At 38.7% G+C, this 251,520-nt stretch overlaps 1 protein-coding gene across 1 annotated transcript; it reads left to right on the plus strand.

The window, feature by feature from the left end:
- Positions 1-69,159: 69,159 nt before the first annotated feature.
- On the plus strand, positions 69,160-243,587 carry KCNB2 (potassium voltage-gated channel subfamily B member 2). Its single transcript, XM_070747933.1, has 2 exons — positions 69,160-69,735; positions 241,271-243,587. Exons 1-2 carry the CDS (start codon positions 69,160-69,162, stop codon positions 243,413-243,415), a joined length of 2,721 nt encoding a protein of 906 aa, XP_070604034.1. The 3' UTR covers positions 243,416-243,587.
- Positions 243,588-251,520: the final 7,933 nt, after the last annotated feature.

A 251,520-nucleotide genomic window follows, 5' to 3' on the forward strand; every position in this document is an offset into this window, starting at 1 on the left:
ATTATTCACATCTCTAAAAGATAATAAAAAACATGACTGTCAGATGAGCTCCTAGAAAAAGGCAGGATATGAATATAAAAGTTAATGCATAATCAATAATATGAATATTGGAATTCTGGGTTTTTCTTTGTTTTGATTTGTTTACATACAATTAAAAACTGAGAATCAATTGTATTGTTCTGTTACATTTTTCAGCTCATAGAAATAATCTTCAATTTATACGCAAAACATTTATATTAATAATTTGTATACAAAAATGTAATATATTATATAACTATTGAATTCCTCGCAAAGTGAAAGTATTTATACATTATTTTCTACAACTACAGTATGCTCCAGCGTGGTTTGGTCTTGTATATAAGAGTTATCACCAGGATGTGTACACAAATGAAAGATCTTGGTTTGATTTGCCATTCTATATAGACATAACCTTTAAACACTTCTGTTTGATTAACATGAACATGTTTATAAAGTTTGCAGGTGCTGTGTGCTAATAGATTCAGTTAGAAAAAGAAATGCACCAGTTGATCTAATATGAATAGTAAAATACTTATTTTAGGCAAGTGAGCTAAAAATATATGTTGCATGAAAAAAACCCCACCTCCTCACAACCTGGTGGGAACATCCTTGATTCTCAGAGGAAATTATCTCTCTCTACCTCTGACCTCCCACTCTCACAGCATGTCCAGCCCTGAAGACACCAAGGAAAATGGCTCCAGGGCTGACAACTATGTTCTAAAGCAGTGGTCCCCAAACTATGGCCCGTGGGCCACATGCGGCCCACTGAGGCCATTTATCTGGCCCGCCAGTGAGTGACAAGAGCACAGGGAAAAGAGAGAGAGAAAGAAAGAAAAGGGAAAGAGAGGGAAGGAAAGAGAAGTGGAGAGGAATGAAGGAGGGAAGGAAGGAAGGAAAGAAAGAAGGAGAAATGGAGGGAACAAGGAAGGAAGGAAGGAAGAATGAAATGGAGGGACAGAGGAAAGAAGGACTGTTTTTTGGGGGGGGGGGTAATTTTTTTAAATTTTTCTCTCAACATACATTCAAACAACACATAATTTTCCATGAATAAAATGTGGTATTTTGTTAGTAACTAATATCAATCATCAAAAAAGTTGCAAAAGGGTTTTTTTCCTAATTTTGTCATCCAGTTACATTCATTTTCTTTTAATTAAATTCCCTCCTTAATGTTCCTTCAACAAGTGCAACACCAATTATATTTCTAACTTATTAACCATTATGCCAAAGTGCTTCCTTCTTTCTTTATACATTTTTCTATAAGCCAAGAAAACCTTGTATACCCAATCAGATGTTAACAAAAGAAAATTAAAAACAAAACATAAACATATATGAATTTCAGATCTTCTCCCCCCTCTAAATAGTACGTTCCCATTTTGTTTTTTACTTTAAAACAAGGTATGTGCAGTGTGCATAGTTTTTTTTAATAGTCCGGCCCTCCAACAGCCCGAGGGACAGTGAACTGGCCCCCTGTGTAAAAAGTTTGGGGACCCCTGTTCTAAAGGTTACAATAAAATATTTTTAATAAAATCTTCATAATAAAGTGTAATAGTTTGGGGTTGGAAAAGGGGTACATTTAAAATATCAAACCCCCTGTCAATATCCCCTTCTTATAGTTCTCCCTTTCGCCTCTCTTGCACTTTGGGAAAGAGAGAGAATGAGATCCATGCTCAAATTCTACATTTTTGGTCTATTTAGTCATCTCCTAAAAGTGAATTGGGATTAGTCTCTGACTCCATTCTCCATCCAATGAAGCCAACCATTTGGCCAACTAATATAGTGGGAAGAAAGGTTAAGGAAGTCACTGCTAATTAGCTCTAAGCCAACTGAACAGTTCCATTTTCAAAAATTTATTCCACCTGATGGCAACTATAGAGACATCAATTCCTTTTAGCTCTTCATATTGGCATGAAATTTTAAAGCTTTTATTGCTAGACGATTATAAAGTACACTGTATCTTACTGTTCATTCCTTTCCTCCTGAAAATGCTTTTTAAATAGGAAATTACAGATGTTAGCAGGTTACATTAATGAGCACTTAAAAAGTCCACTTCTCCAAGCATTGGTGAATATAAATATCTGCTTTTCCCATTTTCCTCACTGTTCTGAGATTTGGCTTTTCAGCAAAGATTCCTTATCACAGTGTTTTCTAAACTTTAGTAACTTGAAGATCTATGGACATTGTTAAGTCCTCAGACTTACGTCGATGCCAAAAAACCCAACCTGCAAATAGAGCCTGATTGTCTAAGAGGAGAGCAGCGGGCAAGCAGGAAAATGGGGCATCCTGAGAGGTTGCTAGTTTAACAACTCTACTGTAACAGCCCTGAATCTGTTTGGTCTCAGGTGTTGGATTGGGTACGCAGGGAGTTGTCTCGAGAGTCTATTTCTCCAGATTTGCAACCATTCATGGCCAGATGACACAAGCTCTCCATCCAACTGGGATGCTTACTATGGGGGTATCAGGTAGTAATACTTCCGGGGGTCAGACAGGCTATCCTCAAATATCTGCACACTGCCTATCCTGGCATTGTGCGGATAAAAGCCCTGGACCACAGCTCTATCTGGTGGCCCAGAATGGACCAGGAGATTGAGGGCTGAGTGGCTAGATGCCAGGCATGTCAGCAATCCCAGCCTGCACCACCTTCAGCCCCTTTTCATGTGTGGGAGCCCCCAAGGGCACCTTGAGCTAGGCTCTACCTGGACTTAACTGGTCCTGTCTGGGGACACACATTCCTAGTCGTAGGTGCTTTTTTGAAGTGGGTTCAACTGGCATTGATGTCTAATACATCTTCTGAGATGGTTATCAGAGTTTTAGAAAGATTGTTTGCCATGCATGGGCTCATTGACATGATGGTAACAGACAATGGGCCCCAATTCACTGCTGTTCCCATCCAAGTTTTCCTAGCCAGGCAAGGCATCCACTATACCTCTACAATACAGGCTCACCCTGCTGTTAATGGACTGGCTAAAAGGGCAATTAGGTCACCTGGGGCATAGCATCTGGCACGATAGCATGTGCACATACCTTTTAGCCCAAGACACTACTCCATGCCAGGCCACCGTGGTTAGTCCTGCAGAGTTAATAATGGGTCACCATCTCTGGACCCAACTGGACCATCTGCACTCCGATTTCAGTACTGGACAACCACCAACTCCTGACCGACAGCTCAGGGCATTCGCAGTGAGGGATTCAATTTTCCCCTTAATTTAGGAACTGGCCAAAAATGGCTGCTGGGATATGTGACTCAATTAACTGGACCATGCTCTTATTGGGTTCAGCTCATAATGGAGGCTGTGGCGCCGGCACATTAACCAATTAAGACAAGTTCCCTGCATTGACTCTGCATCTTCAGACCAGGCCCAAGCCTTCCTGGGAGTTTCTACCTCCTCTAAAACTCTGGCTGCCCATCCCGAACTTCCATCATCCACTGAGCCCCAAGAAGAGCTCACCACTTACCATGCCAAGTGTCCTGTTCCAGCAATGTCTTCAGCTCCAAGTGAATCAGACACCAGGTCACAGGAGTTCTGGAGGACCTACGACCAGCTCCTCACTTTTCAGCTGCTGGCTCTGAACTAAGGCGCCAACTATGCATAGGTGAGGTGAGGGGTGTTAAGCACTCAGACTTATGTCATCAGCAAAAAACCCCAAGCCAGCAACAAATTGAGCGTGATTGGCTAAGACGTGAGCAGCTGGCAAGCAGGAAAATGAGGCGTCCTGATTGATTGCCAGTTTGACAGCTGTACTATAAAAGGAGCTGTCCAGTGACGGTTTGCTGTTCTGTTGTTTTGCTGTTGCCTATGGTATTGAAGTTTGGAATAAAGTTTGGAATAAAGCATTGCTGTTGCCAGAACATCACGTCACTTACCTTCTGGTTAGCCCAAACTAAACAGATTTCAACTTCCAGAACCTCACACCCAGCTATGGGTTGTTTAGAATTGAAAAACCCTGTCTTAGCATTTTAACCTTTTCCACCCAGGTTGCTTCCACTTCACATAACCTGATGACTTCTTATATGGACCAACCTTCATCATCTTTACAGACAACAAACCTTTGCTTGGTCTCTTCACCGCTGTCAAAAAGACACCACAGGTCCTGCAAATGGTACAATGGACGGGGATGGACCCGACCTGGAACAGTGGGGAACGCATGCGTAACCACCATGGTTCTGGTAAAAATTACTGGGTTTTTTGCCCAAATCTCGCTGCCCAAAGGATGTCCATGCGAGAGTTTGGCTGCTGCACATGCACAGCAGTTGAATCTCGTTGTGGCACCTAGACTGGCAGCTGGGGCCAGCAGCAATAGCGGCCTGCCTGAGTTCAAGCCATGTGGCTTGCTTTCTGCTCTCTTGCACCAGAGGCAGATGCTTGCAGCATGGAGAGAACAGAACAAGCACGCAGCTGGAGCTCGGGGCTGCACAACCTCCTCCCGGCGCTGCATGCCATCTTCCTCCCTGCGCAGCATGCAAGCACTGGAGAGAAAGGTAAGGCAGCCGGTGGGGGGTGAAGCGTTCGGGCCGCTCGCAGCAGAGCTTGCAGTAGGGCAGGCGGTGGGCAGAGGAGTGCTCAGACCGAGGCAGCAGAGCCACCACTTACGACAGGGGAGGTGGTGGGCGGGGAAGCACCATGAGCATTCGTGGAAGCAAAAAGCTGAAAATCAAATATCCTCGCGCAAGATTCTGCTTCTGTATATTCGCGGAAGCAAAAAATCGGAAATTGTGTGTCCTTGCGTGAGATTCTGGTTCTGTGCATTCATTTATTTATTTATTTATTTATTTATTTATTTATTTATTTATTTATTAGTTCATTTATTTATTTATTTATTCATTCATTCATTCAATTTTTATGCCGCCCTTCTCCTTAGACCAGTGATGGCAAACCTATGACACGCGTGTCAGCACTGACACGCGTAGCCATTTTCAGTGACACGCAGCCGTTAAGGAAGTCAGGTGTCCATTTTTCCAGATGAAGAAATATCGTCGCTTCGCATTCCCTTTCATTGGGTGAGCCGATTCTTTCCATTAGAATGAAACCTGTTCCTTCCAAAGAGCCCCTTTCTCTCTCTCTCTCTCTCTCTTTCCTTCCTTCCTTCCTTCCTTCCTTCTTCCCTCCCTTCCTCCTTTTGCCTCCTCCTTCCCTCCCATCTTTTCCCTTCTTTTGAAGTTTGCTCTTTGCTTGCTTTTTCTGTCAAACCTTTGCAAGGATATCTGTCCCAGGCTTCTGGAAATAACCTGCAATTCACGTGAGAATTCGCCGTTTCAGTGAGTCTTTGGGGCAAGGGCGCCCTGCCCTCTCCTGCAGGAGTTTTTTTTTTAAAAAAAAGAGTCCGGGGACTATTCTGCAAAGTGAAAGTAAGACTCGGCGAAGCTTGTTTGTTGACTTGAGGTCAAAGCTTGAGAAGCTAGAAAGGTGCCTCTTGGAGAATCAAGAGGGAGTGCCACTATGAACAGGAAATTTGGAGTGCCTGGAATCGGTTACCAGACACTTTTAGCACAAAATTATGTAGCACCCCTACAAGCACTTGAAAATGTATTTATTTGCACCTGAAAATTTATTTATTATTGCACAAAGTTCAAAGAAAACAGAGAAAACATAAAAAGAAAGAAACACCGATGTTTGGTTAGGACAGGTGTCAGAAATGGTAAAAATGGTTTACCAGAGAGGGGGACATAAAAGGCACATAATAACATGGAATCCCAAAGAATTGACAAGTTAAATACATCATGGTTTGCACTGATGCAAACCTATCACGTTTTATTGCCAACAATTTTAAAACTCTGCTTACTTGACATGAAATATTGAAATTACCTCTAACAGCATTAACTATTTTTATGAAATTAGTGAATGAAGAAAGACAAAACTATTTTTATATCTCTTTCCCATGCCGGCCAATTTTATAATCTTATAATGGAATTAAATAAAAAGAAATGGAAATATATTTTATTCTCATATTTTCAACCCAGGTTTAAAACCAAACAGATGGCTAAATAGACTTTGGAACAACTGACTCATGAGATGATCAGCTATATTTAAAAGAGCAAAGCCAGAGCAGGGATCATCAGATTATCTCTCAAGAAAGTCTCCATCTGCCTCTAAGTAAGTAATTATTATGATCATTGATGAACACATAAAACATTAAAAAGAAACAGTAGATTATGTGCATTGTATTGCTTTACATATTGAACATCCACAATTTTCTCATTCTTCATGATTATTCATAAATATATAGTTAGTAGATCTTCCTGGATACTTGACTGTGTGGACACTTACCTAAAAAAAAATCATACTTACTCATTATAAGCCTTTATAATATATGTAATCAACACAAATACTACACTAGCTATCAGTTCCATGTGGCCAGATATAATGTTACGTACTAGAATTGCTGTCCAAAACAGTCAATAAAGACAGGAAATTGTAAGCCGTCTATTTGCAGTAAAGCAGTATTTTATTTGCACAACAGTAAAATTAAACTAAGAGTGAATTTTAAACTAAAATTTCACTCTTAAACTAAGAGTGAATTTTTTAAGTGTAAGTTCAGTTCAAATCACCTATTGCTTTTCAACTTTAATAACCAATATCCTGAAATGTAAAAAGGAATACCATTTTAAAAAATGATTTATTTAGTTTCATTATTATTCACAAAGAACTGGATGTAACATCACTCCCAACATTCTAACTGATAATATAGATCAGTGATGGTGAACCTTTTTTTTCCTTGGATGCCGAAAGAGCATAGACGTGCACATAATTTAATGCCTGCGGAGGGCGAAAACAGCTTCCCCCATCCCTTGGAGGCCCTCTGGAGTCCAAAAACAGCCTGTTTCACAACTTCTGGTAAGCCCAGTTGGCTCATGTTTCACACCCCGCCCCAGCTCCAAAGGCTTACCTGGAGCCGGGGGAAGGTAAAAACATGCTCCCCCATCCCCCTAGAGGCTCTCTGGAAGCCAAAAACCCCCTCCCAGAACCTCTGTGCAAGTCAAAAATCAACTGGCCGTCACACACATGCATGTTGGAGCTGAGCTAGGGCAACAGTTTGCATGCCAGTATGAATAGACCAGCAGTAAAAAAAATATTATTATATAGATTGATAAATTACCATAGATTAAGTACTCTTGTTTGGCATAAATAATTATACATAGATTTTGTGGTGGTTTGGCATAGAATGCATGGAATCAGAGATTTCAGTTATAAATCTACAACTGAAAGGTGAAAAGTCATGTGTACACTTGGTAAGCTACCATTATCACTTTGCCAAGTTGTCGTATAGGTTTGTGTTAGTAGTTCCTTCCCTACTACTTTTTTTTTTGTCCTCCCCATCTCTTTGCTGCTTATACAATATGAATAGATTATAGATCTATCGGTAGAATATAGCCACAAATTGCTTTCTTTCTCTACTGCTGATACTACAGAACCTGGTGATTAATATTATTCAATTTAACATACAGTATATACATTAAAAAATTACATTGTCATAGATGTGCCACTCCTTCATGGAAGGTGCACATGTACTATATACATCCACATTTTCTCAAAAAATATTCTATTCCCAGTTTAGATAGGGTTTCTAATTATCAAGCATTTTAGTGCAAATGAGCCAGTAACAGTTTATCATCTACATTGGCTGTCCAAATGCAGCTGTGGGTTGCTACTGGTCCGGTTCTATGAACTGGAAGTTTGGCAGAAGGCTCCGCTCATCCACCCCGAACGCTTCTGCACATGTGCAGAATAGTTGCGTACTCAGACAAACCAGTAGCGATTGGATTTAGAACTCTACGCTGTCCAAATGTGATCCTTCTGAATGTCTTAGTCTGCAACTTCCATTCTCCAGAGCCATCATATGACAAATAGAACACACTGTGAAGAAAATACAAAATAATTATACAGCCGATAAATACAGTAATTGCTTTAACAATTTGAAAATATTCAGTGTGCAATGAGATTGCCTATAGTGTCTTAATTATTTTTATCTTGTTTTGCAGAACAAAATTTCCAAATAAAATTTTTAAACAAGAAGCACATTATTTTCTTTTTATTGCAATGTTTTTGATGATAGAGTCAAAAATTGGCTTTTGAAATATTTTTTTTACTTACGAGAAATGTTATTGTAAACCACTTGATGGCAACCATGCAGTTCAAATAAAAGACTGAACTCTCAATGTTGACATCAGATCCCAGTGCACAGTGCTAAGCCATGGGAAAGCATAAATCAAAGTGCAACAATACAGTGGGAAAATCCCTCAGTAAAAATAGGATGATACTTACTTTTTGTTTTAATATGATACTTATGAAAACCAATAACCTTCAGAAATACTGTCTGCTTTACTTTGCCTCAGGAAAGCAAAATATATATATATTATTTTTCTGTCTTTCTGTCACTGTTTTTCCTTTCTATATTTTCAAATCATATTTTTCTAGGCATTTCTTGGCATTTCTGTTATTAAAAAGGATATGGATTTTTTTAAAGTATAGGAAATGTTTAGGTAAGCCATGGCAATAATACCCAGTACAATGTTTTGTAACTTTATTCTCTCCAGATCCTTTAAACAATTTTAAAAATTATGGAAGGCTCCAAAAGAGTTTTGTTTACATGGATTATAATTATTGCTATTTACTATATTAAAAATTAAAATTGACTGTAGCTACCTCTTTTCATAATTGTTTGATGCTTTGATTTTATTTTTGATTAATTTTTCAATATAGCCTAGCAAATAGCCTAGCAACTAGCATATGCCCCCCCTTCTGACCATTAAAAGTTATGTGTGGATATGATTGTAATATTGAGTGTTGATTGTGTATTACTGCTTGTTTTTAAGATAATAGCCATAGTTTTAATTATTAGATTTGTATTTATATTGTGTTATTGTTGTTGTGAGCCACCCCGAGTCTCCGGAGAGGGGCGGCATACAAGTCTAATAAATTATAATAATTATAATTTATTATTATTATTATTATTATTATTATTATTATTATTATTATTATTAAATTTTAATTTTAACAACCTCTGATAGGTCTTGGGAAACGTAGGGCCATGCTCAGACAGAGATTGCTACTTACCGCCACTACCGGTACTATGCACATGCAGCTCCATGTCACCGGTATGCACATGTGCACTTCCTAGTAATATTTTGCTTTTGTGCATGTGCAGGAAGCAAAAAATTGCTGAAATCTCACGCACATGTCCTCTTGTAAGACTTTGCTTCCTGCACATGTGCTGAAGCAAAATCTCTCTGGGGCATGTGGCCACACACCGGCAACAAGGAGCTATGCACGCAGCTCCATTTTCACTACCAGTTTGCAGTGTGGCCTGTACCGGCTAGCAACCCAATACTGGCCATGCTGAGAATCAACAGACGTCCACTATAAAAACACTGACCTAGGGCTAACTTTGTACCTTTTAAAGTTGGGGGACTAGAACTCCATAAATCAATCTAGATAAGTGTTTCCCAACCTTGGCCACTTGAAGATATTTGGACTTCAACTCCCAGAATTCCCCAGCCAGCAGATGCTGGCTGGGGAATTCTGGGAGTTGAAGTCTAGATATCACTGATATCATCTAGAAACACTGATCTAGATGATTAAAATGTTTTATCATTCACAGACACTATAAATAGTGATTTCATAAACAACTGAACCTGAACCAATATAATAATAATAATAATAATAATAATAATAATAATAATAATAATAATAATAATTATTATTATTATTATTATTATTATTATTATTATTATTATTATTATTATTATTATTAATTGGATTTGTATGCCGCCCCTCTCTGCCGACAATATGCCAGGGACTGGAAATTTACTGAATATATTATCAACCAATGAGAAACTTTCCCATTTATAGATTTCCGATGCTACATTTTATTGTTTGAAGAGAGGTATAAAATAGTCCTGGAAAATTTCATCTCCTTGCAAATATCTCTTGTGTTATCTAAATGTTTTTTTATGTCCATCTATATGTTAAACTTACTTCTATACTGACATAACACATACACTGCTACCTATCAAATTTTACTTTGCAGTACAAATAAAGGAGGAAGGAAGCAATAGTGAAAACACGAAGGTTCTATGCACAGCTAAAGACGTTTCTTTTGTGAAGTGTGGGAAATATCAGCCAGACTTCTTAAAATTTGTTAAGGGGATTATTGCCATAGCCGCCACCCAAAAATACTTTGAATAATGTTTCATAAGTTCCAGGAACATGACACATTAATATCATCATAAACTTCAGAATATGTGATTTTCTACTTATTTATTTATTTTATTTATTTATTTATTTATTTATTTATTTATTTTGTCCAATACATAATATACATTGAAGAGAAAGATATGTAATAATATAAGAAAAGAAAAGAATAGAAGAAAAGATATGAAAGTAAAGGTGAACATATTTGAAAGGAAGAAAAGATAAATGAGATAAGGAGAGACAATTGGACAGGGGACGGAAGGCACACTGGTGCACTTATGCACGCCCCTTACTGACCTGTAAGGAACCTGGAGAGATCAATCGTGGATAGTCTAAGGGAAAAATGTTTGGGATTAGGGGTTGACACTACTGAGTCCGGTAATGAGTTCCACGCTTTGACAACTCGGTTGCTGAAGTCATATTTTTTACAGTCAAGTTTGGAGCGGTTAATATTAAGTTTGAATCTGTTATGTGCTCTTGTGTTGTTGCGATTGAAGCTGAAATAGCCATTGACAGGTAGAACGTTGCAGCATATGATCTTGTGGGCAATACTTAGATCGTGTTTTAGGCGATGTAGTTCTAAGTTCTCTAGACCTAGGATTGATAGTCTGCTTTTGTAGGGTATTCTGTTTCGAGTGGAGGAATGAAGGGCTCTTCTGGTGAAGTATCTTTGGACATTTTCAAGGGAAAATGTCTTCTTGCATTTCCTAACAGCAGTGTCTTAAGATGGCAGTTGGGATAGCCTAAAAAAGGGTCTCTTTTATATATGTATCCATATCACAAGTGCCTGCAAAAGGCCATGACATCATTGCAGTACAGTACAACGACCACCATCTTGACTTTTCTATGCCCACACAGAGAGAGACACAACATTGTTTCCTAGAATCATTTTGGCAGGAAGGAGGATTTAGAATCACACATGCCTTCAATGCTGTTGCTGTGAAATCTAATGTGCAGTTTATTCTGTGTTTAAAAGGATTTTAGCGAGTCTAATACCGGATCAAACATTTCAGGAAGATTTGAAAAACATCGATCTTAAAAATGAAATGTTGCAGAGACAGAAGCTGCGGATCGAAAACTGTGGAGTATGCTTGTAGTCCAATGTGCTTAGCACAGGACGTGATGATAAATGCCAGATCAACAGTATTGGCCTGTTTTACAGAATGTTTTACAGAATGTAAAAGCCAGAATCTTTGGAAAAAAATGTTATATGGCTAGATCAAAGGATGCCTTCATCTTTGATGTTCTTAGTCTAGCCAGCAAATCATAAATTATCTAGCAGTGAAACCCTTGGGGAAAATATTAAAGGCAAACCTTTGTTTTTGCCATGAAATCCGATTTAGATGGGAAGTCTTTACAATGCAACAAAAACAGGATTGCATTTATTCAGGCCTCTCAGCATGAGAAAATTTATTTGGTGTTCTTAGGGCACATGTGTGTCACTGTTGTGCCATACCAAAACCTGAGGATATAGATTGATCTATACTGGGGAAGGCAGAGAGAATGAGAGAATAACAGAAAATTGAAGCCTTGGGTGAGCATTTAAAGGATGGATAATTTCCATGTACTGCCTGTGCCTCAATCCCGTGCTCCTGAAGCACTAAGCATATAGTCCCAACGTCAGGATGCTTCTTGCTATATTTGCACATAATCAGATCATTAATTTTCTCTTTTCTCATTTAATGAGTAAGAGCCAGATTAAAAACAAGTGATTAATTTGTAAACAAAATTTCTTAATCATTTCCATTAAATAACGATTACAGCTAGGGAGGAAAACTTCTTCTGGTGTTTGCTCATTTCTTTTTTTACTGTGGTATTCATCTTATATCAGCTCAAAAGCTCATCAGTGTAATCACACTTTCATCTTAAATTGGAAGGGTAAAACCTCTTGCTATATAGCAACAGATAAAGGTAGTCTTATTACCACAAGGGAGACCAAAATTTCCATCGTTAAACAAGGTATTCACTGAGGTTTGTCCAATTTTATGGCCTTTCTTGACACAATTGTTAAGTGAGTAACATAGTACATAGAAACATAGAAGATTGATGGCAGAAAAAGACCTCATGGTCCATCTAGTCTGCCCTTATACGATTGAATGGGTCCAAAGACGGGCTATAAGAATGGTGGAAGGTATTAAGCATAAAACTTATCAGGAAAGACTTAATGAACTCAATCTGTATAGTCTGGAGGACAGAAGGAAAAGGGGGACATGATCGAAACATTTAAATATGTTAAAGTGTTAAATAAGGTTTCCTGTATTTTATCTTAGGATGGATATATGTTTATCCCAGGCATGTTTAAATTCAGGTACTGTGGATTTACCCACCATGTCTGCTGGAAGTTTGTTCCAAGGATCTATACTCTTTCAGTGAAATAATATTTTCTCATGTTGCTTTTGATCTTTCCCCAACTAACCTAAGATTGTGTCCCCTTGTTCTTGTGTTTACTTTCCTATTAAAAACACTTCCCTCCTGAACCTTATTTAACACTTTAACATATTTAAATGTTTCTATCATGTCCCCCCTTTTCCTTCTGTTCTCCAGACTATACAGATTGAGTTCATTAAGTCTTTCCTGATACGTTTTATGCTTAATACCTTCCACCATTCTTGTAGCCCGTCTTTGGACCCATTCAATTTTGTCAATATCTTTTTGTAGGTGAGGTCTCCAAAACTGAACACAGTATTCCAAATGTGGTCTCACCAGCGCTCTATATAGCAGGATCACAATCTCCCTCTTCCTGCTTGTTATACCTCTAGCTATGCAGTCAAGCATTCTACTTGCTTTTTCTACAGCCTGACTGCACTGTTCACCCATTTTGAGACTGTCAGAAATCACTACCCCTAAATCCTTCTCTTCTGAAGTTTTTGCTAACACAGAACTGCCAATGCAATACTCAGATTGAGGATTCCTTTTCCCCAAGTGCATTATTTTACATTTGGAAACATTAAACTGCAGTTTCCATTGCTTTGACCATTTATCTAGTAAAGCTAAATCATTTGCCATATTACAGATGCCTCCAGGAATATCAACCCTGTGTCTTAACAATAACTGCAGTTGTTAAGTCAGTAACAATATTGTGAGTCTGGCTTCCCCATAGACTTTGCCTGTCAGAAGGTTGTAAAAGGTGATCACATGAACCCGAGACACTGCAACAGATATAAATCTGAACCAATTTCCAAGCAGTTGAATTTTAATAATGTTACCACAGTATTGCTGCAATGATTGCAACTATGAAAAAAGTCTTAAGTCCCTTTTTTTCAATATTGTAACTTTGAACAATTACTAAACAAACAATTGTAATTCGAGGACTACTTGTAGTTCCTGGACAGTTTTTTCCAGCCTTTGGAAAGCTTTCTGCCTCTGCTTGCTTAACACAATAGTTTTAAGGTAGAAAATACCTAAAATGAACTTAAAATAGATTTAACAAACAAATAAAAGCTAGGCAACAACAACAACAACAAAAACCCTCTTAAGGTCCTTACCATATAACCAAAAGGATAAAGAATAATAGAAAAGACAATTTCAGGTCTGTCACTCATGTTGCAGCTCTGTCCCACCCTGCTACAAACCTTCAACCATCTTCCAGCAGTTCCCCAAATTAAATGCATCTCTTGGGCACCAAATATTGCCCACTCTTTTTTAGAAAGGAAGATTTGAAGTATAATAGCTCCAGTATAGAGGGGGGGGGGGGTTTAAACCCAGCAATATCCGTGTAGGTATTCCAGAACAAGTCCCTGACTTTAAACAACCAGCAATCAAACCAAGCTAAAAATAGCAGGACAATGTGATAGTAATTATTCTTGACATAATAAGATGTGTATGAATGGCAGATGCTGATTTACAGATGATCTGTGTAAATCCCCATTTACTCTGCAAACGCAATAGCAAGGGAACAGAATGCTATTTATATACTAGCCCTAGATAATCTCGACTTAATTTTAACAGTTGGGCTTGCCATTCACAAAAAAACATACAGTTCTTGGAATCACTTCACAGCAGATCTCTGCTACTGATGTTTGATATTTCTCACAGTGCTCTACTGATCTCTATGATGTTGATGCCGGCATCTGGGATTCTCTGTGCAAATGTCAGTCCATTTCCTGACTGCTGGGCATTTAAGAGCCTTCCGGGTTGCAATGAATTAGCATTGCCACAATAGAAACATTTTTTTATGTATGAACAGCTCTTCTGAGGGCATTTCAAAGTTCAATTAGGGACTTTTTTTTTAACATAAAACCTTGGTGTGATCTGGCTTCTGAGGTGGTCCGCCAATCATTTCTAGCATACAAAACAGCATTATTACAAATTACTCAGAAAACAGGCAAATGTATTAAAGAAATAAATGCACCTGACAATTAGTACAAAAGGGTTTAGGGGAAAAGAAAGTTAAAATAATCTTATTTCTGTAACTTCAAGAGAATTAAGATCTTTTCTATACACATAAGAAACTTGGCATGTTTTCATAGGTGTCAGAAGGCACATACAAGAAAATGTCATTTTCATGCTAATACGTTTTTTTTTAAAGGGAAGAAAAATAATTACTTGCAGAATAAATACAAGTAGATGGAAAACATTGAAAATGAAAGATTAAGCACTATTTTTAAATTTTATACCATTACTAATTAATAAAGTAAAGATTTATCTTGTCTGTCTGAAATTGGTTGAATTTACAATACTGAACCCTATTTTTGGTGGGAATTTTTCTATTTATTTTTGTTTGTCAAACATGTACAATATAGCAGCTATAGGTATAAACATAAACATAAAGTAAGTACAGATAAATGAGGACAATAGGACAGTAATATAGGGACAGTAGGCACAATGATGCACTTATGCACAGGTAAGGGTAGAATGCAGGACAATTGCCTGATCTTAAGCAAGTCTGGTTGGAGTGTAAGTTCTATCACCCTATTTACAGGTAATATAGAATCATAGAGTTGGAAGGGACCTCCAGGGTCATTGGGTCCAACCCCTGCTCAATGCAGGATTCACTAAACCATCCCAGAAAGATGACTGTCCAGTCTCTGTTTGAAGACCACCAGTGAAGGCGAGCTGACCACCTCCTGTGGTAAACTGTTCCACTGGTTTATCACCCTTACCATTAGAAAGTTTTTTTCTGATATCTAATCTAAATCTACTCCCTTGCAGTTTCATTCCATTGTTTCTAGTCCTTCCATGTGCTAATGAGAACAATGCTGATCCCTCTGCTCGGTGACAGCCCTTCAGATATTTGTAGACAGCTATCAAGTTTCCTCTCAGTCTTCTCCTTTGCAGACTAAACATCCCTAGATCCTTTAACCGTTCCTCATAGGACATAGTTTCCAGACCACTCACCATCCTTATAACTCTCCTTTGAACTTGCTCTAGTTTATCAATGTCCTTTTTAAATTGGGCCCCTCAGAACTGAACACAGTATTCCAAGTGTGGTCGTACCAAAGTACTGTAGAAAGGAATAATTACTTCACGTGAGCCAGATTCTATGCTCCTCTTGATACATCCCAGGATTGTGTTTGCCTTTTTTGCAGCTGCTTCACACTTTTGACTCATATAGTTAAGGCAACAAGGTGAGATGCAGGAGAGAAATTTGAACACTTTGGCCCAGCTCAAGAGAAGTGGTAGGGACAATTTGAATTGGGTCACAGAGCCAATAAAAATCACCCCTCGTTGGCCAAGGCACCTCCCCCCCCACCCTCTCGCCACTCATCTCTTCTGGCTGACTCAACTGTAAATCGGACTGCAGAGCACATGATTTCCAGGCTGCAGTTCCACCAGGCAGGGCCGCCATCAGAAATTTTGGGGCCCCATACAGCCTAAGTGTCTGGGGGCCCCCTCCCTTCTTCCTTCCTTCCTTCCTTCCTTCCTTCCTTCCCTTTTTCTTTCTTTTTTCTCTTTTTGTTTTTCTTTTTCGCCCTTCCTCCCTCCCTCCCCATCCCCTTCCTTCCTTTTTCTTTCTTTCTTTCTCTTTCTTTTTTCTGTTTCTTTCTTTCCTTTTTTCTCTTCTTTTTCTTTTCCTCCCTCCCTTCCTCCCTCATTCCCTCCTTCCTTCCTTCCCTTTTAAATTTTCAAACTGTCTTCTCCATATTCCTGGCTGAGGAATTCTGAAAGCTGCAGTCAACTGGTCTTCAGCCATTGTCCAGCCCTGCACTACGGACCCCTCCCTCCACCCCCTGAAGAGGCCTTTCCTTCTTTCCAAAGCCAGTGGCAGTGATGCCAGAACCCCCTTCCCTGGGGATGGGAGCGGGGGGTGGGGCTCCACTGGTCTCCCTCGACAAGACCTTCAGCAACACACCAGCCCTGCTAGGCAGGCCTCTTAGCCCCGCCAAAGAAATGGGGGTTAAGGAAGACCCCCACCCCCCACCTTGCCCCAAACATTGGCACTCTGCATAACCCATGCGGGGGCTCTGGCTTCCCCTGTGCAGAACAGAAGCTGGGGACCCCTCCCTCCACATATACCGGATCCCTATGGCCCATCCGAGGGCTAGCAAAATAGATGTGCCCCCCACCTGCTTTTCTCTCTCTTTTTTTCCACTCTCTTTCTCTCGCTTTCTCTTTTTATCTCTCTTTCTCTCTCCTTTTCTATTTCTTTCTCTCTTTTTCTCTCCCTATCTCTCTCTTTCTCTTTTTATCTCTTTCTCTCCCTCTCTTTCTCTTTTTATCTCCCTTTCTCTATCTCTTTCGCTTTATATCTCTTTCTCTTTTTTCTCTCTCTCCCCCTCTCTCTTTCTATCTTTCTATCTCTTTCTCTCCCTCCCTCTCTCTCTTTCTCTCTTTCTCTTCCTCTTTTTATCTCTCTTTCTCTTTCTTTTTTTCCTTTTTATCTCCCTTTCTCTCTTTTTCTCTCTCTCTTTCTCTCCCCCTCTCTCTTTGTCTCTTTCTATCTCTTTCTCTCCCTCCCTCTCTCTTTCTCTTTTTACCTCTCTCTCTCTCTTTCTCTCTTTCTCTCCCCCTCCCCCTCCCCCTCCCTTTCTTTCTATCCCTTTCTCTCTCTCTCTCTCTCTCTTTCTCCCTCCCTCTCTCTGAAGTGGGGAGGGCCGGGTTGGCACCAATGGAGCTCGAGACGGGGTGCAAAAGCAAACTACTCTGCCGGCCCGGGCCCGGATGAGGTGAGTGCCTGGCCACCCAAGCCTCGTTCCCCAACACCGCCACCCCGAAGGGGCTCCTACCTTCGCCGCGTGCTTTACTTTATTCCAGGAGGACCGCGCTGCCAAAGGCTCCGTCGGGGCTTTGAGTCCTGTTTCGCGAGAGGCCAGAGGGCATGCCTTTTTGTTGCAAATGAGTCCCGCTCCCGTTGGTTAGGCAGGCGACCGTCAATTGAGGGCTGGTACTGCGCCTGTGTGAGGAGCTGTTCACTGGGCACAAATTACTGCGGGCGCCAGGGGGCCGGCAAAACCGGGGACCCCCATTTTTCAATTTGGCCGGGCCCCTGACGCCAGTACCAGTAGTACCGGCCTATCAGCGGCCCTGCCACCAGGGATGCTCTCAAGCAGCCATGTTGACGAAAGATGAATGGGACTAGAGTAGGCGATACCATTTGCTTCACCAGGAACAGGGATGGGTTCCAATTTTTTGCTATGACTTTGTGGTGTGGCTTAACTGTGGGAGTGGCTTTGTGGTCATGTGACTGGGTGGGAGTGGCTTGATGGTCATGTGATTAGGTGGGGTGGTTTGGCAGTCATGTGACTGGGTGGGCGTGGCCAACTTGGCATCACCCACGTCAAGGGTTAGGGTTAGGCTGCCTGGTCTCAAAGGCCTCAACGAGATACAATTTCCCTATTTACTACTACTGAACATCCAAAATGTACTATTTAGTCTTATGTATATATGCCATATATGTATATACATATTACACAATTATCTGCTCTATATACTGTATGTGTATGTACACACACACACACACACACACACACACACATCTTCTAAAACTATACACATTCAACTTCACTTACTGAATTTGGAAAACACACACAGTGCCAAACATTCAACCATAACTTCTGTACATTAGAACATTCAACATGCCTTCAGATGTACTTCTCCAGTTTGCACATGGCTTTTAGAGCCAGGAGATGTCATGGATTGAGTTTAAAAGTATGTTGCAGTCTTTGGTTTGGTGATTACACCATTAAGAGGCAAGAGAGTAAAACATTGTATGTACTATTGCAAATGGCATCCATTTTATTTTTAGCCTGGGGGAATAAATATATAGAAGATGTATTTAGCAGACAGTTGACCTAGCAAGATGGAATAGTTATTGCACTGCATCACCACTATCATCTCATCATTATCTACTAAACGTCACACAATTCTCAATGATCTTGGCCATCTGCAATGATAAACTCTTTTAGCCTGTGATGAGTTAACCAGAAGACAGTAGATCTATTCTGGGCAGACGTTCAAAAATGTGAGGTCTGAAATTTCACAGCAAGTAATATAAAGAAACAGTAAGTTCATTAGTGTTCTAGTGAACCTGAACAGAAAAAAATTATGGAGCTTGGAAGCTCTAGAAAGGCTACAATAATTATTTTAGGAACCCTTCAGTAATATGTTCAGAAGGCATTCAGAACTTAATATGACTGTGCATTGGTAATTCTCACATCAGAAACAGATAATCAATTGTAATCAGGCATCAAATTGTAATGGGGGAATTTGCCAGAGAAATAATTGGATAATTACTTGAATGTTAAATGAACAGTGAATCTATCACATAGGGAATGAACCCAAGAAAGGTCATTGGACATTGAATTGAATGTATTGTAATCCAAACCAATGAAATTGTCAGATGAATAATACAACTACTATATATGCAGATATCCTTAGAAAGTTATTCATGAGAGTTTGCATAGCTCTTATTTGTTTAATGCATGTAACTAAAGTGAGAAAAAAAAGCCCAAAATTGCTTATTTGCATACATAGCCTTTTTATGTGACTATTCAAAATGGATGTGGAACAGAATGTGTAAGTTTCACTTATTTCCTGTGAGTAGCAATTTCTGTCTTTTTTTAGCAGTGTGATATAAAGGTTCTAAGTTTCTGCAGCACCCATATTCCTTTGCAAATTATTCTTGTTACCACATTTTGTAATGGGAAACCCAGAGTGACTTGTGTTAGGAACTAAATCAGAGGAAGATTATTTAGAAAGCATAACATGAATGGTTGGGCTTCTGATACCTGTTTTGGAATCAGGAGAAGACAACTGAATGTACTATGATTAAATATTCTTCTATTTCAGATACATCCTTCCTTTAACTGTGGTATAAAGTGTTATTGGTATAAAAGAGAGATAGAGAGAGATTGATACATATTCTGTCGGGCTCTCTGGTAGACTCCTCCCAAAAATTCGCAGGTACAAATTTCAGACACACACACGTTTGAAAATTCAAAACAATGTTCTTTATAATGAAAATTCACTTAAACTAAGCCCTCTTTTGATATAGCAAAGAGCACTCATCTCCAAACAAATTGGTAATTTGTACAAGTCCCTTATCAGTTCTGTGATACTTAGCTTGCAGCTGTGAGGTAATTCACAGTCCTTCTTCTTCCACAAAGTGAAACACACTTTGCTCTGGTTTAGTTTCAAAGCGGGGAAAAATCAGCACACAAAAGGTCAAAGTCAGTAAAGCAGTCATGAAACACAACGATCAGATAATCCTCCACAATGGCCAAACCCATAGGCTGCTATTTATAATTAACCACAGCCCCACCCAACCACAGGTGGCCTCATTTTTTTTTATAATAATCTCTCCGGTGTTGTTGCCTATGCATCACTCTCCTCATGCGTGGCTGTATCATTAACTCTTGTTCTGAATCCAAGGAGGAGCTAGATAATTGATCTCCTTCTGAGCTGTCTGCCACACTCTCCTCCTCCCTGTCACTCATGTCTTCTTGGTCAGAGGAGCCTTCATCAGCAGATTCCACCGGGGGCAAAACAGGCCTGCAGCATGTGGATGTCTCCCCCATATCCACAGTCCTTGGGGCAGGAGCTGGGCCAGAGCTAACCACAACAATATATAATATAGATGTCTCTGTGTGTATAAAATATAAGTCGAACAGGCCATAAGACTAGTAGTTCCTGATAGCCCTATCATCCAAGAATCAACGGAACTGTGACAATACATTATCTAATGGCTCACACATTTCATAGCTTAACTAGACATATACCATCTGAATGCATACAAACTACTTAATATTGAATAATAAATAGCTTTACAGTATGGGAAAAATAGGAAAAAATAGAAAAGAAATAGAAGGGAAATGGTGGTTCAGGGACTAAGATGCTGAGCTTGTTGATTGAAAGATCGGCTATTCAGCGGTTTGAATCCCTAGTGCCATGTAACAGAGTGAGCTCCCATTACTTGTCCCAGTTTCTGCCAACTTAGTAATTCGAAAGCACATAAAAATGCAAGTAGAAAAATAGGGACCACCTTTGGTGGGAAGCGTTCCGTGAGACTTTGGTGTATACTCACCCCAACCAGATGACCAGAGAGACATCTTTGGGCAGTGCTGGCTCTTTGGCTTTGAAATGGAGATGAACACCCCCCTCTAGAGTTGGGAATGACTAGCACATATGTGCAAGGGGAACCTTTACCTTTGTGTAAAAAATGCATGAAGAGAGAAGCATTTCTCTTTATACTCCTAAAGCTAATTTTTATACACAGAGGCTGGTGCTTGCCTAAAAGAAATTAAACATATATTTTGTATAGTAAATATGTACATGTACACACATTTTTTCAAGAATTACATGCGGTAAAGAAGTGGTCAAAGCTGAAGATGTAACAAAATAAGGTAAAATAATGCTTAATCAGTATTAACAATAACTGAATACAATAGAGTCCAATGAGTCTCATCTCATTGTAAATGAAAGGTAGAGTTTGTATAAACTATGAAGAAATCCTGAGACCTGTTTCCAAGCATTTCTAGGTGGAAATTCAATTCAATTCCATTTATTAGATTTGTATGCCACCCCTCTCCGCAGACTCGGGGCGGAACTGCGGGACTTTCCGCAGACTCAGGGCAGAAAGCTCTGGTTGTTGTTGTTCAGTCGCTAAGTCATGCTTCCTTGCAACCTTATGAAGCACAGCATGCCAGGCTTGCCTGTCCTCCACTGTCTGTTGAAGTCTGCTCAAATCAATTTCCAATCAAAAGACAATCGGCAGATAGTCTGTAATTTTATCTTAGGGAGAAAAAAAACAAGTGTACAACATAAATAGCTTACAAATGGACAGTGTCAACTGAACTGCTAGTGAAAAACAGGCCTGAATCTACCTATGAGAATAGTGAATGCAAGCAACAGTGATAGACGATACATGTATCATAGGAAGAGAATACACACAATGCCAATGGCTTTAAATTTTCCAATTTTGAATAATTAACTGGAAACTATGCTTTGCTACTGGTAATAATTATCAATAATTTCCTAGCTGATTTTAGAAGATTTTAAAATCTAAAAATTTCAGAAATTTTCTAGTGATTAAATAAGTTTACTTATATATAAGTAAATAATTGTGAATTAAATTGAATTGAATACTTTATTTGGCCAAGTTGATTAGACACAGAAGAAATTTGTCTCCAGTATTGAAACATTCAGTGTACATGGAAAGCAACAAATAACGAATATAAAGCAAGGAGCTGAAACAGTTTATGTCCAGAATGTGAGAGGTTTGCAGGTATCTTCTAAGCCAGTGATGGAGCTTTTGCCCTAGATCACTTCCAACGTGAATGTTTGTGCCAGCCATCTCATTTTTGGCTCACACATAGACTCTGGGAGAGCATTTTTGGCTTCCAGAGTGCCTCCAGGGTAATGAGGGAGAGCATTTTTACCTTCCCCTGGCTCCAGGGAAACCTTTGGAGCCTGGAGAGGGCGAAACACGAGCCTACTGGGCCCACCAGAAGTTGGAAAACAGGCCATTTCCGGCCTCCAGGGGGCCACCAGGAGGGCAGGGGAAGCTGTTTTCGTCCTCCCCAGGCATTGAATTATGGGCGTGGACACTTCTGCATGCACAATAATGCACACCCATGCTCTTTCGGCACCCAAGGAAAAAAAGGTTTGCCATCACTGTTCTAAGCACTCCTCCTGACCCGCATAATATGCAGGTCTCCTATGGAAGACAGGGCTGGTTGCAATTACAGTGTTCCCTCGATTTTCGCGGGTTCGAAGTTCGTGAATAGCCTATACCACGGTTTTTAAAAAAATATTAATTAAAAAATACTTTGCGGTTTTTTTCCTATACCATGTTTTTTTCCATCCGATGATGTCATACATCATCGCCAAACTAATAATTTTGCAAATAAATAACAAAAAAAATAATTATTGTTAACAAATAATTATGTTTATAAATATCAGGATCAGTATTCAATGGTGAGTACCAGTAATAATGGTGAGTAAATGGTTGTTAAGGGAATGAGAAATTTAGGGTTTTAAAGTGTTAAAGGATGGCTTGTGATACTGTCCATAGCCAAAAATGGTGTATTTACTTTCGCATCTCTACTTCGCGGAAATTCGACTTTCGTGGGTGGTCTCGGAACGCATCCCCCGCGGAAATCGAGGGAACACTGTATTCTTTCTGCAGTCTTAACAATTCATTGGAGTCTTTCCCTATTCTGTTTGGTTGCTGTATTTAATTTACTTATAATTAATCAAAATGATTTAAATGTATTCAAAAGGTAAAGAAAAGTAACATTTTGGAAGTGGCTAATAATTAAAATATCTATCAAGAAAAAAGCTACTTAGCATATTGTTCAGAATTAAAAATTACTGTAATAAATTTTATCCATACGATCAGCACCAAAGCAGAATCGAAAAGAAATGCAACTATAACTTGGGTAGAACACAAAACCAAAGGATACATTCCTACAACTGTTTCATCTAATTTATTACAGACCTTGTACCCAATAATAGTTTCATTTCAGCTTGGTGATGAGCGCCAGAAAAGGCATTGTACTGTGATATTCATATCTAAAAATAGACCTGGATTGCTATCAAATTTGTCCTTTAAATTTTTTTCCCTCCTTCCCTCCCCACTTTGCCCCTAAGGATTTAGTTTGTTAAGTATCTGGGATCACCATAAATTTTGCAGCTTCCAGTCCTTCGAGTCTGAGGCACATTCAACATAAACTGGGAAATATGGCTTCTCATATCTGAAATTCCACACTTTAGTTACCCTCTGACCTGGGAGAAATACGATACCTGTATTAGACTTTACAATTCAGAACTTCAAATATTTATTAAACATATTGTTACATGCCCACCCTGGCCTTATATCACCCATATTACTATACCTATGAGAGAGATTTAAATAGATCAGCATGTTTAGGTCTACTTTACTTGTCTCAGTTGTTAGGAATATAATATAAACATAAACATTCCTCTTTTTTTTTAAGGAAAAGTCTCAAACATCATTGAGCTTCTCACTGAACAGCCACCTTTAAATTAAGACCATTCTAGTACAAGTACTTTGGGACTACATTGGGGCAAGTTGGAGGTGACAGTCCCAGCATACATAAAGTATTGCTGATATTATGATGCTATATATCTCAATTGCTATTTGATCTTTGTTTATTCCTAGGGCTATATTACTTGAGTGAGGGTAGCAGGTGATATGGCCCAATGCAGTTAAACTGGTAGTAGATATTTTACCTTTTTTGGCTTTTTTAAAAAGCCATTTTTAAACTTCCTTTAGCACATTTTAAAGATGCCACTGAAATTTTATTGTTGAGACCACAAATAAATTATTGGGATCTTCCATATGTTTTAATTTTTTTTAACGGCATATTTCATAGGCTGTTAGCATTAGAAAAATACCTGCAGTCCATGCTCATTTCAATGTCAGAAATCCAAATTAAAACAATTCAAAGACCTTTTTATCTAGCTTTCTTTTGAATGAAGAGGAGTCTAAAATCTTTATGATCAATTGGATCAATTGTCAAACTCCTTTTACTCTTCAGAGATTTCTTCAAACCTTCAGTCAGATTTTTTTATAGAATGGAATGATTTGTTTCTTAATATTTGGAATTATATTTCTTTTGATACTGCCTAAAATTATATTTGATTTATTTACAGCCACATCCCATTGCTGGTTCATATTCAATTTGAATGTATTTGCACATGCATTCCTTCAAGAAGCCTATATAAATTTATGTTCCTACTTTAATATTTTGATTGTTATATGCATTTTCATTCATTCATTGTCCAATACCAGCACATGTTTTTATGGCATAGAGTCCTTTTTAATGCTCCTTCTGAGTCTAACATTTTTCTTTAAAACGTATATCCTCCTTTTATATTTACTGTAAGGCCTCCTGAATAAGCTTATGATTCTAAAATATATTAGACTGTACTAATGTTGGAACTTTGGAAAACCAATTAATATTTTTTAGTATTTTTGTTTCTGAAGGAACCATATAAACACAGCTCATATTCTTTTTTAAACAATAAAGTGAGATGTAATCAAACTTGTCTTCGAGATATTTTTCCTGGCTGAATGCTCTTTATTTGTACACTCACTGCTGGATAAGAGCTTCAGACCTTGAAACATTTATTTTTCTTACAAAAAAAGCCTTCAACCAAATTTCATTTTGGGAAAAAAAATCCTATAAGTGAATTTTGCAATAAGATAGAGTGAAAAAAGTCACTTCAGCCAGCAGATTTTGAGTGTAATGGAAAGTTAGGGATCGAAATGCAATTAATTGATTCTTTGTGTTCTTATATCAGCTCCTTATGGGCTTCAGGCATTTGGTTGGCCTTGGGTATAAAGTCTCTCAATTTAGAAAATGACAGGCACCTTTACTGTTGTGGGCATAACTTTACTTACCATTTAAGCCACTCCTGTGCTGTGCTTATGTGGTTTTGGCCACAGCTTGCAAGGTATATAGTACAAACTTCAGATTTCAAAATCTTCCATTGGACAATTCACTGCTATTCTATCCCACCACTTTCTCCTTTATACATATAATATGTATACATACATGTATGACATATGTACATAAATGTATACATCCATCTAGCAGCTCAAAAGCATGCAAATGTGAGTAGATTAATAGTTCTACATCAATTGGTCTGTAACAGTGTTCCATTCGCCTTTGATATATAGCCATGCTGTTCACGTGTCAGAGTATATAGATTTAATAGCTGTAAGCTGATGAGAAGTTGTAAGTGAAGGCAACTGGAAGCTTATGCAATACAATACAGTATTTTACTGGCAGTTCTGTGTTAGCAAAAACTTCAGAAGAGAAGGATTTAGGGGTAGTGATTTCTGACAGTCTCAAAATGGGTGAGCAGTGTGGTCGGGCGGTAGGAAAAGCAAGTAGGATGCTTGGCTGCATAGCTAGAGGTATAACAAGCAGGAAGAGGGAGATTGTGATCCCGCTATATAGAGCGCTAGTGAGACCACATTTGGAATACTGTGTTCAGTTCTGGAGACCTCACCTACAAAAAGATATTGACAAAATTGAACGGGTCCAAAGACGGGCTACAAGAATGGTGGAAGGTCTTAAGCATAAAACGTATCAGTAAAGACTTAATGAACTCAATCTGTATAGTCTGGAGGACAGAAGGAAAAGGAGGGACATGACAGAAACATTTAAATATGTTATAAAGGGTTGAATAAGGTTCATGAGGGAAGTGTTTTTAATAGGAAAGTGAACACAAGAACAAGGGGACACAATCTGAAGTTAATTGGCGGAAAGATCAAAAGCAACATGAGAAAATATTATTTTACTGAAAGAGTAGTAGATCCTTGGAACAAACTTCCAGCAGACGTGGTTGGTAAATCCACAGTAACTGAATTTAAACATGCCTGGGATAAACATATATCCAACCTAAGATAAAAATACAGGAAAAATACAGGAAATACAATAATTGGCGGAAAGATCAAAAGCAACATGAGAAAATATTATTTTACTGAAAGAGTAGTAGATCCTTGGAACAAACTTCCAGCAGACGTGGTTGGTAAATCCACAGTAACTGAATTTAAACATGCCTGGGATAAACATATATCCAACCTAAGATAAAAATACAGGAATAGTATAAGGGCAGACTAGATGGACCATGAGGTCTTTTTTTGCCGTCAGTCTTCTATGTTTCTATGTTTCTGTGTTATGCAATTGGAATGAGGCAATAGGGTTACTGCCACTTTAAGAAGCTGGGGAAGAAGCTACCTATATAAGGGAAGCAATTAGAGGGTGTGTCTCTTCTCATGTTCTTTCTCATGGTGTATTCTCATTACTCTTCTTGGTGTACCAGTAGCTGTATGATAAGGCATTTAACCACATATACGCTTTTATTTATTTATTTCGTTGGTTCGATTTCTATGCTGCCCTTCTCCGCAGAATCAGGGCGGCTTACAACAATAAGAATAAAATACCGTACAATATGACAAGTGAAACCCAACCTAAAAACTAATAATAATTTAAAAAAACCAAATATAAAAGACATTTAGCTGTATACAGTGATCCCTCGATTATCGCGAGGGTTCCGTTCCAAGACCTCTCGCGATAATCTATTTTTCGTGATGTAGCGGTGCGGAAGTAAAAACACCATCTGCGCATGCACACCCTTTTTCCATGGCTGCGCATGCGCAGATGGTGGAGCGACGAAAGTTCGGAGGCTGGCAATGGTTGTTTTTCATGCCGGCCACCCCCCCCAGTGCCTCCGGGCTCCTCGCCGCTACCCCCCGCCTGCCCGATTCGCCCCTCTCACCGGCTTTCTTGGGGCACGAGTCCTCCTTCAGCAGCGCTTGTGGCAACGGCTTCTCGGCTTTTAGAATGCCCGCCTCCTTCCTTCCTTCCTTCCTTCCTTCCTTCCCTCCCTCCCTCCCTCCTTCCCTCCCTCCTTCCTTCCCTCCTTCCTTCCTTCCTTCCCTCCTTCCCTCCTTCCTTCCCTTCTCTCCTTCCCTCCCTCCCTCCTTCCCTCCCTCCTTCCCTCCCTCCTTCCTTCCCTCCTTCCTTCCTTCCCTCCCTCCTTCCCTCCCTCCTTCCCTCCCTCCCTCCGCACGTATTTTTAATTTATTATTTTTTGAAAAATCGCGATATAGCATTTCACGAAGATTGAGATCGCGAAAATCGAGGGATCACTGTATAAAGCACTTTTAATTATCTAAAGTCTCTGCGTGCTGTGTTTTTGCTCCTGGGTTTATCTCATAATACTAATCATGTTACCTAAACTTTGACATCACATGACCACAGAAATTGTCTTCAGACACTGCTGGCTTCCTTGGCCAAGAGCTGAGCACCTACCCTAAAATCAGACATGACTGACAAGGAAACCTTTATCTTTTTTATTATATGTATAAAACGTACATGCATGTAAGCATATAAAAAGCTTTTTTAAAATAATAATAATACTGTTTCTCTTTATATCTATTTTTTCCTTATCTGGCCAACATGACTGTTATATTTATTTATTCGACTTCTATGCCGCCAAAGGACTTATAATACAGTCATACAAGCCAGCCCACTACAGTGGGGAAAAAGGAAGAAAAGGGATTATGTATATTATCTTGAGGTCCTGAATGAAAGGCAGGATATAAATCTAATGAATAAAGTATATAACGATTATGTATTTGTTCCAATGGAACACACTGTAAAATTATTACATAAGTTACTTTTATATTACCAATATTGCATTAGGACTATGGAAATTTCGAAGATAGCTGTATGAATTGATAGCACCAGAACAAAACAAAACAACAACCCTAACCTATTTCTTATAAATATAATCCAAAAGAATGTGCATGTTTATCATTCTATGACTGTGGATAAAGGTTTTAATGATCTCTATCTATTTCAAGAGAATTCAAAATCTTCATTATCTCAATATTTGTGCCTTCTCATTCCAGGACAAGGAACCAGTGCATAATTCATTCAATTCATTCTCATAGGATCTTATCCCTAGGAAAATAAAATAATACTCTCAGGGAGTAGTCCTTTTCCTGCATTATAGATTATATCCCACATTATTATAGTCTGCGGAGAGGGACAGCATACAAATCTAATTACTAATAATAATTATTATTATTTATTATTTATTAGATTTGTATGCTGCCCCTCTCCGTAGACTCGGGGCGGCTCACAACACAATAAAACAGTTCATAACAAATCTAATAATTTACAATTTAAAATATTTTAAAAAACCCATTATTAAGCAGACATACATACAAACATACCATACATAAATAGTATAGGCCTGGGGGAGATATCTCAGTTCCCCCATGCCTGACGACAAAGGTGGGTTTTGAGGAGTTTACGAAAGGCAAGGAGGGTAGGGGCAGTTCTAATCTACGGGGGGAGCTGGTTCCAGAGAGTCGGGGCTGCCACAGAGAAGGCTCTTCCCCTGGGGCCTGCCAAACGACATTGTTTAGTTGATGGGACCCGGATTAGGCCCACTCTGTGGGACCTAATTGGTCGCTGGGATTTGTGCAGCAGAAGGTGGTCTCGGAGATATTCTGGTCCGATGCCATCAAGAACTTTATAGGTCATAACCAACATTTTGAATTGTGACTGGAAATAATAATAATAATAATAATAATAATAATAATAATAATAATAATAATAATAATGTGCTTTTGTTCATTCTAGAGATGAAGAAGTTGCTAGTTCAAAAGTGGCCATAGGAAACAATTAAACAACCATTAAGCAGAGTCCTAAATGTCATGACATTTCAACAAAATGTTGAACAGGATCCATTCCATTGGTAGGTGTTCCTATTCACTTCTTCAGAATGCCCCCAATTGTGTCGATCCCCTTTCAGTGTCTGTCTCTGTTCACATAGCGTTCTTGGTTTCAATAAAGTTCTGGTTTTTTGACATCACATACAATTGGAATTGTCCAGATTAGAAATCAAGTCAAACTTGATTTAGGGCCCACACAGCTCTGTCCTGCTATCAGAGCAGAATGGTTGGATAAACTCAAGAAAAGCAGTCAACAAATGCTTAGTAATCTGAAGTTGCCTGAGCAAAATATGTCACCATAGCTTCATGATTTGTCTTGCTTGTGCAAGTATAGTTGGGTGCACCCACAGTAGCCACAATCTTGGTGCTTTATCACATAGGCTAGATCAGTGGTCCCCAACGTTTTTTCCACCAGGGACCAGTTTCAGCAAGACAATTTTTCTATGGCCCAGTGGGGGCGGAAAGGGGCGTGGTTGGGGGTGGGATTAAGCATGGGGGTGCTGGTCCTCCCCGCCCCTCTTTCCCACCATCGTCCTGTGGCCGGCAGAACCTGCCTCCCAAGCCCTCTTGCCCAGCGGGAGCTAAGCGCTGGAGAGAGGGGGTCAGGCTGGCCCTCCTGCCTCCCCCCAGCCAAAAACGCAAAAGCGCCCCGCGGCAGAAGCCAAAAGAGGCTTGAGCCTCTCGGTCCTTCCCGCCCCTCTGTCCCATCCATCGTCCTGTGGCCGGCAGAACCTGCCTCCCGAGGCCTCTTGCCCGGCAGGAGGCGAAGCGCTGGAGGGAGGGGGTGGCGGCATGAGGGCCGGCAGCTGCTGACTCCACGGACCGGTGCAACATGCCCCGCGGCCCGGTACTGGTCCGCGGCCCGGTGGTTGGGGACCCCTGGGCTAGATTATGCACAGAATAGTGATTGCTGACACTTCCCAAATAAGGTGACACTACAACATGAGACTATAAGGTGCTACCCTACAAGATTATCTTACTTATAAGAACAAAAAGCATAAGCCTAGTACCAACTGTTTTTTTAATTGTCCTTTCACAAATGTCATCATTTTTTTCCCATTAAAAACTGACCTTTTCTGAGTATTTATTCATTTGGAACACATTGTTATGTCTGCATTTGAATTACAGGATCAATAGAAAACAATAAAACATCGACATTTTAATCCTATCTTTGCTTCAGTCATTTTGTTCAGAGTTGGTGTTAGATCACTTCTGTTTGCACGCATAGAGAGAGCAATTTAGCATCCTTATCTGCTGTGTTTGTTCTTTTTTCTTCAAATGAAATTTGAATAAAAGAGCAAACTTTCCAGAGTGATTAAATATCACAAATGAAAGATAACTTTATTTTATGTGGCCTGTTTTTAATTATTTATTTTCATCCTCAGAAACCTTTATACCATTGTACTCGTGCTAGGTCATTATCCTGGGCAGTTAGCCAATATAAACTGAAGTGAAGCTCTCTTCACAAAATAAGTGAAACTCACAGAACAATCATGAAAGCTCACTTGAAACTTACAAGCCAGGCTCCCTGTGTTTTTTTGTGTGAGAGAGATTTTCCAGAGAAAATTATATTCTGTTTTGCTTGTACTTACAGCTAGAACATTGTGTTCTTCTCTGGATGAGTTCTTTTGTCCTCCTGTACAATTAAAATGCAATTTCCCATCTTACTGTTGAGAGGCACTGTACTTGGCTTGGTATCAACTGGTTGTTTTGAGAACTACAAGTTGAATAAGTTCAGGAGGCCAGCATAAGTCAAACTTAATTATTTACTTACTTACTTACTTACTTACTTACTTACTTACTTACTTACTTACTTACTTACTTACTTACTTACTTACTTACTTACTTACTGTTGTGGTTAGCTCTGGCCCAGCTCCTGCCCCAAGGACTGTGGATGTGGGGGAGACATCCACATGCTGCAGGCCTGTTTTGCCCCCCCCCCCGGTGGAATCTGATGATGAAGGCTCCTCTGACCAAGAAGACATGAGTGACAGGGAGGAGGAGAGTGTGGCAGACAGCTCAGAAGGAGATCAATTATCTAGCTCCTCCTTGGATTCAGAACAAGAGTTAATGATACAGCCACGCATGCGGAGAGCGATGCATAGGCAACAACAACTGAGAGATTATTATCAAAGAAAATGAGGCCACCTGTGCTTGGGTGGGGCTGTGGTAATTATAAATAGCAGCCTGTGGGTTTGGCCATTGTGGAGGATTATCTGATCGTTGTGTTTCGTGACTGCGTTACTGACTTTGACCTTTTGTGTGCTGATTTTTCCCCGCTTTGAAACTAAACCAGAGCAAAGTGTGTTTCACTTTGTGAAAGAAGAAGGACTTTGAATTGCCTCACAGCTGCAAGCTAAGTATCACAGAACTGATAAGGGATTTGTACAAATTACCAGTTTGTTTGGAGATGAGTGTTCTTTGCTATACCAAAAGAGGGCTTAGTTTAAGTGAATTTTCATTATAAAGAACATTGTTTTGAATTTTCAAACGTGTGTGTGTCTGAAATTTGTACCCGTGAATTTTTGGGAGGAGTCTACCAGGGAGCCCGACAGAACACCTACTTACTTACTTACTTACTTACTTACTTACTTACTTACTTACTTACTTACTTACTTATTTCTATTCTGCCCTTCTCCTTAGACTCAGGACGGCTTACAACATGTTAGCAATAGCACTTTTTAACAGACCCAGCATATTGCTCCCACCATCTGGGTCCTCATCATTTTACCCACCTTGGAAGGATGGAAGGCTGAGTCAACCTTGAGCCGGTGATGATATATGAACTGCTGACCTGCAGATCTAGTAGTCAGCTTTAGTGGCCTATAGTACTGCACTCTACCCACTGCACCACCTCAGCTCCTTATGTTACAATATAACAAGGTACAGATATTTTACCATAATACTTGTTCTTCGAAAATCTACATTTTTGAATTTTCCCCTCATGGCATAGGAAGAGGTTACTTGAGAGAACAGCTCTCCTTTATTTCATCTCTCCATCCCACCAGACCTCTATTAAGATAATGTAGATAAAATAAACTTTATTATTATTTTTTAAAATTGTGAGCCCACTGGCACACATAAGAAAATGAAATTGTGTTGCTCACTCTCAAAAGAATGTATCTATTATTCATATCCACACACATATACACATGATTGATTATATATATGTTCTGTTTTGGGTACCACGAAGACTCTTCCGGGAAGGTAATAAGGAAAACAGGTTGTGAAGAGGATGTGATACTGCAGATCCCAAGGTGGTATTCAGCCGGTTCAGGCAAACCGGTAATAGCGACCTGCTGGTGGTGTCCTTGCGCTATGCTATCGTATTTAGCCACGTTTACAAGGTGTATGCCTGCATGTAAGCTGTGCACGAGCAAAGCACATGCGTAGAAGGCTGCATGCATGTGCGACCGAAGCAAGCATGCGCATGTGCACAGTCACATTTTTGGGATTGGGTGAACCAGTAGGGAAATTATGTGAATTCCATCTCTGTGCAGAGCCTGCTTATATGTTATGTCCTAAATAGCAGAGATGTTATAGAATAAAATAGAATTTTTATTGGTCAAGTGTGATTGGACACACAAGGAATTTGTCTTGGTGCAGATGCTCTCAGGGTACATAAAATAAAATATACATTTGTCAAGAATCATGTGGTACAACACTTAATGATTGTCATAGGGGTCAAATAAGCAATGAAGAAGCAATATTAATAAAAATCTTAGGATATAAGCAACAGGTTACAGTCATACAGTCAACATGGGAGGAAATGGGTGATAGGAATGATGAGAAAAACTAGTAGAATAGAAGTGCAGATTTAGTAGAAAGTCTGACAGTGTTGAGGGAATTATTTGTTTAGTAGAGTGATGGCGTTCGGAAAAAAAACTGTTCTTGTGTCTAGTTGTCTTGGTGTGCAATGCTCTGTAGCGACGTTTTGAGGGTAGGAGTTGAAACAATTTGTGTCCAGGATGTGAGGGGTCAGTAAATATTTTCCCCGCCCTATTTTTGACAGGTCCTCAATGGAAGGCAGGTTGGCAGCCATTGTTTTTTATGCAGTTCTGATTATCCTCTGAAGTCTGTCCGTCCTGTTGGGTTGCAGCACCAAACCAGACAGTTATAGAGGTGCAGATGACAGACTCAATGATTCCTCTGTAGAACTGTATCAGCAGCTCCTTGGGCAGTTTGAGCTTCCTGAGCTGGCGCAGAAAGAACATTCTTTGTTTCAGCATCTAGGGATTTCAGCATCTAGGGAACTACATTTTTCTGCAGTGGTACCCAGTTTGTGGAATCTCTTATCTATGAGATGAGGATGGCCTCATCTCTTCTGAGATTCTTGAACCTTGAACCAGTCAGGAGGAAACTCCTGGCTTGGCCAGAGTCAGCCTGCAATACTGCATTCCAACCACTGTGGTACTGTGGCGCTTTTGTGACCAAAGAGAATATGTTCTGTGTATCTCTTAGCTGACATCTACAGGTTTGGTGGGTTTTCGCATGTGGTTTATACTAGACCTAACCAGAAATTGATACCATAGCCTATTTTAGACATTTTCTCCTAATAGATTTGACTAACAAAGGTTGAAGACTGCCCTCCCCCTCCTTCATGCCATAAAACTACTCTTCTTTCCAAATGACAACAGGAATTTCTGGCATTGAAGCTAGTAGCCAAATCAGAAACATTCTTAAATGCCCCAAGAAATGGAATAGCACCATTTCAGTATTTCTTTAACACGTCCTTTAACTCAAGAGTTTGGGTTTATAAACAGTTTCCAAAATAGTTTTTTAGCTTAATGTTGACGAAATCAAGATATTACCCTGTCCCTTAAAAAAAAGATCATTTCTAATGTATATCCTGCCCAGAGCCTCAAATTAAATGCATATTTCTGGGTTACTGCCTGCACATGACTTTCTGCATGATGTAATTGCATATGAGCTGTTCTTTCCTGTACTTAGGATTGCAACTGAATAGCCTGATTCTTTGGACTGGTTTAGTTTAGCATCTAAAAAAGTGATCCCTGTCACATTCCAGTGCCAGCACACAGAAGCAACTGCCTTAGCAGGGCAGTATGTTAAGAGAAATCAGATTATATGTTTATATTTTATTCTTTCTCCTGCACAAACGATTTTCAATTTGCCACAGCTGTGTCAGCTTTCTTCATGAAGGTAAGTGACTTTTTTTCTTAAAAATCAAAAAGCAAGCAGGCAGGCATCATTCCTTTAGTGAGAGAATTTCATATATAATAATATTTTGGTGGATAAATCATTGGGGGGGTTTTCATGGAAACCTTAACAATTGTTACAATCTCATTGATTTAAGATAATGTCCCATCACTTGCTTTGGTAGAGATAAAACTCTTCTCACAGTTTTCTTTTTGATTTCACAGCCTCTTCCTGCCCTTTCCAAATGCTTTGTTCTGATGGAAAGCACATGTGTGTTATAACCAGAAAACTATTTGCAGTGGTGACAAGTACGAAAAGAAAGAGCAGGTGTAAATATAAGTCATACAGGAAAATATATATCTTGGTAGACATATATTATTCAATACTATAACCAAATCAGAGAAAATATGCAAAAACCTATAAAATGAATCAGATAAAATATGTAGTAAAGCAAAAACTTTAGCATTTTAACTTTCATTTTGCAAACTTGGTTACTAATCCTTTTTCTTCGTTGGACAAAAAAGATTTACAGTGCTAGAGAAATAGAAGGTGTGTCAATACTCTCATTCTAATAGGACCACCCAGATTTCAGGGTATAAAAAGAAAGCTCCTTTGCATATTAACCTGTATAAAGTTTGCATGTGAACTTGCTTCTACTTTTAGTTATTTGTGGTAAAAGATTGTGGAGGTGTTGAAAAGGAATAGGAGGAGAATGCATATACGTAATTGAGGTAATTCAGTCCAAGTGGCAAGAAGCTGAGAAAAACATTTCAAATCCTTCAAAGATTCTCTCTGAATGACCTCAATATAAATAAAAAGGAACCTGGTAGCAGCTTTTCTGACTAATAAGTTTTATTTAACCCACTACTGTTCAAATTTGGCACCATTAAAATGTGGGGGCATCAACTCCCAGCATTTCCCATCCAGCCAAAAAAATTAATTGCATTTCTGGTTGTCTTGGTGTTATTTTTGTTTTTGGATTTTTTGTTGTTGTTGTTGCTCTTTAAAATAAAGCTATGTTTGTCTCATTGTTAAGTGTTTGCAATGTGCAGGCTGCAGGGGACTGAATAATCTTCAAATTACAATTGTACTGATTCTTATAGAGAGAAGAAAAATATTTTTAAGGAAATCTGGGAAATGCTTTATTGTTATTAGCCGGAGGTTTGCAATTGCTTTTGAAAACTGGTTGGGCTTTTAATGTCTTTTTCTCTGCCTTTGGAAATGCTAGTGAAGCTTACTTCATTGATCCAACGAATCACCTTATTCTCGCAGGCAAATACAAGATTGCTGTTTGAGAAAAATCTTAGGAAAGAAAAATATGCTGAGAAAGTAACTATTATTATGTGTGGTGTAAATGCTGAACTAAGATTTTACTATATAAAATAGAATAGAATAGAATAGAATTTTTATTGGCCAAGTGTGATTGGACACACAAGGAATTTGTCTTGGTGCATATGCTCTCAGCGTACATAAAATAAAATATACATTTGTCAAGAATCATGTGGTACAACACTTAATGATTGTCATAGGGGTCAAATAAGCAATGAAGAAGCAATATTAATAAAAATCTTAGGATATAAGCAACAAGTTACAGTCATACAGTCAACATGGGAGGAAATGGGTGATAGGAATGATGAGAAAAACTAGTAGAATAGAAGTGCAGATTTAGTAGAAAGTCTGACAGTGTTGAGGGAATTATTTGTTTAGTAGAGTGATGGCGTTCGGAAAAAAACTGTTCTTGTGTCTAGTTGTCTTGGTGTGCAGTGCTCTGTAGCGACATTTTGAGGGTAGGAGTTGAAACAATTTGTGTCCAGGATGTGAGGGGTCAGTAAATATTTTCCACGCCCTCTTTTTGACTCGTGCAGTCTACAGGTCCTCAATAGAAGGCAGGTTGGCAGCAATTGTTTTTTCTGAGTTCTGATTATCCTCTGAAATCTGTGTCGGTCCTGTTGGGTTGCAGCACCAAACCAGACAGTTATAGAGGTGCAGATGACATATTTATCTACTAACCCACTCTCTGTGTTGGAGTGGTCCCCAACACAGTGGAAAGAAACAAAACAAGGACATTATTAATAACACAACAGTAAATAGTGAAAAATACAACAAATGTGTAATGTATGGAAGAATTTGACAATTTTCCTAATTCAAAACAAACAAAAAACATAGAAGGCATCATTAAGCTGCCAAGATAACATATTTCATATTTCAGGGCCACCACAGTAAAGACTTCTTTCTATATATCCAAGTACAAAAGGGGACTTGCAGCAGGCTTTTTAAAGCTGTAAAAAGAACTAATTCTGGCAAATCAGTGCTTGAATAGCATATTCTTGATTTGAAAAGATAGTACAATATTAAAGCACAGTCATAGATATACATTACTATGTACATAATGGGTATACAAGAAACAAGTAAGTTTTATAAGTAAGAAGAAAAGGGAGTAAAGGCAAAGATGTTTCATTTATTTCCAGTCATAAACTTTCATAGTATATCAGTGTATCTTCTGTGATTGGCAATGTGTGATGAAATATTTGAAATGTTTGTACAAATTACTAAGTGTGAATAAAAGTGAGAATGGTACTTGGGAAGCAAAGCGTAGTGAGATTTTGCTATCTTTGTCAGTTTTAGATAAATACATAAATTCTGGTTTTTGTGATATTTTTATTAATGTGATATTGATGGAACAACTCTTCTCTTATTTTGGGGAAGACTTTAAAAAATCTTATTGTATCGTATGCTGATGTGAATCATAAATAAAAAATAATTACTAGATTTGAATATAATTATTCTATTAGCCTAATTATAATCATCTTAATTCTGACTAACTGCTACACAGATAACTTCAAAGTTCCCACTTTCCATTTGCTTTTATGCTTTACATAAATTAAACAGATAGTGAATTAGGACACAGTAGTTAGAATAAGTGTTGGGATGATAAATTGAATGAAGAATTATCTTTGCTACAGCAGAAATTATGGCAACTCCTCTATACAGCAGTATCTTTACAATGATTAACTTGGAGCTACATGTGATCTCCAAACTACTATTTCTGCCCTCCAAAGTTCCTCCTGTTGCCCCATCAAATTTCATTTCCTATTTTCAGGTGGAAAAAAACCTGAAATCTTAAGCCAAAGACTAAAACAGAGGATTTTTTTAAAAAACAGGAAACTTTCTACAAAAGAAAGCCTTATCCTGACTATGTGTACAGTGCAACTATCTTCACTTTGTATTATTGCCGTGCCAACTTAAGTTTGAATCATCGCTCAAAAAGATGATTAACCATGGTTCCTAATTCTTCATTGGCTGTTAAACATGATGATGTCATCATGTCATGAGTCATTCTTTCTTAATTCTGATATTTCTTTTTCAGCTTTGTTTCTGTCCTTTAGTTGCACTGAAGGCCCATGCTTTGTCTATGGGTCTATGCTTCCAGATTTGTTTGCAATTATAGGTACAGTGGTACCTCTACTTAAGAACTTAATTGGTTCCGTGACCAGGTTCTTAAGTAGAAACGTTCTTAAGTAGAAGCAATTTTTCCCATAGGAATCAATGTAAAAGCAAATAATGCGTGCAAACCCATTAGGAAAGAAATACAAGCTTGGAATTTGGGTGGGAGGAGGAAGAAGAGGAGGAGGAGAGTCACTGCCAAAGGAAGAAGGTGAGGTGAGGGGAATCAAAAAAATCGAAAACTTTAAGGCTTAAAAAAAGAAGAGGGACTCTGAGGTAGCGAGGAGGAGCACACGCCTCCCATACACCCGGTGCAAGGCTGCCTCCCATACACTGCCTCTCATACACTGGCTGCTGCTGCTGCTACCTGCCACCTCTTCCTTCCCACGCTGAAGAGCTCCCTTCTCCTCTCTCTCGCTCGCTTGCTTTGTAGCCGGCGCCTTTCCTTCACTGTCGTGATTCCTCGGCTGCCCAGAGCAAAGGAAGCATTTCTTTTCTCTGGGCGCTGTCAGAAGTTTATTCCCTCTCCAAGTGCCCAGAGAAAGAAAAATGCGTCGTTCGCTCTGGATTGCCAAAGCCTCCTTAAGCGCCACCGAAAGGCTCCTCTGGCAGCCCAGAAAAGCTTGAGATGGCTGGGATTAAAGGGGGATTGGCAGGAACCTGACCAGGCCTTCGTGCCTCTCTCAAATTTCCTGGAAAATTTTTCCGGGCTTGGGTTCTTAAGTATAAAATGGTTCTTAAGAAGAGGCAAAAAAATCTTGAACACCCAGTTCACTATATATTGAAATGAGTTTAGAAACTATCATTTTTTTCACTAGACAAAACATCATTTAAAAAAAAAAAAAAATTAAGCTGCCGCTCCATTTCAAAACCAACAGAGGGAGCAGCAAAGGGATAAAAGTACCCAGCCATGCACTGAGAACTGCAAATTTTCTTTTCCAGTTCAGGAAGTTTCTTAAGATAGCTCCAAATACGTGACATCTACAAAAAGGACTACGAAAAGGAGTGGAATTACTTGTATGATCTGCTTATTTTGATTACCTACTGAAATAAATATAGAAGCAAAATAATGGGGCTCAATTTTTTTCAAGCTTGGTAACTTTAAAATATGGACACCAGTGGCAGGTTGCTACCAGTTCATCCTGGTTTTGGCAAACTGGTAGTGGCGATGGTGGGAGGCTCCACCCACCCACCCCATCGTCATCACAGATAATCTGTGCATGCACAGGTTCTGCACATGTGCAGAAGTGCCCTGCAGGAGCGAAGTGAGTGAATGCGCACATGCATTCACACTTCCGAACCGATAGCAAAGGTAAGTGAAGCCCACAACTGATGGACATCAACTGCATGGATAATTGCTGGGGAATTCTGGGATATGAATTCCATATATCTTAAAGTTGGCATGTTTGAAAAACACTGGTTTAGTTATTGAAGGTGGAAAAATGTTACAGTAGAATTTTGGATTCTAAAGTGCTAGTGAACTTTGCTTAATTTAATTTAATTGACTTCTATGTCACCCAATCCCGTGGGACTCAGGGTAGGTTTATTTTTAATTTCATTTTCAATTGATTTTATAAAATATGGACACACACATACAACATAGAACAAGTGCTCTGTGATTACTGCCCACCACCAGACAAACATTCACACCCCACCACCAAATTGGGAATGTTTCTTATATATACCATATTAATTCAAGAGCAGTTACACCATGCCTGGCGACATAGGTGGGTTTTGAGTAGCTTACGAAAGGCAAGGAGGGTGGGGGCGGTTCTAATCTCTGGGGGCAGTTGATTCCAGAGGGCCAGGGCCGCCACAGAGAAGGCTCTTCCCCTGGGTCCCACCAGACAACATTGTTTACATATTATAAAGTGATTCCAATTTATTACTTGTAGCTTGGTCTCGGATTCTACTCGCCATATATCATCTGTGAGTAGATGTTAACATTCATGGTCCCCACGCCTGCTGGCAAAGCCAGATCTTCACGGCCTTTTAGAAGGCCAGTAGGCAGGGATGTGCTATGGGTTGGAACGGTGGGAACGCCATTCCAATGGCGGCAATGGAGTGTGGCTTTGCTCCACTGCTGCTGGGCGTGCACCCACTGTGTATGCACAACCGGTGTGATTCCTGTAAAAAATTACTGTTTTTTGCTTCTGCGCATGTGCAGGAGCAAAGAAACTTTTTTTTTTCCCTGCTGGAAGGACGTCCGTGCGACAGATTTCGGCTGCTGCATATGCACAGCACTCCCATTCCGATAGCGCCAGGAACACACACACCCTGCCAGTAGGCCAGTACTTGTGTGATTGATTAATATTATTTGCAAAAGTGAACAATTTGGGGACGATTTTTAAATCAACATTTTTGCACATTCCTGGGGATTATTCTTTTTTTACATGTATCATTCACATATTACAGGGCTGGAAGAGGTGGGGAGAGAAAGAGATTGTTATCAGAAATGTTTAATAATAACACAAAGGTATTTTGGAGATCTTCTGAATTCGAACGTCTATACTAGTGGCCAATCTCTTTTTCAAAACTTCCAATGATGGGACATCCACAACCTCTAAAGGCAACCCATTCCATTAATTAATTTTCAGGAAATTCCTTCTTAGTTCTAGGATTTTTCTTAGATAAGTTTCTGTTCTTACTTCTTGTCTTGCTCTCAGATGGTTTGGAGAATAGGTTGATCCCATCCTCTTTATGACAGCTCCTCAAATATTGGAAGACTGTTATCATGTCATCCCTAGTCCACCTTTTTGTTAGACTAGAATATACTTAGTTTCTGCAACCATTCATAAGATATTTTAGCTTCTAACCATCTAATCATCTTTGTTGCCCTTCTCTGCACTCTTTCTAGTGTCTCAATATCTACTAGACCCTCGGTGGCATAGTGGTTAGAGTGCAGTACTGCAAGCTACTTCTGCTGATCACCAGCAGTTTGGCAAATCAAATTTCAGTAGGCTTAATGTTGACTCAGCCTTCTATCCTTCCAAGGTCCGTAAAAGTGAGGATCCATTTTACTGACCTTGGGACAATATGATTACTCTCTGTAAATCACTTAAAGAAAGCTGTAAAGCACTGTGAAGCGGTATATAATGCCAAATGTTATTTTTGTGTCACAGTGACAAAAATTGGATGCAGTATTCAAGTGTGGTCTTACTAAACCAGTATATAAATACTTCATGTTATCTTGATAATATTTTGATGTAGCCTAGGACTGCAATGACTTTTTTTGACAGCTGCAATACACTTCGAGCTTATACTTGAGCAGTTGTCTATTAGAACTCCTAGACCTAGAGTCTTCTCAGATTTATTGCTGTTGAACCAGATATTACCTATTCTGTACTTGTGCATTTGATTTTTCTTGCCTAAGTGTAAAATCTTACTTTCTCCCATTGAATTTCTATTTGTTAGTTAGAGCCCAGTGTTCAAGTCTGTCAAGATTTTTATGGCTTAAAGTGTTGAATATTCCTCCTAGGTTTGTGTGGTCTGGAAATTTGATGAGTTCTCCTTCTATCCCGTCATCTAAATCAGGGGTCCCCAACCACCGGGCCGCGGACCAGTACCGGGCCGTGGGGCATGTTGCACCGGTCCGTGGAGTCAGCAGCTGCCGGCCCTCATGCCGCCACCCCCTCCCTCCAGCGCTTTGCCTCCCGCCGGGCAAGAGGCCTCGGGAGGCAGGTTCTGCCGGCCACAGGACGATGGATGGAACAGAGGGACGGGAAGGACCGAGAGGCTCAAGCCTCTTTTGGCTTCTGCCGCGGGGCGCTTTTGCGTTTTTGGCTGGGGGAAGGCAGGAGGGCCAGCCTGACCCCCTCTCTCCAGCGCTTAGCTCCCGCTGGGCAAGAGGGCTTGGGAGGCAGGTTCTGCCGGCCACAGGACGATGGCGGGAAAGAGGGGCGGGGAGGACCAGCACCCCCATGCTTAATCCCGCCCCCAACCACGCCCCTTTCCGCCCCCACTGGGCCATAGAAAAATTGTCTTGCGGAAACTGGTCCCTGGTGGAAAAAACGTTGGGGACCACTGATCTAAATCATTAAGAGTACTGAGCTTAAGTCAGAGTTTTGAAATACCCCACTACATACTTCTCTTCCTGTAGATGTAGTTACTCAATGACTACATATTAGTGTAGTTTCAAGCCAATTATGAATCTATCTGGTGGTGATGGATTTTTCTTACATTTGTCAATCTTACATTTCAGCTTGTTTGATTCAGAAAGGGAAACCATACAATATATTGCAAAATTATATATTTAAAAATAGTAGCTGAACACGAATCTTTTGCTATTAATTTATTATTGGAGATAATTCTTTAAGTGGCAGAGAATCCCAAAGAAAGGATGTTATTTATATATAAAAAACAAGAACATTTTCTTAGAAGGTGTCATTTTGAACAGAAGGGGGTGATCTTGACATCAAGATTAATCAGATTATTCAAGTGGATAAAATCTGGTTGTTCTGTACAGCAGAAATGGAAGATAATATGTGATAACATACAGTTTGATAGGGTCTGTTTTAGAAATGTTTAGAGTTAAAAAAGGGAGGGTTTGCTGGGAGTAGAAGAATGTTTACAAACTTTATGATCTGTAGAAAGTGGAAAATATGCTTTTTATTCAAGTCTTCTAGTTAACAAGGACAAAATGTTCAGATTAAAGTAGACACACTGTTCTGAGATTAGTAGTGAAAAGAAAGGGAATTATTTCCCAGAGGTACATCATGCTCAATTGAAGCAGATCATCACAGGAGCGCTGTATAGTATTTTGATATATTAATTAATTCTCTGAGATTCAGAGAGAAGACATACAGTAACCTTCCCTCTTTATTTCTACAATTACTGGAATAAATTAGAGATACAAAAAGAAAAGAAGTTGGTAGTCAAGCAGTAAATGCTGACACAGAAGATGTTTCTTCTAGAAATGGGAGAAATATTCCAGACTGAGAGGTTTGTTTTGTTGTTGTTTAGAAATGATGACTTGTGAGCCAGAATGAGGACTCAAAGCCAAATTATGGTGATGTTATTGACTGAAGAATTAGAATTTTTAGCATCTCAACTGTGCTTATAGTTTATGTAGCCTATATTTAAATTGATTTTTATATAAACAGCATTGAGATGGACAGTATAGAAATTTGATAAATAAAATAAAATGCCATCCCCAAAGAGAAAGAAATATACTGAATAGGGATAATATTTTTGAAAACAGGTTGAATGGGTTGTGTGCAAACATGAACTGTATATAAAATCCTAACATCTGAGGTGTTGGTGGCAGTGGCGGTGGTGGTCGCAATTGGCGTGGCGGTGCTGGCGGTGACGGTGGCTAGGGATACCTGAGGCAACAGCGGTGGCTGAGGGAAATCACTGGTTACCTTGTCTCTAGTACACGTTTCCTCATCGCCAGATGTTGAATCTTACTGGAATGAAGGACTGCAGTCTTAGGATAAGAACGATCCTTTATTTAACAGTATGTAATGGTTACCAGAACAGAACAAAGACCAAACATGGCCGTGCCTGGTAGCTATATAAATCCCGGGCTGCCAGGCTGAGCCAACCAATCAGGAGACAGTATTTTCCCGCCCAAGGAATGTGGGGCGGGTACAAAGCCTAACTGTCCTCTGGACACAACATGAGGGAAGCCTGTTTTAAAAATCCAAGGCTTAATATGAATCTTTGCTGCATATATAATCATTGCTACAGATTTTTAAAATATTTTTCTGGTTTCTTTGATCTCTTTAGGAGATTTCAGTATTATCTTTTTAATCATTTTTTCTTTAATTTCCTGTCATGCTTTTTGGGGGCCCTTTTTCTTAATCCTCACATGGTACTTAATATATTAGTCTCACATTGAGTGTCCTGAAAAACATATATTTTTAATTCAACCAAAAATAATTAATGTGGGTTTGCTGCCTGGGGTTTTTTTTGTGGTAGATTTAGGATATTACACATGGAATATGGTCCTGTGTTGGGCAAAACAATAAATTTCTTAAAGAGACTGGCTTTCATTTATCCTTACTGAAGGATAAATGCCCAAGATAAGGAGACGGAAGAATAAGGTGAGATATCTAAAAACATTTTGGAGGGCAGCAGAGCTAAAGGTAGTTGGCAATCATGGATTGGATATCCTACTCATCAACAAATACTCCAGCATTTTCCATTCACTAAAGATGAAATATGTAGGAATAATATAGCAACAGTAACCAGCAAACTTAGGGAGATATCACTTTATATTCACCAAACCCACCCAGCAAGACTGTCTAAATATAACCTATGCAGTACAGGAGTTATATAAAAAAAACTTCTGCAATCCTGGAGCAGTTTTCTTTGTGAACTGGTTCAAAAGACTACCTGCTTGGAACTGTGGCATCTAGAATAAACATAGCAGAGATTGAAATTTATCTTGTTCGTGAAAATAAGGTAAATTAAAGCAGAATGGCTGGATATATATCCATTACAATATGGGTGAAAGTATTGCCTAGATTTTTACCTCCATGTAACATTGAATAGAATAGAATTGAATAGAATAGATTTCTTTATTGGCCAAATGTGATTGCATACACAAGGAATTTGTCTTTGGTGCATATGCTCTCAGTGTATGCTCTCACATTAAAGAAAATATAGATTTGTCAAGAATCATGTGGTACAACACTTAATGATTGTCATAGGGGTCAAATAAAGCAATGAAAAACAATCAATATTAATAAAAATCTTAAGGATACAAGCAACAAATTACAGTCATACAATCATAAGTGGAAGGAAATGGGTGATAGGAATGATGAGAATAATAGTAATAGTAGTACAGACTTAGTAAATAATTTGACAGTGTTGAGGGCATTATTTGTTTAGCAGAGTGATGGTGTTCGGAGGAAAACTGTCCTTGTGTCTAATTGTCTTGGTGTGCAGTGCTCTGTAGCGATGTTTTGAGAGTAGGAGTTGATGTAATTTATATATATTTATATATAGTATATAATTTCTTTACAAAAATACAATTCTCCCTGCAAAGTCTATGGTTATGTTTATGTAATATTAAAAAGGAAAACTCCTCTTGACTTTAACAACACCCAGTGGGATCAATTGAACTCTTGAGAGCCATAGATTAAAGATAAAAATATTATTTTTACATAAAGGGTTCTTTGAATGCAGTTATCAGAAGGTGATAATGTAATACATTAACATTGAACAGTTTTATGAGGCCAGATAATTGTTACTTTAAAAATACAACTAGAATTGATTTTTTTATATGTAGTTGGAGTTTGATTTTTATTCGTTATCCCCACCCCATTTTCCACTAGATAAAGTGACTTAACCACCCACCATTCTTGGAATGTTTCTGATGTTTAGATGAAAAATTAAGTTATATTGGGAATTCTCAAAGCATAAGGCATAACTCTCCAGAGCTGTTCCATCCATAGTAAGAGAACCCAAAAGAGAACTCCCCAGCTTTAACAGCCTTGTTAAAGCCGGGGAGTTGAGATGCTTAAAGCACCCATATTACACTTAAAATCCTGAACCTCCCTCATAAAATGGCTTTTGGTTCTGCCTGCTTTTGAAGGGCAGCTCTTAACATATTGTATTTAGCCTGGTGTGGTTTCCTTCTCCATGGAATGGAGGTGGACATTGATTGGTGGCTGGTTCTATTTTTTGTATTTATTTAGAGAACAAGTTTTCACTCCCAAAGTTGTGTCGATAGATTTTGCATGGATGGTTCACTAAAAAGCATTTATACTTCCTCCAAATGCTCAAATTCATACACAGCCCATATTATTTAAAATTAAACTTTGATTTTATTTAAAACTAAAAATTAAAATTCATACACAGCCCATATTATTTAAAATTAAACTTTGATTTTATTTAAAACTAAAAATTAAAATTAAATTTAATTGGCACATGAGATCTAGATTCCAGTTTCCAATTCTCCAAGAAAATTTATTCTGAAAATTTGAAGGATTCTTTCTCTGTTATCCAAGTCTACCGCTCAGGGATAAAACACAGGAATGCCCATTTAAGCCACTAACCACTTGATCTTGAAGGAAGAGGGACATAAATCAAACAAATAATAAATCATTTTAAGGAGGAGGAGGGGTCTAAGATGTTGAGTACAAGATTTTATAGCCCTTCCTTTGTATTCCACCATTATATAGTTTAAACCTGCACATATGGGCAACTGTTGGTGAGCAATAATCAATAATAGTATCAGTGTTCTTTATGTTCAGTTGATGAAATAAAATTCATAATTGAAACAGAGATAAGAGTTAAAGACTAAGTGTTAAAGTAAGCACTAAAAGCAATCACTCTATAATGCATTTCAGGAATCAGCAACTGACTAATGCAAAGTTTCCACAAGGTTATTTACTTATCCATTTATGGCATTTTAATGTTATGTCACCATTACATGCCCCAAATAATTATTATTGTACATGACCTATAAACCCTGAACTATAAATATGCAGGATCCATTCCCTTAGGAAATTGGAATTTGAAAAGTGCTTATTAGAACTTTAGATACCTGTTCAAAATTCATTTCTTTCTGCAGGCATTCCTGATACAAAGGCCAGGAAAAGGCTTTTTTGTTTTTTATTGATTACATTTTTATATACAACTTTTTAAATATTAAAACCATATAAAATAACATATATTGTACAACATTCTTATCATTTCTAATTTGATGTTTTCTGTTGCTTTCATGTATAATTATATTATTACTAATGCTTTGAAATGCTTCTGTATATGAGTCCCAGTGACTGGTCAGGTCCCATAAAGTCGGCCTTCTCCAGATACTATCAGCTAGACAATGTCACCTGGTGGTGCTTAGGGAAAGAGCCTTCTCTGTGGAACCAGCTCCCCCCAGAAATTTGTACTGCCCCATGCTCCCCACCTTCCGCAGGAGCCTATTTTATGATTTTATTATTATTTATTTAATTAATTTTTTTAATGCCGCCCTTCTCCTTAGACTCAAGTTGGCTTACAACATGTTAGCAATAGCACTTTTTAAACAGAGCCAGCATATTGCCCCCACAATCCGGGGCCTCATTTGAGCTGGTGATGAGATTTGAACTGCTAACCTGCAGATCTAGCAGTCAGCTTTAGTGGCCTGCAGTACTGCACTCTACCCACTGCGCCACCTCGGCTCCTAAAGCCGAAAGACCCATCTGTGCCGACAAGCCTTAGGCCGTTAGACATCAGCCCCCAGCCAATGAATGGAATATATGTCTGAGTGTCTGAATGAGAGAGATTGGTTTTTAAGATTAGTTAGATTAATTTTACATTTGGATTTAGGGTGTTTTCTATTGTTCTTTTATATGTTGTAAGCTGCCTTGAGTCTTCAAAGAGGAGCGGCATATAAATCCAGATAGATGGATGGATGGATGGATGGATGGATGCCTACTCTAGATGTGATGGGAGAGGTCTGATAGTGTGTGTTTTCTGCAGCAATAGTGTTCCACTGAAATAACCTGCCTGAAAGGCAAAGATACTCTTGCTCTGCTAAATATTTGGCTCCTATAGGAGGCCTTCTGGGACTGTCTTCTGCAGCCATTGGTACAAATCTTCAATGTCTAATTTTAATTATAGTTATTTTATGTATTATTATCCAAAAATCACCAATAGCCCAAATTAGGAATAAGTTAGTTGCAATAAAGATTACATCAACAGCAGTTAAGCTAATATATTTTTAATATCAATCATATCAAAACAGTCAAAAGCATATTAAAAATTAGCAAAATCAGATATACAACCTTGGCTAGTAGCTTCCAGAACAGTCATGGAAAGACCAAGGTCTAAAGGATCCAAACTAACTCAGTTTTCTCATACTGGCCAACTTAGGGAGATCTAGACAAGCTGTTCAGTTAGTCTTCATATATTTCCATATATTGTCCCAAAGATGCTTTTTCAAAACTACAAAAGTTCCTTGAACATATTTTGCTTCTCATTCAAGAAGCCTCTTGAACGAGAGGCGAAACTTCTTTAAGGAAAAACAAAGAAAAACCAGTTGTTGTTGTTTTTTAAAAAGAACCTTTGGAAAAACCATGATCTCCATAGACATTTCCATCTGTTATGTACAGTGAGAAGGCTCTTATATCCACACTATCCCCTTGAGCGAGAAATCAAAATCTCCACAAATTAGCTCTTATGTTTTCATACCTTTAGACCATTAGGACTACAATCCTTGTCATTCCATGCCAGTATGGAATGATTGTCCCAGCATCCTTCACCACCATGGTCAATGACTATCCTGGGGACTATTAACTGAGAACTAACTTTCAGTACAGATTGTTAATAATATTGTCTAGGGTTGATAAGAAATACAGTCCAACATAAAAGGGACTGGAAAGGCTGAACAAGAGGTATAAGGTCACCAGGCTGCGGAAGACAGCTTTTGTGTAAGGTCAAAAAAGAAGCATATAAAATTAGTGTAATACATTTAAAATTTAATTACTACTGTATAGCTATAGCATAGCCAGTTTGCTCTTAAGATCAACCTGTCTATCAGCTTTGACACATCTCCCATAATTCTGCATCATAATTAAGATGCAGTTCATGTTGAAAAATCATTGAGCCTTGGCTTCTGGGCAATACTAGCCACCCTCATTTATTGAGAAACAAAACACTAATAAGCCAGAATTACCATTCCTGACCTAAGAAATTCATTCACCTGACATCTGAATGTGAACTTTATCTAATTTGAACTTTCTAAACTAATACACAAAGTGAAAGGCTCTTATTCACTACATTTTTTCTGACCTTTTTGATACAACAGTACTTGTTTTGAAAATTAAAAATATACTGTACATAAATGTCTACATTAGCTAAACATGCATATTGCAAAATATGGGTTTTCACTTAAATTGAATTGATCATAATTATGTAAATGTAGGGAGTTTACCAGTCAGTGTTTTTCAGTTTGAATTCCTGATCAAAAGTTTTGATTTGGACCATCATTGTTTCTATTTCTAGATATGAACAAAATATTTCTGCAGATATATATATACATAAATACATACATACATGTATACATACATACATACATACATACATACATGTCACGTTTTTGCTGAATTTGAAAATTAAAATTGAAAATATATAGCATACCTTTCACACATAATTTTAATTAATTTGTGTATTATTCTAAAGTAATATACTTATATGTGTACACTATTTTTGGTACGAGTATACATAATTTTTATGTATATAGTTTATTGTAGAGCAAATCGCATTACAAAATTAATCAGCATACAAATGTGTTCTATATACAGAAATGTGTTTATTGGCTTATAAATTAGGTGATTTCATACAAATTTTCCTTGGAGACTCTTGAAAGAAAAAGAAACCTAATTAATTTACAGTTCCATATTCAAAGATGCCCACATCTGAACAAATTAGCTAAGGCAATGCCTTTTATCATATTATTGGCATTTTTCTATATACTTCAAAGGATTTTTGTCTACTTACAATCTCTAATTCATGCAAAAGTTTTTTGCCCTCGCAGCATATTGCCCTTTTTATCCTGTTCTGGCTAAAAAAACTGAAAACTTCAGAGCCTTCTCCAAGGCAAAGAACACAGGGATCAATTTCATTTTCTAAAAACAGCCCAAACCCTGAATGTTGTGGTTCTTCTGAAAACAGCATCTTGTCTATGATATGCCCTTCCTGGAAGGAAAGAATATTTTCAGTGAGCTCTTCTTGATACTCTTGTCTTATAAGCTTCCATTAATAGAACTGAGAATAGACAAATCCAGAAAACCACACAGATGGCCTGAAGTAATTTATCTGCCACTAGCACACTGGCTTTATACCTGTGACACTACGTGCAAAAATGAGCACTGCATCTAATTTGGCCTGTGGATCAACCGGTGGCCTCCAGATGTTTTGTATGGTTAGTGCAAACATGAACAGCTGGAGCATTTACTTAACACATGGAGATGAGGGCATCCATGTGGTGAAGGCTAATCTAATCACAGAAAGGAGAAAAAAGCTCCTTTCCTTTTATAGCAGTATAATTGGGACGGGTAGAAAGACTCCTATTAACACCATCCCTGGCACCCCTCAAAAGTAGCTATAAAAATTGTCTGGTTCTCTTTGAACAATGTTTTTGTTTCAAAGTTTATTAACTGATGTACCAGCTGAAGATTTCCACAGGCTACATTGCACTAAAAGACTGTCACTCAGGGATGAAGACATCTCACATTTTAAACTCCTTCATTCTGAAAAGGTCCTAGCTATGAAAAGAAAATGTTTTCATGAATTAAGACATATACTGTATCTTTTGTATAATATTAATGATAAAGATGAATGTAGAAGTCACACATTTTATTTATTCTGGATTTATTCAGTACAGTAATTGAAAACTGAAAAATATGAACAAAATTATAATAGCCAAAATGGCAGCTTTATAATACCCATTTAAAGGAACCAATGAAGAAAAATGACTTAATAAAAGTAAGAGTAAATATGCAACTTCCTTCATTCATTTGTTCTTTTATTCTATCAACCTCCAAGCCAACCAACCCCAAAGATTCTAGGTGGCCTAAAAACCAAATAACATTTACAAACAATAAAGTTAGAGAAAAAGGCAATCATTTTTCCACCCACAGACATAGTGCCTAACACAAGGTTTAGGGCCATGGTGAACTTATGGCACACGTGCCACAGGTGTGCAGAAGCCTCTCTGCAGTCACATGAGCAGTTGTCCAGCTCAACTGCACCATGCATGCGTTCGTGCCTCCCAACGGCCAGCTGATTTTCACACATCTCCTGCACATGTGCAGAGAGTGGGGCGCATGACAAAGGTGCATGCACATGTGTGGGGAGGGTGGGGGTACCTCCCACAGCCCATTTTTTATCCCAAATGGGAGAGGGAGGTTGTGTGTGCAATGCATGTGAGGTGATTCCTAACTTACCTTGCTGCCAATTTGCTGCCTCCCACACTGCACAAAATTCCCCCACCAAAAAGCCAAAAACAAGATGGTAATGCATGTGCAGTGCTAGAAACTCTGTTTCTGCGCATGTGCAGGAGAAAAAAATTAGCAAAAAAAATCTCCTCCCCAAAAAAATTTCTCCCCAAAAATGGCAGTGTTCACGGACTGGCACTGACAACCGGCTCTGTGATGTCACCAGCGGTTTGCTACTGGTTCTGTACAACCAGTGCGAACTAGGAGGAACCCATCTTTATGTAGGGGTGGGGAGCACAGAGGGCTCACATGTGCATGCATGGGATGGGCAGAGTGTGAGAGGGTCACATGTGCATGCACAGATGCGGGAGTGCAGAGAGGTTGTGTGTTCATGTGCAAAGAGTGTGGGGGGGGTGAGGGGTGTGTGTTGTATTTTACAACACAAACGTGTATTTTACAACGTGCGTTGTATTTTAGCACGTGACTAGGAAAGGGTTAGCCATCCCTGGTCTAGGGGAATAGCCATGTTTTAATGCTGTTTTAAATATAATAAGGTGGTAAAAGTCATTCTGAATTCTGTTCCAGAAGGCAGGTGATAGACATGACCTTCCTGCAGGGTCCTGCTAGATTGATTGATTGATGGGACTAGTAGTGAGGAAACTGTTTCAAATCTTATAGGAATGATAGAAACCATAGGATTTAACAATCTCTCAAGTAACTATTGTAGATCCCCATGTCATAAGGATGATAACTAGCAAACATAATAATAGTAATAATTTATTAGACTTGTATGCCGCCCCTCTCCGGAGACTCGGGGCGGCTCACAACAACAATAACACAGTATAAATACAAATCTAATAATTAAAACTATGGCTAAAACCCATTATCTTAAAAACAAGCAGTAATACACAATCAACACTCAACATTACAATCATACCCACACATAACTTTTAATGGTCAGAATGTGCTAGTTGCCCCATGCCTGGCGACATAGATAGGTCTTAAGGCTTTTGCGAAAGGTGGTGACAGTGGGGGCAGTCCCAATCTCCGGAGGAAGCTGGTTCCAGAGGGCCGCCACATAGAAGGCTCTTCCCCTAGGCCCCGCCAGATGACATTGTCTGGTCGACGAGACCTGGAGAAGGCCAACTCTGTGGTACCTGATCGGCCGCTGGGATTTATGCAGCAGAAGGCGGTCCCGTAACATAGGCTCTTATTTTCTTTTTAACCCTGAAATATGGCCTTGGCCTTATTATTTTTTTGGAGGGGGTTATTATTTTGGAAGTGCAGTAAGTGGCGAGCATGGGATTGCATGTCCCATCGCTGCTGCCTCCCTTCCCTGTTCTTGGCTGGTCCACCGCCACTGCCTCCTGGAGCAGGACTTTGCAAGACTTGTTGTACCATTGCATGCATGAACTGTAGAACTGCCGCGAGCTTCATCATACCAGCACAGCAGACTCTCTCGGCGGGTCTCCATAGTGGGCCCCTTTTGCCGCCTCGTGCCACTGGACATGAGTTAACAGCAAACATTTCCTCCCGCTGAGTGAGTTGCTGCTGAGGATGGGAGGCTTGGGACAAATGGGAGCAGCTCTCCCTGTTGCTCCGAGCGGGCTCAGCCAGGGTTCATGGGGCATGTCCCCCCCTTTCCCCAGAAGGTACATGGAAATAAATATCTTTATATATGCGTGTGTGTGGAATGCATCCAGCATGTCTAGTGAATTATTCTGCAAGCACAGTAAGATTAACACTTTATTAAGAAAGAAGCCATAGGAAAATCAGTTTGGACTTATGCCTAAAATGGTACAATTAGATCAAGTTATAAGTGATGGATTGACTGTACTTTCCCATAAAAGCCCTGAGGATGAAACAAAAGGTTTTTTTTTTAACCCAATTAGCTTTTGGGCACAACTTCTACTATGAAGCTAAAGAAGCAAATGCCAGTTTGATGTAGTGGTTAAACCATCAGACAAAAAACTGGGAAACCATATTCTAATCCCATCTTAGGCTCAAAGCCATCTGCCTGACCTTGGGCCAGTTAACTCTAGGAAGAAGGCAATGGCAAACCACTTCTGAAAATCTTGCCAAGAAAAATGCAGGGCCTAATCCAGAGAGTTGCCAGGAATTGGCACTGCCTTGAAGACAACTCCCTCCCACCAAATAGAACAAATCCACATAATGCAAAATGAAAGACGGATATAATTCCCAAAACCTTTTTTTAATAGGCCAGAAGTTATCATTTCTCTCCATGATTTCAGAAAATTGATAGTGATGATTTCTGTAAGTTTGAGGAGAAAATAACATAAGCCCTAAAGTAAGTCTTCCATAAATTTAAATAGCAAAGAAGTCCAAGTCAATTCCCAGAAAGAGATTTAAACATCTCAACCCGAACTATTATGTTAAATATATAGTAATATCCACTTAGCAGCATTATTTTCCCGAAGAGCCAGTTTTGTCTGGTGATTAAGACACCAAGCAAAAAGTAAGAAACTATAAATTGTAGCAGGTTGGGATAATTTTGCACAGGTTCGCCTAGTGTACCAATTGCGACCCTATTTGGATCAGGAGACTCTTCTCACAGTCACTCATGCGCTTATCACCTACCTCACAGTTACATTATTGCAACGCGCTCTACATGGGGCTACCCCTGAAGAGCATTCGAAGACTATAGCTGGTTCAGAATGCAGCCGCACAAGCTGTTGTGGGTGCACATAGGTACACCCACATTATACCAATTCTCCACGGACTGCACTGGCTCCCAATTGGTCTGAGCATAATTCAAAGTGTTGGGCATTACCTTTAAAGCCCTACATGGCTGAGGGCAAGACTATCTTTGAGACCACTTTCTACCACATAGCTCCCAGCGACCGATAAGGGTCCACAGGGCTGGTCTTCTCCGGGTTCCGTCAGCTAAACAGTGTCAGCTGGTGGGTCCATGGGGAAGGCTTTCTTGTTATCATATAGCAGTATTTCCCAACCTTGGCAACTTGAAGATATATGGACTTCAACTCCCAGAATTCCCCAGCCAGCATTAGCTGGCTGGAAAATTCTGGGAGTTGAAGTCCAAATATCTTCAAGTTGCTAAGGTTGGGAAACACTGGCATATAGCATGGAAAAGGGGGATGGAATGTTAAGAGAGAGCTAATTTGCATACTGGCATGTGGCCAGTTGTGGCAGTTGGAAGATAGAATTCTTGAGGATTCGTATGCTGACTGTTGGTGAATCTGCATCATAGAGAGCAGATGAATACAGAAATATAGTTATCCTGTCAAGTTGTTTATTTGTGTAAATATGAAACCTGTTCAATGATAAAAGAAGAAATAAAACCATAAGTTTTATATTGGAGTCATTCTATTTGTACCCAATATAACATAGAAGCATGGTTCTGTTATGAACAGGCTCTGCTGGATGAAGTGAAGAACATCTTTTATAACCATAAATAACATAGAAATCCAACACTCCTGTGTAGCTGCTCCGACTCTCTGGAACCAGCTACCTCCTGAGATCTAGATTGCTCCCACCCTACCGGCCTTCTGGAAAGTTGTAAAGACCTGGCTTTTCCCGCAGGCCTGGTGTCGTTGATGTGATGGTATATCATTGAGATCCGGCCATAAATGGCATGTATGATTTTTGACTGTGGGACTTAAATGATTTTTAAATTGTTTTTTAGAGATTTTAATTCTATATATATGTTTTAATTTTTGTTGTGAGCCACCTAGAGTCCCTAGGGCAGTGATGGTGAAGTTTTTTCCCTTGGGTGCCGAAAGAGAGTTTGTGCATGCTATCACACATGAACGAGTGCCCATACCCATAATTCAATGACCGGGGGAAGGGGGCAAAACAACTTCTCCCACCCCCTGGAGACCTTCTGGAGGCCAGAAACGTCCCATTTCCCAGCTTCTGGTGGTCCCAGTAGGCTCATGTTTTACCCTCCCTAGGTTCCAAAGGCATCCCTCGAGCTGGCGGAGGGTAAAAACGCCCTCACCCATCTCCCCAGAGGCTCTCTGGAAGCCAAAAACACCTTCCCAGAGCCTCTGCAAGCCAAAAATCAGCTGGCCGGCACACATATGCACATTGGAGCTGAGCTAGGGCAACAGCTTGCGTGCCAACAGATATGGCTCTGCGTGCCACCTGTGGCACCCGTGCCATAGGTTCGCCACTGCTGCCCTAGGAAATGGGCGGCACACAAATCAAAAAATAAACAAACAAACCAACAAACTTTGGGCCACTCAGTCACTCATTCTCAGCCCAACTCACCTCACAATTGTTGCGGGGGAATGGGGAATAGAAGGAAGCAATGACAGGACAGCAATGAAAATGTAATGATAATGAAAACAACTCTGCGTGTATTTAAAAATGACTCTCACACTTTGACATTCCCTTGGCAAAAATAAATAAATAAATGGGATGACATGATTGTTTTAACTGTAGTTGTCAACAGATAATTCCATACTTAAGGGTAATTTTTTAAAAAAAATACATTTTCACACCTAGCCCCCTCCCCCCATCAACACCACACAAGGAAAATATTTCTGGCAGTCGTGTGGAAAGAAATATAAACTCTGCTGCACAGCAGATATAAACACACCCACCACAAGCGAAAGCAGAAACAAAGGCAGCCACTACTGGCTGAATGTACAGAGGCCTGTTGATGAACGAATGCTTATACATAATAACCCAGCATTACCTCCCCCTCCAAAATAATGATAATGATGATGATGATGATGATGATAATAACAACAACAATAATAATAATAAAAAACAAAAAACCAATAATAATAATAATAATAATAATAATAATAATAATAATAATAATAATAATAATAATAATAATAATCCACACGCCTCCTCGGGTTAGCTGGAATTAAAAACTTGGCAGATGGGTGGCTGCCTAGTGCAAAGACCAACCTAGCTCAACCTGAGTCAATTACACGGCGGTGTGTGTGTGTGTGTGTGTGTGTGTGTGACACACACAATGAACCCTTTGTTGGTGAAAGCCCAGGAAGCCCGCGCCTAAGTGGTTCTAATGCACGTCTCACTTTTGGCCTTTGCACTCGCCGCGTCCCTGTCGGAAGGCGACCATAGGGGCAAACACCGCGCGCGTGTGCGTGTGCCTTCCCCTTGTAGCGCTGGCTAGGAAACAGCTGCTCGCTCGATTGAACGCCGCGCATCCACTCGCTGATGCACCCCCGAACGCGCGCACTTATAGAGCCTCGTTGCCCGCCGCCGCCGCCGCCAGCACTCAAATCCCATTGCAAACAAAGGGAGAAGATGACTGAGAGGCTTTCTCGCCTCCTCCGTTTTGCAAGCGGCGGCCGCCCGCAGCCTTTCGGCTCTGCTTTTCCCCCTCCCGGTAGCCATTCTCCTCCATCCCGCGGGCGGCGGCGGTGATAATTCGGGAGCCGGGCTTCGGAGCAAGGCGAAGAGGGACGTCGCCCGCCAGGGAGAAAAAGCGACCTCTCCTTATTTCTCTCTCTCGCTCGCTCTCATACACACACACACGCGTGCGCGCGCGCGCGCGCGCGCAAGGACTCCCACAACTAAAACAAACCTCGCCCGCCTTCACCTCGGCGGATTGTCAACAGATCCTTTGCGAAAAAGAGAGAGAGAGAAGAGAGGGAACCCGAGAGCAGGAGAAGCGAGGGGGGAATTCCGGGCTTTCTTTTTGTGCTTTCCCCTCCGCCGGTGTTTATGCCGAGTAAGGTAAGCGGGAGGGGAAGGGAGGAGGGGGAAGAGAGCGGAGGGGCTTCTGCTGCCCTTTGGCGAAGTCTGCCAAAGAAAGAAAGGCGGGTGCATGAATCATCCCTGCTTCTTCCTAGCCGGCGGAGAGTTGACAGGCGGATCCAACCAAGTAGCGGCTGAGCGCGGAGGAGAGACGCCTTCAGGTACGGTTTTAGGAGCAGGGGCGTGTGAGGGGATGGGGGGGGGTCTCTTTTCCGCCCTCCTCATTTAATGCCCGGGGGGAAGTGTTTTGCTTTGCTTTTTTGTGGGGAAGCGGAGAGGGAGTCAGTTTCCATGCCTAGAGGAGCTGCTTTGACAGGCATCACCTGCCTCCCTGAATGACGGCCGCGGTAGGATTGGGATGGTTTCCCCTGTGAGATGGGACCCCCTAAGAAACGGCGGTATGCATAGTGACCAGGACAGGCTTCCCAAGCTGTCAAACATGGGCACCCTGAGCCCTCGTGGCCGCTGAGGTTGACATTATACATTGATAAATATAGATGCCTTTTCTTCCAACATTTGGCGAATGTTTCAAAGAGCAGGAAAGGGGTGGGGGAAAAAATATCTCTCCTCCTTTTCTTAAGCCAAGATGTGTTAAAGAGGAATATTTTGCAAGTTGTTAAATGCCCAAAGGAGTGTTAGATATACAGTATATACAAACATGTTGTATACTTTTAAGGGGTGTCTTCCTTTCAATATTTATGCAAGTTGAACATCTTTTTTGCAAACTTGAGTACCAGTTGCATACCCTTTGGCTATTCTTTGTGGCACTTCTTGGATTTACTTCAAATTGAACTGCCCAAACAATCTGAAAAATAAATAGTACATTTTACAGCTCCTTTGACATTTTAAGTCCCTCCCCCCTTTCCAATCCTTATTATCCTTACAAATTTATTTTTAAAAAAGAATAGAAACTCCTGCTTCCTCCCTTGCCTCTGAAGGCAGCATTAACACACTCAAGAGGCGGGATTGTCACTTTGCAAATAAACAGCGATCAAGCTCCCACCCTCTAAGAGAAACAGACTTCAGTCAATAATCCTTCCCCGGTACAGTAATGCAGAAAAGCTGCCAGGGGCAGTTTAATAGGAAGAGAAGAAGAGCAGCAAATTAGGCAGGCTTTTGAAGGGAGAGACCAGCTGGAGGCTTGCAACACTTTAGCTTGTAAGACAGAAAGACTGACTCTGTTCAAGTTTGCCTGCCTTCTCAGAACTCTTAATTGAGGTTCAAGAAAGAAAAGAAGGAAGATGTGTCCTAAACTTTTCTTCAAAACACAATCTGAGGTTAGTGCCCCTGTCATAGTCATAGGTTTGAGCAATGATAATAAGGGGGTGTGGTAAAAAGCATTTTCTGACCTACTCGGTGAAGAGTTTGATCAAAACAGTGCTATACAGCCTATAGCCAAACCCATTTTTTTAACCAAACACATGCAATTTATCTTTAAAAATCCATTATGCATTTTAAACGGTTTTATTAAAGGTTTTCAATGCCTCGGTCATTCCCTATTCAATGATTGTTATCATAAGAATTTACCCACCTGTACAAGTCTTTTTCTGATAATTGTCAAAACATCTTGCCATTCGCATCGGGAAATGAATAATGCTGTAAGCACATATATGTTTGTTTCAATATTTTGGTTTAATGGGACATTTGTGATGCCTATTTCTATTACCGCTGTTTTTATAAGCTTGATTGGCATCTTGCAGTTCAGAATCTAAAAATGTGAAGTTAGAAAAATAAATACAAAAACATATTCACTGGAGTCCTTATGGTTCATGTTGCTTGCTTTGTTCTCTGATTTTTAGCACATAAAGTTCATGGTTAGTATGCATTCATTCCTAAAGGAAGAACATTTCATGAACTTTTTTTAGCTTGGAACTCCTTGGAATTCTGTGTTTCATTTATGTCCTCACTGTTCAAAATGTAAGACAAAAAATATATTTTCTGAATAAACAGTGAAGACCTTCTGATATTGTTGTTGATCATTCTAGAAATGATTATTTGCTTATGTATCTACAGCCCTTTTATATCTATACTATACATTACATCAGGTACAGAGAAACAAGCAATTAAAGAGTCGAATAGCATCATAACCTATCAATATATCCATATATGGAAGTTATATTCTAATGCTGCCTCTTTTTCTTAATATGCATTCCCTATATCTATACTTTGATTTGAAAATTAATTCAGAAGGCTTGACTTGAATACTTCAGATCCTTGTTTTGATGATTACAGATTAGATAACTACTTCAGAAAGCACATACAAATATCCCTGAAAATTTTAACAAAAGAAATGCAACTGAATTTATACATTTTCAACTATAATGCTTAGTAGCCATCTGTCAATAAATACCTAACTCTCTTGTACTATCTGGCTCCTCCTTATGAAAGAAAAAAGATTGAGGGCTGTTAAAACTTGTTGCATCAGATGACATAATTATAACAAGCATATTAGTTTGCTTGTTATGGTATTGCAAAGACAAACAGTATTCCTTCTGGAGTTATACTACCCATATAGATTCATACCTCACCTGTAAAACAAGGGCTTTTCTGGTTATCAATTTGTTTCCAGTTCAACATGTTAATGATGATCTTTAAAGTCCTTAAGAGCTTAAGTCCAGAATATCTTAGAACAATTGCGTTCTCCATACCTGCCTGCCTATAATTCAATACTAAACCCTTTTCTAAATAATTCCTGTTGTGAAGTCCAGGCCAAAGGTGTATTTTTCATCGGCAGACTTCAGATATACCAAATACTATTTAAGAAGGCATTTGCTTTACAGGAAATGTCTAATTTTAACTTCTGGCATCTGGCTTCTTCTTAATGCCTCCCCAGAACACAGAAGTTTGTTTGAGGTTTGATGGTTGAGGTTTGTAAGGACCCTTTCTTCCCCAAATTTTTACTGCAGCCAACAAAAGCATCTAAAATTTGTTAATAAGCAATAATGTTTAATATAATCAAAGAGTGAAAATATTAAATGTATGAGTTGAAAATAATTATACTATCTATATTTTAATTAAATAAGGATTAAAGATAGAATTTTTGTAGCTCCAACCATTAATTTTTGGAAAGGGGTATATTACTCCAAAGTCAAGTCCTCTAAGTCTGTAAAACATTGTAATTTACCACTATAAAAGTTTGGGTGGGCATGAAGGTTTAAATAAAAAATAAACTCTTGTATTATTGTTTAATTTTTTAAAATAAATATACATTGCATTTTAAAAATATTTATTATTTATGGTTATATGGATCCCCATCTCACATTCAAGGATGAATATAACGATTGCCTTCTAAAAAGCCAGTAGGACAGAGACCAATCTAATGTCCAAGGGAATGAAATTCTAAAGGGCGGGAACCATAGCAGAAAATGCTCTCTTCCTGAGCCCTAATAGATGGAATCCCAGGCATGACTCTTCTGGTATATCAAATGTCATTATCAGAAGGAGGTGGTCCTTCAAATAATGCGTTCCTGTGTGTTGAAGAGCTCTATGGATCATGACTTGGACCTTGAATTGAACCAGGAAGCATTTTGGTGCAACTTGGAGAGGAGAAATATAACATGCTCACATAAATGTCTGGGCCATTACATTCTGATCCTGCTGTAGCTTCTAGATCAGAGGTCCTCAAACTTGGCAACTTTAAGACGTTTGGACTTCCACTCCCAGAATTCTGGGAGTTGAAGTCCACAAATCTTAAAGTTTCCAAGTTTGGGGAACCTGTTCTAGATGCTTTTCAAAGATGGTCTCAGGTAAAATGTTTTTTACTTCTAGTATCTTTTACGGTACTTTATATTCATCCTATTTATTGTTATTTAGAAGGACATAATATAAGCTTGATAACCACCCATAGCTGGCATGTTGGGTGCAATTGTATAATGTATAGATATGAACTCTCAACTGATCAGCAACCATTTATCATTTTAATTTTTTGCCCTCTATAATCTCTGTATCACATTTTAAAAGATTCTGTGACTTCTTATCTTTGGGTTATAATACACAGTATAAACAAACAATATTGTTGTTTAGGTAGCAGAGAGTTAAAGTTCATGTTCAAAAGAGAGAAACAAATATATACAGTATTAGGGCTATGCTTTACTTTGAAAATAGTTTTCAAAAAGTCTTCTGAAGTGGGCAAAAGTGCTCTCGTAGCCCTTTGTATACAACTCTTTTTTAAAAATAGTTCTGCCTTTCCCAGGATCATATGGCTGTCATTTATATCTGCCATGTGCTGCACTCTTTTGGAATCAATTCTAAATCATCATATAACCCTAATTTACTTTAGGAAAAAAACCCAAGAAGACAAAGAACAAAAACAGCTTCTGACATGACATGCTGATTGACATTTAGAACAAATGTGGGAAAACACAATAAAAGATCTTAGAAAATGGGCATGGCTACCTGGCTAGAAGCTTGAATAGAAACATTGTATTATATGTTACAACATTTTATTGTAGATTCCCCCCCCCCCCCAATAAATAGCTTGAATTTTTATTTCAACATCCCTTTGGGAAAATTAAACAATAGCAGCCTACAATAATATTTTTTCTGATTTTTTGAGATGGAGGAAAACTGCAGTTGACGTAAACACTTTTTAAATTTTGCTACTTTATAATAATTGTACTAATGATCCATACACAAATATGGATTTTTCAAGCTCATGGATCTTAATCATAGTTCATGTTTAGGATGCAAGACAATTTTGAGTAATTCTACTTCTCCTTTTCCTGCAAGTAAAGTTGAGAGACTAATGGAGGGCCATCCACATATCTATGCTTATGGCAAGCCAGGAAACATCCTGCAAAGTTTACCATTTTCCTCCTGTGAAGAAGAAACCTAACTTGAGACTTTATTCCAACTAAGCTGCCTTTTTGGTGTATTTATTTATTTATTTATTTATTAGATTTGTATGCTCTCCGTAGACTTGTAGATGCTTTTTATAAGATTTGATTGAATTTCGTATGGATCACTGCTTCTACATTGCTTAGTAGAAACACAGAAGATTGATGGCAGAAAAAGACCTTATGGTCCATCTGGTCTGCCCTTATACTATTTCCTGTATTTTATTTTAGGATGGATACATGTTTATCCCGGGCATGTTTAAATTCAGTTATTGTAGATTTACCAACCACGTCTGCTGGAAGTTTGTTCTAAGCACCTACTACTTTTTCAGTAAAATAATATTTTCTCATGTTGCTTCTGATTCCCCCCCCCCCCAACTAACCTCAGATTGTGCCCCCTAGTTCTTGTGTTCACTTTCCTATTAAAAACACTTCTCTCCTGAACCTTATTTAACACTTTAACATATTTAAATGTTTTGATCATGTCCTCCACTTTCCCTTCTGTGCTCCAGACTATACAGATTGAGTTCATTAAGTCTTTCCTGATACGTTTTATACTTAAGACCTTCCACCATTTTTGTAGCCTGTTTTTGGACCCGTTCAATTTTGTCAATATCTTTTTGTAGGTGAGGTCTCCAGAACTGAACACAGTATTGCAAATGTGGTCTCACCAGTGCTCTATATAGCGGGATCACAATCTCCCTCTTCCTGCTCGTTATACCTCTAGCTCTGCAGCCAAGTATTCTACTTGCTTTGCTTAATGCCTGACCGCGCTGTTCACCCATTTTGAGACTGTCAGAAATCACTACTCCTAAATCCTTCTCTTCTGCAGTAAGAAACCCATTTTTGGTAAGATTGTAAACAAATAAATTGTCACAGCTCTTTCTATCCCAACACAGGCCTGTGCCTTTTCTACAGCACTTCCATTCTCTGGTCTGTGCTAAACTGATCTCTTTGCCAGTCAAAACAATATACATACATGCATACATACTTTAGCTGCTGCTTCTTCCTCCTTCCTCCCACCCTTCTCCTCCTCTTCCTCTCTTTGTTATGCATTTTGTAAACTGCTCTGGAGAGAGGGCTCTAGAGAGGGGAAACATAAATCTTGGGTAGCAACTGATTGGATATAAATATTACAAGATAGGACGATTAGACAAGAGAACAGGCCATAGCTTAGCAACACAAGAAGCCTCTATTTATTTTATTTATTTATTTATTACTTGGATTTGTATGCCGCCCCTCTCCGAAGACTCGGGGCGGCTCACAACATGTAAAAGACAAATCATAAGTAATCAACAATTTAAAATTTTAAAGATTTAAAAAAACCCCACAAACTAACAGACTCACACACAAGCATACCATATATAAATTCAACGTGCCCAGGGGGGGGGGATGTTTCAATTCCCCCATGCCTGACGGCAAAGGTGGGTTTTAAGAAGTTTGCGGAAGGCAGGAAGAGTAGGGGCAGTTCTAATCTCCGGGGGGAGTTGGTTCCAGAGGGCCGGTGCCGCCACAGAGAAGGCTCTTCCCCTGGGGCCCGCCAACCGACATTGCTTAGTTGACGGGACCCGGAGAAGGCCCACTCTGTGGGACCTAATTGGTCGCTGGGATTCGTGCGGCAGGAGGCGGTCTCGGAGATATTCTGGTCCAGTGCCATGAAGGGCTTTAAAGGTCATAACCAACACTTTGAATTGTGACCGGAAACTGATCGGCAGCCAGTGCAGACTGCGGAGTGATGGTGAAACATGGGCATACCTGGGTAAGCCCATGACTGCTCTCGCAGCTGCATTCTGCACGATCTGGAGTTTCCGAACACTTTTCAAAGGTAGCCCCATGTAGAGAGCATTACAGTAGTCGAACCTCGAGGTGATGAGGGCATGAGTGACTGTGAGCAGTGAGTCCCGGTCCAGATAGGGCCGCAACTGGTGCACCAGGCGAACCTGGGCAAACGCCCCCCTCGCCACAGCTGCAAGATGTTGTTCTAATGTGAGCTGTGGATCGAGGAGGACGCCCAAGTTGCGGACCCTCTCTGAGGGGGTCAATAATTCCCCCCCCAGGGTAATGGACGGACAGATGGAGTTGTCCTTGGGAGGCAAAACCCACAGCCACTCCGTCTTATCCGGGTTGAGTTTGAGTCTGTTGACACCCATCCAGGCCCCAACAGCCTCCAGGCACCGGCACATCACTTCCACCGCTTCGTTGACTGGGCATGGGGTGGAGATGTAAAGCTGGGTATCATCAGCATATTGATGATACCTCACCCCATGTCCTTGGATGATCTCACCCAGCGGTTTCATGTAGATGTTAAATAGCAGGGGGGAGAGGACCGACCCCTGAGGCACCCCACAAGGGAGAGACCTAGGAGTCGACCTCTGTCCCCCCACTAACACCGACTGCAACCGGCCAGAGAGGTAGGAGGAGAACCACTGAAGAACAGTGCCTCCCACTCCCAACCCCTCCAGCCGGCGCAGAAGGATACCATGGTCGATGGTATCGAAAGCCGCTGAGAGGTCAAGGAGCACCAGGACAGAGGATAAACCCCTGTCCCGGGCCCGCCAGAGATCATCCATCAACGCGACCAAAGCGGTTTCCGTGCTGTAACCGGGCCTGAAACCCGACTGCTGGGGACCTAGATAATCGGCTTCTTCCAAGGACCGCTGGAGCTGGAGTGCCACCACCTTCTCAACAACCTTCCCCATAAAGGGAAGGTTGGAGACTGGACGGTAGTTATTAAGCACAGCTGGGTCCAGGGAGGGCTTCTTGAGGAGGGGGCGCACAAGCGCTTCTTTATAGAGTGATGGAAAAACTCCCCTCCCCAAGGAAGCGTTGGTAATCTCCTGGGCCCAGCTCCGTGTCACCTCCCTGCTGGCCGAGACCAACCAGGAGGGACACGGATCCAGTAAACAGGTGGCGGAACTCACAGCTCCAATGGCCTTGTCCACTTCATCAGGTGTCACCAGATCAAACTCTTCCCAGACAGGTGGACAAGTACGTGCCCCAGTCACCTCGACTGACTCGTTGTCAGTCGACTCTGCTATACAATTGGAGTCGAGGTCGGCCCGAATCCGAGCGACTTTATCAGCGAAAAACGAGTTAAAGTCCTCGGCACTACTCTGCAAGGGTTCCCCAACTCCCCCCTGATTAAGAAGGGAGCGGGTCACCCTAAACAGAGCGGCCGGGCGGGATTCCGCTGATGCAATCAAGGCGGCATGGTACGCGCATCTTGCCGCCTTGAGCGCCACTTTGTAAGTCTTAATAAAAGCTCTTACAAGTGTTCGATCAGATTCAGACCTACTCTTCCTCCATCGCTTCTCTAGACGTCTCTTCTGGCGTTTCAACTCCCGGAGCTCCTCGTTGAACCATGGAGCTCTACGGGGTCTAGCGCCACGGAGAGGTCGCAAAGGCGCAATCCGGTCAAGGGCCTCTGCTGCAGCCTCGTTCCAGGCTTTCGCAAGAGACTCTGCCGAACTGTGGACAAGTGCCTCTGGTATAACCCCAAGCGCCGTCTGAAAGCCCTCTGGGTCCATCAGGCGTCTGGGGCGGAACATCTTAATTGGTTCCGCCTCCCTGCGGGGAAGGATTGGAGCCAGGAAGTCAAGCCGTAGTAGAAAATGGTCTGACCATGACAAAGGCACTGCTTCTAAGCCCCTTAGTCTCAGACCATTACTCAGTTGCTCGGAAAGGAATACCATGTCGGGTGCGTGCCCCCCCTCATGAGTCGGACCCCGTACTACTTGAGTCAGGTCCATGGCTGTCATGGTGGCCATGAACTCCTGTGCCAACCCAGAGGTTTCGCCGAGTGACGGCAGGTTGAAGTCCCCCAAGACAATAAGTCTGGGGAACTCCACCGCCAACCCGGCTACCTCCTCGAGTAGCACAGGCAGGGCTTTTGACACGCAGCTGGGAGGCAGGTACGTGAGAAATAAGCCCACCTGAACCCCTAGGTCCAACTTCATCAAGAGTGACTCGCAACCCGCAATTTCCGGAGCAATGAGTCCACGTAGGCAAAGGCTCTCCCTGGCTATAATAGCCACTCCTCCCCCCCTTCCCTGGGGTCGAGGTTGATGCCATATCTGAAACCCAGCTGGGCAAATTTCAGAGAGAGGAACACCTCCCTCCGGGCCCAGCCAAGTTTCAGTAATACATGCCAGGTCGGCCTCCTCATCCAGGATCAGATCCCGGATGAGGAGAGCTTTGTTTACCACCGACCTGGCATTGAGCAGCAGCAACCTGAGTCCAGGGCCAGAGTTACACTCATCACCAGTACCCAAGATTGGGCTCACGGAGCCAGAACAAGGGATCGTTATTAAGCAACGGTCCCTCGTTCCCCTGGAACGGCTAACTCCGCGGCCCCCGCCATATCTGCCTCTCCCCAGCAACACAGGAATATTCCGACCCTCTGCCACCCCAGAGATCGATGCCCCATCCCCTCCCGCCTCTTGAGCGTCAGGTGGGCCAAATCTACCATTCATACTCCCACCATTCATCTCATCCATACCGTAACCCCACCCACCCCAGTCATCCCAATCATACCGGCCATTCAGCCCATGCACACAAGTAATTCTGTCCCAGTCATCCATTTAAATTTTAAACCCCCAATACTAAAAATAGATTAAATTTATAACAGTTAAAACAGTAAAAACGCTAATAAATATGTAAAAAATGCAGTTTCCAGTAATTAATTAGTTAAATATTAAACAACTAAAAATATAAAAATATAAAAATAGCTAAGAATAAAATGTATTAAGATGTATTAAAAATATAGAAAAATATAGAAGAAAAAGGAGCCAGTCAGTAGTTCTTAAATAGTCAATAGCAAGGTGGTACCAAAGTCTAGGTAAATGGCTTAAGATTTTATATAATTGTCCACTTAGCAATTTTCCAGGTTTCTGGGGAAAAAGATCACCAAAGTGCTGGCCCTGACCACTGACCAGCATCCCCAGTCCAAGTCCATATGGTTTAATTATTGTTTCCCCCAACTTCCTCAACCTTATGTTCTTCTTTTTTCTTGTCCTTTGTTTCAATTGCCTTCCACTGCTCGCTGTTTTTCCTGGGTGGCATCTCCCCTCGCAATATATACCTGAGCCAGGTGTTTTGACACCAGCTGGCAGAGCTAGAAAACAGATAAGAATTTTCTATGTCTGTTTGGAGTTACTAGACTTTAAACCTGCAGAGATCTGAGAGACTAAACTAATATTTTTATGACTCCTTCTGTAATTTAAGACCCAGGAGGCAGAAGGGAGTAAATTTCCTGCCTGATCCACTGGAAACTTTATTTATTTTCATGTGTTCACCAAGTATTTAGTGTTGAGAACACTAGCCATTGGGCACAAAAACAGTAAGTTGCCAAATGTTCCCAGCAATTCAAAGGCTTCTAACTATTGCCTTCTCAGAATTGGAACAACCTTCGGGGTCCAGTCAGCAGGGTTCCAGTGCTACCTGGAGCTGTAAGAAGACCCTGCCAAGATAAGTCAGTGAAAATGAGACCCTGACTCAAAGTATAACATCCAAGTTTCCCAACTTACACTTGAACTATCCAAGTTTTGGACGTTCAGTTTGGGACTGTCATGGAAGACTAGCAAATACATAACTTCACTAGCACAGAAATCCTCAACTTATTTTTGTCAGGAATGGGATGTTACAATTGTTTGGGTGGGGTGGAAGAGAGAGGGTGGGAAATAGAAAGAAAAGAAGGAAGGAGGAGAAGGAAGAGAGGAAGGAGAGAAGGAAGGAAATAGAAAGAAACAAAGAAGAAAGAAAGGAAAAATAAAGGAAAAATGTGGATGTCATACCTATTTTAGCACAGAATAGAATAAATGTTGGAAGGGACCTTGGAGATATTCTAGTCCAGTGATGGCGAACCTATGGCACTGGTGCCACAGGTGGCACACAGAGCCCTATCTGCTGGCACGCGAGTCGTTACCCTATCTCAGCTCCAGCATGCATGTGTGTGCTAGCCAGCTGATTTTTGGCTTTCACAGAAGCTCTGGGAGGACATTTTTGGCTTTCAGATAGCCTCCAGGGGGATGGGGAAGGGTGTTTTTACCCTCCCCCAGCTCCAGGGAAGCCTTTGGAGCCTGGGGAGGCGAAACACGAGCCTACTGCGCCTACCAGAAGTTGGGAAACAGGGCATTTCCGGCCTCCAGAAGGCCTCCACGGGGTGGGGGAAGCTATTTTCGTCCTCCCCAGTCATTGAATTATAGGTGGGGGCACTTGCACGTTCGTGGTAGCATTGTCTTTCGGCACCAAAGGAAAAAAAGGCTTGCCATCACTGTTCAACTCCCTGCCCAGGCAAGAAATCCTATGTCACTTCTGACAAATAGTTAGTTTTATTAGATAGTTATCCAACATCTTCTTAAAAACTTCTAGTGTTGAAGCATTTACAACTTCTGGAGGCAAGTTGTTCCATTGATGAATTGTTCTAATTGTCAAGAAATTTCTCCTTAGTTCTAAGTTTCTTCTCGATTAGTTTCCACCCCATTTCTTCTTGTTTTACCCTCAGGTGATTTGGAGAATAGTCTGACTCCCTCTTTTTTGTGGCAACCCCTGAAATATTGGAACACTGCTACCATGTTTCCCCTAGTCCTTCTTTTCCTTAAACTAGAAATACATAGTTCCTGCAACTGTTCTTCATATGTTTTAGCCTCCAGTCCCCTAATCATCTTTGTTGCTGTTCTCTGCACCCTTTCTAGAGTCTAAACATCCTTTTTCATCGTGACGACGAATACTGAAATGCAGTATTCCAGGTGTGCCATTTATTCCAGCCATACTGAAATTAACTACTTTGATCAAAGAAAAAAAATTTTAACTAGCATTTTTTTCTTGTAACTGAAATAAATGAAATTTTAATTTTGGCATTTGACAATTAGAATTGCTTATGATTATAAAAATATTATGTACTACTGAATTTTAGGCAAACAGTTTCTGTTTGTAACGGTATCAAAGAAAAGTTGAAACTTACCGTACTTTTTTTCTATTTTCTTTTCTTTTTTTATACCTTGCACTTTCCTTTGTCCTGCTGTTTCCCTTTTTAGTTATTTTAATTATATTTTATCTTTTGTAGAAATTCAGTTTTATACATAGACATATACCAGAAACATACATACATGCTATGTATATATATATGTATGTGTGTGTGTGTGTGTGTGTGATTATATAGTCTATGTTACAGCCATCTAATAAAATGGATTCCTCTCCTTAGAATTCCTCTCCACACCTCCAAGGTTTTTTATTTGCTGTCCAGTCTCTAAAGACATGTCAAAGAAGGCCCTCATGGAGGCAGCAATACAGCACCTGCTAGACATTCAGGCTATCCAGCGGGTCTCAGAGGTGACCTGGTCCTTCAATTGATGGATGTCCCTGGACTACCAGTTGAAAGACCCTATATTAGTGATGATAAACTTTTTTTCCCTCGGGTGCCAAAAGCTCTTGCACATACACTATTGCACCTGCGCACGTGCCCAAACCCATAATTCAGTGCCTGGGGAGGGTGAAAATTGCACCCCGGAGGCCCTCCTGTAGGCCAGAAACAGCCCATTTCCCAACTTCTGGTGGGGCCATTTTTCACCCTCCCCAGTCTCCAGAGGCTTCCCTGGAGTCTGTGGAGGGAGAAAACACCCTCCCCTATCCCCTTGGAGGCCCTCCAGAAGCTGAAAATGCCCTCCGAGAGCCTCTTATGAGCCAAAAATCAGCTGCCCAGTATGCACATCCATGCTGGAGCTGAGCTAGGGCAACAACTTGTGTGCCGGCAAATATGGCTCCGCGTGCCACCTGTAGCACATGCCATCACTGGACTCTATCATCAAAAAAGAGGGAGAAAATCATAATCACACATCAAGACCAAAACCTCACATGGGTGTTCCTAAATCTCCCTCAGCAAATTGTTTTTAAATACACAGTATGTTTGCATTTCTACCTAATCATTCTCCCATCGTAATATTCTACTGGTTTGGACAACTAATTTTTCAAATTATTTTTCAGCATTGCAAAAGTTGCTTTCTCTTTTTCTTAACAATACATGTAGTCAATATAATATAATAATATATTACATGATCATGTAAAAGTATTATCAGAAATGAATGTTCCTGGTTAATATTTGTATTTATTATAGCACTGAGAATTTTGCTGTACTAAAATGTGCCTTTTTCTTCCATTTTCAGTTTCAGAGATGGAAGAACCTATCTAAGAAGGACCTAATTTACTATATCAGTCAACTTTAATTCTCCTAAAGATTCTGGCTTTGTTGCCACTTCTTTATCAGGATGGCCGAAAAGGCTACAGGTATGAACAAAAAGACATCCAAGTCTACTCAGTCTCTTCCACCAGAACCAGTGGACATAATCAGAAGCAAAGCATGTTCTAGAAGAGTGAAAATCAATGTAGGTGGACTCAATCATGAAGTTCTATGGAGGACTTTAGATAGGCTTCCACGGACACGTTTAGGAAAGCTCAGAGACTGCAATACTAATGATTCCTTACTAGAAGTATGTGATGACTATAATCTGAATGAGAATGAATATTTCTTTGATAGACACCCAGGTGCTTTCACCTCTATCCTGAATTTCTACAGGACAGGAAAGTTACATATGATGGAGGAAATGTGTGCCCTCTCTTTTGGTCAAGAATTAGATTACTGGGGGATTGATGAAATATATTTAGAGTCCTGTTGCCAGGCAAGGTATCATCAGAAGAAAGAGCAAATGAATGAAGAATTAAGGAGAGAGGCAGAAACAATGAGAGAAAGAGAAGGTGAAGAATTTGATAATGCTTGCTGCCCAGACAAAAGGAAAAAACTCTGGGACTTGTTGGAAAAGCCCAATTCATCAGTGGCTGCAAAGGTAGGAGCAGATCCTTTAGAGTTTGTTCATGTTGCCTATTTATATTAATTAAAAAAGCATTTGTATGATTCATTCAATATATTTATAATAAGGATTACATACCCTGAAAAGGTGTTTGTTAAATTGAAAAATATATTTTATTTCAAGACATTATGTGGGCAGTCTCTACGGTCAGAGTTTTGAAGTTTATCACATCAGATTTTTTTCTATATATTTTTCATATATATATAATTTTAAAAAATCAGCAAAAACATTATATATATATATGTGTGTGTGTGTGTGTGTGTGTCACAATGTTTTTGCTAAATTTGAAAATTAAGGGAACCAGGATGGATTTATTTCGGCCTTATTTTGGCCTCATCAGCTAGCCATACTCACTGGGACTTGAACCTGCAACCTCTAGGCTACAGTATCCAATCCCTTCAGTTCTGCACCAGGGAAGGGTTATATATTTTTGTGTCGAATCACCCTGGTGTATTGAAGGAACATCACAGCTCCTTATTCCTTATATGTATATGGTATATATATGGTATATGGTATATATATTTAGAATTCATGGGATGTTTCTTTCAGTATAACAGGAGCAGTTATGATCTGCAAGGTAATAAGAAGTTAGAATGTTCATGACATCAAAGTTGTTTTGATATATTATTAAATCAGAAATATTTGCTTTTATAATGTACAATGTTATTCCTAAGTATATTATTTTGAACTCAACAAAACTTTCAAGATAATTTGATTAGCCTAATTTGGCTTTCATGAATCCTTGTACAAACAAAGTATTGAATAAAGCATAATTTATGATAATCCAGAATTGCTAAGCATCCCACTTATTGTTAGTATTAGAGACTGATAATGTTGATAAATGATGTCAGATTACCCTTATTTGCAAGAACAATAAAACTCACCAGAAATATGAAAAAGCAATCGCTTCCTTTTGAACCGAAATCTAAACCCTGGAGATTCATTTCCCTAGTAAACCAAGGAACTAGAAATTAATTCCACCATTCCAGTACACAATCTGGTTTGCTTGGAGAGAGACAATCAGGATTCCCGTCGGAAATGTTATGTTATAAAGGTTTTGCTTTTCCATTGGTTTCTGCTTAGTTTTATTCTTTCCATGAGTAGAAAGAATTAAGTGGGGATTGATTGGGCTTTTTATACAAATATGTTCTCATCAGTGGTGAGCAACATTTTCAGCATTCTGGATTATTGTTACTTCAAATATTATTAAGTATTAAATATGTAACATTATACTTCATTGTATCTTATTAATACAAAATGCCTCCCCACTTAGATCAGTTGTTCATGAGACACTGGCTGTGTTTTATGGTTTTGGTTAGTGTTTCCTTTGATTGAATTCTGTAGAGGTTCAATTGGTGATGAATAGGCTCTTGAGTTTGAGAAACCTTTTAAAAAGTAAATATGCATCCTGCATATTTTTCTACAAATACATTGTTATTGATTGGTGTGAAAATGAGTAGGGTTGAAATCTTTTTAAACAGGCAAGCTTTGGACATTTTAACTTGTGTGAAGTGCAACAAAGTGTGCTTTTAAAAAATGCATGTCTGTTATGACTTGTGTTCATTACAAATACAGGGTCACATCACAAGTTGTCATGAGAAAATGTAAAGAAGTCTTCTTTAGCTGCTAAACAAATAAGAAAGAACCAAACCACAATACCACCAACCCTCTGGATAACAGGTTTCTTTTTGTGCCTTTTAATTGTATTGTACCCAACCCATCCATACACAAATTTAAGATATACTGGCTTCATTTCCAAGGAGGATTTTTGCAAGAGCCACCTATAAATCTTCCACATTGATCTGAAAACTCTGACAAGCATGTAGGAGTTTATCAGCAGATGGGGAATCAAGAAATTCCAGGGGTATCTGCAAGATGTGATTTATAAAAGGCAAATGTACAGCTGTAAATTGAAGCTCCATCTGTTTTTTATGTGCAATGTATATACAAAATGTACACCAAGAAACATGCAACATTTCTATCACATCATTGTAGACACTGTCTTGAATATTGTGAGGAAAATTTGGAGATGTATGCCTAGCTTAGCAGGCTATCCTAGATTTTTAGGCCCATTCAGAACTAGATTGCAATTCTAAAGAGAATAAATGCAGGAGTTGTGTATGTGTGTTTATAGCAGTTAAGGCACCAGGGTAGAAAACAGCGGACTGAGTTCTAGTTTCTTCTTAGGCACTAAGCCAATTGGGTGATATTGGGCCAATTACTCTGTCTCAGCCCTAGGATGGAAGCAATGGCAAAGCACTTCTGAAAAAATTAGCAACTTCAGGGACTTGTCTAGGCCAGTGATGGGGAACATTTTCCCCCTTGGGTGCCGAAAGCACGTGTGCACACAGTATCGTGCCTGCATGAGTGACCACACCCATAATTCAATGTCTAGGGAGGGCAAAAATTGCCTCCCCTTCCCCTCTGGAGGGCCTCTGGAGGCCAGAAACAGCCTGTTTCCCAACTTCTGGTGGGCCCAGTAGGCCCGTTTTTTTACCCTCCCCAGGCTCCAGAGGGCAAAAACGCCCTCTCTGGAGCCTGGGGAGGGCAAAAACGCCTTCCTTCATCCCCCCGGAAGCCCTCCCAAAGCCTCCATGTGAGCTGACATCAGCTGGCCTCTGCACACATGCGTCTTGGAGCTGACGTAGGGCAACGGCTCGCTGTCAGGAGATATGGCTATGCGTGCCACCTGTGGCACCCATGCCATAGGTTCACCATCGCTGGTCTAGGCAGTCACAGGAGATGAAAGTTGACTTGAAAATGCACACAGACAAGGCCACAGATTTCTGACTGGTTCTTCCCTCTTCTGCCACTTAGGGTACCAATTCAGCTTGCTGTGATTTTTTTCTCTAGGAGCTCTTTCAGTAGTTCACCTGTGTGTTTGGGACGCATCTCATAGGTCTGACAGTAAATGTAGGTTACATGTATATTGAAGGGTAACTTTTTGCCCCAGAGAGGTAAAGCATTTATGTCTGTGAAGTCAAAACTGAGGGACTTGTCTTTTTGGTACAGTAATTCCGTGCATCAGATTAGCAGTTTCCTATCTGAAAGCAACAGGTGCCAGCTTTTATCTTTGTTGCATATGATTCTGCCGACATTTGTTCTGACTGTTCAAACAGAACTGGAAGTGCTGCGACTGCTTAATAGAATCCCTCCTATAATTTGTTGTTAATTAGCCCTGCACCCAAGATCCCAGGGACTAGTCTATGGGAGATGGGCCATGTCATTGAGCTGACGCATGAAATCTCTACAAAGCAAGGCAAGATCAACATTCTATGCAACATAGGCAGTTCAATGATCCAAAATCCATTCATGTTAGGTTTGCAACATGCTGCTTTCCTTGCATAAGGAAAGGAGGACCTTGGAACGAAGCCAGCTTTATCTGGGAAATTCAATGGTGTGATTTTTACATCATCTGATACTTAACTCTATCTTGGAAAAATGCAAGGACAAAGGATAATTTGGCTTTATCACTTCGGGGGTACTATATTATTATTTATTAGATTTGTATGCCACCCCTTTCCGAAGACTCAGGGCAGCTCACAACAACAATAAAAACAATATTATATTGGCACAAATCTAATATTAAAAAAAACCAAAAACTAAAAACCCTATCATAATTAAAAACCAAACAGCACATACATACCATACATAAATTATAATAAGCCTGGGGGAAAGGTGTCTCAAATCCCCCATGCCTGGCGGTATAGGTGGGTCTTAAATAGTTTACAGAAGACAAGGAGGGTGGGAGCAGTTCTAATCTGCGGGGGGAGTTGATTCCAGAGGGCCGGAGCCGCCACAGAGAAGGCTCTTCCCGTCGGGCCCGCCAGACGACATTGTTTAGTCGACGGGACCCGGAAAAGGCCAACTCTGTGGGACCTTATCGGCCGCTGGGATTCGTGCGGTAGCAGGCGGTTCCGGAGGTACTCTGGTCCAATACCATGTAGGCATTGTATATGTATATCCACATGTTGAGTCTTTATCTTTCTTTACAAAAGGCTTTGGAAAGATGCTACAAAGTGGGTGTTGAGGGAATTACTGCTTCTTCAAAGAGCTGTCATTTCCAGGGTTTCCTATGTAAAAGGAATTATTAATGTACCAATTTAACGTTTCAGTTTGAACAAATGGTTTGAAAGAAATAGCAAGTTGCTGACTAATATATACAATTATAAAGCATCAGAAACCTTAATGCCTATTAGCCAGTCTATAGATAAAGTGAAAAATTTAGTGCAGTCTTTAAGACCTGGCGCAAATACTCATCTGCATTTCAGAGTACAGCAGGGAAGTGATTTATTATTCTTTAGCTGTAATTAATGATTTATTATTCTAAACCTGTGTGTTCATTGTTCTAATATGTCCACAGACCTAAGAAATAAAAAGGCACAGAACTGTAGTTGCTGATTTTAAAATTTACAGTTCATAGTAAGGACCTTAACTTTCCATTTCTGAAATATAAAATAAACTCCCCAATCAAATAATTTTCCAACCTATGATGTCCTCTTCTTGTGTTAGATAGCGTGAATAAAATATTCAGAAATTGTGGAAACTTCTTCCCTTTAGAATGCTATAGGGTCATTCATTCTTCTGAAGAATAAAGCACATATTTAGAAGTATTTTTTTATAATTCTGAATATGAGTATGAGCTGTGATATTCCACGATGATTTGTAGTACATCTGCTGAAATATTCCAGATTATAACACTGCCTTAGTATTTTCATTGTATTTATTATTAGACTTATATCCTGGCTTTATTTCATACAACTCGAGGTGATGTTCATACTGCACACACTTCCTATTTTGTCCATAACAGAAAGTCTATGAGTGAAGTGCACTGAGCAGCAGAGGCTGGCCAGAGTCACCCGGTCAGTTTTCATGCCAACTGTAAAGCAGGATGAGAATTATGATCTCCTAGATTCTAATCCACCAACCCAAACTGGTTCTCAGTTATGGCTCAGATGTGCTAAAAAGCTATAGGTGAAGTTAGAAGAGCTCTCCTACCTGACCTAATAAGATTGAGTTTGCTTTCAACATGATGGAATCTAATGCAGAGGTTTAAGCTTTTAGTGATGGCATTGGCATTCTGATATAATATCGAATGAAGGAAATTGATGTATGCTAGGACTTGATGACATATAATCAATCCATCAAAAGAAATTGTAAAACCTGATGCTAGATGATTAGCCATATGCTGCTACAAGATCAGGGGCATCTAGAAAGCCACAACTTCATCATTTCCAGATGGTCAAATCATCCTGAAATAGTACAGTGAAACCTCATTTTATTAGACCTTGATACAAAAACTTCACATGTACTGTCCAAACGTTCACTGTGATTTATGCTACTTGCATTGTCATTTTCTCAAATGAAGCAAATTGTCATTTGTATTATTTTCCATTATTTGGAAATGGGATGCCTTATTCTCCAATTAATACGAGTGCATGAAAATCAGAATTTACTCTATATTAATATTGCACATGTCTCACAACATATTTTTGGACTGTTTGCTATTGACAAAATTAGTTTTAACATTTAAATCCATATTGTACATAGATCGGATACCCCCAAACTCTGAAGAGGGGAGAGGGTGGTGGTTCTGCATGAGTGTCAAATAAGTATGCGCTCACAGCTCTATTGGCACAAGTGGGCACTCGTGCAAATGGAGCATGGATGCACCTTCCCACTGCTCACACGTGGACATGCGCATGCTTACTTGCAATTGTCCACCACTTCTGCAGTCCAGTTCCAAATTGCTCAAAGCCTGGTTGTTGGCCGTTGGCCGTTGGCCAGGGGCTGAGGACCCCTGACCTTGATTATAGTTCAATCTCTTTTAAAATAATTTAGGGTCATTCCTTGTTTCACAAATGAATGAGAAAGCATTAGCTGTTCTCTGAACATAGACTCTAGATCAGTGGTGGCAAACCTATGACACGCGTGCCAGAGGTGGCACACAGAGTCCTCTCAGTGGGCATGCTGCTGTTGCCCAAGCTCTGTCTCAGGTCTCTGCTGTGCATGTGTGAGCACCGCCTGCTGCCAGCTGGTCTTTGGCTCTCTGTTGCACACCTGCATGGTGCACGTACACATGTGTCTGTGCCTTGCAGTTTGGGTGGGGCACATGCGTATGCAAGGAGTGTATGTGCATGCACAGGGCAGCATCCCATGCCTTGCAATTTGGGTGCACTTGTACTTTGGGCACTTGGCGCCTAAAAGACTCACTTTCACTGCTCTAGATTGTTTCTTTAAAGTTCCTTTAAACTGTAAAAAAGGAAGGAAGGGAGGGAGGATGGAAGGAAGGATAGAAGGGAGGGAGGGAGGGAGAAAGGAAGGAAGGAAGGAAGGAAGGAAGGAAGGAAGGAAGGAAGGAAGGAAGGAAGAGGTTTTTCCCATCATGTCCGACTCTAGGCAGCAGTGCTCATCTCCATTTCCTAGCAGAGGGAACCAGCATTATCCGATGATACTTCCATGGTAATGTGGCTGGCATGACTGTAAGCTGAGGACCACAGAAGGCTACCCAGCTATTTATGTTACATGCTTTTAAACTGCTAGGTTGGCAGTAACTGGGGCAAGAATGGGAGTTTACCCCATCATGTAGTACTTGGGCTCAAACTGCCAACCTTCCGGTCGATAAACTCAATATCTTAATTTATAACTTAATAAACTTTAAATTCTGTTAAATGCCTTGGGATATATTAGAGAATAGCAATTATTTTAGCCCTGGGTTGATAAGTTCAGTTAGGTCAATGTTTCTATGACAAAGCAAATTACAAAGTTTTGACAGCCTGCTGGCAATAAAGCAAGGCTGATAATAAAGCAGATGGAACACTGTATACATTGTTATAATCTTTCTTTCCTCCCTAGTTACATATTATTTCACAAAATAGATAGGTATTATGAAAAAATGGTTCTGTTGGCATTGCCACAAAAAAGTTATGGTTATGCCCCCAAAAGAAAATGCTCTCTAATGAGAGCATGCAGTCTTACTTCTTACATTTTAATAGGGGATGGATAAAGTATGCATTCCTAGATGAACTTTCTTTTTATTGTGACTTCTAAATATAAATTCTAGCTTAATCCAAGATCAAGCAAAGCCTTGCTAATGGATTTGTCAGGTATCCAGGTGATCTCTGCTAAGACGGAGTGCAGAACAGAAACATAAGGATGATGCATATAGAAATGAAAGCTAGAAGTGCCTTAAATATATACTGAAATTTTTCTTTTGTGTCTGTGTATGCATGTTTGCAGTTCCCTCCCAAATGCATACATACAGAAAGAATTGGGAAATAGGGAAAGTTTATTATCAGGATAACAGAAAAGGGGAAAGATATATTTCAAAATGGGGAAGGAGAAAGATATGTCCTGAGGAATCTTTTCTTTTGGCCTTTTTCTTGAGAGTAAACATCTTCACTGGTTTCCTGATAAAAACATTCACAAGCTCATGGTCTATCGGGTTTTATACTTGGTTCAGCTGTAAACCTCAGTTCTGCAGACATTTTACAGGGTCAGGATTAGCTTAGCTAGCAGCTCAATTAATTCCTTTATTGCAAATTAAACTACATATATCCTGAGGATTTATCCATGCATTAGACAAAAATCAAACTCCTTGTATAGGTTAATTTATCAAAGTTTAAGTTCTGCCTTTTCCCTCTTGCCTTTCCAAATCAACAAATGTGTGCTTTATGGCCTTGAAAGATACTCATCCTTCTCTTGTGTTAGAACCCCAGGTTTGTGCCTTGCCAACTACATTCCTTACATCCTAATATTTGTATTGTAGTACTCTACTTGTTGAATATTCCCACAAACAATATCATATCTATCTTACCTTCTTCAGAGAAGCATCTCTTGCACGCTTCCCTCAATTATTACATTTATTCTTAGTAATCTTAATAAGTGCAATAATAAATGTATTCTCAATATTAGAAATTACAAAGAAGTTTCATGTGAGGTCCACATGTTATATATTAGGAATGCAACAGAATGCCAGCTGATAATTGATTTTGTTTTCAAAGCTGTTGTATCTATGGTTGGGTAAGTCAATTATTAAAATATTATTTACCATCTGTGGTTTCTAAGCAAGGTATTGTGTAACTAATGATTCAGCATTATTTTTAGCTGGCACAACTATGAAAAAATAAAACCAGTATCTGAGCTATCTTATCTTAGCAACGTTTTAATGCCTTAGTGAATTATGTATAAGGATTCTTTTTTAAGTCATTGCTTGGATTATTTGCTAATATAATAGGGCAATAGTACCGTATTACAGCATATTTTGGGGTGGAAGGAGACATAATAATTGCTTAAAAGTAGCCTTAAGTGTACAGTTCTTCATAGCTCAGTTACTGTAATACCAGGATTCTGATCCATAACAGTCTATTTGTGACCTCCAACAACCAAGCAATGACTCTGCTGTTCATCAAATTTGGGAAAAGGATATTTTCTGCCATAAGCTAGGGGGATTAAAGGGCTGCATTGGTTTTGCAGCTTTGGATAATGACTTATGTTTTAAATTCTGTGGCAAATTTCATTACCTAGATTCCCCAAGCCTAAAATCCAGGATATTTGTTTTATATCATGAGTTAAATATTAACAAAAGTTCCTCATTGAAAACTGAGAGACCTAATGGCTCCATTACAAAACTTTCTAGACAGTGTTTTATTATTTTTTGCCACTTTAATTAATGACCCCAAATCTAAGACGTGTCAAGTAGCTTAGCATTATAAATGGATCTTTACGTCATGTGACATTTACAGTAATTAGACAAGCATATTTGATGCTGTCTTTCACAGAATGGCATGGTTGTCTTGTGAGTAGTTAGTTACTCATTGTTTGGAACAGTGAGGTAAGGTTACAATGCAATTAATGGAGTTTTTAGAAATAATGTTCTAGGGATGTCTGAGGAACATAGCAAATTCACAAGATATTCCTGGGCGCTGTCTTTTACATGGTGATTGCTGGCTTGCCTGCATGATGTAATAGCACACTTGGGCGGACAAATGCCAAAGACAATATGGTTGAAGAAGTTTGAATGTGTGTGTTGTTTATACCAGCAAATAAATGCATGGATTTATTGGATGCTATTCCACAGGAATATCTTGAAATGGGATGGATACCTTACAATTCTGCAACCCTCACTGCTTTGATATATTAAAGCCTGACTACATCAGAATGTCACAGTTGTGGAAAGAAAAAGAAAATGTCTTATCAGAAAAGTCCAATTGAATTCTTAAACAGAGACCATCTCTCTCCTAAATTGAGATGAATTGAACGGAAGTCATAGGGGGTAACGCTATTGTTAACTGAATCCATTGAATGCATGAAGCCAAATCATGCATTCAGATATGTCTCCGACTGTAAATTGCTGGATTAGTGAATATATTCACTGTAGGATTTAATATCCTGCAAAAATAAGTGTTGCCTGATAATAATAGGAAATAACTGTTCAGTTAGATGACATAGTTGTTTTAAGGCTTACCTTTCAAAAAATAAAATTGGCAAATTTGGATAAACCCCTAAGGAGATAAAAGTACAGTACTTTAGAAAGATGGTTTGATTAGTTTCTTTAGTGTGGGAACTGTGAAGTGAAAAATGGCAAGATAGAATGTACCCTTCCTAATTTGTTTGCTTGTTTACTTGTTTATTCCTACAACTCATGTGCTATTTTTAGCAACTTACACTATTAATACCAAACATTAGAAATAAAAATGATTAGAAAAGGGGAATCTTCTCTGAAAAGCTGTAGAGTTGTTGAAGATGTCATTCTCTCCTTTATGGGGTGCATCCTTCCCATATTGGACAGGCAGATTTTACTCAGGAAGGGTGAATACGGAAATATTCAGATTTTGAGTAATGTAATGTTTTGATGGTGGCAACCAAATGCCTTGAAATCTACCTGAAAGCTGTCAATTGGTATTACACCTGTAGTAGTTATTTTATGTAGTAAACCTCAATGCATCTATAAATACCCAGCCTACTGTATATGGAGATTACCAGTCATCTAGGTCATGGTTGTTCCAAAGGTAGTTTTTCAAGAGGCTTCCTAGTTTTTCTTTGGATATGTTTTGCTTTTCATCCAAAAAACTTCTTTAGCTCTGACTGGAGACCTGAAGAAACGTTTTGGATGAGAAGTGAAACAAATTCCCAGGAAAACTCACACACTGAGTCTGGACCAGTCATTCTCTCCCAACCATGCCTCACGTGATAATTGTTGTGGAGAAAGTAAGGGCAGTAATGCTTCCTTGAAAGGAAGGGAGTCATCTTTTGGCTTCAGTTGCTCTAGTTCGTATTATCAAAATGTTTATGTTCTTCCCTGAGTGATGAAAACCAACTATTGCAATAGCATAACAACAGCAAGGATCTTCCCTACTTCCAGAAGTGATTGTGTCCCCCAGATTTCATATTTCAGATTTCATTTAGCTTATATTGAGTGCCAATTGACGCAACCACAAAGGTTTGATAGTGCTTAAAATAGCAGGGGGTAGGACATGCTAGATTTATTCCCAAGCCAAGGACAGCAAAGTAACAATAATAAAATTCCGGATGTCAGTAGTCAAATCTAGGATGGACTTTTGGAAAAGAGCTGGCATTCTTTACATTGCCCCGATCCTTTTAATTCATCTTTGGCTGATGTAAAACTATGCAAGCCAGTCTCCTTCCTGGGAATGGTTTCAGATTACAGCTTGTTCTATTATATATTAAGAATCTGGTCCATGTTTTTCTTGATAGTTTTGTTCCAGAGTAGTATAATCGTATTGTTAGGTCTGTCGATCAATCAGATTTAGTGGTACATAAGTTCTACTGAAGAAAATTATTGTAATTTATTGAATATGTTGGTTTACTGTTAAAATGAAGAGAATAATCTGCAAATGGTTTCTCAATTAGGTTTGTTCCAATTTATTCTTTCCTAGAGTGGTACTCTCCCATATGTTAAATTTAGGGAAGTTGATTTTTTTCCCGTATTGGAAAGTGCTTATTCCAAAGTACAGGTGGTCCTCAATTTATTATAACAATTGAGTTTATATTTATATAAAACTTATATTAGAATTTATATTGCTAAGTGAGAAATCTGTTAAGTGGGTTTTTCTCCATTTTACGACTTTTCAATGTTAAGCAAATCATAGCAGTTGTTACATTAGTAACATGGTTGTTACGTAAATCTGGCTTCCCTGTTGCTTGACAGAAGGTCACAAAAGGTCAGCACATGAGCCCGGGACACTGCAGTCATTGCAAATATGAACCAGTTACCAAGCATCCAAATGTAAATCACACAACCATGAAAGTGCTGCACAAATTTTCATTTGTCAGTGAAAAATGGTCATGAGTCACTTTTTTCAGTGTCGTTGTAACTTCTAATTGTCACTAAGTGAACTGTTGTATATAGAGGACTACTTGTACTAGAACACAAAAAAACATCCTTTAAATACATTGACTCATCTTATTTGAAGGCTTGCGTAGCCATTGATGTTTTAGACCAGAGGTGTCAAACTTGATTTCACAGAGGGCCATATCAGGGTTGTCTTTGACCTCGGTAGGCAGGGTGGACATGGCCAGAGTGGGTGTGGTTAGCTCAACATCACTTTAAAGGGCAGCATGCAGCCCTCCCAAGCTCTGTTTCCACTGGAAGTGGAATGCAGGCCAGTCTTTCACTGTTTCCAGGGTGTCCCCTCAGGCCAGATCTAAGCACCCCGCCGGCCGGATGCGGCCTCTGAGCCTTGAGTTTGATACCCCTGCTTTAGACAAATCTGCCCTTCTAATCCTAGTCTTAGTCTTGCCAAAAGCTGTGCAGTATGGTACTTTAAATGATCAAGTATTGACGATGTTATTTTACTGGTTTCATTTTTATGTTTTCATTTCTGCCTTCCCACTTACATCTTCATATATGGCTTAAGGTAGTTAATATAAATCAGTTGAACAATCATTTGTGTTCCCTTAAATATATTGGAATAACATTGGGCTGACAAGTTGTTATCTTAACCATACAGCAGTTTCTCGTTGGCAAAGGCATTTGCATAGGCAAAGAATACTTGGCTTCGGATATTTGTGTTCTTGCTATGGAAACTGAGAGGTTGTGAAAGCTGAATGGAAGCTGAAGTTCAACATTTATGGAAAACACTGCTTGCATATAAAGAGCTTAGCCCTTGGTTCAAGGATAATTCCTAATAATATTTCACTATGTCCACGCAGTTGATTATTTATTTTGTTCTTTGACCAGTAGTAGAAAACATAAAACAACAACACTAGTCATAGGATTTACAGCTGTAACTTCTGAATGGCCATTACGTACAAGATAATAACAAATGTATAATTAGGAAGTGCTAATATGTCCAAGTGCCGGCTCTATGTTGGTTGAGGCAGGCAAGATTCCCTTGGGTACCATTTGTTGAGGGTCAAGGGAAAGGGAGGGTTTTCCCTTCTCTTCCTGCTCAAGATCCCCATGTACAATTGGTGGGCCACTGTGTGACACAGAATGCTGGACTGGATGGGCTTCAGCCTGATTCAGCATGGCTCTTATGTTCTTATGTTCTTAATATGAAGCACATAAATATAAAATTACTGCTAAATCTGAAACCTGTAAAAATCTAAATGCCGCAATTTGTTTGTTTGTTTGTTCGTTTGTTTGTTTGTTTGTTCATTTGTTCGTTCGTTTGTTCGTTCGTTCATTCATTCATTCATTCATTCATTCAGTTAGTTAGTTAGTTAGTTATTAGATTTGTATGCTGCCCCTCTCCGTAGACTTGGGGCAGCTCACAGCAATAATAAAGACAATGTAAAAACAAATCTAATAATTTAAAAAACACTAAAAACCCCATTATTAAAAGCAAATGTACACACAAACATACCATGTATAAACTGTATAGGCCCAGGGAAGATGTCTCAGTTCCCCATGCCTGACGGCAGAGGTGGGTTTTAAGAAGTTTACGAAAGGCAAGGAGGGTGGGGGCAGTTCTAATCTCCGGGGGGAGCTGGTTCCAGAGGGTTGGGGCTGCCACAGAGAAGGCTCTTCCCCTGGGTCCTGCCAAATGACATTGTTTAGTCGACGGGACCCAGAGAAGGCCAACTCTGTGGGACCTAACCGGTCGCTGGGATTCGTGCGGCAATGCTAACATACAATGCTGTAATTTAATATATGCATGCGCAAAGGTAAAAGAAGCCAAATGGTGGCATCCAGGTGGGTGGGGGAAGCCTTGCACTACCGTCACTACTGGCTCTCCGACGATCAGCAGGCATGCCCGAACTGGGTTGATTCCACCCCTGTTTGGTGCTCTGCCTAGATCAGATTTATGCTGCATATTCCATATATATCTTTAGAGAGAGCACTTCTTTCTTCTAACTTGGAGAAAGTTAATGGAACATAAGAACACAAATAATGTTAATTTGTCAGATCTAATTTTCTTTCCAAATGGTTTAATATTTATATACCAGCATTAAGGGGCTAAAACCATTACAAATAGCAATAGTCTTTGTCAGAAATACTCTAGCCTATATTAGTACTGTATCTGCTTCCATTCCTAAACCAGATACACTGTTGGAGAATCTGAAAAACTACTTTAAAATTTTAGATTGTTCCAACAGGGCAAAAACTTAACAAGAGGACCAACTTGGCTGCCCAAGGATGTTGCGCCACTAATTTAACTTCAAAGTGTTTCATAACTGAAAGTACATAATGTCTTTCTTTTGTTCAGGACAATTTTGATACTGCAGCAATATAATCCTTTCAGTGCTTTCTGTTTTATTTATTTTTATTTTTGTGTGTGTGTTTTAAGCAAGGTAATTTCTACTGGCCTTCCAATTATGGCTATTAGGGTAAGATCAAGAACATAATGCTACACATTTTAGAATATACACTGCTCAAAAAATAAAGGGAACACTCAAATAAGATCTGAGTGAAATATTCTCATGGAATACTTTGTTCTGTACAAAGTTGAATGTGCTGACAACAAAATGAAATGGATTGTCAATCAGTGTTGCTTCCTAAGTGGACAGTTTGATTTCACAGAAGTTTGATTTGCTTGGAGTTATATTCTGTTGTTTAAGTGTTCCCTTTATTTTTTTCGAGCAGTATATAAAAAAATATAGAACTGCTTTCTTCTGTCTTTATTAGTGTGTGCATGTGTTTGTGTGTATGAATAAAATGTATACTATCGTATATTTTTGTTAGAGTGTATCACAATGCCAAGGATTTATTGTAAAAATAGAAATATCAATGAAAGCTGTAAAACAATAGAGCTAATTAATTCAGTAATGTTTAATTAATAAAACAGTATTGAATTAATTAATTCCTATTCTAATATTTGTTGTTGATATTATTGGCAATTTAAATTTACAACCTGATCTATTGGGTAGGAGGTGATGGACGAATGAGGAAGAAAAGATAACCTTGTTTAGAAGAATCAACAATTTTTTTTCTTAAGGCTTTTGTTTGTATTTTAAGGTGAACATTTTTTTGCTTGATGGGGTATGAAATTGAAAGCACTAAATTGTTAAATTGGTCTTGTAAAGATGCCGTTGGTAGAATGTATTTCTGATTCTATATAAGATTTGTCTTCTAGTAGTATTAAGCTGCACATAGGCTGGTCCTAAACATTAATTGTAATCCAAGCATCATAAGTATTTTAATTGGTTTGCATCAACTTTACCAAGTCATTAAAAGACTGAAAAATATAGTTGCATTGAACAGTTATAGGGAATTTTTTTTTTTATGTTCCCACACCTCTTTTTTCTTCAAGAAAATAATTCTTCCAGGGAAAACCAATCATTCTGCAATAGGATAGCTAAGAAATAATACCAGTTTTGCTACAATTTGCAATAAACTAGACAAGAATGGAGTCTGTACTAAAACCATGTAAGACTGTAGAGGGACTGGAGACTGGGAGCAGAGGAGGAGAAAAGGTGATTGTGGATCCACAGAAAGAACTGAGAGTGCCAGCCAGTGGCAGTGGCTGGCACCAAAGATCCCAAGATCCTGAAAAACAATATACTTGGACTTCTCCTTGGTCATTGAACTTTTCTCTCCAGAACTCACTCTTTAGAACTGGTGCTGTGTTGCTGACCTGATGGAATATCATGTTTAATTATTTCCTATATTTTTTTGCACTCTATAACTTTAGCACTTTATAACTTTAACGATTTTTTAATAATTATATGTTATTCTATTAAGATCTTGAGAATAACCTAGTGTTAATTAATATCCTATTTAGTGTAATTGGTTTTTTATATTGTTTTTCTTTTTAATTGAATCTATATTGAATTTTTAATAATTAATATTTTAGCTAATTTCTTAGAAGGGGTTTTAAAACTAATGAATTATTGGGGTGGGTATGATGATATGTATGAAATGAATGATTGTTATGGGTGGGCTGGGTGGAATTTTGGCATGGATGAAATAAATGGAAATGGTATGAATGACTTGATTAGCCTACCTGACACAGGAGAGGCAGGAGGGGAGGGGGCACCGATGTCTGAGGTGGTAGAGGGTCGGAATATTCCGGTCCTGCTGGGGAGAGGCAGATATGGCGGGGGCCACAGAGCTAGCCGTTCCAGGGGAATGAGAGATCGTTGCGTAATAACGATCCCTTGTTCCGGCTCTGTGAACCCAATCCTGGGTGCTGGTGATGAGTGTAATTCTGGCCCTGGGCTCAAGCTGCTGCTACTCAATGCCAGGTCGGTGGTAAATAAAGCTCTCCTCATCCGGGATCTGATCCTGGATGAGGAGGCCGACCTGGCATGTGTCACTGAAACCTGGCTGGGCCCAGAGGGAGGAGTCCCTCTCTCTGAAATTTGCCCAGCCGGGTTTCAGATATGGCATCAGCCTCGACCCCAGGGAAGGGGGGGAGGAGTGGCTATTATAGCCAGGGAGAGCCTTGGCTTGCGTAGACTTGTTGCTCCAGAGATTGCGGGCTGCGAGTCCCTCCTGGTGAAGTTGGACTTAGGGGTCCAGGTGGGCTTGTTTCTCACGTACCTGCCTCCCAGCTGCGTGTCACAAGCCCTGCCTGTGCTACTCGAGGAGGTAGCCGGGTTGGCGGTGGGGTTCCCCAGACTTATTGTCTTGGGGGACTTTAACCTGCCGTCGCTCGGTGAAACCTCTGGACTGGCACAGGAGTTCATGGCCACCATGACAGCCATGGACCTGACCCAAGTAGTACAGGGTCCGACTCATGAGGGGGGGCATGCACCCGACATGGTATTCCTCTCTGAGCAACTGAGTAATGGTCTGAGACTAAGGGGCTTAGAAGTGTTGCCTGTGTCATGGTCAGACCATTTTCTACTGCGGCTTGACTTCCTGGCTCCAATCCTTCCCCGCAGGGAGGCGGAACCGATTAAGCTGTTCCGCCCCAGACGCCTGATGGATCCAGAGAACTTTCAGAAGGCGCTTGGGGTTATTCCAGATACACTCGTACATAGTTCGGCAGAGTCTCTGGCTGAGGCTTGGAACAAGGCTGCAGCGGAGGCTCTTGACCGAATTGCGCCGTTGCGACCTCTCCGCGGCACTAGACCCCGTAGAGCTCCATGGTTCAACGAGGAGCTCCGGGAGTTGAAACGCCAGAAGAGACGTCTAGAGAAGCGATGGAGGAAGAGTAAGTCCGAATCCGATCGAACACTTGTAAGAGCACATGTTAAGACTTACAAAGTGGCGCTCAAGGCGGCAAGATGCGCGTATCATTCCGCCTTGATTGCATCAGCGGAATCCCGCCCGGCCGCTCTGTTTAGGGTGACCCGCTCCCTTCTTAATCAGGGGGGAGTTGGGGAGCCCTTGCAGAGTAGTGCCGAGGATTTTAACACGTTTTTCGCTGATAAAATCGCTCGGATCCGAGCGGACCTCGACTCCAATTGGAATACAGAGTCGACTGACAACGAGTCAGTTGAGGTGACTGGGGCACGTACTTGTCCACCTGTCTGGGAAGAGTTTGATCTGGTGACACCTGAAGAGTTTGATCTGGTGACAAGGCCATTGGAGCTGTGAGTTCCGCCACCTGTTTACTGGATCCGTGTCCCTCCTGGCTGGTTTCGGCCAGCAGGGAGGTGACACGGAGCTGGGTCCAGGAGATTGTCAACGCTTCTTTGGGGAGGGGGTCCTTCCCGGATCCCTACAAGGAGGCACTTGTGCGCCCCCTCCTCAAGAAGCCTTCCCTGGACCCAGCCATTCTCAACAACTATCGACCAGTCTCCAACCTTCCCTTTATGGGGAAGGTTGTTGAGAAGGTGGTGGCGCTCCAACTCCAGCGGTCCTTGGAAGAAGCCGATTATCTAGGTCCTCAGCAGTCAGGATTCAGGCCCGGCTACAGCACGGAAACTGCTTTGGTCGCGCTGATGGATGATCTCTGGCGGGCCCGGGACAGGGGTTTATCCTCTGTCCTGGTGCTTCTTGACCTCTCAGCGGCTTTCGATACCATCGACCATGGTATCCTTCTGCACCGGCTGGAGGGGTTGGGAGTTGGAGGCACTGTCCTTCAGTGGTTCTCTTCCTACCTCTCTGGTCGGTCGCAGTCGGTGTTAGTGGGGGGTCAGAGGTCGACCTCTAGGTTACTCCCTTGTGGGGTGCCTCAGGGGTCGGTCCTCTCCCCCCTACTATTTAATATCTACATGAAACCACTGGGTGAGATCATCCAAGGGCATGGGGTGAGGTATCATCAGTATGCAGATGATACCCAGCTTTACATCTCCACCCCTTGTCCAGTCGGCGAAGCAGTGGAAGTGATGTGCCGGTGCCTGGAGGCTGTTGGGATCTGGATGGGTGTCAACAGACTCAAACTCAACCCGGATAAGACGGAGTGGCTGTGGGTTTTGCCTCCCAAGGACAATTCCATCTGTCCGTCCATCACCCTGGGGGGGAGTCACTAACCCCCTCAGAGAGGGTTCGCAACTTGGGCGTCCTCCTCGATCCACAGCTCACATTAGAGAAACATCTTTCAGCTGTGGCGAGGGGGGCGTTTGCCCAGGTTCGCCTGGTGCACCAGTTGCGGCCATATTTGGACCGGGAGTCACTGCTCACAGTCACTCATGCCCTCATCACCTCGAGGCTCGACTACTGTAATGCTCTCTACATGGGGCTACCTTTGAAAAGTGTTCGGAAACTTCAGATCGTGCAGAATGCAGCTGCGAGAGCAATCATGGGCTTTCCTAAATATGCCCATGTCACACCAACACTCCGCAGTCTGCATTGGTTGCCGATCAGTTTCCGGTCACAATTCAAAGTGTTGGTTATGACCTATAAAGCCCTTCATGGCACCGGACCAGAATATCTCCGGGACCGCCTTCTGCCGCACGAATCCCAGCGACCAGTTAGGTCCCACAGAGTTGGCCTTCTCCGGGTCCCGTCAACTAAACAATGTCGTTTGGCGGGACCCAGGGGAAGAGCCTTCTCTGTGGCGGCCCCGACCCTTTGGAATCAACTCCCCCCAGATATCAGAGTTGCCCCCACCCTCCTAGCCTTTCGTAAGCTCCTTAAAACCCACCTCTGTCGTCAGGCATAGGGGAATTGACATGTTCCTTCCCCCCTAGGCTTATAAAATTTATGTATGGTATGCTAGTGTGTATGATTGGTTTTAACTTGTGGTGTTTTAAAATTAATTTAAATATTGGATTTGTTTACATTGTATGGCGATTGCTGTGAGCCGCCCCGAGTCTGCGGAGAGGGGCGGCATACAAATCTGATTAATAAATAATAAATAAATAATAAGAATAATAGATTACTCTTCAAAAGGATAATATGATATAGTATCAGATAAGCCTGGAACTGGTAATAAATTGGTGCAAAAATGATATGGAAAAACCTTTTGAATGTATTATGTTCTCTGACTGCAGGATATCTACTGCCCATAAGGATTTTATGAATTTCTCCCTATCTTCAGGTCTGAAAAAGTATTCTTCCAGTAATGTACATTAATTGTTCAGCTAAGAAATTTATGAAGATAGTTTCAGAACAGTATTTAGTTGTAGAAACACTGTGATCAGTAACATTTTTTAATCATCAGCTTTCTGAATTACATTACCCATCAAACGGTATTCCTTCCTTCCTTCCTTCCTTCCTTCCTTCCTTCCTTCCTGCCTGCCTGCCTGCCTGCCTGCCTGCCTGCCTGCCTGCCTGCCTGCCTGCCTGCATTCATTTATAAACTAAACAGGCACTGACATTTTCAAAATTAAATCAAACTAAAAGAGAAATTCTACTGAAAACTATTCACTTTTAAAGTGTCTATTACCATTTAGGTCTATACTTTTGTTTCCAGAATAGGTTTGTGTTATAAAAGCCAGACAGGCAGACAGTTGGAAAGGCGAATAGATTATAGAGATAAATAGATGATGGATGGATGGATGGATGGATGGATGGATGGATGGATGGATGGATGGATGGATGGATGGATAGATAGATAGATAGATAGATAGATAGATAGATAGATAGATAGATAGATAGATAGATAGATAGATAGATAGATAGCTATTTAGTGTAAATGGTGTTATACAAGAAATCTTGGAGTGCTTTCAGTGACAGGATTTTACTGTTTAACAGAAAATCAGTGTTCTTGTACTGTGCAAAATACTTTCTTGGAATTCCTGCACCAATCTGTCTGAATGCACTAATTTGCATAGTAATACTTTCTTAGTCAGAGGTACTTGGTGATTTCAGAAGAAAAGAAAGGATTAGAAGAGAGAGAGTGCTTTCTATTGAAATGCAAATAATATACACAACTTACTGCAAAGAACTTGATGACTTGACTATATTGGGAAAGTACAATTATAGGGGTTTCCTTTCATTGTGTAGTCTCCAGCTCTCCTATGCCTGCCACAATTGCCTGTGCTTTATATTGGTTATCTAGTGAAAGAAATAATAGAGGGAAAGAGCTCTAGGCATTTCAGCTTCTGTGTATCCAAGAAGTGGAGATTTGAAAAGTACCCTAGCACAAAACTCACATAAGTAGTGGCTTTGCATGCTGATATAAGTATAGCATACTAGAGTTTTGTTTCCCTTTTATGAAGTGGCCAAAAAAAGAAAGAAAGAATTTCCATTTTTAACCATATAAAAATGCACTCTATCAAATACGGTGGACATAAAGGCTTGCAGAATATTTTATTCAGGAATTTTAAAAGGCAAAAGCAAAGAGGAAATTAAAATACATATTTTGTTTAGTTTGAAATGAATCACTGGTAGAAGATGGAAAGTTGCAAGACTTTCAGGATTCAGGATGAAGAATACTGAGTAATTTACTGATGGTTTAGTCTTTGATGGAAGTAAAGTAGATAATGGTTATTTATAATTAATTTATCCCTTTTCCTGCTGTCATATTTTTCAGAGTTCAGAATAGGAAAAGGAACGATTAATTTTTGAAACTTCTGGCCAAATGATGCTTTTGTACTGCGTTGATCCCCAGTTTCAATAAAGATGTAACCTCTGCTGAAATTATACAGTAATCCAGATTAATCTTTCTTAAAAGTACTTTTTTTTTTCATGGAGGAATTATGTCTGTCCCATATCTTGAAGCCAAGAAATAAGAATGTTTTTAAAATATTAATTTTATTTATTTGTCAAATTTATATGCTGTGCGAAGAATTTATATGGGTGAGAGGAGAAACTGAACAGTTTACAACATAATAAAACATACTGAAATAAAAACAATAATTTATTTATTTATTTATTTATTTATTTATTTATTTATTTATTTATTTATTTATTTATTTATTTATTTATTTATTTATTTATTTATTTATTATTTAGATTTGTATGCCGCCCCTCTCTGCAGACTCGGGGCGGCTCACAACAAAGTGAAACAATTTACAACAAATCTAAATTACAGTTTAAAAATATTTTAAAAACCCCATTTTCTAAACAAACATACATACAGACATACCATTCATAAATTGTATAGGCCCGGGGGAGATGTCTCGGTTCCCCCATGCCTGACGACAAAGGTGGGTCTTAAGGAGCTTACGAAAGGCAAGGAGAGTAGGGGCAGTTCTAATCTCCGGGGGGAGTTTGTTCCAGAGGGTCGGGGCCGCCACAGAGAAGGCTCTCCCCCTGGGGCCCGCCAACCGACATATATTACAATGAAATATAAAAACAGATTTAAAATGATGATCATGATTATTCAAATTACAGAATATTAAAACTAAAATCTATGGAGTTAGGGCAGGGAGGTGGTGGCTTTTATGTTCTAGTCACCTCCAGCCAAAGTTTCTCCTTCAGGGCTCCATGCCAAATGGCACAACAAAGTTTTAAGATATTTCTGGAGGGCTAGAAGAGTAGGGGAAGAACTCACCTCCTGTGGCAACTTTTTCTAAATTTAAAGTGATGAAGATTCTGCGATGAGTAAAATCTGTCCACCTACATGGCCTAACTCGAAGAGGATGCCATAGATGTGCACCTTAGAGACAATTTAAGGCCGGAACAGTTTTTCTTAAACAGCTTGCCCCTGGATGGTAACTTATCTCCCAACTTTTGGTTTTTAAGAAGTTGGATAAAATGCTCCTGTCTCAGAGGGTGTTTAATGCAAAAGAAATGGTACTGTTTTAGTGTCATCAAGAGTGTATGGATGCTTTAGTTTTGCATAACCTAAGTTGCCTAGAATTGTTTGGGTAAGCAGAATATAAATAATGCTAAAGAAAGACTAGAAAGAAATTTGGATATATGATATTCTAAGTGATTCCCCAACTCATTGTTATCTTCTTTAATCAATGATTTTTTTAAAAAGAACTGAAGTTTAGAGACTGATGGTGTGGAATTTTAAACAGGAAGGAAATCAACATTCTTGCTATGTCTGATGTCCTTCTTTCAAAAAATGGCAAGCCCTAAAAAGTCTTTTAAAATAATTTTAAGACATTCCTTCCTGAAGCTATTCCATTCCAAATTAAATCCATACATGTCTTGGTTATTGTTAAATTTGTCAATATTGCTGGTTTTAAAGAAAAGTGGGGGGGGGGGGCTGTATGGTTTATGTTGAACTTTTTTGGATTAAGAAAGCAATATTTTTATATTGCTGATAGGTCTTGTTCGAAAAAGCTAAATGGTTCAAGTGCTTTTAATGCAGCTTTTTATTGATTGTGACTAGTTAGATTTTATGATTTATAAAGGAAAAATAACTCTAAAAATACATTTTTTTAAAATTGTAAGAGTATGTTCATTATTACTATTTTATTTTATCCCTTTATTATTTTTATAACTAAATCAAGGTGGACTTCCTCCCTCTCTTCCTTTTGTTATGTCCCCACAACAGCCTGTGAAGTTAATTGGGCTGGATGAGAATGACTGGTTAAAAGTTACCCTGACTTGTATGTCTAAGTCAGAATTATACAACCTTCCTTAAGTATTTTTTTAATTGATTAGTAAAACATTTCTAATTTATACATTTAAATCTTATGAAACAGGCCATGATTGTACAGAACTACCTTTTACAACTTCCTATGTAATACTTTGAAATGCTTCCATGTTTACGTTTATTATGAATTTTTCTACTAGCTAGTTCATGATTTTTAATACCATGTTCAATTACAATATCAATAATTGTAAGTGATTGGTTAGGAAACAAGGCATGTTTCCTAAATTATCCTTGTTATCATAAACGATTAAGAGACTAGGAATTTGTATTTTCTAGCCACTGCCCATTCCCAGTATGTACTTGTTTACAGAAAAAAGCCTGGAACAAAAACCAAATCTAGTCTCGTATCAAAGCACAAGAGAAAACATGATCATTTTTTTTCAAGAAGCTTAGGGCGTTTCTAGTCAGTTTGTACTTGCCAGACAACTAATTTGCAATAGACCTGTTCTTCCTCTGAATTCTCTATTAGCATTGAAAAAACATTCATATAAATATCTGGCTGAAACTCAAAAGCAGTCAGTTGCCGGGTTAGGAATTTTTTGACTGGATTTAAATATTCGTTTGAATAAATAAATCTGCCTTCTGTTGATTCTCCAAATGTAGATTTTAGAGATTATGGTCCTAAAAATTCTTTCCTTCAGAAGAACAGTAATTTAAAATGTGAGTACATATTTCAGTTATACCGCCTCTTATCTATCTATCTATCTATCTATCTATCTATCTATCTATCTATCTATCTATCCATCCATTTATCTATCTACCTACCCACCCACCCACCCACCCATCCACCCACCCACCTACCCTATCTATCTATCTATCTATCTATCTATCTATCTATCTATCTATCTATCTATCTATCTATCTATCTATTTGCCTTCTGTGCCGCCTTTCTCGAAGTGACTCAGTTTTCAAAACATCCTGACCATGTTTTCCATCCTAAATATCCTAATGAGCTTATTAGTAAATGGTTACAGTAAGTTGTGCTAGCAGTGATGGGGACAGCATTAGACAAAGTTGTTGATTGACACTCTTAAGAATTATGTTAGCTGTTTGGCAATATTGTTTCTCTGGAGAAAACCAAGATTGGGCAAATCAAACACAAACCACAAACAAACTGATGTATGCCTCAGCTTTTTACATTATGCTTGTTTATTGAGAAAAAATATTGGTATGTGGTCCCATATAACTGATACAATTGGCATTTAAAGAATGGAAAGAAACTGAAGGAAACCTTCTCCCCTAATTGTTGTATAAGAAATAGGTTATTCATTACTTCCTTAAAACAAATTTATTATAGGAGAAAATCTCCATAAATTAAATTGTCCATACTACATGGATTTCTTCCAGTACATGGGTTTCTTTCCAAAGCAACATAAATCCCACGCAAAATGTATTTGGAGCTACTTGCAGCTTCTTACAGTACAAGCTTTCGTTATAGTCAAACTGTATATCATGGATATGCACAGTCACTTTGGATTTAAGTGTGTAAGAAAAGGATCGTTTCTCTGCCTATAATTTTCAACAACCAAAATGTATCAGGTGTCAGTCCGAAACCATTTTATTTGGGATCTTAGGTTTACCACTTTTCTTGTCAGTATGGTGGTTGTTTTTTGTTTGGACAACAGCTTGTTTCTCCCAAAATGAATTTGGGAAACAAAACAAATATCAACTAATAATATTCCTTGACTTAATTGCTAAGAGGAGAACCATGTGCTATGTTTCCCATTGTTTCTTCAGTTGTGGTACATTGTTACACATATGCATACCAGAGGTGGGATTCAGCAGGTTCTGAGTAGTTCTGGAGAAGCAGTAGCAGAAATTTTGAGTAGTTCGGAGAACCAATAAATACCATCTCTGATTGGTCCCACCCACATCTCTTCTCTGCCTCCCAAGTCACAGTTGATTGGGAGATAATGGGGATTTTGCAGTAACTTTCCCCTGGAGTGGGGTGGGAATGGAGATTTTACAGTATCCTTTGCAACTCTCATGTCCACTAAGCCACGCTCACCAAGCTACCCCCACAGAACCAGTAGTAAAAAGAAATTGAACCCCACCACTGATGCAAGCATTATTACATGCTTACGATCTCTAAAACAGGGATAGTCCAGAATTGAATTTTAGTTCATTTCATTTAGAATCCTGTACACACCCACTTCTTAAGCCAAAGATTCCAAGTATGTATCCAAAACTCTTACATTTCTGAAGTATTGAACAAAATCTGTCAGTAACACTTATCTTCCAACTAAAGGCTTTATCACAATGATTGATCTCATCTTGTTTCCAGATACTTTAGTATTATTATTATTTTACTTAAATGTATTGGCTGACCAACCCTGGTGACACTATATCATAAATATTTTAAATTCTCATTGGATTTATGTTGAAGATGTCTTTTCAGTAGATTCAGAATGCCAATAGAATAAAGACAAAAATTATGAAAAGTCTTTGGGAAATTAGTATAAATTGCCTAGTTGGTTACAAGTTGCATTTTATGAGAGGATAATGTAAAGCAAGGAGATATGTATTATACGCAGTGCCCAAATTTTACTTTTTCTGAAGTTTTAGTGTGGGTGGGTGGCGTTTGATTTCATTTATTTAAAGAAACCTAGCACTTATCATTAGGGATTGCACTTCATTTTCCAAGTCTGTGGAGAGGGGCGGCATACAAATTAATAAATTATTATTATTATTATTATTATTATTATTATTATTATTGTTGTTGTTGTTGCTATTATTATTATTTCCTACTTAAAATTGAGAGATGCTGTGTTAATCATTTTAACACTTACTGTGCTTTAGGAAGTGTTTCTCTGACTATAAAATGAGGATTTGGGGAAGTCAGAGGTAGGTGCTCTTGGGCCTCAGAATGCCTATACTTTCTGCAAGTGGGCAAGCTAGATTTTATTACAGCATCATAAAAAAACCAATATTCAGATTCTTGCAATTGTAGATGCCCAGACATTTAATTCTTATATTGCATGACATGCTCAGGTGAATATTACTAATCAAAGGCGCATTTCAAAAATAAGAGCACAGATACAAACCATGCATGATTTATTCCCACAGTATTTTCCTTTGCTCCTGCAAGTTGTTTGACTGCCTCATGTAATGCATTAGATACAGTTAACCATGTTTCATGAAATGCTTCTCTTGAAGTCTAAATGCACATTGGTATTAGCTATGCTATAAATGCAGCTGGTGCTTTTGAGGGAAACGGAAAAGCTTGTTTTAATCTGGAACAAATGACTCAGATGAGAGCTCTTAAAATACAATCAGATTGTCTTCTACTAAATCATGCTCACTTGCAAAAAGATTTGGGTACAAGCAACATAACAAAATTAAAAACAAACTAAAAATATGACAGCTGGCTGGGGTCTGTTGTGACAATAAGTGTCTCATATGCCAACGTTTTAATTTTCATCCAAGAGATGCAACATCATAATCATGCCTTTAAAATGCGGGTGAGGAATTTCTCATCCAAATTCTACTCGCAAACTACACTGTTCTTTGAGATATGAGTATTTTGGCATTGAATCTTTTTGACAAAAAGGTAATTTCCCTTTTAAAAACTTTTTTGATTGCTCTTCCTTTCTGTATTCTTCTAAGCCATGTTGAAAGTTCAGAACTGTCAGGACATTACACCTAAAGAAAAGTTCATTTAAAATACATTAAAAAATTTAAAGGAAAAGGAAAAGTTGACACTCCTTCCTTTCGTACCCAAATAAAATGAAAATATAGAAACATATCACCATAAATCAATGAAAAACAAAACCCCTAAAAACAAATCTGTATCTTCTTCAGAACTATCCAAAATGAATACAACATAATATACAGAACCAAAGAAAACAAACCCACAATTCCACACACTAGATATAAATACCTAATATTAGGTCACTCGATAGTGATAGTCAACAACATGGTTGACAAATTGTCTTCTATATAACAAATAAATATATGCGACTAGTATCCCAGCCATGCAAACTGAAACCAAACCCAAGAGAATACAGGACACCACCACCAATCACCCCCACCAGACCCAAACCACACCCTCCCTACAGACCAAATACAACCACCACCCAGAAGCCAAACTACAGCAGCGCCCCCAACTGTTGCATCCCCCTCTGACATGCACACAAAGCAAACTGGCAAACACCATAAACACATCACCAGACCACAAACTTGCAGCCAAACCAAAAATGTTACACCCCAGACATACATTACTAAACAGCTAAGTACTCTGCAAGCTCCAACTACTCAGGATATCACCCCCAATCCATAAACATCAACTAATCAGCATGCATCAATTACATCAATGACCCCAGGTATTACCCCACTGATTCACCAGGAAATTTCAACACAGCTTGCAGCTGCTGAGCCAGCACTCCACACCCACTCCACCAGTATTTATAGAGGAAATCATAACATTTCTTCAAGCATTTGTGGACCTTTGTGACAACATCATGGTCTCCCCAGGGCCCATGAACTATAGGATGTGAACCACTGCGCCAATGAATTTAACTATGGTGTGTGTGTGTGTGTGTATGAATTTTGGTTGATGAAATTTATTTGACTGTAGAGAATCCTTAAGAATGGACTGTAGAGTAAATGCCTTAAAAATGAGATAGGGTCTTAGAACATAGGCAGTTCCAAGCAGGGTGATTCTTCTTTAAAGCTAGAGTGTTCAGGTCCAATTAATTCAGTATTTCCAGATATAAAGAATGGTCTTTAGGTGTTATAAGGACTCCAATCATAATTGATATAGCAATAGATTACCAGAGCTGTTGAACTTTGATTTGAAAGTCCCAGTATTTCATAACGTTTTCCTATTTTCCCCCCCTCAAACCTGTGACCCCATGATAAAGCAACATCAACGAACTAAACTTTCTTCTTTTCAATATTACCTTAGATGTGTCATTAACAAGATGCCTGTCTGTTTGTATGTTAAAATCCAACATGCTCATTTTACAAAACCTTCTCAACTTGTTGGTACCAATAATTTTACTACGTTTGAATCTAAACCTCTGGCAAAGTTTCTAATGAATAATTTTGGCAATGTGGCTATGATGCTGCCTTTGTCAGTTTGTGAAATTTTACTGCAGTCAAGTGATCAATTGTTTCAACTGCCATGTCCACTAAGCCACGCTCACCAAGCTACCCCCACAGAACCAGTAGTAAAAAGAAATTGAACCCCACCACTGATGCAAGCATTATTACATGCTTACGATCTCTAAAACAGGGATATTCCAGAATTGAATTTTAGTTCATTTCATTTAGAATCCTGTACACACCCACTTCTTAAGCCAAAGATTCCAAGTATGTATCCAAAACTCTTACATTTCTGAAGTATTGAACAAAATCTGTCAGTAACACTTATCTTCCAACTAAAGGCTTTATCACAATGATTGATCTCATCTCTCCGTTTCATTACAAAGGCGACATTTGCTGTTGTTTAATACCAGTTGAATTTTTGCCTTCATGCAATTATTTGGCAAAGCTTGTTCTAATTTGAGCCTTTAGTTACTTTCTTTAATACTCCTGATATTAACCAGCTCCATGTGAGATTTTTTTATAACCAGTTTTCCCTTTCACATTCTTGAAATATTGACCATGCATTGGCTTCTTCTTCCAATGAACAAATTGGTTTTCAGTTGTTTCTCTTCTATGTTCAGCTTTCACCTTTGTTGTTTTCAATAGTTTTCTTAGATTAACTTCCTTTTCTTAATTTTCTTAATTCAGACCATGCTTGTCTTCCTCCACAGTTTGTTTCTCCTATAGGAATCCTCTACCCATTCTGAATCTTGGCAAATACTATTATTATTTCCACATTTATATATATAACTCAAGATAGAAAACAAACCTAATATCCTTTCTCCTGTCTTCCCCACAACAACCACACAATGGTCTTACAATGGTTTGGGCTGAGAGACAATGACTGATCCAAAGTCACCAGCCAAATTTCTGGCCAAAGCAAGGCCCTATAACTTAGAGTCTCCTGGTTTTATTATTTATCATCATGTGATCATTGTTAACGATTATTAATAGCTGAAGAATAAGAATAGCCTGCCTGGGACAAGCCAAGGCATATCTTATTCCAGCATCCATTTCTCAGCAGCCTACCACATTCAGTGTATTCATAAGCAGGAAATGAAAATGTATTGCTCTCTTTTAGTTGTTCCCTACAATTGCTATATGGTTGCTCCCAAATTGGAGGTAACATTAAATTCCAAGATTAATATTCCTTTATAGATATGCACCATTACCATCTTATGGTAATGCATTCCACAGGTTAATGATCTGATGTATGTAGAAGTGCTTTTTTGTCTGCTCTAAAACTCCTTACAGTTAGCTTCATTGAATGACCTTTGGTCCTGTATTTCTGGGAGAGAGAGAAAAATTTCCTCCTACTCAATTTTTGCATGTCGGTGCCTTATTTTATATACCACATTTATGTTCCCATTACATTTCTTTTTGTCAACCTAAAAGAATCCGAAACATGAAAGCCTTTGCTTTTAATAAAACTGTTTGAACTCCTTGACACTTTTGATCGATTTTTTTCCTGAAGCTTTTACACAGCTCTGTAACATTCTTTTTTCAATGGAGCAACCAGAACTTCATATCCCACTAGTTTCTCTGCATTAAAATTAAAACACAAAAATTAACACCAGCTTAACTATCGAGAGCTTATGTGACGAGTAAACTCTTGCCTGCCACTAGAAGAAAAGCAAAATAATGTAGCCTAAGGCATGCATCTAGAAAACATACCCACTTCCTTCAAATATGTCTCCAATAGCCTGTGTGGGTGTATGTAAGTGTTGTGGAAGGCAATAGATAAAATGCATTTCTCTGTTATGTCTTTAGGCTTTTAAGAAGCTCTGTAAGGAAGAATAAACTTTTGCAAACAGTCTGTTCAAATTTGTGTGGAGCTTTAAAAGTCAATATAACCTGCCCAGAAGTTGATGAATTGTATTAAAGGCTGTCTTCCCTGTGGGTGTAATTGAAACATGGAAACCAAAGAGACTGCTGTGCCCTGGAAAATTAATTGTGCAATGAAAAAAAAGATAATCTGTTGCCTTAGAAATAAGAGTATCGTTTCCAGATATAATTCCTGATGACTTAAGTGAGATTTTCTTCTGTTTTATGCAATTATTTTCCTTTAAGGTGAGCAAGAGAATCAAAACAGAAAAAAACATCAAAAAATTGTTGCAGCATTAGTTTCCTGTCAGTCAGGTCCGACTCTAGAGCGCAGTATTCATCTCCATTTCTTGGCTGAGTAAGCCAGCATTGTCCAAAGACAATTTCTGTGGTCATAAAACAATTTCCAAGGTCACGTGGCCAGCATAACTATAGGCCCATTATGGTGAACTATGGCATGTGTGCCACCTGTGGCACAGAGAGCCATATTGGAGGACACACGAGGCATTGCCCTGTGTCAGCTCCAGCTAGCTGATTTTTAACCTTGGGGGATGCTGTTTTGTCCTTCGCGGGCTTCAGGGAACCTTTCCTGAAGCCCCAGAGTGCAAAAAACCACCCAACGGGCAAATCACAAGTTCAGAAACTGGACTCCCAGTTTGCTTGTTGTGCTTTTCCCCCCACTCCAGCTTCCTGAAGCCCCAGAGTGCAAAAAGCAGCACAGCGGGCAAACTGGAAGCCCATTTTTCCGAACTTCTGGTTGCCTGTTTGCCCATTTTTTCACCGTCTCAGGCCTCAGTGAGGCCTGTGGATGGGGATGGGGAGATTGTGTGCATGCACAAGGGCAGTGTGGGGGGTTCACATGTGGGAAGGTAGGAAATTTGTGTGGGCATGTGTGTACATGCTAGCCAAAGATGCACAGAGCACTCTTTCCTTTACACCAAAGTGATACCTATTAATCTACTCACATGCGTATGCTTTCAAACTGCTAGGTGGGCAGGAGCTGGGGACCGAACGGGAGCTTACCTGATTTTGTGGAGCTTGGGTCGCAAATCCTGTAAACCTTCCAACTGACAAGCTCAGCATTAGTGATGGGCGAACCGAACTCACACAATTTGGGTCCGTACCGAATTTTGTGGTGTTTGGTATGCCGAACACAAACCTGAAATTTTTTGAAACTTTGGGCAAAGTTTGGCAGAGCTTTGACGTCACTGGCAGGTTGCTTAGGACGCCAAGGTGATCACTTCCTGGATTCTATGGAATCCAGGAAGTGATCACCTTGGCGTCCTTAGCAACCTGCCAGTATACGTGACATCAAAGCTCCACCCCGGAATCTCTTGGTGGGATTCCCCATTAGGGTTCGGGTTCGGTTCAGGTTCGGCTGAATTTTGCCTAAAGTTCGTCCAAACATGCCGAACCCAAACACCATTGGGTTTGCCCATCATTACTCAGCATCTTTAATCACCCAGCCACCACATCTCCTTAAAAGTGGGATATAAACAGTGAAGGGCTACCAAAATTTTTACTACCACATTGTGGACATGGCTTATGCAGGACAATTTGCATTTTCTTTCAACATCTTTCAGAGCTCCATTTTCGCAACCCCACTGCGTTCCCCCCTGTCCGGGCAGCAGCCCACCCCTGCATATAAATACAGTACAGAGATAAAATTATGGTCAATACCAACAAAATGTATAAACCTTCCTGTTATGCTATTCAGGCTTCTTCTCTGTTTTGTAAAAAATCATTTTCTCATATTGATATCTTGAGAGTTACACTTTAGTTGATGTCTTTAATTGCATTCATTTCAAGCACTGTTAAACACATCCTGAAGCCCAGTCTCCATTATAAGCACTGAAATGAGTAAATCTGATATCATGAATGCATATTGTATATCCTATCAGCAAATCTATTCTTTAGCTCAATGTTTTATCAGAGCTACCTTTCCTGAATGGATTTTCATTGGGAACACTGTCTGTGTGACAACAAACACTTTATTTCACAATCTATACATTTTAAAGTGCTTTTTTCTCCTCGACACTACTATGTGAGAGAATCAAATTTGTGGAAAAGTTGCAAACAGAAATGCAATAGCTTGAAAGCAACAAGTTTAAAATTACTTTTAACGTAATAAAAGTTGCATCTTGGAATTTTCAAATTTGTGACTGCATATAAATATGTCATTTTTCCTTGTTATTTGTAGTAATGTGTTTCCTCTCTGTGCTGTTTTACTGTTGTTTTTTAATTTATGAAGGAGGTAGACAGAGCATTACATTGCAGTGCTTCCTTGCTAACTTTTGAATGGAGAATAAGGTGATATCACTTGTCTTCCTACACTTCCTACACAGTTATCTTATTTTTATTGTTTGTTCCTGCACCACCTATTACCTTCCTTTTATTATTCCAAATTCCTAGGCTTAGCATACCCACTTTAAAAATAGATAATAGAAAACCACAGTGAGAGTCATTAGTGCAGTAATTAAGATCCTGGGCTAGGTGACAACAAATTCTAGTCCCAACTCCACTCAGTTGATAATATAAAAGGTAAAAGTGATATTTATTGCATTTATGGGATGAAATAACTGTTATAAGGTATTATTATTATAGATGTATTATTATTATTATTATAGATTAGATTTAGATTAGATTAGATTTATTGGATTTAATAGCTGCCCCTCTCCGCAAACTCGGGGCAGCTCACAACAATGGTAAAAACAATACATAATAACAAATCCAATACCCACCAATCTAATTACAATTTTAAGCTAAAAAATTCATAAAAAACAACCCCCGAATATTAAAAAAACAAGCACACAATCAATCTAACACCAAAACAACATGGGCAAGGGGGAGATGTTTCAGTTCCCCTATGCCTGACGGCTGAGGCGGGTTTTAAGGAGTTTGAGAAAGGCAAGGAGGGTGGGGGCAATCCTAATCTCAGGGGGGAGCTGGTTCCAGAGGGTCGGAGCCACCACAGAGAAGGTTCTTCCCCTGGGTCCCGCCAGACGATATTGTTTAGTCGACGGGACCTGGAGAAGGCCAACTCTGTGGGACCGAACCGGCCGCTGGGATTCGTGCGGCAGAAGGCGGTCCCGAAGGTATTATTATTATTATTATAGATGTATTATTATAGATATTAAGGGAATGGAACTTCTCACGGCAGAAGATTAATCATTAAGGATTAAGATGATTAGGAACTTTTCATGTTTTCATAGTTTTCATAGTATCAATAATTTGTTGTCAAGGTAAGTAATTTGATTGTGTATAGTAGGAAGAGCTGTTTTTATATGATATACAAATTTATTGATTTCTGCCTCAATTATGTTTGACTCAGTATTACCCATGATATCCTCCTCTTTTTTGAAAATTGCAACATACTTTATGTCATCTTCCCTTAATTGAAGATATAACATAACATTACTGTAGCTATTTCAGCTGAGAGGTTAGTAACTTATTTCACTTCTAATATATTTAATTTATATTATTGGGTGAATATACTAAATATTCAATTAATATTTTTGATGCATATAAATAAAATTAAATAAATTTAATTTCTGTATGTTTAGCATACAGATAGTCCTTAGTAATATATCCACAACTGGGGTTGGAAATTGAATTATTGTAAAGTAAGCCATTATGTTACTGGACCTGATTTTATAATCATATTTATTTATTTATTCATTCATTCATTCATTCATTCATTCATTCATTTATTTATTTATTTATTTATTTATCAGATTTGTATGCCGCCCCTCTCCGCAGACTCGGGGCGGCTCACAGCAATAATAATACAATGTAAACAAATCTAATATTTAAGTTAATTTAAAACCCCAATTTAGAAACCAATCATACATACTAGCATACCATGCATAAATTTTATAAGCCTAGGGGGAGGGAAAGTATCAATTCCCCCATGCCTGACGACAGAGGTGGGTTTTAAGGACCTTACGAAAGGCTAGGAGGGTGAACTTTACACAGTTGTTAAGCAAATCACATGGTTGTTAAGCAAACCCAGCTTCCCAAGTTGGTCCTTTTTTGTCAGAAACTGTCTAGGAAGGTTGCAAGATGGCCTGGAAAGAATTTGAGCCCATGGGACCTGAGGAACAAGGCCTTCTCAACTGTTAGTTCAGCCCCTTGTGTATTAGAGCCCATGCCCTTCTAGGCTTATTAAATTGCAGGATTGGATGCAGGATTGCTTCTGGTTGGTAGTTAAGTCCATGAAAGAATGACTTATCCCACCAGCTCTTAAAGAGACGATGGTGCTTCTCCTTCTCAAAGGACAATCAGTTGGTCCAACAATGCTGGACATTGCTTGGTCCAACAAAACATTCAGTTTCCAGTCTTCCTTTCTTAGTGAAGATTGTGTAAAGAGTTGTTGCATGGCAGCTGCAGAAGAGTTTGGAAGAAGATCCCGTTCAGGTGAGATTCAGGCGAGTGCTTGGGACTGACAGGACATTGATCTCACAAAGTATATTAATAATTCTTTTGTCTGTTGGAGGAAATCATTACTGTGGCTTATTTTATGTAGATTTCCCATATCAGTTTCAAGTAGTTACTAACCCTTCTTTTCATAAGGAAAGAATTAACAAAGGCTTAGCATCTTGAACGAAAGCTTAGCTGTCCTATTCAGCTGCTTGTATTTTATTTTACTTGCTGAAAAAAATGTATCATTATTAAACTGTGCTTTTCCCCATAGAAACTGGGAATGAAAGTGTAAGCTTGTTACATTATATGTAAAATGTCATCCAAGCTATAATAATGGGTTTCCTTCATCATATTGGCAAAGCAGTCCTTCAGTATTATGTAAAATTTACATTAAAGCCAAGTTTGATTTCATTTTTACTTTAAATTTGTTATTTGCCTTTTCTTGCTGTCAAGCTTTTGTCTCTCAGTGAAATCAACATGTGGTGCACAGTTGTAGAGATAATTGTAATGTATTTTAAAAGCAACAGTAGTAAAAGCATCAACAATAATGTGATTAGTACAGGGAAACGTAAAAATATCTGCATTTCTGCTGCTTTGAAATAGCATAGTTAGCTGCAGAAAATAGTATTTTCTGTGCCTAAATATTGGAGTTAACAATAATTAGCTGCTTTCATTCTGTACATAATTACATAATCTTGATAGCACACAGTGCATTTATTTGTTGTAATACAGATTCCAACACCCAGCCAACAGAATTTGAAGAATTCCTTAGAAATTGAGTTGGTCACTGCCCATGTTAGGGACAGACTGTACTTATATTTGCAACAAAATGTTAGGATCAATTAATAAATAAGATATTTCTGTTTGTTAAAAAGTAACTTTCATAAATATGTAAAACAACCACCCAGTAATCTTTCAATTTATGGCAGTGGTGAAATCCAATTTTTTAAAACTATCGATTCTGTGGGCAGGGCTTGGTGGGCGTGGTGTAGTTTGTGGGTTTGGCAGGGGAAGGATTCTGCAAAATCTCCATTCCCATTCCACTCCAGGGGAAAGATACTGCAAAATCCCCATTTCCTTCCCACTCCTGGGGGAAGGATATTGCAAAATCTTCATTCCCACCCCAACAAATATCCCTCATACCATTCCACATAAGAGAAAAATAAAAGAAATGGGATAAATCCATAATCCCAACACAGTTCTGCTTGTTTGACATGGACAAATGAGGAAGAACTGTGAAGCTATTAAAGTAGCAGTTGCTTCTTTGATAGTACAGTGGTACCTCTATTTAAGAACGCCTCTACTCAAGAGTTTTTCTAGATAAGAACTGCATGTTCAAGATTTTTTTGCCTCTACTTAAGAACCATTTTCTACTTAAGAACCCAAGCCCAGAAAATTTCCCAGGAAATTTGAGGGTGGCATGAAGGCCCGGCCAGATTCCTGCCATTCCCCCTTTAATCCTGGCTATCTGGGCTGCCAGAGGAGCTTTTTTGTGGCTCTTAAAGAGACTTTGGCAGTCCAGAGCAGACGAAGCATTTTCCTTTCTCTGGGCGCTTGGACAGGGAATAAACCTCTGCCAGCACCCAGAGAAAAGAAACACTCCCTTCGCTCTGGGCAGCTGAGGAGTCACCAGAGCAAAGAAAGGGCACCGGGTACAAAGTAAGCGAATGAGAGGAGAGGGGAGCTCTTCAGCATGGGAAGGAAGAGGCAGCAGGTAGCAGCAGTAGCAACAGCAGCAGCAAGTGCATGGGAGGCAGTGTATGCGAGACAGCCTCGCACCGGGTGTATTGGAGGCGCATGCTCCTCCTTGTCGCCTTAGAGTCCCTCTTTTTTAAAAAAAACATTAAAGTTTTGGATTTTTTTTATTCCCTTCACCTCACCTTCTTCCTTTGGCAGCGACTGTCCTCCTCCTCTTCTTCCTCCTCCTCCTCCCACCCAAATTCCGAGTTTTTATTTCTTTCTTAAAGGGTTTGCACGCATTATTTTCTTTTACATTGATTCCTATGGGAAAAATTGCTTCTCCTTAAGAACCTGGTCACAGAACGAATTAAGTTCTTAAGTAGAGGTACCACTGTATTTGACACTGTGGAACTGAAAGATTAGGTGGAGCAAAGGTTTTTTGTTTAGTTTTGGAAAACACATGTACACAATCTCAAATGAAGACTCTGTAGACATCATCAAGTCAGTATCACCTTTTCCGTGATTCTTGACTGTGGATATAAAAAATATTTTAAAAACGGTGTCCTTCAACTGCATTTCTTTATCTTAGTAGAAAGAAGGTATTGTATGCAAGCTTTAGTGTCATAGGCCTCATATGCTAGAGATCAATTAGGGTTAGGGTTATATAGATTCTGTTTTTTCCTTGACAGCCCAGCAATCTGTCTCAAATATACAGAGCCACAAACAGAGGCATTGCTGATGGCTAGGGGAATACTGATTTGCATAAGTATTGTTGCTGCATTCTTGAACCAGGTGAGATTTGGACAAGACATTCCTATTATACAATTTATCTTTTTGGCCGCTGCATGAACAGCAGCTGTCCTTATTTGCCAGATTCTGTGTTTGTTTTATTCTATTATGAATGAGTACCTCCGGTGATCAAATCATTTCTGTTGGTTGCATACTTTATTTAAGCTTTGTCTCTTGTTTCCTTGCCAGAAGGACAACATCTAGTAATTAGTCCTAAATGATAAAATCAGTGCAATAATGAAACATTGCAAATTACTAAATCAGGGCCAAGTACAGCACCGGTTATAATCAGAATCTAATCACAGGCAATGTGGCAGAAAGAGAGGCTATTTTATCCTTTGTGCCAAGGAAATAGTATAGGTCCAGGTGCTGGATTGTAACAATCCCTGAGTGGTGATGTTTCTGCTGTCCTTGCTTTATTTCCTGAGCATTTCATTTTAATCCCAGCCAACTGTTTTGGCAAGTATTGTTGCCTGGCAACTTCTGGACAGATTCCCCCCAATATTGGCATCAAAGGGCTCCCGCAAGGACAGCTGAAAAGGATACTGAACATTGAATATTTCCTCAAATGATCCATCTGCAGCCTTCTTGTTCTCCTCTTTCTTTCTGTATTATGTGGCATTCATTTACCAATGTCAAAATGTACCATTCAAGAGGAAAGGCCTGTGTTATGAGACAAAGAAAGAGCGGAAAAACCTAAAATCCAAATGTTTCTGTTTTGATCGGAGTGGCCTAAATATTTCAGGAAGAGAAGAGTAAAAATCTTTTTCCATAGGTGGAATTTTTCTGAAGACAGAAGGCACTTATTTAAAAATGTCACAGGGAGCGCAAAACAACTATGACTTCAATAGTGGTTATGAGTTTAGTCTGCTTCTTGTCATTTAAAAATCAAAATAGATTGTGCACTACTAATAGATTCTAGAGGCTTCCAGCAATCTAGCTTTGGAGGGGAAAAATTCCAAGCTATTTTTAAAAAAAAAAAAAAATTACTGTACTCCCATTGCAATTATTCTAGCTGGGATGCAATGATCACCACTTTGAAAAACTAACTGAATAATGAAGCAGAGCTGCTACGAAGAAACTTTTAATTACAACGAACCAAGATGCATGACACTCAGCAAGGCTTCCTGGTTAGCTATAAAGATTGACATTCAAACATGAGTTTACATACTCCTTCTGAGTTTTGGTCTAAAACTGTTTTTTGGTGAAGCTTAATTATGTGCTTGGTGAGGTTTAATCCTGTGTTTATTGATGGGTAATTTTCCTTATTCAGCTTTGTTTGGAAGGAAAAAGGTTAATCTCTGTTCCTAAAAAGAAACTGGGTTGAAAAATCTAGGTAGTTCCTATGTCTATTTGTTCTGGTAATTGGTTTAACAAGCAACAGCTACTGTGTTTGCTATATTCTAGTGCTAATTGCATTCTTTGTAGTTAGGCTTATATCAAGTGTTTACACTTGAGCTTGCCTGGGGTGTGAGCTTTGGCAATGACCCAGACAAGAATTTTGTTTTAGTTTTAAAAGGATTTAAATTGTTGTGATTTAATTATTTGTGTTGGGTTTGAAGTCCTAGAAGTCCCAGCAGAAGTCCTAGCCAGGATGTTTAACTCCCAATTCTGAAAGTTGAACTTGTAATTAGTGATGGGTGGACCGAACTCGCACAATTCGGGTCTGTACTGAATTTTACGGTGTTCGGTATGCCGAACACGAACCCAAACTTTTTTGAAACTTCGGGCAAAGTTTGGGGTCGTGTTCAGCGTTTGGAGCTTTGACGTCACGGCAGGTTGCTAAGGACGCCAAGGTGATCACTTGGCATCCTTAGCAACCTGCCGATGACGTCAAAGCTCCGCCCCTAGAATCTCTTCGTGGGAGGGATTCCCCAGCTCCTTCAAACGGAGGTCTTCACGTAAAAATAAACATTGTTATTATTACGAAAAAGGATGCTGCAGCAGCGCTGCAAGCAAAGGGGAGTCCTTTCATGTAAAAATAAAGAAAATAGTGTATGATTTCTCCCCCTAACTCATGGTTTCTTTTTCTAACTGTAGAGGGGGATCTTCCTTCCCTGCATTAGTGGTTCTGGCACTGTCCTTTTGGGGTGTACTTCCAAGAGGCAATTTGCAAGCTTGGCCTTTCTGGTGGGCATATGATCTTTCTTTAACTCTGGATGATTTCCTTAGGACATCTTGTGAAGTGAGTGAGACCAGCTGGTATCTTTAAGTGGCGCACATGAATCTAAGGATTGCTTCTCCTGGGTGTGTTCTTTCTGAAGAGCTTGAATTATTTCATTAGATTTATATGCCGCCCCTCTCCGAAGACTCGGAGCGGCTAAAAGGTTTCACTCTATGAGCAAGAATGGGTTGCTGATAGTTATCATTCCATTTTAACTATTTTAATTCCTCTGGTACCTGCCTGGTTTATAACTCTGATTTGCAGGTACAGTATTTCTAATCTAATGACTGGTATTTAGAATACCTTTTTTCAAGCAAAGAGACTTTTTGTATTTTTGTACATGTAATCCTTGACTTACAACAGTTCATTTAGTGACCATTCAAAGTTACAATGGCACTGAAATTTATGACTGTTTTTCACACTTATGACTGTTGCAGCATCCCCATGGTCATAAGAAAGCCAGGCGAAGCACCCCTTGCTGTGAGTGACATCAAATTGGTCATGCCCACCAATCATTTGACCATCCAGCTATGCCTACCCAGCTGGTCATTAGGGCAGAGAACCAGTTGTTAAATTATTTGAATCCCACCACCAAGACAATCTATGGGAAAATCTTTAAAAGTTAATATAATATTGATTATATGTAAAGTTTGAAATTTGACTGTTAATCAGGAATTGGAGTTACCTCAACCATGTGCATTGGAAAAAAAATTATACTAAGAAATTGGAAAAGTGATATTATACAGGAGTTAGAAAACGATTGTTTGAAATGTATGATCCATATATTTTAGAAAAGGCAGTATTTTCAACTAATCAAATGATACAGCAGTTTGAATTACTATAGCAGATTTTTTATGATACTTTACAATAACATCTTCTATTTTTCATATTATAGTAGTTAACTCATTGCTAAGTTAATGACTTGATAAGTATTGATAAGTGTTTTATATATTGTATTTTATTGAAATGTTGTAAGCTGTCCCAAGTCCATGGAAAGGGGTGGCATATAAGTCCAATACACACACACACACACACACACACACACACAGAGTGTATTTTTAGTTTATACTTTTAAAAATATTGATTCAGTACATAGCTATAGTTTTAAAAATTAGCAGAGTGTAATGAATACATGGTTAATATATCTGTAAACCTTTTCCTCACGTATATAATTTTGAGATGTTTCTGATATGACAAGCAGAATAAAAATGGATTAAATATATACTTATGTATTTTGCAATGCATCAAACACCTAAATGCACATATTGAAACTAACATTACTTGGACATTAGTCCCAATCTATATCAAAGTGAAAAATATAGATTTTAAATATTTTTAAGATATTTTGTTTGTTTGTTTGTACTAATATGCTGCCCAACTCCCAAAGGACTCCCAAAGCCTTAAAAGATGTTCTAATTACCTTATATTTTTCTTATAGACTTTGCATGTTTTATATCGCCCACCAGCTAATACTAAATTTATCTGTTACACATTTCAAGTGAAAGCAGAATGAACTGTCAATAAATACAAAGCTTTCTAAATCAAGTGTTTGCTGACTCAATTTTGGAAGTTGTGACATGGCATTTTGTGTATTTTTGCTGTTATCTTATATGAGTAGATATTTCTAAAACAGAAATTTGAGTAGATATTTCTAAATTTCTGCAAAAAAGCAAATAAGGAGTGTTGAACCAAGCCACTGTGAAACCATAAAATTAGAACAATTTTAAGGAAGGCAATTCTCTGCTTCAATGTCATTCCCAGCTCACAACTGAGAATCCTTGCTGTCATGTATAGAACACTGACGTACTATATCTCATAATCTTCATTATGACATAGGACTTAAACAGATTATAGCATTTCTAAATAGGCGAGGAGACAGAGAAGAAGCTCTATCAAATCAGCTAAGGCAGCTGGGTTTCTCTGATTAAGCTAGGCTGTAAATCTGAAAATCTCACTGGCAGAGATCAGCCAAATTGCTAGCAATGGAGAGTTTTTATTAGTACTGTGAAAATCCTTTGAATGAATTCATTCAGAACATATGGGTGCCCATATAAAGCATCACTCACTTTTCAAATAATTAAAGCACCCACATCTTTTCCCTGGCTTGAATAACAGACTCAATCACTAGTTTATAAAGAAGTGTAACTTTGGTTAATTGTTTAAAAAGTAGTTTGTCCTCAATAGACAATGCATTCTAGAACATGAACCTGGATAAAAAGTTTTACAATGTTTTGTTCTACAACACAAACAAGATTTTTTTAAAAAAAAAACTATGCCATTAAAAATTGTAAGAAAATGTGGGAAGGTAAGGGTTCAATTATAACAATAATTAACAAAATTTAGTTCTTAACAATCCAATCCTAGAATACAATATCATCATCTAACTTTATTCTCCTTTTTTCCTTCACTTAAAAAAAGAATGAACAGGAAAAACCAGGTTCTAAAAGAGACATGTTTGAGCTAAACCCTACATGTCTGTTTAGATTAGATTAGATTAGATTTATTAGATTTGTATGCCGCCCCTCTCTGAAGACTCGGGGCGGCTGACAACAACAACAATACAATATACAAAGTACAAATTCAATATAAGTTAAAAAACAAATTTAAAACCCATAATATTAAAAACGATCATTACTACACAATCACACCATTCTCATATATTACAGTCAGAAAAAGGTGGTGATGGCGGGAAAAGCTAGTTATTCCCCCCCATGCCTGGCGACATAGATAGGTCTTCAACATCTTGCGGAAAGCGGGAAGAGTAGGGGCAATTCAAATCTCCGGGAGGAGTTGATTCCAGAGGGCCAGGGCCACCACAGAGAAGGCTCTTCCCCTGGGTCCCGCCAAACGGCATTGTTTAGTTGACAGGACCCAGAGAAGACCAACTCTATGGGACCTGATTGGCCGCTGGTATTCTGGTCCGATGCCATGTAGGGCTTTATAGGTCATTACCAACACTTTGAATTGTGACCGGAAACTGATCGGCAGTTTCGGAGTGTTGGCAAAATGTGGGCAGACCTTGGAAGCCCCACGATAGCTCTCGCGGCTGCATTCTGCATGATCTGAAGTTTCCGAACACTTTTCAAAGGAAGCCCCATGTAGAGAGCATTGCAGTAGAAACTATGCCATTGCTCAATAGTGCTTATTGGGGATTGTGAGCGACAATAGAATAGAGTCTGTCTTGAGAAATAGCACACTCTTCGTCAATTAAAGTAATTAAGCCAAAGTTAACTGGATATCAGTATTTTTGAAACTTGGCAATTTTAAGATCAGGGAACTTTTAATTTAAAGAATTCCACAATTTAATTTTGTTAAAATTGCCAAGTTTGAAAAACAATCTTGTGTGTTTTTTTTTACAATCTTCTCCAATTCAGTGACCAAGATCTAGATACAGTGATGTATTGTTATAGTGCTGCAATAATAATGGTGATATTATTTATATTCTGACAAAAAAGACAAATGAAAAAACAAGGGATACAAAGCCAGCATCCCTAAATTTGGCTTCATCAAATTATATTGGGATTGTAATTTCCAAAATCCTTAGAAAGACTGGCTAAGATTTCTGAGAATTCTGAGCATCACTAAAATGGAAAAAGGTGCTTTATACTCACAGTTAGAAATAATATACTAGCCCCTTTTCTGACTAACAAATGTCAAGCTTTATGAGATATAGGAGCAAACTTTATCAGATGCGTAGAGTAATTAGAGTGCACTTGTAGGATTTATATTTGGATAAAGCACCACATTTTTGCTACCATGTGCTACCATGGTCAGTTCTCACAGTGTCAAGGCTCTCAATTAGCATTAGTTGACTGATATTCTTAAACTTCTTGTGAATGAAATCATGTCCTGCAATAGATGTGTGCATATTTACTGTGAATAAAGCATTACATATTTTTAACCATGATTATAGTCTGAGGCTGTTGTCCTCGGCATACTTTCCATAGGAAAGTATGAGACTTATATTAAAAAAATACATATGGAATAAAGCCAGTGGTGGCTTTATATGTAAATGATTTTGCTACTGGTTTGTGTGTACGTGATGCTTCTGCACATGTGCAGAAGTGTCTTGGGTGGGTAACTGGAGCCTCCTGCCTCTGGCACTACCTGTTTTAAGAACTGGTCCAAACTGGGAGCAACCCACCACTGAATAAAGCTTATTGTGAGGAGCCAAATAAAGGTTTGCATTCTGCCAAATCAAAAGAGCAGAGCCAGCCGATGCTGTCAGCTTCATTCATTGACGTGGTTTTTTAATCTCATAGTGGACTTAACTAGGACTCTCCAGACATTGCAGAAGCTTTGTTTCTTTGCACTATATCTGGCCTCTAGCTTCATGACCTGAGGTCACTTCTTCAAAGCAAATCACTTGGTGTCTTGAGGACATCAGTAATATTAATATTCATTCTATTGACTTTCTACACCATTAATGAAGATTGCAGTTACATGAAGTGCTCATATCTTCAAGTGCATAGGTTCAATAAACAAAGAAAATAACCTTATTGGCCAAATAGTCACTTTTTCCTACCATTGCCATACTTTCACTTTTCTCCAAAAAATATTTTAAGCAAAAATATGTATTTTAAGCAAGGGAAAATAATGGACTCGGGGCGGTTCACAACATATAGCAAAAAAAGACAACAGTACAGTTTGTCCAATTAATATCATATGCTGCAACGTCCTACCGGTCAATGACTACTTCAGCTTCAACCGCAACAACACAAGAGCACGCAACAGATTCAAACTTAATACGAACCGTTCCAAACTTGACTGTAAAAAATATGATTTCAACAATCGAGTTATCGAAGCGTGGAACTCATTACCGGACTCAATTGTGTCAACCCCTAACCCCCAACATTTCTGCCTTAGACTCTCCACGATTGACCTCTCCAGGTTCCTAAGAGGCCAGTAAGGGGCGTACATAAGTGCACTGGTGTGCCTTTCGTCCCCTGTCCAATTGTCTTTCCTTTCTCTCACTTACCATATATATTTTCTTTCTTTCATATATCCTCTCCTCTAAGTTCACTTTACCCTTATATATATTACTACATGTCTATTTTTCTTCCTATGTATTTGTGTATTGGACAAATAAATAAATAAATAAATAAAAATAAATAAATAAATATACTAACAGGTTCTTAAAATTCTAACTTTAAAAACATTTGTTTTCATTCATTCAATAATCACACAACATTCGTTAGATGGGGAAGGTCTGGCAGCAAAGATGTGTTTTTAAACTCTTTCGGAAGGCAAGGAGGTGGGGTCAGTGCAAATCTCCAGGGGGCGGGGAGCTGATTCCATGTGTATGTGTAGGTCTTAAATAAAACATTAACTTTCAAGTTAAGTCTTGTATAGTATCCACTTTGATGAAAAAAAGGGAATTACTGAGTACTGAAAATTGTAGTAACTTGGCTCATATTGTAATAAATGTCATATTGGAGGTTTATGATTATTGATCAGACATAGAGGAACTTTTTTTACCAATCACATTACAAAGAGAATATCAGAGAGATTGGAGGTGGGGTTAAATGATGCTGGTTTTCTTGGGTTAAACTGGGATCATTAGATATCTTTCATACAAAGCACATAATTTCAACACCTGTCAATATATGGAAAATAGTCTTTTAGAAGTCTTAATCACTATCTGATATTTTTTTACTGTGCAGATTTCTAGTCTAATACAATTGCAGTATAAAATATTTTGACTACAAGAAAAACAAGCCAATTCTCAGAATTTAACTAGACGGCCAAAGGGAACTAACATAATCCAGTTAACAAACCACAGCAAAGAAATGCTTCAGTCAATATATAGAAAAATATGCTTCTTTATGCAGCACTTACTGTCATGGATCTCCACATAACAGAATAACAGAGTTGGAAGAGACCTTGGAAGGACCCCCTGCTTAAGCAGGAAATCCTATACCATTACACACAAATGTTTGTCCAATATCTTCTTAAAAGCTTCCAGTGTTGGAGCAGTCACAACTTCTGCAGGCAAGTCGTTCCACTGATTAATTTTCTAACTGTCAGGAAATTTCTTCTTAGTTCTAGGTTGGTTTTTTCCCCTTGATTACAGTAATTCCATCCTTTACTTCTTGTCCTGCCTTCAGGTGCTTTGGAGAATAGTTGACCCCCCTCTTTGTTGTGGCAACCCCCTAGATGTTGCAACACTGCTAAGGACCCCCAGTCCTTGTTTTCATTAAACTAGACATACCCAATTGCTGCAACTGCTATATTTTAGCTTCCAATCCTCTAATAATCTCTGTTGTTCTTTTCTGTACTTTTCCTAGAGTCTCAACATCATTTTTATATTGTAGTGATCAAAACTGGATGCAATATTCCAAGTGTAGTCTTACCAAGGCATTATAAAGTAGTATTAACACTACACGTGATATTGATTCTATTCCTCTGTTAATGCAGCCTAGGACTGCATTGGCTTTCTGGGCAGCTGCAACACACCACTGGCTCATATTTAAGTGATTGTCCACCAGGACGTTAAGATCCTTCTCACAGTTACTATTGTTGAGCCAGGTACCACCTATTCTATACCTATGCATCTGGTTTTTATTTCCTAAATGTGGAACCTTGCTTTTCTCACCATTGAAGTTCATTTTGGTAGATAGGGCCCAGTATTCAATTCTATTAAGATTCTTGTGTATGTTGAGCCTATTCTCCGGACCATTGGCTTTTACTGCCAGCTTGGTGTCACTTGCAAATTTGATAAGCTTTTCTATCCCCTTGTCTAAATCATTAATGGAGACACTGAAGAATACTGGGCTTAAGGCAGAACCTTGAAGGTTAGGGTCCTTTCTATGTAGATGTACTGTAATTCCAATAAGGACTCCACAATTGACCTCTCCAGGTTCCTAAGAGGCCAGTAAGGGGCATACATAAGTGCCCTGGAATACCTTTCGTCCCCTGTCCAATTGTCTTTCCTCTCTTTCACCTATCATATATATTCTCTTCCTTTCATATATCCTCTCCTCTAAGTTCACTTTCACCCTCTTTTATATTATCACATGTCTATTTTTCTTCCTATGCATTTGTGTGTTGGACAAATGAATAAAATTCCTTGTGTGTCCAATCACACTTGGCCAATAAAAATTCTATTCTATTCTATTCTAAATAAAATAAATGTCGAGTGTAGTTAGCGAGCCAATTCGGAATGCATCTGGTGTTGATTTATTTATTTTATTTATTATTTAGATTTGTATGCCGCCCCTCTCCGCAGACTCGAGGCGGCTCACAACAGAATAAAACAATTCATAACAAATCTAAATTGTAGTTTAAAATATTTAAAAACCCCATTTACTAAACAAACATACATACAAACATACCATTCATAAATTGTATATGCCCGGGGGAGATGTCTCAGTTCCCCCATGCCTGACGACAAAGGAGGGTTGATGCTGTCTAACCCACATTTTTCTATGTTATCAAGTAGTAGGTTGTACTCCAGTAATAGTGAACCTATGGCATGGGTGCCACAGGTGGCATGCAGAGTTATATCTGCTGGCATGTGAGCCGTTGTCCTAGCTCAGCTCCAATATGCTGGGCAGCTGATTTTTGGTTTGCACAGAGCCTCTGTGAGGGCATTTTTGGCTTCCAGGGAGCCTCCAGGGGAATGAGTGAGGGCGTTTTTACTCTGCCCCAGCTCCATTGAAGCCTTTGGAGCCTGGGAAGGAAGAAACATGAGAGGGCCTCTAGGGAGGTGGAGGAAGCTGATTTTGCCTTCCCCAGACATTAAATTATGGGTATGGGCACTCATGCATATGCGATAGCGTGCACGCATGCTCTTTTGGCACCCGAGGAAAAAATGGTTCACCATCACTGTTGTAGTCAAATGCCTTAGTGAAGTCCAAGTAAATTATATGGACAGCATTTCGCTAGTCCACTAACTTTGTTACTTTGTCAAATAATGAAGTAAGATTGGAATCTGTTTTTGAGAAACCCTTGCTGGCTTCTGGTTATAAATTTTCTTGCTTCTAGCTGTTCAGATTTGCTACTTGAATAGTGATTGTTTATCTCGAACAATGATTATCTATAATGTACATATCCTGTTGCTTCTTTTGCTCCTGAAAGAAAGCCAATATACTGCTGCTTGACTAAAATTAGATAATCTACATTTATACTTAGAGTTTGTCATTATCCAAGGAATAGTGTAGGAGTATAAACCCATAATCTCTGCAGACAAGGAGCTGATGAGGGCTGCACTGAATAAATGAAACAGCTGCATAAAGTATGTACCCAGTGTTGATCTTATCTTTGTGATGAACTTAAAACACATATGCACATATGGATTTCCCAAGTAAAAGGAGAGAGAGAGAGGAAAAAAAGGGGGAAATCCTAGCAATCAAACACATCCTTTATATATTGGACATGTATTTATTCTGAGAGCTAATAACTCAACAGTTTAGGGTTTTTATAGACAATAATAATCTCAATCCATCATGAACACAATGTTATTGAATCACCATACACGATATATAGACTTGCAAAAAGATACTAATCATAAGCTTGTATGCTACCTGTTCAGGGGTAGGTTCTACTTACCTTCCATACCAGTTCACATCATGCCGGAAGTGCTCTCGCACCTGCCCCTGTCACGTCACACAAATTACCGTCCATGCATGCACAGAAGCCTCTGAGCATGTGCAGAGGGTTTTTTGCCAGCCACTTTAAGGAAGCAGCAACTGGAGAACCTGTACAGGAGTGTGGCCAGCCTGCCATCACTGCCATTTTGGTGAGCAGAAGCAAATTCCTCCACAGATACAGTTGAATGGGTTCAAACCAACAGCAACCCACCACTGTACCTATTCCCTGGAGAAATAGACTGCACAGAAAAGTTTAGAATAATAATTTAAGTGTGCATCTGGAGAAAGCTATGTGAAGAAAGAGATTAATATGTACAGAAATAACTTTGTTAGTATTATATAGTACTGTATACTGTATTTATTACTTTAAAATGAACACAAGAATTAGTGGACTACAATAGTACAGTATAAGTCAGCAGCCCTAGTAACTTTCAGAATGCTTGAGCCTGTTCACAGTAGTCCTAGCCAGGATATTCAACTCGCAATTCTGAAAGTTGAACTTGTAATAAATGCAAGATTGGAGAAAGCTAATTTAATTTCTGAATATAAGAATTTATTTTTATCATCCTGTTATAAATAATATCCTACATCAGTATTTTTCAACATGCTGGCTGGGGAATTTGGGGAATTGAAGTCTATACATCTTAAAGTTGCTAAGGTTACAAAACACTACCCTAGCTAGTTTAATCTAGACAAGTTCAAATCAATGGGACCAGATGGATTACACCCCAAGGTTCAGAAGGAACTGGCAAATGAGATCTCAGAACCACAGAACGATATCTTTCAAAGATCCTGGAGCACCAGGAAACTGCCAGAGGACTGGAAAAGAGCTGATGTAGTTCCCATCTTCAAAAAAGGAAGAAAAAATAAATTCAGGAAACTACAGACCTATAAACTGACCTCAATACAAGGGAAGATTCTGGAAAAGATAATCAAGCAACGAATCAATGAACACATAGAAGCAAACAAAGTACAGTGGTCCCTCGACTTGCGCGTTCTCGATTAGCGCGAAACGCTACAACGCGGTTTTTCAAAAAATATTATTTAAAAAAATAAAATATTAAAAAATAATTTTTTTTTTATTCTGTTCCCTGAATGGAGACCGCCGGCCGCTCAATCGGGCCGGCAGGGAACAGAATGGAGCCTTCCGCGGCGGGGCTGGTAAGGGGGGGAGCCGAGGGGGGAGCCGAGCCCAGCCCCGTGGCATTCGCTTTCCTCCCGCCGGCAGCCGACTGATCGTGGGCTCCTTCGCAACCTCGGAGAGCTTCCTGGTTTTCGTGAGCTTTCATGCCCCGGAAGCTCTCCGAGGTTGCGAAGGAGCCCACGATCAGTCTCGGCTGCGGGTGGGAGGAAGGCGAATCCCCCGTGAGCTCCGTTACATCTTCCGCTGCCAGCCAGGCCATGCTGGCGGCAGCGGAACAATCGCTGGCTGTCAACTTTTCTTTTTAAAACTGGGCAGGAGCTGACTTGCCTCCCCAGTGCTAAAAAGAAAAGTTGACAGCCAGCGCTACGACTGACGGAATGCTGAGCCTCCCGGTGGAAGGCTGCCGCTTGGCCGGGGAGGCTCGGCCGAAAGGGGCTGGAGCGGCAGAGCCGAGCACGCCTTCCGCCCGGGAAGTCCTGCCCCTTCATCCCCACCCCTCGCCCCTGTGGTCGGCGGGGATGAAAGGGCAGGACTCCCTGGGTGGAAGGCGTGCTCGGCTCTGCCGCTCCAGCCCCTTTCGGTCGAGCCTCCCCGGCCAAGCAGCCAGGGAAGTCGAGCCAGGCGTGGCGGCGGCAGCGCTGCTTCTCCGGTCGCCCGGTCCTCTCCTGCCTCCTGCGCCGATGTTCCCCGCTGCGACGGAAGGCAGTCGCTTGGCTAGGGAGGCTCGGCCGAAAGGGGCTGGAGCGGCAGAGCCGAGCACGCCTTCCACCCAGGGAGTCCTGCCCTTTCATCCCCGCCGACCACAGGGGCGAGGGGTGGGGATGAAGGGGCAGGACTTCCCGGGCGGAAGGCGTGCTCGGCTCTGCCGCTCCAGCCCCTTTCGGCCGAGCCTCCCTAGCCAAGCGACTGCCTTCCGTCGCAGCGGGGAACATCGGCGCAGGAGGCAGGAGAGGACCGGGCGACCGGAGAAGCAGCGCTGCCGCCGCCACGCCTGGCTCGACTTCCCTGGCTGCTTGGCCGGGGAGGCTCGGCCGAAAGGGGCTGGAGCGGCAGAGCCGAGCATGCCTTCCGCCCGGGAAGTCCTGCCCCTTCATCCCCACCCCTCGCCCCTGTGGCCGGCTCATCCAGGGGGGCGTGTGTGGACTGGCAAGCGGCAAGCGGGAAGACCAAGGGAAGGTTCCTTCAGCCGCCCAACACCTGATCCGCTCCGCAGCGCGGCAGCAGCGAGGAGCCGAAGATGGGGTTTCCCCTTTGCCTTTACCCCATCTTCGGCTCCGCGCTGCGGAGCAGATCAGCTGTTGGGCGGCTGAAGGAATCTTCCCTTGGTCTTCCCCGCCGCCCACACGCAAACTCCACCATCTGCGCATGTGCGGCCATGAAAAAAATGGCGCACATGCGCAGATGGTGGTTTTTACTTCCGCATCCGGTATAACGCGGAAATCGGTTAGCACGGGAGGTCTTGGAACGTAACCCCCGCGCTAACCGAGGGATCACTGTAATAACCAAAAGCCAACACAGGGTTATGAAAAACAGATCATGCCAGACTCATCTTATTGCATTATTTGACAAAGTGACTAAATTAGTGGATCAGAAGGATGCTGTCAATATAATTTATTTGGACTTCAGTAAGGTATTTGATAAAGTAGACCATAACCTACTACTAGATAACAAGTAGAAAAATGTGGGTCAGACAGCAACACCACCAGAGGAATTCAAAACTGGCTGACCAATCATAGTCAACATATAGTTCTCAATGGAACTACATCTACCTGGAGGGAATTATGCAGTGGAATACCCCAAGGCTCTGTTTTAGGCCCAGTACTCTTCAACATCCTTCATCAATGACTTAGAGGACGGAATAGATGGGGAACTCATCAAATTTGCAGATGACACCAAATTGGCAGGAATAGTCAACACTCCAGAAAATAGGCTCAAGCAAGATACAGAAGGATCTTGACAGACTTGAATATTGGGCGAAATGGTGAAAATGGTGAAAAAAGGAAAGCTCTACATTTAGGGAAGAAAAACAAAATGCACAGGTATGGTTTATGTGGCACTTTGGCCAACAAAAGTAACTGTGAGAGGGATATTGAAGTCCTAGTGGACAACTATTTAAATATCAGCCAGCACTGTGAAGCTGCCAAACATAGTCTTAGGATGCATTTAACAGAGGATAGAATGGAATGGAATGGAATATAATAGAATAGAATTCTTTATTGATCAAGTATGATTGGACACAAGGAATTTGTCTTTGGTGCTCTCAGTGCACATAAAAGAAAAGATACATTTGTCAAGAATCATGAGATACTACACTTAATGATTGCCATAGGATACAAATAAGTAATCAGGAAACAATCAACATAAATCGTAAGGAAACAAGCAACAAGTCATATAGTCATAAGTAGGAGGAGGTGGGTGACAGGAACAATGAGAATACTAATAGTAATAGTAATGCAGTCTTAGTGAATAGTTTGACAGTGGTGAGGAATTATTTGTTTAGCAGAGTGATGGTATTCGAGGAAAAACTGTTCTTATTTTGTTGTCAAGTTGACAAGTTTTGATGTGCAGTGCTCTATAGCATTGTTTTGACCGTGAGAATTGAATCAATTTATGTCCAGGATGCGAGGGGTCAGTAAATATTTTCATGGTCCTCTTTTTGACTTGTGCAGTATACAGGTCCTCAATGCCGATTGGCAGTAATTGTTTTTTCTGCAGTTCTGATTATCCTCTGAAGCCTATGTCTGTCTTGTTGGGTTGCAGAACCAAACTAGACAGTTATAGAAATGCAGATGACAGACTCAATAATTCCTCTGTAGAACTGTATCAGATATGATAACAGTCTTTCAATATCTCAGGGATTGCCACAAAGAAGACAGAGTCAACCCAGTCTCCAAAGCACCTGAGGGCAGAACAAGAAGCAATGGGTGGAAACTGATCAAGGAGAGAAGCAACTTAGAACTAAGGAGAAATTTCCTGACAGTTAAACAATTAATCAGCGGAACAGCTTGCCTCCAGAAGTTCTGAATGCTCCAATACTGGAAGTTTTCAAGATGTTGGATAACCATTTGTCTCAAGTGGTGTAGGGTTTCCTGCCTAAGCAGGCGGTTGGACTAGAAGACTTCCACGGTTCCTTCGAACTCTGTTATTCTATTCTATATACTTGCCACCACAAATTTATTTGTAAAAATAATAAAAGTGGAATTCAATCAAAGAAATATAAGCAAATTTCACAGCGCACATGAAATTAAAACACTGATGAAGGAGACTAACAAGTGTGGACAGCAATTTATGTTGCATTTTCTACAGGGACATGTGATGAAATTTGATTGCTAGGCAAGTGCCATTTCATCACATAAATGTCTCAAGATGTCTGAATCCCCTGTCATAGCTAGCAATTTCATATTTATTGATTGTCTGATGATGTTCCACCATCATGAATGGTGTTTATCTGCAGACTTATCAATCAAAAGGTAAATTCCCTATACTTGGTCTACAATGCTTATTAGTGAAGAAGTGATAAAATATTTCCCTGACTTCACTTTGCATATACTCAGACGCTTCATAGATATAAAAATATTGCTGTCTGTAATGATATTTACTGTACAGTATTCTATATAGAATAGAATTTTTTTTATTGGCCAAGTGTGATTGGACACATAAGGAATTTGTCTTGGTGCATGTGCTCTCAGCATACATAAAATAAAATATACATTTGTCAAGAATCATGTGGTACAACACTTAATGATTGTCAAATAAGCAATGAAGAAGCAATATTAATAAAAATCTTAGGATACAAGCATATGACCTTCTATGTGAAGCTTACCTGCTTGGTTGGGCTGTACTCACCGCCAAAATATTATGACCCTTTGCTCTTTATTACACTTGTTAATAAATCTGTCATCTTCTCTTGTGGCATATTCCCAACTATAGATTGAAAGTTTTAGGTACTTTTTTCCCCTTTCTCTTCTTCTACTCTACTTGGCAGTAATAGTTTTATATCAATAATCCTATGTAATATATTGCTAGAGCCAATTCAGTCAAAAAGAATGATAAATTGTGACCAAATCTTTCTCATAATTCATATAACTATATTGAATATAGAACAGTATTTATAGTTATAAAGGTACAGGTAAGATTTTTATAACTCCCTATAAATGAGAAATCATTTGTCTTTTCTGTAGATCATTGTTCTTGACACTGAATTGACAAATATTGCAATTCAAGCTGTCATTGTTGACCCTATTATATAGATTCTTTTCTAAAATGCTAATGATGGTTTATCTCTGAAATACATCTTTTTGTTATAATTGCTTGTCTTTTGTGATCTGAACCAAAATAACTGCTGACTGAGAATTCCTGCATAGGTTTTTTTTTCCTGAATTGGTTTTTGAAACTTGGAACAAGTAAAGCTTTTCAGCCAGTATTAGTGCCTTTCTAAAAGTCATAATCTTTCCAGAGCACATTTTGTAATAGTGTTCAGTAATTTGCATGACAAAAAGTGACTTTGCCATATATAAAAGACATTGTTCAAATGTTGATTGCAGCCATTAAGTTCAAATGTGCTAATGCTGGTTTTTTTATGTGAACCAAATTGCTTGAATATGCCCATACTACCAAAACTTTCTGTTTATACCTCTCCTTTTACTTTGTCTTTTAATTACCACTTCTTACATTAATTTTCCTGTTGGTTACTGCCTAACTGCTGCAATTGGGAGGTTAAAAACTCTGAAAGTGTAACTATCATACTTGTATTGTGTTATTTAAAATTCCTAAAATATTTCTCATGTCGTCAAATATCACAACTTCTACAACTGAGCTATAAGTGTGACTGTTAAATATCCAAAATACTTTTATGCTAGACTGCTATCCAAACTGTCAGACATTGTGATACTCAGCAAAAACAACATCTGGAAATCCTTGGAGCCATAATATCTGAATAAATAGGATATTATACACTGACATTCTAGAGATCTAAATTTATAATTAGGAATTATTTGTACCCGTGTTATATTTATCAATTTTGAAAGTGGAACTAAGGCTGTTACCTAAGACTAGATACAGGTTAAAATATTACTGGAGGAATTAAGTTGGAAGGAAATTCTAGAATCTGAATTAAATACTATAATTCTGACTAAGATTTTTCAGTTTTTGGAAAAACAATAGCTTGGGAAAACTGTATCCTGAAGTACCTTTATACTTTATCTATTTGAGACAGGCGTCCTAGTTGAAAAATTCTGAAACCTTACATTTTTAATAATAATAATAATAATAATAATAATAATAATAATAATAATAATAATAATAATTAGACTTGTATGCCGCCTCTCTCCGAAAACTTGGGCCAGCTCAGAACAACAATAAAACTATATATAACAAATCTAATAATTAAAACTGTAACTAAAACCCATTGTCTTAAAAACAATCGCTACTACACAATCATACACATTCATAACTTTAACATTTCTTAAAGTTGTCAAGATTGAGAAACACTATTGTAGAGTATTCTGCGTAAACCTACATATAAAGTCGTCCAAAATGTAGGTAGTACATTTCATAGTAGTGAATTCATAGGGATCATAATGAGAAATGGCTCTTTGGAAATACATTTAGGCACATATGAAGATTTTGTTACTTCAAATGGTGACATATCAGGGCTTTCTTTGTTGTATGGTATTGTTGCATTTTCTTTCAAGTTATGTTATACTGTAATAGTATTTGTAGATTACTTTTTCAATGGAGCCATATATTAGCCAAATCAATCAATCAGTTAACCGTCATCTTTGAAGAAGGATTGGGCATAGACAGTTTGGTGTGGGATGGCAGATAAAATTCCTGGTATCCTGAATGCAAATCATTTAACATTTAAAAAAATACTATAATCACACTTTTCACTGTCAAATAAAGAAATGTGTCAGTAGTTTCTAGATCAGAGGTCCCCAACCTTTTTTGCACCAGGGACCGGTTTTAAGCTAGACCAGTTTTCCACGGCCCGGTTGGGGGGGGGGCTTTGGTCATATGGGGGTGGGGTTATGGAGGGGTGGAGCTTAGTGCATACTTATCATATAATTATGACATTTATAATGAGAATGTGATTCAACTTACCATAGGTTCAAAATGAGTGGGAGCACCAGGCTTGTTTCCCTGGATCAGTGGGAGCACTGGGCTTGTTTTCCTGCAACAAGACGGTCCCATCTGGGGGTGATGGGAGACAGTGAAACCCGAAGTGTGTTCCTTATGTCCAGTCTACTCCGTAATCTCGTTTTTGCTGTTGTCATGGCAGAAAACCCAGTTTCACAAAGATAGGATGTTGGAAAAGGAAGCAGAGTTTTCAGTGCTTTGGTGGCGATCCCAGGATATTCAGCCTGGACTTTAATCCAGAATGTTGGGAGATTTGAAGTCTCAAACATACTTTTAAGGCTACCATCATTTGCAATCTCAATCAGTTGGTCTTCTTCAAGCACAGACAAGGTCGATTCACCTGGCTTGTTCACAAATGGGTTGCGAATCCATTCCTTCCTAGTTCGTGGGTCTTTTGTGGTCGGAAAATAGCGCTCAAACTCTTCTGAAAGCTGAGATAGGTGATCATGTACAAGCTGGGAGAATGAAGGCTCAGGCTCGGTCTCTTCCAAAATTCCTGCTAATGTTTGAAACATGTCAAATATCCCTTTTCTCACTCGCAGTCCCCACACTTCCAGTTTGGCTTTAAATGCAGCAACTTTATCTGCCAACTTGAAGGCAGTTGTCATTCTCCCCTGAAGTGACAGATTAAGTTCGTTCAAAAAGTTGAATATGTCACATAAGTAAGCAAGTTTTGTGACCCATTCCTTACTACTGAAATGTGCTGCAAGTGGCGATTCTTTTTCTAAAAGAAATCTATAAAGCGGGTCTCGTAACTCAAAAACTCTGGCCAGTGCTCTACCTTTAGAAAGCCATCTGACTTCTGTGTGTAGGAGAAGACGTTTGTGCTCCGCGTCCATCTCCTCACAGAGCTGCTCGAACAGACGTGAGTTAAGGGCATGTGCTTTTATGTGATTAATAACTTTAATCACATCTTGCAAAACGCTGTTAAGTTCAGGTGACATTTTTCGGCTTGCCAGCATTTCTCTATGGATGACACAGTGCGTAGAGTCGCATTCAGACGCAACCTCTTTGACCCGGGTAGTTAAACCAGAAAGCCGTCCAGTCATGGCAGCTGCTCCGTCTGTGCATATACCGACACAAAATGACCAGTTTAGGTTTCCTGATATGTAATCATCCAAAGACTTGAATAGTTCTGCACCTGTGGTGTTGGCTGGCAACAATAATACACATAACATATCCTCATGCAAATCCTCTTGAAAAATATATCGCACATAAACAAGCATCACTGCCTTGTTGTCAACGTCAGTAGACTCGTCAACTTGGATTGCGTACCATGGTGACGCATTAATCCTCTCCAACAATTGTACCTCAATGTCTTCTGCTATTTCATTAATTCGTCTACTGACAGTGCTTGCTGAAAGAGGAACCTGTGCCACTTTTTTAACCGCAGCCTCTCCTAAAAGTTCCTGGCAAATGTCCTTAGCGGCAGGCAGGATCAACTCTTCACCAATAGTGAAGGGCTTCTTAGCCTTGGCAATGCGGTTAGCCACTAAGAATGATGCTCTCAGAGCAGACACATTTGTTGATGTGGTGGCCTTCAATAATTGCTTCTGTCCTTCGTGTTCGCGTTTTTTTCTTTCAAAAAACTCCAAAGGCTTGTCTTTTGATGCAGGGTGCTTGGTCTGTAAGTGGCGAACCAGTTTTGAAGGCTTCATGGCCTCGTTGGATAGCCGTTCGCCACATAACAGACAGAGTGGGCTTGGGGCATGTGAATCGCCAGTTGCGATGAACCCATAATTTAAGTAGGACTCATTGTATTTTCTTTTAAATGCAGCTTTCTTTTTTTTAGCAGTCATGGAGTCTTCATCTGTCTCATTGGGACTTTCTTCCTTTTCAAAGAAGCTCTTCAGTGATGTTTGTTTTTTATTCATTTTACAAGGGTTAGAGGTGAAGGCGTAGTGGGCCCCTAACACAGAAAGATGGCTATTGCTACTGGAGATGGGCACTGATGATGATGACCACTACTTGCTGCTACTGGACACAGCCACTGCTGCTATGAATTTTCACTGTTACAGTATTTGTTTTTTCACTTTAACCAGAAAATCTGCTGCTGGGCTGCACGGCACCAGAACACAGCTACAGGAGTCATAAGGGTGGGACACCTGACCTCATATCTAGCTTTCCATTAGCTGCTAATGATTAGCATCCAGAGCCCCTCCCCCTCCAACTCGCAGCTAGCAGGAGGGGAAGGAGCCCTGGACACACATGACCTGCTTGTCAGTAAGGAGAGCCTGCCGCCCCACCCCTTCTCCACAGGGTGGGGAGAATGAGGAGGCTCCTTTGGCGGCTGGGGGCTGCCTGGCTTTGTGATTTTGGCTGGGGGGGGACTTAGGAAGGTCCTACTTCTCCCCCCCCCAGCCAAAAACTCAAAGCCTATCTGCTGGATACGGGCGGGCGATGAGCGGGACAGAGCGGCGCCGAAGCCGGTGGCTGCAAGAGGCTCTCCGCTCTCCAGAGAGTTTAACAACAGAGGGCGCACAGACGCACACACAAAAACATAACCCCGTAGATGGGAAAAGGCTGGATTCTTTCTCCCCATCTCTTCCATTCAAGGGAGGCTTCAATAGACTCAGCCACCAAACAATAATAATAATAAAATCAGCGAGCGCCAACCATAACCCTCCTTCTTTATTTTTCAAGCTCGAGCGGTTCTTTTCTCCTCGCTCCAGAAACTTGGCGATCGCACCCCACCGCCGCCGCCTCCTCCGTTTCCCCCAACGGCAAGCAATCTAAACCCGGGAAGGGCATTCCGGCGCTTCCCTTCAGCCTCAGAAGCCCCCTCGACGCTGGAGGGATGGTTATGAGGGGAGCGAGCGAGGAGAAGAAGACGTCCCACTCATCGCTCCTGAGGGAACGGGCGAGGGCGTCGGAGACCCAAAGCCCATCCTGCGTGGAGGAAGACGGAGCCAAGCGGGGCCACCCGGAGACCTTTTCCCGTCTTCTTCTCCTCGCACGCTCCCCTCATAACCAGCCGCCCCGCTCGCGGGGGGATGCCCGTTCGTAGCTACCAGCCCGCCAAGCGTCGAGGGGGCTTCTGAGGCTGAAGGGAAGAGCCGGAATGCCCTTCCCGGGTTTAGATTGCTTGCCGTTGGGGGAAACGGAGGAGGCGGCGGCGGCGGTGGGGCGCGATCGCCTACTTTCTGGAGCGAGGAGAAAAGAACCGCCGCCTCCTCCGTTTTCCCCAACGCGAGCGGGGCGGCTGGTTATGAGGGGAGCGAGCGAGGAGAAGAAGACGGGAAAAGGTCTCCGGGTGGCCCCGCTTGGCTCCGTCTTCCTCCACGCAGGATGGGCTTTGGGTCTCCGACGCCGCGGACCGGCTGGAAAACCCCAACGGCCCGGTCCCGGTCCGCGGACCGGCGGTTGGGGACCTCTGTTCTAGATAATACCTACCGAATTGTATCTCTTTCTCCACAGAAAGCTTTTTCTGGCCATCAACTTTGCATAGGCAAAAAGTGTTTGCTTGAGTACTTAATTAAAACAAAAAACCCAAACAAGTTTAACTCTTATGGGCAAAGAGATGAAAATAAAAATATTGTCTGTGAATTCTGCAGATTTTATTTTTTCTAAACACAAGGATTAGTACTTGTGCCTTGAAACAGTTTTCAGAGAGAAATTCATGTTAGTCTATTTCAGTATACAGTGGTACCTCTACTTACAAACTTAATTAGTTCCGTGGCCAGGTTCTTAAGTAGAAAAGTTTGTAAGAAGAAGCAATTTCCCCATAGGAATCAATGTAAAAGCAAATAATGTGTGCAATTGGGGAAACCACAGGGAGGGTGGAGGCCCTGTTTCTTCCCAGGAGATTCCTAGAGAGGCTCCATGGAAGCTTCTCCCTGCCTTTTCCAGTTACAGTTTTGGAGGCTCGGGTTTGTAAGTGGAAAATGGTTCCTGAGAAGAGGCAAAAAAATCTTGAACACCCAGTTCTTATCTAGAAAAGTTCGTAAGTAGAGGCATTCTTAGGTATAGGTATCACTATATCAGCTTTTTGTGCCATTTTTTCCTTTCCAGTGGTTACCTGGCAGTGCCATGTACTCTACAGACCCCATGTCTGTCTATTTACAGTGCCAAGAGCAATAAAAAGGAGAAAGGAGAATTTTGCTACCTTTCCAGACCACCTTTTCCCTTAGTTACTTTAGGCACATCTGCTGTAAAACTATTAAAGCTATTGCCGCACGAATCCCAGCGACCGGTTAGGTCCCACAGAGTTGGCCTTCTCCAGGTCCCATCGACTAAACAATGTCATTTGGCGGGACCCAGGAGAAGAGCCTTCTCTGTGGCGGCCCCGACCCTCTGGAACCAGCTCCTCCCAGATATCAGAGTTGTCCCCACCCTCCTTGCCTTTCGCAAGCTCCTTAAAACCCACCTCTGTCGTCAGGCATGGGGGAATTGAAATTTTTTCCCTTCCCCCTAGGCTTATAGAATTTATACATGGTATGCTTGTTTGTATGATTGGTCTCTTAAATTGGGGTTTTTTAGATTATTTTTTAATATTAGACTTGTTACATTGTTTTCTTTATTGTTGTTAGCCGCCCCGAGTCTTCGGAGAGGGGCGGCATACAAATCTAATAAATAAATAAATAAATAAAAACCATGAGGCACAGAACTTCATATTTAAAGCATATGCTTACATATCTGCTTTAAAACATTTGCATATGAGGAAGGAGTGTATGTAATCTTTTCCAGACAAATATCAACTATGCAGGCAACTTTCAACTATGAAAGAATGCTTAATGAAGGGGGAATTATTGTAGCAAGAATGTTGTGCAATATGGCCAATGACACATTAGACCTTGTTGCAGTTCAAAGCCGCCTGGATATAACCCTGTTGAACTAGCAGGCTGTGATACATGTAGGAAATCACAATAAGTGCTACTTGTGAAACTTGATTCCAACTGTGATTGCTAGAAGAGTCACTGTAATCAGCTATTTGCTATCTTTTAGCTGCTATCCAATATTAACCGCTGTATATTTTTATCTGACGACCTGGTAAATAAAGATGACTGGGATTTCCAGAAATCTGCTCCATAATTTCAGCATGATGTGAATTTAATAATTATGATCACTGTATCTTCATATTAAGAAGTTCTTTGCAATCTTATACAATCCACAGGTTATTTTTAAATTTTATTTGTGTAATGGCTATTCAAAATAAAGTATTAATATGAGGTCAGCTGTAGTTAGCATTTTATAAATATAGCTCAGCTAGAAATATAAATGAAGCTGTAATAATTAAGCTCAAAAATGGCTATTAGATGCTCTACAAATGCAAAGATTTTACTTATGGATATTTTTACAAATATTTTATAGAAAAAATTAATAAGGCATAAATAAATCACTTTCTTATTATAATCTAAGATATGCTTTGTGATCCTTTATGTCATTTGTACTAAGAAAAATGTCCAATATAAACTTAACCATAGTTTGCAAAACTAAAAAAAATCCAACTTGATATGAAATGCAAACTGTAATGATAGTATTGCTACTTTTAGCTTTATTTGGTGCTGGGTTGAATTTGAGAACTTAATTATGTTTACTGCTGCTTTGTAAAGAAATATATCTTGCTTCTAAGAGTAATCCAATTAATGGGGTTGATAATTTCATATTACAGTACTTTGAGATCCTTATCCAGCCAATCTTCAGCAGCTGAAGAAATTTCTGACCCCATACAATGCTGGTCACAAGGAGAAGGCAGAGGGGTTTTTTTCAAGCAGCTCTTGGTAGCCTCTTCTAGTTCCTGAACTAGCCAAGTAAGATCTTTGAGACTATGCAAAGGACCTCAACATGGAGGATTACATTATATTTTCATCTTGTGAGAAAAATCATTCCTCCATAGCCTCTCAAAGGAGCAAAGCACAGCCAGCTTGTATTACTGTATTGCATTTCGTGATAATAATAAAAACCTATTATAAAATATTTATATCTACAGTATATTATGCTAAACTATAATTAGTGATGGGCGAACCCAACGATGTTTGGGTTCGGCAAGTTCAGACTAACTTTACGCAAAATTCGACCAAACCCAAACGGGGAATCCCTCCCACGAAGAGATTCCGGGGGCAGAGCTTTGACGTCACCGGCAGGAATCCATGGAATCCAGGAAGTGATCACCTTGGCATCCTTAGCAACCTGCCGGTGACGTCAAAGCTCCGCCCCCGGAATCTCTTCATGGGAGGGATTCCCCTGCTCCTCCATATCTCCTTCAAAGGGAGGTCTTCATGTAAAAATAAACATTGTTATTTTTACAAAAAAGGACACTGCAGCGGCGCTGCAAGCAAAGGGCGGTCCTTTCACGTAAAAATAAGCAGTCCATGAAATCCAGGAAGCGATCACCTTAGTGTCCTTAGCAACCTGCCAGTGACATCAAAGCTCCGAACGCCGAACATGACCCTGAACTTTGCCCGAAGTCTGAAAACATTTCAGGTTCGTGTTCGGCATACCGAACACCGCAAAATTCGGTACAGACCTGAATTGTGCGGGTTCAGTTCGCCCATCACTAACTATAATTTACAAACCATAGTGCCTAGATTCACATATGCTAAGCGAAAGAGGAATTACTTTTGGGGTTTTTTGTGTGTCTTGCATGCACATTTGTATCTTATATATTGTATTTTTTTACACTGTCATCATTACAAATATTTTAAGGTCACTTTTAAATCCGAAATCGAGGACACAATAACTGAGGAAAGCCAAATCATGAGTCTTTATTAAGGGTAACAGAGCAAACAGCAAGTGAAACTAGTGACAGCTCAGGGAAACAGCCAGCAGCTTCTGCCGCATCTGAGAGCTCTTCTATAACCGGCTGTCAGATGCGAAAGCCAGTAGGGGGCCTCTAAACTCCCACTTTTGAGCAGCTCCCATTCTGGCCAATCAGGGAGATTTCTATAGAAACTTCAACATCCTGAGGGGATATAGCACCATCTCCCCTCCCAGATGACGCAACATAGTCGTTCAAGTAGGCAGGGAGCCTACACGTTCTTGGCGAGTGTCGAAGTTCTGAGATTTCTTCTGATGCAGAAGGAGTTAGCTGCTGGTGGGCTGGTGACATGGCTGAGGAAATCCCCGTACTTGAAAGAGGTGTTCAGCAGGCATCGGAGCAGAACAGGCCTATAGGTAAGTCAGGCAGCAGTGCGTTGAACCGAGGGGCATGGTCATCATGGTGGCTAGCAGGCTGGTGTGTGTGTAAGGAAGTGATGCAACTGGAGCCTGCATTGTCCTCACAGCTGGTCAATATGATGATACCAGATCCTGCCATTGATCAGTTAAACCCTGTAAGAGCAGCGGCAGCTATGTAGATTATTGTCCCAGATATCCAATGAGGATCCCCCCAAAAAACCTTTGGGCATAGACCATGTCGCCCTCTTTGAACTTCCAGTGCCTGTTGGAAGAGTCAGTGTGGGTGTCTGGTGAATAAAGGAGATGCAGCTGGTCTGTGAGGAGGCATCCCATCAGTAATTCAGCCGGGATGCAGTTGGTGGATGGGCATGGGATAGAGTATTGCGCCACGAGGTCCTGTGCAACCCTGTCTTGCCAATTTGCAAGCAGCTAAGGGCATCCTTGGCAGACCAGACAACACATTCAGCTCAGCCATTACTGGCGGAGTACCACGGCATTACCAGGGCCTGGTGTATGCCATGGGATGCCAGGAACAGCTGGAACCGAGTGCACGTGAATTGCTGCCCATTGTATAAAACCAGGGCAATCCATGGGTGCAAACATCTTCAACAGTGTTCAGAGGACAGCCTGAGATGTGGTGGAGGACATGAGTTTGAGTTCCATCCACCTTGAGTTGGCATCTACCAAGACTAAGAACTGGTGGTCAAGAAAAAGTCCAACAAAATCCAGTTGGACCCCAGACCAGGGGCCCCTGGGATTTTCCCAAGGCCTAGGAGTAGAAACTGGAGTGGCCAGGCATGAGCTTTGGCAAGCCTGACATTGTGATACCCACTCTTTGATGGCCTGGTCCATGCCAGGCCACCAAACGTAACTCGTCCCTAGGACCTTCATTCACACTATGCCAGGGTGGCTGTGGTACAGACGATGAAGGATAGGTTTGTGAAATGTGGGGAGGACCACTACCCTACTGTCCCACAGGAGACAACCTTTATGGACAGACAACTCAAGCTGTTGAATTTTAGAGAGGAGGAAAATGGCATCAACCCTGCCCAGGGGCCAACACCACTTAACCCAGTCCAGGACTTGGTTAAGGTGTAAGAATAAACTGCAAAAGAACTCTACTTAAAAATGTAGGGAAAGGGAAAATGTTACAGAATAGAGAATCCTGGAAAAATAGGCAATGGGCACCTGAGTGCCATTAGGCAATCTATGCCTAAGGACAGCCCCAATGCCATGGGGGAGGCATCTGCAGCTAGGGTGAGGGGCAGCTTGTGGCTATACCTTTACCCACCAGGAATTTGTTCTGTGCCAGGATGGGAATATTATTCCCCTGGTAGTCCCTGAGTCTTAAACTACAGGGAGCTAAGGAGGTTGGAGCGAAGGTGGGCACTAACTGCTTTAAGGTGTCCCAGAGACACCTTTATGCTTTTAGAGGATCCCATGTCAACCTCTATGTTACGGGGGGGGGGCTCAATTGTAACAGACAGGTGGATCTTCTACTGACTTGCCCTGCAGGCTAATCAGACCTCTTCCTCAATTGTTTTCAGGTCTCTCCTGACAGCAAAGCAGTCATTGCTGGGCTTGGATGGTTTTCCTGGTGGGCGCCGGGGAACTGAATGAACAGAGGCTGGCAAGTTGGCGTGACATAATCTTGCCAGATGGCCCAATTTGCCACAGCGCCTGTTGTTGTGCTGTGAAATACTACATAGCAGTGATAGATACTTACCAACAGGTATCTTTTGCCCGCATAGCCAAATCATTTCATTTGCCGTAGCTTAGATGCATTGAAATCAACTTGTCTTTGAATCTTTTAACACCCAAGCTTGCTTCCCCCCTCCCTCCTAACACCCACACATTTCTGCACAGATGGAGAGATGTGATAGCTCATGGAATTAGCAAACCCAAAGCTTTTTTTCCCCCTTGCTACATTTTTAATCTACTGGAATCTAAGCACCCCCACCTTTGCAGTCCTTCGATCTACAATTTTATTCAAAGTGAAAGAAGTACTTAACAGGACATCTGTTCATAGCATGTGTTAGCTTTCAGCCCTGAGGTTGACCCTTCAAATGTTGATTCCTTACAAATAGAAAAGCTTAGTTAACATATGTTCATAATAGTTGGTTTATATGCATCAATCTCCATTGGCTTATTTCTGTCAATAGGAATAATAGCAGTGAGGGGTAGCTGATGTTTCTATGTGCCTATGTCTATTAAGAATTACAAGCAATGCTGTTGTCTAGGTAGACCTCTTACCTACTCAGACCTGTGCCAGAGCTGTAAAGATTTTTATAAGGAAAATTCTCCATTCCAAATATAATAAACCTATAATTTTGGCAATATCAATAATTAATATTTTAAAAGTTAGTATCTTATAATTATCTAATGATCTACATAAGCTATAATAGGAATAGATTCAGGCCTGGTTTCTCTGTATTTTTATTTTTAAAGAAAAATTCTACAGGAAAAAAAATATTTTCTTAATTTTCTCCTTTAACCATTTTTAGCTTAAGAAATTTCTAAGGTCTAAGTTCAACTCATTCAATTCAGACTCATTGAACCCAGAAGTTGATCTGTTTCTTTCTTTTAAGCTTTCATTCTGGCTTTGGTTTGTCCTGAATTGGAATTCTGACTCCCTCCCTCCTTCCCTCCCTCCCACCTCCTCTCTCTCTCTTTTCCATTATTTGACTATTATGAGGTCAAATTAAAAAACCAAAATCTACATTTTAATAGGTTGCAAGATCAGTTTCCGGTCACAATTCAAAGTGTTGGTTATGACCTATAAAGCCTTTCATGGCACCGGACCAGATTATCTCTGGGACCGCCTTCTGCTGCACGAATCCCAGTGACCAGTTAGGTCCCACAGAGTGGGTCTTCTCCGGGTCCCGTCAACTAAACAATGCCGCTTGGCGGGACCCAGGGGAAGAGTCTTCTCTGTGGCGGCCCCGGCCCGCTGGAACCAACTCCCCCCGGAGATTAGAATTGCCCCCACCCTCCTTGCCTTTCGTAAGCTACTTAAAACCCACCTCTGCCGCCAGGCATGGGGGAACTGACATACTCTTTCCCCCTAGGCCGTTACAATTTTATGCATGGTATGTCTGTATGTCTGTTTGGTTTTTATTATAATGAGTTTTTAATTGTTTTTAGTATTGGATTATTATTATTATATGCTGTCTTATTATTGCTGTTAGCCGCTCCGAGTCTTCGGAGAGGGGTGGCATACAAATCCAATAAATAAATAAATAAAATAAATAAATAAATAAATTTCCAAAATTAAAAAGTTGAATATGATTATTCTCAGGCTGATGCTAGGAAGGCATTGGTCATTTAATAAAATAAACCAAAGTGGCATGAACATGAAAAAGTGCATATCCTATGACCTTCAATCTCTGTATTCATTTGCAGACACAGTCTCTGCAGTGTCAATGGGTTGACAATTATATTTGTTACAAATAATTAATAAGATTGGATCCTGTGAGAAAGTTTACATCAGGAGATGGATTGGCTTCCACAATACATTGTAGTAAATGCTATGGTTTAAAGCAAGAAATGTTGTAGAATCTGCCAGCTGTATAAAGGCTGGGAACACAACAAGAATTTTGGGATTAGGCCAGAAAACAGGCACACTTTCAGAGGAAGGTCACTTAAAAGCACTTACTGTATTTTAAAAAGAGAAGACATTATCATCAGGAACAAAGGCTTGCTGTTTTCCATTTAGAAATGGGTGAGTTGCTGCTGTTTGCAATTTTTTCATGGCAGAAGCAAAACAACAACACTTTTTCCAAATAATTGTGGTTCTGAAAGAGATCCATAGTTGTGGTTGATAAAATAAAAGTTCCACATTCAAACTTACTTTTATTTTAAAAAGTATGAAGAACAATATCATCCTGTTCATCCATTGCTTGAACAACTGAAAATGTTCTTCAGGGACATAGGGTTCAACTATGGTAGGTGACAATTAGAAACTCATATCAGTTCTAATGTAATTTGCTGAACAAACATAACTTTGAAGAAATTCTCAGAATTTCTCAGAATAATCAGCTAAGATGATTAAAGGCCTGGAACAGAAACATATGAAGAATGGCTACACAATTTGTGTTTGTCTAATCTGCAGAAAATAAAGACTAGCAGGGACATGATAAGCCAGTATTTGAGACATTGTCATAAAGAGGAGGGGGTCAACTTATTTTCCAAACCATCAGCAGGTAGGACAAGAAATAATAGATGGAAACTAATTAAAGAGAGAAACAACCTGGAATTAAGGAAAAACTTCCTAACGATGAAGACAATTAACCAGTGGAACGACTTGCCATCATAAATTGTGGGTGCTTCATCACTGGAGGTTTTAAAGAAGAGACTGGACAGTCACTTGTCTAAAATAGTAAATAATAATAATAATAATAATAATAATAATAATAATAATAATAATAATAATAATACCTGGTCATGGCTTACAAAAAGGAGACAGAGGAACTAATACTGGCAGCACAAGAACAGGCCATTAGAACAAATGCTGTCAAAGCCAGAATTGAAAAATCAACAGACGATACAATGTACAGACTCTGTAAAGAAACAGATGAAACAATCGATCACATACTCAGTTGCTGCAAAAAGATCGCACAGACTGACTACAAGCATAGACATGATGCTGTGGCACAGATGATCCACTGGAACTTGTGCCAGAACTACCATTTACCAGTGGCAAAGAACTGGTGGGATCATAAGCCTGAAAAAGTGGTCGAAAATGAGCAAGCAAAACTACTGTGGGACTTCCGACTGACTGAATTCTGAAGCATAACACACCAGACATTGTGATCATGGAGAAAGTATGGATCATCGACATTGCAATCCCAGGAGACAGCAGAATTGAGGAGAAGCAGCTAGAGAAATTAGTGAAATACGAAGATCTAAAAATCGAGCTGCAACGACTCTGGCGTAAGCCCGTGAAAGTGGTCCCACTGGTACTTGGCATGCTGGGCGCAGTACCAAAGGATCTCAGCGGACATTTGAAAACCATTGGAATTGACAAAATCTCCCCCTGTCAATTGCAAAAGGCCGCTTTACTGGGATCGGCAAACATAATTCGCCGCTACATCACGCAGTCCTAGGTGCTTGGGAAGCGCCCGGCTGGTGATGAAATACGAAATCCAGCATAGTGATCTTGTTTGCTGTGTTGTACTGAAATAATAATAATAATAATAATAATAATAATAATAATAATAATAATAATAATAATAATAATAATCAGAGTTGGAAGGGACCTTAGAGGTCTTTCAACCCCCTGCTTAGTCAGGAAATCCTACACTATTTCAGACAAATGGTTGCTCATCTTCTTAAAAACTTCCAGTATTGGAGCATTGACAACTTCTGGAGGCAAGCTGTTCCACTGATTAATTGTTCTGTCAGGAAATTTCTCCTTAGTTCTACGTTGCTTCTCTCCTTGTTTAATTTCCAGCTTTAGGGAGTGCCCCCTCGTCCTAGTATTGTGTGATAGAAAAAATAATTTTTCTCTATCCACCTTTTCTATCCCACTCATTATTTTATACACTTCGATCAAGTCACCCCTTAAACACCGTCTTTCAAGGCTGAAGAGACCAAGGTAGTCTCTTCTAAACAGTCAGAATGACAGGAGAGTAATAAGCCCATCCTGGCAGAAAAGGAGTTAAGGAAACTGTAAGAAACAAAATTCTTCACAACTTCTATGGTAAACTATGGTAAACTTTTGAAAATATCATCCAATGAATTTCTAAAGGAATACTCAAGTACCCTGAACGTGAGGTCATAAAAAAGAAGTTTCAATTTTATTGGATATTTTATGCAAAATGGAGAGAGGTGTCTATCATGTCAGGATTGTACTAGATAAAGTAAAACCTTAAAAAAATATTTTTTTTGCTCCAATGATTAATTTGAAATTTGAGATAAAATCAAAGATGCAGAGGCATTGAGAAGATTGCCTGCTTCTCAAAAGGCTACATTTATCAGAAAGTAATTTGACCCAGCTTTTTCTTACAGTTTCCTTAACTCCTTTTCTGCCAGGATGGGTTTTTTTCATAAGCTTATAGGCATATTTCCAAACAGACCACTAAACCACTGTGCTTCATCATTGCAAGCACAAATGGTTCTTGAGACTATTGCTTTCTTTCACAGTATGACAACTTCTTGTTCAGTTTTGTTTCAGTAATAATAAAAAGACTTTAAGAAATTTTAAAATACTCTACTCATTATTAAGCATGTGCTAAACTAATTGAAGGGGGGACTTCGTGAAGTAGCAGTTCAAATAGAAATATCTATGCAAGTGTGGACATTGCTCAAGTGAACTCATGAAACTCTTAGAGCAATGGTTCCCAACCTGGGGGTGGGACCCCTTTGGGGGTTGAATGACCGTTTTACAGAGGTCAGCTAAGACCATGGGAAAAGACAGATTTCCCGTGGTGTTAGGAACTAAAGATTATATTTTAATCATTTTTAGTATTTATTGGATTATTATTTGTTCTGTCTGGGTCCCCCCAGACGCCAACACCAACCAAAAAGAGTAGCCAGACACACTGGTAAAAAGCAAAGGCAGTTTATATCATTCAAAGCAAACACAGGTAACAAAAACTGTTCTTACAGACAGGAACACTATGAAGCTTCACAGAGGTTTCACAAAGGCCAGGCAATAAAACAGGATTCTTGCTGGCAAAAACAACGCTGGAGATAATAAAACCCATGCCTCCCCCAAGTCTTCCAGACTTCTAGGCCACAAGCCAAGATCAGAGACGCCGAGAATCGAAGCAAGCTCACAGGACTCCCAATTGATAACTCTCCACAAGACTGTAAGGGCGGGCCTGCCTTTTCAACCCTGCTGAGGAGAACCACACCCAAAACCAGCTGTTGCCAATTCAGGAATGGAAATACCTTTCTAATTGGCCCCGTCTTTGAGCTGCTCGTCGCTGCCTCATGTCTATTATAGCCTGTGCGCCTTCATCCAATGAATCCAGGCTACTAGCTGGGGAGAGCTCCCCCCCGGGGGTCTCAGGCTGCTCTCCCTCCTCCTCTTCCTGACGTTCCTCTCCCCCGTCTGCCTGGTCATCCCCCTCCTGTTCGCTGTCCTCCTCCTCTGGGCATGGATCCGGCAGAGATCCAGCCGGTCCCTGAGGAGCCTCAGGCTGAATCACAACAATTATTGTACATTGTTTTATTACTGTTGTTAGCTGCCCTGAGTCTCCGGAGAGGGGCGGCATACAAATCCAATAAATAAATAAAATAAATAAATAAATTCTGGCACCTTGGAACACCTGTAAACAAACATATTTACAGTGGGGGTGGGGGTGTCCCTCTCACCAGCCTGCCAATCAGCTTAAAACTCTGTTGGGAGAATTGGTGCTGGACTTACGGTTGGGGGTCACCACAACATGAGGAACTGTATTAAGGAGTCACGGCATTAGAAAGGTTTAGAACCACTGTTAGAGTGTTTGCATTGAACTTTCAGGAGAATATAATGTGCATGCTGAAACATCATTGCAAATTATTTTGTGCTTCCCTAAACCGTACTGTACTAATCCACACTGCACTGATTTTTTGTTGTTGTTGTTGTTGCACCTTTTCAATAGGAAGTTATCATTGCAGCCAAACCCAATCAGCAATATAGCAATTAGGGGAAAATAATGGCTTGAATAAATAAAGTGCTTGCTGGAAAATATACAAGTTACATTAGATGATGATGGGCTTGAACATGTAAGCTATTTGTCTTCAGTACTGATCTGAAATAATTGGTCTTTACTCAGCTCAAGGAATCCTTCCATTAACAGTAAGAATCCTAAATTATTGTGGCCAAATATTTACAAACAAAATCAAAGAAAACCACTACCTGGTATTTTCTTTAAATGGTTGTAATTTAAATGTTATACTTTTAGTTTCTAGAGTGAAAATTTCAAATGCTGCAGATTCATTTCCCATGAACAACTCAAAAGAAAAAAAGAAAAAAGTCACATTTTCAATTTTATAAAGGTGATAATCTGAAGCCTAACTGGCTATCTTCTGAAGATTTGCCTTTGGTTGTTATAACATCCACTAAAACTGGCAAGTATCTCATTTCACATGGGCTATGATTTTGCAATATTGGTAAATATTAGAATCATGAATGCTTCAACAATTAATCAAAAGTGCTTCACATGTTAAATCCATGTGTGCACAAAAATGTTCTGTACTCATTAAAACCTTATATTGATTTAAGAGTGTGTAAAGTTTAATGTCTAATTAAAAACAAAAAAAATTCAAATAATTATAGACCGCTGAGATCTCTTATAAATATAAATATGTTTCCATATTTGATGAACTTATGAGATTTCCCAGTATTTCAAATCTGATGGAATAAGATATTTTGTTGCGAGCGGAGGAGTGAAGGACTCTTCTTGTGAAATATTTATGGACTCACTCAATTGTATTAATGTCTGATATGCAATGTGGGTTCCAGATAGATGAGCTGTATTTCAGAATTGGTCTAATAAATGTTTTGTAAGCTCTGATTATCAGTGTAATATTGCCAGAGAAGAAACTGTAAGATTAGATTAAATCCCCTTAGTGTCTTTTTGGCAATGTTGTTACAATGGGCTCTAGCACTTAGGTCATTGGATATGAGTACTCCAAGGTCTTTGACAGAATGAGGGTCATCTACAAATTCGTTTCCGCCAAGTCTGTATTTTGCATTCTGATTCTTTTTGCCAATGTGTAAGGCAGAGCATTTGCTGGTTGAAATTTGAAGTTGCTAGTTGTTTGACCATTCTGCTACATGATCAAGGCCTTTTTGAAGGGTAGTAGCATTGTCATTGGTGTTAAATAGTGTAACATAATCAGTAAAGAGAATGCAGTTGCTTATAATATGGTCACAAAGATCATTTATGTAGAGTATGAAGATTGTTGGTCCTAGAACACTGCCTTGAGGGACACCACTGTTGACAGTAGCAGGAATTGATATGGCACTTTCTGTTTTGACCACTTGTTGTCTGTTAGTTATCCAATCATGTAGGGGTCCAGAGATGTCATATGATTTTAGTTTCAGAAGTAGCTTGCTATGTACTATTGAATCAAATGCTTTACAAAAGTCTATGTAAATTACATTGTTTTACCTTGATAAAATTGAATGGTCCATATGTATTTGCAGTGTAAGAGTTGCAGATTACAGGATAATTTTTTTCCTGAAACCAAATTATTTGTTGGAGAGTAGGTTATTAGTTTCTAAGTGGAGTATAACAGATTAGTTTATGATTGATTCCATGACTTTGCAGGTCACCAACCCAAAGATATTAGTCCATACTTTTCAACATTACTTGGATCTCCTGATAAGGGATGACTGTGGCTAGTGACCATAGAAAAAGCTAGTCCCGAAGGATTTTTTTTTCCTATGGGTCTTCCATTCCTTTTGAAGAGGAAAAATCCTATCTTTTATTTGGCTGTTTTTCTGTTTGCTGGTAGTTTCAGAGCTTGAGAAATACATGTTTCTTCCTGTCTTGTCCCACACTTGTTTGAAGGTTGCAGATTTATTGACAACTCTACAGTGGTGATTTTGGCGAAGAGGCTGAAATCGGAGAGGAACAAGGCAGCACAAGTGCCTGTAATTTTGCTAACAGTTTGTTTGCACATAACGTACTGCAACTAGATAGTAAAAATAATTTAGTTTCTCCTATTTTTATTGATGATTCTCTCATGGTCTAATTATTGTATTATTACTTGCATTGTATTTATTATTATTATTATTATTATTATTATTATTATTATTATTATTATTATTACATAGAAACATAGAAGACTGACAGCAGAAAAAGACTTCATTGTCTATCTAGTCTGCACTTATACTATTTTCTGTATTTTATCTTAGGATGGATATATGTTTATCCCAAGCATGTTTAAATTCAGTTACTGTGGATTTATCTACCACGTCTGCTGGAAGTTTGTTCCAAGGATCTACTACTCTTTCAGTAAAATAATATTTTTTCATGTTGCTTTTGATCTTTCCCTCAACTAACTTCAGATTGTGTCCCCTTGTTTTTGTGTTCACTTTCCTATTAAAAACACTTCCCTCCTGGACCTTATTTAACTCTTTAACATATTTAAATGTTTCGATCATGTCCCCCATTTTCCTTCTGTCCTCCAGACTATACAGATTGAGTTCATTAAGTCTTTCCTGATACGTTTTATGCTTAAGACCTTCCACCATTCTTGTAGCCCGTCTTTGGACCCGTTCAATTTTGTCAATATCTTTTTGTAGGTGAGGTCTCCAGAACTGAACACAGTATTCCAAATGTGGTCTCACCAGCACTCTATATAACGGGATCACAATCTCCCTCTTCCTGCTTGTTATACCTCTAGCTATGCAGCCAAGCATCCTACTTGCTTTCCCTACCGCCTGACTGTACTGTTCACCCATTTTGAGACTGTCAGAAATCACTACCCCTAAATCCTTTTCTTCTGAAGTTTTTGCTAACACATAACTGCCAATACAATACTCAGATTGAGGATTCCTTTTCCCCAAATGCATTATTTTTTATTATTATTATTATATTGCCTTTATTATTTCTACACATATTCCAAGGTAGGGAAAATATCTAGCTCATCTTCCTCTTCTTATTTTCCCTACAACAATAACCATGATGTGACCTGGACTAAGATAGAATGACTAAACCTACCCTTTTTAGGGCTAAGGTGGCACTTGAACTCATGGTCTCTCTTTCTAGTCTCATGCCTTAACTACTAGATCAAACTGGCTCTCTTAATATACAGAATGCTATTCTGTTTTGTTTTTACTTCTTTGGAATAAATCTGGTTTCTCTGGGTAAGAATCATTGTAGTGAATGCACCCACATGCTAAGATGTATTAGATAAATTATCAGCAAGTAAAGTAGCTTGGTTACCTTTAATCTCTGCAGAAATTAACAGTCTATTTTGAGCACAGTTTCCATTATGTAGTATGGAAGATAGGGAGGTATATTGAGCTACTATCATTTAATCACGTAATTGAACATAATCCTTAGTTCTGATTCCCCAATAGGGAAATGGTTATTCATTTCATATCCGGTGTGTATTTAGTCTCCTGACAAATCAGGCATCATTTACTGTTCAATTGTTAAGTTATAAATGCAGAGTCTAATACTTATTCTTCTCCTACCCCATAAACATTTGGCAGATAATTTGGAGAAGAAAAAGGAGTTAATGTATTGTATTGAAATATCTGTAGGCTCTTTGATAGCATAGAATTTTAGAACCTGATACTGTCAGATATCCTGTGGATACAGACACACACGCACACACACAATTTTATATTTAGAATAACAATACAGTTGTACCTCTACCTAAGAACACCTCTACTTAAGAACTTTTCTAGATAAGAACCGGGTGTTCAAGATTTTTTTGCCTCTTCTTAAGAACCATCTTCTACTTAAGAACCCGAGCCCTGAAAAATTTCCCAGGAAAATTGAGAGCAGCACCAAGGCCAGTCAGTTTCATGCCAATACCCCTGGGTTTCTCTCTCTGGCGCAGTGTTACACCTGGTGTAAGGGAGGCAGCCTTACACCAGGTGTATGGGAGGCTCGTGCTCCTTCTAGCTGCCTCAAAGGCCCTTTTTTTTAAGCCTTAGAGTTCTGGATTTTTTGGATTCCCCTCCCCTCCCCTTCCTTTGGCAGAGACTGTCCTCCTCCTCCACCCACCCAAATTCTGAGCTTTTATATCTTTCCTAAGGGATTTGCACACATTATTTGCTTTTACATTGATTCCTATGGGAAAAAATGCTTCTATTTACAAACTTTTCTACTTAAGAACCTGGTCACGGAATGAATTAGATTCTTAAGTAGAGGTACCACTGTACTTTATTAAATGAAACATATTATTTAAAACATTCCCTTAGACCAGTCATTGAAGTGAGGATATAACTAAGCAAAAACTTGCTGACTTAACACTGTGAGAACACTGATAATATCTGAGTTTTCTGCTCAGAATGATCAGGCAGGTTGTGATGAGATGGAAAAGGCTTCTGTCACTCACAGTACAAACAATATAAAACTTTAGACCAGCTGCAATAATTATTATAAGATGAACATATAATAACTTTTGAAAGTATGCCTTTATTAATAACATATGTTTTATAGCTTATTATGCAAAATGCGGAAATGCACTGTATTTTTTGAAAATATTTTTCAACATATTCTAATAAATAAATATTAGTGTTTCCATTTATTAGATGATATCCTAGAAGTTCTACTCCAACAAAAGAAACAGATTTGACCAACTAGACCAAAAATTAATTCTAATTATAAGCACGTTGCATTTATGATTAGGCATTTTTTACAATTGAACCTTCTTTAACCTGTCTCTTGTGATATGTAGAAAAGATACATAAAAGGAAGATACCATTCTCCCTGTCCCTATACAGTGGTACCTCTACTTATGAACTTAATTCGTTCTGTGACCAGGTTCTTAAGTAGAAAAGTTTGAAAGAAGAAGCAATTTTTCCCATAGGAATCAATGTAAAAGCAAATAATGTGTGCAATTGGGGAAACCACACGGAGGGTGGAGGTCCTGTTTCCTCCCAGGAGATTCCTAGAGAGGCCCCGTGGAAGCGTTTCCCCACCTTTTCCGGCCCTGTGTCCTCCCAGGAAATTCCTAGAGAGGTCCCACAGAGGCTTCTCCCTGCCTTTTCCAGTTACAGTTTTGGAGGCTCAGGTTTGTAAGTGGAAAATGGTTCGTGAGAAAAGGCAAAAAAATCTTGAACACCCGGTTCTTATCTAGAAAAGTTCGTAAGTAGAGGCATTCTTAGGTAGAGGTATCACTGTATAGTTCTTTGAATGGGACAGATTGCAGAAAAAGGACTCAGTGTCCATCTTCTTCTTTGACTGTGAGTAAGTTTTAGAGTGATAAAATTGAATCCACCAAGCGCTTAGTGGGTCATATTGTAGTAACTATTTCCTGTTCATAAAACATATTGAAAATGGTATAGGACTCTGGAGTATAGCTATTGCCAACAAGTAGTCAATCTCCTACCTGATATTAAGATGGAGGTTTCACAGGATTATTTCCATAATGTTTTTAGGAATGAATAATCTGAAACCGTATTCCTAAAACACACACACACACACACACACACACACACTGACTTCTATCTACATCTAACTGTTCCCGCAGCACCTTACACAAGTTTATTTTGATGGCTTGGAAGCACATTAAATAAATTAAATGTCAGCTAATAATACAGTGCAATAGAAAAATAGTGGATTTAGCATTATATGCCAACATGAATACAAACTAAAGAAAATATCATTAACGTTTTTAATAAATGCCAAAATTATTATTTGCTATATAATTCTTTCTCATTTTGCCAAGCTGGAAATCAGAGATGCAAATAATTTAAGATTGTTAGCTGAAACTGCATACCTAATTAATTTTCCATGCTCTTGCTTGGAAAATTGTTCCTGATATATTAGATGCATTTTAATCTTGATGGAAGTACATTTTTCTTGCAGCAGCTGCTCAGTAGAATTGGTGTTAAACAAATTTAAAGTGATATAGAAGTCAGAAAGCAAATTTACTAAGCAAATGGAAGGCTGATTGAACTAGCAGTATTCATAATGCTGCTAATAAAATGGACAAAAATGCTCTTTTTTAAGAAATATAGTATTTATTAATAAACAGTTATAAAAATGTGTATGTCATGCATCTGAAACTTTTCTGGAACTCCTTTTACAGAAATCATTCTTGAATGCAAGTAAGCATAACTTCATTGGTTATAAGAATCCAAACTAGACTAGAAGGAAATAGTATTTAATTATTATTTCCTTCTAGTCTAGTTTGGACTAGACTAGACTCGGACTGCACATATTGCACCGATAGGAAAAGGTAAGAGAAACCCTAACCCTGATGGTAGAACAGGAAACAATGGGTGGAAACTAATAAAGGAGAGAAATAACTTATAACTAAGGACAAATTTCCCAACAGAACAATTAATCCATGGAACAGCTTGCCTCCACAGTTGTGAATGCTCCAACACTGGAAATTTTAAAGAGATGTTGGATAACCATTTATTTATTTATTTATTTTATTTATTATTTAGATTTGTATGCCGCCCCTCTCCGGGGACTCGGGGCGGCTCACAACAAGGCATAACAAATCATAATAAATCCAAATAAATTTAAATATTTAAAAAAGTTTAAAAAGAACCCCAATATACTAACAAGCACACACACAAACATACCATACATAAATTGTACATGCCTGGGGGAGGTGTTTCAGTTCCCCCATGCCTGACGGCAAAGGTGGGTTTTAAGGAGTTTACGGAAGGCAGGGAGAGTAGGGGCAGTTCTAATTTCCGGGGGAAGTTGGTTCCAGAGAGTCGGGGCCACCACAGAGAAGGCTCTTCCCCTGGGGCCCGCCAACCGACATTGTTAGTTGACGGGACCCGGAGAAGGCCCACTCTGTGGGACCTAATCGGTTGCTGGGATTTGTCTGAAGTGGTGTAGGGTTTCCTGCCTATTTAGGGTGTTGGACTATAAGACCTCCAAGGTCCCTTCCAATTCTATTATTCTATTCTGGTCTGGTCCATTCCATTCCATTCTAAGCAAATAAGTATAATTTATCTGCAGAACTTTCCGGACCATTCTGAATACAACTTGAGATCTGTTGTTCTGGTGCAACAGTTCAAGGAGTTGAAATCCACACTTCTTAAAGTTGCTAAGATTGAGAAATACTGTTTTAGGGCAGAACCATATATAGCCCAAAACAAAAGATAATAGCAGTCATAGGAATTCAGCTTTGTGAAGCTTTGCCCTGAAGTGGAGATCTGCGTTTTAATTTACTACCACATATGATAAAAATTAGATGCTGTATATAAAATACATGGTTGAAATTTGTTTTGCTTATGTAGTTTTATGTGAAATAGCTTTATTTGAGATGATATATTAATCTTCACATATATTCCCATGGCTGGAGGTGAAATAAGAAAAAAAATCCTAGCTTTTAGACACATGGCTTTTTGTGCCATAGAAGAGAAATAATGCCTGCAACATATTTGTAATTCAAATAATATCTTTGATTGCATGACAAGACTTCTTGGTAATCAAAAATAAACAATATGAATTGGGCAAAATCTTCAACAGATCAAAAGCGGGTTGCTATTGTGTGTCCTGTTTTAAAAAAAAAAGCAATGAGAAAGAATTCATGGTTAAAAATTAAATAGACATTTAAATTAGTCTTTTAACAATTTGTAAGCATTATGGAAACCACTATAATTCCCTAGGGAATAAATGTTTTTGTATCAGACTATAAAAGCTCCAATTTCACTATTTGGAATGTAGGATCTGTATTGTTCACCATCCCCACATCTTTCTGTAGGGTTTTGTGTGTTTTAAATATTATATTAAGATAATACATTGGGTTAAATTAGCCTTTTTAGTTTTTTGTGAGCATAAAAAAGGGCCAGTACTTAAAAGAATTTATCCAATAATCTTAACGTGATGATATAAAACTTTTCTTCTCATTAGTTAGCCGGCCTTGAATTGCACATGATGCAGAAACCTCTTTTATGTCAGTTTCTTATCTACTATTTTATTGCAATTTGCAAAAGATGTGTGATCTAGTTAAATTTGGAAGATATGAGTGTTAATTAAAATCTTTACTTTTCCTGTTAAAACTTGTTATTCTTTAAGTTGCAAACTGAATGTATCAAATACATGAATCAAGATATTTTCTAGAATAAAGAAAGCTCTATAAAAATAAGTCTCTTCTATATTTTCTCTGAAGGATTATTTTGAGTGGCATTGAAATGCAAAAATCTTCAAGAGGCAATTTTTCAGGGGTTAGTTTCTAGCTGGAACACCTAATTGGGCATGCACAGAAGCAAAAAAACCTCGCTGGAACATTGGCGCACCTGCGTTTCCATGCGTGATTTTGCTACCTGCATGAACTCATGGTACCTTCAGAGCCGCAGAGGCAAGCCCAATTAGGTGTTCCGGCTTGCAGCCCACCCCTGCTATTTGTTAACAGGTAGTATATTTAATTATGTCTAATTACATTGAAGCAGTTGATTATTTCAGTGAAAAAGAGTGAATGATCCAGGTTGTAGAATCACAAATTTAGGACCTGAGCTCTATAGCATGTTACATCTTCTTTCATTGATATGTTCTATTCCTATATCTTCTTTTCTATTCTTTCTTAGATATATTTTACTATGAGTATCTCCTCTATAACCTTCGTCATGTATTTTACTATGTGTGTGTGTACATATACCCACTAAAACCCTCATTGTGTATTGGACTAAATAAATAAATGAAATAAATAAATTGTAAGGCATTTGTTCCAATACAGAAATTGTCACAAAGAACTGTCACTGAAAATGTTCTTGGATTGTGATTTTTTTTAAAAAAATGAATTCTTGAACCAGAAGGTCAGTTTTGCTACCAGGAATGATCCTTCGACCGAATACAACAAAGTTTTTTCTTCCAGCTGATATTTGTTTAACTAATTTGTTTAACATTGCAATAATAAAATTTCCAGGAAGAAAAGTAATCTAATAGCTGTTTATTCTAAAATAATAGTTTTATCTTCATTTCCCAGTGTCATTCTTCTCACTAAATAGATATAATGAAATATGGTAGGCTAAAACGGTCATAAGTAATTTATGATTTATTTATTTATTTATTTATTGGATTTGTATGCCACCCCTCTCTGTAGTTTCAACAATAATAAAAACAGCATGTAAATCCAATACTACAACAACTAAAAAACCCTTATTTTGAAACCAATCATACCTACAAGCAAACATACCATGCATAAATTGTAAAGGCCTAGGGGGAAAGAGTATCTCAGTTCCCCCATGCCTGATGGCAGAGGTGGGTTTTAAGGAGCTTACGAAAGGTGAGGAGGGGGGGGCAATTCTAATCTCCAGGGGGAGTTGGTTCCAGAGGGCCGGGGCCACCACAGAGAAGGCTCTTCCCCTGGGGCCCGCCAAACGACATTGTTTAGTTGATGGGATCCAGAGAAGGCCCACTCTGTGGGACATAACTGGTCGCTGGGATTCGTGCAGCAGAAGGCGGTCCCTGAGATAATCTGGTCCGGTGCCATGAAGGGCTTTATAGGTCATAACCAACATTTTGAATTGTGACCGGAAACTGATCGGTAACCAATGCAGACTGCGGAGTGTTGGTGTTATAGGAGCGTTTTTGGGAAAGCCCATGATTGCTGTCGCAGCTGCATTCTGCACGATGTGAAGTTTCCGAACACCTTTTATGATTTAATATGCTGTGGGTACTTAAACTATGTCTATGAATTTTTCCTATAGCATGTTGTTCACCAATTGCTTGTTGTATGACTCAGAAATATGGCAAGATTCACTGTGTTATATGAATTCAGTGAAAAATGTAAAGATAAAATATTCCAAAGATGCTCTTTCAAAAGGCAAATTGTCTTTCTGGATTTTCTTGATGATGTTTCACTTTTTATTTATTATTTATTTTTATGTATTTATTCATTTTTTTTTATTCCGCCCTTCTCCTTAGACTCAGAGCGGCTTACAACATGTTGCAATAGTACTTTTTAACAGAGCCAGCATATTGCCCCCACAATCAGGGTCCTCATTTTACCCACCTCAAGCTGAGTCAACCTTGAGCCGGTAATGAGATTTGAACCACTGACCTGCAGGTCTAGCAGTCAGTTTTAGTTGCCTGCAGTACTGCATTCTACCCACTGCTCCACCCCGGCTCTCAACACCTTGGAGTGTGTACTCCAAAAAGTTTCTTCATCTTCAAAGAAAAACCAGAATGTCCAGTTGCTTCTTGAAAAAGCACCTTTGGGACAACTGTGACTTCCATAAACATCTTCATAGACATTTAAAAATAAGATAATGCCACGATAGACCTGACTTCAAGGTAGGCCAGGCCAGGAATAGCAATAGCACTTAGAGCAGTGTTTTTCAACCAGTGTGCCGTGGCACACTAGTGTGCCGCGAGACATGGTCAGGTGTGCCGCGAAGCTCAGCAAGAGAGAGAAAGAAAGCAAGAGAGAAAGAAAGCAAGAGAGAGAGAGAAAGAAAGAAACAGAGAGAGAAAGAGAGAGAAAGAGAGAGAAAGAAAGCAAGAGAGAGAGAAAGAAAGGCAGGGAAGGAGGGAGAGATAGAAAGAGAGCAAAAAAGAGAGGAAGGAAGGGAGAAAGAAAGGGATGAAGAGAGAGAGGAAGGAAGGGAGAGAGAGAAAGAGGGAGAGAAATAGAGTAAAAGGGAGGAAGAGAGAGATAGATAGATAATTTTTTGTCCAAACTTTTTTAGCCCCCCCCACTCCCCCTACTCAATGTGCCCCATGATTTTGTATATGTAAAAAATGTACCGCAGCTCAAAAAAGGTTGAAAATCACTGACTTAGAGTTATGTACTGCTTCATAGTGCTTTTACATCCCTCTCTAAGCGATTTATAGAGTCAGCATATTGCCCCCAACAATCTGGGTCCTCATTTTACCCACTTCTTGGAAGACTGAGTCAACCTTGAGCCGGTGAGATTTGAACTGCCAAACTGCAGCTAGCAATCAGCTGAAGTAGCCTGCAATACTGCACTCTAAACACTGCGCCACCAGCTCTCAACATCTTGGAAATCAAAACTTTGAGTACTAGCACCACCTATGGTTACAGTAATGGAATCTTTCAGGAAAGGCTGAAAGCGCCTCTCTCCTCCCCTGTCTTTATATTACAGAGAACTAGGCAGAGTCCCTTCTAAAGCCTTTTCTCCACCCCAATCCTGCTTTGAATGCAGATTTCATTTATCAGACCATTTATCTGATTTCTTGGGGTAAGGTTATAGTGTGTGTGTTTGTGTGTGTGTGTACACACAGTACATACAAGTTACACTACACATATAGAGAAACTTTGTTTAAAGCTTAAATGAATAAAGAAATCTGCCCTGAACTAACAGGCAACCCATTCATTCCCGTCCAGAAGTGTGTTATCCAAGTGAGGATCACATTGCTTCTGATTAGTGGTAATATCAAGAAGGTCTGAATCAGAGGTCCTTTGGTCTTTATTTCTTCCTCTCGTCCCCAAGTTTGCCCCCATCTCAATTTTCTCTCTCTTTCTCCCCCTGTTATTTTTCTCCCGTCTACATTATCAGACAGCAACACTATCTTTCCCCTTAGTTCAGTGTGCTACAGAGCATAACTGCCTTTTCATTTGGTTTTATTAGTTTTCAAATACAGTATATTTTAAAACAGACAAATAAATACCAACAAAAGACAGACAAAGGGAGGGGAAATAACAGCAACAAAAAAACTAAAAAAAAGTGATATCAGTAAACATTAACATTAAGACTGGGCTGTTTAAAGGATTGTGGTTACATCAGTCTATCCCGTGATGGCGAACTATAGCATGTATACCATAGGTAGTACGTGGAGCCATATCTGCTGGCACATAGAATGGAATGGAATGGAATAGAAATAGAATAGAATAGAATAGAATAGAATAGAATAAGTGTGATTGGACACACAAGGAATTTGTCTTGGTGCATATGCTCTCAGCGTAGATAAAAGAAAAAGGTACATTTGTCAAGAATCATGTGGTACAACACTTAACGATTGTCATAGGGGTCAAATAAGCAATGAAGAAACAATCAATATTAATAAAAATCTTAGGATACATGAGCCATTTATTTATTTATTTATTTATTGAATTTCTATGCCGCCCCCCTCCAAAGACTCGGGGCAGCTTACAACATATAAAAAACAGCAAGTTACAATAAAAATAAATCCAATTAAATTTAAAAAATACATAACTATTTTAAAATTCCCAGCTATATTAAAATCAATTGCACCTATTTGTACAACAACCATACAATCATTAGTTGGCCAGGGACCAAGAACTAATTGGCCCAAGCCTGGTGACATAAACGAGTCCATTGCCCTAGCTGAGCTCCAGTGTGCATGTGCATGCCAGCCAACTGATTTTCGGCATGCAGAGATGCTCCAGGAGGGCATTTTAGGCCTCTGGAGGGCTTCAGGGGAGGAGGACATTTTTGCCCTCCCAGGCTCCCAGGAGGCCATGGAGAGGACGAAAAACAAACCTATTGGAAGTCAGGAGACAGGGGAGCAGGGGCATTGTATGTGTGTGGCAGTGGGGGTCATACATGTATATGCAGAGGGGTGAGGCATGTACACGCTTTCACCACCCAGGAAAAAAAAGGTTCGCCATCGCTGGTCAACCCCATTGCATCTGGCAGACAAGGCCGGCTGTAGGTACTACCAGCTAGGGTCATACAATTGGCGGGGTCCTGGGAGACCTGCGTTCTCTGCTATGGCACCTGCCTTATGGAACTTCCCCTAAAATTAGATTAACTTTGTATATTTTGACATTTTGGGAGTCTTTCAAGATCTGATTAAATATCAGGCCTGCAGTTCCCTAGGAACCGGAGACAGGCTTAGTTGGAGCCATTACTGGGGGAGGGGGGCAGTTTTATATTTCTATGTCTGTTGTTTTATTGATTGTTGTACACTTCCTGGAGTCATTTGGATGAGATGGGCAGCTATACAATTTTAATTAATAATAAAACCAAACAAACAAAGGAAAGGGATAGAGAATTGAATTTCCTTCTCTCCTTTTAATTCTGTCCTTCCTAAGAGATGAAATGCTTTAAGAAGAGCTCTTGGAATCAAAGAAAAAGGGAAAATATTCAGCTTCTGTCTCCTACCCATCCAAACAGTATTTCTCCATTATCTTTTTATAAGGATCAAGGTTAAACCATATTGTATCACTTTCATCTTTTGTGATGTACAATTAAATGCAAAGTCAGTATAGAACTGGGCAGTGTTTTTAAAAGCAGAAGTCACTATCTCCAATGTACAATGTATCTGTCTTTTCTATCTAAAAGGTCACATGTTTTGGCTGCTTCCTTGATAATTTAGACATGGAAGTAGCAGACAGGTCACCAAAAGACTTCATCAATAGTAGATCTCCTACTTATATTGTTAGGAATGACTGATAAGACAACTGCCTCCTATTACTGCACCTTGGCAGTGTCTGTATAGTAACATCCTTCTTGTCATTTTTTGAAGGATTCAACATATCACAGGAATGACCTTTGGATACTCTTGATTTTGCATAGCAATGGCGAGGAACTTCCATGACAGACAGCAGCAATTGCTTCATTTACCTTTTTAAAGATTTATTTACAGAAACAAGTATTCCAAGAAAATTGATATTCTTGTTTAATTCATTTAATGATGTTTATAAAGAGATAAATAAGTCATGATTGGCTGATCCTTTGGGATTTGATAATTGTTGCAAATTCAGCATGGCAAATTCAGCCCAATAACTGTTGTACTTTAAGTGAATAACTTACCATGCTTAAACTTAATGACATTTAAACTATACAAACAGAGCTACATGATCCTAATCAGCTAATTCTCCCTCATGGTGTTGTACATACTCCTGGTCAGTTAGAGGATGATGAAGAACTTGAGGACACTGATACAGATAGTGTTTATGAATTAGTAGTGGGCCCGGGGTTACAGGTAGTAGAACAGGTGGGAGGCTAGCCACAGGATGTTGCTATGAGTCCAGAATCTAGCGAGGAAGAATCAGACGTTCGCTGGGTCGATCCTAAATTCAGAAGGGTCCAAAAACGTAAGGAACCAGTGTTTGGAAGAAGATATTAAGTGGAGGAATGGGTTAAATACTGGAGTGATGTATTTGGTACATTAGGGGGTCAGTGGGGAAGAAGGGTGGAGTTTCAATGTTGTAGAACAAAAATGGAAGGTGTTCCCGTTCAGTTCCCAAGCAAGCAAACTCATTCTGTGTTATTTTCTAGTCATTTCTGCTGTTTTTGAATCATGCTGTGAGTACATAAATCTTGGTGAACTGAGGAGGCTAGGAGGAATGCAAAAGGAATTTAATTAGGAGAGATAACGGGAGAACAAGAAATGTGCTAGTATGAAGTCTATTTTGAATACAGAAGGAAGAGAATAAAAATGGAATTTCTTTGTTTATGAAATACTGCATTTAGTAAAAGTTATTTGTAATAGCTAAAATTCTACCAGAAACCAGCACCCAGGAATGGGTCAATTTCTCTGATTGGACTGAGTCTGTCAAAGCTGTTCAGGTCCTGCTTTTGTTTACCCTTGACAGCTTTTTCTTTGTTTTTTTAATTTTTAAAAAACTTTTCTCCCCAATTCCATTAAAATGTCAATTTACACATACCTTTAAGTATAACAGTAACCTATATTTATACATTTTAATTGAATCAGTCAAAAACCAATACTTTATTTTGCATCTACTCTTATTCATCAGTCTGTTTTCCTTCTTTCTATTACATTCCTTCTATCTCTATCTCCCTTCTATCTTCTTTTTCCTTCTCTCCCTCATTTACTTCTTTCCACTCCTTCTCCTTTCCCTTCTTCTTTCTATTTCCTCTTCCTCCCTCTTAACCAGACTGAAAGTATATTTAAAACTTTTAAACTGATGGTGCTTTTCCTAAAATTATTATTTTATATCATTTCTATATGTATAACATCTTGACCTAGGTACATGTTACCATTCTAATGCTACTTCTCCTTAGTCTAGTTTTGTCTCCTGGGACAAGCGCCAGTTAGTTCAATTTTTATTCTAAATCAGCTATTATGGCTAAACTTTACAAGTTAGTTGTTATATCTCATGTCTCTTAATTTTAGGCCATTTTCCTGCCTCCCTTTTCTTAATATTCATCATTTTCTTTTCTTTATATCAATTCTAAATGCCCAATAAAATCAAAGTAGTAATTATCCATTTATGTTAAGGTATCATAATCATAATCATTATTCATTCTAACCTCTTATATTCCTATAATAATATCAATAATCATAAAAATTCTTCCAGTATTACATCAAATTTTGAATTACACAAATCCTACATCAAACACATCTTATAGAGAAAAATAGTAATCATGCAATTTATAAGTCTTTCCAAGAGTTGGACTACAATTTAATTTAATACAACCATTGTTATGTTAATCTAATATAAAATTATGACTTACAGAAAATATTTTAATTAAATGATTATATTAATTGTTTAGTCAAAACCTATACCCCAATATCAATTATAAAATTAATTACTGTATAATGTGATAATTCTAAAATAAAAAATACCGTCCCACTATCAATCACCCATTTTCTTTTCATTTTCCCCTCTTTTATTTTCGTAAATATCTCCCATCCCTCTCCAATTTGTTAGCTTCTTCTTTCTCTTTCTTTTACTTTTATACCATCAATTCCTTTTCTCTCAAACTTTTCTCCCCTTTAAGTAAATCATTTGTATAAGGCTTCTTACATTATCTCTCAATCTTTTTTCTTAGATTGCTTCTTCCAATACCCATATTTTCCCTTTATTATTTTTATCTTGCTACTGTTAAACTCAGCGTAATTATTATAAATTTCATTATAGTCAACTTTGACAACTTCTTCACTCAGTCGCTCAGTGAGGATGGTTGTGCCAACCAGTCCTCCTGTGAAATTTGAGTTATTCCTGGTTGCTATTCTACCTGTGCAACTTCTGTCAGAAATCTGTGAATGCTTTGTTCCATTATATATGAACAGTAAATTGAATTGGGACTTTTATCTAACAGCTTGAGCTTTAGCATCCTGTCAAATCTAAATGACCCTTTAGAGGAGGAGGAAGTCCTCGTTCCGGTGCCCTCAGTGCTTGTATTCCTGAATACTCCATCGTAGAACAGCTGACCTGTTTTGCAGACTGATGGGAGGAGCCCACTTCGTACACTTGGATTAGAGAGACCATTCAATTGGGTCTCTCTCTTGAATTCCACTCCATTTCCCCAAGATTTTGTCTGCACTGTCCAGTTTCCAAAATACTGGCCAAGCAGATCCTCATGAAGACAGCTATTCAGCACTTGCTGCATATCCATGCCATCAAGGCCGTCCCCGAGGGTCAATGCAGACAAGGCTTTTATTCGTTCTTGTTCGTAGTTTCAAAGACCTCAGGGGAGTGGAGAGCAGTTCTTGATCTTAAATGACTTAAAAGTTATGTCATCTATAAACAATTTAAAATGCATTCACTGACAGCAATCTTAGAGAGTGTTAGGGAGGGTGACTTCCTCACTTCTACTGATCTCACCAGGGCATATTTATAGGTGCCATTTATTCTACATCATAGACAGTACTTGAGGTTCCAGTTTGCTGGAGCTCGTTATCAGTATACGGCCATGCCATTTGGTCTTTTCTCGGACCCTAAAGGATTCACTAAAGTACTTGTGGCTCTTGCTGCCCATATGAGGATTTTACCCATGAGTGTCCAGTGCTATCTGGATGGTATCTTAATTCAGTCATCATCCCATGTACAGGTTTGGGAGACCACCAACCAGGTCCTGCGACACTATGAGCTCTCATAAACCTGGAGAAGAGTCATCTATCTATCACCGTCTACCAGACTCCTTCATTTGGGGGCTATAATTGATTTGGTTCAGGATATGGTTTATCTCTCCCCAGATAGACAGACTAGTATTCAAGAAATAGTTGACACCATTAAAAGGGACTGAGCGGCGCCTTTAGTAGTGTTAGCGAGACTACTAGGCAAAATGGTGTCCACATTCACCATTGTTCTCTGGGCCTGTTTCCACATGATGTAATCATGACTTTATGTAGATCACATGAACTTAATGTTGATCACATACTAAACATATCTAATATTAGCTCAGCCTTCCTCAGTATGGCACTTCTTAGTTATGTTAGATCAATACTCCTAAAAGCCTAACCAAGTTTGCCAAAGGTTGGTTGGAAAAGCTGAGCTCTATAGATATATTATTCTGATAGACCCCCATATTGGAAAATCAATGCCAATAGGGGAGAAAACAGCCTTTAACATTTTGTTAGGGTCGTGAATTACAAAATCAATTTGAACTTCATAGTGATATATATTGCGAACTTTTATATATATATATATATATATATATATATATATATATATATATATATATATATATATATATATATATAGTTATATATATAGTTATATCGTGTAGTTTATTCTAAAGTCTTATATTAGCAATGATCTAAGAATGTCTCCTGTCTTTCCTTTAGTAACATAGTATAAATAATTTTCTGTTTGTTCCTTTCCAGATTAGTTGTTGATCTTGCCTCAAGACAGTAATTAGAGTTGACTAGAAAGTTAAATGTTTGCTTTTCCATAAGTAATACTTAAGCATTTGTTGCTGTTTTCTACATATATAAGCATTCAACTGAAACATAACTCTGTGTGTTTGTGGACTGAGCTACAGGATGTTCATATTTTCGCTTTTTTACATTAGACTGCATCTGGACAGAGTTATTTGACTAAATCCAGCTGCCATCTGTATGAAAAGTTATCTATTCCTGATTTAAATGCTACTGAAATTAACAGGAACAACCATATGCAGAAAAGTTGTTTGATATCCAATCCATTGCCTTCTTTTGTTTTCTCACAAGCAAAGGGTTTTACATTCTTAAGGTGAAGCATTCTATAATGTAGCATAAGTGTGTCAATAATCATAAGGTATAACATTTAATGATAGTCAGGGTACAAATAAGCAATCAATTCATATTAGGAACCAATCAGTATAAATTGTAAGGATACAAGCAACTAAGTCACAGTCTTAAATCCAGACTTAGTAAACAGTTTGACAGTGTTGAGAGAATTATTTGTTTAGAAGAGTGATGGCGTTCAGGAGAAACTATTCTTGTGTCCAGTTGTTCTGGTGTGTAGTACTCTATAGCATCATTTTGAGGGTAGATGTTGAAATAGTTTGTGTCCAGGATGCGAGGGGTCTGTAAATACTTTCACAACCCTCGTTTTGACTCGTGCAGTATAGCAGTCCCCAATGGAAGGCAGTTTGGTAGCAATTGTTTTTTCTGCAGTTCTAAATCTCTGTCTGTGAAGTCTGTGTTTGTCTTGTTGGGTCACGGAACCAAACCAGACAGTTATAGAGGTATCAAATGTCAAACTGAAGCAAATCAGTTTAATTTTCCCAAATTATTATTATGATTTTATTTATTTATTTGTCAAAAGATGTACAAGATGACAGGAATGGTTGAAACATAAAGTAGGTATAGATAAATTTGGACAATAAGACAGTAGGACAGGGACGGTAGGTACGCTGGTGCGCTTATGCATGCCCCTTACAGACCTCTTAGGAATGGGTTGAGGTTGACTGTGATGGCGAACCTGTGTCATGCGTGCCACAGGTGGCACGTGGAGCCATATTGGAGGGCACGTGAGGCATTGCCCTATGTCAGCTGCAGCACGCATGTATGCATTAGCCATCTGTTTTTTGGCCTTGGGGAAAGCTGTTTCGCCCTTCGGAGGCTTCAAGGAAGCATCCCTGAAAGCCCCAGAGTGCTAAAAAAGGCCCAATGGGATGTTCAGAAAAACAGACTTCCGGTTTGCCGCTGTGCTGTTTTTTGCACTCTGGAGGCTTCAAGGAAACTTCCTGAAGCCCCAGAGTGTGAAAAACAACACAATGGGCAAACCGGAAGTTCATTTTTCTGAACATTCGGTTTGCCTGTTTTTTCACTGTCCTAGGCTTCAGTGAGGCCTGTGCGCATGCATGGGGACAGGGGGAATTGTGCACATGTGCAGGGCAACTTGGGTGTGTGTGAATGCATAGGAGAGGGAATTAGTGTGGGCATGCAAACCAAAAAAGGTTCACCATCACTGGTCTAAGGTTCAAGTTTTTGGATTTGGGGAAGAAACCACAGAGTCAAGTAATGCATTCTAGGCACTGATCACTCTGATGCTGAAGTCATATTTTCTGCAGTCACGTTTCGAGCAGTTTATATTGACTTTGAATTTACTGTGTGCACGTGTAACCTTATTCAGCTTACACAGAAGACTCCTGAACACCAATGGCTGCATTTTCATCTTAAAAAGCTGTAAAAGCAATACTGCTGGACCTAAAAGGTGGAATAAAGGCTCCATGAACTCCTGCCCCTGAAAGAAAATCTTGGGGGTTGCCTTGACTGACCTCTCCTAGTTGTTCTTGGACTGTAATATTTTAATGTGGCAGTAGGCGGAAGTTATTAAATACATGATCAGAGAGTAATCCTATCAACTATATTAAATTTAATTAAAATCCCAGCATGGCCTTCAAGGGTCAACTAAGGCGATTAGCTTAGTAAAAAGATGCAAATTCCTGCCCAATCTCATTCTATTTTTGTCTTGTTTAGTAAAAATATAACATAATTTTGGCTGGAATACTATATTCAGTTGGTTGGAGGAAAGTCTTAGGTAGGTAAACCTAACATTGAGCTGCTACTTCAAAACAAATTTTTTTCTGCTTTATAATATTTCAGTTTAAAACACCAGATATTTGGGCTTCTGTAGTTTCTTGTAGAGATTCCTTAAAAGTTTAAAATCTCAAGGTGATTATTCCTATATTGATACGCACTGTTTTTCTTAAGTTTCCATAAATGAAAAAGATGATTAAGAGAAAGGGTAGTGGGTGGATTGAAGAGGTGGACATTTTCATGCAGAAGGTGGACATTTTCATGAAGAAACGCCATTTTTGAAATGTTCCTCAAATACCAAGATGGCTTATAAAAGGGATCACAAGTTTGCTATTAGAAGATGACCTCAAAAGGTCCAATTACACATGGACTCAGTGCCAGATTGTCTTACCTTCATCCTCCTCCTCTTTTCTTGGTTAGTCTTGCTGTGACAGTGTTCAAGGTATATACAAAGAGAAAAATATCGCAGAATTGGATAAGTTACATAAGATCAATTCTGGAAGCAGAAACTCTAATATACATATATAAAATGATGCTTTATTATCCTTTTTCCCCATAGATAAAAAGTTCACATTTAATATCTACATAACTCTTTTAATGTCTTGAGATTCTGTTTAAAAAAAGCTAAAGGTTCAGAATTAAAATAGAAATTAAAGGAGGCAAAATACTTCCTTTAAAAATAAAAGGAGACAGGTGTCATGATATAGCTGTCTCTAACAATTTGGACATATAATATATTCATCAATAGAAATATATTTAGTTGCAAATATATAAATATAAATAATGTAGAGCAGTCTTGATTTAATGGTTAAGGCATTAGGCTAAAAAGCCAAAGACCAGGATTTCTAGTCCCTTCTAACCCATGAAAGACAGCGGGGTGACCTTGGACTGATCACTCTCTCTCAACCCAACTTACCTTAAAGGGTTGTTGTTGTTTTTCACCCAGACTCAGCTGAAAGGGGAAAAAATAATATTTTTCTTGCAGGAATTTCCAATAAATGGGTTGAAGTGCTTTGTTCTGTAAATATATTTCTGGACTAGAAAAGTGAAATGATTATGGGAAATAATGATGTCATTTTTATATTAAGAATTGTTTCAGAATCCCCAGAGCATAAGATTACAATGTAAACAGTAATTATTTTTCCAAATGTGTGATCTCTCCAAATAAGAACTGACGAGTAGGGAATGACAGGAGAAAATAATACAAGTCCAAGTCTACATAAAGATTTCATCTGTTGGAGAAAAGACATCTAGAGAGGTTGAAATCACAGCTTCCCTTTTTCTAAAGACAAAGCAAATGGCATTATATAAGAATATAGGAAACTAGTAAAAGAGAGTGAACAAACACTTTCAGTTTATCTAATCTTGCCAAGATGGGTGAAGATAGACTGTCCCATTCCTATTTGATTCAGTTGTCTCCAGCAAAAACATATGTGTTCCACCAAGAAAATTTTGAAGGGCATGATAAAGGGGGATAAGTGAAGCATGAGACTAATAGAAATTTGGAAGCATTGAAGACATCTTTCTTTCATTTAAAATGTTAGATACTGAAATGCAGGTTTGTGTTTTTAAGGTTCCCCTGTTCTTCCAAATTTAAATGATAAATGTTTCTAAAACAAAGTAGTTACTTAATTTTTAAATTGTGTAAAATTAATATTGACTAATTATTGGAATTTAGTGGTCTTCTCATTTGTAAAATATAGATTGCATGGATACTGTGGCTGAATCAATGCAAATGCACATTCCAATCAAAGTATATCTGAAGTATGTGAAACATTCCATTGTTGTAATTTAATTACATTAAGTTTATCAGATTTAATAGCTTCTGAAAATGATAGTGATGACACCATCATTCCAAAATGTTATTATCAGTATGCTTTAATCCCCACCCCTACCCCCAGAAATCCTTGTACGTAATTGGTTCTAACCATTGAAAATCTAATTTTTAAATATTAGATTTGTTACTATGTATTGTTCTTCACCATTGTTGTGAGCCGCCCCGAGTCTGCAGAGAGAGGCGGCATATAAATCCAATAAATCTAATCTAATCTAATCTTGTGTTTCCAGGAGTAGATTAATTCCACCTAGAAAGAACTGGTAAACTATCAAGTAGGCAAATGTTGTCCCTGTCTTCAAAACAGAAAATTCTAGCAAACTACAGTCACACTACTATCAGTATCTGAGAAGATGTAGAGCAAATCATATGGAGATTGATCTTTACCATCTTGAAACAATGCAGTAACTCTCAGAAATTAGAATTGATTTTTCAAAAAGTAAATCTTGCTAGATTAATATTACCGGTACCTCATTTTTGATTGGATAACTTTCCTCATAGATTGATTTCAGAAAATCATTTAACAAAGTACCATGGGACATGCTAATTAGCAAGTTAATTAAGAGTGGGTTGGATGTCATAATTCATTTTTATTTATTTCATTTATTAAACAGTTTTATATATCTTACCCCCAAATCACCTGATAATGTATATTCCCCATCAAATTGGAGAGCAGTATTGGGCAGATTGCCACAAGGATCAGTTCTAAGTTTTCCATTCTTCAGTGTTTTCATAAATAATTTCACGATTAAGAAGGGGAATGCTTATCAGTTTTGCAGATTACAAAAGTAATATTTGAAATGTTTGTGGAGATTCTCAATCATCCAGATCACAACTGTCCCAAAGATGCTTTTTCAAAAGGCAACTGATGGGGGGGTTTTACCTCGAGGAAGAAGAAAATGTTTTGTTTTTTATCCAAAAAGCATAAAGTCTGATGGTGAGGGATGGAAGGATAGATACAGTAAGACCTCACCTATCGCTGGTGTTACATTCCAGACCCGGCCGCGATAGGTGAAATCCGCGATGGGGAATTTATCGACTGATAGTACTTATTTAAGTATTTATATTGTAATTGTTTGGTAAGTTTTCATTGTTTTAAGTGTTTATAAACCCTTCCCACACAGTATTTATTTTAGATACAGTATTTAAATACAGTATTTACAATTTTAGATATACAGTGATCCCCCGATCATTGCGAGGGTTCCGTTCCAGGACCCCTAGCAATGATCGGGTTTTAGCGAAGTAGCGCTGCGGAAGTAAAAACACCATCTGCGCATGCGCAGGTGGTGTTTTTACTTCCGCAGCGCTAGCGAGGAGCCGAAGATTGGGGGCCGCGCGGCTGTTTTAAAATGTCGCCGCCGGCATGGGGGGCTTGCCAGCACCCCCCGGACCCCCAACCTGGGTTTGGGGGGCTGCTAGGAAGCCCCCCATGCCGGCGGCGACGTTTTAAAACAGCCGCGCGGCTTCCCAACTGAGTCCCAAAGACAAACATCAAAGGCGAACTTCCGCGTTTGTCTTCGGGACTCATTGGGAAGCCGCGCGGTTGTTTTAAAATGTCGCCGCCGGCATGGGGGGCTTCCTAGCAGCCCCCCAAACCCAGGTTGGGGGTCCGGGGGGTGCTGGCAAGCCCCCCATGCCGGCGGCGACGTTTTAAAACAGCCGCGCGGCCCCCAATCTTTGGCTCCTCGCTAGCGGGCAGGCAGGCGGCGGACAAGCGAAGATCTGCGAATGATTTTTCTCATTAATATTTCTTGAAAACCCGTGATGAAGTGAAGCCGCAGTAGGTGAAGCGCGATATAGCGAGGGACTACTGTACTGACAATTGAGACTGGATAGTGTGTGTGTGTTTATGGGGGAATGGAAGGATATTTTTTAAATGTTAAGTTGCAATATTTACTTTAAAAAAATTACATTTGAAATAATCACTTCTTCTTTGGCCACTATAATTACAAAGGTTCTGTTCAAATGGTAGTGAGTATTTGGAAATTATTCTCTGTCATAACAGGAAAGCAAGCATCAAAGATTTCTGTTCTGTTTTGTGGTTCTTTTGAAAACTAGTGAGGAGGGGGGAAATTGGTCTTGTCATTTTGAGATAGACAGCAAGGATTGACAGAACTCTTTGTCAACTTCACCCAATAAAATGAAAGGCAAATGAAAACAGTCAGCATTTCCTAATTCTGCTATTGAATGCTTTAAACAAAAACCTTTCATGATAGAGGCAGCCTGGTTTGAAATATCTGTCAAAAATGGTTGTGTTCAAAAGGAGCAAAGTGTTGAATTGATGGTCTAAACACCCCTTCCCAGTGTAATTATTTTTATATTTTTAAAAGATTTGTATATTTGTATATTATACTATATTGGTTCTGTGCAGTATCTTTCATCTCAACTTTGCATATTTTTTGGGCTTAAATATACTACATCCATATTTGTTTGTTTGTTTACTTGTCACTAGTGATGGGCGAACCCAACGGTGTTCAGGTTCGGCAAGTTCGGACGAACTTTATGCAAAATTTGGCCGAACCCGAACCAAACCCGAACAGGGAATCCCACTAAGAGATTCCGTGGGCGGAGCTTTGACATCATGTATACCGGCAGGTTGCTAAGGACGCCAAGGTGATCATTTCCTGGATTCCATGGAATCCAGGAAGTGATCACTTTGGCGTCCTTAGCAACCTGCCGGTGACATCAAAGCTCCGAATGCTGAACGCGATCCTGAACTTTGCCCGAAGTTTCAAAAACAATTGGGTTCGGGTTCGGCATACCGAACACCGCAAAATTCAGTACGGACACAAATTTTGCGGGTTCGATTCGCCCATCACTACTTGTCACATTAGCATAGCCACCCATGTCATATGATTTCTGGATGGCAGACATAATAAACAATCCAAAACATAAAACTCATTAAAAGCAACCAATTTAAATTAAATGGATAAAAACAAAATTAAAAAAACAAAATGGTGGAAAGGCATACAATAGAGTGCACCTATCATACAACTATCTAGCAAACTCCTACTGTATTATGGATCCCCAAGCCAATTGACAGGTCTTAAGGGCTTTTCCATTTCAAGTTTGATAATTATCAGAGATTTCTTTGTCTCCCTGGAGAAATTCAGAGTACTCATCCACTGAATTCTTCTGCCCGATTTTAATTGCCATGTATTGATTTTGAGTTATAATTCTGCATCACTTCTTGAAATAATATTTTAAAAAATCTTTTTACTTAACCTGTTGGGAGAAGATCAATATTTCTACCTATTAAACCCAAGATATCAACCCCAAGGTTAACCTGAATGCCCCTGCTTCTTGACAGACAAAGCTTTTCTGGATTGAAGAATTACAAGTGGCAAATGTCATCTTGGCACTCAGTTTATGAACCACAGCTGACAAGTAAAAACATTTAAAGAACATTTCAATCACTCAGTCTGACACCTTTTCAGCTTCTTTGACTGTCCGCTTAAACAGAAAGAGATACTTCACAACATTCTGTTGTATTTCTGGAGAAGAACAGAACAGTAAAGGGCAAATGACTAGTTTTCTTGAAGCAGCCTTTTTGCAATTGCACTGTACATTTTTTTATATCAATTATATTATATTATGGGCCTTAAAAATGAAATATTTTGGCTTTTTAAATGTTTCAGGTTTATAGGAATAGTAGCCTACATGAAGTTGATATTCCTTCCTTCATACATACATACATGCATACATACATTCATACATTCATTCATGAGATTTTTATTCCACCTTTATTACTTTGTAACTCAAAGGGGTGAGCATACACAAGACTCCTTCCTTGTCCTATTTTTCTCAAGAGAACAGTAGCCCTGTGAGGTGACCTGGCCTGAGAGAGAGTGACTGGAATACGTTACCCAGCTGGCTTTCATGTCTGGTTTCTAGTCTAGCATTTTAACCACTGCTAGGCACAGCTGTGTTCTCCCTGCAAGCCAGAATAAAAGCTCTGGAGTCATATGAGAAAAAATAGTCTAACTCTATCTTCATACAGAGAAGGACTTGTTCCATTTTCAATAAAAAGCACTTATTTCCTGCCAGATCATATTGATCTTGCTCCAGCAAAATTTGGTGGTGGGGCGGAGCTGAAATGGAGGCTCTATAGCAATGATGGCAACCCTTTTTTTCCTCGGGTGCCAAAAGAGCATGGGTGTACACTATCATGCATGTGTGAGTGCCCACACCCATAATTTAATGCCTGGGGAGGGCAAAAACAGATCTCCCCATCCACCGGAGGCCCTCTGGAGGCAGGTAATGTCCTGCTTCCCAAATTTTGGTGGGCCCAGTAGGCTTGTATTTTGTCCTCCCCAGGCTCCAAAGGCTTCCCTCCAAAGGATGCTGTACCCCGTCCCCTCGGAGACTCTCTGGAAGCCAAAAATGCCCTCCCAGAGCCTCTGTATGAGTCAAAATTCAGCTGGCCAATACACACATGCACGTTGGAGCTGAGCTAGGCAACATCTCGCATGCCAGCAGATATGGCTCCGTGTGCCACCTGTGGCACCCGTGCCATAGATTCACCATCACTGCTCTATAGGGAGGACACATGCTCAAGAAGTAGTAAGCCAGCTGTCACAGTTCCAGGGTAAATATGGGTTGGATATGCCTCACTATCCAACAGTGCAGTTGTGCTACATGTATGGGTGGGTGTTGTATGTATATTTACAGATTTTATCTTTCATTCTGTTATGCTTGCAATTGATAATAGATCCAGAAATATGAAAGCAATACATTGAAACAGATTTGAAAGGTTCTTGTCATATGATTGACAAGAAAATGAAAGTTTATGGTAAATTACCTGGAAGCTGTTTGTCCCAGCTTTTAAGGATTTAAGCAAGAATGAACTTTTGCTTTTATTTAACACAGAGAGGATGAAGGTGAGATCTTTACATTTAAACATGTATATTGCTTTGTATCTTGTAGAAAAGCAGCAATTTGAGAAACATTTAAGCTGTAAAAGGAGAAAGAAAAATTCAAGAAAAAGAGATGTTGGATATCTGTTAACTAAAGAAATTTATGCATTGCCTATTCCATACACTCAATCCTGACTAATTTAAAGTTATATTATTTTTCAGAAGATACCTAAATATTTTAACTTTACATTAATACCTGAAAACAAACCCTAATCTATCCCTAACCCTAATTATCAAAAATACTGACTTTAATAACCACATTTTTCCACTATCTGAATATTTTTTTTCTTTGACTCCATATATTAAAAAGCAGCTACCTTCCTGCTGGTAGGTGAGAGTTGCTATAGCAAATTGTGCATTATTCACCAATAAATTGATAAATGCAGTTCATAAGTGTTTTCCTGTAAAGCCCTGTGTAGCCTAGCTCTTGGTTATCCTTGGAGAGGGGCGGCATACAAATCTAATAAATTATTATTATTATTATTATTATTATTATTATTATTATTATTATTATTATCTTCATGACTAATTCTTCCAAGTGATATAGGAATAAGACCTAAAAAGTGGTGCTATACCATTCTGCATTACCATTGAAAGAGAATATGCATTATTGTTTGGTGAAATTGCTGAGCTTTCAAACTGGCATGAAATAAAGGCGATGGGGACTAAAGCCACATGCTCAGTGAGGATAACAAATGGTCGCAAACATCAAGAAAAGGACATCCGTGGGGAATTGTGAGAGTAATGAAGACTAGATATGTCTACCATATTTTTCAGAGTATAAGACGCACCTAGATTTTAGATGTGGAAAAACAAGGGGAAAAGTAGTCTGAACCAAATGGTTTAGTAATACATTTTATTGATTGATTGATTTTGTCCAATACACAATGAGGGTTTTAGTGGGTATACACATAGTAAAATACATAATGAAGGTTATAGAGGATATACTCATAGTAAAATATATCTAAGAAAGAATAGAAGAGAAGATATGGGAATAAAACATATCAATGAAAGAATAGAAGAAGAGATATAGGAATAGAAGAAATGTATAGGAGATATAGGAGAGCAATAGGACAGGGGATAGAAGGCACTCTAGTGCACTTGTACTCACCCCTTACTGATCTCTTAGGAATCTGGATAGGTCAACTGTGGATAATCTAAGGGTAAAGTGTTGGAGGTTTGGGGATGACACTATGGAGTCCGGTAATGAGTTCCACGCTTCGACAACTTGGTTAAGTTTAAATCTGTTGTGTGCTCTTGTGTTGTTGTGGTTGAAGTTGACATAGTAGTTATTTAATAAAATACCAGTGTAGCAGAATACTTTTTACAAACATGTATACCTTTTACAATTACGTACACTTTTTAGAAACTTCAAACTTGACAGCTTTAAGACTTGTGGACTTCAATTCCCAGACTTCCTCCTCCGGTCATGCTAGCTCAGGAATGGGAGTTGAAGTCCACAAGTCTTAAACTTGCCAAGTTTGAAGACCCTTGCACCCCTAACCCAAGGGTCTTCAAACTTCACAGCTTTAAGGCTAGTGGACTTCAACACCCATAATTTATTTTATTTATTTATTAGATTTGTATGCTGCCCCTCTACAAGGACTCGGAGCGGAGAATTCCTCATCCAGTCATGCTAGAAGGGGTAATTAGAAGGCAAAACAGCCCTGTTTTTGTAAAAAAAATTGGGCCATTTTTTGCCCATTTTTTTCACAAAAATGTGGTGAGCAAATGGTCTTGGAAGCTTACAGAAAGCTCCTGAATGCTGGGGGATGGCAAAAATGTACCCATTTGGGGGGGAAATGGGCCTTTTTTCTTCCATTTTTTGCCTTTCCCCAGCCCCCAGGAGCTCTCTGTAGGCTTTCCAAACCCTCTGTCCATCCCATTTTTGCAAAAAATAGGATGCAGGGCAGGGCTTCAGGGCAGCAAAAATGGCTGCATTCAGTCTACAAGATGCACTGACATTTCCAAATCTCTTAGGAGGGAAAAGGGTGTGTATTATAGTCCAAAAAACATGGTACTTGTGTGTTGAGTTCTCAGTTCAGAAAGTGAAGAATAGGGAATGCAGTTTGTATGTTTGTATACTAAGTTCTTCTAAAGGAACAACTGGAATTTGAAAGGCAAGAGGTATGAAAAGACATGGACACCAAAAGCAGATTCTGTAAAACAAGGGGTGTGTTGAAATTGTCTGAAGCAAGCTGTAATAAATCATAGTCAGGATGGGAACCAAATATTATTATTATTATTATTATTATTATTATTATTATTATTATTATTATTAATTAGATTTGTATGCCGCCCCTTTCTGTAGACTCGGGGCGGCTCACAACATAATAAAACAATTCATAACAAATCTAATAATTTACAATTTAAAAATTTAAAGTAGTTAAGAAAACCCCATTTTTAAGCAGACATACCTACAAACATACCATACATAAATTATATAGGCCCGAGGGAGATATCTCAATTCCCCCATGCCTGACGACAAAGGTGAGTTTTGAGGAGTTTACAAAAGGCAAGGAGGGTAGGGGCAGTTCTAATCTCTGGGGGGAGCTGGTTCCAGAGAGTCGGGGCCACCAAAGAGAAGGCTCTTCCCTTGGGGCCCGCCAACCGACATTGTTTAGTTGACGTGACCCGGAGAAGGCCGACTCTGTGGGACCTAATCGGTCGCTGGGATTCGTGCAGCAGAAGGCGGTCTCGGAGATATTCTGGTCCGATGCCATGAAGGGCTTTATAGGTCATAACCAACACTTTGAATTGTGACCGGAAATAAAAACTACTACAGCACGTCAGTGACAAATTCCTTGTGTGTCCAATCACACTTGGCCAATATTCTGTTCTGTTCTGTTCTATTCCATTGTGGCAGCCATTTTGACTTCTCTTTTAACCGTCGGACAGTCCTAACTGATGTATTCATGGAACTGAGCTCCTGAAGAAAAATTGGGTCCTTAAAATGAGTTGTACCTAGTGGATGCCTATGCAAGAAAATATTACAGTTGCCTGACAATATAGCATTGTGAAGACCTCTGAGTAGTAACACACATAGAGATATAGCAAGAGATGTTGACTGATGACTAGACATTTTCCCATAGTTGCAATGGATTTGCAATTAGGACAATTGATTGGAAGGACATGATATGAGACCTAAGTACAATTTCCTAATCTGCTACCTTGGGGTGGTATTATATCTGGAATGTTTTTAATGCATTGCACTTCTGCTTTATTCCAGTTTTCATTAAAGCATTGGAACAGTTCCGATTAGAATTAGTTTTAATTCATTCCACCATCATTTGGTTGGCTGTCTATTCCCTTCCCAGCGTGATAACAAATTTTCATTTCCAGAAACAGTAGGACAGGTAGGGACAGAATGGCTCAGCTATTTCTCAGCTGAGCTGATGAGTGAAGAACTGTGGCTTTACAGTACTTTGGAACTATGAAAATTCATCAGTAGAGGCAAATATGTTTTGCAATCTTACTTGTAATAGACTGCCAAATAGCAATTGATGTAGATTGTCTCCACCATTCCATAAAGGTTCCCAACTAATTCCAGTTAAAAAAATGTTTTGTTTATGTAATCTGTCAGCATTTCAATAAACACCCCAACTAAATAAAACTCTGAGGCTATATAATAATCCCTCCTGCCCCTTCACCACAAACTGCTTGCTATATTTAACTGGAAGTATTACCTTTTCTGGCTTTTTATATAGTAATGTGCAATTTCTTCTGGTTCAAGGGAGAATGCTGGAAGCCAAATTCCAAAGTAGATCAGATCAGATTAACAGAGTTGGAAAGGACCTTGCAGGTCATCTAGTCCAGCCCCTGACCCAGCAGGAGACCTTTACATCTGCCACTAACCTAGGATCAAACTCACAACATCCGGGTTATGAGGCAAGAGCTCTGCCTCTAGGCCACAGCAACTGGTACAAAATTAAGCTTCATTTCACCTGATTTACATTGTAAGAACATTACGTATACTGTAGTCAATAGGATTATTCTCTAGTGATGAATATTATAATTTCTCCCTTCTGCTACTCTTCACAAACAATGTTAGAACTCCCCTGGGGCCACTACTTAAACTTTTTGAGATTGCCTAAGGTTCTAGGACTTGACATCTAATATGCATACTTTGTAGGATCCCCAGAAAGGATGACTATGAATTGTTTGCAGGATATACAAAGGCGTTGGTGCTACTGAGAAAAATGCAACAAGGTAACAGGAATAGTTGCCTCTTTCCCCTAAACAGATAGTGAGTCCTTCCAGGCTTTTGGTCTCCAGAACAGACTTTGTTAATTGTTCTAATTCCTGACAATGCCAATCAGTATGGCAAATGGCCAGGGATGATGAAATTGTAAATAAATGTCTGGGAGAATCAAGATCCTTTCTGGGATAAAAGAAAAGGCAATTGGCTCCATGCATTATCCTACCCCTGGTGTCTAAGTGTTGGCCAAAAAAAGCTATTAGCTTGGTCCCAGTTCTACTGCAAGAGACATTTGAAGTGGCCAAAAGCTGTCATGAAGAGCCAAGAGAATGGTTGACTTTGGCCTAGTTCTCCCCCAATCTAAACAATTTGTTGTTTCAGTGATGACTACTCTGCTCATATATTTGCTCCCCTGCTTGTTTCCTTTCTGAACTGCCTTCCAACTTCTGTTGAACCATCCTTCTGCCTGCAAGCTATCACTCTTTGCTCTAAATCTTTGAATGCATGGAATTAACAATAAGTATTTCTTGCAATGAGTTCTGTCTTGGCTACACTAATGATAAATAGTTTGTTTGTTTGTTTTTGTCAAACAATTATAGGATGATAATTTGTATAAGTATAACATTAGAAAAGTAATGATAAAAAGTAAAGATAAAAAACAATAGGACACTGGGACACGGATGGTAGGCACAATGGTGCGCTTATGCACAAGCCTTACAGACCTCTTAGAAAGGGGGAGAGGTCAATTGTAGGTAATCTAAGATTAAAGGTTTTGAGGTTGGTAGTAGAAACTACAGAGTGAGGTAGAGCATTCCAGGTGTTGATTACTCTGTTGCAGAAGTTGTATTTTTTGCAGTCTATTTTGAAGCGGTTGACATTTAGTTTAAATCTATTATATGTGCATGTGTTGTTGTGGTTGAATTGAAGAAGTCACTAACAGGTAGGATATTTTAGTATATGATTTTATGAACAATAGATAAGTCGGAATGGAGACATCGGAGTTGCAAGTTGTCTAATCGGAGAATTTCAAGTCTTGCAGAGTAAGGTATTTTGTTGTGAGAAGAGGAGTGAAGGACTCTTCTTGTGAAATATTTCTGGATTCTCTCAATTGTATTAATGTCAAGTATGTAATGTGGGTTCCATACAGGTGAGTTGTATTCTAGGATAGGCCTGACAAATATTTTGTAAGCTCTTGTTAGTAGATCAATATTACCAGAGAAGAAGCTGCGAAGTATTAGGTTAACAACTGTTAAAGCCTTTTTGGCAATGTTGTTGCAGTGGGCTCTAGGACTTAGGTCATTGGATATTATCCTCCAAGGTCTTTGACAGAGTGAGGGTCATCAATAAATTCAATTCTTCCAAATTTATGAAAAGTGTTGGTCCTAGGACACTGTCTTGAGAGGGACACCACTGTTGACAGGAGCAGGATGAGATATGGCAGTTCCTATTTTGACCACTTGTTGTCTGTTAGATAGGAATGCTGTTAACCAATCATGTAGTAGTCCAGAGATGCCATAGGATTTAAGTTTCAGAAACAGTTTGTTATGAACAACAGAGTCAAAGGCTTTGTAAAAGTCGATATAGATTGCATCAATTGAATTACCCTGGTCAAGCTGAGTGGTCCAAATGTTTTTACAGTGTGAACCGCCCCGAGTCTACGGAGAGGGGCGGCATACAAATCTAATAAATTATTATTAAATTATTATTATAGTTAGGATAGTTTTTTCCTGAAACCAAATTGTTGGAAAGAAGATTATTAGCTTCAAGGTGGGGTGTAGTGCATTGGTTTATGATTGATCCCCTGACTTTGCAGGTGACACAACACAAGGAGATAGGTCTGTAATTTTCAACGTTACTTGGATCTCCTTTTTTTGAAGATAGGAATGATTGTGGCGAGTGATCATAGTGTGGGTAGGAAGCTAGTACTGAAAGATTAAAAATTGATTTACTCCTTTTACAACTCATCCAAAGCTTGTATAGAAATCTCCAGAAAAACAGCCCTGTTTAATAAAATCATTTTCAAATCTTGTTTGTATTATTTTTAACTTATGCTCAAAGCTGTTCACGATTCACACTGGTAGGGTAATAAGTGTTACCGAGTTTGCTACTCTGTCTCAATATGTATGTATATGTGTGTGAAACAGAGGGAAGAAGTGTGCTTCCTCTCCTCCAGTTCTCACATTATTAGCAAGTCTCTGGCTGTGGCAAGTTTGCTCTAAGCAGAAAGAAGACCTGATTTTCAAAGAAAGGAAATAAATGTCAGCTCCTCAAAGGTGGAAACTTGCAGTACATTTCCCCCCACTTATTCTACTGACACAATACTTGTGTATATTTTGTCTACCATCAATCATTCCTCCATTTCACATCTATTGCCTCAAATGTTTCAAATTTGGCATGGGAAGAATAGCCCACTTTCTAGTGGAAATCGTTTATAAAAGAGGGATATATTTCAATATTTTATTAAATATTCATTTAATTTCACAGAGATTAAATAAATAAATTGGAGTTCATGTTAATAGTACAGTGATACCTCGTCTTACAAATGCCTCGTCATACAAACTTTTCGAGATACAAACCCAGGGTTTAAGATTTTTTTGCCTCTTCTTACAAACTATTTTCATCTTACAAACCCACCGCCGCCACTGGGATGCCCTGCCTCCAGACTTCCATTGGCAGTGAAGCACCCATTTTTGCGCTCCTGGTATTCCCCTGAGGCTCCCCTCCATGGGAAACACCACCTCCGGACTTCCGTGTTTTTGTGATGCTGCAGGGGAATCCCAGCAGCGCAAAAACAGGCGCTTCACTGGCAAAGGAAGTCCAGAGGTGGGGTTTCCCAGCGAGGGGAGCCTTAGTGAAATTGCAGCATCGCAAAAACACAGAAGTCCGGAGGTGGGGTTTCCCATGGAGGGGAGCCTCAGGGGAATCCCAGCAGTGCAAAAATGGGCGCTTCGGCTGGCAAAAGGGGTTAATTTTTGGCTTTCACGCATTAATCACTTTTCCATTGATTCCTATGGGAAACATTGTTTCGTCTTACAAACTTTTCACCTTAAGAACCTCCTCTCGGAACCAATTAAGTTTGTAAGACAAGGTATCACTGTACTATTATTTTAATGTTTTGTCATATTCTAGATTAGTAAATGAAATAATCTCAACTAGGATTTGACTGTGTTCATGTAGGCAACTCAATTCTACTGAAAGACTTTTGATCCAGCCACAGATTTTAAGCTCTTGGTGCCAAGATCCACACACATTTTCATAACCAGCTTCTAGTATTAAGTGGCTGAAATTTATAACTCCTGCTCTAAAATAAGGCAAACTGGAATATTTGATAGAGAAGAAATAGTGTCTTACATATGAAATAAATGAGAAAGTTTATGGATCATGTTAGCAAGAGAAAGTTTTGCTTATTTATTTATTTGGTTCTGCCTTTATTATTTTACAAGTACTTCAAGGCGGCAAACGTAACACAATGTTCCTTTCTTGTTCTATTTTCCCACAACAATCCTGTAAGGTAGGCTGGGTTTTATTTTTGCTTTAGAATGGTTAAGTCCTTTGATAGTGGCAAGTTATACAGCTTTGGATAGGTGAGTTTCCTTCTCCTTAGAGAAATAATTTTAAACATGATTGTAAAATATTTTGAAAAATATTGTTTTCTGGATTTAATAGCAAAAAGAATGCTTAGGGTATGCACTTTACAAAGTTTAACAACAGATTAAGGGCTCAGATGAACTTGGAATGACAATTCTAAGCCTTGGACAGAATTTCTCCCTTGAGAAAAGTTGTTTACCTTTTCAGTCAGAAGAAGACACTGACTTTAATAGTTGGACACTAGCATGAGTTAGAGATTACAGAAGGAAAGGGAATATTCTAAATTATGAAAAAATTATGAATGTTTCTGATAAATGATCTTCAAAACACGTAGGAATTGTTCTGCCGGTTTTGTCTCAACCGCCCGTAATTACAGGGTAATTAGTCCAGGAAGACACACACCACAAGATTAAAGAAAAACCCAAAAGTTTTTATAAACAGAAAAACAGAAATAGCTCCCTTTTAAATGTCAAAGGGATTTTCTGGTACACACAAGGCACAGGTTAAATGCAGTCCAATTGCTCACCCAATAACTGGGAAATTGAGTCCAATTCTAAAGTCCAGAGAGTCCACACACAATCTTGAACAGCACAAAAACCATGATCTTGATGAAACAATGAATCAGATAAACTGCCATAAGGCTAAAACATCAGGCTGCACTTTTATCTGTAGCACTAATTACAGCAGCCCCACCCAACGACAGGTGGCCTCATTTTCTCTTGTAATAATCCTTCAGTTGTTGTCTCCTATGCATCACTCTATACATGCGTGGATGTGTCATTAATTCTTGTTCAGAATCCAGGGATGATACAGATGACTTTGTGATTGGTCTCTTAAATTGGGGTTTTTTAGATTACTTTTTAATATTAGATTTTTTACATTGTTTTTTTATTGTTGTTAGCCGCCCCGAGTCTTCGGAGAGGGACGGCATACAAATCTTAAAAAAAGAAAAAAGAGTTAAAAGACTGATCTCTTCCTGGGCTATCTGCCAAATCCCCTCTTCCCTTTCACTCATGCCACCTTGGTCAGAGGAGGCTTCGTCGGCAGATTCTACTGGGAGCAAAACAGGCCTGTGGAATGTGGATGTCTCCCCCACCTCTACCTCCACATTCCTTGGAGCAGGAGCTGGGCCAGAGCTAACCACAACAGGAATAATGGATAGATGTAAGTTAAAGATGTAATGGAAGAACTACCCTAAATGAATTTGAAATTAATGTGAATGTACGTATCAATATGGCAAGTAATGGAAGACATTTAGAAAAGGATATACTGGGCTTTCAAAGGAAATTGAATGCTTCTTAAATGCCTACAGGAAATATACAACTATCAAACCAAAAAAGAGATTTATATATTCTTTTTACTGATTGTACAAAAGAGATCTGTTATAGTTATAAGGACTTTTTGAAAAGTGACAAAAAAGGATGAATTCCTCTTACTGACTTTACAAAAGAAACAAGCTAAGATTCTGAAAGATTTTTGGAGAGGGATGGTAAGGGAGAAGAAAAGATAACAAAAAGTCAAATTGTAGGACTCTATATGAAATGTTAACAATTAAGTTTGAATAAAGAATTAAGTGTAGGGAAGGAATACAAGCTGAGGTTATTCAATCAAGGTTAAGATAATTAGATATATCTGACAACCCTTAATGGACTTTTACTGATAAAAAATGAAAAATGAGGATTAGGATTTTGTTTTGAAATTCAGCATGAATATATTATAACTGAAGATAGGGTATTAAAATTACTGAAATTGTGTGCATTTGTTGAAAAAAAGATGATTTTTCCTTTATTTTACTTTTTTATATTTTTAAAAATTTAAAATATTTTTATTCTTCTTGCCTGTAATCTCTAACTAAATGATTTGGAAAAAATGCAAAAAGGGAACCAGGTAGTCTGAAATATAAGTTGAGAACAAGAAAGAGCTGCGAAGAAGATTGGATATTATTTCTGTGAATAGAGCTTGCTTCCAAAACATCGCAGCCTCTAGAATTCTTTAATTATGGTTCCTATCTTTTCTTCTCTAAATAATTACTTACAAAAATATTTTGCATCTTTTGAGTTTTCATAATTGTTATCAATCCTATCTGTTGGGTAAAGTATGATAGAAGGCAAAATAAACAATATTTTTTCAATAGTTCATTTGGACTGTAGAGGTGGAAAATTGTATGCAAATTCTTAGGTTTAACTCTGGCTGCAAGGAGGCTTGTTTTGTGTGCCAATTCGGTCCAGTAATGTAGCATTTAAGACACCAGGCTAAAAAAAAATAGGAGACTGAGTGCTAGTCCTGCCTTAGGCATGAAATATATATCTAGGCTTTTGCAATGAATGTATAAAAGAAGGGAAACTTCAGGGAAGGATCAAAACAAAATCTTTCCTAATATCAGTTTGAGCTTTTGCTATAGCTAGGAAAGTGATTTGAAAATAATATTAAATCGTTTCTTACAAACTTTGATTCTAGCTTTTGCTGAATCAGGAAACAGTTTTACCAAAAGCATATGATTCTATTTCATCTTTAGGATACTTTTTGGACAAATTCCAAACATTGGATTGACCATTTTTGCTGTAAGAAAATAGTCTTCCATATATGTTGTGAAGCAACATATGAACAATACTGTTTTATTTCTCAAACAATATACAACTAAATTCACATGATCATTGCATCAGGATAGATTTAAATTTATTTTATTTGTAGGGATACAAAAGTCCTATAAACAAAAATAACCAGTCTGCTGTTGTATAATGGGATCTTGCTTTTGTCTTATCCCAGAAGCTCTTGTGTCTACTATAGCAAACAAAAGCCAAATGCTTATTACTGCATTCAACATCCAGTGGCTATTACTGCATCCAACGTCCCCTAGGACAGTGATGGCAAAAGTTTTTTACTTTGGGTGCCAAAAGTGCACATGTGCTCGCTATCATGTGTACACACATGTCTACATCCATAATTCAATGCCCCCATGCACCACTCCCCCTGTGCATGTGGTCTGAGCAGCACCACACTGCCCCACATATATGCGCACAACCTGCCTGCTCCTCCATTTCCTAACTTCCAGTGGGCCTGTTAGGCCCATTTTTCACCCTCCCAAGGCTCCAGTGGCTTTCTTGGAGCCTGGGGAGGGTGAAAGCGCTCTCCCCCACCCCCAGAGACCCTCCAGAGGTCAAGAAAACCCTCCCAGAGCCTCTGCGCTAACCAAAAATAAGCTAGCCCAGTGCACACATACGCACTGTTCGCGTCCAACAGATATGGCTCCACGTGCCATTTGTGGCATACGTGCCATAGGTTCACCATCATGGTCCTACGACAGTGTTGCCAAACCTATGGCACAGCTATCGCCATTGCCCTAGCTCAGCTCCAACGTGCATGTGTGTGCCGGCCAGCTGATTTTTGGCTCACACAGAGGCTCTGGGAGGGTGTTTTTGTCTTCCAGAGAGCTTCTGGGGGGGATGGGGGAGGGTGTTTTTACCCTCCCTCAGCTGCAGGGAAGACTTTGGACCCTGGAGAGGGTGAAAAATGAGCCTACTGGGCCCACCGGAAGTTGGGAAACATGCTGTTTCTGACCTCCAGAGGATCTCCAGGGGAGGGAGGAAAGCTGTTTTTGCCCTCCCCCGGCATTGAATTACGGTGTGGGCACTTGCGCATGTGTGATAGCATGTACGCACTCTCTTTTGGCACCGGAGGAAAAAAGGTTCACCATCACTGCCCTAGGATATCAGTTTTTAGCTGGTATCAGAAAAAGGAACCCACTTCCGCATAATATTTGGCCCTATTCTAACTGCTGATTTGTAAATATGTACTGTGTCAGGAAACAATACTTTAAAACACACACTATCAGGAAATAATAATTACATAGAAATAGTCTTAGTGACACAATTACATTTTGGACTGCAAATAATTGCCTGAGTTTCTAATGGTATATAATAGTCAGCAGACATAATACAGAAGGAGAAGAAATGATCACTTTTAGGAAAGAGCAAACATTTTTTTTGAATTTGTCACAAAGGAATGTATTGCTTCTGTCATTACTGTTTCTTTTATTACCGAGCTACTGAATGGAATATGGTATGCATATAGACACAGGGAGGGAGGGAAGGAGGGAGAGGACTGAAGGGGTGAAAGGATTTATTCCCTTTTTTGTAATGCAATGCCGCAGCTCCCACCGAAATGAAGACCAAATGAGATAATATCACAGATATCCCCATTCAAGCTTCTACCAGAAAATAAAAGTGCTAGATCTTTGCTAAAATTTGCTATTTCCTTGTCAGTTGTATATAGTCTCAACAAGAGGTGGGTTCCACCAGTTTGAAGCGGTTTTACAGAATTGGTAGTAATTTGGAAGCCTGGAGCACTGGAACTGGCAGTGACGCGGGCCTACCATGCTCCACTCCAGTTCTCTCAGCAGTGCCATAGGCACTGCCATCTTGTTTTTTACTTCTGCACATGCACAGAAGCTTTGTTTTAACAATGTGCATGTGCACGTGTGCACTCGAACGGGGTATCCCTGAGTGAACCAGCAGTGAAGAAAACCAGAACCCAACCCTGGTCTCAACCAACAAAGGCACAACACTTATCATCAGTTAATAACGATAAGTTTAACAGAGAGTATGTTGCTGTTAATTCAACAGTGAAGCTATGATGATACATCATTATATCTAAATGATATCCCACTATTTAGTTTCTTATATAGTGGAGAAACAGATCCTTTGGAAGTTTCACTGCAGCCTTTATTATTACTCTATAGTATAAATAAAGAGCAAAGTGCAGTAGATAGTTGATATGTCATTTAAAAGCATGTACTTACAACTCCGCTTACTCATTAATTTTAAAAGAAACTCTTGACCAGCTTTATAGAACACTTGAAACTTGACTGGGAGAACAGTAAGTCCCAATACATTGTCTGTTTTCTTAAATCAATGGCACATTAGTATGCAGTGCTGAAATATTGATTCCTTGTAATACTTGCAGTGATTACTTTGTATAACTTCTGCTATATAAGTCTGCTAATATTTACATTGGCTTGCATAGCAATAGTATTTTTAAATGCAGATGTTTGCTAAAAATGTATATAATAAATTATACTATTTTCCCATCTCTTGTATAAAGATGAGTTTATTTTCATTTATTTAATGAAGTAGTATCATTATGAAGTGCCAGGCTCACAACTCCTGTGAGTTTATATAAAATATATTTATGAAATTAGATACAAAATTATTTTATGTTATAAAATATAAAAATACTTTTATAAAAATAAAAAAACAAAAATGAAAACAAGAACGGTTTCACCCAAAATCCTATTAACCCTATTAAATCCACTCAAGCAAAATGAGTGGATTTACCAATTTCTGGAAGTCTGCAAGAGAAGGTGCCACACAAGCCTTAATGGGTGAGATATGTAGAGACTGCATAGAAAGACTAAATTCTCTGAATTCTCATAGGGGTGGGATGCTCAGCATCTTCTTCCTGCATGTAGGTGCAGAACAGGCAGATGGTACATGAAGGAGATGGTCCTATGGTACTCTGTCATTAAGCATTATGGCTTTACATGTTAAACCAGCCCTTTGAATTTGATTTGGAAGCCCACTGGCAACCAATGGAGAGACTGAAGAACACAAATAATACTTGCAATACAGCCAGCCACAAAATAGACCACAGAATTCTGGACAAAGTAACTCTGTTCTGGTTGATTTGTTTTTTAATCCAGCCAAACCCCAGTGTTTGATTCCAGATTCAGCAGCCTCCAGAGTTTGATTCAAGGCTTTCAACAATATCTCAAACTTAGTATAGCATGGAAACATAAAGTTAAGCATCATCACCACAAACTGTTGAATAACTTGTTCCAGCAGCTTTATATAGATGTTAAAAGTAGAGAGCTTTTCAATCTCTGTATAAATGGGAAAGAGAACATGATTGATGCTATTAAAGTCTTCTGAAATGTCCTGCAAAACAAAGGGGATCGGCTTCCACTCTCAAAGTCCTGACATGTCATTTATGATGGCAATGAATGCTGTTTTCATCCATGCTTGTGTCTGAACTCCAATTGAAAAGCATCTATATAATATACTTCCTGTAGGGCCCTTTGTAACTGACTCTCCACCTTCAACAACTTTTTTCTAAAGAGGAGGCTAAAGAAACCTGGTTGTTTTAAATAAGTGGATTAAGAGTTGGCTACTTTGAGGAAAAGTGCACCATTGCTTCTTTCAGATTGCCAACTTCATGCAAAGAAATGTTAACCTCCCTACAAAACTAACACTATGTTGAGTGTACTGTGCACCACCCAGAACTCCTCCTTGTGGGAGAGAGGCGGTCTAGAAACATGAAATATAAATAACTTCAAGTTTCCCATTTATTGTTGAAAAGCACCAGATGATATAGATCTAAATCGAAGCTAGTAATATTCATATTGCAGACAACTATGTCCACTACAGTTACTATCCACTGCTGGATAGTGCTATCCACTACCACTTTAATTTTCAAGGCTTTCCTTTAACCAAAACCTTTGGTGTATCCCCAAAAAAGTCAGTCTTATTTGTGTTATCTTGATCTATTGTTTTGTTGATCTTGGGGAAATTTGTCCAACACAATCAAAAGACTACAAATTTGGAAATGTGTAAGTGCTTTTGATGTCATAGCAAATATGAGGGTTAGTTAACAAAGATTTAAGAACACTTTAAGGATATGAGTTGCATATTTATTTCCCTTGCTTAGATAACTTAACTACTCCTGCCAATAAATGTAAAGCCCCCTGTCTAATTCTGATTCTCTTCCATTCTTAGAGACTGGGGAATGAGCAGATCAAGTATACATTTTAGTAAGCAAGGGGAAAAATGCTACCACTTCAATAATCAAAGACATCCATTACATCCATTATTTTATTTTATTTTTTTATTTTTCTGAATATTGCAACAATTGAACAGTTTATACTGACCCTTTTGGTTAGAATAAGCAAAGCACATTTCCCTGCCCAGAGAGAACATATGGATATAAAGGAAGGAAGCTTAAGTTCAAAATCCAGCTCATCCATGAACTGATGGATCTAGCTAAGTACTTTATCTCCTGGATTCAGTTCTGCATCTTCCACTGTAACCTGAAAATTTTAATTGTAGGACTGAATTATTAATAATTGACATGGAAGAATTTCATTACACATATGGATAAATAACAAAATACAGTGAAAAATATTGTTTTCAGTTTGTGGATTTTGCTAGTCTTGTGAAACCAGTTGAAGACAAAGAATGTATACATTTCTCAAATTCATGTTTGCTCCTGAGTACAGGTAGTCCTTGACTTACAACTGGTCATTCAGTGACCATTCAGAGTTGCAACAGCCTCAGAAAAAGTACTTTTCAGTCTGTAAAGCCTTTCCAGCTGCCCAAAAAATATTGTGCCCCCCTCCCCCATGGATACATGATCATATTTTGAGTGCTTGGCAACGAGCTAATCCTTGTGATTGGTTGCAACACCATTGTGATTTGTGACTTTTTTTGGCCAATTTCCAGAAGCAAGTTGATCTACATCATGGGTCAATCTCCAAGAAAAAGTTAAGCCAAGCAAGTCTTCTTTCAAAATTCATGCACTAAGTATGTACTTGTATTATTCCGTAATGCATGTTCTGTTTTCTGACTGACACTTGCTCAGAAGCAATATAAAACAGAGAAGATAAGCAGAGATTAATAATAAATATAGAAAGGTCTGCAGGGAAGGATTGTTGTTGTTGTTGTTGTTGTTACTACTACTGCTACTGCTATTGCTACTGCTACTACTACTATCTTCAGGATTGCAATCAGGCAGACCCTGGCATCCATGTGGGTTCTTTCAAAGAAAATACCGTATATGTTCTTAATTCGTCTTCTCCAAATTACAATAGCATTGTGAAAAGAACATGACTGCTTCCTTTGGATTGTCCTGTTTACCATACTGGCTTGCCTTTCAGCCATGTGTTGGACACTGAAGGTGTGAAGCACATGCTTGTTCTATGAAGAAGACAGTAAGGATGAGTAATGAGAATATGATTGGGCGGGTGCATCAGAAATACCCTGCTGCTTCCTCTCAGCTGCTGTAAGACATAAGGACATAAATCAATTAGAATATTTGCTGTTTTCAAGTGAATGTAGCCAGAAATAATATTTCTGAGCAATTCTATAAAGAGGAAAATTGCTATTTATTTATCAAATATCTTTATATGGCCACCCAATTCACACAGAGTTTTTGAAAGCGATAACCAGCCAGGGTAGATCTATCTATAGATTTTGGGTTCCTTTAATTAGGATGTCATAATATAAAATAAAAATTACAAGGACTTTTTCTTTTACCAGATTCAAGATTGTTTTCATTGTGACATACGTGTGTACATTCTTACACACATATATATTGTAAGAGCCAGTAGACATCCTAAGCTATCTCATTGCTAACCCTGAGCATATTGTTTCAATACTATGAGAGGCAGAAGGGTGGGAAAGCTGAGGAAACAGGTGGAATGGTTATAAGAGAAAGTATTTCCATGGGTTGGCAGGATGGAATTATTTCTTGGTGAAATAAGGCTATTTGGCTTTTCAAAGCAAATAATACTACTTTGCTCTTCAGTAGCATTTGCCTCTGAGGATTCTGGTTCAAGAGCTATAGAGTGGCTTTTAGGAGTTCCTAGCTCGCTGTCTTCAAGCTCCGCATTGTATTCAAGCATATGGTCCAATTTTGTTAGCTTTTTAAAAATAAGAACATAAAAAGTATGCAAATCTTTCTGTATGGAGAAGATTTTAAGAAAGAAAGAAAGAAAGAAAGAAAGAAAGAAAGAAAGAAAGAAAGAAAGAAAGAAAGAAAGAAAGAAAGAAAGAGGCATTAATATTTAGCTGTGAAAAACTCGAGTCCAAATTCATGCGTGTTTTAACTCTTTGGTGGGGTTGATTTGGGTAACCATGTTTTTTGTGGATATGGAAACAGATACAAAAACATATAGAAAGGAACTCTAACATGATATCCATTCCGAGCAGAGTTGATTCTAATGTTTAGGGACAGCTGATTGGTTTAGGTTTATTAAGAATAACTTCAATAAACACAAATATCACAAATGACATCAAAAACATGGGTATTTGTTTTTAAATATAGGAAGAACAGGTATCACTTCATATCAGAGACTCCTCCCTTTCTCCCTACTATTGGCTCATGTAATCTATCTTTCTCACCTGTGAGCATCTGGCTGGTGTTTGTCATGTTAGATTGAGATGGAGAAAATATTATTTTTAGGGATTACAGTTACGTAAGGCTTAGAAATGATATGAATTGGCTCTGCCTAGGGGTCTAATATATTATTCCTGTATGTGATAATTTATTCTTGCATTCTAGTCCTAGAAAGAAATATTGGATTTTCAATGAATAATTCACTCCCTGAAGCATTTTGCACTGTTCCTATGTATGTTATATGAGGGTCGGCCAGAAAGAAATGCACCACATTTTTTTTCTCAGCCTACAGTAATGGTACAAATGTGAAATTTTAGATATACAGTGATCCCCCGGTTATTGCGTCCCCGACCATTGCGAACAGGCTAATTTGCGATTTTTGAACCCGGAAGTCAGAACACCATCTGCACATGCGTGCCCTTTTTTTCTATGGGCACGCATGCGTAGATGGCGCCGGGCAGATCAGCTGCTGGGCGGCTTCCCTAGGTCTTCCACCTCTTGGCGGGCATCAGCGAGGAGTTTCCCCACCGCCCACGCAAACTCCTCGCTGCTGCCGCTTCGCTCGGGCCGCTTCCCAGCTGAGTACTCAGCTGGGAAGCGGCCCGAGCGAACGGCTTGTCCGCAGCCTGCCTGCCCGCGCGCCCGCGGCTCGCGCGCCCTTCTCCCGCCCACGCCGTTCGCTCGGGCCGCTTCCCAGCTGAGTACTCAGCTGGGAAGCGGCCCGAGCGAAGCGGCAGCAGCGAGGAGTTTGCGTGGGCGGTGGGGAAACTCCTCGCTGATGCCCGCCAAGAGGGGGAAGACCTAGGAAAGCCGCCCAGCAGCTGATCTGCCCGGCGCCATCTACCCATGCCGGCGGCGACGTTTTAAAACAGCCGCGCCGCCCCCAATCTTCGGCTCCTCGCTAGCGCTGCGGGAGTAAAAACACCATCTGCGCATGCGCAGATGGTGTTTTTACTTCCGCAGCGCTACTTCGCGAAAACCAGCTCGTTGCGGGGGATCCTGGAACGGAACCCTCGCAATGAGCAGGGGATCACTGTACATTATTTGAATTGCCAGGAGTGCATGTGAAAATTTTGCATTTCTTCAGACAGATAGCGTAGCTGCAGCAGTGTTTCGAAATGGCGTCTGTAAGTGATGTACGTTACAAGCAGCATGTCATCATTGAATTTCTCACTACGGAGAAAGAAACTGTTGGGAACATTTACAAACATTTGTGTACAGGTTATGGAGAATCTGCAGTCGTCAGAAATATGGTTAGTCGCTGGGCAAAGAGGGTGAGGCCGTTAGAAGACAAAGAAGTGATTCGCACAGTGCAGAAATGGCTTCATGACCAGAACAAGGAGTGGTATCGACAGGTCATACATGCCCTTGTGTCTCACTGGAGGAAGGCCATAGAACAGGTTGGAGACTATGTGGAAAAATAGGGAGTGTAGAAGACACATCATTCTTTCTTGTGTGTAAGTTTCATTGTGTTCAATAAATAATTGTTGAAGGAAAAATGTGGTGCATTACTTTCTGGGCGACCCTGTATTTAATGATGAAATCAAGGGAAACATAAAAAACAAATAACCTAAAAACTAAAAATACTTAATAAATAGACAATAGACAATTGTGCATTGGCTTTTCTAATGCATTAATTATAGAAAAAAATAGACGTTTTCTTCTATTCACATGATAAGGCATTCTCTCAGATAAAATTATTTTTTCAGTATGTATGTAGAGAATAATATATACTGTGATTATGTCAATGTTATAAATATCTAATGTGCAATCTGTATTCAAGGATAGCATAATGTTCTTTTGTTTTAGTTTTACAGAGAGTTTAGATTCATATCGGAGCTGAATTAAATCATGATGTGGTTTAACCCAATTAGCCTTATCTCTCATAGATATACTGTAGATAATTTATAAGCAAAATTTTGGAGACAGCGTATCTGCTAATGGTGAAAATAATGTACCAGCAATTTACCTGAACTGTAGAACAAATGATCAACCTAGATCTCCGAGACCGCCTCCTGCCGCACGAATCCCAGCGACCGATTAGGTCCCACAGAGTGGGCCTTCTCCGGGTCCCATCAACTAAACAATGTCGGTTGGTGGGCCCCAGGGGAAGAGCCTTCTCTGTGGCGGCCCCGACTCTCTGGAACCAACTCCCCCCAGAGATTAGAACTGCCCCTACTCTCCCTACCTTCCGTAAACTCCTTAAAACCCACCTTTGCCATCAGGCATGGGGGAACTGAAACACCTCCCCCGGGCATGTACAATTTATGCATGGTATGTTTGTGTGTGTGCTTGTTAGTATATTGGGGTTCTTTTTAAACTTTTTTTAAATATTTAAATTTATTTGGATTTGTTACGATTTGTTGTGTCTTGTTGTGAGCCGCCCCGAGTCCGCGGAGAGGGGCGGCATACAAATCTAAATAATAAATAAATAATAAATAAATAAATAAATAAATGGCTTTTTCTAATTTTTGAAGGTCACATGCTCTATGAAGCATATACTGAGTCTATCTTTCAGTACATTTACAGTATTCATCATTTTGATTGGCCGTGTATCTGAACAGTCAAAAAATATGCAAAAGGTCATAGTCCGTCAGATCAAATTTAATTCAGCATTCTGTTCTTACTGTAATCTATGAAAAATAGCACCCTTTTAATGTTCCTCAATAACTGTATTTAGAGATAAACTTGTCCAATTTATTTTTAAAGTCATTCAAATTGGGAACCGTCATGCACCTATCACATTTAACTTGTACTGTAATATGAACCATTATATTTCAAATGACTATATAGATCTTCTTAATAAATGTCTTTACCTGGGCAAATCATCAATTCTTCTGCTTATTTTAATAATTTAGGTTGATCATTAGGTTGTGTATTATTTTTAGTGCCCTACTTGTCTCTTAATGCTATTTGTCTCTTAATGCTTAACGCTTAAGGCTGCAAACATTTTTATTGCATTTTGGATTTATAAGATTAATTTTTTTTGTTTCCTTTTTTTGATAAAGGAAAGTTTCTGATTATACAAATAAATACATGAATACTTTTTTAGTTTGCATTGACTTTGCCACTTTGATTTATTAAATGGCTTGTATTCTAAGGAGTTAGAATAGCACAGTGTTCTGAAATCATTTTAAATAGTGATGTAAGTAGCTGAACCTTGCATGTTCTTTACCACAATGTTTCTACCCCTTCCTAATCTTTCCAATAGTTATTTTGTAAATTTTAAAGCAGATTTCTCTAATCTGGTGACTTTCATTTGTGGGTCCTCAGTTCCCAGAAGTCAATTTATTAAAAGGACATTAGACTAGGGAAACTCTCAAACAAAGGATTGTAACAGAATTGTATAAAAAGTGGCCCAATGATTTGATGAAAGTTAATTGATCCTGGCTGCAAAATATTGCTTTGAAAACTGCTTATTCTGAGTCTGCATTGGCTGAAATACACACTCAGATTATAACGTTGTTTTGTTCTGATTAACCATCTATTTTTAGTCTTTCATGTGCTGTGGATCCAAACAGCTTTAAAGAAATGCTGTCTGTTGTGTGTGTTTAAAAAATGACTGTGGAGTCTTTGTCATTTAAAATGAAATTGGCATTGCAAAGGAAGGAGAATTTCCATCCCATTAGGTGCTTTTAATTGCAGTTATTATGAATGGTCTGACTCTTTCATACCTGAGTTGCTGCAAAGAGCAAGCTATTTTTAGCATTTTGTAGCCCCAAGCGACTGTTGCTACCCGACCGAGCCGTATCCAAACACATGCTTTCCATTCTGCAGTTTCAAGATGAGTAGGTAAATTAAGTGCATTACCCGATATGTCAGTATGAAAAGAAATTAATGAATACTATACAAATAGGCACTGGGATATAAAGAAGGCATGAGAAATACAGAAGTGAAGATTGTGCTTAAAAAGCAGACAAAGATCAAAATGTAGAAAAAAATATTTTAAAATGTATCTTAAATAGAAAACTGTCTCTTTTCAGAATATAGAGTAAAACAAGGAATTACTTCTGAAGAAATGTACACATTACATTTAAAAGTAAAAGTCATGGAAGTGGCTTTTCCTTGCTCTATATTTTCAATCTGTATAGTCTGGAGGATAGAAGGGAAAGGGGGGACATGATCAAAATATTTAAATATGTTAAAGGGTTCAATAAACAGGGAAGTGTTTTTAATAGGAAAGTGAACACAAGAACAAGGGGACACAATCTTAGGTTAGTTGGGGGAAACATCAGAAGCAATGTGAGAAAATATTATTTTACTGAAAGAGTAGTAGATGCTTGGAACAAACTTCCAGCAGACGTGGTTGGTAAATCCACAGTAACTGAATTTAAATATGCCCGGGATAAACATATATCCATCCTAAAATAAAATACAGGAAATAGTATAAGGGCACACTAGATGGACCATGAGGTCTTTTTCTGCAGTCAATCTTCTATGTTTCTATCATAGAATTGGTCTCAGTCAATGATAAAATGCTTAAATAAAATGATATTTAATTATATAAATGATATTTAATTGAATAAATTGTCCGTGAATAAGCAAAATTATTGGCTAGAGGTTGATTAATGTTGGTAAAGAGAAGGGCAAGCATTGCATCTTGATTCACAATCAGAATTATATAATTTCACATTCCCTTTTAATAGCAATGTCGGTGCATCACTATCTTTGCCTTTAAAGGAACCAGTATGTCTGTTCAAATTTCTTTGGCTTCCATTAGTATGTGAAAATTTAGGAATATGGGTACATTTCATCTTCATTTAGCACCCGTTCATAAATATTTGATTTAATGTTTAGCTATCACTTACCATTTCCTAATAATACGGACAGCCTGATGGTATTTCTAAGTATTCCAAGGTTATGCCAAAGTTCTTGAGTTTTATATTTACTTTATGTATTCACCTAACAATGTGCTGTGACTCAGCTAGGAATCAAGATATTTTGTGGCCTTAGGCAAAGGACAAGTTGTCATTATCTCTTTGTTCATATATAGAACTGGCCAGATTGGCAAATTACTTTTCTCTTTTTCAAATTTAAATAAAGTAACCTCTCAACCTCTGCTTGAGGAGAGCTTATGGGGTCTCAGAGTTGATTACCACTTTGCTCTCTTCTAGTATCTTCAGCTCTCTGTTGTCCAAACCAGCTTCATCCCTCCATCCCTAATTCAGGGCATAAAAGATTGTTAAACAGGATCCCAGACTCTCAATGACCACCTATGTTGAATTTAAGATACTCTCAGGGTATAAGGGTAGGGAGGCTATTGATTAGTAGTTGCCTGGTATTCTAGTTATGTTCACTGCCAAGTAAAACTAAAAGATAACTGTTATCTGGGCTATAATGAAGATCTAGAAAACAGTCCGGACATATATAATATTGTAGAGAAGTCAATATAAGTATAGAGCTTCACCACCAACTCCTCTACAGAATAATACAATTTTAATATTTTTTTTAAATGTTATATATACTTATGACAAATTCTATGGAACTAAGCACAAATTCCACTGTAAAGATTATGCAGTGTTATATGTTCTTCACAACAGTTATAACCACAACAGTTATACATTTAGGGGTTCCATTTTTCTTATTTTTACTTCAATAAAAAAGTTTTAATTAATTTCACTCATTCCAATCATTGGATATTTTCTTCATAAATTTTAATCATAATAATTAAAAACAAAAACAAGCAAGTGGGCACACAATTGAACAAATTACTGAAAACACTAATTTGACAACCATCTTTTGCATCTAGCATATTGTAAAATGCATCTTTAAAAAAATATATTTTTATTGATTATAAAAAAAGAAAAAACAAACAAACATAACACATAAGACATAACAAAACATTAAATGAGCATTTCCAACATGTGAACTATAGGTGGTACACATCACAAAAGTAAAAACTTAATGCTGTGACTATAAAAAGTGATTTTAATGAATATATCAAGTTAATATATGGCAATTTATCACTAAGTACGGATAACATATATAAATTGAGATTAACATAATTTACATTTTCATTCTTATTTTTCTTATATTTGGAACTTATATAGTCAAATTTAAACTCCATAGAATTGTAATGATACCATCCAAAGATCTTTATTTACTATTGATTTGTCAACTATATTGTTGACCGCTACATTGCGAATATTTGGAATATTTGTAATGTTTCAGCCAATTATACCATCGTCTGATGTGTCTCTGTCTTGCAGTTCATAGGTCATTTTAGTTAGTTCTGCACATTCATGTATTTTATTTATGAAGTGTAAGGTAAATGGGGTATTATTTTCCTTCCAGTATTGGGCATATAGTATTCTGGCTGCGGTCAGGATATGCAAAATTAGGTATCTGTCTTCTTTTTTAAGTTTTTGTTTACATATTCCTATTAGGAACATTTCAGGCTTTAAGTGAATGGTTTATTTTGCGATTTGTTCTAAATATAGTTTAATTTTCCTCCAGTATTTTTTTGCTATTGGACATGTCCACCAGCAATGATAGTACGTTCCAATTGTTTTTTTTACATTTCCAACATATTTCACATCACATTACATACGAAAAAGTATAATAAACAATTGGAACCAAATGTAAAATGCATCTTATGAGTAAGATATGATCCAGGCATTCTTCCCTGGCTAAATTTGCTATCCAAAACAATGCAAAGTACGGTATGTTTGAAACTAGGCTGTGATGGCAATTGCAGTCACCATTTTATCTTATACTTGAATAAAGCAAAGAAAAATCTAGTGTTAAATATTTATAGCGCTTATTATAGCTTATGGCATGTATAATATATGCATATATGTGCTGTGCACCCATCCCTTTTCACCTTTACATTAATAGGAATGTGTGCTTACACTTTCGCACTTTAAAAAAATCTTATTTAATCAGTGTTAATTAAACTCAATTGTTAAAAAATGCAAGTGTATTTCGGTCAGTACAATCCAAATTTTACAAATTTTTATACTTGATCTTCAAAACGGGACAAAGATGTTGCATTTTGTGTCAACTACTCTGCATAAAATATTGGATACTGTGATTTTGCATGCACAAATTCTGTGAAGTATTGAAAGGCAAATGGCACACATTATTAAAACTAAAAGCAAAAATATATGTTTTTTTCAATAAAAAGTAGAAAGGGTTAGAAAAACGATGTGTGTCTCTGCTTTCCTATGATATTATAATGTATGCATGTGATAATGTAGTAATAATTGATTTGTGCTTGATGGGTTGGATGTACAAGATCTCGAAGTTTTTAATAATTTTTTTTCATTGTCATACATTTCATGCCATCTGCCACTTAAATGCAACTTAAAGCAATAACTCTACAGCAAGCATTAATAAAATATACTTCGGTGTATGTAGTGATGCCAAAGCCAAGAAACAATGCAGTTGCTTTTAAAAGTTACAGACCACAGCCATATTTGCACTGTAAGTTCCAAACAACTATAATTGAACTTAAAACTGGAGTACTAAACAGTTGTAATTAATCATATGACTATGTGGCAATAGCTCTTATTGGTATTTACAGGATCTCAAATTAAATAGCGATTTTTAAATATGTTTAAAATAGAAACAGGAAATAAAATCCTCCACAACTGCCAAATCTTGAAATATTTTAATATTATTTTACACACACTCTTGTAATCTACTGCAAAATGCTGAAATATTATAAGAATTTACTTGGAAATGTTTATACTTATGAAATATTTTTCTATTTACAAAGACATATAAATTTACAAATGTATACAGGGTGCGTTCCAAAAGTAATACAATTTAAAAAAAAAACTAATTTATTGAACAGATTTGCACAAACACTTAAAATTCTTCAAAGTACTGTCCTTGGGCCTCTACACATTTTTTCCAGCGACTCTGCCATGACCAGTACGCGTCCTGGAAGGTGTCTTCAGAGATCTCTCGCAAGGTCTTCGTCATGGCTGATTGGATCTCTTCTATAGACGAAAAACGCACCTTGCCACAATGCGCTACAAATCCACGAGTTCCTGGCCAAACACCAGGTGCCAACGCTGCCCCACCCCACACTCCCTATAGTCCTGATGTCGCCCCAGCAGACTTTTTTTTGTTCCCAGCTCTGAAAGTAACTAGTTTTTCGTCCATAGAAGAGATCCAATCAGCCGTGACGAAGACCTTGCGAGAGGCCCAAGGACAGTATTTTGAATAATTTTAAGTGTTTGTGCAAATCTGTTCAATAAATTACTTTAAAAAAACTGCATTACTTTTGGAACACACCCTGTAAAATTTTATATAGTCTTTGCCCTAAATATTCTTTTCAATAGTGCTTTATATAAGCATTTCAGTTAAATCTTTCCTTTCTGCATGTATGTCATCCGAAGTTAATGTATTGTTTTGGGCTGAGAAAGCATACCCAAGCTAGTTACAAGTCAGTTTATTGACAAGAAGTACTTCAGATAGTTACAAAGTACTTCAGATAGTTACAAGTCATACAGATGCAAGCCATAGGAAGACAGCAAGATGTTGTATGGGTGGCCAGAGTGAAGCTGTAGAAGACAATCTAGTGCGGGTTCAAAAAAATGGGGAAAGGGAGCTGCTGAGAAGAAGATATATGACATTCCAGAAGTTAATAGCAGAGAGAGCATTCAACCAATCCAAGAGTCAAGGAGCATAACAGAAAGCAAGGCATAAGAAAAGAAAGTCCAGGGTCAAAGAGTTGTTTCCAACAGAGGGATATTCACTAGCTACGGTTCTTCATTAAGGGCAGCTGTGTCTTTATTAAAGGTATTGGCACGTTTCCTTCTCAAGGAGGCCATCAGTAGCTGTACACATTTTGAGGTTGGGCACCTATCCAGGTTAAAGTCTCTTGTCACCTGACTCCAACCTTACTTGCTTTTGGTGACTAAATGCTGACTGTCTACCAACTCCTGAGGATTGTAACTTTATGGATCAGGCCCTTAGGTTCAGCCTAAGACCTGTGAGCAGTTGCTTCTTTGAGTTCCTATAAGATTATGCTTGTACCAACAATGACAATGTCTAGCCCTCCTGTTTCCTTCCAGCCTTTCTCAATTGCCTTTAATTTTCCAAGTATCAAGGCCTTTTCTAGTGACTATTATTTTTCCAATATGTGTTTATGTTGGCATATTAGGAAGACTAGATGCTTTCAAGATCACACCTTCAATATCTTGCAACAATCTTCCTTTTTATGACATGTTTGAATTATGTGGGTTCTTTAAAAATAATTAATGTTCACTGTTTGCATTAGTGTTGTTTGTCGAATTAGAGACAATATGGTAAAAAATCACGTCTGTTACAGCTGAATAGAGAATGTTATTTTTCTGTAGCATTTTTCTTCTTCTTTTTCTATATATATACTTTCCTATGTACTTTATGAGTAAAGGCTTGGTAAATTTTAATTGTGCACTCATGGAAGATACTATTTTAATTGTACATTCATGAAGGATACTGTTAATGTGTGAAGAGAAAAACAATGTCATCAAACAGGTTTAATGATCTGGCTGAAGTTCCTTGGAAATGCCTAATAGACACATCTATCAGCTATGCTACTGTTCTCCCCCCACCTACCCCCATCAGATCAGTGAGAGATGCAATGAAAACAAAGCAGAGAGGGAAAGACCTAGGCAGGGAAAACCTTTATGATCGCTCTGTGATGGAGATGATAAAATATATAGCTAAGGGGAGTTTCCAGTGAAATCCATCAAGCTTGTATCGGCCTCTGGATCTCTTCCCAAATATGAAAATATATAGACTTGAGGAGAGCAGAGAATGCAAGAAGAGAAAGTTCTAAACACCCAAATAAATATTTGTGTACAAACAAATATGTCTTCAGTTTTCCCTTATTTCATTTTTTTTCCAATTTTCAGGCCAACCCAGTCGCAGGAATCTTACATCTAAGATAAAATCAATCTTATATTTCTCAACTTTCATTGTACTAAAATTTGTTTAATATAATCCACTTGGAAGAAGGAAAAGAGATTAAGACAGAAATTCATATGTATTCTACTATTCTTTTTAATATGCCTTGCTCATGTGACCTTAGACTTTCACCCAAATTGAAATTCATTTTCTTTATTTTTAACCTTATACATGTAATACAACTTACCTTCTGTACTGAGATTACATCTTTGTTTTTCTATTGAAAACCCTTTTAATTTTTCCTTTCCCCTCCAAATTGCTTTTTAAAACCCTGCTTTCTTTCTCGTCTTTCTTCTGTCCTGACTAAATGTGTCTTTACAATATTTGTATACGTTCTGGAATGGACAGAATTATTGTCCATGCAAACTATAATATCTGGGCTGCACCTGGGTAACCCCTATAGAGCAGGGTTTTCTAGCTATCCAGAAAACAGTAGTTATCTAAATTTTTGCAGACCAGATCTAGAAGTCTAGTAATCTTAACAACCTGGTGACTTATTCTACTGAATAGCAAATGCAAGAACCACTTTATGAATTCAAGATCTGAAAGAACCAATCGAAACATGAGATCATCATGAAGAGTTATCAACATTGAATGTATCTTTACAACAATCATTGTATGTAGTAAACACATTTTGGAACTAAGAAGCTGCTTTATTGTGCATGTTGCCATGGCACAATTCCTTTCAGAGGCCATGGAACTGTTTTGAACAATTCATATATAAGTTCTGTAGTTTTACTGAACTCTAGTTATTAAAAAGTAATTTACACTCCCAGAGGAAAAAAATAAAATGAATGGAAATAAAATTGAAAAGCATTGAACTAGAATGCATGGAATGTTTCTTTGCTAACACATTAGTATGAAAAAGAACAAAGAATTCTAATTAATGTTATTCATTCTAATAAATGTGCAATGACTATGCAATATGGAAGTAGACAACCAAGTTAGCAAAGCTTTCTAGTGTAAACATATGGATTCCTTTGAATTAAGAATTTTGTCGTGTGAAATAAAAATAGTGATTATGACCAATTTATGTAAATATTGATTGGGCACAGCAATGATGCATGGCATCTAACCTGCTTCATTTGTTTTCAAGACAAGCAAATGAGTATATTTTTCTATTAATAGATTTCTGGCATTTCATCCAAACGTACACTGTTCCCACACTGTGTTGAACATTTATCCTGTACTTCAGTAAAACACAAGTCATAGTTCTTTATCTTTTCTTCCATTCCAGTGAGACAGATAGCTATTTTTGATTTTATAAATAATGAAGCATATGTGTTGGCAACCAATATAGTTTTACCCCATGTCAGTAAGATTCCACAACCTTCAAAAAAACATCTCTATAGAAATAAAGAGAGCAATTCTACAATAAATCATGTGATTTGAGAATCAGATCTACTTGGGACACATTTTTTTCTTTAGGAATAATGTATTAATTTACTTATTTATTTCTAAGCAAAGATGGACACTGAGAATTCTAACATCACCAGCAATACCAAAGGCAACTGTTTTATGAAAGGATTTACATTGGAATAATCACCAAGGAAACCAACTGTCCTTTCATTTTTTAAGAGACTGATCATTTTTGAGATAAGAGTTTTTAAAGTCTTTTTATTCCCTTATTCTATACTATTATGTCGTCTGGCGGGACCCAGGGGAAGAGCCTTCTCTGTGGGGGCTCCGACCCTCTGGAGCCAGCTCCCCCCTGAGATTATGACTGCATCCACCCTCCCTGCCTTTCGTAAACTCCTTAAAACCCACCTCTGTCGTCAAGCATGGGAGAACTAAAACATCTCCCCCTTGCCCATGTTGTTTTCCCGTTTGATTGATTGACTGTGTGCCTGTTTTTTTTATATATATTTGGATTGTTTTATGAATTTTTAAATTTAAAATTGTAATTAGATTGGTGGAAATTGGATTTGTTACTATGTACTGTTTTTATTATTGTTGTGAGCCGCCCCGAGTTTGCAGAGAGGGGCGGCATATAAATCCAATAAATCTAATCTAATCTAATCTATTTGGCATTAACTATTTTTTATTTAAACCCGTTTCTTTACTGGCCCTTTCTGACCTAGCAAACACCTTCAGTACAAAAATGAAACTAGCAGCAAATCTATACTATTATTGGGAATTGAGCCACAGTTTAAGGTAGTGTCAAAGGAACCATACAGAATAACTTGTATTCAAAGAGAAGCCAAAAAAGGAAAATTGCAAACTAAGATTCAAAGCTACAAGTTCCATGGGATAAGCTTGGATTTAACACCAAATCAACATTTTTTCAAATATATTGATGTCTATCTCTCATATTTGACCATATTGATAAGAAATTATAGCTTTAGAGTTTGTCATATATGGAGATGGGAGGCATTCCTTTTCCTCCTTTTATGTTTTAAACTAATAGTGACTTCTTACAATGTCTAAATCCAAATAAACCGATTACCCTTTGCAGTGTAGGTTTTTTCTCCCAGGAGAAAAGATACAGAAATCTAGGATTATGTTTTAATCTTTCTCTTAATGTTTCTGTTATACTTACTAAAAGGTGCTCTCATGCCTGACTTCATGTGGGAGATATGAATCGTTTATAAATAAAATATTTGAGTATGAAAAAGCAGATGGGGAGAACAGTTTTGAGCTAAAATGAAATATGGTGCCTAAATCTGGCTTCCAAAAGTATTGTTTTTTCCTTCCATGGGGTGGGGTGGGGTCTTCTGTGTTTTTATTACATCAGATGACTTCTTATTTTTTGTGATGCACTTTGAAGTTATGAAAACGGTGTAAAAATTATTTTGTGACATACTTCACTGTCATCTCTCTTGTCGCCTGCACTTCCTGACCTTAAAAAGACCACTTTTATTTTGCATTATATTTTTCCTTGAGATCTAATTAATGATTAGGGGACTGGAGGCTAAAACATATGAAGAATGGTTGCAGGAATTGGGTATGTCTAGTTTAATGAAAAGAAGGACTAGGGGAGACATGATAGCAATGTTACAATATCTCAGGGGTTGCCACAAAGGAGAGGGAGTCAAACTATTCTCCAAAATTTATTTATTTATTTATTTATTTTGTCCAATACACAATAATATACAATGAATGTTATAGAGGATATAGTAGAGAATAAATACGAGATATAGGAGAGACTATAGGACAGGGGACGGAAGGCACTCTAATGCGCTTATGTACGCCCTTGTTCTAGTGCGCTTATGTACGCCCTTGTTCTACCTGAGGGTAGAACAAGAAGCAATGGGTGGAAATTAAACAACGAGAGAAGCAACTTAGAACTAAGGAGAAATTTCCTGACAGAACAATTAATCCATGGAACAGCTTGCATCTAGACGTTGTTAATGCTCCATCACTGGAAGTTTTTAAGAAGATGTTGTATAACCTTTTGTCTGAAGTAGTGTAGAATTTCCTGTCTAAGTAGGGGGTTGGACTAAAAGGCCTCCAAGGTCCCTTCCAACTCTGTCTATTCTATTCCTATTCCATTCCATCCCATTCCATTCCATTCTGAAGTAAGGAAGCCATGGACACTGAATTCACCTAGAATGTTAGGCTGCAAAATGCAAGAAAAACACGTACCATATTTTTTGGAGTATAAGATGCACAGCAGTATAAGACGCACCTTAGTTTTTTGGGAGGAAAATAGGGAAAATAATCTGCTTATCAGATATTCATCTGGCTAGCGTCGTTAGTCTGGTCAGCTTCAGCACATTATTTTTCCCCTGGTTAGGGCTTTAAAACAATCCTTATTTGGAGAGAGTAACAATGAAAGAGCTTGCAAGCTAGTAAGAGCTGGGAACATCATTAGCACCGGAAAGAAACATTCGGAGCAAGTAGAGAAATGAAACAAACCCTGCAAAGACTTAGGACTTGGAAAATATTCTTTGCCGAGAGTAACAATGAAAGAGCTTGCAAGCCAGTAAGTGCTGGGAATATTATTAGCACCTGGTTAGGGCTGGAAAAAAACATTCGGAGCAAGTAGAGAATGAAAAAAAGCTCTACAAAGACAGGCTTTGGAAAACATTCATAGCAGAGAGAAACAATGAAAGAACTGGCAAGCCGGTAAGAGCTGGGAACATCATTAGCACCTGGTTAGGGATGGAAAGAAACTTATTCAGAACAAGTTAGAGCAATGAAAAAAACTCTGCAAAAACTTAGGGCTTGAAAAACATTCTTCGCAGAGAGAAACAATGAAAGAGCCTGCAAGGTAAGAGCTGGGAAGATTATTAGCAGCTAGTTAGGGCTGGAAAAAAAGCTACATTCAGATTATAAGACGCACCCAAATTATTAGCCTCTTTTAGGGAGGAAAAAGGTGCGTCTTATACTCCGAAAAATATGGTAGTGATTCTTCCAAGTAGACAGAATCTTTGTCCAATTGAAGGAAAGTAGTACCTACTGTACATGAAACATATATTCTGGGAACTATTGGGGAGGGTCTGTTTTCAGCCTCTTTCCTTCACACAAACTATCCGAATTGAATTGCTACTTAATTCTCTGAAATACACTCTCTACCTGGGAATTCAGAGTACATTCCATAACATACTATGATGATTATTTTAATAAACACAAGTACCCTCCTCATATATACTTTGGCTACATTGTAACTAAATAAGTATCCGAACGCTCTACTCCGCTTGTAAGAATTTCTTAATTGTTTATTAGATTTCTAAGGCTGATTTCTAAGTACCGTAATTCACCAATTACTTTGGGTAGCTTATAAGGGTTAAAAAAAGTAGTCAAACTTTAGATTACAAAAAAAAACATATGGAGGAGGAAAATCACCCCCAAACTAACATATTTATTCAATGATTAGCCCAGGAAAGTATGTCAAAATAATCTCTGACTTAACATCCAGGGACAGAAATTGGATTTTAAAGTGAAAGCAATCCAGTTGATGCAGTTTATATAACTTTTTCTTATCGCAGTTGCCCTGCTTTCCAATTCTTAAATGTTAAAGCAAATACTTTTGGTTGAATATGTATTAATTCACCAAGTCAGGGCATATCAACAAATTCCCACTTTTTTACCCACCATGTTAGTTGGGCTTACATGTTGTAGTAAGTCATCATGCATTTGTTTGCTTTGCCTTAAATACTATTTAAAAATTTAACCAAATATGATTAGTAAACCATAACTGATGCTGAGCATGATATGCGAATCTATCCATTCTGACTTACCAACTTTGTTCAAACTAAGCATGACCACATATTATATATTTTAATCAATAATTGTTACTTGATTTCTCAGTCCTCTGCTGCAAAAAAGTAAGATAAGTTTAAGCCTAATACTACCTATTCATAGCATGTCCTTGATCAGTTTATTGTTCTGAGCTAAGTTTTTTATAGCTATCTCTAAATTTTGTTTTATGATTGTTGCCAAGAGTTAAAAATGCATCCCAAGTATTTTTGTAATGAAGCATCCAAAAGCAGGTTTTGAAAGGGCTAATGGATACTGAAAGAATGGAAAGCTAAAAATATTTTCAATTCTATTTATAAAGAATGTATTTTCCACTATTCTCTTGGGAAGTGCTAACATAGGTTAATTATTTATATCTACAAAGATGAAATTGGTGAGAAACAGCTTTTGAGTAGTTTTTTTCCCCATCGGTTTGAACAGTTTGAACTTTGAAAAAATATAGGTCTATGAGGATTCTCAGTTATCCACGTCAAAAGGCAATTGGACTTTCTGGTCTTTCTTTAAATAATTTTCCATTCTCATCCAACAAGGTTCTTCAGCTCAGACTGGATGGTGGTGAATGGAAGGATTTATACTCCTTGCAGACAGTTATTTGCATTCTTTTAGAGAAATAGTTCCCAACTTTTTTTTGCCCATGACCCACCTTAGCATCTCTAAAATGTGATCCCCCACCATGACGTATAATTCCTACTATTCAAAAAGTGAACTCTTACTCATGTGGAAGAAACCTAAAAGGCCATTAACTTAGTTTAAACAAAGTTAAAATTGCCCCTATTAAGAATCAAATTGCCCCCCACATGGGGCATAGGCTCCAGGTTGGGAACTAGAGTTTTAGAGAGTCACTGAGGCCACCTGGAAGTTTGTCGTCAGAGTCACAGTTCTTTCAACAGTACCAAGAAGGCTTCCACACCCATTTTGCACTACTCAGGTGACCCTGATGGCACAGATATACCTCCAGGTGGCCTCAACAACTCTTTAAAAGAATGCAAATGACCAGCCATCTGCAAGGAGTATAAATCCTTCTATTCACCACCATCCAGTCAGAGCTGAAGAAGCTTCTTAGATAAAAAAGTGAAACATGTTCAAAGAAAAACCAGAAAATCCAGTTGCCTTTTGAAAAAGCATCTTTGGGACATTGGAAGAATATAATTTCCATGCTATCTTTTACTCGCTCAAAAGTTACATGCAGGTTGACGTAGATCCTTCTATGTTCCAGACAACTACAGACAAAGGAAACTGTGGAAAGTTTGAGCCTTTCTATTCTATACTTCCTTTGAACAGCATACTGTGGGTGGATCTAGGAGTGTACAAACAAAAAAGCTGTAATCGTATAATTAGTACTAGGAACTGAGTCTTTTTTCATGGTGTTATACTAGCTTGGGGCAAAAATAGGCTATTAAACTGAAAGTTCAATACTTACTTAGGCATATGCTCACTGAATTCTATTGGTTTATTTCTGAGTAGTAATACATAAGATTACAATCTTGTTTTATTATATTTAATGTATAGCAAGGGACACATTAAGTATTTTCAACTTTTATTCCTAATGAGATGCCAGATGTTATAGAGAATTAGTAAAACTGGTAAATAAAGCCAGTTTAAATATATATTTATAAACCTTATAGATAAATACCTTACATATGTTTAAAAAAAATCCAACCCATATATAAATCAGAGGTGGGTTGCTCCCAGTTCGGACTGATTTTATAGAACCTGTAGCGGGAATTTCCTGTGCCTGCCAAGCCAGGAACGATTGCCGGTTGCCTACGTCCTCGAACCGGCTTAATGGCAGCAGAGTAGATATTGGCATCTTACTTTTGGCTTCTGCACATGCATAGAAGCTTGGTTTTTGGCATTGTGAATGTGTCCCCAAAGCACACGTGCACCCACACAGCACAGGAAGAAGTGAACCAGCAGTGAGGTAAGTTAGAACCCACCCCGATATAAACTTTATTCTAGAAGGTAGACAATATACACAAGATCATATGCTGCAACGTTCTACCTGTCAATGACTACTTCAGCTTCAATTGCAACAACACAAGGGCACGCAACAGATTCAAACTTAATATTAACCGCTCCAAACTTAACAGTAAAAAATATGACTTCAGCAACCGAGTTGTCGAAGCGTGGAACTCATTACCTGACTCAGTAGTGTCAACCCCTAACCCCCAACATTTTTCCCTTAGACTATCCACGACTATCCCTTAGACTATCCAGGTTCCTTAGAGGTCAGTAAGGGGCGTGCATAAGTGCACCAGTGTGCCTTTCGTCCCCTGTCCAATTGTCTCTCCTTATCTCATTTATCTTTTCTTCCTTTCAAATATGTTCACCTATACTTTTATATCTTTTCTTCTATTCTTTTCTTTATTTATATTATTACATATCTATTCTCTTCAATGTGTATTATGTATTGGACAAAATAAAAATAAATAAATAAGTAAGTAAGTAAGTAAGTAAGTAAGTAAGTAAATAAATAAATAAATAAAACAATATATTTCCTATTCATATTGCAGTAAAGAGAAATGAGAAAGTTATTTGCTTTTGGTAGGGTAGGAAAGAATTTATTTTAGGGAGTCCCTGCTCAGATTCTTGATTGTCTGAGGATATTTAATTTAACCTTCAGTAGTTTGATGTCCAGATGTACAAAGCAATAAAGACAAAGGAAGGAAGAGCCATTTTACAACAAAATGCTTACCTCTGATTGATTTGCACCTGTCTTCCATCCTTATGTTAGGATGCCAGTGAAATAATAGCTGAAATGAAATCATGATGGAAAGGTTCATGTTAACGCAATTTATTGCAGTTGAAATAGATTTTTCTTGAAGGAAAAACAGTTCCATTAGTCAAACTTGTACATTTCATCCTTTTTATTTCAGAGTGCTTGGATGGATTTTTTTTCAATTTAATTTTAGGATGTAGTTTGAGAACTTGTTATTTCTGCAATTTATTATATATTTTAGTGGGGGGTTTTAATGCAATATTTATATGAGTGAATAACATTGTCTAGAATATTATTTATTATAATTAAAGATTGATATTTACTGTTGAATTCAATGTTTGTACGATAAAGCTAAAAAATGAGAGACTGTGAGTTCTGCCTTAGACATAAAGCCAACTGGGCGACCTTCGGCTGGCTACGTTCTCTCAGCCTTAAGAAGGAGAAAATGAAATCTTCTGAAAACTCCTGACTTATCCAGGCAGTCTTCAAGACTCAAACACAAATGAATGGAAGAAAAAATAAATAAAAGGACAAAATTCTCTGCTGTTTTTAATGGGTAGCCATGTTGATAAATACTTCAATAACTAAGCTAATTATGTATTTATAACTCTGTGTAAAACATACTTTTCGTGCAATAATTTATTTGTTGTTGTTGTTTTTGAAATTTAAACAGCTAATATTACTCTTGACTTGGCTCTTTCATTACTTCTGTAATGCTGCAAATTATATTTCTGGGATGCAGCAAGAGCAAACATAATATGTCTTATTCAATCATATAAGATAGACAAGACAACTTTGGGAAGCAAGAAGGGAGAGATACAATGCCCAAAGTTGATAATGATTAAAACCTTAGTGCTTATTTAGAACAGTCTGTGAGATGCTCTGTTAATTTCATACTAATATAATATAATAGAGATTGAGAGAGGATGAATGCTGAAGAAATAGAAAACATTGTGCCTTTTTAATATATTGCACTATTTAAATTTGCCTTTAAGCTATTTAAAGGAGGCAATTGACAAATACTGGCTAAATCTGTTTTATCCCAAATGCCCAGATGTTCCAAGGATAAAGGTGGAATCACAGTTAAGTCTCATTCAGATGGCCATCTTCAATAGCACAAAGGGATGATTTCATAGAATACACTAAAACATACGCACCTTGTATATAAGTAGAATGATCTTAAGCATAGCATCTGGCTTCGCAAATATTCCATATCCTGAAAAGGAGGAAAGAAAATCCCCCCAAATCTATTTAATAGAGGGGGGAAATGTTTTTCCCCAAGCCCAGTTCTGCTTAGTACATGACATAATCAGAATTACAATGAGATGATTTGGAGATTATTTTTGTCCACAGCCTATGGAGGTATTTTTGTTCCTAATATTGCATTAGAGAAAGAAATTCAGGCTACGTTCTGCATCTTTCCGGGTATTGATGTTATTTCAGAAATTGTAGAACTTTATTATTGGAGGCTGGACTGCAATCTGTCAGAAATGGTATAGGGAACTGATGGCGAACCCATAGCATGGGTGCCACAGGTGGCATATGGAGCCATATCTGCTGGCATGCGAGCTGTTTATTGATTTGATTTGATTTGATTTGATTTGACTTGACTTGACTTGACTTGACTTGACTTGATTTGATTTGATTTGATTTGATTTGATTTGTATGCCGCCCCTCTCCGGAGACTCGGGGCGGCTTACAGCAATAATAAGACAGCGTACAATAATAATCCAATACTAAAAATGATTAAAAACCCATTAATATAAAAACCAAACATACATACAGACATACCATGCATAAAATTGTAAAGGCCTAGGGGGAAAGAGTATCTCAATTCCCCCGTGCCTGGCGGCAGAGGTGGGTTTTAAGTAGCTTACGAAAGGCAAGGAGGGTGGGGGCAATTCTAATTTCTGGGGGGAGTTGGTTCCAGAGGGCCATGGCCGCCACAGAGAAGGGTCTTCCCCTGGGTCCCGCCAAGCGGCATTGTTTAGTTGATGGGACCCGGACAGGACCCACTCTGTGGGAGCTAACTGGTCGCTGGGATTTGTGCAGCAGAAGGCGGTCCCTGAGATAATCTGGTCCGGTGCCATGAAGGGCTTTATAGGTCATAACCAACACGGTTGCCCTAGCTCAGTTCCAACATGCATGTGTGTGCCAGCCAGCTGATTTTTGACTCGCACAGAGGCTCTCAGAGGACACTTTTGACTTCCAGAGAGCCTGGGTGGGGCTTTTTACCCTCCCCTAGCTCCAGGGAAGCCGTTGGGGCCTGGAGACAGCAAAACACAAACCTACTGGGCCCACCAGAAGTTGGGGAAAAGGCCATTTCCAGCCTCCAGTAGGCCTCCAGGGGGCAGGGGAGCTGTTTTCGCCCTCCCTAGGCATTGAATTATGGATGTGGGCACTTGCACATGTGTGATAGCATGTGTGCATTCTCTTTCAGCACACAAGGAAAAAAATGTTCGCCCTCACTGGTATAGGGTCTCCTGTTAGGGCAGGGGGTTGGACTAGATCAGAGGTCCTCAAACTTTTTAAACAGGGGCCTGATTCATGGTCCCTCAGACTGTTGGGATGCCAGACTGAGTGGGCAGGCATAGCTAAGTGGTCATGTGATTGGGTGGGTGTGGCCAATTTAGCAGTCTGTTTTGCCTTTGTGCCACTTACCTAACTTCATTATAGCAGCAGCTTCAGGCTCCTTAAAATAGGTCATTGAAAAAAGAATAAAGGATTCTTGTTTTAGGAATCACTACATAACTGAAGTAATGACAGGCTGAGAGAAGCTGTCAATGAAGTTCCTCCCTCTCCCTTCTCCTCTCTGTGGGCCCAGGTGGTTCATTCCCCTTTTGTTCCAGGCAAAGGTTTCACAGCGCTGCAATCGAAGAGTTAAAAATTAAAGTTCAGATCTGATGGTTGAATTTAGGCTGGGCAGCTACTGCAAACATCCCACTCCTAGAGCCCAAACCATGCTCTCACACAGCGTCCCTTCCCTCCCACCTAGGACTGAGGCAGCTTCTGCAAAGCCCAGGAAGAGTTCAAAATTATGTGAAGGTTACACATTGAAAGTGACACCAAATCCCTCTCCCCAAGGTCTAGCACCAAGAGTTCGATTAACATCCAATATGATGTTATGAGAAAGCTCCTCTTCAGGTATTTCTCACATTTGGAGTCTGAGGATGGTTGACCTTGACAGAGTATAAACAATTCCACTCAGCAGAGCCGTAAGTCATGAGTACAAACCTCCATTTCACCTCTTGTGGGACTACTAGACACCAGCTCGCTTCCCCATTCCAAATGCCCATGCTATTTCTCCCCATTTCTATGGCAGCCGATAGCAGAAACCCATGCTGGAGGTCCAGCTGACATTCAGTAGAGTGGGAAATATTGCCCAGCCAGCATTGCCAAAACTATTCTACTTGGGGATTCTGAATGCTGTATTCAAAAGGCGATACTTGCAAACATTTTGGTCACATCAAGTCTTTTCTTTACAATGCTGTCATTTAACAACCAATGGTATGTCTTGTAGCAAACAGCATTTATTGCTCAGATTACTTTTTTAATACTTGGAGCTTGAATGAAAGAGAAAATGAGGTCGTGGCCTGTCTGAACAGATAAATGAGGTATTCATGGAAGGCTTCAGACCACATTCAGCAAAAGCAAAATACTGTGTTACCTAATTTATACAGGCTAAATACAGTGGTACAGCTTATGAAAACACAGTTCAGTTCAAGGTCTTGTTTCCCAAATACCGATAGAAGAATGAATATACATTGGGAAGCTTAGGATGATTGGATGATTATGCTCGCTCTCGCTCTCTCCCTCCCTATCTCTCTTTTTCTCACTCTTTCTCTCTCCCTCCGTCTCTTGCTCTCTGTCTCTTTTGCTTTCTCTCTCTCTCTTGTTCTCTTTTTCTCTCTCCTCCTTTCTTCTCTCTCTCTCTCTCTCTCTCTCTCTCTCCCTGTCTCTTGCTCTGTCTCTTGCTCTCTGTCTCTCTTGCTCTCTGTGTCTCTTGCTTCCTCTCTCTCTCTCTTGTTCTCTTTTTCTCTCTCCTCCTTTCTTCTCTCTCTCTCTCTCTCTCTTTCAGTCCTAGGAAGAAGGCAGTGACGAAACCACTTCTGAAGATACTGCTCATAGTTTCCTGAACTCAGGATTTACTTGATGGACAATAACAACCATAATTTCAAAATAATTTGCTTCTAAATGAGACCATATTGGTTTGTCAAATATTCATAATATCAACTAGAAAAGAATACCTACAATGTAATTAGCATACTACATTCCAAAAAGTAACATCTTGCTGCAAACCAAAAACCCTTCTTTAAAATCGAACTACGTTTTTATCGAAAGTGACAAATTTTACCCTGAGGAAAACTGTTCTCGGACTTCCTGCTGCTTTCTGCTGCTGGTAAAAGATAAGGTTTCATTTAAAAAAAAAGTAAAGCTATGTTTTTTCTCCTTAGTGAAATATAGTAATACACCACATCCTACCAAAGCAGTTCTTAGAATCTGGCATAGGTCCTTTTTCTTTTGCATCCAATATTTCTGTCAATGTTTCATCAATTACTGTAATGTTCCAAATTAGTAATGACTCAATTAGATTTAATTTTGTCTTCTAGTACTACAGCTTCTTGTAATTTACGAATATTTTCTAAGATATCTTGGATGTTCACATCTCTTTTACAGATAATTTCAATTATATTCCTTACATCTTAGTACACTGGCTTTTTTAACCTTATCTATTCAAGGCTGGAATCTCCTTAGTTTAGAGATGTTTTAGAAGACTTTCTTTGATTTGCTGTGTCTCTTTCTGTCTTTTATATATTTTATATATTAATATCACTTCTTGTGTCTTCTAACAGCCCTCTGAAGTTCTATATTAAGTTCATTTCTGAGATCTTTTTCTTTGTTTTGGTTTTTTTCCTCTTCTTGACAATTTCTACCATATATTCTCGTGAACAATTTTGTCTTCTGTTTCTTAATCTTTGGCATACTCTTTCCACTTTTATTGTAGCAACCTTGGTTTCATTTGTAAGTCTTCTGGTTCCCTATGAGGTTCAAGACTTCAAAGAAATGTTGATGTTCTCCTTGAAAATGGTGGATATAGTCAAGGTAACATCATGGAATCTGGTTGGCTTACTTCTTCCACTTGACTTGACTTGTAAATATGATCAGTTGTGATCTGTTCTATAGACAGCTCCTGTTCATACCTGCAGTTATAACTGATCATATCATGGTTTATTTGTGTTCTTTGTGTCCTCCATCTGCTTATATTTGGTAGAAACTGATGAGTCAGTTTTTCTGCTTCATTTTAGTTTTCTAGTCCATGCAGTTGAAATACATTTTCTTCATTATTTTCTAGCTGTGTTAGTCTAGTCTCCAACTACAAGCAGCCTATATTGCTTACAAATTCTGTCATTTCAAATGGACCCTGATCATAAAATTCTTCCATCTTCTCTTCTTTTGGAAATTAATGGATGGAGACTATTCAAGGAGAGAAGCAACTTGAAATTAAGGAGAAACTTTCTAACAGTGAGGACAATTAACCAATGGAACAGTTTTCCTTCAGAAGTTGTAGGTACTTAATCACTAGAGGTTATTAAGAAAAGACTGGACAACCACCTATCTGAAATGATATAGGATGTCCTGCTTGAGCAGGGGTTGGACTAGGAAACCTTCAAAGTCCCTTCTAGCTCTATTCTGATTGATTTATTCTTTTGCATCAATCTTGGAACATGAACTTTGTAACTGTTTTATTGCAAGGTTACCTATAAAATCTAATTAATTTATTTGGACTTCAGTTGCATTGTATGTATGTTCTGTTTTCTTCCCACTTATAAATGTAATATTCTTTTTTGTTTTTGTTTTTCATAAGTTGGAATCTTGGGAGTTTTGTATCTGCAGGGTCTGGTGAAATGCTATCTTTCCCCTGGATGGAGTTTGTTTGCAATTTGGGAGCCCTCATAAACTCACATCTCCTGCTCAATTAGAGCTCCTGGAAACTACAGTTGTTCCAGGATACGGCGGCACACCCAGTATTGTTATCTATAGCTTTGACCATATTATAATCCTGTTGCACAAGCTGTGTGGTCTCACAGTTTCTTCCCAGATACAATTAATGGGGTTGATTGTTACCTTTAAAGTAGAGGTGGGCTGCTAAGGTGGAATGGTGATGTGTGCTCGCCCCCGTAGCTCTGAGTACTAGCGGAGTCCAGCTGTGCAGGTAACAGAATTGCACATGGAGATGCAGAAAAAAATGCGCCCAAACACATGCAATTCTGCAGTAGCAGAATTGCCCTGGACTCTGCTAGTACTCAGAGCCACAGGGGCTAGCACACTGTTCCACAACCCACCTCTGCTTTAAAGCCAACATAACATGGGAGCTTGTTAACCCTATGAGAAAGTTCAAACAAGAATTACAACAATGAATATAGTATAATATCTTTATAATAAAGTTTCATTAATTGAATCTTACAAGTCTGAAAATGATTGCCCTTTCCTTTTGTATTTGTATTTTGTATTTATTATATTTGTATGCCTCCCCTCTCCGTAGACTTGGGGCGGCTCACAACAGTGATAAAAACGGTACATAGAGACAAATCTAATAATTAAAATATAAAATAGCAATTATACATATAAAAAATCTAAAAAAACCCATTAAATAAAAACATACATAGTCATGTTGTGCACAGAAACTACATAGGCAAGGGGAAGATGTCTCAGTTCCCCCAAGCTTGACAACAAAGATTGGTTTTGAGGAGTTTGCGAAAGGCAAGGAGGGTGGGGGCAGTCCTAATCTCCGGAGGGAGCTGATTCCAGAGGGTCGGGGCCGCCACAGAGAAGGCTCTCCCCCTGGATCTCGCCAGACGGCATTGTTTAGTTGACGGGACCCGGAGAAGACCAACTCTGTGGGACCTAATTGGTCGCTGGGATTCGTGCGGCAGAAGGCGGTTTCTTTTTACTCTCTGAAAAACTGGGGAGGTTACCTTCTGAAATACATTCCATGCACTCTCTGCTTTAATGAAATGAGGTATCCTTTGCATGACAGTTGTTTAGTTTTAAGTTTGTTTCATCCTGACATTAACTGCCTATCCCACCAGAGCAGATAGGATGGGCATGCATGCTCCTTGTAAGTCATTGGAAGCATGCCTTTTCTGTTCCAAACCCTGACTTATGGCATACTATTCCTCAAAATATGACAGCCTGACCCCTACCCTTTTAACCTTCAGGAGAGTACTCAAGATCTGCTATGCCCCCCAATATTGGGAAGGGATAAGGTTAGAGCAGGACAGGTTGTGCAGGCTAGGCTGCATCAGGGGAATGTGACTTCGGTGGCACATTTTTCTGGTGGTTGCGGGGGAGTATTTCTTTTATTGTTTTGTTTTTATAGTTTTATTCTTGGTTATAAGCCAGCCAGAGTTTGCTTTTAAGATAAGTATCTATGCAAATATTTTAAATAAATACATTTTAAAAAGTCTTCTGAGGTTTCGTATTTCCAATGTACTTCCCTTTGTAGCTTTAGATTTTCTTTATATGAATATAAATTTCAACAACTAAATTAAATCCTTTCTAAAAGGATTTAGTTGGGTCATAAACACCATTGGTATTGCAGCAGCAGCAGAAGCAGCAATAACAACAACAGTAGTATTATTAGTAGTAGTAGTAGTAGTATTAACATTAATAATAATAATAACAGCAGCAACAACAACAACAACAACAATAATTTATTTATTTATTTATTTATTTATTTATTTTTTATTTAGATTTGTATGCCGCCCCTCTCTGTAGACTCGGGGCGGCTCACAACAAAATAAAACAATTCATGACAAATCTAAATTATAGTTTAAAATATTTTTAAAAAACCCATTTACTAAACAAACATACATACAAACATACCATGCATAAATTGTATATGCCCGGGGGAGATGTCTCAATTCCCCCATGCCTGACGACAAAGGTGGGTTTTAAGGAGCTTACGAAAGGAAAGGAGAGTAGGGGCAGTTCTAATCTCTGGGGGGAGTTGGTTCCAGAGGGCCGGGGCCGCCACAGAGAAGGCTCTTCCCCTGGGGCCCACCAACCGACATTGTTTAGTTGACGGGACCCGGAGAAGGCCCACTCTGTGGGACCTAATCGGTCGCTGGGATTCGTGCGGCAGAAGGCGGTCTCGGAGATATTCTGGTCCAATGCCATGAAGGGCTTTAAAGGTCATAACCAACACTTTGAATTGTGACCGGAAATTGATCGGCAACCAATGCAGACTGCGGAGTGTTGGTGAAACATGGGCATACCTAGGTAAGCCCATGACTGCTCTCGCAGCTGCATTCTGCACGATCTGAAGTTTCCGAACACTTTTCAAAGGTAGCCCCATCTAGAGAGCATTACAGTAGTCGAACCTCGAGGTGATGAGGGCATGAGTGACTGTGAGCAGTGAGTCCCAGTCCAAATAGGGCCGCAACTGGTGCACCAGGCGAACCTGGGCAAACGCCCCCCTCGCCACAGCTGAAAGATGGTTCTCTAATGTGAGCTGTGGATCGAGGAGGACGCCCAAGTTGCGGACCCTCTCCGAGGGGGTCAATAATTCCCCCCCCGGGTGATGGACGGACAGATGGAATTGTCCTTGGGAGGCAGAACCCACAGCCACTCCGTCTTATTAGGGTTGAGTTTGAGTCTGTTGACACCCATCCAGGCCCCAACAGCCTCCAGACACCGGCACATCACTTCCACTGCTTCGTTGACTGGATATGTGGTGGAGATGTAAAGCTGGGTATCATCAGCGTACTGATGATACCTCACCCCATGCCCTTGGATGATCTCACCCAGAGGTTTCATGTAGATATTAAATAGCAGGGGGGAGAGGACCGACCCCTGAGGCACCCCACAAGGGAGAGACCTCGGGGTCGACCTCTGGCCCCCCACTAACACCGACTGCGACCGACCGGAGAGGTAGGAGGAGAACCACTGGAGAACAGTGCCTTCCACCCCCAACCCCCGTAGCCGGTGCAGAAGGATACCATGGTCGATGGTATCGAAAGCCACTGAGAGGTCAAGAAGCACCAGGACAGAGGATAAAACCCTGTCCCGGGCCCGCCAGAGATCATCCATCAACACGACCAAAGCAGTTTCCGTGCTGTAACCGGGCCTGAAACCTGACTGCTGGGGACCTAGATAATCGGCTTCTTCCAAGGACCATTGAAGCTGGAGTGCCACCACTTTCTCAACACCTTCCCCATAAAGGGAAGGTTGGAGACTGGACGATAGTTATTAAGTACGGCTGGGTCCAGGGAAGGCTTCTTGAGGAGGGGGCGCACGAGCGCCTCTTTATAGGGTGTTGGAGAGTATACCCTCCCCAAGGAAGCGTTGACAATCTCCTGGACCCAGCTCCGTGTCACCTCCCTGCTGGCCGAAACCAGCCAGGAGGGACACGGATCCAGTAAACAGGTGGCGGAACTCACAGCTCCAATGGCCTTGTCCACGTACATGTAAAACAACAAGAAAAACTTAGCCGATATCAGGATCTTAAAATCGAACTACAACAACTCTGGCATAAACCAGTACAGGTGATCCCAGTAGTAATCAGCATACAGGGTGCTGTGCCAAAAGACCTCAGCCGACATTTGAAAACAATAAACATTGACAAAATCATGATCTGTTAGTTGCAAAAGACCACCATACTTGGATCTGAGCGCATCATATGAAAATACATCACAGAGTCCTAGATGCTTGGGAAGTGTTCCACTTGTGATGTTGTGATACAAAATCCAGCATATAAATCTCATTTGCTGTGTATTACTGTTTTTTGTGAAAATAATAATAATAATGTTAATAATAACAACAACAACAATTTCCTGAGTATTATCTTGAGGGCCATTCAGACTGACAGGCCTATCATTTATTTATTTATTTAAAAATTATATGGTTCAGCTCTCACTGTCCAAGGCAATCATCCAGCACTATATCATGTGGTTAAATACAGGAGTATTGTGGTTAACTCTGGCCCAGCTCCTGCCCCAAGGAATGTGCAGGTGGATGTGGGGGAAAGATCCACATGCCATAGGCCTGTTTTACTCCCGATGGAATCTGCCGACAAAGCCTAGATTGGTGGGCATTGGATTTTTATTATGTACTGTTTTTTATTATTGTTGTGAGCCGCCCCGAGTTTGCGGAGAGGGGTGGCATATAAATCCAATAAATCTAATCTAATCTAATCTCCTCTGACCAAGAAAGTGTGAGTGACAGGGAAGAGGGGAGTTTGGCAGACAGCCCAGGAGGAGATCAATCATGTGTATCATCCTTGGATTCTGAACAAGAATTAATGACACATTCATGAATGCGTAGAGTGATGCATAGGAGACAACAACTGAAGGATTATTACAAGAGAAAATGAGGCCACCTGTGGTTGGGTGAGGCTACTGTAATTAGTGCTACAGATAAAAGTGCAACCTGGTGTTTTAGCCTCATGGCAGTTTATCTGATTCATTGTTAGATCAAGATTGTGGGTTTTGTGCTGTTCAAGATTGTGTGTGGACTCTCTGGACTTTAGAATTGGACTCAATTTCCCAGTTACATTTAACCTGTGCCTTGTGTGTACCAGAAAATCCCTTTGACATTTAAAAAGGGAGCTGTTTCTGTTTTTCTGTTTATAGAAACTTTTGGCTTTTCCTTTTATTGTGTGGTGTGTGTCTTCCTGGACTAATTACCCTGTAATTATGGGCGGTTGAAACACGCTGGCAGAACACAGGAGTAGTTTATCTTTGCCTTGTCTTCATGCAGTACAAACGGATATCTTTGCATTGTCACTAAAAAGATTGTGCACCTCCAACACCCTCCTGTATCATTTCTGCCCATGGTAGGTGTTGAATCGCTTTAGCTGTGCAGCTGGTATGATCTTCATGCCTTGAGTCACCCTATTAGGATTATATTATATTTATTTTGTTTCCTTTTCCATATCAGCAATAGGTTGCACTCAGTAAGAAGAAGATTTCAGTGAGTTGTGAAAAGGCAGAAACCTGATCTTAAAGCCTTATCTACGTATTCATTGTTCTTGTATGAGGGTTAAATTTGTGATAAGACAGTAAGGGCACATTTTCTGCCTTCAGTGTCAACGTTGTTCTGTTGTTCAGCAGAGAAATCTGCTTAAAGGTGTGTAGGTGGCTTATTCAATTGAATCTCCTCCATGACATAACATGACTGTCAGCAATGCAGCATCCACAAAGCAAAATCCATGACTCGTTCTCACAGATTTATTGTATGAGCAGAATTCAGAATTTTGTATTTGAAAGGAGGGAGAAATGATGGCTATTAGCCAGTACTTATCTCTCTAATCTACGTTAATGTGGAGTCAATTTTATTCTGAGATATGGAAAAATGAGTTCAATTATATAATAGCAATACGTAATTACTGCATTATTAAATCATTACAGTTATTACAACATTATTAAACCCATAAGTATAATAATTATGGAATGTCCTAAAAGACAATAATATTAATCTTAAAGGATCTTTCTTAACAGCGCACTTTAAACCGCAGAAAAAGTCAAGAGAGAAGGCACATTCATATCTCCAAGGAAACACTGTTCGGTGAAGTTAAGGCCATAATTAAAAAGGCATTGATTTCTCATTTCCCCCAAATTTTCCTCAGGGAAGATGCCCTCATCATTCCTATTTAGGATATGAATACTGCAGTGATAGGTTCAATTAGAAGTCTTGTAGATTGTTCTACAAATATACAGGTGCCTAATTAATTAGGGCTCGATAAGTCAAAACCAATACTTTGAATTGCAGCTAATAGCCAATTAATGACTGTAGAGAGTAAGGATGATGGCTTTGACAGAATTATGTCAGCTCTATTTCCAAGGTAACAGGGGGCCGAAATATATTTGAAGTGCACCACAGATGGAGAGTAGTCTATTTGAAAGAGATCCATCTCTCTAACTTGCAATGCTTGTATTATGTATGAGTGATAGATATGAGTGCCAACAAGTAGGCTCCTGCGTTTTCTACCAGTTTGCAAATCAGTTTCAGAGACCAGGGCATGTAGAGTACGTTGTAGTAATCTATGTAAGAGGTAACAAGGGTATAGAAGACTGAAACTGGTACATCATCCAAAACTGGTGAAATTCTTCCCTAGGAACAGCATACATCTGGGAAAGTTTCTGATGAGTTTGAATTTGGAACTGGGGTAATATAGGACGAAACTGAACAGCATTATCATAACCCAGTATTTCCAATTCCCAACCTTTGAAGGCGGACCAGAAGGACATCATGATCAGTGGTTTCAAATGCCACTGAAAGACCCAAAAGGACATGAAAGTTTCATCCCATCATCCAGGAGCTGATAGAAGTCAAGCATCAGGATAACCACTGTGGCCTTTGTCCAGTGAAGGGCTACCGAAATTTTTACTGCCACCCTGTGGGCGTGGCTTATGCAGGACACCCTGCATTTTCTTTCAACATCTTTCAGTTCAAATTGGATGCTCTGGGGTGGAGCTCCATTTTTGCTACCCCACTGCGCTCCCCCCCATCCGGGCAGTAGCCCACCCCTGCCTTTGCCTCTAAAGCTAAACTGGAAAAGGTCAAACATAGAAACATAGAAGACTGACGGCAGAAAAAGATCTCATGATCCATCTCGTCTGCCCTTATACTATTTTTTGTATTGTATCTTAGGATGGATCTATGTTTATCCCAGGCATGTTTAAATTCAGTTACTCTGGATTTACCAACCACGTCTGCTGGAAGTTTGTTCCAAGGATCTACTACTCTTTCAGTAAAATAATATTTTCTCATGTTGCTTTTGATCTTTCCCCCAACTAACTTCAGATTGTGTCCCCTTGTTCTCGTGTTCACTTTCCTATTAAAAACACTTCCCTCCTGAACCTTATTTAACCCTTTAACATATTTAAATGTTTCGATCATGTCCCCCCTTTTCCTTCTGTCCTCCAGACTATACAGATTGAGTTCATTAAGTCTTTCCTGACACGTTTTATGCTTAAGACCTTCCACCATTCTTGTAGCCCGTCTTAGGACCCGTTCAATTTTGTCAATATCTTTTTGTAGGCGAGGTCTCCAGAACTGAACACAGTATTCCAAATGTGGTCGCATCAGCGCTCTATACAGCAGGATCACAATCTCCCTCTTCCTGCTTGTTATACCTCTAGCTATGCAACCAAGCATCCTACTTGCTTTTCCTACCACCCGACCACACTGCTCACCCATTTTGAGACTGTCAGAAATCACTACCCCTAAATCCTTCTCTTCTGAAGTTTTTGCTAACACAGAACTGCCAATGCAATACTCAGATTGAGGATTTCTTTTCCCCAAGTGCATTATTTTACATTTGGAAACATTAAACTGCAGTTTCCATTGCTTTGACCAAGGTTATCTATTTTATCTAGGTCACTATGTAAATCCACTACTCACTCCCCAATCTTTCCTACAAAGGATAGGTTAGAGATTGATGCAGGGGTGATATATTCCTGGTTTGCTCGTGCCTGTGAGTCGTCGGAGAGCTGGTCGTGAAGGGAGCGCGAGGCTCCACCCAGATGCCTTCATTTGGGTTCTTTTACATGCATGCATTCTGTGCATGCGTAGTGGGTAAAAGAACCCAAATGGCATCATCCAGGCAGATGACTCACAGGTACAAGTGAACAAGGAGCATTTCACCTTTTGATTGGTTGTTGTCCAACATGGGCATCTTGGTAATATGACAAACTAACTTTTTTATTCAAATGACATATACAGTAGATAACACCCCTGACTAATCAGTCCCCTTCCTCAAGTTGTTAATATTTCAGTGTTATATAAGTCATTTATGACCTAGCTTTATCATCAGGCCTGGAGATCACAGGGGACTAGGACTATCTTAAAATGGCTCTAATATTGTGTTTAATCTAATCTCCCCGGTACCAGATAGTTGTATTTTTAATAAGACCATTTTAATAATTGTTTTAATTGATTTATTGTTTTATTTTAATAACTGCATTCTGCCCAAAGTCATTTCATGTGAGATTGACAGTGATACAAATTTACTAAATAAATAGCATGTACCCTATTTTCCCCAAAATAAGACATCCCCTGATAATAATTCCAATTATTATTATTATTTTGAGTGTATGGCAATAAGGCCAAGCACTTATTTCAGGGTTCAAAAAAATATAAGACAGGGTCTTAGTTTTCAGGAAACACGGTCGCAGTGCTTGCATTGTCCAGCAGAATATCTATTACTTCACTCTCAGAATCCAGATTGCTTTATAAGCAGTGATGCGCTCCTACGGAAACAGTCAGAAACGCAGTTCCGGTAGCAAAATTTGGAGCTCCACCCCAGAGCATCCAATTTGCACTGAAAGATGTTGAAACAAAATGCATAAGCCACACCCACAGTGTGGTGGTAAAAATTTTGGTAGCCCATCACTGTTTAAAAGTAACTCAAAGTGATAAGCATACATAAATGTCCTTCCTACTCCTATTTTCCACATAGCAACTATGCTATTTGACCCAAAGACACCCAATCAGTTTTCATTGCTACGATAGAACTAAAATTCACAATCTCCTCCTTTCTAGCCTGATGCCTTAACTGCTGGACAAAACTGCCAGAAATTAGTAATCATATATTATCTTGGCCTAGGCATCTCTTCTGCAAAATTATCTGGAAATATAATATGAGAATGCTAACAGCTTGCAGAATTTTAGATGCTGTGGTGGGGTAGTTAATTTTGTGATGGCAGAATTTACAGGAATGCTGTCATCCAAAGCATATATATATTTCCTTAATCATTTAGGCCTGAAGTATAAACTCCTTAATTTTTTAGGAACTCGGTTTAGCACAAACTCACATATAAGAACAAATGCTCCTTAAAACGTAAAGAGAGTCTCTATAAAAATTTGTTTTTTATTAAAGACCAAATTTATAGAAGGAAATTTAAGGTGAGGTTCCCTCTGATGTTCTTTTCCTTATTTGTTCATGCAAGTTCAAAAATGTTAACAATTTCACTATATTAATGCTGATTTTTGATTTATGGAATTAAATCTTAACAATAGGCAATATTTTCTAAAATATTTTTCTAAAATATGTTTTAAAACCATCTAAGTAAGTATTCAACCATATCAGTCTCATGAGCATAGACACATCTTTTCAAATGTTATACCCTGCTACTACCAAGTGTTACACTGCTACTGAAATTTCTCAGTGGGATTTGAGTAATCATTTTAGTCACTAAGAAGCAGATCAAAGGTCATCTTACTGTGATTCATTCATCTTTTTCATGTTTCTGCAATGTATGTTGTCCTGAATGCTGCTTTTTGATTTGATTTCAATTTGATTTTTGTGCTCCTCTAATTTTGTTGAAATTTACAAGGCAAAGGAAAGATTGAAGATTGCTAACTTTCAGTATTTATCTAAATTAAGTAATGTGAACATATTATAAAACAGCACATTGTCTTCCATCTGTTTACATAGAAACATAGAAGTCTGACGGCAGGAAAAGACCTCATGGTCCATCTAGTCTGCCCTTATACTATTTTCTGTATTTTATCTTAGGATGGATATATGTTTATCCCAGGCATGTTTAAATTCAGTTACTGTGGATTTACCAACCACGTCTGCTGGAAGTTTGTTCCAAGGATCTACTACTCTTTCAGGAAAATAATAGTTTCTCGTGTTGCTTTTGATCTTTCCCCCAACTAACTTCAGATTGTGTCCCCTTGTTCTTGTGTTCACTTTCCTATTAAAAACACTTCCCTCCTGGACCTTATTTAACCCTTTAATATATTTAAATGTTTCGATCATGTCCCCCCTTTTCCTTCTGTCCTCCAGACTATACAGATTGAGTTCATGAAGTCTTTCCTGATACGTTTTATGCTTAAGACCTTCCACCATTCTTGTAGCCCGTCTTTGGACCCGTTCAATTTTGTCAATATCTTTTTGTAGGTGAGGTCTCCAGAACTGAACACAGTACTCCAAATGTGGTCGCACCAGCATTCTATATAAGGGGATCACAATCTCCCTCTTCCTGCTTGTTATACCTCTAGCTATGCAGCCAAGCATCCTACTTGCTTTCCCTACCGCCTGACTGCACTGTTCACCCATTTTCAGACTGTCAGAAATCACTTTGCCCATATAACCTGTTTTCTAAAAGGAACTGAAACTTTATTACATTGGAAATTGAAGAATGAGGAGCAGATCTGGTGTCAAGCTGGGAAAAATCTCTTCAAATAACAAGTAACAAAACATAGGTTTGAGCTCAGAATAAATCACTTATTTTTATCAAGTGATATTGAAGTATTGAAAAATAAAAATAATATTTTTTGCAACTACCTTTTTAAGAATCAGTTTGTTCAGCACTAATCTTGAAAAAGAGCTTTTGAACACCTGCTCTTTAAAGCAACTTGTAAATTTTATGGTTTAATGAATGTGATAGGTTTGTGGCTGTTCCATAACATTTACTATATCTTTAATACATGAAGTAATTATTGTTTTAGCAATTCCATTTTATGGTATTTTCCATTTTATGTCAACATCATATATAAATAAAACAATACAAATATTCAGTGCACCATAGAGAAGAATGATTGATTTTCTAATCGAAGGGTGGGGGTTATTTATTATTATTTTATTGTTTTTATTGTTTTTATTTATTCTACATTGTTTTTTAAAAAAATATTTTTATTGATTTTATAATATATAACACACGCACAACATATGACAAGTGCACAGTGATTGTGCCCACTACCAGACAATCATTCATACCCCACCACCAATTGGGGGTGTTTCTTGTATAAACCATTTTAACCCAAGAGCATAATATCTTTTTACTATTATAAAGTGATTCCAATTTGTTTCTTACAGCCTGGTCTCGACCCATTGTACAAGCAAAGTCCCAGAAACAAGAATTCCTTCTTGGAGATGAACTCTCTCACTAACACTGATAGGGCAAGGCACTAGTATATATTTAAAAAAAGAGCAAGCCACACTTCCATCTATCACTGATGTTGTTACCTAATTGGCTAATGAAACAAAAACAACAACAATCAGAGAACATCTAGGCCTGCTAGAAGTAATATACTTTGTTTAAATCTTGATCAAATAAACCAATATTGCATTCTTTCTTTTTAATTCTAACAGTCTTAATCTGTAATTCATTCAACTATTATCATAGGATTTTATTTCTCTTGTATTCTTCTTTCCCCATTCTGCAGAGTTCTTTAAAGTTTTAAGAATCCTCTTTTGTAAATTCAGTAAGAAAAATCATCCACTCTCTTGATTTGTCATTTGTACTTCCATTTTAAATTTTAAAACCTTGCCAGTTTCCTTTTAGGTCCAGGAAAATATCCTTTCTAAGTCATTGTCATGGCCATTCAGTTGTAAATCCATTTTCAATGCCATCTCTATCTTGTCAGATAAAATTTGTTCGGCATTTGTCATTTCTTCAATAACATGTTTTGGACATAGTCTATTTATAGAAACAGACATCCTTACTGACATTGATGATATTGTGGTTACTAATTTCTAATTCCATTTTTCAAAAATTATCCTTCAGTATTTTTATTGTTATATTGTTTTGCATCATGTTATAGACTTGTATATCTTTCCTCTATCTAATGTATCTCTAATCCCCTGTAATGTCCTGTTGTTGAAATCATGAAATTACTCATGTTTTTTGTGCCATGTAAAAACCAAAACAGGATATATTTTCCATAACTACACATCTACACTGGGTGAAGTGCAATCTAATATGCAACTAAACGGTTGTATTCAGCAAAAGAGAATAGTTACACTTTGTAATTCACAGAAGGGCAGCTTCTGTTTCTTACTTGTTTCAATTGAAGTACTTTACAAATAAAGTCTTGATAAAATATCATTCAGATCTAAATTGGGGGGGGGGGGGTGTTTTCTAGCTTTGTCATCTGGCCATGAAGTATAAAGTTAGGATAAATGAGGACAATGGTACAGTAGGACAGGGATGGTAGGCACAGTGGAGCACTTATGCACGCCCCTGAAGACCTCTTAGAAATGGTGAGAGGTCGACTGTAGACAGTCTAAAGTTAAGGTTTTTGGGGTTTGGTGAAGAAACCACAGAGTCAGGTAGTGCGTTCCAGACATTGATCACTCTGTTCCTGAAGTCGTGTTTTCTGCAGTCAAGCTTGGAGCAGTTTACATTTAGTTTGAATCTATTACGTGCTTGTGTATTGCTGTTGAAGGTAAAGTAGTCATTAACAGAAAGGATATTTTGCTATATGATTTATGAACTATATTTAGATCAGATTGTAGCAACATAGTTGTAAACTGTCTAATCCCAATATTTCAAGTTTGGTGGAATAAGGTATTTGTTGCTAGCGGAAGAGTGAAGGACTCTTAATGTGAAATATTTCTGGACTCTCTTGATTCTTGAATGTATTAATGTCTGATATGCAATGTGGGTTCCATACATGTGACCCGTATTCCAGAATTAGTCTTATAAAAGTTTTGTAAGCTCTGGTTAGCAGTGTAATATTGCCAGAGAAGAAGCTACATAAGATTAGATTAACAACTCTTAGTGTCTTTTTGGTAACATTGTTACAGTGGGCTCTAGCACTTAGGTTATTGGATATCAGTATGGCAGAGTGAGGGTCATCTACAAGTTCATTTCTTCCAAGTTTGTATTTTGTATTATGATTTTTTTTTTGCCAATGTGTAAGGCAGAGCATTTATTGGTTGAGATTTGAAGTTGCCAGTTGTTTGACCATTCTGCTACCTGATCAAAGTCTTTTTGAAAGACCTTGATTGTGTAGCATTGTCATTGGTGTTAAATAGTTTAACATCATCAGCAAAGAGAACATGGTTGCTTATAATATGATAATAAGCAGTGGTTGGCTCCTATAGGTATGGTCAGGTACGCAGTACAGGTAGCAAAATTTTGGTCAGGTACACAGTACAGGTAGCAAAATTTTGATTTTTTTTTTCTTTTTTTCCCTTCTGGACTCTGGGTATGTTTTTCCTATTGCAGTAAATGAGGTTTAATGTGTATAATTTTAGAAGAGTTGTGCATGTGTGTGTGTACATACACTTTATATAGTAGATAATGAGGATGGGGGGGAATGCAGAAGGGGGGAGCGAAAATGGAGCTCCACCCCAGAACACCCAATTTGCACTGAATGATGTTGAAACAAAATGCATAAGCCACGCCCACAGTGTGGTAGTAAAAATTTTGGTAGCCCATCACTGATCACAAGGATCGTTTATGTAGAGTTGGTCCTAGAACTCTACCTTGACGGACACCACTGTTGACAGGAGCAGGAATTGATACGGCACTTCCTATTTTGACCACTTGTTGTCTGTTAGGCAAGAACATGTTGGGGTGCAGAGATGCCATAGGATTTTGGTTTCAGAGGTAGTTTGTTGTGTACTACTGAATCAAAGGCTTTACAAAAGTTTATGTAAATTGTGTCTATTGTTTTACTCTGATCAAGTTGAGTGGTCCAGTGTAAGAATGGCAGATTACAGGATAACTTTTTCCTGAAACGAAATTGTTTGTTGGAGAGTAGGTTATTAGTTGCAAAGTGGAGTGTAATTTAAATTATATCACTACAACACTTTATGTCAGTTACTATAAAACATTTTCTTTAAACTGGTGATTAAATTTTTAATATTTTGTGTGGAAGTCTCCAATTAGACACATATTAATAATTTCATTTGAGACGTAGAGCCTTATAGTTTTACAGTATTCTAATTTGTTTTGAGAGTGATTGGTAGTTCTATCTGTTATGAAAAATAATTTCACAGTGATTTAAAGAATAGCATAATTAGGTCCTTGTAGAGGATTATTGAAAATAATATTTGATTACAAAAAGGAAAGTTTTTTCCTCATATTTATTTTTATGAGTACTTTAATCAATTAATAAATTAAAACATAAATTATGTACATTCTTAAAAGCAAAATATTCACTTCTGGTCCTGAAGAAACATAGTTACTTCAGGCAGGCTTCCTTAAATCAGTGTAAGTTAATTAACTTAACTTTCATTGATTCAATGGATTTACTTGAAGTCTAATTAAATCTTGGGCAATTCAAATTTATGTAGGATTATTTATAACAAAAACACAATCTTAATATTCTGTTAAGAAGTCTTACTGAATTTGATGATGTTGCTCCCAGGTAGGGCAATTACAATTGTAAAATTAAGATTATTTATTTATTTATTGCCTTTGAGTAAGTCTTTATTCCTGTGACTGCATAAAGAAGTGTTTCCTTGGCAACATTTGCAGAAATGGTTTGCCAATACCTTGTTCCTAAAGCAGAAGGAATTGTCATCCAATTGGCTTTCATGCCTAAAGGAAGACTAGTTTGTTTCTTACCTAATCAATGCCTTAACCATTAGATCTAGCTTCCCCTGTACGGACTATAGTTCAGTACTTCCTATATTGGCATTGGGCATACCAATTGGAAATTCTTGAAGTCATCTGTCTGTGGAGATCCTCAGTCACCCAGGACATGGTTGTCCACAAAGTGGTTTTTCAAAAGGCAACTGGACTTTTGGTTTTTTCCCCATTAGTTTCACTTCTCATCCAAGAATATTCTTCTGTATGTCATCATGCCAATATAAAAATACACATGCTTGAGCCCTAGGATAAGGCTTGTATCTTTCACATAAGAGATTGGTATTGTTTATGAAAGACATGTAGTAAGATGTGATTTCTCTTATTAATAAACTGATATTGCAAGCAGATTTCAATGTTCTACTGTTAGTGGCCACTTGCATTTTCAAATAAAATCAGTTTCTTATAATTTCCATTTTAATTTAAGTGTAGGTCCCCTATGTTCAGTGAGATAATATATTTAAGTAAATCTGCATGGGATTGAGAATTTCATTGTGAAAAAAATATATAAAAGTAGAAACATGGACATAGGGTCTGAATTAAAAAAAACAAACTAACATTCAGGGATATTCCCAAGCATTATTAAGAAACACTTCAGTTTTTCCAGCATTACTAGAAGTACAGTATATTGTGAATTGGAAAGTTTGGAGTGATATAGAAAGTATTTGTTATCTTTGTTTTGAAAGATTTTTTTCATGTTACTATGTGGTTCAGAGAAAAAACAGAGAATACCTCTGAAAAAAAAGTTATGTAGAAAAGCAAAGGACAATTAAGGCAAATTAAATTGGATTCTCTATATAGCAAAGATCTACATTCATTCTTAGCACTTTCTTCTTTTTTGAGCTGGTAAAGTTCTGATGTTCCCAGGTACATTTAGAAAAGCTTTATATTTTTATTAAATTATCACACAAAAATGACTGATTACTCTACAGACCTCAGAATTTACTGGTAGTATCTATGTAAATAAATTCTGAGATTTCCAACAATTAAAATCAGGGATAATTTGAACACACATTTCCACTAGTAGTAAACATATGAAGACTATCTGACAGGCAATATAATGGAAATAATAGTTTGAGAACTATGCTTAATTAAGGTAGGCATACAGATTATGATTTGAGGTTAAATGACATTTTTCTGTATCAGTTTTAGCCTCCTTTACTTACTCTTTGAAGCAGCCATTAAAAAGCCAATTGCTTTTTAAATGTTTAATTTTAATTGCTTACATCAAAGATGATATATGGCAGAGCAAAAGATGTGGCAGAGACATTAATTGAAACAGGAAAAAATATGAACAATTCAGTTTACCAAATACCAAATTATTAAGCTACAAACATGGCTTGTATTTCTTCATTTCAACTCTTCTGATGTAATGCATTCCAGATGCATTAGAGTAATACCTCCAAACTTTCCAGTCGGCATAATTTGTGTTGTTCAAGAAGAAAGATACCAATATGAAGAAGACTGCCGGAATCACAGTGGTCCTATTGAATTCAATGAGGCTTAGTTCAGAGAAAACATATTTTGTGAGATCCTGTCAGTCTATTTTATTTATTTATTCATTCATTCACTCACTCACTCACTCACTCACTCACTCACTTATTTATTTATTTATTAGATTTGTATGCCGCCCCTCTCCGAAGACTCGGGGCGGCTCACAACAATAAAAACAATATTATAACAAAACAAATCTACAGTAGTCCCTCGCTATATCGCGCTTCACCTACTGCGGCTTCACTTCATCACGGGTTTTCAAGAAATATTAATGAGAAAAATCATTCACAGATCTTCGCTGGTTCGCGGGTTTCTGAGGAAGTTGATCGGCAGATTTAAACAGCCCACGGAACTCGATTGGCAGGTTTTTCAAAACAAAAATATTTAAAATTGTAAATACTGTATTTAAATACTGTATCTAAAATAAATACTGTGTGGGAAGGGTTTATAAACACTTAAAACAATGAAAACTTACCAAACAATTACAATATAAATACTTAAATAAGTACTATCAGTCGATAAATTCCCCATCGCGGATTTTACCTATCACGGCCGGGTCTGGAACAGAACACCAGCTATAGGTGAGGTCTTACTGTAATATTAAAAGAAGCGTATAAAACCCTATCATATATTTAAAAACCAAACAGCACATTCATACCAAACATGAAACAAAATATAAAGAAGCCTGCGGGGAAAGGTGTCTCAACTCCCCCATGCCTGGCAGTATAAGTGAGTCTTGAGTAACAAGGAGGGTGGGGGCAGTTCTAATCTCTGGAGGAAGTTGATTCCAGAGGGCCGGGGCCGCCACAGAGAAGGCTCTTCCCCTGGGGCCCGCCAAACGACATTGTTTAGTCGATGGGACCCGGAGAAGGCCAACTCTGTGGGACCTTATCGGCCGCTGGGATTCGTGCGGTAGTAGGCGGTTCCGGAGGTACTATGGTCCAATGTAATTTCTCATCAATGTGTACAGTAGTGCTGAAACGAGAGTGCTTATTCACCTCAATACTTGATTAGCTAAACTGTCTGGCTATTTATAATAAATGGATGTGCATGTTCATAAGATTTAGCCATTACCGTTCATCAGTATTTCAGGTATGTAAATTAGATTTGAAAGCTGTCATCAGTCAACTGAACTCTTAATCATAGGTTGGATCACTTTTCCACCCATCTCAAACTAAACAGATTGGAATACTGTGCTCAACTAAATGTTGAAACTCACTGACTTCTGGATACTGTTTTGAGCAAATGTGATTTTTTTAAAAAAAATGTAATTGACAGAATTGACAAAATATTTCCAATTTATTGTTCCAAATAGAGAACCGTTCTTGGATCCCCTTGTGCAAATTAACAATAATGCCCATTTGATGAAAACCATTGATCTCACAGAGTCCTAATGAAGTATTTTATGCTGTTAAAGTGCAAAGGAATACTATAGAAAGCTAATTCAGAAGTCCATTCAAATAATATCTGACATATTTACATACAGCCCTTATACTTTCTGTCTGCTTCTGTAGACTCTGCTTCCTGTCCATTTTAAAAGTTTGGAAACAATGTTGTAAGGAAGGGCTTTGAGCAGATCTGTTTCAGCTTCCAGCATAGATGCTTTCCTGAAACATTTGTCACTTGTACTTTATAGTGCACAGATTTTATGGCTCAAGGCAGAGACTCTCAATATGTTTGAGGTTGTAACAGAATGTGCTCTGTCAACTGCACTTTAGCAAGTTCATCAGGCAAGATGCTACTTCTGGAGTAAGCACTTAACTAGCTATTTGATATTTTCATGTCCTGTCCTGACATTTTAGAGAACTATTATACTGAGTTTACATCACCTCATGAAAAATGAATATTCTAAGCACAGAAATACTTGAGTTAGGATTTAGTCTGAGCAGTATTAAAACCCTTTTGCTACCTCGTGCACAAAAGCTGACATGGAGGATAGCATAAATTTTTGACAATGATAGTCTATTTGGGGATTGAAATTCTAGATAACCGCTGGAGGACAGAAAAAGAAACATTTAACTCTTTGCCGCCATCTAGGTTGTATATATGGGCGAAGCTGAAATGTGAACAAAGTGGGGGCAAAGACTGGGAGATGTCTTTTTAACCAGATATTTGCAGCCATCATTTTATTTCTTTCCCAAACTCCACATGGGAATACTATTTTATGACAATATAGAATTTATAGAGGGAAAATAGAACCTTTTCTTCAGCGAAGTGTCCAGGGAATTCTAAAATATCATTGCATTGTGTTTGCTCCTAGATTTAGTCTAAGTAAAAGCAATTGCCGTCAGCCAATATGTTCTCTGCGCCACCAAGATGAAGCGAACAGGAAAACTAAAAATGACAAAAGACTCTGTTTCTCTCAATCGTTTTGCCTGTTTGCATATATCTCAATTTCAACTTAACAGCTTTCAAATGAGAACTCTTACCACTTCCAAAAATTGTCTTGCGTCAGAAAAAACATATCAGCACCTCCAGTTTAAGAAAAAACGAATAAGTGCACAGAAATGAAAAAGAATAGTTATTGGCGCATCAAGCACGAATACAGTGTATAAGGGAATGTCATCAAGGTAAGGTTTTTCATAATGTGGGGACAAATGATGTCGCCTCCTGCTATCCAGGCAAACAAAATATAAGTAGAAGAGATTGATTTGAATACTGCAGTAAAAAAACCTCAGTTATTCTATACATTAGATGCATCGGTGCAGAAAGAAAAAAAGTAAGAAGTGAATCCAGAAGGATATGAAATGCAAAAAGTACACAGACAGTGACACTGAAGCTACTGATAGATTTTGTTATTTTCCATTAGTGTCCACTTTAAGCTTATGAATAAGAGGGTCAGGAGGTGCTGATATGTTTTTTCAAAGGTTTAGAATATAGCAATAGCAATAGCGCCTAGACTTATATACCGCTTCACAGTGCTTTACAGCCTTCTATAAGTAGTTCAGCAACAATCTGGCTCTTCCTTTTACCAATCTCGGGAAGGTAGAAGGCTGAGTAAACCTTGAGCCCATGAGAATTGAATTGCTGGCTGTCAGTAGAATTTACCTGCCATACTGTATTCTAACCACTGTGCCATCACGGCTCGTTGCCCATTCTAAAACGTTGTTCGTTTATTCTTTTTTATGTGAATTGGTTATTTCTACTAAATAAATAATAAAGATGTTTTATACATCAAAATGTGCAAACATCACAAAAAAACACAATTTGTGTTATGTCTGCAATGGTAATATGACACCATCATGTCTTCTGCAGATCTCTATGTTTGTAAGCAATCCTAACTATTTGCACTATTTGCAATACCCTAGTCTTATTCTTTTTCAGGGTAAATCGTGTTCTGAAGTGCATAAAAATAATATATACAAATTAGTGGCATACTATTGAAAAATTAAACATAGCTAAAACTAGTTTATCATTAAAAAAAAAAATGTGGCTCCATGTAGATTAAAACACTATCTAGAACAGCTCCATCTTTAATATCTACCCAAACAGGGATGATATATGGTTTACTTAAGCATTGATTGCTACATCAGCCATAATAGGTTGAGTTGATGTATAGCTTCACATAAGATATCAATCTAAAATCAGATAACCCACATTCTATCTTCAATGTGATCTATGAATTTGGAAGGGTATTTTTCCTTTATATGATCAATAAAATGATCATTACTAATAATGTATTTGGGACTTGTTGTTTTTCAAAATCTCTGCTACCTTTGTGTAAATGTTTGGCTTTTGTAGTTCAGACATCCTAATCTTTTTAATTTTATTATTTTTTAAAATATTTTTATTTTAATTTTCATACTTTTCACCCTTAACCCTCCCTCTCCCTTCCCTCAATTCTTTCTAATACTAATCTTGATGTTAATGAACAGATGTTTTCTTGCAAGTAGTTTTCCTTTATAGAAAATGTTTTATATTATTTTCTTATTTTAAGAAATATACATATTTTGTTTGTACTTGGAGAAATTCATCCCTTGTTTCTCTGAAATGCTCATAATGCCTCCTGGCTCATTCATTCATCTGAAAGCCAAACATTTAATGTAATTTTGTTGCAAAAGAAAATCAACAAAATTCTCCATTCTTATGTAGCTGTATGGCTTAATTGCAGAGAATATTAGAAGCTGAACTAAGGCAGTGTCCATGGTAGGCAGATTATGCTCTGGTGTTTTCTGTTTGCCAGACAGAACTGATTGTCCCCATTATTCTGATCAACTCTTCATATAAAATGTAATAACTGTAGCTAAATGATTCACCCAGAGGCTTCTTTTTCATAAGTACTTTGTACCCTGTTTCCCCGAAAATAAGACATACCCCGAAAGTAAGGCATGTCAGAGGTTTTGCAGAATTTGCTAATATAAGGCACCCCCCGAAAATAAGGCATAGTCAAGTTTACATACGGTACGGTGGAAAAGCATACGGTACCACTCAAAGCTGTTCATAGCGGTACCGTAATAATGTGGCGTCCCTTGCTGGCCCCTTCCATCGCTTTGTACCATCCAGTACAGCAGACACAGTCTGCTGCTGTCTCACCGCCATTACAGTCTCCACTACAGTGCGTAGACTGTAGTTCCTCTGGTGGCCGGAAGCTGCAATAGCGGGAGTATACTGTTGTACCATATAAGTGCCGTCACTTGTGTGTGTGGGTGCCATACTGACAGGTACTGTACCGTAATCAGTGTACCGTAGGGTACACTTTCTTTGGGGGTGTCAGCTTTACTGCCTGTGAATTTTCTTATTTGAGAAATATAAGGCACACACCACACACCCCCGAAAATAAGAGGTAGCACAACTTTTGGAGCAAAAATTAATATAAGACAGTGTCTTATTTTGGGGGAAACACGGTACTAAGTATTAATTTTAGATACTGACAGTGTGCATTTTTAAAAATAAATACTTTTTTAAAGTATTTATGTTTAAAAATGCACACCATCAGTATCTAAAATTGCATTTATTGGAAAGAAACTTGTTTCTAATGTGTAATGATATGTGGGAATGATCTTGGTAAATGTGGCAAAGATATACTACCTAGGGAACAGTCAGATAAGAGGGAAGGTAGCCTACCAATGCATGGAGGTTAAAGCTAGAGGCTCAGGAGGGACCCACCCTAAGTTACCAGGTGGGTCCTTCCTGAGAATGCAAGAGAATTGTGAAAAAAGGAAATGGGGCTGAGAATACAAAATACAGAATAACAGAGTTGAAGAGACCTTGGAGGTCTTCAAGTCCAACCCTCTGCTGAGGCAGGAAATTCTGTACCGTTTCAGGCAAATGTTTGTCCAATCACTTCTTAAAACTTCCAGTATTGAAACATTCATAACTTCTGGAGGCAACTTGGTCCACTGATTAATTGTTCTAGCTGTCAGGAAATTTCTCCTTAGTTCCAGGTTACTTCTCTCTTTGATTAGTTTCCATTCATTGCCTCTTGTGCAGCCTTCAGGTGCTTTGGAGAATAGCCTGACTCATTCTTCTTTGTGGCAATCCCTGAGATATTGGAAAAATTCTATCATGTCTGCCCTAGTTCTTCTTTTCATTAAACTAGACATATCCAATTCCAGCAACCATTCTTTATATGTTTTATCCTTCAATCTCAATATCTTTTTTAAATTGTGGTGACCAAAACTAGGTGCATTATTTCAAGTGTGGTCATACCGAAGCATTATAAAGTGGTATTAACACTTCACATGATCTTCATTCTTTCCATTATTATTATTATTATTATTATTATTATTATTATTATTAATTAGATTTGTATGCCGCTCCTCTCCAAAGACTCGGGGCGGCTAACAACAATATAAAAAGACAATGTAAACAAATTTAATATTAAAAACAATCTAAAAAACTCAATTTAAAGAACCACTCATACATACAAACATACCATGTATAAATTCTATAAGCCTAGGGGGAAGGGAAATTTCAATTCCCCCATGCCTGACGAGAGAGGTGGGGGAGCTTGCGAAAGGCAAGGAGGGTGGGGGCAACTCTGATATCTGGGGAGAGCTGGTTCCAGAGGGTCGGGGCCGCCACAGAGAAGGCTCTTCTCCTGGGTCCCTCCAAACAACATTGCTTAGTCGACGGGACCCGGAGAAGGCCAACTCTGTGGGACCTAACCAGTCGCTGGGATTCATGCGGCAGAAGGCGGTCCCGGAGATAATCTGGTCCGATGCCATGAAGGGCTTTATAGACCTCTGTTAATGCTACAAACAATAGAATAGAATAGAATAGAATAGAATAGACAGATTTGAAAAGGACTTTGGATATCTTCTAGTCCAATCCCTGAGGCAGGAAACCCTGCACCATTTCAGACAAATGGTTATCCAATGGTTAAAACTTTCAGTGTTAGAGCATTCACAACTTCTGGAGGTAAATTGTTCCACTGATTAATTGTTCTAACTGTCAGTAAATTTCTCCTGCCTCTCTCCTCTTTCCACCCATTGTTTCTTGTCCTACCCTCAGGTTCCCTCTTCTTTGTGGCAACACCTGAGATATTAGAAGACAGCATGATTTTTCAAATGTGTTAGGGTGAGGAGCCTGGCTTGGCTGCAAATATCTGTCCATATAAATCTCCTGGTTGCAACAGTTTGCATACTGTATAATTTTAAACCATAATTAAGAATTACAATGTTAAGTAGAAATGAGACTCTTCAAAGCACTGAATTTATGTGCTTATTTTTCTTCTTCCACACAATCAGGTTGAAAATAAAAGCCAGAATTCAGTTTTTGGTTTAGCTAATGTTGGTTAAAAGTAACAGGAGCTGACCTTATAACACAGCACTAGGGATTCATACCGCTAAACTGCCAACTTTTTGATCTCCAAGCTCAGCCACTTAAGCAATGAGCCACTGCTTGCCTAATTACTATATGAAGACCAAATATTAGTAGTTCAAAATAAATTGTGTTCCATAAGACAACTAGATGCAAGAACAGTTTTTTCCCAAGTGTCATCACTAAACAAATAATTCCCTCACAACTGTTACACTATTCACTAAGGCTGCATTACTATTACTATTAGTCTTCTCACTGTTCTCATTGTTCTCCATTGTTCCATCTCCTCCCACTTATGACTGTATGACCGTAACGTTGCTTGTATCCTTACGATTTATATTAGTATTGATTGTTTCCTGATTGCTTATTTGTACCCTATGACAATCATTAAGTGTTGTACCTCATGATTCTTGACAAATGTATCTTTTCTTTTGAAGCGATACTGAGAGCATATGCACCAATGACAAATTCCTTGTGTGTCCAATCACACTTGGCCAATAAAGAACTCTATTCTATAAGAATATATAAATTTTGACCTATAGCATATACACCATTAGAATAGAATAGAATAGAATTTTTATTGGCCAAGTGTGATTGAACACACAAGGAATTTGTCTTGGTGCATATGCTCTCAGCATACATAAAATAAAATATACATTTGTCAAGAATCATGTGGCACAACACTTAATGATTGTCATAGGGGTCAAATAAGCAATGAAGAAGCAATATTAATAAAAATCTTAGGATATAAGCAACAAGTTACAGTCATACAGTCAACATGGGAGGAAATGGGTGATAGGAATGATGAGAAAAACTAGAATAGAAGTGCAGATTTAGTAGAAAGTCTGACAGTGTTGAGGGAATTATTTGTTTAGTAGAGTAATGGCATTCAGGAAAAAACTGTTCTTGTGTCTAGTTGTCTTGGTGTGCAGTGCTCTGTAGCGATGTTTTGAGGGTAGGAGTTGAAACAATTTGTGTCCAGGATGTGAGGGGTCAGTAAATATTATATTATATTCACTTGTGAAGACATACCAGAATGGGGGTATATAAAAGTCAAATCAAGTTTATAAGTCAAAGGGATTTTACTTGGGCTTCTTTCTCCTTGCAGAAGGAATATCAAAATGTAAATTGTACATCATCTAGCAAGCCCAATGTTGCCCTAGGTCCTAGGATATAAAGGACTTGGAGGTATAATGTAACCACATCTGGAATTGTTCACCCAAAGTTGATGTGTCTGGAAGAGCAGTCAAAGGACTTCAGTGGCTAATTATAGACTTCTTTGCAGGTACTAGAGACCTGGTAGTGTTATTTTGACAGGATAACTTGGTATGTCTAAGCAGAGACCAGGCAGGCACAAGAGAATATAGGCTACAGTATATGAAAATGAATGGGATGGCTTCAGTAAGCAAAACAAATTTTCCCAACATTGAAGATCTATTCTGTGTGCAGTCTTAACTTTGTACAGGACCATAATCTCTGTTGTTACCATTGCAATAGTTCGGGCCACTTCATGTAAGGTATATGTTAGAAATAATAATACTCCAACACTTATCTATTTTAAATCTTTTTAAAAATCATTACAGGTTCAATTATATTTTCAATTTACTAAAAAAATATATGAATTATTTAAAAGACATATTTATTGCTGGGTCTTTTTCCTTTGAAAAATGACTTCATTTGTGGGTTTTTGCCAAAGCCTTTGACTTCCTGCCCTGAAATTCTTCCCTGCACACCAGGATTAACAATCAGTAACTGAGTATGTAACGTGTACAAAATGGGGTTAAATATATTGATTGTAAAGTGCTTTTAAATTTTGCAGCTCTGTAGAAAAATTATGAAAATGGGAATAACAGCTCCACTTTGGATTTGATTCTCCAGAGATATTTTTTTTTTGCCTTGTTACTCACAAAGTAAATGATATCATGCAATATATTATTTCATCTTAACTTTATCAGGACTTGCTTATGGTCATTCATGCTGTGGTTACCTTCAATTTGAATTACTGCAATGTACTTTACAGCCTATTTTACAGCCTACTTTACAGAAGGCTGTCTTTGAAACCCACTAGGAAACTTCAACTGGTCCTGAAAGCTCATATACAGTAGTAAGGTTTGGCCATATAGCATCTTTATTGCTGAGCTGTATTGGTTTCCAGTTTCTTTGTAGTGAAAATCATCATCTGGTCATCAACTTTAAAGTACTACATGGCACAAGGTCACGTTATCTATGGACCATCTTTTCCTACAGGGATATACCAATCATACAGTTCAGATAGAGTAGGCAAACCCCTAATCCCTTCCCCTAAACATTCTTCTTATAAAAAGCTAGGAAGAGTGTGTTTTCATAACAACCCCTGCCCTATGTTCTTACCCTCTGAAATTTGGCAGACTCCTACCCTCTTAGCCTTCCATAAAGCTTTGAAAATCTGGATTTCTCCCCAAGTGCCGAGATAAGATTGGATAATAGCATGTTAGAAAGCAGAGTTGGTGCCAGAACTTATATTTGTTGTTTTTAATCTTTTAATAAGAATTTAAGAACATAAGAAGAGCCATGCTGAATCAGGCCAAAACCCATCGAGTCCAGCATTCTGTGTCACACAGTGGCCCACCAATTGTACATGGGGATCTTGAGCAGAAGGAGAAGGCAAAACCCTCCCTTTCCCTTGACCTAAGGGAACCCTGCCTGCCTCAACCAACATAGAGGCAGCACTTGGACATCCGTTTCAATAACCAATGATATTCTAATATGTTCGGTTTTACAGTTTCAATATGATTTCATATGCTATATTAACTCTTAATTGGGAGCTGCCTGGAGTTGGTGGGCTATACAAATATTTGAAATAATAAATTATTCCTAACTTTTTCTTTAAAGGGAAGGCTAGATAATATCCTGTTTAGTGTTCTATGAGTGTAAATCTGAAGGCAACTTTTCATTTGAGATAATAAGATTTAAAATAAAATCTCAAGATATTGGACTTGACCAGATATTTTCCTTTATACTGTACTACTAGTCATTAACTGGAATGGACAAAAACAACAGAGAAGGCAAGAAGCACACCTGATCAAGTCTTCTCTTAGGGCAAATCAGTCCCAATAGCCTAGAATTATCATGTTATCAAAGGTTACAGTAGAGTATTTAGAAAGATGGACAATCCTGCGGTGCAGACTAACCCTCATACATCTGGACTATAGTGCATAGATGTACATTACATGACAGTTTAGAAACCTTCATAGTCATCTTATAGGACTAAGTGTTGGTCATGACCTTTAAAGCCCTACATGGCAATGGACCAGAGTACCTCCGGAACCCCCTGCTACCGCACGAATCCCAGCGACCGATAAGGTCCCACAGAGTTGGCCTTCTCCGGGTCCTGTCGACTAAACAATGTCGGTTGGCGGGCCCCAGGGGAAGAGCCTTCTCTGTGGCGGCCCCGGCCCTCTGGAACCAACTACCCCCGGAGATTAGAACTGCCCCCACCCTCCCTGTCTTTTGTAAACTACTCAAGACTCATTTATACCGCCAGGCATGGGGGAGTTGAGATATCTCTTCCCCCTAGGCCATTACAAGTTATGCATGGTATGTTTGTGTGTATGTTTGGTTTTATTATAGGGGTTTTTAGTTGTTGTTTTTATTATTGGATTGTACATGTTGTGTTTATTATTGTTGTTAGCCGCCCCAAGTCTGCGGAGAGGGGCAGCATACAAATCCAATAAATTATTATTATTATTATTATTATTATTATTATTATTATACATGGTTCACATGTTTACTTACTGTATCTATTTAATAAGATACTTTTGTCATTTATGAAGTGTAATCCATGAGTGACATGCAGCATATACTCAAATTTCAATTGTCTTTTGGCTTTGGCCTGCTTAGTGACTCAGTCAATCCCACTGAGACTTTTGAATTGGCGTGTAGTGTTTTTGCTGAAGCTCCAAAGGGAGCCAAGAGATTTAAGAGTGTGCTCCATTCAGAACAGAGCTTTGAAATGGCATATTCGTTTGAATGAAGACTACTTAGCTAATTGCAAATGTTGCTTTGTAAAAATGGATTGGCCTTATCTGCAGCCGGTTGAATTGTAAACGGACCATTTTGAAAGCTGCTCTACTTTAGCCTTAATAGGACTGCGGATTACATTGCAGCAATAACAGCTACATTGGAAGAAGGGGGAAAAAGAAATTGGAATAGTAGGAAGAAAGAGAAAACGGATGGCATAGAAATAGATAAGCAAGAGAAAGAAGAGACAAAGGGGGGAAGTTGAGCTTAGTTCCACCCACTGCTTGGCTCCCAATAGAGTTTTCTTATGCTGTATCAGTGATTCATTCTTTTAAAAAAGGGCCCAGTCCTGCATTTGCATTCAGTGTTCAGCTTTTGAGTTAAAGGACCATTTTATATTCTGTTTCATTTTCCTCACAGAGTTCTTTGTTGTTAAAATCTATGCAATGCAAATTCTATTTTCAAGGCTTTTTTCCCAGCTTTGCATCTACTGTAAATACCTAGATTTAAATAGAGCTGTATTGATGTTCACACACTGATCCAACCAGACAGCTCAGTTGCTTAGCCTTTAAAGGACTGTCAGTGGGAGACAACACTAACGATAGTATAAGCAAAGAGAGAGTCGTCTTTTCAAAATCTGACATTGTTTTCATACGTATAAAACTCTGGAATACGTATAAAACTCTGGACAGTGGTGAAATCTACGTACCTTTCCCAACAGTTCGGAAACATGTGGTTTACTCGAGCAAACAAAGCGTATGTGCCTTGTGCTGCTCCCGCTACTGGTTCTCTGAACTACCGGTACCCCCAAACCAAGAATGCTTAGAAACCGTGTGTATTTTAATTGAGTTCTCCTAATCTATAGACTTTGCCCTACCATAAAAATTTTGTTAAGCATTTTCATTTCATCGACATTTCTACTGATTGTTTTATGTGATGAATTTATTTTCACAGTTCAGGACTGCATGTTTTTTTTAATTAAAAACTTACTGGATTGTAAAAGACAATGTACTAAAAGATTTTTCTTTGAAATCATTTTGCTTTCCCTCATTGACTTACCTGTGGACAAATTCCATTGAAGTCACTGAAGCTTAAATTCTATTCTGATATAAATAACTGCTGGATACATTGCAGTTGTAAAGTGTCATTGTAATGATATAGATCTCATTGAGCAGAGTTTTTTGTAACATGCTGGCTCGGAAATTTTTGAAGTCTACACATCTTAAATTTTATAAATTTGAACAAACACTTATTGATAGCCAAGCTTCTGCCATAATATATAAGACGAGGGACATTTGAGACTTTTAAGTGATGTATATTAAAAGTAATAGAAGCTAGTTGGAGAAAAGTAGCAAAATGAAGCTAACTATTGAGTGTGCATAGGGAACCTGGCATACAGGGGTGGGTTGTTGCCCGGACAGAAGGGAATGCAGTGGGGTAGCGAAAATGGGGCTCCACCCCAGAGCACGCAATTTGCACACAAAGATCTTGAAATAAAATGCAGGGCAGCCTGCAAAAGCCACACCCACAGTGTGCTAGTAAAAATTTTGGTAGCCTTTCACTGTGGCATACTCAACGTTGTAGTTCACGAACTGATTACATCTTCCATAATCCTGCACCATTGGCCGCTTCAATTATAACTTCTCCGTGTTGGCAACGTTTGGGAGGGCATGTTACAAGCCAGTAAAATTTGTAAATTAAAGGACTTACCATCCTGCCCCTCATTTATTTGAATGTTTAAACCTGGGTTTACCATTAAGGGCTTTATCATTATGAAGTGTCATTTCAGGTCCAATGCAGGTTATTTCCATGCACAGCAGTCAAAGATACTGAGTTGTCAGCTGGAAAGCTGACAGCCGAGGTTCAAAAGCCAAGTGCATAAACAAGGGTGAACTCATGTTCTTTGGCCCAGCTCCTGCCCACCTAGCAGTTTGAAAATATGCAAATGCGAATAGATTAATGGGTATCACTTTGGTGAGAAAATAGCGGTGTTCTGTACGCCTTTGACATAGAGTCATGCTGGCCAGAGGACCAGGGATGGGTTCTGGCTTATCTCGCTGCCGGTTCACTTCCTGACATGCTGCGTGGGTGCAAAACCCCAGCTTCTGCTCATGCAAAGAAGCAAAAATCAAGATAGCAGCACTGAGAGAGCTGGTTCGAGAGCATGTCCAACCAGCCATCACTGCCAGTTCGGTGAGAGGGGGAAAGTTCCTACCGGTTCTATAGAACCTGTCTCAACTAGTAGCAGGAACCCACCTCTGCAGTCTTCAGTCAGTGCTGGCTCCTTTGGCCAAGAAATAGAAATGAGCACCATACCCTAGAGTTGGACACAAATGGAAGAAATACCTTTACCTTTGCAAATAAGCAAAAACATTCAATTATATTCAGGTGTGGGGTAACCACAAGTATATACTAGATTATTCTTATAACCAGAACATATGTCAAACTTAAGGATCAGGCCCAAAGGGGTCTTAGATCTGTCCCAAAGGAACAGCAAAGGACTGGCTCACGATGCCTCTGCTAGCAAAAATGAACTTCCATTTTTGCGTGGCAGAGGGTTGCCAGAGGCCATAGCAGCCAAAAACAGAGCTCAGAAGCCTGTTTTTGCTAGCAGGATGCTCAGGCCACTACAGGTGTTCCCAAGTGATATCAAATAGGCCATATCTCCTGGTCACACTCTCCTGGCCCCTCCAAAGTCAAACACAACCCTGATGTGGCCCTCAAGAAATCGAGTTTAAAACTACTGGTTTAGTCTAAGGAGAGGGTTTTTGTGCCTACTGGTATAATGATAAGAAGTAGAAAAATGTAAATGAAACTCAACAGCATAAAAACAGGTGTCAAAATGAAAGGGCGCAGTCATAGTTCGTTATTATATTTTATGGTTATAAACCATAAAGAACCAAAGTCATATGTAAAAAAAGCCTATTATAATGATGCAGAGAAGTCAGCCAACAACTGTCTGTCAGGCTATTATCTCAGAAAATAGGGGAAGGAAGGAAGGAAGGAAGGAAGGAAGGAAGGAAGGAAGGAAGGAAGGAAGGAAGGAAGGAAGGAAGGAATTTTACAGGGAATCAGGATAGCAATAGAAATGCAAGTTGCTTAAGCTTGTTTTCTTTGGTTTATGTTTTTTATTAAATATTTTTATTACAATAGTAAAAACTAATACATACCAAATTTAACAAATAAGAAAAGACTAGACATTGTTTATAAGAATAAACAATGTAAGAAAAAAAACAAAAAGAAAAAAACAGAAGTAATAATGTGTTAAAATGGAAAACGTTGATTCCCACCTTCATTATAAGTTTACAAATTAGTACCTCCCCCCTAAAGTTGCAGATATATCTTCATCTCTTATCTCATTCTTTGACTACAAGCAAATTTATAAAACATCAAATTTTTAATCCTGATATCATCAAATGTCTGTAATTTTTTTATCAGAACTTTATAGATAATGACTTAGTTTAACCTTGAAAAAAATAAACCAACTTTATATTCCTTCCTTCATTTCTAACAGTCACCATATTTAGCTCAATATTTCAGCCAAAATATCCAACAAAATGTTCTTTTTCCAAATCATTCTCTTGTCCTGTCATATGTAATTCCAGTTTAGAATCTTTTTTCTTCTCATGTCAAACAAAATTTGCTTCTCATCTGTCATTTTTTCATTAACATGTTTTGGATGTAATCTATCCATAGAATCAGACATCGTTGCTGACACAATAATGGTAGTTATCAATTTCTGAGTCCATTCTCAAAAGATGTTCTTTAATACTTGCAAAGTTATGACATTATATATCATTTTGTAAGCCCCTTGTACAGTAACTGACTCTTAAAAAGAAGTTTCTGTTTTTTCCCCTTCTACTTAGATTCTTTAGTTCTATCTAGAGTCTAGTTTCTAAAATCATTAATATGCATATCTTTGTTATGAGCCAAAATAGCTAAAATAATTTTAATAATCTCACAAACTATTACTTATTTATATTAATTCCAAAATCTTAATATAAAAGAAAATATTCCTAATTTAACTGGACTCTTAATCCATTTGTTTCACCCCTTTCACTGAGATGTCTTTCCTGGATTCATCATGCCTTCCATAGATGTCCCAAAGTTAGTTTGCCCCCCCCCCCCCCATGATAGTAGAGATGAAGGGATATTAGAAGAAATGAATAAAAGTGAAAGGGTGACAAAAAGACCAGGAAAAAGGTGAGATACTTTGACTGTCCTGGAAGGGAGTTAATGAATATGGAAAATTATTTAGAGGGTTTTAGAGCTTTTGTTTCAGAATAATAGAAATAGTACTTGGATTTATATAGCACCCCCTAGTCCTTTATAGCAGTGGTCCCCAACGTTTTTTCCACCAGGGACCAGTTTCAGCAAGACAATTTTTCTATGGCCCAGTGGGGGCGGAAAGGGGCGTGGTTGGGGGTGGGATTAAGCATGGGGGTGCTGGTCCTCCCCGCCCCTCTTTCCCGCCATCGTCCTGTGGCCGGCAGAACCTGCCTCCCAAGCTCTGTTGCCCAGCGGGAACTAAGCGCTGGAGAGAGGGGGTCAGGCTGGCCCTCCTGCCTCCCCCCAGCCAAAAACGCAAAAGCGCCCCGTGGCAGAAGCCAAAAGAGGCTTGAGCCTCTCGGTCCTTCCCGCCCCTCTGTCCCATCCATCGTCCTGTGTCCGGCAGAACCTGCCTCCCGAGGCCTCTTGCCCGGCGGGAGGCGAAGCGCTGGAGGGAGGGGGTGGCGGCATGAGGGCCGGCAGCTGCTGACTCCACGAACCGGTGCAACATGCCCCGCGGCCCGGTACTGGTCCGCGGCCCGGTGGTTGGGGACCCCTGCTTTATAGGACAGTTGGACAGTTTACAATATTAGCATATTGCCCCCAACAATCTGAGACCTCATTTTACCAACCTCGGAATGACGGAGGGCTGAGTCGACCTTGAGCCTCTGTCAGGATCAACTATGGGCAGTGTTTTCATGCAATCCTGCATTCTAACCACTTTGCCATCATGGTTACAAATGAGACCCAAGTACAAGTACTGTACTATCTGTATCTCAAGGTAATTTTAAGCTAGCAATGCTTTATTAGATGATACTCATTCATTTCATCATGCTTTACATTTTTCTTTGCCTCCTGCCAGTAATCAAAGAGTTTTGAGAGCTTTCAGTTCTAATATACCTGGAAGCAAAGTTGGAAAAATGTAATACATAACATGGCGATTTTCAGATATTATATCCTCCCCCACCAGTATCTTCTGCCAAACCCCAAAATAGCAGCTTAGTCCTTTAAGTTCAGGCTAAAGCATATTATTCTCCAACGTGATGTTGGAGTGTGAAATTATTCATACTACATTTTCCTTTGTAGTCACTTCAATCAGAATAAAGTTGGAAGGGGCCTTGGAGGTCTCCTAGTCCAACCCCTTCCTCAAGCAGTACCATTTCGGATAGATCCTTGATCATCTTAGTTGCTCTTTTTTTGCACTTTTTCCCAAGTCTCAACAACTTTTTTATAATGTGGTGACCAAAACTGGATGCAGGATTCCAAATGTGGTCTTACTTAGGATTTATAAAGTAGTACTAATATTTCACATGATTTTGATTCCATGCCTCTGTTTATGCAACCAAGGATTATAGTAGCTTTTATGGCTGTTGCCACACATTGCTGGCTAATACTTAAGTAACCTTCCATTAGGAATCCAAGAATCCCTCTCATAATTACTGTTTTTGAGCCAGGTTTCGTATAATCTGTTCTTATATCTTTGGTTTTTCCTACCTAGGTGTAAAATCTTGCTTTTCTCCACATTAAATGTAATGTTTTTTGATTCGACCCATTTTTTAAGTCTGTTAAGATCTTTTTGGATCCTGAGCTTGTCTTCTGGAGTGTTGGCTATTCCTGGCAGCTCAGTGTCATCTGCAATTACTCATGGAATATTTACATTTATAGGGGATGGGAGACAGTAAGAGATGTTTCTTTAAATTATTAGAGATGTGGGACTCTGGCACAGAATTCAACAAAAAACCTTTTGAGCAAAGGCAAGGATGTAAGTATTGTTAGAAAGGCTTTTTTTTTAAGGAAAAACATTTTTTCCTAGGGAAAAGTGAGAAAGAGATGCATTATTATAATTTCTATCTTTCCCAGGCAGCTGCTGTCATGAATACCAGGATGGTATAGTAGAGACATCTTCTGGTTAAAATGAGAAAAACTTTCTTGAAAATAATTTATGAGAATTCTACAAATAATTTTTGTGTGAGATGGTAACAAATAATACTGGAAGAAGATTCCATTATTTTCCAAAAGTGCAATATGAAAATGGCAATACTGTTCTAATATATTGGTTTTCTATGGGTATTTGTGTTGTTTTCATATATTTTGTATTCCAGACTTAAACCACATGGCACATTTGCTAACAAGAACTTCATTGTATGCAACAAGATTTCTCCCACAAATGTTCTAGAGTATTTTCCATGGCTGATAACCAATAGTTTTAGAAACTAATTATTGATGATTTTGTAAAGGTTTACCACTGCAAATATACAGATATTCAATCTGTTCAATCCTACCTTTGAATGAATCATATGGTCTTAATTCTTCTGTATATATACATAGAATTGAGGCTTTTTATAGTGGAATGAGTCTTTGAAATCAGCCTTAGTATTGCCAGGCAACTAAGAAAGCAGCCATAAATCTGAAAAATAACGTATATGCAATATATTGTTGAACAAGAAAACCTGCTGACAGATAATGATAGCTATTATTATGGGAGAAGTTCCACTTTTGTGTTCATGTTATATTATTTTAATTTTGTCAACCTTACAATAGTTAGAGATTTAAAAAAGAACTTTGGTTTATGATGCCTTAAACTACATCGAAAATGTAAAACTAGAAGCATGCAAATTTTTTGATTCAATTGATAAAAATAAGGCCCAATTAACAATATTTGAAAGACAGTGTTTTTAATGGATAAGATGCAATATGTTTTTAACTTTTAACATATTTAAAAATATATGTTGATGCAAAAAAAAAAATTTGACCTGCAATACAATAATTATTCTTCAAAATATGGTTATTTTACAAAATACTCAATAAGTTTCTTAGAATAATTATTCCTAAATTTCCATAAAATTCTATGTGTGTGTGTGTGCAGATCTCCAAAAGTTTCAGCACTTAGTGAACTGTGATGAAGGTTAGGTGACCTTGAAGTTTTTATTTGGTAATTAATCTGTTTTATTAAAGAGTTCTATAGGATTTGTCTATTTATACATTCATTGATTACAAATATATTCCCATTTTGTAGGGGAGATCAAACCAGCATGGTAACATAGTTTGCCTTCCCCTTCACTGGGGATGAGAGACCATGGCACCTCCCTAGAAGATACAACATTAATATGGATGCGATAGCCTTACCTGGAATAAATGAATAATAGTCTAATTTAGCACAATTTTATTTTACGTTAAAGTAAAAGAATGTAAAAAATCCTAACTTGTTAATATTCTTTTATGTTATTAAGTAACACATAATGTTGCAATCTATATATACCGTATGTTGCGTACATCTGAGCCTATTTTCGTATTTTACCTGGAGAAAACTCATTCATAACTCTTATCTTTGGAACAAGTATGTTGATGTAGTTTTTAATGAAGTTATTAAAAACATGACTTCATAAAATCACATACAGTAATTGCTACATTGTAAGTACCACTAAGTACTAATATGAAGTCCATGGGGAATATTCAGCACTACAATTGTGGACAGCTCAATCACATATTTGTGTGTTTTTCTTTTCAGCATTAATACTGTACTGAACTTTGCATCTTACATTTTTGTCATTACTTGTCATGTTAAGTAAAAAAAATCTAAAATTAGACACACAGCCTACAACATTTGATAGCAGTTCCTTAAACAGTCAGTCCAGCACTAAAATAATAATTATTCTGTTAATTTCGCTGTGTGGCAATTTTGTACATTAAAAGGTCATATCTTTTAATATACCTACTGAGATTATATTAGAATGATGCAGAATTCAGAATGACTCATAGCCAGCCTTCATTAAAGTGATGTTCATTAAATCATATACTGTACTTCCATTTCTGGCCAATGTAGCCAAGTACATGAAACAAGCTTCTAGTTTTCCCAAAACTGGCTCTCTACTTGTTTTTAAAATATAAGGCTTTAGTTAGAATGTTTGTAATTAAAAATATGTTCAATATGCATTTAACAGGAACAAATTCCATTTAATTTTTGTGTTACATCAAACATTACAATTTAGGATAACAATAGGAAAAAATATCTTATCTGGTTAGGAACTGGAAGTTCTAGTCTAATGTACTATTTTTGGAAAGATTGAAGAAGAATTCTGAACTGTATAATTTAATTAAGCTTTTGAAATGAGTTGAGTTGAATTAATGGATCTTATTCCCAAATATGTTGACGATTGGAATTATTTAGAATAGCATTGTAGCATTAGTAAGCTTTTCAGTGAAACTATTATTGTGGACTAGCACTTCAAATGAACTAGTTAGGGGTATTGGCAATAGAGAAGCATATCTAATTGCAATGAGTCAAGAACAACGACCTGTAATTCTGTAGAGATTCTCAATCATCTAGATCACGATTGTCCCAAAGGTGCTTTTTCAGGAGGCAACTGGATTGTCTTTTGCAGACATTTCACTTCTCATCCAAGTAGCTTCTTCAGCTCTGACAGGTTTTTACACTATCCTGTCAAAGTTTTTAAAAAGCTGCTTGGGTAAGAAGCAAAACGTCTTTAAAATAAAATAAAAAAGAAAGTCTAATTGTCTCCTGAAAAGCACCTTTGAGATGGTCTGTAACTCTGTTATTGTGCTATTACTTTGGTTAAAATATAAGCATTCTTTGCAATCTGTTAACCACCGTTTTCTTATTTATCTTTCTTTTTAACAGATTTTGGCCATTGTATCCATATTGTTCATTGTACTATCCACCATTGCTTTGTCACTCAACACTCTACCTGAGCTTCAAGTAATTGATGAATTTGGACATCTAAATGACAATCCTCAGCTAGCACATGTTGAAGCAGTGTGTATAGCATGGTTCACCATGGAATACCTTTTGCGTTTTCTGTCGTCTCCAAACAAGTGGAAGTTCTTCAAAGGTCCATTAAATGTGATTGATTTGCTAGCCATTTTGCCCTACTATGTCACCATTTTCCTCACAGAGTCCAACAGAAGTGTGCTGCAGTTTCAAAATGTACGCCGTGTAGTTCAAATATTCCGTATCATGAGGATACTGCGGATCCTTAAACTTGCTAGACATTCAACTGGACTTCAGTCTTTAGGATTTACCTTACGAAGGAGTTATAATGAACTGGGTTTGTTGATACTGTTTTTAGCTATGGGAATTATGATATTTTCCAGTCTTGTGTTTTTTGCTGAAAAAGATGAAGATGCTACAAAGTTTACAAGTATTCCTGCATCGTTCTGGTGGGCTACCATCACCATGACCACAGTAGGTTATGGTGACATTTATCCCAAAACTTTATTAGGTAAAATAGTTGGTGGGTTGTGCTGCATTGCTGGAGTGCTGGTAATAGCCCTACCCATTCCCATCATAGTAAACAATTTCTCAGAGTTCTACAAGGAGCAAAAGCGGCAGGAGAAAGCCATTAAAAGAAGGGAGGCGCTTGAACGAGCAAAGAGAAATGGAAGCATCATCTCCATGAATTTAAAAGATGCCTTTGCTCGCAGTATGGAACTGATTGATGTAGCTGTTGATACTGACAAAACTGAGGAAGCAGCCAATTCAAAGGAAACTCCTGATGACAACCACTTGTCTCCAAGTCATTGGAAATGGGCCAGAAGGACAATGTCTGAGACAAGTTCTAATAAATCCTTGGAGAACCAATACCAGGAAGTGAGCCAGCAAGATTCACATGAACAGCTAAACAATGCAGCAACAACCTCCAGCCCTCAACACTTGAGTGCTCAGAAACTTGAAATGTTATATAATGAAATTACTAAAACTCAGTCTCAGCCTAATCTGAATTCCACCTACCAAGGCCCTTCAGTGAATGCTCCCCTCTATGAGGAGGAGATAGAAATGGAAGAGGTTACTGGACAAGGAGACGTATCTGTAACAGGACCCAAAGAAGTCATCACTGATATGAGAAGCACTTCTAGCATTGATAGCTTTGCCAGCTGTGCCACTGATTTCACAGAGACAGAACGGTCACCTCTTCCTCCATACTCCAGTTCCCATCTGCAACTAAGATTTCCTATTGAGTTTGCTCACTTAGAAGACCAAACAGCAAAAGATTCCCAGCTTTTACCATTTATGAAAGATAAAATGTTTGCTCCCAGGGATACCTGCTTTGATTACTCCTCAATCAATACAACAATGAGCTCTGAGAGCTGTCCTCATCCTCTCCTTCATGGTCACTTTCACTTTGACAATGCCACGGAGAGTCCCAAAAGTTCTTTCAGAGGAAGCAATCCTTTAAAATCAAGGTCGCTTAAAGTTAATTTTAAGGAAAATAGAGGTGGTGCTCCACAAACCCCACCAAGCACCACAAGGCCATTGCCAGTGTTGGCAACAGGAGACTTCATACAATATACCCCTCAACATATCAGCACTATCCTCTTAGAAGAGAATTCACCCCAGGGAGAAAGACCCCTTCTGGGTGCCGATTCTTCTGGAGCTTCTAAGCAAGCATGCCCTTTGTTCCCCAAGCAGAAACATTTTTCTTTCCCTTCCAAAGAGAGAAGTTTCACTGAAATAGACACTGGTGAAGAAGATGACTTCTTGGAAATCCCTGGCATAAAATACAACAGGCAGTTGGATATCAAGGCAAACTGCTTGGGGGATAAACTTAAGGATGGGAACTATGTAACAGAAGACTCTGAAGTTAGTTCTTCTTCACCCAAACATTTGAGTCATAACTGCACTCAAGACATTTATCATGCTGGAAGGGAAATAACAGGGGACAATAATCAAGAAGGTCACAAAATGGAAAACCATTTGTTTCCCCCAGAAATCCATACAAACCCTAGTGATCCTGGTTACTGTCCCACCAGAGAAACCAGCATGTGACTAATTAGGACAGCAATAATGACAAAACTTATTTCTTAAAACTGGAATTAGCAATGCCTATGAATTAAAAAAGGGAAGCCTCGAAAGTAAATGAAATATTTTTGCATGGCATGAAGAGTTGCTTAGTTTAAGGACAATTTAATTTAAAAGCAAACTTTTTTTTCTAACAAAAGAAAAAGGTAAATCAGGAAAAATGCAACAAGAACTGAGTAAAAGAAAATGCTCTTTTCAGAGATGATCTTCTGCAATGCTTAACACTGTTAATACTTTCATTTATGGTTGTAGATAATTTTAATTAACTTTTCCTTTTCCTTTTGAATTTCTGAATTTGCACATGAAAGGATGAAATGTTGATTCATATGTTAATAATAGTGTGAAATAAGGTGCTTTGAGTCTGCAAAATGCACATTTTGTAAATAAATTGGATTTGCTGGAACATCTCCAGTTATCAAGGATTTGTAAAGCAAAAAAACAAAACCAGGTTTCTTGGGGCAAATACTTCCTTCAAGTTCACTGCCTGGAGGATTTGTATAGACTTATGTTGCAGAATTGCAGCTTATTCTTAGAGCATCTTGCTTATCTTGTTTTCTCTTTAAATCCCCATCCAAGTACACTGTTGGTTTAAGAAAATTGCAGTGTTTTCTCATTTCTTTGTGAAATGAACCATAGCTTCAATTATTTTTATTTGCATAGATGTCATGGATGCACTTGCAGCTTCTTGAGAGTGGGGAGGGGGGCAAGATTTAATGACCAGGAATTAAACTTTTGTTATACCTGCCAAATTGAAAGCAAACAAAAAACATTACAAGAAATGCAGTTATTTTTATGGGAATGAGAATGTGCCAAATGACATGAAAGCTGATTATTTTATCCTAAGACTTTAACAATATTGTAATGTTGCACTATTGTTAAAATCTTACCATTTGTAGACTTCTTGCTATTGTATGTCTGCTGTTTTCTTTAACAGTAGTGTGTCATTTGCACATCATTTTTCACCCCAGTTTAGTTTCAGAATGCTGTACCAATATCATTCCATGAATCAATTGAAAGAATTATCACATATGAAAACTCAGAAAATGTGTCTTTCAGAGGAGATTATTGAGGTTCTCACACTGTGCAAAGAAGTCATGCAGATTATTTTTGTTTAGCTTAGAGTATGCTATGGCCACAGAGGTCCATATACTGTGGTATAGGGCTTTAAAATGTGTAGAACCTGTAATTGTGCTTATTCAGCAAAATGTCTGAATGCCTCAATTTTGCACAAGGAATGCTGAATGCAGATAGGTTCACTCATAATTATCACCATTCCCATGTAATTATACCAATTAACATGCAGAAAATGGAATATATTTGAAACCTCCATTGTTCATCTTCATGATATCTCTCCCATCACAAGCACTCTAGCTAATCTTTCCCCCGCACACCATATTTCTATAACTAATTCTGCTAATAAAGATTTAATACATTAGTCATTTTAGAATCACAAAATTCAGTAGATTTAAACAACACTTTAACTGTGCTACTTTAAAAAAAACTGTACATATTTCTCAGTTACACTTATTCTGTAGGGCCAGGGAGCACAATTGGAATTTTAGGAACTTGTAGGAATTCAGAGGGGGGAATAAAAGTACCCTCAGCTAGCAAAACTCACTTAGGCCAGTCATATTTTCTAACAGTCCAGCTTACAGCTATGCAGTGTTCTCTTATGGGGTAAAGTAAACACAGATCCCTGTGTAAGTGTGGGACAGTGATGGCGAATCTTTTTTTCCTTGGGTGCCCGAAAGAGCGTGGGTGAGTGTTATCACACATACATAAGTGCCCACACCCATAATTCAATTCCTGGGAAGGAGGCGAAAACAGTTTCCCCGTCCCCTGGAGGCTCTCTGGAAGTCCTCTGGAGGGTGGAAATGGCCTGTTTCCCAACTTCTGATGGGCCCGGTAGGCTAGTGTTTTGGTCTCTCCAGGCTCCAAAAGCTTCCCTGGAGCTGGGGGGGGGTAAAAACACTATCCCCCACCCCCCCTGCAGGCTCTCTGGAAGCCAAAAATACCGTCCCAGAGCCCTCTGTGAGCCAAAAATCAGCTTTCCAGCACACACACTGCACATTGGAGCTGAGCTAGGGCAACAGTTTGGGTGCCAGCAGATATGGCTCCGTGTGCCACCTGTGGCACCTGTGCCATAGGTTCGTCATCACTGGTCTAGGAGAAACAAAAGGGGTATATATCTAAACAAATAATATAATAAACCACATGATGCAAATGAGAAGATATCTTCTATGGTTCAATAGGTCTTTTTAGAATTATAGTTCAACTTTATCTATTTTCCCTAATGACAATAGGCAAGTGACACATTTGCAAACAACACATAGGATTGCAGCCTTCCACCAATGTTATTTTCTGAGAGTGACCAATCGAATTTTTAAAACATGCATGATACTAAAGGCCCACACGTGACTTTGCAAAGTGCCAATCCATATACTTTTTTTTTCCAGATAAAAGAAGATTTTTAAAGCACATTAAGCACTGAGGAAAAACATCTATTGCTGATTTTTTTTTGTACAGATAAACAAAGCTCAAAATTTCCTCTGAACCTTTTTGAAATACAGTTTTTATTTTTATTATTTGCACCAAAAACAGCTTTCAGTGGAAAAAATGTACTGTGCAGCTCATGAATTTTACTTCTCCTAAATACAGTTCCACAATTGCAAATTTATATTTTTGCTCTTTGGACCAAATATTAAGCACAGGAGATTATCTGTTTTTAAAAAATGTTTTTAAAGTTCCTCTTAAGACTTTCTTTTTCTAGTAAATTATATATCTTCAGATCCATATTTTATTAATTTATATACTGGGGCTAAATGTCCTTTCTAAAGTAGCCAATGTCTGGTCATTAAGTCTCAAAGTATTTATTAGTTCTTCATGAAAATCAAATTTTTATTTTTGCATAAGATTTGACTTAATTGCATGGCAATCCACATGATCTATTTCAATTACTTATATTTTGTTCCATAAAGCTCTTTTATTTGTTTATCTTCTTTCACAGTTAGATATTCCCATTAATGAATAGGAAATGCTAGCTAATACTTTTTTAGATATGTTGTTTTATTATTCCAGGTTTTCTTGGTTTGTTTGTTTATGTCCCCCAAATAGGTTCTGCCTTTATTCAGATAATTGAGTAACAATAAAAAATTAAGGTTAAATAAAATGTTAGCCTTAGTTTTAAAACACCAGCTTGGTCAGTAATTTCAATTAAATCATGATTTTCCTCATAACATCTACTCAAAATTCTTGGGAACTAACATCATTTCTGAGTTAAAGATCTAACAGTCAAAAATGAACATTTGTGTTTATCATCCTGATGTTGACATGGACATTTTAATTTGCTATCTTATAGATGAAAAAAGAAATTCATGTATTTCTTTAGATGCATTGAAATATTGTAATCTGTTTCTCATACCAAGTCTGTTCAACTTTCAAAACCATCTGCTACTGAAAATTATAGTTTTTTAAATGTTATTTCAAATATGTTTGCAAAGTAATTCAACTGCTGTTACTGAAAGCTGATCATCTGCTTAGGGGAAAAATGAAGATTTATGAATTGCTCTTATAATAGTGGTAAAATAAAAGATGCTTCTTTCATTCTTTAGAGATACTGCTACTAAATGCCATGTGCTCTTATTACAAAGCAAGTGTTAGAACTAGCACCTCATTTAAACAGTGATTAATTCTAAGGCACAAATACAGGATTTATGACTTTCCTGTCTGCTGAATTTAAATTGTCAGCTATTTATTTTTTGGCATTTGTCTTTTCCCATGGTCTTAGGTGAACCCTATGAAATGGTCATTCGACCCCCAAAGGGGTCCTGACCCCCAGGTTGAGAACCACTGAGCTAGATAACTAACTAGCAAATTTTCCATCCTCTATTGTCTAACATAAAAAAACTCTCAACATATTCACACAGAAAACGTTTGCTTGATTTGGATATTTGCGTCACATAATAACTCAATCAATCAATCAATCAATCACATCTGTAGCAAATATCTTAATTCAAGGTTCATGTTTCATGATTATTGCAAAGCAAGCCACTTTAAGCTGGGAAAAAAATGGAATGTTTCCTTCCTTTTAAAGTATAGAACATTTATCATAAGAAAGTGATTGTAGTACTCAGCTATGATGGATGTATATCTGTTGTTTTCTTTTGAAAAAATTATGCTGTAATTCTGTAAAATATTTGATCCACTCAATGTCTTGAGAAAATTGTTGAACCAAAGCCAATACGGAAAAAAGGAGAAAGAAAAATAGAATTCTTGTGAGTATGCATAACATGTTTTTTAGAAATTAATTTTTATATATATTTGCTTGTTAATTATTGTAGCAAAGAGCAATATTAAATTTTTTTCATTCCAATCCTCTTACATATCACTTATAATTGAAACCACCCTTTTAAAAACATAAATTAATTACAATGATCTATGGTTGGGCATTCAGTCCATCGGCAAAAAGAAAGAACAAATAAAAGTATCATATTTATGTGAACAAATAAATACAGTACTGTATGTCCAACTCACAGCAAATTTTCAAGGAAGGCAAACAAAAAAATATCTATAATAAAATCTGGTCTTAAACATTTCCTTTCTACTCTACAAAAAAGATGAAAGCAGTTTCCTCACTTTTCACATTCCCCCATTGTATTGACAAACTATCAGTCTAGCTCATGGCTGATAACTCTCGGTCCATGGGCCAGTTGCGTCACGCACTGACCACGCCCACACCTGATTTAGCAAAGGGGAAAACTTCCTAATTTGTCATGAGACACCACCATGACGGTGTGAGTTTGACACCCCTGGTCTAGCTCTTATCTCAGTAACAACAGTAGTTGTGCAAAGTAGAAATCAGTGATCCTTCAGGATTTTGCTGATACAAGTCTTCAGAGAGGGGCGGCATTCAAGTCTAGTAAATTATTATTATTATTATTATTATTATTATTATTATTATTATTATTATTATTCCCCAGCAGCTCTCACGAGGCCATGTCAGTGTGGATTGTTGAGAGCTGCAATACTGAATTGCTCAGGTCCCCCAGCTGATTTATTGCTACTACACAGTAGAAAATAGTAAAACAACAGTAGAAAATAGTAAAACAACTGTATATCATGCAGTTCCCGGTGACCTTTATAATTCAGTTTATTGCTCATCCACATAGAAGGGAAATCCTGGCATTGGATTTAAGAGTACTTGCACATAGGGTAGGACAAAATTTTCTTCCACCAAATGCACTTCCAGATATCAATCAAAAACAAGACAAAACCCACTGCTCTTATCCTCAGAACTGATTACTTTTAGGAAGGGTCTGGTGCAGCAGCTAAGTGAAAAACTGCCATACCTGCATAAAACTACTGTATATGATGGAAAATATCTTTTGCTCACACCTAAGGGGGGGGAAGCTTAGTTGTTGTTGTTTTTTATTCGCCTAGTCCAAAGCCATAAAAAAATTGCATCCCAGGTCCCTTGATGTAGAAGAGAAATTGAGACTTGGTCTCAACAAAATATGCAACTCTCAGCCACGCATATGATATACAAGTCAGTAACAGTTGTGCTGATGATTAAATACTTAGGGATAGGTTTCCTGAAAAGAATATTGCTTGTTACATTGAGATAATTGTACATAATTATTAAATGATGAAATACAGTCTCATGTTTGTAGGTAATACGCTATAACTGATATTTGTTTCTTATCTACAAGTAGCAGGGATTCCGTTTGTTCGAACGTAACATTGTTTTTCTTTCTGAATGCTACAAATGCTGAAAGGGGAAAAAAGCACAACAGTATTTGATGATGAAGATGACTTCTTTTGCCACAATATGTCTTTACTATTCAATTTCAAGGAATGGCAGCATTTTATGGTGAATTGCTAAATTACTGTAAAAAGTTATCCTCATTTTTTATTTTATTCTTTTTTAAAAAACCTAAGAAATGTATTTTCAGTGGGAGATAAAGGCATACACACCTTGTCAAATGTTCTTCCACTGCCTTTGCAAATGTCCCATATTTTAAAATGGAAAATTGTTTTGTTGAGCATATTATTCATCTTTTAAAGATGGCTGCTGGGCTGAAAATAATACTCATATCAGACACTGCAAGAGTACTTGCTTGCATTATTTATTAGGAATGACTTCGTTTCATCATTTTGTATGCCAGCTTACCTTCTTCTATCCTAAACCATTAATAGAATTTCACATATAATAGTATTCATTATCAATGTGTTTGTATGAATGTTTCCATCTCAGCTGCATTTTAACATAATGAAAAGGAAACGTGACGTTTCCAATTTTCCTTTCCTATCTTTTTGTTTTCTTTCTTCCTTTCTTTTGAATTCTGTTACATTTGCTGATCAAGTAAATATTTGTGCACAAATCAGCATATAAATATGCATGTTGTAGCTGTATTGTACAATTGTTCAGCATCAAGATACTTGTTTATTTTCTGTCAAATGTCTGTAAAATAAATGGCATTGTTCTCCATTTCCGTCTGCCAGAGTAAGCAGAACAGTAAAATAAATGTGTAAATGAGTCATCTGTGTCTCATTTCAGTTCTCTGCATGAAGCCCCTTTGCCTTCAACATTGCATACATATCAAAGTCCTAATCCATAGCAATTTTTAGTTTCATTTCAAGGAATGGGGAAAACTAGAAAGAAATATTCAGAATGCTGGGAAATAAGAGACGCCTGCCATTTTCATCACTTGTCTTTTCTTTCAATAGTTACTTTCTAGACCAGTGGTTCTCAACCTGGGAGTTGGCACCCCTTTGGGGGGTCGAACGACTGTTTCACAGGGGTCTCCTAAGACCATGGAAAGAGGCAAATTTCTCATAGAGTTAGGAACTAAAGCTGGAACATATTTTTACAATTTGACCAATCAGGCATTTGCAGTGGAAGTGTCCCTCTGACCTTCCTGCCAATCAGCTTAAAGCTCTGTTGGGAGAATTGGTGCTAGACTTATGGTTGGGGGTCACCTCAACATGAGGAGCTGTATAATTAAGGGGTTGTGGCATTAGAAAGGTTGACAACCACTGTTCTACACTAAGCATGCTTGGCAGCAATTGCTATTAGACTTTTCTGGAATCAAGCTCTGAGTCAGGGGGCTAAGCCTAATGTTTTGAAACAAGGCTTACTTCACCTTTCCATTTTACAATAGCCTTTCTTTTTGAAAGAATATAGAGCGCTGGTGAGACTGTGTTCAGTTCTGGAGACCTCACCTACAAAAAGATATTGACAAAATTGAACAGGTCCAAAGACGGGCTACAAGAAGGGTGGAAGGTCTTACGCATAAAACGTATCAGGAAAGACTTAATGAACTCAATCTGTTTAGTCTGGAGGACAGAAGGAAAAGGGGGGACATGATCGAAACATTTAAATATGTTAAAGGGTTAAATAAGGTTCAGGAGGGAAGTGTTTTTAATAGGAAAGTGAACACAAGAACAATCTGAAGTTAGTTGGGAGAAAGATCAAAAGCAACGTGAGAAAATATTATTTTACTGAAAGAGTAGTAGATGCTTGGAACAAACTTCCAGCAGACGTGGTTGGTAAATCCACAGTAACTGAATTTAAACATGCCTGGGATAAACATATATCCATTGTAAGATAAAATACAGGAAATAGTATAAGGGCAGACTAAATGGACCATGAGGTCTTTTTCTGCCGTCAGTCTTCGATGTTTCTATGTTTCTAATAATTGTGGTCTTACATTCTTGACCTATGCTTGTCCTAAAGCAGCAACAGCGGGACTGAAAAATATTGCTGGGTCTAACTCATGAATTTAGCTTTGAAGAAAGGCTGCCAGGGGATCTTTCTCAGACATGACACTTTGTTTTGGATCAGTTGCCATGAATCAGGCTGCTGCCTTAGGACTGGATTCTCAAATACCCAGTGTGGCATACCCATACCTATGGCCAACTCTCACCAGGCTCCTGGTCTGATTTTAAAACAAATTGACTGTTTTCCAGCATCTTTTCAAAAACGCCTCTAAGCCCCAAATTAGTTCCATGAGCATTTTTGCAATTTATTGTTTTAAAACAGTGATGGCGAACCTATGGCACGGGTGCCACAG

This window comes from Erythrolamprus reginae, chromosome 3 (assembly GCF_031021105.1).
Source record: "Erythrolamprus reginae isolate rEryReg1 chromosome 3, rEryReg1.hap1, whole genome shotgun sequence".
NCBI classification, from domain to species: domain Eukaryota; kingdom Metazoa; phylum Chordata; class Lepidosauria; order Squamata; family Dipsadidae; genus Erythrolamprus; species Erythrolamprus reginae.

Bases quoted from the DNA above. Each gene is read 5' to 3' on its own strand.
- KCNB2 (XM_070747933.1), top strand. From the start codon at position 69,160: ATGGCCGAAAAGGCTACAGGTATGAACAAAAAGACATCCAAGTCTACT. The intron at 69,736-241,270 runs GTAGGAGCAGAT...TCTTTTTAACAG, and splicing joins ATTCATCAGTGGCTGCAAAG to ATTTTGGCCATTGTATCCAT.